Raw genomic sequence first — 230,072 nt, 5'->3', positions numbered from 1 at the left:
CGATGATAATACCCAAATCCTTAATTTTAACTACGGGTGCTGGAAGCAATCAAAGTGCAGGTGGCCACCAGTCAGGTGTCCAGAGAGAGGGTTTATTACCAAAGATGATGACCTCTGTCTTAGTTGCATTCAACTTTAGACAGTTGACGTCCATCCAATCGCTCACATTCTTCATGCAGTTCTTAAAGGCTTCACCCGGGTGTTTTTCTTCATTTGTTAAAGACACCACAATCTGTGTATCGTCAGCATAGGAAGCCACGACGAAACCTGCTTTTTTTTATTATTGAGGCAAGTGGTGCAACATATAGATTAAAAAGTGTGGGGCTCAGAGCAGAGCCCTGGGGAACTCCACATGGTAAAGAGAATTGTTTAGAGGTTCCTGATCCCATTGCTACATTAAGTTGCCGATTGGTTAGAAAAGATTTTAGGAGTTCTAGTGCCTTCCCTTTTATTCCTGCTTCTAGCATACGGGCAGCCAAGATCTCATGGCTGACCGTATCGAAGGCCGCCGAGAGGTCAAGCAGTACCAAAGCGGCCGTGCCTCCTTCGTCTAAGATTGACCGAATATCCTCAGTAGCGGTGATTAAGGCTGATTCAGTGCTGTGACATTTCCTGAAACCATGTTGTGTTCCATCTAGTATGCCAGAAGAATCAATGTGTTGTGTAATCTATTCATTCATTAACTTCTCAATACATTTGGCAGCGAAGGGTAATCTTGCAATAGGGCGCTAGTTACCAACTTCCGAACTAGCAAGATTATCTTTCTTCAAGAGGGGGAGAATTGAGGTCCGTTTCCATTCAGTGGGGAAAAATCCACTGGTGAATACTGTGTTGATAATAGAGCCCAGGTACACTGCCATTTGTGTGGGGATCAGATGCATTATACTTGGCAGGCAGGGATCATATGGAGAGCCTGATTTAATTCATAGAATAAAGTCTGATATTTGTTCAACTGATGGCATTTTAAAATCGGATTAGCCAGTTAGGTCTTTCTTGGAATAGATTTTAAAGTTACTCTGACGGTCAATGCTTGTGAAGTTATCATAAATGTCAGTCACCTTTTTTGAAAAATATTTGCCAACTCATTACAAAAGTCCTGACTTGATTCGTTATGACAGCCCTTATTAGGTTTAGCCAATTTGTTTACAACCGAAAAGAGAGTTTTATTGGTATCACAGGCATTTCTTATTTTTTCAGTAAAATAGTCTGTCTTGGCCTTTAACATAACTTTTTTATGTTTAGCAATTTTCAGTTTGTATGTTATTTTCTCCTCTGCCTCGTAGTTCCTTCTCCATTTTTGTTCCTGTCTCCGACATTCCTGTCTAGATAATCGTACATTCTCATTATACCAAGGTTGAGACAGCTTCCTTTCTTTTTTTAATGTACGGGAAATTGGGGTTATATTATCCAACATGGTATTTAGCCAGCAGGAGAAAATGTCAATATTGCGGTCTGCGGCTGCATTCACCTCAAGTTAGCAGGGAGTGGTGGCAATCGCCTCTATCAAAGCGTGTGTCTTAATTTTATGCCAGGCTCTACTAGTAGTATATAATGTCATCGGTCTATGTTGTCCTAATTTTGTGGCCATCATGGACCAAGTAACCACCCAATGGTCTGACCATGTTACTGGAAAGGATGGAGAAAACATAAGATTTTCACAATTGGAAAATATACCATCCAGCATATGGCCGGCTTTGTGTGTTGGACCTTTGTTAACTAAGGGCCGTCCAAATGAGTCCATGAGGTCGATGAGTTTAATGGACTTGGGGTCTACCAAATTCTCTAGATGAAAATTGAAATCTCCCAGCACCATGTATCTATCATTAATAGTAACCGTTTCCATCAAGGAACTTAGTGTCTCTATAAAACAGTTCCTATCTCCTGGGGGACGGTAAATCAGGACTCCTTTGATATCAATTGAGTCTGGAGGTTCGATCGTGAAGGTCATAGCCTCAGTACCCAATATTTGTAGTGAATCAAACCTAGCCTTGTAATTTTCACGGTATAGAATTGCCAGGCCACCACCTCTTTTGTGTTGCCTATCTGATCTAAAGATACTATACGCAGGAGGTGTGGCGGCAATAATATCGGGATCAGAGCTCTCATCTGCCCAGGTCTCTGTTAAGAAGGCAATGTCTATGCTCATTGTGAGAGCCAGCTCATGAAACTCTAATGATTGTTTCACCAGAGATCTGGCGTTGAGAAGCAGGCAATGAATATTAGAGTCATCTTTTATGGGGGGCTGAGTTATATTCACTAATGTTGAAGACCTAGTTCTCAAAGGAGCGTCAGATAGCACTCCATCTATAGCCGATATATTACTTTCTCTTAAGGCCAGTAGTTCTTCACGGGAGTATTCTATGATGTATTTATGATCCGGAATTCCAGGGCCAGGGGTTATGGCGCTAGGCGCCAACTGGGCACAGGCTTGCCTTTGGAGAGCCTTTAGCGCGCCCGCTGCGCGCTCGCATCATTTCCTGTTTTATGTAGCCCGACCTGATTGAGTTGCGGGAGACTAGACCGTAGACCCAAGCAAGATGGCGGTACTACGTGGCCCCAAACCAGGAAGTGTGTCACCTCAGAAAATATGGCCGTTCCCCGGGATCTCCCTCCACTACGAACAGTCCGCTAATGACTGGCGGTGGACCGGGGAGATCGCAGGGCGCAAGGTGTTACAGACTTCCATGGGTGAGTATTGACCCCGTTTCCCCTGCTTCCCCTGCTTTAAAAGTAAAGATAGTGGTGCACTCCGCAAGTTAAAAAACAGTGCAAAGTCATGTGCAAATATGCAAGTACGGGGCAAATAAAATATTATGCTAACAAGATGCCAGGATTTCGCCGCAAGAATCAAAGTTTTTGTTAAGATAAAACTTAAAGATGGACACTTAAAAAAATGAACTTCTACCACTAGTTCAACCTGCTAAGCCAGATTAGCCTTTACTTGAGTGTTCTGTTCTGTTCTCCAATCAAACTAGCACTCATGCAGACACTGTACCTTAGTACCACATTTGTTGGAAATGTGGTTGGATTGAGAATACTGCCCCCCTGACTCCCTGCAGTGCAGGTTTGTACCTTGACTAGTCCAAATCTTTTGAGACTCTTGACCCAAACATGCTGTAAAGAGCTGCTGGTCTGAAGGGAGATGTACAGGGCAGAGCCCTGCAGTACAGAGGTGCTGAGGAGGGATCCGGTCAAAGTCCTAGTGCGCGGTCTTTACTGGACTTGTGGGTCTGAGCGCCAGGTAAGGCGACGTAATGAAGGGGGAAGGGGGGCAATGAATAGTTCCTCGACTAACGTCAAAGTCACTAACACTAGTACAACATGACTGTGGCAGGACTCTCATCCCTCTCTCCGGGCTGTCACTCTCACAGTAATTTGACTTTTGTGACGCGCGTCACTCGCATGCCTGTACTGGCTGTCACAGACTGCTTCCCGGCTGTCCTGCTGTCTGCTTGCTTGTACTTGTGCTGTTGGTTCACATCAGAGAGACACCCTCTCTCCACTCACACCCAGCCTCATTGGAGTTACCTCGGGGTTCCACCCGCCCACACTTTTCAGAATTGAGCTCAGAGCCCTTGTGGGCATCACCCAAAAGCAGAGATTAAATAGGATTGAATGTCTTCTAGTCAATTCAGCAGATGTTTAAGTGCTACAGGAGTGAACGGAGCCGCACTCAGAACCTTTTCACTTCTAAAGTCCATCTGGGTAAAGCTAAAGCTGAAACCAGCGCAGCGCAATACAAGAGCGGCAGAGCTAAAGATCGAGGGAATGTGGGGAAAAATACAAGTGTGGGGAAGAAGAAAATTGCTCTAGAGGTGGACGTCTGAGTGATCTGGGAAATTCAAGGATCTGTCCAGGTGTTGATAAAAATGTGTACCAAGTGCACAACAAGAGGGCGCCCTGGTAGAGTGTGTAAAGGATGAAAAACCACAAGGGGCAGTCGTGTGATGGAAGTGGAGGTGCAGAATCCTACTGTAAAGAGGCCTGGCGTGTAAAGGGAAGCAGTTGTCGTGTAAACAGTCACAGCTCTATTTTATTTACATGGACAGGGAGCAGGTAGCATTGGTAGGGGACTTTTGGGGTCTGTAGGGAAAGGAATTGTTTATGGCTTTGTGGCATTCTAGGAAATGGCATGCCACAGACATGAAGTCTCGAGGTTAGAAGTTCATGGAACAGAGATGGTTTGGAGTTTTCCAGCTGAGATGGGTGTTGGATGGAAAAGGACAACAGGAAACACCATGTTGCAGTGAAAGGTGAGGTGATCCTGCGATGGACACGAGAAGAAGAGAAAGAAAAGAAGGTGGACCCCAGATGAAATACAAGTGATCGTGACTGGGTTGATTAGCCTGATAAGAAGGTGGAAGAAAAGGGTAACAGGTTGGAAAGAGAACCTAAAGGAAAATGTAAGCATCATTTCAGAGAAACACTGGGAAAATGTACAGGATTCAAACATCGGATCGATTTTCAAAACGACAGACATATCAGTAAGGCAGAGTAAGGGGTCTGTATTTATTATTGTTACAGGAAAAAGTGAAAGAAATTTTAGATCTTTACAAAAAAGAATTAAAGACGAATTGTTTCCTCAAACTGCTTATCATCACCTATTGTTATTTAAAAATATTCAAGAGATTTAAGATTGATAATTGAGTAGAGCAATCTTAGTGAATCTCTTTTGGTTGATAGCCACCCCATCCCAATGTGCAGGAAATGCGTGCCTCTGTATCCGGTGCTGCTGGATTCTGTACAGCGGATTCTGCTGACGTCACCACCAGTCAAGGCAGATGATTGGTTCAAACATTGTGATGCATTTGTGACTCCTGAAAGCTCGTTTCTGTATTGGAAGATGATGGGGCGGCAGAAAGATAGGGGCATATTATCAAGACATGCCATAAAAGTATCGCCGCTTTAGCGGCAGAAAACTGCCGCTAAAACGGCGATAATGGGCTTGATAATATGCTCTATGGAATTCCAATTGAAGCTTCCTTCACATCTAACATGGGCTTCAATTGGAATTCCATAGGGCATATTATCAAGCCCATTATCGCCGTTTTAGCTGCAGTTTTCTGCCGCTAAAGCGGCGATAATTGTATCGCCTGTCTTGATAATATTCCCCATAGTACTTCGTTATGGAGGTAGAACTTTTAGTGTGCACGTGGGCTATGGCCGGCTTCAGGATGTGTGTGGGTCACGGGTTTCCGATCAGCACTAACCACAAGCCCCAAGTCAACACGCGACGTTCAGGAAGTTGGGGGTACCTACCGCCAGATTGGTGGCACATTACAAGCTTACCACTACACAATACAACATTTTAATTTACTATAATGATTTGGCTGACTGTTGAAGGTGCTCCTAATTGAAGAAGCTGAAACTGAACACAGGGTGAGGGCGTGTAGTGGTTTATACAATTAAGGATGTGGTCCATTGTGCCCATGGAGATTCTGATTAAGAGTTTTCGGCTCATAGTGACCACACCGTCATCCGCTTCAATCAACACGCATGCACAGACGTCACCCAATGATTACACTGACACTTTCTTTGTGGGTGAAGAACTGCTGCAGGTTTATTTCATACAACATAAGTATGACAATAAAAATGGGTTATCTTACGGGCGATCCAGGGCAAGCAGCCCCTAGCTGCTCCGCCCGCCTGGTGAGCCAGCACACACGGTGAGTCGATGCCCGGCAGTGTGGCACATATTTATTTTCAGATCATCCACTGGGTCACGTGATCTGTCTCCTACTCCCGCCCCTTCTGACAGGGGTGGAGCGTGTTGTGGCACACCCCCGGTTGGTCAGGCCCCCCAACCGCCCGAAGGACTAACGGGGCGCCGTCACGGTCTTCCCAGAACCCCCTTCGGCTCCTGGACCTTGGCTCGGGCACCCTTACTGTGCCGGACAGGGGTACCCTTACTGTACCGCCTGTCGCAGAGGTACCCTTACTGTACCCGTCTGCATCCAGATCGCCCTGTAACTCCGCCACAGCTCTGGGGAGGCAACCGTCGCTGCCAGAGCCCCCCCTTCCTCCCTTTGCTGTTATATGTGCCCTGCCCCTGCGAGCCAGCTTAATGGGCTAAATTAGGGTCCTGTTCTGTAACCCGTAAACGACGGCATTAATTTGCAACATTACTCAAAAGCCCAGGGCAGACGAACAAAGGATGTCTTTAGGCCCCACTGCCGTAAGCTTAGACGTGACTGGTGTTCCTAACCTTCTAAGCGAAGCCACAGCAGATCATCCTAACGTAATTGTGGGAGGATCTAGCACCTGCACATGGAGCCAGAACTGAACCATAGCTAAATTCCTCAATCCATCGATTCCCTTCATATCCTAGCACGAAGGTTTTGATTTCCACTCTATCTACCAAGGTGATGTATTGATAGCGTCATGGTTCCTGAGTTGCTGCTGCTACTGCGAGGATTGCATGATTTCTCGGCTGGGTAAAACATTTTTTTTTTCTTTTCGCAACTGCTAATCGGACGCCGTTTATCATGACTCCGGGTAAAGCCAATTTGACTGACTGAGCTGCCGAAGAATACATCTCTCAGCTCGGGGACCCAAATATGTGAATGTTTCCCAACTCCCTGGCTCCAAGAAAGGCTGAGCGGGAAGTGCAACACCTAAATCTGTTTCTCAGGCTGGGAAATATGGCATGGGTAACAAGGAATGGGTGAATTAGGCGCTAACCTGCAATCCTATTAAGATTTTCCAATTGGCCAAATTAAGTGCCTTCCTGGCTTGTACTTGTGTTCCCAACAGCACAACAAGCAGGGTGAAGGTAGCGTGTGATTCAGCCACTTTACCTACGTATATAAACACAAGCTGACATCACGGGTATATAAATTTGCTTCCTTTCACAAGGTATTATCCTATTGCTTACTGCAAACTGACCCATAGCTTAGCAACATCTCCTCGTTTTAGCCTTTCCCCTTGCAAATTAAGTTACATTAAATTGGACGATAGAGTCTTATACTAGTCCCGCTGTCCATCCCAATCTTTTCTTGCTCTCCACTGGGACAGCGTATCCAATTGCCTCGCTTGATGAGTGGAAGCTAGCTTTCGGACTTTCTTGCTGCTGGAAAGGGTCAAAAGGTGTGCCTACAGTCCTTGTTATACCGGTGTTGCAGTGCTATAAGTAATTCGTGGTGCCGCCATAGTGGCTAGACAATAAAACGTCTTATTTTATCAAAGGATTTGTTGTGAGCCCCAGTTGTGATTTCGTTCATATCTTCATAGTTGACAGTGTCTCTATCATGCCAATACCTGGGGCACGTCCGCCTTAAATGACGACATTACATCTGGCTTTTCCGCTAGCCTTGCCCATTAAACTGTCAAATGTCTGTGAAGAGCAGCACGTCTCTGGTCATGCTCGTGGTCGCTCTCTGCTTTCTCAATTATTACCATGTAGATGAGGGCATGCCATACACGGGTGTCTGGTTGAAGTATGCACAGGTAATTGACACTCATTCTGGGGTGTCTGGTTGAAGTATGCACAGGTCATTGACACTCTCCCACGTGCAGTGCTGTGAACCGTTTGAAGTAGTTCATCAGATTCAGCCCGCCACCCCCTAGGTGGAGGCTCGCACTCCCAAACTTCTGCTAGTGTAAAACCGGGCCACACCTCCAGTTCAGTGAAATTTAGTAATTCACGACACTGACAACCCCAGGGGCCAAATACTGGGCTGTGTAAATGCGGCCCAATACTACCATGAACAATTAGCTTGGAGTGGATGGGCGTTAACCTAGGCTGGCTGAAGGCAAAACCTTTGACAATCACTCCTGGCAAGATGTGCCAACGCAGGTAGAATAAAGAGTTATCCAGCCCGCCTTACTTCCTTTCCTAGTTCGACACAGGCCGAAGAAGAGCCCCTTCCAGAAAGGTCCTGGCCTTATCCCTGAAGCCTATCCATACAGCATTCTACCGGAAATCTACAGCATTGCTTTGTAAAGCTTTTACTGGTTCCACATTTGTTTGTGGTCGATATGCTCTCCCTCAGTGTGAACAAAATCTTAGCTAATCGTACGCCTGCCTAATTCCCAGGGCTGTCTAGCTTACTGCTTTACGCCTGGAATTGCCCCACCAAACGTAGCCTTGCACAGGAACTTAACTTGGTTGTCTCAACTTTCCTTTTAGAGATAGGAATGCCCCCCGTGCTCCTTGTGCTTACTAAATGGACCCGCTCCCTAGTTTCCGGCGCACAATGCACTCAAATGTCATCTGGCCCTGGTGCCTATCAAACAACAGTGACAGCCTCTGTCACCTTCATACAATACATAAACAAACCTCACAGGTCGCAGAAGCGGAAAGCCAGGCTAAGTCTCAGTAAACCATGTCACTCTGTGCTGTCCCTGGCCTCCCTGTGGGACAGGGAGAATAACCGCAAAGATGTTAAGTATGATAGACAAACCCAGGCCTTCCGCCCGTCTCAAAACAGCTCATGCTGCTGCCTTTCCTGTACAGACTGAACTGCCACTATGACTGAGTTGCAGAAATATCACACCAGCTGTTTCCGAATAGCAAGGCTAAAAATGAAAGGCGGCCGCATCTCTTGACTTAACCGTGGAACTCACAATATACCTTCAAGATGTTATGTATGACACACAAACCCAGGCCTACAACTTGCCTCAACACAGCACAGCCTGCTGACTTTTCTATATACACTAAGCTGCCACTATGACTAGTTTGAGAGAAACCTTACCCCAGCTGTTTTCTAATAGCAAGGCAAAGATGAGAGACAGCAGCATCTCTTGACTCAAGCGTTGAACTTACAATAATAACATTGGTCGCTCAATTTCTGTGTTACACCTTTCCACAAGCTGACCATTGCATCGTGGTTGAGACTGGGTTTAGGCTGAACCTTGACATATTTGTACATCTGCTGCCAGGGAACATATATCTACATATATACCTTTCCTCATCCTGTTGCACCACTTGGGACACAACTTCGTCCCTTCGTACCCACCGGCATGGAACTAATGCCAACGAGATTCCCCCCCCCTAGTACCGGAAAATCCTAATAAATGCTGCATTTTGGGACAAAGATACCAGGGAATAAATGCAAAGGGGGGCTCTCGAGTGCGTGTGAACCCATGTCATTGCGATTAGTAACAGTAGCTCTGTTCGAGCTAGAACATGCGACTTTATTCATTTAATCAATTACTCGGCAAAGCATGCCATTCCCCAACTTGGACATACACACAACCGCCTCTAGTGTCCTGCAATACCAGCTATTCCGAATCTGGCTGACGAAAACTACCATTGGCCAAAAGCTAAACTAAACTATACCATATGTTTCTCAAAACGCATACCATAAACCGTAATGAGTACAGACTCGTCATAGATCACCCTGCCCCCCCAAACCTTTCCCAGGGAACTGGAGAGAAATGAACTCAATTGCGCAGGGCAAGAAATACCAGAAGTTACTGCTGACCACGTTTCCAAGACCACACTCTCAGATGCATTGAATTAGTTATATAGCGCCACTCCTACCAGTGTAGGGTGTCCCCGAACTTTGCATCTCACACAGAATCCGCCGAGCCAATCAATCATATGCATGTGAAGCAGTGTATAGGAAATGTAACCTGAGCCAAAGGACGCAAGGTGTAGGAGACTCATGTCATCCCTACTGGCAGGCAGTTTAGTTCAGGGCTGCTTGGTGTGGTGAAGCAAAAGCTCAGTCAGTTTCTTAGCCAAATCAACCCTCTTGCGACATTAATCAATGTTCTAATACTGTATGCTTAGCGGTGTGTATGCAGCTCTAGGATGAGCGTTTGGGGCTCGCTGTTGACTATCAGGGCTTTAAGATATACATTGCAAGTAACCAAAGGATGCCTCTTTTGAACACAGTAACCCGCTGACCTATGCACATCATACGCACTCTGAAATCTACTTGGCACATGTTTTATGCAGCGGGCCATTAACCCTCTGCACTAACTACACCGAAGTCAAATCCGCCACTATACAAATTCCTGATCTTTCTCCCGGAAGATAACGAATTACCCGAGTTATCTTGCCATGTAAGTGAGGCCTGGAATTGCCGCGGAAAGAAACGCAGCATCCGGTGCTTCAAAACATAATAAACTTCCAAACCGGCAGGAGGGGACGGCAGGGAACCGCGACAGGGGACAAGATAGCGGAACATGGTGGCATGTCAAGAAAAAACAGGGATCGGTGGTGAGCCCCTGAAGGAATAACTGTCTTCTGAGAGCAGCACCTGCTAGGTGTGAAGGGAAGTGTACAGCCTATTCTCGAATGGATCCTGGCTGAACAGTGTAGGGGGGTTAGAAGTCACATTATGGAAAGGTGGACCCATGCAACGAAGTGCCCTCAGCGGCACCGGGGCAGTGACGTATGCGGGGTTTGGTTCTACTCACAGGCACTCTGATGCGCCAAAACGCACCTAATATATCTTTCATGATTTAGTCATATCTAATTAAATTGTCTCTATAAAACATGTCATGACAAAAGAAAACAGTCCTTATCGTTATGTAAAGTCCTCAATGGGTGCCTTCCAGACAACACGTGGTTGTGTAGTGGTGATGGGTACTGTATATGTATGTACCACTCTCATCATGGAAGGGGGTGGGGGACCAACCCTGAGCCATGACTGAAACATGACTGAACCCCTAGTGACTCCACCCTCTTTCCTCTGCCACACATTGTGCCCATTTTATGAATTCCCCGAGTAAATGCTTTCTAATTCCAAGACTGCCAGTGGCCCTGCTGGTGGTTTTCTTTTAGGAGAAATGAATCATATTTAACGTTGGAGCCTTCATCTGCACAATACCTTCATTGTATCTTTAAAAGGCCCTGTTTGTGCGCACGGCTTTACTTTCTAAGCCTAAAAGAGTAGTAACCCCAACATGTTAAGACAAAAGCAAAGTAAAATAAATACATGCGCTGGGTGATGAATGCCTAGCGCTGTGTCTCTATGTGTGTCTAAAGCATACAACAGCACGCACTTCCTGGCACTAATTGTGGTCTGATTCCTCCCACTCTTGGTTAATTAAAGAGATGCCACTGATGCTCTGATATTTACACGCTCAGAGGTGCGGGAGAACAGTTGATAAGAATAAATACATGCGCTGGGTGATGAAAGCCTAGCGCGGTGTCTCTATGTGTGTCTAGGATGCTCTGATCTTTACCCGCTCAGAGGTGTCTGCTCCACTGCGGAGCTACTCAGACTTAAGCTAGGAGCCCAGCACCACGAGAGAGGGAGGAGCAAACTCCGCCCCTGAATCCCAAAGACCATACAATATACTACCCAGACCTGACCAGAGGAGCTTCGAACCTCTTCAAGGCGCTATACAGAATAATAAGACCGTCTCGGAGAATGTGATTGGACAGCTTCAAATACCAAAAGAACGTGCAGGCTCGGTGTTTCCTTTCTGGCATTGATGGCCCGTGTAGATGTAACATAAGAAAGGCGCCTTCTTATTATTGTTGCGTGTTATATAACGCGTGAAACCAACCCACCGGTCTTGGCGCGCTTTACACGATCACCGTATTTACATTACACGTTCAGGAAAAAATAACAGGATGTAAGCCGATACCAAGATTCGAACCTGCTTCCTCAGCTCTTAAGTCGACAGCTCTGGTCATTGCGCCACAAGAGGATACACCGGAACTCCGAGGGACCACGTAATGTCCCGCAACACAGGGTGTGGACGCGCCGTAAAACCAACTCACAACCCCCGAGGTCTATTTAAACGCGCCACATAGTTGATATATCACGCGGCCCACTCGCCGGCATTGGCGCGCTGCTAACGATCACCGCACCCCCTCAACGCATTCCGTTACCGGAAGGGGTGCGCACCGTCCCGCGATACAGGGTGTGGGCACAACGTGGAACCCACACACCACCCCCGAGGTCTATCAAGACGCGCCATAACGTTGCTGGGCCGTGCCGCTTAAACGTGAAACCGGAGCACTCCCATTGCCGTTGCATAGCAACAACACGCGTGAGGCTTGAATACATGTTAGGATTGAATACATGACCTGCCGTCCGGGCAGGGATCGTTGCAGCAGGCACTCGACCCACATCGCTAACTTGCACTCAATTATTTGCATAACAGAAACTGCGCATAGACAGGGATCTATACAGCCAATGCTCGTAAAGCCACAGTTCTAAATTGTCTACGATTTTTGGACTTCCCTGTCACAATCGAAAGCCTGACATGGTGACGGTACTGACTGTTCACCCATAAATGCTATAGTCACAATAACGGTTGCTTCATGTTTAGGCGGACAGAGTAGCAATAGTACAGCGGGAATACACAAACTGCGTCAAGACGTAAGAAACCGTGAGTACATGTTATTGTCATGACCTACGATTGAGTTGATGGCCTTCAACATGCTGTGCCAAGGACGTTTCTAACTGTCGATATACGTCGACAAATAACAAGAAGATCGGCATCGAACACTGGCATAACTGCCAAAAATAGAATTCTGCCTCGTCAACATCCCACATGCTGGGCTGAACCACGTGCCTCTTTGCCGCCCGGAGATCAGCGCAGCGACGCCACCTTGTCCCAACAGGGACGATCCACGAGGCCAAATCGCATCACAATCGGCACCCGCGCCTCGCAGCAGGCAGAATACTCCGCACAAACAACCATGTCAACAGAAATCCCAACCCTTTGTATGCGAACACCGCCCGACATCGAATTGTAAGTAAACCCCTACAGCGCGTTGCAAACTGTTGTATATATGTGCAGGGCTACCTAATTCACTTACAACACAAACCTCCCGAAGCGCGGGCGTGCAATACCAGGGGGGGTAGTAGGCCCGCCACTATCGCTCGCGCTCTAAAGGGGCTTCCCCTAATAGCCGACCGACCCACGTGGACCGACCCAACCGGAGGCAGTGTTCAAACGGGGATGACCCACGAAGCCAAACTGCACCACAATCGGCACACGCGCTTTGCAGCAGGCACATCAACCCTCCGCACGGTGCTAGCACGCAGAAGCCACAGGTGCCGACAGCTGCCCCGCTCTCGCTCTCTCGCCCCACCAAGTTTCACTTGGCCATTGCTGCCGCGCCTAACCCCGCTGACCCTGGATGGATTCGGTAAAAAGGACCCCACACGGGCAACCAGGGAACCACTCACTGGACAAATCCGACCCCCACTCCAAAATGGGGCCCGGGACAACTGCAACGGCGCCCGACTGTCCCCCGCATAGCCCACACCGCCGGGAAAAGACTACGTGGGAGGGGGCAACAACACCCCTGCACTCACCGGAAAATGCCGACGCCAGGACCCGACAGCGGAAGACCCGACAGCGGAAGAACCGACGCCAGACAATGGACTCGCATCACGCGTGTCCGAGCTGGAGCGGCGCGCAGCAAGCAGAGGAGGAACTGGGCGAGAGGGACGCCTAAGTAGGGGGGCTAGCCTCGCCCCCCACCCCCAACGGCCCGCCTCCACCTACACACTATTGGGAGGTCTCCTCCCTGGGCGTAGCCTCGCGCGCGAGGCAGAAGAGGGGAAAGGCTGCGACGGGCGGCCACTAGAGAGCTGCCCTGCTGATGTCCCACTGCGTGGGACGCGGGCAGCGGCATACGTGGTGTAAAGAAGTGGAAATGCTGCTGCATGTAGGAGGTCAGTGGGTATGTCACAGATGGTTGCCAGGTGAAAGGGAACTTTCACAAGAGTGGAACGGATTTTTTTTTTTTGCGACGCAAACTGTGGAAATGGCATTTGACTTCGGGAGATGAAACTGCGCCACTGTACGCAATGAGAAAGACAATGATTGTGTTGAGTCGCGAAGGCCTTTGTGGGATGTCTGCTGCTGAAGGCAGATTATGTGAAGGCTTCCGGTGGCCAGGGCAGGATGCTGTCATTGACAGGTGGGTCACCGACTGCCAACCATGCTCCAATAGGGATAAACCACTGAAGGTCTGTGCTGCTCCCTCAAACATGCTTGTCACTCCCAAGGCCTGGGAGGAGATAAGACATTGATATGGTGGGCCACTTTTCAGTTCTAACTCAAAGGGAACCAACTGTATGTGGTTGTTGAATGGATGCGTATTCTATACAGCCAGAGCTGCACACGGTGTGCGGTATTAACAGCCCACACATTATTGCATTTTAGAAGGAAGTCTTCTGAAGAGAAGGTCTTCCAGAAGAACTAGTATCGGATAAAGAAGTGATATTTAGCAGAGGTAAAATACAGACATTCTTTAAAAATTAGGGGTTAAATATAATGCAATATTATGTAACCCCAAGGCCAAGTGCAGGGACTAGAATATATAAAATAATCTATTGATTTAGCTGGAAGATTGTGCAAATGTTGGAAGACTTCCTTGCAAGTCAAGTGTTTGGCTTAATAAACAACTGCTGTGGGGTTCTGTTGTTGTTTGACACACTGTACCCCCGTAAGCTGGTGGCATGGGGATTCTCTGGTACCAGGAGGAGATCAGGAATCACAGAGGTGTTTCTGCCTGTCCCTGGGGCTGGCTGCTATCACAATGCAATATTTGTGTCTGCACAGATGTGCATCCTTCACACAGTACAACCTCTGGGTACCTGCCACAGAACGAGCTCGAGCGGGGGAGAAACCAATGTCAGCAGAGTAGGCGTCCGGAGTGAAGTATCAGGACAGCCCCATAAGATGAAAAACTCATGACCCCTGCTGCTCGCTCTTTTCAAAGCGAAGAGTCAAGATATTTCAGCCCCTGTCTGCTGCTCCCAACTCACCCCTAACAATACCGATGACCATCTTCAGTCCTAAAATGAAAACTAGGCGACATAAAAGAGAAAAGTACCAGGAAAAGATATGACCACCACCAGCGACCATGAGAGTAGTGCTGAAAGCACATCTGGTGCACCGTAATGCCGAGAGCTCCATTGAAGATGATGGAGTGTCCGGGTTTATAATTGCTGGAATAAGCCTTCTGCCCCAACATTAAAAAGTTTGTCTTTATGTTTCTCTCTTTTTCATTTAGAACACACTACGTTTGCTGGGTGGAGTGTCCTAATAGCATTAGAGCCCTTCTACCTCGGGCTATTCCGTTTTTTAAATGCCCTCTTCCTCGTTATAGGCCCTCGTGGCTCAGGGCCTTTAACAACCCGTATAGCCCTCGGGAGAAGGCTTTAAGGCTATATTAGAACATGGGATTGTTGAGAGCGCCACTGAAGACAAAGGAGTAGCTCTGGGCTTATAATGGCTGGTAAAATCCCGGAGCTCCAACATTCCAATGTTTGTCCTCATGTTTCTCCCTTTTTAATTTAGAACATTCTACCCTAAGTGGGTGAGATGTTCTAATAACCTTATACCCCTTCTGTCTCGGGCTACACTGATTGCTAAAGGTCCTCTCCCTCGTTATAGGCCATAACTCTGGTTCAGGGTCTTTTACAACCAGTGTAGCCCTCAGCAGCGTGCTATAATTTTATATTAAATTGCAAAATCATGACATATCCAGGGATGTGGGAGATAAGAGCCTGGGGACCATGTGTGTGGGTCGCTGAAATCCCATCCATGAAGAGGGGCCAATAGCACTGAGACACTGTATATAGATTGTCTTAGACATTTCTTGAAGAATCCCTGCTTTTCTAGAATTCATGAAACTCCCCAGTGTCATCCAGCAACCTTCAGAGCAGCTATGGGGCTGCACGTGCCCACAGTACCAGTGCAGGTGAAACACCCATGCCGCTGTTGTGTGTGCCAGGGCCTCTTCGCCCGCCCCTCTTTTCTTCCTTCATCCTGGCGTGCAGGGCTGCACCCGTGCAGCCGTGCCACAGATCTGCAGATGGAAGAAGTCAGAGCTCAAGACTGTGGACATTAATTGATCAGGTGGACATGGACGTAGCGAGTGAGGCGACATTTCGGGCAAGGGTTCAAAACAAACAGAGGCATTAGCTGTGACACCAGGGGACGGGGATGAGAGGGGGCACCATCACAGGGGACGTAGGGGCCACCAGAGGTGTTGTTGATCCATGTAGACAAACAACTTGGTAGAAGCTAGAGGGTTGGGCGTTGTCAACAATACTCGGAGAGACCTTAGATGGGCAGATAGCTGGGATAGGGCAGTTAGACATGGGCAACAATCCCTGGAACACAAGTGATAAGGGTCGAGCTACTGCCCAAGATATGGAGGGGATATTGCATTCAAAAGAAATAAAGAGTGCCAGGAAATGATTCACCTTGAATCTGGGACATTGTGCGAGGGGAAAGGCTGTAGAAGCCGCTGCATGAAGATGTAATAGCGAAGAGTTTATATTTCTTTAAGAAGACTGGTGTGGGTCTGTTGTTCACCAGCAGCAAGCTGTAGGTATTGGGTATTCAGGAAATGTTGTTGCATTTATAGTTGTGTTAAGGTGTTTGCGTTGGAGAACTTGAGTCTAAGAATGGGCTTCATGAAGAGGTTGGGTGAGAGAAACATCTTTAGGGGGGTACCTGGGTGCTTGGACTGGTCCTTGAAGATTTTACGATGGCGGTCGCAGGTAGGGAAGACATGGAGGTTGACTTGCTCACTGTGCAGACAGGTCAGCTCAGGCGGCTTGGGCAGGGACCGACACATCTGAAGGGCTTCAGGAGGAGAGAGAGGGGGTTGAAATGGAGGTTGGTCTTGAAATGTTAGTACTGAGAGGATGACAGTCAAGCAGGTTCAACAAGGGACTGGCCGGATAAGGAAGGCTGATAGAAATAGTAGGTCGTGGCTTGTGAGTCCACCTGAATGGCACAGTTAAGTGGACAAGGGAGGAACAGGTGTCGATGCACGTTGGGAGGTCTAGCTAGGATTAGATGTTAAGGTTCTGGAGACCGCTGTTGCGGTGTGGTTGTGATGTGCAAATTACCCCTTGAAAGAGGCTTTTCCACAATCGTTGACGTCTGTTATACATCATTTAATTTCTGCTGCGAGGAACCAGGGGGGCTAAACGCCTTAAAATTCCACCGGGATTATATGGACAGTAATGCAGTCATTGAAAAGAACCCACATTTTATAACACCCCATGTGCCCTCTTACCTTTCCGCCACTCGCCTCTCCTTTTTGTGAGTAATTATGTTTTTAAAATCAAAAAAAGCCTTAGAGAACAGTTAGCAGTAGGACCGCGCGGTTTCTGTTTGGTCTTGTATTGTATTGGTTTAGGTGTGCTTTGCAGGGTGAGGTATATGGTTGTAACAATTTAAGGTGTTTTGTCTGCTGTGGGATGGACCAACCAAGTTTCTATTACTTTGGTGCCTAGTTGTTTTCAGGAGAAGGGGGAGTATGGATTATTATTTGAAGATTGTAGGATGAGTTATTAGATGGGGCAGGCATGTGAGACTGGCCTCACCACTATGTGGATCAGCGAGCTGAAAGGGTTTGGGGGCGCGGTGAGCCGATACACTATGGACGGAAGGCAACTATGGGGGGGATGAAGAGTAGCTACAAGAAGTGGGTGAGGAGGGCTATTTGAACTCTTAGGGTGGTTTCCTTTAGACACACAGGAGAATATGGGTCGTTTGGCATAAAATAGTGTGGAACTTACTACTGGAGGGCTGGATGTTGGAGTTTTATTAGCCCTTCGATAAGTGTTGCCTGTTAGTAAGATTAGTGTACCTGGCTCCAAATCCTAACATGCACAGCTCTGTCTCCTTAAAAAACTATTTTCCCACAATAATTGGCAACCATCATTGCCACTTGTCTCAAAGGTCTCCGGTATCGACAGCGTCATCCTCATATAGACCTGCAGACAGACATGCGTGTTTAAACATGACAGACCACTGCTTGGGGGCTTGTTTGTGCAGCGCCGCTTTAATGAAGCTGTTCTTCTGTACAAGACTGGCTAAGGTACAGCAAGCCTCATCACACACATCCACACAGAGGAGAACCCACACGGCGTAGGAGGCCCCACGCGGTGGAGGAGACCCCACGTGGCTGTTTAGACCCCACACAGCTGTGGAGACCCACACAGCTGTGGAAACCCCACATGGCTGTGGAGACCCCATGAGGCTGTGGAGACCCCACACAGCTGTGGAGACCCACGCGGCTGTGGAGACCCCACGCGGCTGTGGAGACCCCATGCGGCTGTGGAGACCCCACGCAGCTGTGGAGACCCCACGCAGCTGTGGAGACCCCACGCAGCTGTGGAGATACCACACAGCTGTGGAGACACCACACAGCTGTGGAGACCCCTCTAGCCTGAGGAGGGACCTCCTGAGGAGGAGAATGTCTGAAGTCTGAGTGCCAGCGTCATTGTTGATGTCTCTCCTGGGGCAAGCAAACCCAGCACGAGGAAGGGGCGACCATCTTAGTCTTGGTGTCTCTGTCATCACTGGTAGCCCTGCTCTGGCCAATCAAGCACAGGGGGGACAGAATTGTGCTGAGGACTCCAACTTGTTCCACATGTTGATCCCAAGTTTCAGGCCCAGTCTTGCATACTTGGGGCTTGCACAATGGCCTTGGAGAAGATGGACTTTTGATGAAACTAGATCCGTACATATCACTCGAAGACAGCAATAGATGTCTGTCGACACCAGCCATCTGCTGGCACAACCGTCCCATCAGTTTATAAAATAATACATTAGGTACACCAGGACCGCTTCCGCCCTCGTCTCTGATGCGATCCACTGCGGCAGCCTCCTCATCGGACCTGCATTCTCATCTGAGGATCTCTCCTGGAAGCTGCAAGACACAAAAGACGAATATGCATTATAGAGCATGCACAAGACGCATATCAGAAACAGACTACGGTGGTGGTTCTTGAGCTCCAGCTGAACTCCTGGAGCATGTTGGCTGCTAAGTGAGGTTGGGGCAGCCGCCATCTAGTACCATTCTGATTGGCCACTGGGGAAACCAAGTGACCAGTCACATGGCAGGCCTTGCTTGGTCAGACAAACTAAGAGTGGCAATGATTTGCTTAATATGTGCCTGCTAGGGACCTGAACGGATGAGGCTCTCTTAGGGGGCATCACTGTATTTTAAACTTACTTGCATTATGTATGTTGGTATACATTTAATGTTTGCCAAATCTAAAACAAATCAACAATTCCAATTAGTAAATTCAATATATTTCATCAGAGACTAATGTTCAGATTAGCATGGCATGCTTCCAGCTGGTATTTTGTTGAATTGTCTCTATGCTCTGCCCCACTTATGGGTGAGGTGTATCTTCTTTCTTTGAATCATGATCGATTACTTCTGTCTGAAACTTGACACTCTCCCTTTTACCCACCCCTGAGTTTTCTTGAATTTCTATGACTAGTTATGAAAAATGTTTTAATCTTTTCTATCTCATTTGTAACCTACTGGGCAACAGACTTTGTTTCTTTACCAGTGTCAGAGTTTATATATTGCACGGCCGGGTCTGTCAACACACGGAATATTAAAACCCAGCCTCTAGCTTCCCCTTCGCGAGTCACCACGAAACAACACCCCTGTGAGTGGAGAGGTGAAGGACTCTGTCACTAACGCCTCGGCGGTGGTGGACCTGCTGGTGCAACTTGGAAATGTGGCAACTGCCCCAGCACAGACTGTAGTATCTGGGTCAGACTTTGACTGTCGGTATGGATTGTGGCTGGCCTTTTGAGCAAGCTGAAAGATGTGGAATGGAACAAGGTGATAAAGAAATACCATATTGTGTGTTTGCAGGACACCTTGGCTTGTAACACAGTATACATTGATGAGTTTATTTCTGTGTCCACCCGGGCGGTTTACTCCAGGCTCCGTCACCTTAGGGGGGTGGTGGGAGGAGATGGGCTGATGACTCTGGTCTCTGTTTCATTAACTAACTAAAAATGTCCTCGACTCTCCCCATTTTCAAATTATATGCTTGACACTTGTTGCCAAACTAACCTTTGTTATTATAAATTTTTATCACAAGAATTTTAATCCTCACAATAGACCTTTCAGACTCTTTAGACCGGACTCTTAGAAATACACTGAGCGGGTTAAAGGGGGATTATGTTGTCATCTGTTGGGGGTGGATTTCAATAGCCGGCTTTGCTCAGTTTCAAGAAATTCTGTCTGTGTTTGGAGGGATGTGACAATGGGGATTCCTTGCACGTTGACCACGACTCATGTGGTGAAGCTTCAAAGACAATCATGAGTAAGCGCTCTCTTGAGCTTGCTCTAGATTTTACAATATTCTCAGCCCAAAAACCAATCCCTTCCACTGGAAGGGGCTCTGGCAGTATGATGGTCACACTGCCATCTCAGGGAGATGCAGAAGTAAGGGTGCCCCCTGTTGTATTCTGCAGAGTTGCATGAGTGAACACAGCACCTGGTCATCCTGCTTGTCTATGGGTTTTGCACAGCCCTTGCCATCCTGCTTGTCCATGGGTTTTGCACAGCCCCTTGTCGTCATGCTTGTCTATGGGTTTTGCACAGCCCCTTGTCATCTTGCTTGTCTATGGGTTTTGCACAGCCCCTTGTCATCATGCTTGTCTATGGGTTTTGCACAGCCCCTTGTCATCATGCTTGTCTATGGGTTTTGCACAGCCCCTTGTCATCATGCTTGTCTATGGGTTTTGCACAGCCCCTTGTCATCATGCTTGTCTATGGGTTTTGCACAGCCCCTTTGTCATCATGCTTGTCTGTGGGTTTTGCACAGCCCCTTGTCATCATGCTTGTCTATGGGTTTTGCACAGCCCCTTCTCATCTTGCTTGTCTATGGGTTTTGCACAACCCTTTGTCATCATGCTTGTCTATGGGTTTTGCACAGCCCCTTGTCATCTTGCTTGTCTATGGGTTTTGCACAGCCCCTTGTCATCATGCTTGTCTATGGGTTTTGCACAGCCCCTTGTCATCATGCTTGTCTATGGGTTTTGCACAGCCCCTTGACATCATGCTTGTCTATGGGTTTTGCACAGCCCCATGTCATCATGCTTGTCTATGGGTTTTGCACAGCCCCTTGTCATCATGCTTATCTATGGGTTTTGCACAGCCCCTTGTCATCATGCTTGTCTATGTGTTTTACACAGCCCCTTGTCATCATGCTTGTCTATGGGTTTTGCACAGCCCCTTGTCATCATGCTTGTCTATGTGTTTTACACAGCCCTTGTCATCATGCTTGTCTATGGGTTTTGCACAGCCCTTGTCATCTTGCTTATCTATGGGGTTTGCACAGCCCCTTGTCATCATGCTTGTCTATGGGTTTTGCACAGCCCTTGTCATCTTGCTTATCTATGGGTTTTGCACAGCCCCTTTGTCATCATGCTTGTCTATGGGTTTTGCACAGCCCTTTGTCATCTTGCTGATCTATGGGTTTTGCACAGCCCCTTGTCATCATGCTTGTCTATGGGTTTTGCACAGCCCCTTGTCATCATGCTTGTCTATGGGGTTTGCACAGCCCCTTGTCATCATGCTTGTCTGTGGGTTTTGCACAGCCCCTTGGTCATCATGCTTGTCTATGGGTTTTGCACAGCCCTTGTCATCTTGCTTATCTATGGGGTTTGCACAGCCCCTTGTCATCATGCTTGTCTGTGGGTTTTGCACAGCCCCTTGTCATCTTGCTTGTCTATGGGTTTTGCACAGCCCTTGTCATCTTGCTTATCTATGGGGTTTGCACAGCCCCTTGTCATCATGCGTGTCTATGGGGTTTGCACAGCCCCTTGTCATCTTGCTTGTCTATGGGTTTTGCACAGCCCTTGTCATCATGCTTGTCTGTGGGTTTTGCACAGCCCCTTGTCATCATGCTTGTCTATGGGTTTCGCAGAGCCCCTTGACATCATGCTTGTCTATGGGTTTTGCACAGCCCCATGTCATCATGCTTGTCTATGGGTTTTGCACAGCCCCTTGTCATCATGCTTATCTATGGGTTTTGCACAGCCCCTTGTCATCATGCTTGTCTATGTGTTTTACACAGCCCCTTGTCATCATGCTTGTCTATGGGTTTTGCACAGCCCCTTGTCATCATGCTTGTCTATGGGTTTTGCACAGCCCTTGTCATCATGCTTGTCTATGGGTTTTGCACAGCCCTTGTCATCTTGCTGATCTATGGATTTTGCACAGCCCTTGTCATCATGCTTGTCTATGGGTTTTGCACAGCCCCTTTGTCATCATGCTTGTCTATGGGTTTTGCACAGCTCTTGTCATCTTGCTTATCTATGGGGTTTGCACAGCCCCTTGTCATCATGCTTGTCTATGGGTTTTGCACAGCCCCTTGTCATCATGCTTGTCTATGGGTTTTGCACAGCCCTTGTCATCTTGCTTATCTATGGGTTTTGCACAGCCCCTTTGTCATCATGCTTGTCTATGGGGTTTGCACAGCCCCTTGTCATCATGCTTGTCTATGGGTTTTGCATAGCCCCTTGTCATCATGCTTGTCTATGTGTTTTGCACAGCCCCTTGACATCATGCTGGTCTATGGGTTTTGCACAGCCCCTTGTCATCATGCTGGTCTATGGGTTTTGCACAGCCCCATGTCATCATGCTTGTCTATGGGTTTTGCACAGCCCTTGTCATCATGCTTGTCTATGGGTTTTACACAGCCCTTGTCATCATGCTTGTCTATGGGTTTTGCACAGCCCCTTGTCATCATGCTTGTCTATGGGTTTTGCACAGCCCCTTGTCATTATGCTGGTCTATGGGTTTTGCACAGCCCTTGTCATCATGCTGGTCTATGGGTTTTGCACAGCCCCTTTGTCATCATGCTGGTCTATGGGTTTTGCACAGCCCCAGCCTATTCAATCTACTTTACTAACAGAGGTCAGTACCAGTGAGGGCCTTCTGCACAAATGGGCCGCAGTGGATTCTAGACACTAGTTAGTTGAGCTCGTGAATAGAAGCAGGGAGCAGTTGAAGATGTGTTTGGAGCTCGGGCGGGTCCTTCCCGCCTCCTAAGGGCACACGGTGTGATTTGCAGGACCCGTGACTGAACTCTTAACCATCACAAAGACCCGCATGGGGACCCCAGTCAGAAATGGTTCGATGGGGCTTGCTCTCGTGCACATAGAAGCCACCTAGGCATGTGGAGGAAGTGAGACTACGTAGTTCGAATTATAAACAGGCGAATAAGAGGAGGAAGATATTCAAAGGGAAGGAGCCTGGAAAACCGTAAATGCCACTTTTTTTGAGACAGTCACAATATGATTAAGGATACGACCATTCACCCGCATATGTGGATCGAGCATTACTCAAAGGTGTATGACAGCAGCACTGAATCGGATAGCAAATGTAATACAACATTTTTTTTTGGGGGGGGGGGGGAAGTTTTATATAGCGTGAAGTAGACCCGAAGGTATAAGCGCGCTTTGCATGCGCACCAGTTGCGATACACGCGGATACATTCAATTTTTGTCAGTCACGGGGAGATTAGATGATTTGCTCAGAATCACAGGACGTTGACCTAGTTCCCCAATTTCGAGGTCGACCGCCCTAGCCGTTAGGCCACATCCTTTCCCCATTGCTGACCACATACGGGGCAGCAGTGCCCTTGCACCTAGCACTTTGGGGGCAGGTGGAATCTGCGATTGTGGTTATTGAGGGACAGAACCAAGAAATGCCTCCCCGTGGCCCTGATGCGAATAGGATTGGGATATGTGAGCCCTTTAAATAAACCCTTCTACCTGATCCGAAGTACAGAAATTCAGTCACCAAATAAAGCATCGCCGTCAAAACATTTACCCACACTGGCTTCTATGTAGGTTTTGCACATTTTGTGACTTTTATGGAATTCACGAAGAATTCCAGGGTCGATTGCTTGGAATCTGGAACTGTTGCAGACATACTCAGGTACACATTTCCACATGTGACAATAAATACTAAAGTGGGGTTTAGCTATATACCTTTTTTCCCCTTTTAGAAACATCTTTCCCCAATACCGCCAATTTTAGGGGTTTTCTTTCCCCATTTCCACAATGAAAACAGCCCTTCCCTTGAGATAAATAAACAAATACTTTTTTCTGGGTTGGAAATGACCTGCAGAAAATCTTTGAAAAACCAGAAACGTGCATTCTTGTTGGTAATCAACTACTTTCTAAAAAGGACCACCTGGAAGCGCCCATAGCCTCCCCTGTGAGCTGAACTGCTCACACGAACATTCCACCATCCTGGCGGAATTCCCATGGGCAGTATTACACAAAGTGCCCTGGGGGCACAACGGGCGTTTGCGCCCACTTTACACGCCCTTGGGTCACTTTGGTATTACATAAGGAGCCGCAGATGCTTGTGCGCCCGTTTTGTATTACGGATAGAGCTGGCGCACATAAAACGCCAGCGCTATCTTCACGGGGCGTTCCCTCATTTGCATGGGGTAGAGAGGATCTCTTTGCCTCTGTGCCCATGCTGCATTTCAGACGCGGGTTCAGAAGCAAAGACGCTGTCAGGAGGCGCGCTGATAGTGCGCCCCATGAGAGCAGCCCTCTGGTGGAGGAAAGGGGTCCTATGGAACCGCAGACATCCCCTTGCAGGCGGGTGCAGTCACCAACTGCACCCGCCTGCAAGGAGATCTCTAATCTGTTATCAAAGTGCAGGCGGGTGCCGCCTGCACGGTGAAAACACGTAGCAGTTTTCAAGCGCCTGCTCCGTTTTTCACATGAATGCGCTGCGAGTTCACGGATGGCCTGGAGGCAGAGCATTCATCATAATATGGTGCATTTTCCTTGTTTGCGCTAGAAGCCCCTTTTAAAGGTGTGCCCAGAGCAATGAAGGAAAATGCGTTGCATATGTAATGTGGCCCTATGTGAGCAAGTCACACTTCTGGGTCCATATTGCACAAGGTGCCCTGGGGCCGCCACGGGTGTTTGCGCCCACTTTGCACGTCCCGGGGCACTTTGGTATTACAGAAAGGGCCGCATATGCTTGTGCAACCCCTTCTGTAATACTGATAGCGCTGGTGCATATAAATCGCATGTGCTATCTTCAGGGGGTGTACCCTCATTTAAATGGGGGTGTGGCCCCATGCTAATGAGGGAATCCCTTTGCCTCTGCGCCCTATAGTGAGGGGAAAGGTGGTCCTATGGATCTCCCAGATATACCCTTGCAGGCGGGTGCAGTCTGTGACTGCCCCCTCGTGCGAGGGAATCTCGAATCCTCCATCATAGTGTAGGCGGGTGCCACCTGCGGTGTGAAAACAGAGCGGCTTTGAAGCAGGCAGCGCATTCCATGCAACAGGGTGCACTTTCCCTGTTTGCACCCAGTGCACCTGTTTTATGGTGCGCCGGGTGCAAACAGGGAAAGTGTGCCCTTTACATAATAGGGCCCCTGGTGGTAAAGTCAAACCAAAGGGAGGTGCCCTTGTCAGTGCGTCTATCTGCACACCTAACACACTCCGATAATCAAATATCTTTGTGTACTGGGCACAGCAGTGTTTTTGGGGTTGGCATACTGAATTTGTCCCCACAGGGCCTGTGCTTTTATATTTTCCTTGCTTTCTGTATGGTTTCCAGCGTACCCTTCCTGGAAGCCTGGTTGTGGAAGGTGAGTTTGCTTGTATGGTCTCTGTAGACAATGATGCAGATGCAGGATCTGTGGTTTTGCGCTGGCAGGGCTGAAAGCAGCATTTGGTAGACGTGTGCAGACTGCGTCTGGCAGCGCAGGAGCGCTATGTGTTCGATAACGAGACTTCTCACAAGTCTTACCACTTCGTGGACAGAGGGGAGCATACATAATGCCTTGCGACATGCAGCACTGTGTATTTTTTGTATGGAGCAACTGTAAGTGGCTTCTTTGCCTATTTCTCAATTTCATATTTTTGCAGTTTTTTCAGTTTTTACTGTTACTTTTGTACGTTTCTGGGTGAAATGTTGCCTCTACTTCTGATGCTAAATAAACAAATCATTTTACAACATTTACAAAGTGTCTGGACAATAGTCCATATTGAGAGTTTGATGTCCAGGATACTCCGTCTCACGGCGGATACCCCACCCTACGTATTACAACTGTATTATAGCATAAATCAAAAAGTACAAAAAAAATGACTAGGGCAGCTCATACTACATTCCATGTTATAAAGATAGAAACATTGAAAACCTCAGTCCTTGAGATGTTCCTAATCGTAAAGAAACTTCTTCACACACCTGGCTGTAATAAGATTACTCTACCATCCCAAACCATGTGCACGATGTTTCTCAATTCTTCGTGTAGAATTTCTTTTAAACCTAACAGAATTTCCTGATCATCTCTCCTTCGACAAACATTCAAACCCCTCTCCTCATTGGTCTACTTCCACCACTAACAATATGCTTCAAAAGCTACCTCTCTATCAACAGAGCAGGTACTAACTTTTATGACTAACACCGCACCGCGCTCTCTTTTAGATCCCACCAGCATCCTCTCTCTTGCTCATGATCACATCCCTCTTGGTCTTAGCAATTTTGTAATCTTTCTCTTGCTTCTCCCATGGTTCCAGGTTACTGGAAGAATACCTTGGTGATACCGCTATGAAGAAACCTTCAGCAGACACTAGCATCTTAGCCAATTTTAGACACATTTCTCTTCCCCCAGTATCCTGCCACAATTTTGGAGGAGGCAGTGAATTCACAGGTCTGTCTCTGTGAAAAGTAGCACCTTCTTGGACTTCTTCGAGTCTCGCTCTTGCCCTATGGATAGTACAGAATCCGCCGTACTGGCTGTGTCCGATCTTTCGTGGATGATACACAAACATTGGTGAAAATCTCAGCCAGTGTCTCTCAGACCCAAGCCAACTTTAGAAACTGCATGACTGGAGTGGCAAATGGAAGACCTCTAGTTGGTTAAAATTAAATGCCGATAAGAACGAGGTTCTCAGGTTTGGCAGAAATAGCTCCATTTGTTCTTCGCTAGGGTGGACCTCTGAACTTGGCCCCTTCTGCATTGGCCGTAAAAACATAGGAGTCTTCCATGGTAGCTCACTCTTCTTCATCACTCAAATTATCATGCTTCTACCATCGCTTTAACATTTTTAAGACTGCTGCAAAAATTCTTCCCTTACTCCCTATAACATCTTGCACGACGGTCAACCAACTCCTAATATCTTCCGGACTTGATTATGCAAATTCACAATTCTTATGGGTCCCACAATACCTTCTTTGACACCTTCAAATGGTGCAAAATTTTGCAGCACGCCTGCTTCCGAGTCTCTCACCCTACGCCAGTATTTCCTCCCATCTCGTCAGCCTACACTAGCTACCTATTAACAACCAGATTATTTTTAAAGCTCTCTGGTTTTCCTATCAAGCAGAAGAACAATGGGAGGGGGGGGGGGTGGGGGGGGTAGAGGAAAAAGGAGAGAACCCGTCCCCCAAAATATTTGCAAATAAAGGAAAGTTTTTCCTTTTAAGTAACCCTCAGCCAGCAGGGTTACCCCCTGGTGGCATGCTTCATCACAGGGTTCATCCCTAACCTGCTATGGAAAGGGGCGTGCTGCGACCAAAATAATTTCGAGCAAATAATTTCGAATAAATAAGAACAGACCAAACAGGAGCTGTATACCCTTATCCTCATGTATTTTTCACTATATTTATAATTTTGCATTTATTCAAGACATAAGATGGCTCTAGGAGTGGTAACAGGGAGTAACCTTGGGGTAGGGCTTGAAACTAGCTGGCCCGAGAAACGGTGGGTCATATACACTAGGAGTTTCTCACCATCCCCATATTTTAACCATATCGACTAGGGGAGTGAATAAATGACCCCTTTTCCCACTAGTCCAATATTTTTGACTCCTTTTTTATATACGAAAAACCCCACCCCAATGCCATTACAACCAGTGTAGTTGTATGGGAATATCATACTATTATTGCTCCCTCGTATCTGTTGGTCGCAGCACGCCCCTTTCCGTAGCAGGTTAGGGATGACCCTACGATGAAGCATGCCACCAAGGGGTAACCCTGGTGGCTGAGGGTTACTCAAAAGGAAACCCTTTTCCTTCCCACGATGAGGTTGACATTCATTTCTATTCTCCTAGGAGAGACTCTTTTTGGTTACTTGACTATCAAGCAATCAACAGTGCTGAGCCTCTCAACTTTAGGAACAACTTCACTCTGTATTATCCTTCCAACTGCTTCGATCAGCGTCCAGCTCAAAGCTCACGGTGCCACTAATTATACGCTCCGGACAAGGTGGTCAATCTTTTTCCTACCTGGCCACTAAACAATGGAAAATGCTGCCAGGAGAGAACTGCGCTGCCACATCGCCCAGCATTTTTCGCAAGCAAATAAAAACATTGTTAATCCAACAATACTAACTTCTCTTATTCAGGTTGTGTCATTAGCACCAGGAAGTAAGTTGAGAAACATCTGCACTGAAAGTGAGAGCAGCTCAGGAACCCACCTGGGGGAGGAGAGGTAGTCCAGGGGTGGGAGCAAGGAGCATTTCACATCAGAGAAGAGACAGGGACATTCCCCATGGGTCTGACCCGGGGGACAGCCATCACCTCAGAATGCCTGGGGTGGTCACTCAGATGCTTGAGGGGTGGCATTAGGTGGCACCGAGTCAGTTCTTCCCATTATATAAGATATGCCTGAATCCATACAATATATACCCTTGAGCACCCTGCACATGCGTAGATAGGTACCTGAGGGTTCCCGACTGGGATACATTCTCTTAGACGGACGGAACTCTTCAGGCGCTGGGAACTCTTCCACGGAATGGAACGTGAACTTCGACTCAAAGTCATCTGAGAAAGAAAGAGAAGGCATGTCAGCGAGCAAGACTCAAACCGTCAGAGGCGAGCTGATCCATTAGGACAGCAAGAGAGCTGGTGTAGAGACAAACACACTCAGGCATACCTGAATCTATAACATGCTATCACAGACCATCACTGAGTTCAAGAAGTCCAAGACCATCGGCTAGAACATGCTATCACAGACCATCACTGAGTCCAAGACGTCTCAGACCATCACCTAAAACATGCTATCACAGACCATTACTGAGTCCAAAAAGTCTCAGACCATCGACTAGAACACGCTTTCACAGACTATCACTGAGTCCAAGACGTTTCAGACTATCAGATAGAACATGCTACTAGAGACCACACTTTTGAAGATAGGATCACTGACCACCAGCTAGATTTAGAACATACTTACAGAACATTACCTAGAACAAGTCTAAAAAAACAGAATTCAAATATGCCCACCTAGAACATATATTACAGAATATCACGTGGAACATGATTTCACAGGCCACCATGAGGAACATGCTGTCATGTAACACATAATAGTTACTGACATTAAGAAGAAATCACACACCACAGTTTAAAACATGCTTACACAGACTGCTGCCTAAACATTTTTGTCAAAGACCATAATCTATCCCATATTTTTAGAACATGTAATATCACCTGGAACTTGGCATCAATATCACCTAGACCTTGACCTCAATATCACCTAGAACTTGGCATCAATATCACCTAGAACTTGACCTCAATATCACCTAGAACTTGACCTCAATATCACCTAGAACTTGACCTCAATATCACCTAGAACTTGACCTCAATATCACCTAGAACTTGACCTCAATATCACCTAGAACTTGACCTCAATATCACCTAGAACTTGGCCTCAATATCACCTAGAACTTGGCATCAATTTCACCTAGAACATACAATCACCTATAACTTGCTCATCCTCTCAACCATGTGATTATAGACCATCATTTAAAACACACTATGTTAGAACATACCGGATCCAAGCGCCTAGAGGCCACCATACAGAACAAACTGATAGGACACATCACCTAGAACCTGCTTACAGTCTGTTGCAAAAGAAAATGCTGTCACCAATCATCACAAACTATCATCCGGAATATGTTTTCAATGCCTACTCCCTGAAAACATGGTATACCATGCTAACAGACTGCCAGACTATTACCTAGAACACATAATCACAGCCCTTCACATAGAATATGTTACTAACATTAGGGATAGATTACACAGAACATGCTAACAATGGCCGCCACCGAGAATGTATCACAGAAGACAGCCTAAAACCTTCAGCACCGCTGGTAGCTCGGGATACTTTACCAAGGTAGGGCTGCTGAGTCCGTCCCGCGTTCTGATTGCCGTGCGTTCTGCTGGAAAGTTCGGTGGATGGAGACCTCGCTGGTGGAAGGGGTGGTGGGTTTAACCTCGAGGCACCAGGCACTGGGAGAAGAAGGCAGAGACAGTGAGACATTGTTCTGGAAGTGCCATAGACCATCTCAGCAATCCTGCCATGCTCCGCCACACACGCCTCTTAGCACTAGTACGGCTAACAGTGTTCATGAGCTGGCATTTGAGGTGCAACGTGTCTACGGGACAGAGGCCTACAGACCACATGAAGATCTTCGGAACCTGCCTGTGAGATCTACAGTGGTCATGTTCTCAAGGGAGGTTGGGTGTCCTCGGTAGACCAAAGCTGGAGACCCTCTATGCTTAGTTTGGTGTAATATGTTCCTACAAGTGAAGCCTGCAGTGGCTGCCAGACACTGGATACAAAGCATCAGACAGTGAAATCGCGCCTCACTCGATCTGAGCTTCTGAGATTGGATCTGAGTGTCCAACACTGGATCCAAGCATCCTACACTGCACCAAGCGCAAAACACTGGATCCGTGCATCTAACACTGGGTCGAAGAGTGAAACATTGGTCTTTAGATCCAAGAATAAGCCAATGGATACAAGAATCAGACACTGGAGCACAGAATGAGGCACTGGACTCGAGCATCAGACACTGGACTCGAGCATCAGATACTGGACCCAAGAAAAAGGCACTGGACTCTAGCATCAGACACTGGACTCGAGTATCAGGCACTGGACACTAGCATCATACACTGGATTCAAGAATGAGACACTGGACTCGAGCATCCAACACTGGACTCGAGCATCAGATACTGGACCCAAGAATGAGGCACTGGACTCTAGCATCAGACACTGGACTCGAGTATCAGACACTGGACACTAGCATCATACACTGGATTCAAGAATGAGACACTGGACTCGAGCATCAGATACTGGACCCAAGAATGAGACACTGGACTCGAGCATCAAACGCTGGGCTAGAGTATCAGACACTGGAGAACAGAATGAGGCACTGGACTCGAGCATCAGACACAGGACTCGAGCATCAGACACTGGATCCAGGAACGAGACACTGGACTCGAGCAGCAGGCACTGGACCCAAGAATGAGACACTGGACTCTAGCATCAGACCCTGGATATGAGCATCAGACACTGGATTTAAGAGTGAGGCACTGGACTCGATCATCAGACACTGGACTCAGCCATCAGACACTGGATCCAAGAGTAAGTCACTGGATCCAAGAATCAGACAATGGACTCGAGCATCCAACACTGGACTCGAGAATCAGACACTGGTGCACAGAATGAGGCACTGGACTTTAGCATCAGACAATGGACTGGATCCAATAATCAATCACTGGATCCAAGAATCAGACGCTGGGCTCGAGCATCAGACACTGGAGCACAGAATGAGGTACTAGACTCGTGCTTCAGACATTGGACTCAAGCATCAAACACTGGACTACAGCATCAGATACTGGACCCAAAAATAAGACACTGGACTCGAGCATCAGACACTGGACTCGAGCATCAGATACTGGACCCAAGAATGAGACACTGGACTCGAGCATCAGACACTGGATTCAAGAATGAGACACTGGAGTCGGGCATTAGTCACTGAATCCAAGAATTAGACACTGGACTCGAGCATCATGCCCTTGATCCAAGTATCAGACACTGGAGCACATAATGAGGCACTGGACTAGAGCATCAAGCACTGGGTCCAAGAATCAGACTCTGGAGCACAGAATGAGGCACTGGACTCGAGCATCAGACACTGGACTCGAGCATCAGACACTGGACTCGAGCATCAGATACTGGACCCAAGAAGGAGACACTGGACTCTAGCATCAGACCCTGGATATGAGCATCAGACACTGGATTCAAGAGTGAGACACTGGACTCGATCATCAGACACTGGACTCAGGCATCAGACACTGGATCCAAGAGTAAGTCACTGGATCCAAGAATCAGACAATGGACTCGAGCATCCGACACTGGACTCGAGAATCAAACACTGTATCCAACAATGAGACACTGAACTCGAGCATCAGACACTGGATCCAAGAATCAGACACTGGAGCACGGAATGAGGCATTGGACTCTAGCATCAGACAATGGACTGGATCCAAGAATCAATCACTGGATCCAAGAATCAGACACTGGACTCGAGCATCAAACGCTGAGCTCGAGCATCAGACACTGGAGCACAGAATGAGGTACTAGACTCGTGCTTCAGACATTGGACTCGAGCATCAGACACTGGATTCAAGAATTAGACACTGGACTCAAGCATCAGATACTGGACCCAAGAATGAAACACTGGACTCGAGCATCAGACACTGGACTCGAGCATCAGACACTGGAGCACAGAATGAGGTACTAGACTCGTGCTTCAGACATTGGACTCGAGCATCAGACACTGGATTCAAGAATTAGACACTGGACTCAAGCATCAGATACTGGACCCAAGAATGAAACACTGGACTCGAGCATCAGACACTGGACTCGAGCATCAGACACTGGAGCACAGAATGAGGTACTAGACTCGTGCTTCAGACATTGGACTCGAGCATCAGACACTGGATTCAAGAATTAGACACTGGACTCAAGCATCAGATACTGGACCCAAGAATGAAACACTGGACTCGAGCATCAGACACTGGACTCGAGCATCAGTCATTGAATCCAAGAGTTAGACACTGGATCACAGAATGAGGCACTGGCCTTTAGCATCAGAAACTGGATTCAAGAATGAGACACTGGAGTCGGGCATCAGTCACTGGATCCAAGAATTAGACACTGGACTCGAGCATCTGGCACTGGATCCAAGAGTCAGACACTGGAGCACAGAATGAGGCACTGGACTAGAGCATCAGGCACTGGATCCAAGAATCGGACTCTGGAGCACAGAATGAGGCACTGAATCCAAGAATCAGACACTGGAGCTCAGAATGAGGCACTGGACTCTAGCATCCGACACTGGACTCCAGCATCAGACACTGGATTCAAGAAAAAGACACTGGACTTGGGCATCAGTCATTGGATCCAAGAATGAGACACTGGACTCCGGTATCAATCACTGGATCCAATAAAGAGACACTGGACACGAGCATCAGGCACTGGATCCAAGAATCAGACACTGGATCCAAGAATCAGTCACTGGATCCAGGAATGAGACATTGGACTTGAGCATCAGGCACTGGATCCAAGAATCAGACACTGGATCCAGGAATGAGACGCTGGACTCAAGCATCAGGCACTGGATCCAAGAATCAGACACTGGATCCAGGAATGAGACATTGGACTTGAGCATCAGGCAGTGGATCCAAGAATCAGACACTGGATCCAGGAATGAGACATTGGACTTGAGCATCAGGCAGTGGATCCAAGAATCAGACACTGGATCCAGGAATGAGACGCTGGACTCAAGCATCAGGCAGTGGATCCAAGAATCAGACACTGGATCCAGGAATGAGACGCTGGACTCGGGCATCAATCACTGGATCCAGGAATGAGACGCTGGACTCGAGCATCAGGCACTGGATCCAAGAATCAGACACTGGATCCAGGAATGAGACGCTGGACTCAAGCATCAGGCACTGGATCCAAGAATCAGACACTGGATCCAGGAATGAGACATTGGACTTGAGCATCAGGCAGTGGATCCAAGAATCAGACACTGGATCCAGGAATGAGACATTGGACTTGAGCATCAGGCAGTGGATCCAAGAATCAGACACTGGATCCAGGAATGAGACGCTGGACTCAAGCATCAGGCAGTGGATCCAAGAATCAGACACTGGATCCAGGAATGAGACGCTGGACTCGGGCATCAATCACTGGATCCAGGAATGAGACGCTGGACTCGAGTATCAGGCACTGGATCCAAGAATCAGACACTGGATCCAGGAATGAGACGCTGGACTCAAGCATCAGGCACTGGATCCAAGAATCAGACACTGGATCCAGGAATGAGACATTGGACTTGAGCATCAGGCAGTGGATCCAAGAATCAGACACTGGATCCAGGAATGAGACATTGGACTTGAGCATCAGGCAGTGGATCCAGGAATGAGACGCTGGACTCAAGCATCAGGCAGTGGATCCAAGAATCAGACACTGGATCCAGGAATGAGACGCTGGACTCGGGCATCAATCACTGGATCCAGGAATGAGACGCTGGACTCTAGCATCAGAATCTGGATCCAATAATCAGATGCTGAAGCACAGATTAAGACTATCATTTCAAGCATCACTTGAATTCCTGCATCAGACACTGGAACACTGCATCAGACACTGGAACACTACACCAGACACTGGATGAAAGTAACAATCACTGGATCCAAGCTTCTGTAACTGGATCATACCATTTGTTCCAGGTTCAGATCACCCATCACTTCATTCAGTGGTCAGTCAGTGGGAGCTGCATCACTCACTGGATTGCAGGCCCAATCGCTACATCTACGCCTCAGACACTGGAACCAGCATCAGACTCCGACTCTGAGACTGAGGCGCTGGGTGCCACCCTCTGTGCCTGTTGGTGGTTCTGGTAGGTGTAGGGTTGGGATGTACCTCAGTTCAGAACCAGTACTCTTTTCCACCAGTCTTCCCTCATACATATATCCCAGGAGGACCGCCTGTGATGGGTGGGAGCCTTTTCTCTCCCTCTTGAGTTTCCCGGGGTCTTCTTAAACAAGCATTGGCATAGCCAATAGGTCTCGCCTTTGGGACCTTATAAGTGTTTAGCCATGCAACAGTTGCATAACTAAATACTTATAAGGTCCCAAAAGCGAGACCTATTGGCTATGCCAAGCGGCCGTGGGGCTGCGAAAGTGAAAGTAATCGCGGGCAAGCGCGGGGCGGGCGCCCGCGCACATGCACTGTAGCTCTAGGCTGGGAGGTAGCACTTTTTGGAGCCCTCTCAAATAGTCTCGCCAGACCAGCGCATGCGCTGGGTCAGGCGAGACCTAAAAAGGGCCTTAATGTTTGCAAGCAGTGTGTAGCAGAGTGCGACAAAAACTAAGGACAAGTTACTTATCTCACCACAACAGCCTCGCAACTAAAAAAGGTCATGTGGCTAAAACCGATGCTACATTTTTAAGAAAAACATTCAGGGTTCAGTAGGCCCTGGTGAGGACTATCAAAACCACACTTGACTTCTATGCGCCCTTAAGATGTCATTGGGAACTGGGCAGTGTTAGAAGTGGGGGGGAACGGAAGGGCACGGCGTGCCCCTACTTTTAAAAATTATGCTAGTCCGTTCCCCTACTTCTTGAATTAAAAAAAGCGTCCCGGGACTGCCCTAATTCAGGCCCGGTTCTAGTAAGGGCTTGAAGGCAGGCGCGAAACGCCATGGGGCTCAAAGTGCTTCACACACAGACAGTTTCAGAGATTATCGCAGCCGTACCTGAGTACTTCACAGGTCTTTAAAAGACCATTTACATGTTAACGAGGCTTTGTTTAATTTTTCACCCCTTCATCTCCAACAGGGGCATGGCGAAAGGCGACAAATCCTTTCTTTGGCCGCGGTAACCTTTGCCTACTGTCCTGCTGCGTGGATATTTCTTTTTCTATGCAGCGCAGGAGAAAATAAGTTTATTTCGATTCACCTTTCCCAACCCCTGCAGCTGCTTATCACTTCAGGCTGCGACACTAAGATTGACTAATGGAGTAGGTAGGAGAATGTGTCACTATTTGTTTTTCTTTTTAAATTCTGCACAGGCGCACCAGGACATGTACTTCGTGTGTGCTTCATTTAATCCGTTTTTATCATTATCATGGCTGATGCAGGACAACAATAGGACAATAAAAAAATGCCCAGATAACGCTGGGGATTAATGATCCTGCTGGAGAGCAATCATTTCTCTGTTAGTAGTTAAGTGCAGATGAACTGTATTTTATGTGGAAGCTCAGTGGGTTACTGTCATTGTGACAGAGATCCTTGTGTTACTTGCAGTTCAGAAGTTACAATCCTAACATAGGACAGTGACCAATGAACTGTCATCAAAGAGCTGTATGCAAACCTGAATGATATAGTTAGAACTTCGCGTTTTTTGTTTTGTGATATAGTTAGAACTTCCCCAGTCTTTCATTATTCTAATGTTGCTAAAATGAGTATCTTTGGGCAGATATACATTTTTATCAGTAAAGACAACCCCTAACCACTGGAGTACTCTTTAAATCCTGAGTTTGTGCTTCTCCAGACCAAACCCTCTTAAAATACCTGCCCACCAGTATGGATGACATGTGATTCATACACCTTGTAATCCTCATTGGCTTATGTGACATTCCCTGTAGGCTGATTTACATACTTGTATGATTCGTTGTCTCTGTATAATGTGTGCGTGGTGTAAAGTACTGACACACACTACACTGATATGAGCAGCGCTACACAACAAATGAAATGCATATGAGAGAAGGGCTACATAAAGATGAGGGGCACTGTTGGAGGGTGGCAGTGAGGGAATCCGAGGAGGAGGTAGTGGGAGTGGCTATGGACCGATGAGGGGCACTGTTGGAGGGTGGCAGTGAGGGAATCCGAGGAAGAGGTCATGGGGGGGGGGGAGCTAGGGAGAGATGAGGGGCACTGCTGGAGGATGGTAGTGAGGGATTCTGAGGAGAAGGTCATGAAGGGGAGGGGCTACAGCAAAATGAGGGGCACTGGTGGAGGGTGGCAGTGAGGGAATCCGAGGAGGAGGTAGTGGGAGTGGCTATGGAGCGATGAGGGGCACTGCTGGAGGGTGGCAGTGAGGGAATCCGAGGAAGAGGTCATGGGGGGAGGGGGGAGCTAGGGAGAGATGAGGGGCACTGCTGGAGGATGGTAGTGAGGGATTCTGAGGAGAAGGTCATGAGGGGGAGGGGCTACAGCGAAATAAGGGGCACTGCTGGAGGGTGGCAGTGAGGGAATCCGAGGAGGAGGTCATGAGGGGGAGGGGCTATGGGGAGATGAGGAGCACTTGTGGCGTATGGCAGTGATTATTGGTGTGGCGCCAAAAATGACTTTCGCATCAGCGCTAAAGCCGGCCTTGTCATGGCCTTACTGTTTTTGTTTATTTAATTAGCAGTCGGGTCATAAGGGCTACTGTGGAACATACTTTAAAGTGTGTGCTAATTATATTTACTGCTATATTCAATGTTTTAAGTTTCAAGGTGATTTTACTAATGTTTTTACCGGGAAAAATGAAAGTGGAGCCCGATGGTGCCTGATATGGGGCTGGGGCCCAAGGTCAGCTGTGAGATAAGGTGCACTGGAGAGGAGTAGTGGATAATCAAGCCTGTAAGGGAGTGCGTTGCGGAGTCTGGGGTCAGGTGGAGGTAGTAATGAAGAGGGATCCTCCATGAAGGCTCGAACAGAGGGAGCCCAAGTAGTGTCACTTGCCTGATACTACCACCTCAGAAACCTCCTCTTCCCATCAAAGGAAAATTACATAGAAAAAACAGTTTTTGAGAGTAATAATATTTAGAAAGAGATTTGGAAAAGAGTGCGATTTACTGGGCCTTGTAAGACTAAGAAGAGATAAAGGAGGGCCCGGAGGATTTGCAGTCTGGGTGTTGCTACTCCCAAGATAATTTTGTAAAAAAAACTATAGGGTCAAATACTGCATTTTATTTTCAACACCCCATTTTTACACAAATTCTCTCAAAAGCCATTACTGTGCCAAGACAACATCCCCAGGAGTTGACCACATTTTTTTTCAAGATGCACAATATGTTCCTCCCATAAGTAAATATTTACCTCCACTTTGCCAAGGCCTGTGTTTTGTCCTGCTTGCTCACATGTTATCTCACTCAGGCTCACTACCCCCATTATTCATTCTCATTCACTTTCCCTTTTACTCAAAATTGCTCACTTTCACTCACTCTTCAACATTCGGTATCACATTCTCACTCAATCAGTCTCACCACTTTTTCCTACTCTGATTACCTCATTCTAACTTACAGTTTCACTTACTCTACGTGACTCCTTCTCACTCACTTTCTCTCACTTTCATCGACATACACTCTTTCACTCATGCTCAGTTACATTCAGGCACTCAATCATTCACACCCACATTTACTTACTCGCACTCATTCTTCTTTGCAGGACACTTGAATACATATGTGCTATACTATGTTTGAGCAGCTAGCTGGCTGACATGAATAAGAATTATTTATTTATTTATCTCACTTGTAAAGCGCACTCTCACCTAACAGGCATCCTGGCGCTGACAATCAAGAGTGCACAATTTGTGGATAAGAAGGAGCCCTTGTGGGTTTCCGTGAGTCAGATTAGATTCTCTTGAAGAGTTCCTTTGTCTCTGAGCCCTGCTTAACACATGTGTACAGGAGGAGCCCTATATTCATGTCCTCAATGTTTGAGACAAAAAATACTCATTGATTTCTGAACGAGAGTAAAAGCGTTAAGGTAACATGTCGTTCCTGCTTATATTTTGCATGCTTTACATAATCCTGCATTCCCTATGAGTATTTGCTTTTCCCAGAATGTTGTTACTTTTTTTCAGGCACTGCATAATTTGAAATGAGTCACATCCAGGTGCTTATAATGGGGCAGAATTGGGTTGTAGGTGAAGACAGTGCGAGTTTCACTCAGTGGGGCAGAAGGGTGTTCGGTGGGGATAGGATGTGGCATTATGGCCAGAGCTACCAAATTTGGAACTGGGGAACCTGGTTCAGCCTTCATGCCTTGTCCATCAGACCACTCCTGAGAGAGCACCTATGATAGACTTTAGAAGGCCCCACTAGACCTTAGAAGCCCTGGTCTCTTAGCACCAGCAGGTGAACCCAACCGGTGGCCAGTTGGGTAAACTTGAAGCCCTATCCACCACAATTCATACCCAGGTTCACCACCAGTCTTGCGGGCAGGTCTACAAAGCAGCACACCCTAGAGCAGCAGTGGCTTTGTCACGCAGTAGTTTTCCTGCAATAATAAAAGTCTCCCACACAACCCCCACGGTTTTTGACGCATTCATAGATTTACAAGGACTTGTAATCCTGGGAATGCGGCAAAATCTTGCGCTGCCCCAGAGGAGGCATAACTAGGAGAAATATCTTTTTTTCTCCTTGCTTTTTCCTCTTTCAAACTGTGCTTTATTCTGCAGCCCACATAGAAAGATGAAAAAGGCTCTCAATATTGTTTTTGTACAGGAAGGTGCCCCTTCCTGCACAAAAACAATCCTGCATGCAAAGGAGGCTCCCTGGCACCATGGGGCAAGTGTGCCTGCGTTGAAGCTAGGCTGTCGAAATGGCGCCAGTGCAGGGGGAAAAGACCGGAATGCACCATATTGGATAAATACGGCACATTCCCGCCCTTTCCCTGTGACGCAGCGCAGCAAAGTAACTTGCTGTGCTGCCCTGCGCCACCATTCCCATAAACATGTCCATAAGCTCACAAATAGTAAATTGACCACACTAATTATCTGTGTAAGAGCATGTATTGATAAACACAATGAGCCACTGACCTTTTTCTTGGACCTTGTTGAGTTGCCAAGCACAGCAGCAGATCTAATCTTAGATACCTTACTTGCATGCTTAGAGAGACACGGTTTTACTGATGAGTATTTAAAAAGTCATTTGGTTCAGCTTGTAACAGATGGTGCTTCCAATATGATAGGTAGGGAATCCGGTGTGGCAACTCTTCTGAAACTGAAATATCCACAGTTGAGTGTATGGCACTGTGCTAACCACAAGCTGGAGCTTGCTGTGGGTGATGTTTGTAAAGAAGTCGCAGGCATTAATCAGCTCAAATTTTTTTTTGATAAACTATATACCACCTACCATGCCTCTCCGAAAAATCAGAGAGAGCTTGGGGAATGTGCTCTGGAGGTAGAAGTAAGACTTCTGGCAATTGGAAAGGTGCTAGATGTACGTTGGATGTCCTCAAGTGAAAGATCTGTGAGAGCTGTTTGGAATAACTACAAAGGACTTATTAAACATTTCATGGAATGTTCCGAAGACTCAACGAGGAGTGACATTGAGCAGAGGAAATATGCTGGTTTAAACCGTTTATTAACCTCCCTGGTGTTTGTTGAAAATATGGGCATTTTATATGATGCTTTCACAGAATTGGGTGACCTATCCAGAAGGCTGCAGCGGCGTGATATGACCATATATGAGGCCGATCGTTCAATACAGATGCAGATTTTAGTGTTTGAATCAATGGCTGATTCACCTGGGCCCTTTGTTTGCTACAACTGCATTAGATGCTGCTGAACGGATGCAGTTTGCTGGTGTAGGACTGCAACAGAACAAAGGCTGTGTTAGCATCAATAGGGACAGTTCTTTAGGAGCTTAGCAAATAACCTGCGAAAAAGGATGACAATGTCTAATGCATCAAATGTTTCTAGATGCACAACCACAAACAATGATGAAATAGAATACAAAGAGTTAGTACATAGAATGAAACTCCTACAACCAGTTTATTGGCCAGATCCAGTAGACATCTTATACGGTGAGGGAGAATTACAAAACCTTTGTAGCAGGTTGCATGCATTTGATACCAGGCAGTACATCCTTGGTTTCAGGGAGTACAAACAAAATAAAAATTGCATCCCTGGAAGCCTGAAACCATTAATGCACATTATAAACACCTTTTGTACCTCAACTGCTGAATGTGAACGGGGCTTTAGTGTAATGAATCATGTGCTCACACCACTGCGGAACAGAATATCAATCAATCGTCTGTCTTCTACAATGTCCATAAATATCGTGGGGCCACCTGTCATAGAATTTAAACCTGAATTTTATGTTCAGAAATGGTTAGAAAAAGGGAGGAGAAGTGCAGATGAAAGAAACTGCATGGCTCGGAGACAAATGGCTTATGATTCCACTTATAAGCGTTTTTGGAATATTCTGTGATTGGAAACATGTCCCACATTGTAAATGAATTAAATATAAACAACTTATATAATAAACCTCAAATAAACATGTTTATTGATTCTTTGAATTAAATAACGTTATAAGCTGTAACTGGTCAGTGAAATGCCAAACGTTCAAAAATTGGTATGTTTTGCTATTTCTAGCCACACCTCCGACTCCGCCCACTAATCCAATCCTTGGGTTATTCCCGCCCCCTGAGTCTCCGCCCACAGTTCCCCTACTTTTTTTTCCCCACTTCGACCACTGGAACTGGGGGTTCAGTGGCCAACATGCCCAGCCCTGTGTTCTGCCCAGACTTTGCAGCAAGCGGTATGTCTCACCTGGAGGCTTGGCGGGGCTCCTCTGGGGCAGTGCCATCGGTGGAGGGGGCGCTGGTTGCAGGTTGTGTTTTGAAGTCGGGGGCAGGAAGCTGGGAGACCTTGAACGGGGCGGGTAGGGAACAGCGTTGCCCTCTGTAGGCCCGAGAATGTTTGGAGTAGGTGGGCACGGCGCCGACAGTTTACGGGCTGAATTCGGTGGAGGTGGGGGAGGGCCAGATGGGGGGCAATCCCTGAAATCCGGCAGTGGCGGGGGAGGGCCCAGGGAGGGAGGTGCTGTTCTGGGAGGAAGCGTAAAGCCGGGAACGTGTGACCCGGGTGGTGGCGGAGGTGGAGGGGGGTGTGAGGGTGTTGTGGGAAACTTTGCAGGCTTCTCTGCCTGTGGGGGCAAGGGTGGGGGCAAGAAAGGGGGTAAAGAAGGAGGGGGTGGAGGAGGGTGTGCAGCAGGAGGCTGAGATGATAACTGACTGGTCCTCTCTGGAGGCGGGGGGGGCTGGTGGCTGAAGTGGGGCTTGCTAGCGTTAGGTGGGGGCAGAGGTGGGGCCGGAATGGTTGGTCGGGGTGGGGCAGGTCTGGGGGTGATGCTTGGTGTCTCTGGAGGGGGGGCGTGCCGTGGGGTTTCAGGTGAAGGGATAGAACCTACACCCTCTGATGTATTAATGACAGCGGGGTCTGGGAACCTTGGTGTGGGGGTCCTTGCTCGAGCAGGCTGGCTGGCTGCTTTACCAACTGAAAAACAAACAAAAAACATTATATGGGTGAGATATTCGCAGCGAAGAATAGAACAGTACAATTCCTTGAGGGCATCTGGCGGTGGGTTCTGAGAGGGATGCCACAGCCTAGATGCCAGGGCAGATGGAAAGCAGAGAGTGACATCACTCCAGGAAATCATTGCCAGACCACACTGCTTAAGGAATCCGACATTAAACTATGACATCACTCCTTGAATTGGACATCAGACACTGACCTCACTCCATGGAACAGACATCAGGCACTGACCTCACTCCATGGAACAGACATCAGGCACTGACCTCACTCCATGGAACAGACATCAGGCACTGACCTCACTCCATGGAACAGACATCAGACACTGACCTCACTCCATGGAACAGACATCAGGCACTGACCTCACTCCATGGAACAGACATCAGGCACTGACCTCACTCCATGGAACAGACATCAGGCACTGACCTCACTCCATGGAACAGGCATCAGGCACTGACCTCACTCCATGGAACAGGCATCAAGCACTGACCTCACTCCATGGAACAGGCATCAGGCACTGACCTCACTCCATGGAACAGGCATCAGGCACTGACCTCACTCCATGGAACAGGCATCAGGCAGTCACATCTCTCCATGAAATAGACATCAAGCAGTCACATCACTCCATGAAACAGAGATCAAGCAGTCACATCTCTCCATGAAATAGACATCAAGCAGTCACATCTCTCCATGAAATAGACATCAAGCAGCCACATCACTCCATGAAACAGACATCAAGCAGTGATAAAACTCCAAAAATGTGTGCAGTGCCAACTAACATGGGGTGGGACCACTCTGGGGATGTGCATTTGCCATAAAACACAATGCTGGCGTTTTCATATGTTCCCTTCTTTATAAGTCTCTGCGCAATAAAGACAATCTGTGAGGTGACTTGGCGCGAGCACGTGCTGTAAACGCACGAGAAACCCCTGCGCGGAACACTGCAGTGGTACATCATCATTACGTATATATTTCTCTTTCTGCCTTTGTTTATTTCTGTAACCTGCCCACTTACATAAATAATCTTCCCACACACTGTGAAAATATTTGTGATTTTGCACACCAACTTAATCTCTTCTACACTTTTACCATATTGTGATGAGCACTACACAAAATCCATATATGTATCTGGTCACTGAAAAAAACAAAGATTAAAGTGAAATGATGGTGGGCTTTGGTTCTAGCACCTCCACGGATGTTTAAAAAGTCTCAGCGAGTCACCGAAAGAGCAAAGTTAAAGTGCAGTTATGGCTAGGATTTTAAACTGAACAATCACTGATACATGCAAGTTATGGTTAGGAGCAGAATCCATAACTGTGCAACAACCATGCAAACTGTAACTTGTACACCAAATACAGAACCAGAGATCTCACCCTTTATAAAGCAGGAGCAGTTACACGTGTGGTAACCATTCCACAGGTGAGATTACACATCACATTACCCATACCACTTTGGCAGGCAGGGCTGTAATTATACGTCACTTTTAGCTGTTGTTGTTTATTGGTATAAATATTGTGAGGTCTGACGCATTATTGCACGATTTTAACCCCTTTCATCCTGATATTTATTAACTACGGTGGCCTTGGTTTAGTGTGGACGCATCAGATTTGCGGTTCATACCGTTATCCCAGTGCTTCAAATGGGCCGGTACTCTTCGGTACTGAGTACCAGCACTTTTTAATTTTGGGAGGGTGAGCACCTGCACTTCACAAGAAACACGTAATACTTTTAATTGTGGGGTACCGGCACTTCTCAGAAACAAGCAGGTACTCTGTTGGAGAGTACCTGCACTTCTACTGTTCCATTTCAAGCACTGTAGAAGGGTTACTTTAGTTCAGCTGAGCCCCTACCTTCCTCGCACTGTTCTTGAGAACCCTGCAGCAGGAGCACTCTGCAATCAAGACACTAGAACGAGAACTACTTCAGGAAAATGGCACAGTCGTTCTGCAGCCGCAAGCCTCCATTTTGAAAGTGTAACATGAGAATCACCTTAAAATTCAACACAGTTGAATCAGAAAACCCCAGTGCGGAGAAAGTCCCTCTCAGGGAGCCTCGCCGTACATGAAACTAGACCAGTACTGCGTGAAAGGATTTCACCAGCTTCACATTCTCATTTTGTGACCTCACCTCCTCGTGAGATTTCCATCGTCGCTTTCTAGTGACATCATTGACAACTCCAGTGACATCATTGACAACCCGAGCTTTGCTGTAATTCTTTGATGTCACTTGGTACCCCCTGGTGTAAACACATCTGGCATTGACAGTTACCTATTTATAATTCTACATGTGACATCTCTCCAGGAACCGGATGTGTGACTGGCCAGTACTCCAAAAACCCGATGCCAGCACCAGACATCTAATCTGTAGAGTCACGGCCCGGGGTCCAGGCCTAGGACATATGTGCAACTGCAACACAGCATATACGTTAGTGGCCAGCTCTGGACTGAGCCACGCCCAGAGCCCTGGGCTTTTTATTAACAATATTCACGTGGTCTCGGCGTCCGCCGAGCCCAACCTTTATTGTATTATTCAGGGGGGTGGTGAACTAACAGGACCACCCCCTACCACTACGGGAGACGTGGACTGTTCCACTGTCTCCCGCAACAATACATTCCTCCTTTACCAGGAGAGACAAATTTAAATGAACATTGAACTTAGAATCTAAATGTAAACTTTCAGTCCTGTGCACCACATCTTGGGCGAAATACAAAGAACGGAACAGTCTTACTTGGATACTCTTTGCAGCTGCTCACTCTGGCTGCGACCCGACCCATAGTCACCGACTAGCCGCTGGTTACATAGTCTTTGTACTTCTGGGATGGTTTCGGACAGGGCCGGAGGTGATATCTGTTCTGACTGTTCCGCAGCTGCGGGTCTGGTGACTGTTCAACCGGATTGCTGCTGGGGGCTGGGCTCTGGCCACCACCAGAACCCTGGTCTGGGATCGACGCGGGTATCAGATTGGTGGAGATGTCCATGGTGGCCGGTCGACCAGGTCCGGCCGCATCGCTGTCAGGAGTTGCGGATCTGTCGCGGGGCGTCCCGTTGCACCACTCGGACCCTGGGACATCGCCCTCGTCACTGGGTGGGACTCTTTTGAAGAGGGACACATTGCGGGTAACTGTCTCTGGTCCTCTCTGGGCAGTCACCAAGGTTGGAGTTGGAACGGTCGACAAAATTTTCCTCCAGGGTGCCGGTCTTGCACGAGCAACTGGTCACCCACAGCAATGGGGCTTTCTCTAGCGTGTCTTTTCCGGGACGCTGCTTCGTTGGTCTTCTCTCGCTTGTAGTCTGACTGATTCGGAGGGTTGGCCATTTCAGCCCACACCGGATGGTGGGGGATGGTGTCGGTGACAGTCCGGCTGAAACACAGTCGACTTGGGGAGATGCCGGTGGTGCAGTGAGGGGTGAGCCGGTACTCCCGGAGAAACTGGTACACTGCTCGTTCCAGGTTGAGTCCATCGGCTAGGGAAATCTGGATCGTTTTGTTCAGTGTCCGCATTAGCCGTTCCACTTCGCCATTGGCTTGGGGCCACCTCGGGGTGATTTTGCGGTGTTTTATTTTGTGTGAGGCAAAGTAGTCGGCCATCTCCGCGCTGGTCCATTGTCGGTGCGGAGTTCACCGACGAGCCCATGGGTGGCTATTAACTTCTCCAATTTAGGGATAACTTCCGCGGCAGATGTAGAGGCAACAAATTCAACTTCTGGATACCTCGAGAAGTCATCAACCACCACTAGCCTGTGCTTTCCTCCTGGTAGACTGCCGAAGTCAGCACTCACTCTCTCCCATGGGGCGCTCGGAGCTGCTTCAGTGATGATCGGCGCAGGTTTACTTGGTAGGCTCGTGGCGAGGCATACTGGGCAGTGTTGTATGAATAACTATTTGCTGGTCCAGGCCTGGGAACCAGACTTTACTGTGAAGTCTGTTCTTTGATTTGACGATCCCCTGGTGTGCGCCATGGGCGAGAAGGGCAACCTGTCTGGTGAGGCTCGCAGGTAGGACAAGGCGTGGGCCTCGCAAGAGGCAGCCGTCGGCCGATACAGACAGTTCATGATGGACTTGGTGCAGTGACTTCAATGTTGCTTGGGCCGCTGCGGTTCGTAGCGGTGAAGGACTCTATAGTAGTCGCCAGTCCCCTGAGGAAACTGCTTGTAATGCTATCTGGAGGCAGTCATCATCCCGTGTGGCAGCTATGACATCTTGCAGGGATATCGGAAGAGGCCGGGACCCTTCGATTACCATCCGCACGTAGTCTTCCGCGGCGCGGCCTCAGTGGCTTTCGGAGGAGTGGCTGGCCAGGCGTACTGTGACAAAAAGTCAGCTGGATTCCGGGTGCCGGGTCTGTATTTCACCGTGAGCTGGAACTCTTGTAGCTGCAGGAGGGAAGGCAAAGTGGATGAGGCGAAGATCTTGTGAGGTGCGGCAGCTGAGTAAGAAAAGAGACCCTTCTTGGGAGACGTAGATCTTGGACTGTCGATGGACGTGGTTGTGAGAGAGATTGGCTTGGAACACGCCGCATATTCTGAGTGGGGTGTGGGTCCCGAAAGTGTACACCTGGACGTTGGTGTTGCGGAGAGCCGGCAGGTTAGGTAACAGCCTGTAGACACTGGCAGCCATGAGGTTGATTGTTGCTCCAGTGTCGATGAGCGCTGCCACTGGATGATCCTGCACGTTGATAGTGCACATGGGCACTGCCTGCGGGGAGGCGGAGAGAGCGTGTAGCATGTGTACTACATGCACTGTTGTGGCCTCATCTTCGTCCATGTCGCCGTTTGAGGAGTCATCTGGGAGGGTCTCTAGTGCCCGTAGCTGTCGTGGTGGGCCTTGAGATTGTCGCTGAGACTTCGAGCGACAGACTTTGGAAAAATGGCTGACCTTTCCACACGCACTGCAGGTTTTTCCTTGGGCTGGACAGGCGCCGTCGTGAGGGAGCGGGCCTCCACACCATCGACAGAGGCGAATTTTGGAGTTCTGTCTGGAGCTTTGGGTCGAGGGCCTTCTGGGTCTTTGTCGTGGCCCACAGGTCTCAGAACGGACGGCGCAGACTGGCTCCTCCTCGACGGCCACCATAGCTTTGAGCTCCATATGGGCCGCCCTGGCCTTGGACAGTTCCTTGGAGCGTCCCAGGGTCAGGATGTCCCTCATCGGCATGTTGTGTTCCTCTAGGACGCGCTCACGTAGCTTAGAAGAGGCGCAGCCGTGAATGAATTGCGCCCGGATCTCATCATCCTCATCAGGCAGGGTGCACGTGCTGGCTAACTCCTTGAGGTGGGCGTAGAATACGCCAACAGATTCATCAGGGAGCTGTTTTACCTGGCAGAGGAGGAAACGCTCATAATCCGGATTGGCGTATGGCTCAAAATGCGCCGTGATGGCGTCGCGCATCGTGGCATAGGTCCACGGGGGTCCAGCTTCGCGGACAGTCTTCGCAATTTTGTGGATGAGCATGGATCTTTGCCGTGGGGCCTGTATGTCCGCAGCTTCGAAGAACGTCTCCAAACACTCCACCCACTCTTTCCACCGCGCAGCCTGGGAGGGCAGTGGACCGGTAATGGTAAAGGGTTCCAACGGCGAGAAGGAGGTCATACTGGCTCAGAGGAGGGCGGCGGCAGGGAGGCAAAGGATTCACTTAGCCAAGGCAGTAGGGCGTAAAGACTTCCACCCGCCGGGCGTCGCAGTGAGTTGAGCCGCGTAGCAGGGTGGTGGGGCGCAGGCCAGCGCTGGCGGAGCAAGAAAGGCGACTGGGGCCCAATCAGGAGCGAGCAAAAGGAGCGCGTGCAGTGGGTGGCCAGGATCTCCTTGCCGCAGGAACAGAGCGGCTGTCTCACACGATAGTCCCAGGGGCAGGAGGAGGAGAGTGGAGGCACCAGGAGGGGGCAGCGGACTTCTTGGGCATGCAGAGTCAGTTGCTGGGATCCTTCCGAGGGGCAGGGCCACACAATGTGCCTGCTGTAGTTTAGGGCCAGTGTAGTGCTGCTGGACGGCCAGAAGGGGGCAGCAGGGTGGCACAGCGCTGCAGGTGCTGGGAGCCTTCACCAGGGCAGGGCCACACAACGCGCGTGCTGACATCCAGGGTAGGTGCAGTACAGCTGGAGGGCCAGAGGGGGCAGCAGGGTGGCGCTGTGTCGCTTACCAGCACCTTCACCTCAACTTCCAGAACTCGCACGCACCTGCATCGGCACAGGACGCGTCTGACCTGTGCAGGCTGGACTGTCGGGGTGCGCGCGCACTCTTCTGGGCTTCGCACCCTGGGTGACACATCAATGGCCCAGCGGGATGCCAGTAGAGCCGCTGCCGCTGGTGGGGTCGCGGAGACCGACGCCGGCACGCGGCAGGGGCACGCCAGGCCACAGGCAGGAGCCGCACGGCAGGAGCGGGCTCCCGGAGACAGCCGGGGGACAGCACGGTAGGTGAGAGGCAGGACAGCAGCAAGCTGACACCACCTCGTCGCCAATGTAGAGTCGCGGCCCGGGGTCCAGGCCTAGGACATATGTGCAACTGAAACACAGCATATACGTTAGTGGCCAGCTCTGGACTGAGCCACGCCCAGAGCCCTGGGCTTTTTATTAACAATATTCACGTGGTCTCGGCGTCCGCTGAGCCCAACCTTTATTGTATTATTCAGGGGGGTGGTTAACTAACAGGATCACCCCCTACCACTACGGGAGACGTGGACTGTTCCACTGACTCCCGCAACATTACATAATCTGACAGCGCAGTCCCACTTAAAAGGGGGGCTCTCTATTTGGGAGTTAAACAGTTGTAGGAATGTGACTCAGACATTTTGACTGAAGTAATATTATTGCAACTACTTGCAAGGAGATGATATCCAGCCTTATATTAAACGTTAGCTGTCGTTCAACCATGCCGCCAGCAGGTGGCACTATTGGTCCGATGTTCAAACGTGTTTTACATTGCTAAAGCCTGCCATTCGCAAAATCACGTTTTTTGACTGCAACATAACTTTTTCCTATTTACAAAAGGCTTTTCCCACTCGTACAGAGCTTCTGCACAGCCGCGGCCTCTGCTAGTAAGAGCGATGGGGCCAGGTGAGGGGGGATTCCGAGAGACAACCACGAGGGAACCTTAATTATTTATTTAATTTTCCCTCGTGGTCGGTCGTCTCTCGAAATCGCCCCTCGCCTGGCCCCACCGCTTTTTCCTGCAGCGGCAGCTGCTTTTGCAACCCTTTCCTAACTGCAAATCGGACGGGGTCTGAAGGGGGTACCCCCTACCCCCGTCACCCTACCTTAGTTTCGGTTCTGAAAGGAATGTATCAATGGTTTGCAACCGCAATTGCACCCCTAAGGGGTGGTATCTAATTCACACAGACTAGGCACTAGGGTGACCAGGCGTCCCGGATTTGTCGGGGCGGTCCCGGTTTTCGCCAGCTGTCCCGGCAGATTTCATGAAATTTAGCACAGACCTCAGTCCCCGGTTTTTAGAGAGGGTGGACTGAAAACAGCGGGAGGTGCCTTTTTATGTTTTACAAAGCAGGGATAGTTAGCAGCTGTTATAAGAAAGAAATGTAATTAACAGGCAAGCTACTGGGTTTAAACATTGCATTCTATGTATGTCCTGACCTACTGTTCTGTAATTCTCTGCTGAGCAGCGCTGTCAGTCTGTGCGCGCGCTTGAAGTAAAGTTGTAACCCTGCTTCTATTTTGAGAAATGTCCCGGTTTGTGGCTTTAAAATACTGGTCACCCTAACACAGGGGAAAATGTTTACTTTGGAAGCGGTCACAGCTACCTTGGGGGGGCGTAGGCAGCGGTGCAAGAGATGCTACCTGCGGTCCCCGATGTCTCCCCCAACAAGACACTTTTTTGCTTAAAGCAGCACCGGTCCCTTTAATGGGCACGGGCTGCTTTAAAAATAAAATGCTTTCTGTTTGGCAATGGAAATGCAGGGCAGGAGCCTGCCATCCCACATTCGCAGCCATTCACAGTGGGGGGCACATGTTGCCACCTGTCTGAATAATATTCATTAGGCAGGTAGTTTTCTGACTCCAAACTAATGTGCAATATGCAAATCTCCCATTAGTACAAAAGTCACATCGAAAATTGCATTCCCGTTCACAGACTAGTCCGCCTGCAAAGCGCACATCCCAGGCTTGTGAAAGGGAACAGCGCATTAGTAATGTGTTACTAACATTAAATCCCAGCCTTGCTGAGGCTTGTTTTGTTAAGAGTTGGACAGTGGTGGGGGGTTCGGCCATACCAGGGTAACCCCCAGAGGCGCAGCGGGTCAGTAGCACTGGGGGGAGGGGAGAGGGGGGGGGGGGAAGCTGCAGATTATCCAACAATGTACGGTTAAAATATATGATACCACAAGCAGGGCACATGAGAAGGGCCCGAGCGGCAGTGGAAAGGGGGAGGAATGCAGGTTGGAAGGGGGAGGAACTGAGAGAAGTCACAATTTTTTGTAAAATGACCAACTTTTTAAAGACTTTCAAAACCGCGAGAGGGAGAGAGTGTGCAGGCTTCTGCCTGTGTGTATGTGAAACGCAGAGGGTGGAATGCGACAGACACCTCAACACACCCGACTGAAACCACCTGCCCCCAACTATGTACCAGAAAATACATTTATTAAGGGGTGTAACACCCCAAAACACCCCCCTCTGACGCTACACCCCTGATAGCCTCTACTAGAAGTGGGGTTCAAGCAAGGAGAGAGAGTGAGGCCCCAATACACAAGGGAGGGTCAGATGAGAGGGAGGAGAAAAGGGATGCCAGTGATAGAAAGTGGGTGAGATATAGAGTGAGGGAGACAGATATTAAGAGCTACCGGGAGAAACAGAGACCCTCGAGAAACAGGTGGGGGGGGGGGGCAGTTCAGGAAAACGGATTGACCCCGTTCACAGAGAAGGCGATAGATCGGACAGGGACAGAGAGTTACCCCAACGCAGTGAGGAGGGGTGGTGGGGGGAGGGGCGATGGGTCTGGGTACACACTCCTAACATGGATGGAAAAGGGAGAGAACTGATCCAGGGAACTTAAGACAACTTTATCTAGTTTCAACAGGAGGGCCAGAGATCAAACCGAAAGTAGGATCATTCCGCGTCCACACGGAAGAAGGACGTGGTGGCAACACCAGCAGGCAAAGGAAGACAAGAGCAGAGGATGCAGAAAAGGCCCCTGAGCAACAGCACCTTCCCCAAGACAAACCACCGGAAATGCACAAGAAACACAGATGAAAACGATGTAATCAGAAACCGTAAAGGGCACAATGCAGGCAAAAATTACAAGGCAAGTCAAAGATCTGAGCCAAAAGACAACAGATTCTACAAAGAAAACCTAAGAAGGGTAATAGATCTAAGAAAGAAAATACAAATAACGGAGGGATGTAAACATCAAAATAAATGAGGCAAAACCTCGGGTTCCAAAACGTTGTAAAAAAACCTTCACACGGATTCCATTTGTGCCGGATATCCGGTGTCTTTTTGCATCTGATTAACACCACAGGGCAAAACATGGAAAATAACAATAAGACACGCAAAAGGGGTTTGACCTCAGCTTGCAGGTTGTTTTTGAATGTCCGCATTTTGCTCTCACTTAACCACAGAGGTTATGCGTGAGCAAGGTGGGCAACTGCCCAGGGCGCCAAGCCTTCAGGGGCCCCCTGGGAAGGGGAACTTTCTCTCAGCTCACTTCTGTGTATTTGTCCATCTTAACCTTGAACTTATATTCAATATTGTTAGGCAACATAGAGTTTGAAGTAGCAAAAAGCATGTCATAAAATTCAAAATGGCTCCAAATAGGGGCCTCAAAAATGTTTCTTGCCCGGGGCCCCCCAAATCCTTAAGATGACACGGCTTAGTCAGAAAAAGCACATTCTTAACTGGCAACAGTGCAAAGACAGGCACAAGTGCCATTAGCACCCATTTTGCACAAACACTAGTGTCCAAATGACCCTGTTAGAGTGAACCTAACAACACCAGAACAGAGGCCTGACCTTTACATTTCCCAGAGTCTAACAGAACCCCAGCTTGGACACTAACAGGAACCCTAACTGTTACCCTGACCGTCAGGGTAATGCTGAGAAATTTGGGGGCACTGGGCAAGACATAAGTTAGGTGCCCCTGTTAGGAACAACTTTGAATTTTATAATGCATCTCCTGCTAATTCAAGCTTCTGTGATGCCAAACAATACGGAATTACATGTTATACTTTCAATAACCGGGTAAAACAAAAACAGGGAAAAATGTCTCACCCAGAACTCCAAAAATCTAATGAGATAAGATAAGAATAATGTGGCACTGGGTAGAAAAGGCAATAGGTGTCACATTTGCAATGTGGGAGCCGAGCTGTGGCCTTTAACAATGTTTGTCTGTAAAGCACTGTTTAGAAAGCAAAAAAAAAAAGAACATTTCAAAATACTGACGGAAAAGAAACAGATCTTATGTTAGCTTAAAACCTTTTCACTCAAGAGCCTCAGAACAGAATTTAAAAGGAATAAGGAAGTGTCAGAATGTAAAGGAAAGGCTTTCCGGGGCCTAATTTACTGGCCACAGGATTCAGCCACTGTGTCCCCTGCAGTAGCCCAGGGAGCGATATCCTGGACTCCTGGACACAGTGAGTGAAGCAGGTGGCCCTTGCCCCGCTGCCATGAACGGCTTTCTATGCCAAGGTCTGTGGTTTCACACAATACGTGGAATGCAGGAGATAAAACAAAAACAACCCTTAATGTCTGCTCTTCAGCCACCTCCCAGCACACGTAACCTTGTTGTTTTGCTTTTAAATACAAGCTGGGAGATGTGGGGGGGAGCAACGCAGTGTGGGGGCTAAATGAGGGATGAAGCAGCGCAAAAGAGAGAGCTGGCAAACCCATGCACTCTCATGGAGTGCTGAATGAAAAAGAAAAAAGTAGTTCCTTAACCCCTTCAGCGCTCATGACGGAAACACTCCGTAATGAGCCACGGGTGCCGTGTGCTCATGACGGAGTGGTTCCGTCATGCTGCGGCCGTTGGCTGCCGCTCCTCCCACGCTGCGCTGATTCCCCGCCTGTGCGGGCGATTAGCGCAGTGGGCGGAGTCATGACGGAACCACTCCGTCATGAGCACAGCTCAACCGTGGCTCATGACGGAGTGGCTCCGTCATGAGCACAGCGCCACCGCGCTGCCCCCAACCCCCCCCCAGCGCTGCGGCGGAATTCCTGCCGCTGCCAAGGGGTTAAAAGTGAGCAGTGGAAGGATACAAGTCAGAGAATCATATGCTCCAGGGGTGGGAAAACACAGTAAGAGTAAGACGAGCCATGGAATAAGAATTGAGAGACAATGAAGCCAACAAACGGCAAGCAGTGGGCGAGCTCAGAGCCCAATAGATCTTTCGCAACCAGACAGCTTGTGCTGTAGACTCCACCAACAAAAGAAACCGAACACGTAGGCAAACAGAGTCCCGGGATCACTGTTCAAAAAATGCAAACTAGAGAAAATATAAGAAAAAGCAAAAGAGTCTACCGGCCGGACCATCAGCACCTTTAACAGACCTCCGGTTTCTACCAAGCAGACCACACGGACGGGAAGATGGAGGAGATGAGCAGACAGAATCCAGAGGCGCGGAATACAGCGTGAGACGGTCCTTGGGCAAAACAGTACCAGAAAGGGCCCAAGTAATGCAGCCTCGACGCAGCAGAGATTGCTTTCATGTTCTCAGGCAAGAACATGGCCACAAATATTCAAAGCAGCTCTGGGACTGAGGAAATGTATCAGAAGGATGCTCCTTGCAGTCAGGAGCTGACATTCAAGAACTCAGATCAACCATCGTCGGAGAAAGAATAACAAAAAGGGTTACCTGAAAGCCTAGAAACTATATTATTATATTTTTTCCAGAACATGTCCTAATACTACAGCTACAGGAAGTGGCTTCTGAAACCAAGAAGTGAGGTCCCTCACCTGAAAAGTAGCAAAGAGGCACATCGGCGGCTTAAGAGTTTGGTACCAAGGGGACCCAGCTAGAAACTTAACACCATTAAATGTAGACCTGAGCAGCGTCTGCCTGAAGGAAGGTGTCTGGAGAACCACGCTAACAACTGGCGACCAGGCTTCTGCATCCAACTCTTGCACCGAAGAGACCATTCGCACCAGAGTCAGAGACCTTCATCTCCCGCGGTAGCAGGAATAATCCGACAAGCGAAGACCTAAACAAGAGAGCCCTGAAGGGAGACCAACACATCCCAGAGAACAGTACTCTTGAACTAAACACTGCCAACAACCAAAGAAACCGCTCAGGCATCAAAAGAAGCAACGTGCCAGGAAAGTACTAGATGTATGGAGCTGACTGCTCTAAGGAGAAAGAGAAAGGCGAGTACTGGTACCCATCGAAAGAGAGAAAGAGACTGCAACATACATGGAGAGAGATAAACTACAGGAATACAACAAGCACTGGCAAATCCAATAGTTCTGACCTTGGGAAATGGTTGATTTATTTATGTATTTTTTCAAAAGTATGCAATATGCAAAAAAGAAAAGCCCAGGTGCATCAGCCCTGGCACTGAGGAGGGTTTCTTCTCAGGAGGCTGTGCACATGTGATCCGGCAAAACGCTGTCTCACTCAGTGCAAGACAGTCAATGGATGAAGAGGGCGGACCCACTGCCCCATGGTGCATTCTGTAGTAGGCAGCATTTAAATGTGAATTACACTTGCATGGACCAATGGATGAGAAGGGTTAAGTGAAAATGAAAGGTCCTCGCTGTAAGGGAGTAGTGTTTATGTTCCTGAGGGCTCAGCTCTAACAGCTCAGATTCAGAATGTATCCAGTCCCTCCCTTACCTGTCAGCTCATGATGCTCTGGAGTCTGAAAACAGCTTGCTGCAGACCGAGGTCTCTTATGCATGAAAAAAGTTGCATTACTATTAATTTGGATTTCAGGTTTGCAACATTAGATCAACATCAAAATCGTATCTCAAACGTAATCTGTCCTTAAAAAAATGAAACGAAAACTTTTTTTTTTTTTAATGCATCCCGTTTTCCTTTAAGGAAAACAGGATGCATTAAAAAAAAATACTGCTTTGTTTAAAAGCAGTCCAAGACGTGGTGGTCTGCTGAGCCCAGCAGGCCACCATACCTGGGAGGGCCTGACATTCCCATTGGGGGTCGCAAATTGCGAGAGGCTCATTAATATTCATGAGCCTCTCAATTTGCGAGCCTATTGGGAATCACTAACAGTGTGAAAAACACTGTTGTACATAGGAAATAGAGCCTCGCAAATTGCGAGTCGCAAATAACTTTTTTCGAGGTGTTATTTTCTTGGTCGTACATCTGACCCTCCATGCACAAAAGTCTATAGCCAGCAAAAAAAGGGTTTAACAAAAAGGCAAAACTACCCTGCAGAGGGTGCAAGTTTCTAGCATTCTTCATGTCGTCTTGTATAGTTTAAATTGTGCTATCATTGCTTCTTTGATTGTACACCTTTAGCCGTGGATAATTCAATATAGGTCTTTGATATTTTAATAATGTCACCACTGTGAAGTGCTTTGACTTCCATTGAAACCAATTCTGTGCTATATAAAAATCAAAATGAAACAAATTAATAAATAAAGTAAGGATGTCATCAGATTGATGCTACCTATTTTAATTTTGTAACTTTAATTTTAATTTTGAAGCGTGGAAGATTGTCTGTGTCAGACAACTATTGTGGCTTCTCGGTGGATGCCTTAGTGACACCTTCTTCACACATCTTCCGCCGAGCCAGTTTCAGCTGCACACGCTTTGAGTGTCTACCCTGGAGGACATATTTTGCTCAGTTTCAAGGGGAGCATGATCACAGCCAGAAAGATGGCAGGGGACCTGATCTGGAAGAATGTGCCCTTCTTTCTTGTGAAGGAGTGGTCTACGCTAGACTCACTGTTTGCAGCAGCCAGGTGAGGTTCTGTGAAAGTGTTCCCAGGAGGGGGGAATACAGCTGTATTGGGCTGGGCGGCATTTGTTGCTAGAGTGTGAAAGTGGTAGTGACTGAACAACTTAGAGCTCTCCGATGTCATCTCAGATTCTACATTACAAAGCACTTTGGGGGATTTTTAGTGCCACAAGGAACAGCAACTGCATCACTTTTGAGTAAAAGTGATACTTGGGGTCTGTAGGGCTTTCTAGAGGTTTGTTTTGGGTCACCTAACAGCAGTAAGCTAGCTCCCTTCTGAAGACTCATGTCTGGCCCATAGGCCCTTCAGAATCTCTTGTAGGACTGCTAGCTCCCTTATAAAGACTCTTGTCTGACCGATAGGCACTTCAGAATTTCTTGTAATTGTGCTAGCTCCCTTGTAAGGACTCTTGTCTGGTTCACAGGCACTTCATAATACCTTGTGTGCTTGCGAACTCCCTTTTAGAGACTCTTGGCTGACCAACAAGCACTTCAGAATACCTTGGAGGATTGTTAGTTCCCTTCTAATGACTCTTGTTTAGCCCACAGGCACTTCATGATATCTTGTAGGACTGCTAGCTCCCTTCTAAAGACTCTTGTATGGCCCACATGCACGTCAGAATAACGTGTAGGACTGCTAGCACCCTTGTAAGGACTCTTGTCTGTCTCACAGGCACTTCATGATATCTTGTAGGACTGCTAGCTCCCTTCTAAGGACTTGTCTGGCTCACAGGCACTTCAGAATACCTTGTGTGCTTGCTAACTCCCTTCTAGAGACTCTTGGCTGACCAACAAGCACTTCAGAATACCTTGTAGGACTGTTAGTTTCCTTCTAATGACTCTTGTTTAGCCCACAGGCACAGCATATCTTGTAGGATTGCGAACACCCTTCTAAAGACTCTTTTCTGGCCCACAGGCACTTCAGAATATCTTGTTGGACTGCTATCTCCCTTCTAAGGACTCCTGTTTAGCCCACAGGCACAGAATATCTTGTAGGGGTTCTAGCTCTCTTCTAGGGACTCTTGTTAGGCCCCACAGGCACTTCACAATCTCTTGTATGACTTCTAGTTCACTTCTAATAACTCTTGCCTGCCCCACAGGCACTTCACACTATCTTGTAGGACTGCTAGTTCAATTCTAAGAACTCTTTCCTGCCCCACAGGCACTTCACAATGTCTTGTTGACTGCTAGCTCCCTTCTAAAGACTCTTGTCTGCTCCACAGGCACTTCACACTATCTTGTAGGACTGCTAGTTCAATTCTAAGAACTCTTTCCTGCCCCACAGGAACTTCACAATGTCTTGTAGGACTGCTAGCTCCCTTCTAAAGACTCTTGCCTGGCTCACAGGCACTTCATAATATCTTGTAGGCCTACTATCTCCCTTGTAAGGACTCTTGTATGGCCCACATGCACGTCAGAATAACTTGTAGGACTGCTAGCTCCCTTGTAAGGACTCTTGTCTGTCTCACAGGCACTTCATGATATCTTGTAGGACTGCTAGCTCCCTTCTAAGGACTCTTGTCTGGCCCACAGGCACTTCTTGATATCTTGTAGGACTGCTAACTCCCTTGTAAGGACTCTTGTCTGGCTCACAGGCACTTCAGAATACCTTGTGTGCTTGCTAACTCCCTTCTAGAGACTCTTGGCTGACCAACAATCACTTCAGAATACCTTGTAGGACTGTTAGTTCCCGTCTAATGACTCCTGTTTAGCCAACAGGCACAGAATATCTTGTAGGATTGCGAACACCCTTCTAAAGACTCTTTTCCTGTCCACGGGTACTTCAGAATATCTTGTAAGACTGCTAGCTCCCTTCTAAGGACTCCTGTTTAGCCCACAGGCACAGAATGTCTTGTAGGGGTTCTAGCTGTCTTCTAGGGACTCTTGTTAGGCCCCACAGGCACTTCACAAGCTTTTGTATGACTTCTAGTTCACTTCTAATAACTCTTGCCTGCCCCACAGGCACTTCACAATATCTTGTAGGACTGCTAATTCCCTTCTAAGAACTCTTGCCTGCCCCACAGGCACTTCACAAAGTCTTGTAGGACTGCTAGTTCCCTTCTAAGAACTCTTGCCTGCCCCACAGGCCCTTCACAAAGTCTTGTAGGACTGCTAATTCCCTTCTAAGAACTCTTGCCTGCCCCACAGGCACTTCACAATGCCTTGCTTCAACACCCTTTGCATCACCTTCAAATGGATCCCACCCAAATCCAGAAGGATCGTCACTCACACACATAACGAGCAGACTGGACGACGGGAACACCCTCTACGCCGGAATAAACAAATCTCTACTCCTCAATCTGCAGACCATCCAGAACGCCGAAGTTAGACTTGTCCTCAGCATTCCACGACAACACCACATCATCCAGCACCTACGAGAACTCCACTGGCTCCCTGTCGAAAAAAGAGTGACCTTCAAGCTCCTCACCCATGCCTACAAATCTCTCCACAACATCCGACCCCAATACCTCAACAAAAGAATCTCCTTCTATGCATCCAAGAGAAGCCTCCGATCTCGCCCTATCCGAAACCTCCTGCACCCGCAAGCCACAGCAGGGGGGCGATCCTTCTCCGACATCTTCAGCCAAGGCCTGGAACAAACTCCCACTCATCATCAGACAAACCTCCACACTGCAAGCGGTCAGGAGGAGGAGCCTCATGACCTGGCTCTTCGGATGAGACGAAGCTGCGCGCAACTCCCCCCACCCCCAGCACCTTGAGACCCTCACGGGTGAGTTGTGCGCTTCACAAAACCCTGATTGATTGATTGATTGATTGAAAGACTTCTGGTTCCCTTCTAAGAACTCTTGCCTGCCCCACAGGCACTTCACAATGTCTTGCACGACTTCTGGTCCCCTTCTAAGAACTCTTGCCTGCCCCACAGGCACTTCACAATGTCTTGCACGACTTCTGGTTCCCTTCTAAGAACTCCTGACTGCCCCACAGGCACTTCACAATGTCTTGCACGACTTCCGGTTCCCTTCTAAGAACTCTTGCCTTCCCCACAGGCACTTCACAATGTCTTGCACGACTTCTAGTTCCCTTCTAAGAACTCTTGCCTGCCCCACAGGCACTTCACAATGTCTTGCACGACTTCCGGTTCCCTTCTAAGAACTCTTGCCTGCCCCACAGGCACTTCACAATGTCTTGCACGACTTCTGGTTCCCTTCTTCTTTCTTGAGTGCCCCACAAGCACTTCACAATGCCTTGTAGGACTGTCGTAGAAGCCTTTTTGCAAGCTGTGAGAAGGACCTTTATTGCTTGTCAGAACAGGGGAACACGTTTTAACACCTGAGTGAGGGGGTTATTCAGACTCGTCTCTGCGGGAAATACTGGCTCTTACAGCAGCAGAGCTCAAGGACAAACCCGGAATCTGCAAATGTCTTCAGCCCAGAGGAAGTGCTGACCAGAGAGAAACAGGAAGTATTGGAGCTGAGAATAAAACCACGCAGACCTCTGCATTGGCATCCGAAGGGTCCTGTGAATATCCTGCTAGAACTGTGTGGACCTCTGGGGTATAGAGAAGGGCAGCGCGGACCTGTGTCGGTGTTGGGTGTCCCTCATCAGGATGCAATTGAGGGTTCAGAAATGTGGGGTTCACCCAGAAGTTTCTGAATATTACTACTACTTTGAAACCCTTTTAGAGTTGTGTACAGCAGTCCTACCAGAGATGCTGTGCACCACAGCAAGGTAGTAATCAGTTCCCCTAACCTTCTGATTGTTTAAAGCATCACAGTGGCTGGTTGGACTCCATTAATGAAACCTTTTAGTGCAATCATGCCACCTAGCGGACACATTGGCTAATGTGACACTTATTCTTGTGCTTCATGTTTACCCATTTCCATTCATCTCACGTATTTCTACCCTCTCTATTTTGCAATAATCTTCGCACCTTTGACACTAACTATACTACTGCTAAATTATTTTCTGCAGCAAAGTGTTTTAAGCCCACTTCCTCTGGACCTTTAAGTTCTTTGTTTCTTAACTATATTGTTGTTTGACTCTATTACACAGCATTTGTTTTATGTATAAAACACCTTGTGACTATCAAAGGCACAGCAAGGAAATGAAAAGGGAACCTACTCACCCCTCTGGATCAGACGGAAAAGAGACTTTAACCTGCGCCATCTCTCTGACGTGACGGCCCATTGCTCCCCACACAGACCCTCACCCCTACATCCCTTCTATCTATGGATCTGTAGATGTTGCATCGAGACTCTCACCTGTGCCATCTCTCTGGCCTGCAGGTTTCAGAGAGGGGAAGCCTCCTGCGAACAGTCCTCCAAGCTGTGGGGTGCTCCCGCTGCTCGCCCCGTTAGAACCCGCAGCGCCGCCATTTCTTGCGTTTCCTGTCCCGCCTCCATCCTTACTGGCCGCTTTCGAAGCTGTCAGAAAAATAAAAACAGAATGATACATCTGGCTTACTGAGGGGTTGGTGTAGCGCCAGCTTGAAGACAATCCCTTCTATGCGCCCCTTGATTGCGATTCCATCATATGAGAGAGCTTGTCACGTTATATAGTTACCTCGAGTGTGTTCAATTTCAAATACTGTTATGTTGATTCCCAGTTCATTTGCATCCTTTAGCTTCCTTTCCCCGCGCTGGCATGGTCTTAGTTTGGAAGGGAGGGAGTTCTAGCCGCTGGGGTGAACTTCTGAACCCAGTACTCCCTTCCGGAAAGAGCTCTGGAGATGGGATCTCATGAGAACGGCCATCTTGAATGTGACTGGTGTTCTGACCTAGTGTGGGTTCCACTTCCTTGTGCCTAGAGCTCTAGAAATGTCTCTTTCACTCCAGGAGACTGACTTCCCTTTTGTCAGTCTTTGAAATGGGGTTGTGACTTTCTGGGGTACAGCTTGAGGGAGGGAGCGACAAGTTATAAGTAAAGCAGATCTGCTGTTACTTATAGAACCAACTACCATCGTTTTGTTTTGATGAAAACTCAGGCCATCCTTCGGTAGTAGATTGAGCTTGCTGGGTTTTGACTGCTTTCTGCATGTTTATGACAGCCCTCCTGAGTTACCTGGGAAGTCACTAGTATGACACCGACATTACCCGATACTGAAGTTACACCACTGTGCTCACGCACACACCTACCAGAAGAAAATGAGCTGGTTCTCTGGAGAAGAAGTGGTGAGGGAGAGGAAAGGCTCAGCAACCACACTGGTGACTTAAGAGATGTGTGTGAGGTGATACGATGAAAGTGTGCGACAGGCTTGAAGTTGCAAACGAGAGCCAGCCGTGTGCACAACACCGTCTCATGGCATGTAGCGAATGGAATTCTTAAATGAAATACAATGCAACGCCAGCTGCCTGAGCTCTGTTCACTCGCATGTTTTCAGATCTTGTGGTGATGCAGGACATTCTGCAAAATTCAGTCACTTAACTCAGAATGTGTGATACATGGCAGACCACTGTTATGCACTATATTCAGTGCACTATGTTCAGTGGATCCCAGATCTTGAAGCTACAATTGAGCCAGATCCGGGAAAGCCCCAGTGAAATTTGCTGAATTTGTCCTGATAATTTTTTGATAATGAGACACATTCAGCAGCGCCCGCACATGGTCTGCTTTTCATTCTGAGCAGCAACCTGCAGGAGGTGAAGGGGGCTTTCTTATTTACACTCCCGGCTGGGCCGCAAACAAAGTCCTGTTTTAAAGGGCCATCACACCTTCATTATTTCGGGTATCAGCCAAACTAGGACCTATCAGTTACCTGACACCTAGATGCAAATGCAATGGAGGAAAACAAAGGCACACGGCTGGTTATCACTTCACAAGATAAAACTGTGATTTGGAAGCTGGTTTTTTACTTGGTTCAACCACGAATGCAAGAGATGTACATGCACATACATAACGTGGCCTCTCCTCCCTGACCCAAAAGTGGAGAAAAAAAAAAACTTACCTGCCATTTTTTACCAAATCTTACTATGTTTCCTGCCTTTCTTTCCCCCTTCTCCAGCTGTGCTTTCTGTTTTCAGTCAAAGCAGACAAGCAGTGCAGCTCTAACAGGCTGTCAGAGAGCCCAGTCAGTGTGGCCTGGAAGGCCTTTATGATGTAGCAACAGTGTGGAATAAGTTTTGTTATCAACTGCCACCACATCATAGCAGTGGTGTGAATGACAGACGCTTCCTTCGAAGCCATAAATAACAGGGTTCGAAATCAAGCCTTGAGCTCTTTGAGACCGGTTCATGGCTCACAGTTCTATATTCAAAGGATTGCAACTTATGAACTGCAAGTGACAAAAGAATATGTGTCAGAAGTTGTAATCCACGTACCTCTCTACATGAAATATACATCTGCGATGTGCATGTCACACTATGTGCTTTGCAGCAGCCGGGCCGGATTGGCCGTAGCAGGCATCGGCCATTTCCCCAGGAGGCTGAAGGGGTGGGGGCCGGTTCTGCAGTAGTGGGGGCAGTATTTGTTTTTGGGGGCCTGTTTGGCAGTGGTGCTGCAAAATTGGCCGCAGTGCTTCACAATTGCCCCCCCCCACCCCTCGTGGGGCTGGGCTAGACAAAATTGCCAGGGCTGCTTTGTGTTCCCAGTCCGTCCCTGTGCAGCAGGCACATTAACCCACTATGCTACGTTATGATTACGAGTCAAAACTGTGCCTAGACAAAATCCAGACCTCTAAAGCAAGTGCATCAACCACCGGAGTTATCTTATCATTATTATTCCCCGAAATTTGTTAGACACGCAAAGATCTGAGCAGTAGGTACCTTACCTGTTATACGGTTCCTACGAATTTAGTAGAACTGTGTATTAGGTCAACCAAACTTCTCAATATAGAGACTGAGTCTTGGCTAGCTCACAGTACCACATCTAAACCCCGAACCTTTCAGCACTATAGAGGTTACCGGTAACCTTGAACATGACCACTCCGATTCCCAAGTATTTAGTGGAAACTGATTTAACCCTTTTGTTTGTCACTTTTGCAGGCCCAAGGTGTTAGAAAGAATAGATAAGATATTGCATTTTAAAATATTTATTGAAAAGCTCTAATCCTTTTAAATAAAGCATGAGTTGCAGATATGAGACACATCATAGTTATGAGCATTATTAGAAAGGTGAAAAACACAAACAATTCACCATGTTAATTGTTCCTAATGTTACTCCGATCTGTCACTAGTACTTCTATACTACAGAGAGCATCTCGCGAGAACCCTTCCGCCAGACCAGTTGGAATGATCTAACCCTGGGCCTTGGTATTATGTGTCAGGACTCAGACCTCAGCGCATTAACGAATGCGCCCGTCTAAGAGAGGAGGCCTGCACACTTCTCTTGCACGGCTATCTCCTGTCTCAGGATGAAGGTCGGGGCCAGGAGGGCTGCATCTCAGTCACAGCTCACAGCAGGGTTCCATGATAACTACGGTGTGAAGAGCCTCTTACTGAATTCAGCATTGGCAATATTTAAATAATAAAACCATCCATATCTTACTGTGCCAGAGGTGCAGAAAAGTGTCTTTAGTTAGTCTGGGGAGAAAGAGTCGTCTCCTACGAGCACAAACACATTACAAGGGCATCACCTTCTAACTGTGTGACCTTGGAACTAATTGTGCAGACTACAGGGCGAAAATGCCTAACAGGAATAAGTGTGTGTGCGGCACATTCTCGTATAAGGGCGAAATATGTGCAAATCACCATTAGAAAAAGATGCAAAGGTAAAGTGAAAAGCTAAAATGGAGGCTAAATTTAAGCCCTACAACATAACCTCATGAGATATCTTAGAATGCAGCCTCTTTGTGTCCAAGAAAGTAATCCAGAACAGATTTACTGCCACAGTTGAACTGTTGCCAATTTCTTTTTGGCAGATTTAATAAAAGAAAAATACATAAGTTGGCCATCCGACTCCAAATTCCATGACGCTGCCCCTTGTCTCTTCACTCTCTTTCCGTACCCCACGTTGACCCCACAATTATGGGTGTCAGAGTGGGGTTTTTCCAGTTGCAGCACTGCCTGTATTACCCGTTTGATATTTGCACCCACGTGCAGCCAGGTGTGCACAGTCATGTATACTCACTGTCTACTTGTGGGGCGCTGCGGTCATTGACTTGGGTCACCTTCTTCAATCGCGCCCCCTTGTGGATGTCTGCCAGCAGAGCACCGCGGCCCTTGGACTCGTCGGCTCTCAGCTTCGGCGGCTGCGCACCTCCCTGCAGGGTACACAGGAGAAACACACGTCAGAGAGACAACACACTTCACAAGCACTTATTGTCACTCAGACCTGCCTCTACTCACAAATGGCTCTTGACTCACGCTTACAAGTATTCACCTTCTAACTCATTAATTACCATCTCTAGGGCTTTAAGTGGGCCAGGGCCTGCCGGTGCTCAGCACCGGCTGTTCTAAAAAGCAGGTGCTGACACGGGTGCTATCACGCTCTCCATTTTTGCCCTCAACCTCAGGTTTCTTAATAGAATAAAAAGGTGACCGTGCCCGTCTGAAGATCTCTTTGTTTATATACACACATGAATGTCCATAGCGGTCTCGGTTTACACCAGCAATCTTTACTACAAAGCTATTTGACAAGAATAATTTAGTAAACTGAGTTTGAAAAAAATGGCAGAAAGACATACTGTACCCCAGAAAATGGCGGGGGCGGCGGTGGTGGGGCCGGGGGTCCCCCGGCCCCGGGTGGGAGTGGAGGAGGCGGCGGCGGTGGGGGGACAGGCATGACTCCTCAGTTCACTGGCACCCCGATGTGATGATCACACGTGTGTTCTCAGAGCTGAAAGAAATTGATGAAAGAGTTAAAAATCACCATATGATGAAAGCAACAAAAAAAGCAGTCAGTCCGGGGTGAACAAACGAAACGCAGGCAGACTTTGCACTCTCTGCTGTGGGAGACCTGCTGATAACACGCAGATACACAGGCGCGTGCAATAATGATTGAGCAACCCACACGAGCACGCGCAACACACGTGATCGATCAATCAATCAACATTTATAGAGCGCAGCAAATCACCGGCGAAGGTATCGAGGCGCTGGAGCAGGCTGTTGCTGCGTGGAGGATGTTTATTCAAACAGTATACACGTGATATACGTCACAGAGGCGAGACACTACCTGCACCTGCAGGTGGCGCCGCTTCCTATATTTATGTATTTATTTACTGCAGTTTTATACAGCGAGGTCTTTACCCAAAGGTGTCAGAGCGCTTGACAATAGAACAGGTATGTTACATAAGGAGATTTACATGCTAACAAGTTACAAATACAATCAGGATCATTATAAAAGTAAAAATAAAATAAGAGGGGTCAAAATGAGGTTAATACAGGTATAGATACATATTTACAACATTGAACTCAAGTAAATGGCAGGCGGGCTCGAGGGTCACGAAAAGGGTGAATTAATCCTGGAAGTGTCTTTGGAAGAGAATACATTTAAGTTCACCCTAAATTTTTTCCCAGCTCTGTGCACTGAACCCCGCATTCCCTAGCCAGTGTTTAATTAGTAAAGTAATACGTGCGTGCCCCCCCCCCATGTTTTCTTGGGGCCACCCCCGGTGCTGCTCAATGCCAAAGCCGCCTCGCCCCGATGCCACCTCGTACTTCCTTCGCCCCCACTCTACCCTCTTTTCTGTCCCTGCTTTTCCCTTTGCCTCCGTTCTCCTCTCCGTCTCTTCACCCGCCTGTCTCCCTTCTCCAGTCGGCCATGCCTTGTAACAGAAATGCGCTCCTCCTGGCTTTGCCAATGTTTTTGCCGATGCTGTTCTCAATTGTTAAGAAATAAAATGCTGGTTTGCCAATGGTGAACGCGTTATGATGTATGCATGCGCATGCGTCGTCGCCTAAACGCACACTTAGAATTAGGCCTGGGTTTTCCCTGTAATCTCCTAGAGTTAGGGAGAACCAGGGCTTTAAGTGGGCCGGGTGTGCCGGTGCTCAGCACCGTCAGTTCTAAAAAGCAGGTGCCGAGACGGGTCCCTATCGGGCTCTCCGTTTTTTCCCTCAACCTCAGGCTGAAAAAAAAAATCTTATGTCTGCAACAGCACCACCCTTCACTGCCTTTGAGGTCACTTCAAGGAGACTCGTTGTAGGTCTTTCACGGTCTCATCATTTCAGAACCGAAGCATTTTCAATGTTATATACAACGAAGCCATAGTTGTTGCTTATTTATCTTATGAAACTAACAACCACTGGGAAAGCCAAGAGTCCTGCTTCCTGTAGGTATAATGTTACTTGTCATATTATATATCCGGAGGCAGTGGCGGAAGCAGCAGAATGCTAGTCGGGCGGCACACTATGCCAAGCACAGATGTTTTGCGTATGTGTCTTTAAGCCACACCCTTAATTACATCGGCCACACCCTTTTGAGAAAACCCCGTTTTTAGGTCTCGGCTAGCGATGGCTGCGCTTGCGCAGTCTCGCTCGCGAGAGATAATGACTTGGGAGAAGAGGGGCTTGACCCCGCCCCTCTTCTACCCTTTTCTCCATTGGCTGGCCTAGTAAATGCTAGCCAGCCATTGGAGAAGAGGTCCCGTCACTCCAATCATGCCCCGTCCTTTTCGGATCGGGGGGCGTGTTTTTTGTGAAAAGTCTCAGGGAGGAGACAACAGCAAAACACGCCCCCGAATCCGAAAAGGACGCTGCGTTTCTCCGAGGCAGTTCTTCTCTGCCTCGGAGAAAGGCGGTGGTGTCCCGGCGTTGCTCCCTCACCTGATCTCCTTGTTTAACACGTGAATTCACAATTTACAGTAGTTGCTTTGCTGAAATGGAATGTGCAGTCCTCTGTCTATGGCACCAACTCTGTTTGCCAGGCCCCGCACCCTGCACTGGAGTCCTGATCGCACGTAGCTCTGCGGCAGATTCAGCGTTAGCGAAGCTCGGGCTGGTTGAGCGTCTTCTCTCCATCCGAGCCAGGAACAGGTGGGAGTCGAGGCTAAAGCGAGAGCGGCACATCGAGAATAGACAGGTGAGATACGCCCTCTCTCTCCCGTAACAAACTGTACTCCATTTTGCCATCTCATTCCGCCTCCCTGTATTCTACCAGCATCTTCCACGACCGATCGCTGTACCCCAACCTACTGCTCCCTGCGCTGCACCCCGGCATCTCTCATATCACTTGCATCTCCCTGTATCACCTCCCCATACACATGCTGCTTCCAAGCGCTATATACCTACAATACAAAACATATACAACCTCGATACCACATCTCGTATCACATGCACCTTCGCATGTGGGGAACCATGCGCCGTTCCACCAATTGTAGGGGATGGGGAGGCTAACCGCTGTACCTGCAGGTGTAAACCTATGGGCGAAGTCTCCCCGCATTGCTTCCGGCTCCTGCCGGGTGAGAACCCAAGGCATGCCTCCAATTCCCAAGCTGACTACCGCAGTGGGCCCTGCCCATGAGAGATTATCTATATATGAGGCAAAAGGACATGTGAAAAGGCCCGTCGATCTGTGACCTTCAAACTTGTTAAGAGGCGGACTTAAATGACACCAAATTATCCCCCAGGAAACCACATTTATAGCGAAAATACACAAGTAGGTGATGAAAGCCCTAGTGGAATCGGTGGATTGTCAGTTCCCGCAAGCCACTACTAGTCTGTTCGTGGTCAGCTTGACAAAGAATGATGTGCCCACTACTTTGCACCCACGCCCGAAGCTGGCACAAAGACGTGGTGGCAAACTCCCAAGTAAGCAAAGGCTCCAGATAGTCTCAGGAGCTGGCTGCGGTGAGTGCTCACCCCCCCCCCCCCACCCCTCCCCCTTCTCCTTAGGCAGGGCTGCTGAGCCCGGCCATTGCCTTGGTTGCAGTCCGTCTGGGGGGGGGGGCGTAAGTCAGCTCCCGGGGCACATGGAGTAGCGGCCCCTGCCGGGGTCGTAGGCAGTGCAACCGGGATCCCCTCCACGGTTCGGTTTTCAGCAGAGTCGGGTCCGGACTCCGGCGATATTGCGCGGGTTGGGGAGGGCAAGGATCCCACCCCCCTCTCCGCTGGCACTGCCACGGGCATTGCCCGGTCATGTGGGCTTGGAGGGGGAGCTGGAGGTGCCGCGAGGCTCCCCCTCTCCTGGGACTGCAACTATCCACAGGCCTCGGAGAGGAGGGGGAGGGGTAGAGGCCCCCTCCCCGGCTTGCTAATCCCTGGGGCCTGGGGTGGCAGCGGGACTTTAGTTTGTCGCCCCCCGTGTTGCTCCTTACCCGCAGACTATGCCCAATTTACAGCCTCCTGATCTGGTCTCCCAAACGAAAAGGAGCGTAGGTCCCAGGTTTCGGGTGCACAGTGCTCCTGCCCTGCACCTCGGGATGTCCACATGTTGCGCGGCTCGGGAATGGTTGGATGCGGGTTTTTCTTGGGGGAGGCCTCATGTGTTTCTCTTCAGTTGGAAGTGAAGCTTACACTGTTGGGACCGCAGGACTTTAAAATTAATTGTTCTGTTCCAATTTTCAACAAGCATTTACAATGCAATGGTCTCGGCATTGGTAAAGTTAGAGCTATTGGCATTGCTCATGACATTATTTTTGTTTATGTTTTTGTTTTTAAAACATTTAAAGAAACAGCATTGTCATGAGCAATGCCAATAGCTCTAACTTTAACAATGCCGAGACCGTTGCATTGTAAATGCTTGTTTGTATTCCACTTAAAGCACTGGGGAGGACAAATATGAAAAAAGTGAAAGGTACTCGCAAAGGGATTTATTTAAACAATTCTATCAAAAAGAGTGAGAGGGAGGAAGTGGATTGTAAATTAGTTGCCAATAAACTCCCCAAAATGATAATCCCCCTCCTCCATTATGTACAATAACTTATTTTCAATCATATTTCTTGATTTACAGAGTCATTATACACATACATGTTATTATCATCAAAAAATAACAGAGTTCGTATACATAAGTAATAAAGACTAAAGAAAGATCTCGTGAATAGTAGAATCCTCGAGTTCCTAACTTTGGAGTTCAAAAGTCCATGCTTCTTGATTTAGAGTGTAGCAGCCATATCTTTTCTTGCACTGGACAACATTGATTAGCCCAATGTAGAAATCCCACCACAAGATGGCTCCTAATTTTTTTCAACTATATCGTGAGGAGGCTTCATGAGAATGTTGATGCGTTTCGGCTCCATATTTACAGAAGCCATGAGATCCACATGGCCCCCCTGAAACACCACTAGGGTGTGTACATTATGAAAAAAAAATATTTTCAAGTCTCAGATCAAGAGTGGTGGGGTGGGGTTGTGCCTCTGGGAAGTTTGTGCAATAGAAAACCTTTAACATGTTCTTTATAGCTTCTCGGACTTTGGTCGCCGACACAGTCGTCAAGCAAATACCACCACAAAAAAAATAGTATGATGGAGTTGTGGGGTGAGGAAATGAGTGCAGCAAGAGACCATGAAAAGAAAGAAGTGGCTGCGATATGGAGAGAAGTCTGGATGGAGAAAGGAAGGATAAATAGCAAGCATTGGTAAAGCCAATAGGTTTTGCCTATGCAAGACTTATGAGGTGGGCAACATAGCACTTTTTTCCACTTTGCTTGCAAGCTTGCTTCACAGCAGCCACACTGCTTAACAATATGCCTAAAAAACACAGTGCTAAAGCCAAATAACTCTCACGTAGTATTCAAGAACTATTTGGCTTTGTCAATGCTTTTTTGTGTCAGAAGGGTTGTAGGTGGGATGTGCAAGCAAGAATGGGTGGGAAGGGGTGGGTGTTGCAGGACAAGCAACAACAGGTGGGAGGGGGTAGGAGGATTGTGGGGGTGTGTGTCAAGGGGCAAGCAACAACGGGGGACAGGGTAAAAAACTAGGCATGGGCTAAAATTTCGTTCCGTTCGCGGAAATTGCGATAATTTGACATTTTCGCATTCCGCGGAAAGCGCGAAAATGTCAAAATTTCCGCATTCCGCAGCTTAGCGATAATTTGGTTCTTGCTCGCGCTGTAAAATAATACATTCTCGCGCACGATCGCCTTACCTGAATCCCTGCGTTCGCCGACAAGTTTTCTTGATCCGGTCGCGTTCTCCATGAGATGTTGTATTGTTTTTAGCCATTTGCGCTGTCTCGCGACAGTTTGCGCCCGCAGTGACGTCATGCGTCGCGCGATCACGTCTTTCTTCTCGCGATCATGCACCGCGAGACAACTGAAAACAAGATGGCCACGCCCGCGAGCAACCACATGGGTAAGTTGCCAAGCCGCAACCATGCAGAAAATCTCGCGAACATGCGGGAAAAAAACTTCCGCATCTTTGCGATATTTCCGCGTGTTTGCGATAATTTTTAACATTTTCGCGATCATTTGCTAAAGTGGTTTTCGCAAATTCCGCCCACCCCTATAAAAAACAATGGCCAAACATCGAAGGGGCCAGCAGTGATGCAGGACGGGGCACGGGGCAAGCAAAAACAACAAGCAAGCAATGACACCGGATGGGGAGAGGGCAGCAACAATGAGGGAGGGTAACAAGCAGCAGTGGGCAAGCAACGACGAGGGAGAGGAACAAGCAGCAGTGGGCAACTAATGCAATAACAATGACGTGGGAAGAAGAAAGAAAAAAAAAGACACTAATTCCCATCACAAGCTGCGGAAGACACTAATTAAAAAGAAGCAATCAGTAGGTGGTCCGATCACCATGGAAGGGAGAAACAAACGAAGAGAAAGTGAAACTGGCATGAGCTAACCAATTAGGAGCCAGCAAATAAGAGTGACAATGAAGCCAACCAATGGTAAGCAATGGGTGGGCTCAAAGTCCCTTTTAAATAACAAAATGTCGCGCAAGCAACAGTGCATGTGCTGACTCAGGCAAGACCTAAAAAGATAGAAGGATAGAAAAAAGGACAGATTCACTGAGAACTGAGGTGTGAAAGATCCCATTTGCCTACGGTGCTTTTGCACCCAGGAGGTACCCAAACGAGCCAGGGTTTGCTCTCCTCACTCATTGCCATTCGGAATATGGCTCCAAAGTCGGTGGTTTGGGTGCTATTTTTCTGGCTTTTCCCTCGCCTCAGGTGCCAGGACCATGCCTTTGCGTCGGCAGCATCTTGGAAAACTTACACAGTTTGGGAAAATGAGTGAAATGTATCTTCACAGTGGCCACTGAAATTGGTGTGTGTCTGTCACAAGATTGTGCGATGTCACAGGATATGTCATAATATCACAGGATATGACATCAGTCAACAGGGCAAGGCATCAGCACGATCCGTGTAGGTGCTGAGGACCTGGAGAGCCCATGAGAACTAGAGGACACGTCTACGCCTACATGATCCTCCTGAAGTTGTGTAGATTGTGAGGTGTAGGGGCCTTCACACAAAACCCTAGACATCAGAACTATGACTTGCACCCCATATACTCATTATCCTGCATATTAATAAGGGGAGATCATGCTATCTTCTCCGGCATTATTTTATTTACATTTTAACACCCTGGCACAACATGGATCTATACGTTTCTTAAAGGAGGAAATTATATACACTATACATTCAGCAGATCCTATTCCTAAAGTTATTCACCAAAATAATAATTGGTCATAGATGGAAGAACAGGAATATCATTTTAATAAGACTTTCCTGTTTACCTCTGTGAGAAAAACAGATTGAGAAAAACAGATTGTGCAAACCCAACAATCGCACAGACCGCACAGAAAATGCTCCATAAACACATTTCATGCAATAAAAGGTGCGCCTCATTTATTTACTACTTCCCAGTTATTTTCTAAAATCTGTCTTCAGTTCCTGGTTGAGCCCTGGTCCCGCTAAGGGCCTTTGGAAGCCTCTCTTTGCATTAAGAAACACAGGAAGCAAAGTATAGTCAGTGCTTAATTTGAGCAGGTGGTTTCCAGTGCTAAGCACCGGCACTTTATTTTTAACACCGGCTTTTATGACAACTGCCACATGGAGGCACTGTTTGTCTAATTTTGTGAGGCGCACAACAACAGTTTAATAATTAAATATACATTGAAATCACTAATACCCGACACCCAAAGCTATAAGAATAGCTTGGGCAGCATGTGTCAGTCATCTTTAATGTACATTTAAAGTCTGAACGGTCACACTTGTACGAGTGTGATGTTCAGTTGTGCTGGTAATGCCATTGACGGGTCTAGTGGGGGCAATGGGTGATGCGGGCTGCAGTGGCCTCTTGACGGGCGCCCTGGCACCGATTACTCTGTTTTACAAACTAAGCCCTGAGTGAGTAGACTGCATTACATAAGTATTCTATACATATCTTACGTGCAGGTAAGTGAGGATTCAAGTCACTGGACCTTAAAGAGAGATGTATCATGTCTCGGCGGGCACCTTCTGACCCCTGAGAGCCCTCTTAGACACTGCTGCGTAGAGCAGTCTCTGGGGGATGAAGGAATTTGTGTAAAGAGTCACAAAAACATTTCACAGCAGAGACAGGCTCTTTCTTTCCAGCCAGTCTGAACTGCATTTAAATATTTAAGGCCTTGCACTACCCTGCAGGGGGAGTTCACATCATCTGAAGAAAGCGACAACTCTATCAGGGGGCGTGGCCGGGTAGACCGGCTTGGGCTACTCTTATTGGAGCAGACCAGAGCTGATTTGCATTTGGAAGCTGGAGGGACCGCCCCTGGATGAGACGGGTTTGCAACCTCCACCCATCACCTTCGGTTGTTTAATGTGCAGGATCAGTGGCCCAAATGTATCCAGTTACCTTATGCAAAGTGTCCCCGGAGGCGCTGCACCAAGCGTACAGTCAATTAGCAACTATTTATGTACTGGAGCTAGACAAAATATATTTTGTTAATAAAATCTGCAAAATATTCAACAGATAATGGACTATATGGTAAGCCCAGCAAATTCATACTTATGTGAAAAAGCCCAGATCCCAAAGCGCTACGGGCTGATGCGAACTGTGGAAAAGCGCTTTCCAAATGCACATAAAATAAATCACCAGATGAGGAACAGGATTCCCAGCCTCCACCACTGGCGGATGGATCTCCCTGTGGCAGATGGATCTCCCTGTGGCAGGTGGATCTCAGAGTCAGGTGGATCTCCCCGAGTCAGGTGGATCTCCCTGTGGCAGGTGGATCTCCCTGTGGCAGGTGGATCTCTCTGAGTCAGGTGGATCTCCTTGTGGCAGGTGGATCTCTCTGTGGCAGGAGGATCTCTCTGAGTCAGGTGGTTCTCCCTGAGTCAGGTGGATCTCTCTGAGTCAGGTAGATCTCCCTGCAGGTGGATCTCCCTGTGGCAGGTGGTTCTCCCTGAGGCAGGTGGATCTCTCTGAGTCAGGTAGATCTCCCTGCAGGTGGATCTCCCTGTGGCAGGTGGTTCTCCCTGAGTCATGTGGATCTCCCTGAGTCAGGTAGATCTCCCTGTGGCAGGTGGATCTCTCTGAGTCAGTTGGATCTCCTTGTGGCAGGTGGATCTCCCTGTGGCAGGAGGATCTCTCTGAGTCAGGTAGCTCTCGAGTCAGGTAGATCTCCCTGCAGGTGGATCTCCCTGTGGAAGGTGTATCTCCCTGTGGAAGGTCGATCTCTCGGAGTCAGGTGGATCTCCCTGTGGCAGGTGGATTGCTCTGTGGCAGGTGGATCTCCCTGCGGCAGGTAGATCTCCCTGCGGCAGGTAGATCTCCCTGCAGCAGGTAGATCTCCCTGCAGCAGGTGGATCTCTCGGAGTCAGGTGGATCTCTCGGAGTCAGGTGGATCTCCCTGTGGCAGGTGGATCTCGCTGCATCAGATGTATAATATATTCCGGGTTCCACCCCGGTGTCACGCACCCTGTGTGAGTGCCAGTGCCCCTCAGCTGAGCATCATGGCTGGACATTAAACATATCGAATGAAGTCATATGTTCCATCGAAGTCTCATGTATTAAGCACTTTAGACCTCGCATGGGACATCGAAAGCATTATATAAATACCTATAACATGAGATGGTTTACAAATGGGGGAGCCGTGATCCCCACCACCCTATCTGCAGCACAAAAGAATCAATGTTTACAAACTACGTCACACAGGAGTTCTCAGAATAAACCTCGTCCAATCAGAACATGAAGATTATTTTACCCTATAGGGTGACAGGGCCCAGATGCAAGCAGTACTGAACCCTGTGGGTAGCGTTAGAGTCGTGTCATGGAAGTTTCCAGAGGCCGCGCAAGCGAGGACGCGAAGCCACTCCAGAGTGATCGCTGACCACGCCCCTTGTCATCTAAGCCCTGCCCAAGACTCTCCCATGGCAAAGCAAGTACTCTAATGCAAGCACAGAAAATGGACCTCCTGCCCCCAGTGGGGTAGGAAAAGAAAGCCATAAATGTGGTGCTTTGGGCTCACTGACAGCAGCGGACCTGGGGGTCACTGCACCTATAGCAAGTCCTGGGGTGTCTTCGCACCCCTTAATGGACATCAGCAGTTCAAAATCTCAGAAAAAGAGCTGGAAACTATTTACAGCGCTTTTCAGCTCCTTTTCCCTGCCACCGTGTGATATCAGCTCCTCACCGAGTGACCGTGTGATGGGAGCCGATATCGCGTGTCACGCGATGGCACTGTGTGAGTTGGTACATCTGGTGTTGTGAAACACAAACATGCCAGTGTCAGATTCGCCACACAGTTATGCTGACGCAACTCTTGCAAAGCCATAGCCCGATCCACCTCTTCCAGCAGCTGTACAGCACCACAACATTTTCAAGTGGTTGTACACAGCGGTGCACCGCAACTACTTCTACACTGGAGATGGTAAACACTCGTGCACTTAATCCTAGAGTACAGAGGTTTCTCACACCCATCAAACTGTGGCACAAATGACAACACTACACTTTGTGAGTCCGGAACGCAGACTGGCAAGGAGCCATCCAGGGGGCATTATTCCCTTATTGGACCTTTGGAATGTTGGGCGCTCCATTGAAGACAATGAAGAGGCTTGGGGCCAATAACATCTGATATACGACTTTTGCGCCAACATTTCAATTCATCAGTCTTTATTCGATTTAAAAAGCAATCATAAAAGACACAAACATAGTACATAAAACCATACATTTCAATAAATACATTAAAATACCTTTAAAAAAACATTAAACACTTCGATGGACTGACATATAGTAATAAAAACACTTTAAAATTGTCCCTGGCACAGGTGATGAAAGGGAAAACCCAAACACAAAATTCATTAAAGGCCATCAAGGGTACGCTTAATTGTTTTTCTCCGCAATGCCCATGCCCAGCCCAAATATTTTGCCAATGCGACAGAAACTATTGTTAAAGAGCTAGTGCGCAAAATGCGTAATGCTACAGCACAGCTCCTTGTGCCGAGAGATTTACACATTGGGGAAAGCCAAACGCGCCTTGGAATGGTAAATGCCGGGCAGGCAAACAGAAAGTGGGGAGCTGTTTCAATTGCAGCCCCGCATGCAGGGCACTGCAATTCCGAGTTCCTGGCCCACCTTCCAGTCAAAAATCTAAGAGGCAAGGAGCCAGCTCTAAACTGAAAGTAGAGTTTCCTGTCGCCCACATTGGTCACCAAATCCCAATATTGTTCGAGGCTGGGGGAGTCTTTGAACTCCAGAAAATTCCCGGACATCCCTGAAGCTCTACTCAATACCTGGGAATCAATTCTTTCCCAGTATGATATTTTGAGAGAACTTTTTGATGGAAACTGGGCAGTCGCTGGGTCAGTCCACATCCCTTCCATACCCATGTCTTTTAAAGACGCATGTAGGTTCTTCAGCCACTCGATTTTATGAAAGACATCAATTTTTATAATGTCCATGAGGCCATTGGCATAATGGGAAAGTTCAGGAGTAGTCCAAAGCCTCCGCCAGTATAAAACCAGACGGAGCCTTGCGATATCCTTAATGGACCTCCTGCCCAGATCATACCTAAGTGGGATCAGAGGGGTGCTCTGAGGAAGACCAGTTATACTACGAAGGAATTTGTGCTCCACACTTGTCAAAGTCGCTAGCTGATCAAAACCCCAGAGCTCCGCCCCATAAAGGACAGAGTTTAGGGCCTTCGCTTCATAAACTTGCAATGCCGGGCTTATTGGTTTTGTGAATGACCTGCTAAATTCCCTGCACAAGGCACCAGTTAACTGTTTAAATCGCAGGGAGGCCATTTCAAGATGCCGGCGCCAGTTATTACTACTTGAAATTTGCAATCCAAGATACGTAAAATTGGTTACCAATTCTAAATGTTGCCCATTCATGACCACTCTTTTCCCTTGGAAGCTGCTATGAGGGTTAAAGGCCATAAATTTCGTTTTTGCCACATTAACCTCCAGACCATGGTCAAGGCAAAACTCATCAAACAGGCGAAGGGCTTTTTGCAGACCATTAGATGTTCTGGATACGATAAGCGTATCATCTGCGAACAATAATATGGGGATGGAAACCCCAGCCAACCTTGGTGCGTCGGTATTAACAGAGAGCATGAGATCAACTATCCCATTGATGTAAAGAGAGAAGAGCGTGGGTGCCATAGTACAACCTTGTCGCACACCACGCTCAACCGGGAACTCAGATGTGTCCTCACCCGCCCCACCCCACTGGATCCTAGCATAGTTGGACTCATGCAAACGCATCACCATTGTCAAAGTTTCTTTGGGGAGACCTAGCCTCTCAAGGACTGCCCACAACCGGTGGCGGGGAACAAGATCGAAGGCAGCCCTTAAGTCAACAAAAGCTACGTAAAGACTGCCCTTCCCCAATGTCACCACCTTCCAATGGAGCTGGACAAAGTAAAAGACTTGGTCCACCGTGCTGGTTAGTTTCCGAAAACCTGCTTGGAAGGGTGACAGAATGTTGTTATCATCGATCCATTCTTGTATTTGATTCAAGACCATCCTCCCTACCACCTTCTGGATGGAATCGATAAGGCTAATTGGCCTATAGTTTCCCGGGAGCGTCCTATCACCCTTCTTAAATACAGGGATGATGACAGCCCCCCTCCATGATTTAGGAACTGGTGCGCCTGCAGCCACAGCATTAGCCAATAGGGTTATATACTTGCTCCAGTTATCTTTGTTATGGAGAAAAACATCCGAAGGAACCCTGTCCTGGCCAGGGGCACGTCCACTGGTGACTGAGCATAGGGCCCTTTTAGCATCTTGGGTGCAAAAGGGACCCTGAGAGAAAAAAACATAATTTGGCACCCATGCAAAATTAAACGAGATATTGCAAGCATATTGAGGTTTGAAATATTGGACCCACTCTACCTGTGAGACATAATTAGAAGGACTATCAGGCCGCCCACCTCTGTCCCACTTAAGGATGTTCCAAAATAACCAGGAATCTCTAGTACGACAAGCACTTTTTAAATCAAGCCAACGTTGCTCGTCCCAGTTCTTTTTGGCCATTCTTACAGCTTTTTTATATGCTAGTCTGGCGAAGCGGATACACTCCTTTCCTCCATTAGACAGAGCTTTCACCAGGTTGGCCCTAGATTCTCTGCAAGCACCGTCATACCATCTATTTCTCTTAGTTGGAGCCTTATTCTTGTTCCTCAAGGGCTTCGTAAAATAGGAACCTATTTCAGCAAACAACTTGTCATGGCATTCTATGACTTCAATATTGCCGGGGACATGGATTAGCATACCCTCAAGCTCAACAATAGAATCAACTAATTTCTTATCTATATCGGCAATAGCCAGGATGTTATGCTCGAGCTCCCCCCACTTAAGTCTGCGCATATTGTTCGTTAAAATTACCTCAGAGAGGCACGGAACCATCTCACCGGCTATTAGGCGATTACTAGACCACCATCGGTGAGTTACACAGATGGGGTTATGGTCACTCTCAACTCTAGCCTCAACAACCATATCTAGAACTGATTGCCATAGTTGCAAGCTGCATAAAACATAATCAATCCTGCTAGAATGCCGACCATTGTCAAATGTCTTCGCCCCTTGTTTATCACCTGGCGTCCTCCCATTCAAGGCCCTCAGACCATACTCATAGCAGAGAGCATTAGCCTGGACAATAGTCTCAGTCCACCTTTTAATTGGACTGAGATCAAGCACAGGTACCCCCCACAATTGGTCTTCCACAGCTTCATCGCCCCACCCAGAGTCAGGGTCTAAGAGTGGTTCGAAGGTAATATTCAGATCCCCAGCAACAACTATTCGCCTCCCACCTGAGTGCTGGTCTATAAGGGAAACTAAGTGAGCCAAAACCTGGGAGCCCGTCCTATTGGGGTCTCTCAGATACAAGTTGTAGATATCCAGGTCACCCAGGATCCCAAGTGACACCCTGACTAGTTGGATATCCTCAGACCCAGTAGGTATTGCACAAGCCTCAGGAAATACATCCTGTCGGACCCAGATTACCAGGCCTCCCTTTGGGCGCCCCCTTAGACCCTGGGTTGCGGGGACATAAAAATTCAAAAATCCCTGTAAGAACTGGGGCTCACAGGACCAGGTTTCCTGGAAGAGGCAGACATCAAAGTTGCCTATATAAGCTAACCATTCCGGGGAGTCCATTTTTGACTTAAAGCCTGCAATATTCCAAGAAACCATTGATCCCCCCTCCCTTCCTTGGCCTTGGACGTGTGCAGGGTCCGCACACGACTGCTCACGTCCACGTTGTGTTTCCGTAGACAGTTCAGGGGTTATTACAACTACATCTGCTATCTCAGCCGCCCCGTTAACAGGGGAGTAACATAGAGATTCATTAAGCTTAGGCCCTCCGGCTGGGATACTTGGATTAAGGGATGTAATAAGTAACTGCGGCCCAGATACCGGTCAGGCAAAGGCTACTGAGGAGCACAGGTCATTTGCTTCCCAATTTTTCAGAGCTGGGCTAAATCCTACAGGAATATTGGGATTAGAATTGTAAAAATACCCTAAGTCATGTACCCCAATTTTTGACTGGTCGCAAGCCAGTCGGGAGTCACAAATATAATGCACTGTACGACTATCTCCAAAGTTGACAATAATGGAGTCCCCAGGGACGTCTTTGGGTCTTGGGCCTACCCAACTAACCCTTCTAGCAAAGAGGATCTTTCCATCCAAATAGTTTGGAAGCGGTCTGTTCCTATTTAGCCAGAACGTGACTTTATTTTTTAATTGCTGATACGATTCTAGAACACCTTCATTTAATTCCGGGACTCCTGTCAGTACAGCTACATAAGGAGTACAGGCAGGAGGCAAATGAATGTGAGCCCTAGACAATGTACTGTTTTTAACCCCAGATTCCAAAGTCCTTCCCTTGTTCACAGACTTTTTTCCAGCATTGGTACTGGACACACTCGGAGGGTTATCTCCCACATGGCCAACACATTGTTTAATAGGATTGTCAGTAACCTGTGCCTTGGGGAGAGCAGCCTCAGATGTAACCCTGGACGCTACTTCATTATCAGGGGATACCAGCGGGAGAATAGGGAGGGTAGAAGACACCCCTAGGAGATTATCCCTTTCCTTGGTAGCTAGTTTGATAACATTTTTAAGTGAACAAAAATTGTCTAAGACAGTTTGTTCTAATCGATCTACCTTCTCACTAACCAGCTTAACCCTTTCCAGCACAGGTAGTATCAGAGAACGGACCATTTTCTCTATCTGGGGAATCATATTACTCAATTGGGGCTGATCTATATGCCTAGTAACATTCCCACTAGGAGATAGAAGATCTTCATCCTGAGTCGCCCCCATTGGAGATTTTTCCGTAACATTAGGGTGTTTGGCCTTTCTCCCTCCCTGGGACGCCCCTACTCGTTTCCTCTTAGGGTTGGGAGGATTTACAATTGATTTACTAGCCCTTGTCTGCGGATAGGTTAAAGCAGATTTAGTAGAAACGGGGGGCTGCGTGTTGTTATAGCTATGTCGCCTGAGTCACCAGGAACATCACACACAACACTACAGGACTGCGATGTAGAAGTACTAACCCCAACATTCTCCCGTAATACTAAATCACCCCCATCCTGACCCGCTGGCTTCGAAGGAGATTTGGCCAGTGCCAAAATTCCCAAGGATGAGCGTCTGGCTTGCGCTAGCTCTACGGACAGGCGTCGCTCAGTTATAGCAAGTTCATGCTCTAGAACTGATACAGCTCTAGTAATGAAATGGTCGAGAGTACCGGTCACAGACCCACACCCACCGGTACGTTTCCCTTTGGTTGCCATTTTACACTATGCACACAATACTAGAGCCAATATAGTCGATAGCCTAGATGGGGTCAGTTAGGAGATAATATTTTACTCCACCGTAGCAGGATACTAGCAGTATAAAATATTCGACTATAAAGCAAAACAAGGAAATGCAACAAACACTTTCAAGTCCAAACAAAGTAAGTGCACCCTTCTACCTTGGGTATGGTGCCACAGCAGCAGCGTTAGAGATGTGGCCCAGTCCAGTCAGAATCGGTCAGAGACGGGCAAGGACGGACCCGCCCTTGGCCCGGGCTTCGCCCGGGCGCTGCCCGCGCGCGTCCCACGCTGCGTGGAGCCTGGAGGGTTTGTGAGCAGCCCGGGTGCTGCCTGATGACGTCAGCGGCAGGCGCCCGGAGCTGAGGATGCTGGGGCTTGTGGTCTCTAAGCCGTTTACCTCACGGCGGTGACCCAGTTCGCTGCAAATGAACAAAGCGACTCTCCCCTCAAAAGCCGTTCCCCTCACGGCGAGCCTTCGTGAAGTAGGTGCAGTTTAGTTTTCAGAAGCGCGTCCCGCGCTGCGTGGAGCCTGGAGGGTTTATGAGCAGCCCGGGCGCTGCCTGATGACGTCAGCGGCAGGCGCCCGGAGCTGAGGATGCTGGGGCTTGTGGTCTCTAAGCCGGTTACCTCACGGCGGTGTCCCAGTTCGCTGCAAATGAACAAAGCGACTCTCCCCTCAAAAGCCGTTCCCCTCACGGCCAACATTTCAGCGTTTTCTTTCTGTCTCTCCTTCCCTATTTTAGAACATTCTACCCTCAGTGGGTGGACTGTTCTAACAGTATTGCAGCCATTCTGCCTCATGCCGTACTGGTTGCGAAGGGCCCCAGCCCTCGATATAAGGACTCGTCTGAGGCTCGAGCATTTAATTCCTTCCGTAGAGGGCATTTAACAGCCCATATAACCCACAGCCGGGGTATCGCGCTGTTTTGCATCACAGTATCTTGTTTTCTTACACGTGAAGCTTTTGGTAATTCATGTGCCAGGTTTAGCTCCTCATTAAGAAGTGTGCTAGTCGAGTAGCGCAGTCAGTGTGCACCTGTTTGCTTTGCATTAAGACCCAATCGGGACAGTCACAAAACTCCTTTTTTGGCTTCAACGTTCCTCAGCGCTTAATTTGATCCAGTGGGGTCCACCGGCAGTCATTTTTGGGTACCAGCACTTTTTTTTTCCACATCAGACTTTGATCAAGAGAAATAAAAACACAAAAGACAGGGAAGAAAAAGTAAGAGGAAGACAGAAAAACAGTGACAAAGGAAGAAAGTGGGAATGAAAAATAACCTGTAAGAGTGAGATAAAGGGGCAGGTAGTGTCTGGTGGTGGATTAAAGATACATGAGGTGGAGTCAAGGCTACGCAACCTTGGTATTCAGCACCAGCCGACCATGGACAGCGACGGCCCTCGGCTTCTGAGCAAAACTTAGGGCTCTGCAACTTACTCTTACATTATGCACGACTGTTCCGTAGGTCACTTTACCTGAAGGTTTCCTGGAAGTTTGTGGTGCCCTAGAGACCCACCTTTTCCGCTCAGCCTAGCACAAGAACTTCAGACCCCCTCCCCCCACTGTTCTTTGCACCTCAGTCTGTCAGAGGCCAAAGCCCAGCTCCTCCAGGAAGCCCTTAAGATGGGTGAAGATCTTTCTTCATCTTTCCCACAGCTTCTCCATCTCACTTTGCGTGCTCTTGTGGAGGCCTACTCTGGCCTTAGCCTTAGGTACTGGAGGCCAAATCTAGCCTTAGTCTTAGCACTGGGTGCCTACTCTGAGCTAAGTCTTAGGCACTGGGGGCCTCCTCTGGCCTTAGTCTTAGCACTGGAGGCCTACTCTGGCCTTAGTCTTAGGTACTGAGGGCCTACTCTGGCCTTAGTCTTAGGTACTGGATGCCCACTCTGGCCTTAGTCTTAGGTACTGGATGCCCACTCTGGCCTTAGGTACTGGATGCCTACTCTGGCTTAGTCTTAGGCACTGGGGGCCTCCTCTGGCCTTAGTCTTAGGTACTGGAGGCCTACTCTGGTCTTAGGTACTGGAAGCCTACTCTGGTCTTAGTCTTAGGTACTGGAGGCCTACTCTGGCCTTAGTCTTAGGTACTGGACGCCTACCCTGGCCTTAGTTTTAGGTACTGGACGCCTACTCTGGCCTTAGTCTTAGGTACTGGAGCCCTACCCTGGCCTTAGTCTTAGGTACTGGAGGCCTACCCTGGCTCTAGTCTTAGGCACTGGAGGCCGACCCTGCCCGTAGTCTTAGGCACTGGAGGCCTACCCTGGCCTTAGTCTTAGGTACTGGGCGCTTACTCTGCCCTTGGCATTAGGTACTCAGTGCCTACTCTGGCCTTAGTCTTAGGTACTTTTTCCTCTGACTGCCGCCTCTGTGACATCAAAAGAGCCCTGAAGCTCTGATGTGCTTTACAAATCACAAAGACATTCATGTTGCACGCCTCCATAATGATTGGAAACGACCTCAGCCTTTCATCTTTCCAACGATGGTAAAGTCAACAGCATTACCTTAAGTGCTTCATTTGTAAGAAAAAAAGAAAGAAAAAAAGTGGGTGCCAGGGCTCAATGTATTTTTCAGGATGCCACTGTAGCTTGCACCACCCACTGCCCCTGCTAGTGCTTCCAGATGTCACTACCAACATGTCTACTAATCAGCCCACTCCTACAAAGTCTAAAATCTGGGGTATAGCAGGCCACCCAAAGCTGTCAGTATGGCTTGAATGCGCTGGTAATATTATTTTTTTATTTATAATGAATTGCTAAACACTCTGCTGAAGTCTACACCCCAAAAATGGACAAACATCGCCACCAAGTGGTAGCCTATCATAAGTACCTATGTTGAGAATGATGTGTCACTGCCGAGCGCCGGCAAACACCGGCTCAAATTAAGCACTATTTACTTAAATGACCACTGTTTACATGTCCCTACTCCATATGGATTCCCTACCTTTTGCACAAATAGGAGTTACTTCTGAACAAATTCACATCAAGAACTATGAAAAAGACAGGATCAGGTGTACAGTAAATCAGAGATCAGGGTGAGCTGCAAGGAGCCGATACCCAGGCAGCCGATTGGACCAATAGTGGAGATGGAACTTGTTTTTTAAACACCGGCTTTACAGAAAACAGCATATGTAACGGCCTCTAATGGTTTAATGCCACATACTGCATAGTACTGGTGACAGGAGGACTCAGGTCTTACTCCCAAAACTTACCATCGCAGCATTCTGGGCTCCGCTGTAGCTTCAACATTCGCTAAAATCTGTAGAAAACGTGGAAGCTTCCACTTGGCCGCGCCCTACGGGGCGGCATTAAAGAACCCCACAGAGGGCACTCGACAGGAGTTTGTCGCCTACCATAGGAGGGCGTATGATGAAAAGGGTCAGTAGGCCCAGAAATAAATGACCTTACGCCGACATAATCTCATGTACTTTCTGGCGTTTAGCATTGAACATGTTACACAAAATGCCTGTGATAATACCATATCATGTGAGTGGGATTTAGTTTGGCTGGAAATCATATAGGGGAGGATGGGAATGATACGAACAAGCAGAACGTGACCCGGCCCCGTTTACATCAAGTACAATTTTGAGCAATTTTTAGTGCAAAATGCATCCTCGCATCCCAAACAGACCGGAGAATTCCTTTCAAAATAAATTTCCGCAAAGGAAATTATGCAGATTGCACCCAGGACTTGTCATCAGGCGCGCAACGCCCATTGGGCTCAAAGGGCTGTGTGTCAGCCCGGGCTGAGACAGCTTCCTGGGCACACAGAGCCGCACACGAGTACTTCACAGGTCTTCAAAAGGCCATTTGCTTGTTAATATAGGCTTTGTTACTTTTCATCCCTTCCTAGAGCTCCTGCATCTCCACTGTGCCTATTGCTGAAAGAGTGAGCCCCCTCCCCCCCGCCCGAACATTTAGTAGCCCCTTCCGAAATTTGGCTCTAGTTGCGCCTCTGCTTGTCATCACCTGTTATTTTAAATTGAGTCATTCCCCAGGTGATAGTTTGATGGGTGGAGACTTAAAGATATGAGTGCGATCAATTTGACAGATAGTATCTCAGGAATGGTGACTACTGGCCCCGTGCACCGAGAGGCATTCTGGGATGAGTCGACGCAGGAACTTTAATGAGGTCGAGAGTCAATTGAAGGAATGAGGTCAACAGACCGATGCTGGGGAGGCCCTGGTGAAGTCTGCGCATCGCTGCTGCCGCCCATTGTACAGAGTAGGTCAGTCTTTCGCCGCGTGCGCCAGCACTCGCGCCCTCGTTCCAACCCGGAAGTGATGGGCGGGTGCAACCGTATTCCTAAGAATAGCTGGGCGACGTGTTAAAATGCCACAGAATCACTTATGCCTGGTATGTGTGTCTGTACTGGACTCTGTGACGTCGTCACACATACGTAACACCGTACCCTTCTAAACATAGAGGAACTGATAGATTTTTGTAGGAACTCTATTGATGTCTGTTTTGAGATGATTTCAGAAATTCACCTGTTCGGTTGATATTGTATGATTGAAATCGTTTATATGATTTGCTTTGAACTGAAATAAACGCATCTATTGACTAAACCCATTGATCCCAAAAGTGCTTTAGATCACCCTAATAAAGAAGATAAGGGGGAGGGGCGGCCGCTGTGTGTTGTGCCTGAGAACTCAACTCACCCCTAGTGCATAATGTGACACAGCTTAGACTCAGGACACCCCTCTAGTGCCCGAAGTGCACAATTCAGGCATTATTGTATTCACCCATCAATTACACCTTATCCTAAAAATTACTGGACAATCCAGTCTGCACAGCCTTAGGACAAATAATTCCATTTAATGCTGTAGGGTCAAACTTCCTGGCACTGTGACCAGTGCTTAATTTGTGGAAAAATAGGTGCCAGGGCCCTTGTCAGGAGGTCTCTGCAGCTTGCACCCCCCATTGCCCCCGCCAGCACCAACACAACTGCGCGTCAATTCACACTATTCCAACCCCTTAAAGTTATAAGAATAGCTTGGGGGCAGGTGTTAGTCATTTTGACAAACAGTTGTTGTGCTCGCCAGTAACTTAAATAAACAGCGCCACCATGTGGCAGACTGTCATAGGTGCCGGTGTTGAGAATTAAGTGCCGGTGCTGAGCACCGGAAACCGCCGGCTCAAATGAAGCACCGACTGTGACCCAGGTACACCCTACGCCTCATTTTCTCTATCTCTGGCACACGACTTCATGCCGGATTTGGGGCATAAATACTGAGATACGGCAGGACCGCCGCATACAGGGGCATGTCTTAGCCCTCGTTTCCTAAATTTCACTTCCAAGGTGTTACAGAAATACATGACCCAGGGGTTCATGCTCTTGTTATTAAGGAGTGAAACCGCACATTGAATATTGTATCTGGTTTACATGCCATTAAATGCGTTTCTAATTACGCTCATCCTCATCTTACCTGAGTGGGGGTCGTGTCAGATGACGTATGATCCTTGAAGTGGGTGTTTTCCACGCATGGTTGGATACCGGCATCACCCAACCTAAGGGTTTCCAGGTTCTGTTTTTGGGCGATGTTTTAACATTATACCTGGGGTCTACATTCCAAATTTTTAGCGTGGACATTCACAAACATAGAAGCCTTGAAAAAAGTTACAACCGTAACGAAACACGTGTCGGCTGCCATCTTCGTTTGCCAACAAGGAGGTGTCAAGAATGGGACCACCCACCGCCAATTTGTAATAATACTGTGTCACGTGAAACAATATATGTTTGTGTTTTCTTAATGGATTGTGTTGCACTAAAAAGACCACTGTATCTAAAATGAGACAGTGTTTTTGAAAATTAAATTGAATTTTGCAAAATTCTCTATATTGATTTCCTGTGAGCTGCTATACTGAGTTCTTAATACATAGATATGTCATACTATCTATAAGTAAGGAACACACATTTTGAGAGTGCCGAGGTACAGCTGTTTTACACATGGAATGTGTTCCTCTGCACAAAACCCTGCCAAGAGGCTCTAGACAGGTGCTTTAGTGTTCGCCCACAGTGGTACTCCTTTTAACACAGGTGGCAACCATCCCTATAGCTGCAGATGACCGCTCAGCCCTCCACAGGGCTTGGTCGCCCCACTCACTGCTGCCGCTCCTGCCTGCCTTTGCCGCCTCCTGCCTGCAGATTCCTTCGCTCGCTGCCCGCTGCTCCTGGGAATTTCCCGCTGCTTCTTGGAATTTCCCGCCGCGGCCTCCCTGCGGCCCGCCCCCCTGTGATTCCATTCGCCGCCCCGCTCCCGCCACCCAGCTGCTCCTCCCTCCCGGTTCCTTACTTATGATGCCCCCAGAGCGACCGCGCAGCGGGAGCGCCGATTCTGCGCCGAAGGTGCGCCAAAGGTAAGCCCGTCTGCGCCCGTCCGCGCCTGGACCGCGCCCAGTGCCAGACCCCCTGTCCTCGCCATCGCCAGCACACCCTGCACATCTACGACGCCAAAACCCTCCACGCACTCAACGCCGGCCGAAACACCGCCTGCTACCCAGCCACCCCGAGACGCACCCACGGACCCTTCACCTGCCTGACCTGCCGCTTCACCGGCCTCCGACCCAACACCGCACCTGCTAAACCAAGCCCCAGCAACAAACACCTGATGTGCATCCTGCTCAACACCCGCTCCGTTCACAGGCATGCCGTCGAACTCTGGAACCTCCTCGACTCGACAGCACCAGACATCGCCTTCCTGACGGAATCCTGGATGAACGCCTCCTCAGCGCCCGACTCCGCCATCGCCGTCCCGGAAGGCTACAAAATCACCAGGAAGGACCGCGTCAACCAGACAGGAGGAGGCATCGCCATCATCCACAAGAACACCATCCGCATCACGACCAACTCCGATGACACCTTCACCTCCGCCGAACACCTCTACTTCCAGATACACACCGACCCCAAGACCACGCTCAGAGGCACCCTCGTCTACAGACCACCGGGACCACGCACACAGTTCAGCGAAGATATCACAGACTTTGTCAGCCCGCACGCCATCAATTCCACCGACTACATCCTCCTGGGGGACCTCAACTTTCACCTGGAGGACAACAAGGACCGCATCACCACTGCTCTGCTGGACAACCTGGCCAACCTCGGACTCAAGCAACTGGTAACCACCCCCACCCACTACGCCGGCCACACGCTTGACCCAGTCTTCTCATCCAGCAAATACGTCACCTTCAGCCACTCCACCAATCTCCAGTGGACTGACCACAGCTGCGTCCACTTCAGCTTCAATAAAACGACGACCCACCACCACCCTCAACAAGCCCCCCGCAGGAGCAGGAACAAGATCACCGGCGACCAGCTCACCACCTTCCTCAGCCAGAACCCCCCCACCAGCTCAACGGACCCCAACGAAGCCGCCAACAACCTCACACAGTGGATCACCAACTGCGCAGACGCCCTCGCACCACTGAAGAAGAACCCCCCCAGCAGACGCGGCAGCAAGAAAGCCTCCTGGTTCACCGACGAGCTCATCACCTCCAAGAAGAACTGCCGCTCCCTGGAGAACACCTGGCGCACCAACCAGACCACAGACAACATGACGGCCCTCAAACACGCCACCCGCAAACACCACCAACTGATCCGCGCCACAAAGAAGACAGCCTTCAAGGAACGACTAGACAACAACACCCACAACAGCAAGGAACTCTTCAGCATCGTCAAAGAGCTCTCCAACCCCGACGCCGGAAACAATGACATCACTCCCTCGCAAGACCTCTGCGACTCCCTCTCAGCCTTCTTCCACGACAAGATCGCCAACATTCACAACAGCTTCGGCCCACCAACCACGAACCCCACCACCGAACCGATGCCCCCCACCGCCACCCTCCGCACCTGGACCCCAGTCAGCACCGAAGACACAACACGCACAATGAACACCATCCACTCCGGATCCCCTACGGACCCCTGCCCACACCACATCTTCAACACGGCCGACCACATCATCGCACCCCACCTCCGCGACATCATCAACGCCTCCTTCAACACCGCCACCTTCCCAGAGTGCTGGAAACACGCCGAGATCAGTGCCCTGCTGAAGAAACCAACTGCAGACCCCTCCGACCTCAAGAACTACCGCCCCATCTCGCTCCTCCCGTTTCCTGCCAAAGTCATCAAGAAGACCGTCAACAGACAGCTAGCCGCCTTCCTCGAGACCAACGGATCCCTCGACCACTCGCAATCCGGCTTCCGAGCCAATCACAGCACGGAGACCGCACTCATCGCAGCCACAGACGACATCAGATCCCTAATGGACAACGGGGAATCTGCGGCCCTCATCCTCCTGGACCTCTCCGCAGCGTTCGACACTGTCTGCCACTGCACCCTGGTACAGCGCCTGAACAACACCGGCATCCAGGAGAAGACCCTGTAGTGGATCACCTCATTCCTCGCCGGAAGAACCCAGAGAGTCCGCCTCCCCCCGTTCCGGTCAGCGGCCACCGAAGTCATCCGCGTCGTTCCACAAGGGTCATCGCTCAGCCCCACCCTCTTCAACGTCTACATGAGCCCCCTCGCAACCATCGCACGTCAACACAACCTCAAGATCATCACCTACGCCGACGACACCCAGCTGATCCTCTCCCTCACCAGCGACCCGGACGCCGCCAGAGCCAGCCTACACGAAGGGATGAAAGACGTCGCCGAATGGATGAAGAACAGCCGCCTGAAACTGAACTCAGACAAGACGGAGGTCCTCATCCTGGGATCATCACCCTCCGCCTGGGACGACTCCTGGTGGCCCCCCGCCCTGGGAGCCACCCCCAAGCCAACGGACCACGCACGCAACCTAGGCTTCATCCTGGACTCCTCCCTCTCGATGACCAGACAAGTCAACGCCGTCTCGTCTTCATGCTTCAACACCCTGCACATGCTTCGAAAGATCTTCCGGTGGATCCCCACCGAGACCAGGAAGACGGTCACCCAGGCCCTCGTCACCAGTCGGCTGGACTACGGGAACGCCCTCTACGCCGGCACCGCCGCCAAACTCCAGAAGAAACTCCAACGGATCCAGAACGCCTCAGCATGACTCATCCTGGACATCCCCCGACACAGCCACATCTCCGGACACCTGAGAGACCTGCACTGGCTCCCCGTCAACAAAAGAATCACGTTCCGACTCCTCACTCACGCACACAAGGCCCTCCACGACCTGGGCCCCAAGTTCCTCAACAGCCGCCGGACCTTCCACAAGCCCACCCGCCAGCTCCGCTCCGCCAGCCTCGCTCTCGCCACCGTCCCCCGCATCCGCAGAGCCACCGCCGGAGGAAGATCCTTCTCCTACCTGGCAGCCAAGACATGGAACTCCCTCCCCATCCACCTCCGGACAACGCAAGACCATCTCGCCTTCAGGAAGCAACTCAAGACCTGGCTGTTCGAGCAGTAGCGTTTCCCCCCCCTCCCCCAGCACCTTGAGACCCTCCGGGTGAGCAGTGCGCTATACAAATGCCTATGATTGATTGATTGATTGAGATGGCAGCTGATTACAATAGTGGGATACAAGAGTTTTTTACATGTACTCCAGTAGAGACACTTCCTTCTGGCTGTTCCAGGGTACTTCAGTGCATTTACATGACGGGGGTCCCATGATTACCACAGATTGTATACAGTGAGCGTGAGAGTTTGAGCACATGAGATGTGGGCACCCATGATTGTGATTTCCCAGGTGTAAATGTGGCCCCTGGTGTTGTAGGGTGTTCCGGTAGATTTAATGGTGGCCAATGCTGTATCCTCCCTTCCTCCCTGTCTGCTTTTCCTCTCTGTCCCCACACACTGCCCTGTTTCCTCCCCTCTTCCCTGTCTGCCTTTCCTCTCTGTCCCCACACACTGCCCTGTTTCCTCCCCTCTTGCCTGTCTGCATTTCCTCTCTGTCTCCACACACTGCCCTGTTTCCTTCTCTCTTCCCTGTCTGCCTTTCCTCTCTGTCCCCACACACTGCCCTGTTTCCTCCCCTCTTCCCTGTCTGCCTTTCCTCTCTGTCCCCCCACACTGCCCTGTTTCCTCCCCTCTTCCCTGTCTGCCTTTCCTCTCTGTCCCCACACACTCTCCTGTTTCCTCCCCTCTTCCCTGTCTGCCTTTCCTCTCCGTCCCCACACACTCTCCTGTTTCCTCCCCTCTTCCCTGTCTGCTTTTCCTGTCTGTCCCCACACACTGCCCTGTTTCCTCCCCTCTTCCCTGTCTGCCTTTCCTCTCTGTCCCCACACACTCTCCTGTTTCCTCCCCTCTTCCCTGTCTGCCTTTCCTCTCTGTCCCCACACACTCTCCTGTTTCCTCCCCTCTTCCCTGTCTGCCTTTCCTCTCTGTCCCCACACACTCTCCTGTTTCCTCCCCTCTTCCCTGTCTGCCTTTCCTCTCTGTCCCCACACACTCTCCTGTTTCCTCCCCTCTTCCCTGTCTGCTTTTCCTGTCTGTCCCCACACACTGCCCTGTTTCCTACCCTCTTCCCTGTCTGCCTTTTCTGTCTGTCCCCACACACTCTCCTGTTTCCTCCCCTCTTCCCTGTCTGCCTTTCCGGTCTGTCCACACACACGCTCATGGATCCACCCCTCTTCCCTGTCTGCCTTTCCTCTCTGTCCCCACACACTCTCCTGTTTCCTCCCCTCTTCCCTGTCTGCCTTTCCTCTCTGTCCCCACACACTCTCCTGTTTCCTACCCTCTTCCCTGTCTGCCTTTTCTGTCTGTCCCCACACACTCTCCTGTTTCCTCCCCTCTTCCCTGTCTGTCCCCACACACTCTCCTGTTTCCTCCCCTCTTCCCTGTCTGTCCCCACACACTCTCCTGTTTCCTCCCCTCTTCCCTGTCTGTCCCCACACACTCTCCTGTTTCCTCCCCTCTTCCCTGTCTGCCTTTCCTGTCTGTCTCCACACACTGCCCTGTTTCCTCCCCTCTTCCCTGTCTGCCTTTCCTCTCTGTCCCCACACACTCTCCTGTTTCCTACCCTCTTCCCTGTCTGCCTTTTCTGTCTGTCCCCACACACTCTCCTGTTTCCTCCCCTCTTCCCTGTCTGTCCCCACACACTCTCCTGTTTCCTCCCCTCTTCCCTGTCTGTCCCCACACACTCTCCTGTTTCCTCCCCTCTTCCCTGTCTGCCTTTCCTCTCTGTCCCCACACACTGCCCTGTTTCCTTCCCTCTTCCCTGTCTGCATTTCCTCTCTGTCCCCACACACTGCCCTGTTTCCTCCCCTCTTGCCTGTCTGCATTTCCTCTCTGTCTCCACACACTGCCCTGTTTCCTTCCCTCTTCCCTGTCTGCATTTCCTCTCTGTCCCCACACACTGCCCTGTTTCCTCCCCTCTTGCCTGTCTGCATTTCCTCTCTGTCCCCACACACTGCCCTGTTTCCTACCCTCGTCCCTGTCTGCATTTCCTCTCTGTCCCCACACACTGCCCTGTTTCCTCCCCTCTTCCCTGTCTGCCTTTCCTCTCTGTCCCCACACACTGCCCTGTTTCCTACCCTCGTCCCTGTCTGCATTTCCTCTCTGTCCCCACACACTGCCCTGTTTCCTTCCCTCTTCCCTGTCTGCATTTCCTCTCTGTCCCCACACACTGCCCTGTTTCCTCCCCTCTTGCCTGTCTGCATTTCCTCTCTGTCTCCACACACTGCCCTGTTTCCTCCCCTCTTCCCTGTCTGCCTTTCCTCTCTGTCCCCACACACTGCCCTGTTTCCTACCCTCTTCCCTGTCTGCCTTTTCTGTCTGTCCCCACACACTGCCCTGTTTCCTCCCCTCTTCCCTGTCTGCCTTTCCTCTCTGTCCCCACACACTCTCCTGTTTCCTCCCCTCTTGCCTGTCTGCATTTCCTCTCTGTCTCCACACACTGCCCTGTTTCCTCCCCTCTTCCCTGTCTGCCTTTCCTCTCTGTCCCCACACACTGCCCTGTTTCCTACCCTCTTCCCTGTCTGCCTTTCTTCTCTGTCCCCACACACTGCCCTGTTTCCTCCCCTCTTCCCTGTCTGCATTTCCTCTCTGTCTCCACACACTGCCCTGTTTCCTCCCCTCTTCCCTGTCTGCCTTTCCTCTCTGTCCCCACACACTGCCCTGTTTCCTACCCTCTTCCCTGTCTGCCTTTTCTGTCTGTCCCCACACACTCTCCTGTTTCCTCCCCTCTTCCCTGTCTGCCTTTCCTGTCTGTCCCCACACACTCTCCTGTTTCCTCCCCTCTTCCCTGTCTGCCTTTCCTGTCTGTCCCCACACACTCTCCTGTTTCCTCCCCTCTTCCCTGTCTGCCTTTCCTGTCTGTCGCCACACTCTCTCCTGTTTCCTCCCCTCTTCCCTGTCTGCCTTTCCGGTCTGTCCACACACACTCTCATGGATCCGCCCCTCTTCCCTGTCTGCCTTTCCTCTATGTCCCCACACACTCTCCTGTTTCCTCCCCTCTTCCCTGTCTGCCTTCCCTGTCTGTCGCCACACTCTCTCCTGTTTCCTCCCCTCTTCCCTGTCTGCCTTTCCTGTCTGTCGCCACACTCTCTCCTGTTTCCTCCCCTCTTCCCTGTCTGCCTTTCCTGTCTGTCGCCACACTCTCTCCTGTTTCCTCCCCTCTTCCCTGTCTGCCTTTCCTGTCTGTCGCCACAGACTCTCCTGTTTCCTCCCCTCTTCCCTGTCTGCCTTTCCTGTCTGTCCCCACACACTCTCATGTTTCCTCCCCTCTTCCCTGTCTGCCTTTCCGGTCTGTCCACACACACTCTCATGGATCCGCCCCTCTTCCCTGTCTGCCTTTCCTCTCTGTCCCCACACACCCTCCTGTCCTCTCCCCTCACTGCAGACACCATTTTAAAGGGGGCACACCTGAGTGTGAATTCACGAGCACTGAATGAACCGTCCAGCATCACTGGGCTCACTGAACATGGACCACGCAGTGTCCAACAGGTCCGTCTGTCGCCTGAGAGGAGCAAAACTTGCAGCAGCCAATCACATGGCAGAAACGGCACGCCTTATACAAAGAGCTGGGCTGATCCTCAAACCTGTTCTTCTAAAGAAGACCCCATAACAGCAGCTGTCTCGCCAGAGGCAGTCCAGATCCCATGTCACATAAAGGGAGAGACCGCGCCCCTGTCGCCTGATTACCATCAAGCTGAGGTGCACCTGGAAGAAAAGTGCACTTTTCTCCCATATGCTTGGGCCACTGTTGGATGCGAGGGGTCAGTTGGCTCAGTGCTTAATTTGAGCCAGGGGTTTCCAGTGCTTGGCGCGGGCACTTAATGGTGAATACTGACACTTATGACAGTCTGCCACATGGTGGCACGGTTTGTCTAATTTAGAGATAAGCACAACAACAGTTGTTATCAGTTCAATAACATTAAAATGACTAATACAGACACCCAAGACTTTCTTCTGGCTTTGGGGGTCTGAATTGTCACATTTGTGGGTGGTCGATGGTTAGTACTTGTGCTGGTTCTGTCATTGGCAGCTCTGGCAGGAGCAATGGGTGGTGCAAGCTGCAGTGGCCTCCTGACGAGGACCCTGGTGCTTATTTTGTTGTACAAATTAAGCACTGAGGTGGCTGCAGGGCACAGCCACTGTACCAACTGGATACAAGTCGCCATCTCTGCCGTACCAAGAGTTTACCTTTTACTTAAACGAGCTCTGCACAGCAGCGTAGAGAGCGGTGGAGACCAGAGCGACCCTTTTGACCGTCTGCCCTGCAGAAGCAGAAAATGCACCTTAGATCTGACCCTGGCACATGTCATGCCTTCGCGCCAGTCTCTGGAGAACTCACCTCCTAGCCCTGAAGGCCTGCGCCACCCATCTGCACTGTGGCCCAGCCTGAGGAGGCTCCGAGTCTCTGCGGTACTAGTGTGCGGAGCCGTGCACCACTGCATAGTTATGTGGCACTATACTGAGGTGGATAACACCGACCTAAAATAAAATTGGATCCAGTTCATCGCCTACCACTATATCATAAAGGTCTGTATGGTATTTGCATTTGTATCTAAATCCATGCTCACCTCCATGCAGTGGCTAGGTTGATGGAATGTGGTAATGGAGGTGAAGGGGCTGTCATGGAATATAATCAGGGCCACTGGAATTATGTGATTGTGCAGCAGTGGTGATGTTCGCATAGTTAAAGATTTGCCACATACACCCCCATCTGCCACATAATCTGCAGATTTGAACAAAAAAATCTTTCTAGCTCAAAAGGTTGAAAAGTTACTAAAAATGCAGCGGCACGTGTTGTCACGCAGCGGACGGCCCTTTGCAAAGCTGGAAGGATCACCTCTCTGTTGGTTATTGCTATGTTTGGGTGTTAAACTGTTTCTTATTATGTACAACCAAGGTCCACGCAGTGTTACTAAGTTTAAAAATAACAAAATAATGAAGTAATACTATTACAAAATGTGTTGCTTTATGCCATATAATTTGCCTTTTCTTGCTGCATAATGTACTCAACCATGCAACATAATTTGGCCCTCTCCTGCCGCATAATTCCAGTGGCCCTTGATATAATGAATGTGGTCTAGTGAGGGCACACCGGGTGCACACAGCAATACATCAGATTATCCAAAGACGGCTGTGAGTGACGTGACCCTAGTGTGAGGTCTGTGTGCCTCTGCACGTGTTGATGCACCTGCCAATCCTATGAACCTCTTCAAGAGTGACTGCAACATATGACGTGATGGCCAATGAGTGACAGCGATCTGCAAAGAAGGCCCTCGGTGCCTAGAAACCTCCCTTCCCCCTCAGAAGAGCATGCATGTGACCACAGTGCCAACAGAGGACGTTGTGTTGTGCACTCACCATCTGTACCTGAGTCCACATCAACAAGATTCGAGCATGGCATGAACACCTGTGTGACGTCACAGAACCTGCTCCCTAGATGGCACTGTGTGATGTCACAGCACCCCCCTCCCCAGATGGCACTGTGTGACATCACAGCACCCCCCTCCCCAGATCGCACAGTGTGACATCACAGCACCCCTCTCCCCAGATGGCACTGTGTGACATCACAGCACCCCCGTCCCCAGATGGTACTGTGTGACATCACAGCACCCCCGTCCCCAGATGGTACTGTGTGACATCACAGCACCCCTCTCCCCAGATGGCACTGTGTGACATCACAGCACCCCCCTCCCCAGATCGCACAGTGTGACATCACAGCACCCCTCTCCCCAGATGGCACTGTGTGACATCACAGCACCCCCGTCCCCAGATCGCACAGTGTGACATCACAGCACCCCTCTCCCCAGATGGCACTGTGTGACATCACAGCACCCCGCCTCCCCAGATGGCACTGTGTGACATCACAGCTCCCCTCTTCCCAGATCGCACTGTGTGACATCACAGCACCCCCGTCCCCAGATGGCACTGTGTGACATCACAGCACCCCCCTCCCCAGATGGCACTGTGTGACATCACAGCTCCCCTCTTCCCAGATGGCAGCGCTCTCTGACCTGACAAGGAGGTCCACGTGCCTTAGTCCCTGCTGCTGTGCAAATTCTTGTGGAAAAGTGCAGCGTTGCGCCACAGAAGTGCCAGGACGAGCACTTCCCATCCTTCCACTGCAGCACCTCAGCGATCAAGAGAACACGTCAACACAAAGTGACGTAGGTACGCGATCGAATATCAGCATTCACTTCCTTAACCCGACACTGCGCGTGCCCTGTAGGTCAGGTTACACCTTTGCAACTGTATCCGTTTCAAAGGTGAGGAGAAGCTGAGAGACAACGAGCTACAATGTAACTGTGATATTTGCAATAGCAGCTAACTTACCAGAAGGCTCATTTAGTTACTAAGCATACCGTTCCTTTGTGTAAATAAAAGTCTTATCTTTTGCACAAGGGATGATACAGTGTGGGCAATGTATTTATAGATATGTGCACCAGCAGGGCGCACCGCCTGTCAGGAGTGTCCCCATGACCCTTTGACCCGCCAAGACCCCGACAGTCAGAGCCTGGGAGCAGTAGTTCGTCATTCAGAGGACTCCCAGCAGCATCGGGTCTCTGCCTCCAAGAGCAACGCTGCACGAGGCACAGCTAGTGTGTAGTTGTCACACATCCCCAGGACCCCAACACAAAACAAAGACACTTTGGACTGAGTTCATCAGCCCAGAGAATAACAAACTCCAGGTGGATTTTCAGAACAATGATCTCTGGTGGAACTAATGATATGTCATGGGGCTGCCCTGAGCCTGAGAGTGCATTTTACAAGCCCAATGTTCTTTCCTATCCCTGGACCCGCAGGCCTCCATGTCTGATGCTGGATCCCTGCCCCACAATTGCGTGTCCCCTTCCAGAACATCACCTTTGTGCCCGTCACTCATTTGTTGATGTGACACAATCCAGCGGCGTCAATCATGTCTACACCCGCATGACTAGACCGAGACCACCTTACTTGACAAGGGCCTCCTCTTCGCCATCTTGGGTGAGGGTCACTAGGCACAGCGATCCTTTCCAACCTCTCTGCTGCCTTGGTTACGGTGGATCACTCTAGTGCGCAGCACTATCTCACAAATACGGCGAGTGCCGGAGATGCGATTCTAGCCCGGGTCTCTTATTCTGCTGGAGCGCGTGAGCTTGGATTGAGTCACGGCCCCCACGAAGCAAGCACTTCCAGCACAGACATGTCTATCCTTGACCTGTGTACATTTAGCCAGTACGTCTTCGCTCCCGGAACTCAAAAAGGGACTCAAGACCTGGCTCTTCGGCTGAGCCCAGCAAAAGTCTAGCGCCTGGATACCCCCCTGTGTGATTAGCCGCGCTCTACAAATGCGAGTAGATTGATTGATCAGTTTAGAAAGCACAGGCATTGTGTGAATGTGACGCCAATGGTGCTCGTGTCTAGAGACCCAAATGACTCTAGAATAACACAAGGGCCCCATAACTAAGTATCCAGAAAAGGTGGGTTCAAAGGTTACAAGCGGGACAGATGTGCGGGCTCCGGAGGAAGGTCTCACAACACGCAGCGCTGGCTCAAAGAAGCTTAAAGGGGCTTGGAGCCAAAGAGACAACCCTGCTGGCCACGGCACACCCAGGGGGTGGGTGCTAGGGGTGGCCACGCCCAACAGTGGGGGTGCAGGGTCAGCGGCCTCCCATCCGCAGCACCGAGCAGCACAGAATGCTCACCTCTTTTCACCACGGATGTTCAGTTTCTGCAGTGGTCAGTTTAGTGCCTGGACATGGTTCACCGACCGTATTGAGAGCCACACGAGGGCAATGGACCATGTATGTACAAATAGCGTGCATCTGCCAGTAAAAACACACACAAACCACACAACTAGAAGCTTCACACCAAACTCTTGCACCGTACACTACACACAGGACCTGCCAATCTTCCATGCACATCACACACCAGACAAGTGATGCGCAAGACAACAAGCTGCGCAACAAGAGATACAATTTACACAACACATCACCTATATAAACACACACAGCAAAGACACAAACCATGCCACAGGAAACCTGGCAAACATCTCCAAGCAGCATTACAACTTACATTTACTGTGAAACCACTGTGAGAGGGGAGAGGATGTGGCGCTAGGGCCAGAGCTGCCGACGTCGAAGCTGCTGAATCAGGTTCGAGTCTCGGCGTCCGATTCTGGGCCAATCACAATCTCTCCATGCTTTAGAAAAGTGACTCTGTTCTTGTGTAATGCAAAGTGCTCGTGTAAAGCTCTGAAGTGACCCACCGGCTTCACATGGCAGGCACTGTACAATAACCGAGAATAAATAAGTGGCCAACTGGCATGGGTGCAAATTCAGGATGGTGAGTGTAAAAATTCAGGACAAAGGGTCAAAATTCAGGACAAAATTTACGTTTCACAGACACATCAGAAGAGGTCGCGCAATAGTATAGAAGTAAGTAAACAGACGACCACTTAAGTACTAGTGAAAAGAAGTTTATATTAGTTTGAGATAATTGTGCACTTAATGGTTTTTCAGCATGAGCGCAGCTTTGAGCAAATGTGAAGGTCTTTTTGTGGTAACAAACCCGCCCCCCCCACACTTTTCCAGCCTCCCAGAGAAACGCCTGATGCCCGGTCCGGCCAGTCCGGCCTTGCTACCACCCTCCAATGGTGACCCTCCTCTTCACATAGACCCTCTCTCATGGGTATTTCGTTTCTTCTATGGTGCTACTCATCCCAAGTAAGTAGTAAATGTGAAAGTCAATCTATAGGAAATGTACTTAAGATTTTGAGGGTTACAAAGTGTAATCATTCCTTCATCCATCATTCAGTCTTTCACCATTCATTCTGTCTTTCCATCTGTGTGCCCATCCATATCAATATTCAACCATTTGCAAACCTATCAATCATCTATCCTTCCATCCATCCATCATTGCACTCATCTATCCCTCCATCCACCCTTTCACTCATCCATCCCTCCATTCATCCTTTCACCTTATCCATCCGCACACTCATCCATCCACTCTTCCACTCATCCATCCATTCACTCATCCAGCCAGCTATCTACCCTTTCACCCATCCAGCCATCCTTTCACTTACTCATTCATCCACCCAGTCACTCATCCTTCCATCCATTCACCCTTTCACTCATCCATCCCTTCATTCATCCTTTCACCTTATCCATCCGTACACTCATCCATCCACTCTTCCACTCATCCATCCATTCACTCATCCATGCAGCCATCTACCCTCTCACCCATCCAGCCATCCTTTCACTTGCTCATTCATCCACCCAGTCACTCATCCTTTCACCCTTTCACTCATCCATCCATCCATCCTCCCTTTCTCTTTCCATCCCTCTTTCATTTAGCCATCCATGCTTCCATCAGCACGGGCCCTGAAATATCACAGGCCTGGGGCATCCTGCCTCTTCTGCCCTCCCATTGTGATGGCCCTTCGCATTAGTAACATGGAGAGGGCTTTAATCTGCCACAAGGGGGATCCCACACACAGCTTCTCTTTCGTACCCATTGGCAGGGAAACAGCTCTTCAGACGCCTCCACCCTCCCTACACCTGTCCTTTGCTCCCATATGCTACCAGTGGGGGCTCCTGAGAGAGGCAGGGGGCGTTGCATACCCAGGTTCATCTATGGGAAGGCACGAGGCGGGGAGTGTGGGGTTTAAAAGCCTGGAGGCCGTGTAGCGAGCCCTCTCAGTCTACTCTGTTTGCCCCCCTCCCTTGTCTGCACATATTGGCAATGTTCCATACGTCAAACCCCTTAAGTTATGGAATGTCAAAGGTGCAGTCAGAAAAGGCTAAAATATCAAATATGACGGACAAACATATGGCATCTTCGGTCAATTTAAAACTCCTGAAAAGGACTCTGAGGTGGGTTTAGTGCTGGACTGAAATGAAGGGAGGCTCACTGGCAGCCTTTCTGCCTTAGCTCTGCTCCTGGGGTGGTCACATCGAGCTGTCAGTTGCTGGAAGGCTGGTCATTAAGCTCGAGCAGGGTGAGGTCTGCCTGGTATCAGGCATCAGTATGTCAATTCCCGCACATGACCTTTATTAGTTGTACGAGGATGCTGCAGAGTAAAGAATGTGATCCCACTGTATGTGACGTTACCCGTCGCTCTGAGCTGGAGGGCAGGTGCCTCCGTGGGTACCACAGCTGCCAGGAAGGCCCATGCCAGTGCGGCTCGTTTAGATATTTTTTTCCCAGCCAATAACAAAATCTATGCTGGGATTTTGATGCCCATATTTACAATTTGGTTTTGGATAAAAGGCCAGAGTGTTTCATACATGGCACGGGACCTTTCGACAGCTTTGGCTGGGTCACGTCATAAATTCTACTTTTTAAAAGCCCCGCCCTCCGTACACCCACTTTGCAGTCATATACCCACCACTGGCCTCAGAGCCCTACACTTTGCAACTCTGCGGTTCAAAGCCACATTCCATGGGCCTGTCCCCCCCCCGCCCCCCAACACACAGAGGCATGCCCCCCAAAGTCCTGTGCTGTCCTTGCTTTCACACCCCACTGCGGTCACATTCCATGGGCCTGTCCCCCCACACACAGAGGCGTGCCCCCCCAGAGTCCTGTGCGGTCCTTGCCTTCACACCCCACTGCGGTCACATTCCATGGGCCTGTCCCCCCACACACAGAGGCGTGCCCCCCAGAGCCCTGTGCTGTCCTTGCCTTCACACCCCACCGCAGTCACATTCCATGGGCCTGTCCCCCGAACACACAGAGGCATGACCCCCAGAGTCCTGTGCTGTCCTTGCTTTCACACCCCACTGCGGTCACATTCCATGGGCCTGTCCCCCCACACACAGAGGCATGCCCCCCAGAATCCTGTGCTGTCCTTGCCTTCACACCCCACTGCGGTCACATTCCATGGGCCTGTCCCCCCACACACAGAGGCATGCCCCCCAGAGTCCTGTGCTGTCCTTGCCTTCACACCCCACTGCGGTCACATTCCATGGGCCTGTCCCCCCCCACACACAGAGGCGTGCCCCCCAGAGTCCTGTGCTGTCCTTGCCTTCACACCCCACTGCGGTCACATTCCATGGGCCTGTCCCCCCACACACAGAGGCGTGCCCCCCAGAGCCCTGTGCTGTCCTTGCTTTCACACCCCCACTGCGGTCACATTCCATGGGCCTGTCCCCCAAACACACAGAGGCGTGCCCCCCAGAGCCCTGTGCTGTCCTTGCTTTCACACCCCCACTGCGGTCACATTCCATGGGCCTGTCCCCCCACACACAGAGGCGTGCCCCCCAGAGCCCTGTGCTGTCCTTGCTTTCACACCCCCACTGCGGTCACATTCCATGGGCCTGTCCCCCCACACACAGAGGCGTGCCCCCAGAATCCTGTGCTGTCCTTGCCTTCACACCCCACCGCAGTCACATTCCATGGGCCTGTCCCCCGAACACACAGAGGCATGCCCCCCCAGAGTCATGTGCTGTCCTTGCTTTCACACCCCACCGCAGTCACATTCCATGGGCCTGTCCCCCCACACACAGAGGCGTGCCCCCCAGAGTCCTGTGCTGTCCTTGCCTTCACACCCCACCACGGTCATCCATCTGCTTCGGCTCAAGGTCCCTGGGAGCAGGTTCTTCAAAGCCATGGCCCCGCAGGCCTGCTCCTCCCAGCGCTGCCCCTCCCAGGCCCACTCGTGTCAGTCATGTTCAGTCTCTTCTCTTCACAGCACCTGCAGAGGACACGTCCAACTGCAGCGTGGGCAGCTAAACAGCCAAGCCGCATCTGTCACTCACAGAGGCGCAACTAGAGCCACATTTCATTTCGGGGTGCGGGGGCTACTACAAATTTCGGGGGCGTGTTGGGGGGCTAATTCTTCCAGCAATAGCCAGTGTGGAGATGAAGGGGCGGAAAAAACAAGAAAGCCTCCTTAACAGGTAAATGGTCTTTTAAAGTACTCGGGTGGGGCTGCTCTTGTGCTCAGAGGAGTGCGAGGGGCCCCACCAGAGAGCCGAGGGAGGCTTCTGGCAGGGGAACAGTGATGTTCCCCAAGCCAATGCCCAAAATTACGGACAAAGGGCGTCTGTAAAAGGGATCGTCGCGGACAACGGACGTGACGTCCAAATTACGGACAGTCCGTGAAATTTACGGACGGTTGGTCACCCATATGACGTCACTAAAGTTCAAAGCAGGTCGGTTCCGCTCATAGTGGGCCACTGGCCCACAGCCTGTCACGGTGGGGGCCGCTGGCACCAGTCCACACTGGCGTAGGTCGACCTACTTGCAACAGTGGTAGAAGTCGGTCTGTGCTGGGCCAGAGTGGTGGGGGCTTCGACTCTGCCCCAGCCCTTCTGGTCTTTCAGAGGCGTGGGCCTGCGTCGAGAGGCCATTCTCTGCCCTAGGGATGGGTTATGCACGTCTCTGAAGACCCCTCAGCGGTGGCTTCCACTCCCCCTGCCTGGCCCTCTCCTCCCCCTCCCCGCCCCAGCCTGGCCACCCTTAGATCTAAGCTCTCCACTCCCCTCTGCCTGGCCCTACGCCCCCCCCCTCCCCCCCCCTCCAGCCGCTGCTCTTGTCTGTGGCTGCCCAGCCTGGCCACCCTTAGATCTCAGCTCTTAGCTCGTCTCGGCATCTTGCTGCGCCTGGCCCCGTGCCCGCAGCCTGCACTCAGGGAGAGCGCCCGCCCGGCTTCCGGCCGTCCTTGGCTCCTGGCACTGCCAACGTCAGCGGCTCTTCAGACCTTATTACGGAGATCGGTTGTTGAACCCAGAGGCCTCTGCGCGCCCTTGGCACTGCCGGCCGCACCTGAGCCGAAGGGGAGGACCCCCTGTGCCCTCCCTCCTGGGCGCTGCCCAGCCCGGTGAAGGCCTCGGCACAGAGGAGCAGCCACCGGGCGGGCTTCTACCTGGGTGTGATGCCCCGGTCATGGAACATGCCCACTGGCACCTCACATGTTCCTTCCTCTCCCTAAAGCACTGCTTCGCCAGGCTCCAAGCCCGATACCATCTGCCGATGCCCCGGATGTCACCCTTCCCTTGTCTGCAGACCCATCATGGGGCGTTTGGGGAGGGGAGGAGCGGGTCTTTGGGACAGGAGCGTAGGCCAGAAGCGTAGTTACCATTGTGCAGCAGGTGCAGTGGCGCCGGGGCCCAGATCCGCGAGGGGCCCATTGAACCCCGATAGTTGCAGTATTTTATATCCTCATCAGCAGCCACAGGGGCCGTTTTCCCGCAGCATCCTTGATACCAAGCGCGCAACGCCCATCGGGCTCAACGGGCTAAATGTAAATAAGCCCAGTATTGCTTAAAGCAATATCCAACGAGCCCACTCTAGCTTTCATGCTGTGAATGTATAAACTGTCTGTGGCTGCTGTTTAATAGTTACGGCCCCGGGCTGGCGTTAGCCATGGCTTCGGAGGCTTCCTTGGGAGGGGGGTTGTTCAGTGGCAGAGTTGTGTACTGTACTTTAAAAGAGCGGGGCTAAGTTTCAGTCCCAGCTACCACACTTTATGAAATTGAGTGGCACCTCAGGGGAGCACAGGGAGCTGTGCCTCAGGGGAGCACCTCAGGGGTGCACCGGGAGCTGTGCCTCAGGGGAGCACCTCAGGAGACCACATGGAGCTGTGCCTTCAGGGAGCACCAGAACACCAGGCGTCACACCTAATGGGAGCACCGGGTGCTGTGCCTGAGGGGAGCACCGGGTGCGGTGCCTCAGGGGAGCACCTCTGGGGAGCACAGGGAGCTGTGCCACAGGGAAGCACCAGAACACCGGGTATCACACCTCAGGGGAGCACCGGGTGCAGTGCCTCAGGGGAGCACCGACTGCTGTGCCTTAGGGGAGCACCTCAGGGGAGCACATGGAGCTGTGCCTTCAGGGGAGCACCGGGTGCACCAGAAAACCAGGCGTCACACCTCAGGGGAGCACCGGGCGCTGTGACTGAGAGAAGCACCGGGTGCGGTGCCTCAGGGGAGCACCTCAGGGGAGCACCGGGTGCTGTGCCTCAGGGGAGCACCTAAGGGGAGCACAGGGAGCTGTGCCTTCAGGGAGCACCAGAACACCAGGCGTCACACCTCAGGGGAGCACCGGGTGCTGTGCCTGAGGGGAGCACCAGGTGCAGTGCCTCAGGGGAGCACCGGGTGCTGGGCCTCAGGGGAGCACCGGGTGCTGGGCCTCAGGGGAGCACCGGGTGCTGTACCTCAGGATAGCACCTTAGGGGAGCACCAGGTGCTGTGCCTCAGGGGAGCACCTCAGGAGAGCACCGGGTGTTGTGCCTCAGGGGAGCACCGGGTGCTGTGCCTCAGGGGAGTACCAGAACACCAGGTGTCACACCTCAGGAGAGCACCGGGTGCTGTGCCTTAGGGGAGCACCAGGAGCGGTTCCTCAGGGGAGCACTGGGTGCTGTGCCTCAGGGGAGCACCACAGGGGAGCACCGGGTGCTGTGCCTCAGGGGAGCACCTCAGGGGAGCACATGGAGCTGTGCCTTTAGGGAGCACCAGAACACCAGGTGTCACACCTCAGGGGGGCACCGGGTGCTGTGCCTCATGGGAGCACAGAGTGAGGTGCCTCAGGAGAGCACCGGGTGCTGTGCCTCAAAGGAGCACCTCAGGGAAGCACAGTGTGCTGTGCTTCAGGGGAGCACCTCAGGGGTGCACCGGGTGCTGTTCCTTAGGTGAGCGTCAGAACACCGGGTGTCACTCCTCAGAGGAGCACGGACGCTGTGCATCAGGAGAGCACCTCAGGCACCGCACCCGGGTGCGGTGCCTCAGGGGAGCACCGGGTGCGGTGCCTCAGGGGAGCACCTCAGGGGAGCACCGGGTGCTGTGCCGCAGGGGAGCACCGGGTGCTGTGCCTCAGGGGAGTACCTCAGGGGAGCACTGGGTGCTGTACCTCAGGGGAGCACCGGGTGCTGTGCCTCAGGGGAGTACCAGAACACCAGGTGTCACACCTCAGGGGAGCACCGGGTTCTGTGCCTCAGGGGAGCACTGGGAGCGGTTCCTCAGGGGAGCACCGGGTGCTGTGCCTCAGGGGAGCACCACAGGGGAGCACCGGGTACTGTGCCTCAGGGAGCACCTCAGGGGAGACCCGGGTGATGTGCATCAGGAGAGCACCTCAGAGGAGCATCGGGTGCTGTGCCTCAGGGGATAACCAGGTTCTGTGCCTTAGGAAGCACCAGGACAACAGGCACCAAACCTTAGGGGAGCAGAGGCTGGTGGGCCTCTGGAGAGCACATGCTGGTGTGCCTCAGGGGAGCATCAGAACACCTGGTGCCAAGCCTCAGGGGAGAGAGCACAAGCTGGTATACCTCAGGAGACCACAGGCTGGTGTGCCTCAGAAAGCCCCAGAACACCAGGTGTCACGCCTCAGGGGAGCACAGGGTGCTGTGCCACAGGAGAGCACCAGAACACCAGGCACCACACCTCAGGGGAGCACCGGGTGCTGTGCTTCAGGACAGCTCCGGAGCACCAGGTGCCACACCTCAGGCGAGCACAGAGTGGTGGAAGCACTGGTTGATCTACAGCCCACGGGTACAGGGCTAGTGGGAATGGGGCTGATGTACAGATGGGAAACATTAATGTACAGTCGGGGGCAGAGGGTGGTGTCAGAGAGGAGGGAGTCGCTCATTCAAAGCTTGGTTTTGTGTTTTTAGACTGTCACACTTGTAGTTATTAGCAGGGCACAAGTCCTAAACAAGCATTGGCATAGCCAATAGGTCTCGCCTTTGGGACCTTATAAGTGTTTAGCCATGCAACAGTTGATATTGTTGCACCAAGGATATTATGCTGTGTTGGACCTGGCCCTTTTTGAAGGGTCATCCCTAAACTTTTTGCCTTCCTCCTGTATTTTTTCTGACCTGGTGTTGGCTGATTTATGACTCTGGGCACCTTACCACTGCTGACCAGTGCTAAGGTGCATATGCTCTCCCTATGGTAAAATGTATACATTGATTGGTGTCCATGATTGGTTTATTTGGTTTACTGTCAGCCCCTAGTAAAGTGCACCAGGAGTGCCAGGGCTTGTAAATACAAATGCTGCTGGTGGGCTTGCAGCACTGGTTGTGCCACCCACAGAAGCGGCCTAGTAAAATGTGTCTAGGATCTGCCACTGCAGAACCTGCGCGCAGTCTGATACTGTCGCGCTGACTGCGCAAGTGCACCCACTTGCCAGTCCCTAAACCTTCCCTTAACTACATATTAGTCACCCCTCTGGTAGGCCCATGGGCAGGGTGCATTGTAGGCATAAGGTAGGACATGCCCTGATGTGTGTGGCATGTCTTAATAGTGAATTACAGCCATTTTCGTTTTTCACTATTGAAGGCTACCTGCTCTCCATAGGCCAGAATGGGCTGCTGGAATTACTACACCCTGTAATCCCAGTGGACTCATAGAGCATGGTAGACAATTATGTTTAGTATGCCTGAACTCAGAATAATAAAATACTTCTTTTAGTAAAGTTTATTTTAATATCCTGCGTTTGTAAATACTACTTTTAGAAAGTTAGTATTTACTGACCTGGCCATTTCAGTCCGCCTCTGCTGTGTGTGTGTGTTCTGCCTAGCAACAGTAAGGAGCAGGGTTGGGGAATCCCCAGAGACAGGCTGGCTGCCAGGTGGTGGGTAGAGAGATTACACCAGGATGGGTGGGAGGAGTCCACCCTTGACTCTGAATAGACCTGTGCTCTGACAGCACAAAGCCGGCGCCGCCCCCTGTTGAGCGGCTGATGTCTCTGCCCTGCTGCTGAAAGGAAAGCGCAGAGTCACCACAACAAAGTGCTCCAGAACTGGACTGAGCCAGGCCCAGGCCCCCTGGCGCTAAAGAACAAAAGAATCGCACTATAAAAGTAGGAGCCTGGCTCCTAAGAAATCAGATCCTGTTTGCGCCAAGAAGAAACTCTGCCTGAAGGAGAAGGACCTGGAGAAGCTGAAGGAGGAATACTGTCTCTCTGCCTGAAGAGACTGGCCTGCAGTGGGTGCCTGTCTGCTGGAAGGAGAGGGAAAGCCTGAAGAAAAGGACTTTGATTCAACTTGTGCCTTTAAAACAATCTCCAAGGGCTTGCGTGTGAACTTGCCCCCTGACCTGCGCCCCAGGAACAGTGGGCGCTACCATCCTGAAAGAAGAGGAGAAGTGCCTTGAAGTGATTCAGCAAGCTGACCCCGGAGAACCTGTGCATCCCCTGATCTCGCTGAGCAACGCGACTTCTGCTGCTGGCGTGGCTGCAAACAACGTAAAGGCCTGACAGCCCGAGCACCGTGAACAGTTGCCCCCTCGAGCCGTAGCTCGCAAAGTAAGGTGGAGATCTCCGCGCCTGAGCGCCGAGTCCCTGTGACCCCTGCCGGGTTGTAGAGGCTTCTGCAAAGGACTAAAGTGCCCTGGTTCGCGTCTCCGGCCGAAGCTAACAGCGCGCGGCGCTGTGATCTCACCCCGAGGCTGCCCTCCTGCTTCTGACCCCCTTCGTGGCAACCTGCATCCTGCCCGAGCGCCCCACGAAGCTCCGCCGTCCCCTGGACACTGGGGACACCAGCGCGACGTGGGACACCCCTGGACTGGACCGCGAGGCCGCCACGAACCTTCCCCGTGAAATCTGCAAGGTATTGTGCCAGCGCGTGAAAAGTACGGCCCGTACTTGCCTTTGTACGAACCGTACCTGCCCTGTAACTACGGGTGCCTGGTTCGCACCGTACTGCCTGTGAAGTGCCTTGGTTCGTACCCGCCTTGTAAATACTTGTGCCTGGTTCGCACCGTACTGCCTGTGAAGTGCCTTGGTTCGTACCCGCCTTGTAAATACTTGTGCCTGGTTCGCACCGTACTGCCAGCTGAAATAATGGCGCTTTGAAAAGTGCTCCTTTTGGCTGAGTTCGAGCCGTAACAGCCTTGGTTCGACCCGTACTTACCCTGGGAACAGCAAGGTTCGAACCGTACCTACGTTTTAACCGTACTGCATTGAAAAGCATTACCGGTGCTCACTCGAGAAGAGTGAGACTCGGCAAGCGTACTCCGGCTCACGCGAGAAGCGTGGGAAACGGCAAGGCACTGTAAAAACCTTGCCAAAGGCACCCCAAAGGCGCTACGAAGTGCCCAGAAGACCTAAGAAACCTATTTTAAAGAGAACTGTGCCATTTTTACAACTGTGGACTGCCCGTAAAGCATTTTGAGAGTAACTGGATTATTTTACCAAGAGAACTGTATTTATGCAACCTGCCTGAAAGAAAACCTTTTATATAAAGAATTATATTTTGGACATAAATACAGCCTTGTGTCTTTGTGTGGTGGGGTGGTGATTATTGTGTGGGACAACTTGAACGCTTAACCTATATGCCCTCTGGAAATTTAGCCTGACTGCTCGCGCCACGTTACCTAGAGGGTGAGCAGGGGTTATTTTTAAAGAGGTGATCCTTTGCCCTGACTTAGATGAAAAGGGTCCCTGCTTGTCGCAAGTGCATACCTGCGCCAACCAGAGACCCCGGATTCTAACATTGGTGGCAGCGGTGGGATTTACGGATTTGCGTTCTTGGTGTCTGCGCAGTGATTACTAACCATTGCACAGTAGACGGTCCAGTAGCTTAAGCCACAGAACTTTTTATGATTTAATTTCGCTTGCCAAGTAAAGAAGATCCCTTGCGTTTGAAGCCATGCCGGGCTCAAACAGCATAGAGAAAACCGCGTCTGAAGCCTCTGAGGCTGGAGAGGTTGAATGGGATGAGTCAAAACTGAACAGCTACAAGAGAACTGAACTCAAGTACTTCTGCAGGAAGCTCAAGGTTCCACATGCAGGATGCAAGAACAGATCAGATCTCTACAAGATGCTGAAAGCCTGGATTGAATCAAGGGGTGCAACTAAGGAAGTTACACCATTGAAACCAGCGGAAAGCGTTCGCAGTTTTGGCAGAGGCCTGTTGCCAGAGGAGCTGGCAGACAGACAGGCCGCCAGGGATCACGAAGTGTTATTGGCAAAGCTGGAATTAAAAATCCAATTGGAGCTAGAAAGCAGAAAGCTGGCTCTGGAAGAAAAGAAAATGGCTCTTGAAGAAAGAAAGATTCAGATGGAGCATGACTTCCTAATGAAGAAATATGATATGGAGCTCGAGAGGCTTGAGGCCATGAGTGTCTCAGCCCAGCAACAAGAAAGGTGCGTAGCTCAGAGATTGAGCTTTTCTGAGTGGGAGGAGGAATCCAGCTCAGATGGTGGCAGCAGTATTGAATTCTCTAGTGTTGAAAGAGTAGTACGCACACCCAGAGATGTGGCGCCTGACTTGAAGGAGGGGGTTAACACACACCAGGAGGTTCAAGGGCATGAGGTAGCTCCAGTAGTGCGCAGTATCCCTGAAGGGAATAGGGTAACTGGCGCAGGGGTTCATAGTCCTAGTGGCGGGAGGGACACTCTACTGGCTCTAGATGAGAGGCGCAGGGAGAGGGGTTCCCCCAACATTGAAGTCCTGGTAGGTGAGTGTGAAGACCGCCCAGAAGAGTGTGGGTTGTGTGACAGAGACAGTCAGATACTGTCTTGCCAGTCTCAGGAGAGTGGTGTGGAGTACGTGTGTGAGGCACTGGATGGTAAGGTGATGGCTAGTTTGGTTAAAACTGCTAGGGGGCTGTGTGATCCAATGGTGGGAGAGCATATTTTAAGTCCCTGTTTTCCAGAGCTACGTCAACACCTGCTGGAGAGTGAGTTCTCTGACCGCAGAGAACTCACATTGGAGGCAGACCTTTTGGTGGATTCCAGAGGGTCTGGAGAGGCATTGGGGAGTGACCCTGTGGGGAGTGACTCAGGTATCTTCCAACCCAGAGTGGTGGAAGTGGTGCAGAGTAGCCCAGCTAGGTCCCATGGTAGTGGGAGGGGTGTAGGGGCTCACGTCCTGTCTCAGTGGAGAAGGAGTGAGTGTGGGGCTGCGTGCCCCCAGGTGCCCGAAACCCAGTCTCAGAGCCTGGATGGTTCTTTAAGGGAACACCAGGCGGGGAGCCTAGGCTGTCCTGATGGGCCGCCCGTTGAGGGGGATCCCCTAGTGTCTGGTGAGCTGGGAGTGTCTGTAAGCAGGCCTCCATCAGTTCTGGTGTCTGGCAGTACCGCTCCAGTTGGGAGGGTGCAGAGGTCCAGATTGAGGGGTGAGAGGGGGAAAGAGTCCCCAGTGGAAGAACCAGTGGGTCAGGGGCCAGCCAGAAGGGCTGCGTTCCCCGTGAGTGACCATGGTGACACCACTTCTGTCCTGGGGGATCTTCAGGCACTGTCAGATGGCCAGGGGTCTGGAGATCAGCGCCAGGCAGACTGTCACACGACACATGAGTTATGTGTCACCCTCAGGGGGGGCATGCGTGCTCCCCGGGAAGTCCTGGTGCGCCAGGCGAGCGTTCAACCGCATGGGTTGGACCCAGGGTTGGGAAGCCAGGTTCAGGTGTTGTCTGACCTGGAGGGTGGGACCACTGTAATCAGTGTCCTGACCCATGTTGCTTCTAGGGGTACCACGCCAGTTGGGAGTGGGCAGTACTCTGGAAGGGGGTGCAGAGGGAGGGAGTCCTCGCCTCTGACCCCGGCTCAACTAAAGGGTTTAGACCCTAGGTTGAAGGGCCAGGTTCAGGGTGTCCCCCCTGACCTGGGCACCCAGTTGCAGGATAGAACCCCTGAACTGGTGGGCGAATTGCGCAGGACACCTGCCACAGGTGCCGTGGCAATTCTGGAAGGGGGTGCCACTCCAGGTGGGAGGGTACAGAGCCCCAAGGAGGAGGACCGGGAGTGGGAGAGCCCACCCCAGTCTTTGGTCCAGCCGCTGGGTACAGTCCCGGGGCTGGTGGGTCAGTGCCAGGATGTCATACCTGACCTGACATGGGGGAGAATGGACAAAGGGTGCCAAGCACCTGGGGCTACTGCCCCCCGCTCCCTGGCGCCACAGAGGATTGAGAGCCCTGAGAGGCATACGGCCTGGGTCTCATCCCTGACTACTGTCAGTGGCCACTGTAGCATTTTGCTGTCTCTCTGGTTGGACACACCTGTGGGCCAGTTAAGGTTAGGTGCTGCACAGGTGGTGTCCACAGGCGAGGAGAAGGGTTCCCCATGGATTGGCTTGGTGGGCCCTGAGAGTATGGACAGAGGGAGTCCGATAGGTTCAGATTGGCGTAGAAGTGGAGTCTGCCCCTGCAGTTGCGGGCCAGGTCCTTGTTCTATCGCCCCAAGCAGGGAAGACCATCACGGTGGTGATTGGTCTACCCTGCGTTTTGGCTGGAAGGGGGTTGTGTTGGACCTGGCCCTTTTTGAAGGGTCATCCCTAAACTTTTTGCCTTCCTCCTGTATTTTTTCTGACCTGGTGTTGGCTGATTTATGACTCTGGGCACCTTACCACTGCTGACCAGTGCTAAGGTGCATATGCTCTCCCTATGGTAAAATGTATACATTGATTGGTGTCCATGATTGGTTTATTTGGTTTACTGTCAGCCCCTAGTAAAGTGCACCAGGAGTGCCAGGGCTTGTAAATACAAATGCTGCTGGTGGGCTTGCAGCACTGGTTGTGCCACCCACAGAAGCGGCCTAGTAAAATGTGTCTAGGATCTGCCACTGCAGAACCTGCGCGCAGTCTGATACTGTCGCGCTGACTGCGCAAGTGCACCCACTTGCCAGTCCCTAAACCTTCCCTTAACTACATATTAGTCACCCCTCTGGTAGGCCCATGGGCAGGGTGCATTGTAGGCATAAGGTAGGACATGCCCTGATGTGTGTGGCATGTCTTAATAGTGAATTACAGCCATTTTCGTTTTTCACTATTGAAGGCTACCTGCTCTCCATAGGCCAGAATGGGCTGCTGGAATTACTACACCCTGTAATCCCAGTGGACTCATAGAGCATGGTAGACAATTATGTTTAGTATGCCTGAACTCAGAATAATAAAATACTTCTTTTAGTAAAGTTTATTTTAATATCCTGCGTTTGTAAATACTACTTTTAGAAAGTTAGTATTTACTGACCTGGCCATTTCAGTCCGCCTCTGCTGTGTGTGTGTGTTCTGCCTAGCAACAGTAAGGAGCAGGGTTGGGGAATCCCCAGAGACAGGCTGGCTGCCAGGTGGTGGGTAGAGAGATTACACCAGGATGGGTGGGAGGAGTCCACCCTTGACTCTGAATAGACCTGTGCTCTGACAGCACAAAGCCGGCGCCGCCCCCTGTTGAGCGGCTGATGTCTCTGCCCTGCTGCTGAAAGGAAAGCGCAGAGTCACCACAACAAAGTGCTCCAGAACTGGACTGAGCCAGGCCCAGGCCCCCTGGCGCTAAAGAACAAAAGAATCGCACTATAAAAGTAGGAGCCTGGCTCCTAAGAAATCAGATCCTGTTTGCGCCAAGAAGAAACTCTGCCTGAAGGAGAAGGACCTGGAGAAGCTGAAGGAGGAATACTGTCTCTCTGCCTGAAGAGACTGGCCTGCAGTGGGTGCCTGTCTGCTGGAAGGAGAGGGAAAGCCTGAAGAAAAGGACTTTGATTCAACTTGTGCCTTTAAAACAATCTCCAAGGGCTTGCGTGTGAACTTGCCCCCTGACCTGCGCCCCAGGAACAGTGGGCGCTACCATCCTGAAAGAAGAGGAGAAGTGCCTTGAAGTGATTCAGCAAGCTGACCCCGGAGAACCTGTGCATCCCCTGATCTCGCTGAGCAACGCGACTTCTGCTGCTGGCGTGGCTGCAAACAACGTAAAGGCCTGACAGCCCGAGCACCGTGAACAGTTGCCCCCTCGAGCCGTAGCTCGCAAAGTAAGGTGGAGATCTCCGCGCCTGAGCGCCGAGTCCCTGTGACCCCTGCCGGGTTGTAGAGGCTTCTGCAAAGGACTAAAGTGCCCTGGTTCGCGTCTCCGGCCGAAGCTAACAGCGCGCGGCGCTGTGATCTCACCCCGAGGCTGCCCTCCTGCTTCTGACCCCCTTCGTGGCAACCTGCATCCTGCCCGAGCGCCCCACGAAGCTCCGCCGTCCCCTGGACACTGGGGACACCAGCGCGACGTGGGACACCCCTGGACTGGACCGCGAGGCCGCCACGAACCTTCCCCGTGAAATCTGCAAGGTATTGTGCCAGCGCGTGAAAAGTACGGCCCGTACTTGCCTTTGTACGAACCGTACCTGCCCTGTAACTACGGGTGCCTGGTTCGCACCGTACTGCCTGTGAAGTGCCTTGGTTCGTACCCGCCTTGTAAATACTTGTGCCTGGTTCGCACCGTACTGCCTGTGAAGTGCCTTGGTTCGTACCCGCCTTGTAAATACTTGTGCCTGGTTCGCACCGTACTGCCAGCTGAAATAATGGCGCTTTGAAAAGTGCTCCTTTTGGCTGAGTTCGAGCCGTAACAGCCTTGGTTCGACCCGTACTTACCCTGGGAACAGCAAGGTTCGAACCGTACCTACGTTTTAACCGTACTGCATTGAAAAGCATTACCGGTGCTCACTCGAGAAGAGTGAGACTCGGCAAGCGTACTCCGGCTCACGCGAGAAGCGTGGGAAACGGCAAGGCACTGTAAAAACCTTGCCAAAGGCACCCCAAAGGCGCTACGAAGTGCCCAGAAGACCTAAGAAACCTATTTTAAAGAGAACTGTGCCATTTTTACAACTGTGGACTGCCCGTAAAGCATTTTGAGAGTAACTGGATTATTTTACCAAGAGAACTGTATTTATGCAACCTGCCTGAAAGAAAACCTTTTATATAAAGAATTATATTTTGGACATAAATACAGCCTTGTGTCTTTGTGTGGTGGGGTGGTGATTATTGTGTGGGACAACTTGAACGCTTAACCTATATGCCCTCTGGAAATTTAGCCTGACTGCTCGCGCCACGTTACCTAGAGGGTGAGCAGGGGTTATTTTTAAAGAGGTGATCCTTTGCCCTGACTTAGATGAAAAGGGTCCCTGCTTGTCGCAAGTGCATACCTGCGCCAACCAGAGACCCCGGATTCTAACATGCTGGATAACTAAACACTTATAAGATCCCAAAGGAGAGACCTATTGGCTCTGCCAATGCTTGATTCTGACTCCTGCTGGGCCCATAACAAATGCCGAATTTGAGGAGTTATCAGGCCTCCTTTTGTTGGGGTCTCCTGGCTAGGAGCAGTCAGGAGCCTCACACCTCGAAGCAAATGCAGCAGAGGGGAAACAAAGGCTCACACCTTGTTAGCACTTCACACATACTTAGGAGAGGCAGCTTTTCACTTTGTTCAGGCTCTGTTTAGGAGACATGTATGCACTGTAAGAACGTCAGATGTATTGATCCTTCCCAGTATTTGCACAAAATAAATAGCAGTTATATAGCGCATACTACCCCTGAGGAGGCGTTGTAATAATTTAAATATCACACGGGCGATGCGTGTATCAGGGGTGTGAAGAATAAGTGAGTCTCAGCCGATGCGTGTATCAGTAATGTGAGGAATGATCACTTCTCGCTGACGCATTTACTGGCAGTTTGTTGAAGCATGTACCAGCAATGTAAAGCCGTGGCGGATGTGAGCACCAGCGGTGTGAGGAATGAGTAAGTCCCTCCCGATGTGTGAGGAATGAGTGAGCCTTGGCCAATGAGGGAATCAGGCGTATGGAACAGTGAGTAAACCTTGGCCGATGCCTGAGGCGGGGGTGTATTATGAGTGAGTCTTTGTCGATGCGTGCATCCGGGGTATGAGGAATGAGTGGCCCTTGCTTGATGCCTGAATCAAGCGTGAGCAGGGAATGAACCTCAGCCAGTGTGTATATAACGGTGGTATGTGGAATGAGTAAGCCTCAGCCAATGCACGCATCAAGGGTGTGAAGAATCAGTGAAACCCGGCCAATGTGTGCACCAGTGATACAAGCAATGAGTGAGTGAGCCTCGGACTCTGCGTATTATGAACAAGCAAAGCAAGAAATAAACCAGCATTGACCACAAAAGTCAGCGCGATCACGATCACTGTGAAAGCGAAAGTGATCGCGATGACGCGCTAAAACACGCAAGGGATGCACGCGCAAGTGCGCGTGCTTGTTGCGTGTTCTAGCAAGCTGGCTAAAAAGCTGGGGGAAAAATGGTACCGTTGGCCACAGCTTGCGCGTGCCCGCGCACATGCACTGCAAGCTGTAGCCGGTGGTAGCATTTTTTGAAGCCCTTACTTACTAAAGTCTCTCCCAGCAGCGCATGCGCGCTGACTCAGCGAGACCTAAAAACGAAGTGGGGGGACTCTCCATGTTAGGTAAAATCACAAGAAGTGACATCACGGTTCGTGACTTGTTCCTTTACCCAAGTATTGACAAACTAACTCTGCTGCCAGCCTACCCTACCAGGCGTAATATTTATTGTGCAGCACATTTCCATGTCGATGTGATTGCTTTAACTGCCTGGTGGTTAACACATTTCGATAGAAAGATCTGTTTTTTTTGTCTAGTCCTAGTTTTGACTAAAGTAGCATACAGGGTTAATGCACCTTTCTTGCATGCTTCTGAACTGCAGATCGGCAGTGGGACATGGGACTGAAATATCAGAAACTATCCTCAGCAAGGCTATTGACATCGCCTTCCTCACCGAAACCTGGCTCAACGACCGCTCGACGGCTATTCTTGACTTACTCACCCTCCACCCACCCCCCCCCCCCCAGCTACGCCATCATTAGGTAGGACAGACCTGACAGAAAAGGGAGTGGGCTAGCTATAAATCTATAACAAGCATTGAAAATGCAACAGGTCTCGCCTTTGATTAAGTTGAAGCCATTGCCATTGTTAATGGTATTGTATTGTAGCTTTCCATTATTTCGTGTACATTTGTGATATGTTGTAGTTGTATGTAGTTAGAATTGTGTTAGCTGTGTAGTAGTTTAAAGCATTGCGTTAGTAGGAAAAACAGCAGTGTTGTAGATTTGGGAGGTGAATGAATTGAAGAATAGTGTGTGTGTGTTTATTTCGTATAGTGAGGATTACAAAAGCATGAGGCAGACGAAAGGGGCGAGGGGATAGCAAATATATGCACATAGAACAAATATACACTAACTAATGCAAAACTAGAATACAATACCATTAGCAAAGCAAATGGCTTTAACTTAATCAAGGGCGAGACTAATTACATTATCAATTGCGGGGGGAGGGGGGGGGGGGGGAGGAGGACGCGTTCTCCAGAAGGCCAGCATACACCAAGAACAGACGGGGCAGCGGTCTGTCTCTTCCATGTAAACAGGCCTTTCCCTTCACTCCTCAGTTTTTGAAGTCAAGTAGAGAGGGCACTGATCGAGCGGAAAATGCCTATAGCCCCAAGAATGAATGCGCCTAGCCCTAATGGGGTAAGTATTAATAAGCTCATTTTTGGCAAGCAAAGCCCTCAGGGTGTTTCTCACTCCTCTCGTTTTGTTATCCAAGGGAACTGAGAGACAGGGAGATAAATTCCTTACCAGACAAGGATCACACAATGCGTTCACACAGGTGAGCAGAGATCTCACGTTGCCCCATGTCAGGCCTAATTAGCTTGTTTAGCTCCTTGTGAGTGCGTTCTAAGACTGGTTGCTCTGCACTTACAAAGAAGCAAAACTACAAGTACCACAATGCAAAGGGGAAGAACAGGACGGATATTCCGATCCAACTTGAGGAATAAGCAGGGATATAGGGAAAAGGACAAAGTCTACAAAACAAACAAAAATCCCTATGCGACTAGAAAAAATTTAAACACAGCAAAAGATACAGTGTGATAACATTGCAGCTCTCAGAATACACGAGCAAACAAAGTTTACAAAAGTGCCACAGCATGTAAACTTGTAATATTCCATCCCCCACCACCACCAGTCTACCCTTGCCACGTGCAAGACCCGTGTGGAGGCAAACACATATGTAAACATGCAGCCGCGCTGCAAGTAAACCCCATAAACAAGGGGGAGAGGGCCCCACACCCGCTCCTCGGATGTTACTCACCAGGGCTGGAAGTCGTCAGCAGGCATGAAGACGTGGGCTCGCTGCTGCTGCCCGCCCTCCATGACAAAGGGGGTTTAAAAGCCATTTCTCCAAGACGAAGCAGGCACACACGAGCTCGCCTGCAGCCCCGTGATGATTCGGTATGTGTGCGCAGGGAGGGCCGGGCTCCCAGCCTGTCCCAGGGCAGAGGGGCAGCACCGCCGCCCCAGGGTGGCCTGGGCAAACAAAACCTGCTCAAAACTCATTGCCACGCAGCACGACGCCGAGCTCACTGCTGCAGAAGTGCATATGTGTGAGTCGGAAAACCAAACCTCTACTGGGAAAAAACTTTACACCGGGCAGCTGATCTCTCACGGATACTACTGCGAATAGTCCAAGTCGGCGATCTCTAAATCTGAGCAGTGTGATAAAGGCACTCGGATTCTGCGAAACGACGTGCTGGGCTAGGATCACACACTGATGAAACTGGAGAAGCCGGGATTAGAAGGAGGGGGCGTCCAGTAGGTGCACAGTAATCGGAACAAGTTTACAAAAGTGCTACAGCATGTAATCTTGTAATATCCCACCCCCCACCACCACCAGTCCAACCTTGCCACGGGCAAGACCCTTGTGGAGGCAGACACATATGTAAACATGCGGGCACGCTGCAAAAGAACCCCATAAACAAAGGGGAGAGTGCCCTACACCCGCTCCTCGGATGTTACTCACCAGGGCTGGAAGTCGTCAGCAGGCATGAAGAGGTGGGCTCGCTGCTGCTGCCCGCCCTCCATTACAAAGGGGATTTAAAAGCCATCAAGCAGGCACATACAAGCTCGCCTGCAGCCCTGTGATCATGCTGTGTGTGCGCAGGGAGGGCCGGGCTCCAAGCCTACCCCGGGGCAGAGGGGTAGCACCGCCGCCCCAGGGTGGCCTGGGCAAACAAAACCTGCTCGAAACTGGTTGCCACGCAGCACGGCGCCAAGCTCACTGCTGCAGCAGTGCATATGTGCGACTCCGAAAACCAAACCTCTGCTGGGGAAAAAACTTTACTCTGGGCAGCTGATCTCTCATGGATACAACTGCAAATGGTCCAAGTCGGAGGTCTCTAAATCTGAGCAGTCTGATAAAGGCACTCGGAGTCTGCGAAACGATGTGCTGGGCTAGGATCACACACTAATGAAACTGGAGAAGCCGGGATTAGAAGGAGGCGGGCGTCCAGTGGGTGCACAGTAAGATTTGATCTTTTACTCGCGGAAATTACACGGTGCCTTTATCTTGTGGCTGAGCAGGGAGAGCAAGCATGCTACAGAAACGAGGGTTCATGTGCCCCTTCCTTGCTGCTAAACACGAGTGAAAGAAAATAGTGCTAAGCCACAAGATAAAGGCACCGTGTAATTTCCGCGAGTAAAAGATCAAATCCGGTGGGCGGGGCCAAAAGCGGACAGGGTGGCAACCCTCAGTGTAATGATTGCCTCCGGTGCAATCATTACGCTGTGTTTTGCATCATCCATGATGCAAAACGACGCCCACGAATCAGAATTGTAGGCGGAGCAGCGGCACGACTTCTGGAATCTTATCGATTCCAAGAAGCCCTCACATCGCGAGTGCAGCGCATGCGCTGCCCACGCCAGACGAGACCTAAAAATGAACTTTAACTCTCCCTTTTAAAGAACATGATCACTTGACATTTGAATACCTTGGCGTTGAACTCACTGTCAAGGGCTCTTCCCCGATTAGACTACATACCATCTATCACCCTCCGGGTGATCCTCTCCGCTTCGCCGATTAATTATCCGACCTTCTCACACACTCCTCCCTTTCTAAAAATCTCTTTTTAGGAGACTTTAACATCCATTGGAATAATTCAGTCGATCCCACTGTCATTCACCTCATTAACCTTCTTGAGATGAATGACCTTAATCAACTATGCCACAATTCAAACCATATTAAAGGGACCACACTCAACACCATCATCTCCAACACCGACTTGGCCTCCCTTTCCAACATCATCCACATCGACTGATCGGACCATCACCTCATTCGGTTTAAAATCGCAACCAGTGCCCTTCTCCCTCCTGCAACTAATAATAAACCCATGAATTGGACCAGAAACCTTAAACAAATTGGCCCGGGAAACTCGAGTCTAAACTCCAAGCTCAACTTAATCTCACCCCCTCTCTCCCAAAATGCTAACGAGCTCACTGAACATTTCAATAAGACCATTAGAGATGTCTTGGACCAAGAAAAATTCAATCCACATCTTGGTTCAATCTCGGATAAAATTGCCAAAATTGACCAATCCTTCCCTCATATCCTGGACCTGCCCAGCCCCCAATTTGCCTTAGACTTTGCCATAGCCATACTCCCTTGTCCGGCACCATTCCTACCAACTAATCCGCCCACACACCTACCCATTCCTACTTCACCCGATGACATCCTTTCCAACTCACAACTGAAAAATAACGCCACCTGGCATAATTTTTGTCCTATGTCCGAGCTCGAAGTCTTTAATATCATTGCTAAATTAAAGCCGACCTCGCACACCAAAGACCCTCTCCCTTCCAACCTTGTTCATAATCTTAACCACATCATTGCCCCTTGTTGGACTAAAATCATCAACACCTCCCTTGCCACTGGATGCGTCCCTGACTCCCTCCAACTCGGACAAATCACTCCCATTCTTAAAACCCTCACTGCTGACCCCAATGATCCTGACAACCTCCGCCCTATCTCTAACCTCCCACTCCTTGCTAAAGCCCTTGACAAATGTGCACTGCTTCAATTGGACAAACACATCGGCAATTTCAACTTACTGGACTCCTTTCAATCTGGTTTTAGGAAAGGCTGCAGTACAGAAACCGCCATGCTGAACATTGTGGATGACATCCACAGTTCATTAGACAATGGAGAGGCTTGCCTTCTTATACTCCTTGACCTCTCTGCAGCTTTCGACACCATTGTTAACCATTCTTTTACTTAATTTGCTTAAAGCTCGCTTTGGCCTTAATAGTTTAGTCCTCAAATGGTTCTCTTCCTTCCTCCAGAACAGAACACAACAAAAAAAAAATCAATGCCTGCCTCTCTAACCCTACAACTGTCTCCCTGAGCATCCCCAGGAGCTCTATTTTCTCTCCCTCTCTCCTAAATCTCTTTATGGGACCCCTTACCCTCATTCTGAAACAAGCTGGAAGCAATTATCACCTCTATGCTGATGACACCTAACTCTAGTATACGTTTAAATCCCACTCCGATGTACTTCATTTAAACAATGCCCTGAGCAAGACCCAATCCTGGTTCTACTCCAACTATCTAAAACTGAACCCTAAAAAAACTGAAAATATTCTCTTCTCTCCAGAAAACATTCGGCTGCCCATCCAAGGCTGGATCAAGGATCTCAATGCCCTCAATGGTTCGCTCACCTTATCTGACTCTCTGAAATCCCTAGGCTTCACCCCCGACAAAAACCTGGCTCTCAATGACCACATAAAAAAACTCAGCGAAAGGAGCACTTTTCATACTCTGAAACCTCAAGAAAATCAAACCCTTCATTCCTCTAGATGACTTCAAATGGTTGTCCAATCACTAGTCGTCTCTAAACTGGACTACGGCAACGCTATCCTCACCGGAACCCCTAAAGTACACTTAGCCCCCCTTGAAGCAGTGCTCAACTTGACAACTAGGCTCATCACTGGCTGTAGACGATTCAACCACATCTCACCGGCCCTTAAATCCTTAAATTGGCTGCCCATTGAAGGAGGATGCTTTTATAAGACCACTTGCATCACGCACACAGCTCTTCACCAACAATCCCCGTTGTACCCAACTAACAAACTCAATAAAGCGGGCTGCTCCAGACTGATAGGCACCACAGCGCTCCTCCTCGATCCCCCGCTTAAAAAAAAGAAAAACACTCAATCTTGCTCCTTCTCCAGAAATGCTCCGTACATCTGGAATGCCCTCCCGAGGGACCTGCGCGGTAACCCCTCCTACCTCAGCTTTAAAAAAGAAGACCTAAAACATCACCTTGTCAACAAATGTTGGGGTCCATAATCACTCCTATGACCTTGCTTTCGGTTTTCCCTACATATGTTATCTTTCTGCTTCCCCTGGCTCTCACTTCGCTCTCCCTTTTTACATCTCATCCTGTCTACTCTGACCTTGCCCTCTCCGGTGCACCCCCCTTCTCCTACCATTGCCCCCCACCTCTACCTTTTATTCTTCCCTGCTGATACTCTCTTCTCTGCCCTAAGTTGTTCACCCATTTATATTATTTAGATGTGTATTACCCGCTAACCACCCACAATTTTGCCCCCAAACTTAACGTGACATGTACCTGCTTGTTTGGTTTACCCTGAAAAATTGCTCCTCTTGATTGCTTCTCATGTAAAGTACTTTTTGCCCCTTTGTTAACTTATTGCGAGATGTCCTTGCTTGTTCTGTTTTTACATTGAACAACTGCTTTCTTGACTCCTTTTGCTCATGTAAAGCGCTCCGATACCCACGGGTCTAGCCAGCGCTATATAAAACCTTTCAAATAAATAAATAAGTAAAATGTACTCTTCTCCCCTGAAGCTTTTTCCATAGCCGGCTTACATTTTAATGGCGGCTTGAATCATCCCAGTTAATACACTGCTGCAAAGGGATGTAAGAAATACAAGCACCGTGGAAAACCTTGCTGCAATGCACCGGATAATTACAGTGAAAACTGGGTTTCTTTCTCATAATGTCACTGTGAACAGCTCAAGCACAGTATTAGCTAAACTCCGCTCCAGGAGAAAGACTCATGCACAGCACCCTGGGTCAGCTAAACCCAAAGCCATCCTTTCCAACAGCAGACCCAAGCAGACCCCAGCAGACCCCGACAGACCCTGGCAGACCCCAGCAGATGCCGGCAGACCCCGACAGGACCCAGCAAACCCCGACAGTCTCCAGCCGACCCGGACAGACCCCGGCAGACCCTAGCATACCCCGACAGACCCCAGCAGACCCTGACAGACCCCAAAAGAGCCCGACAGACCCTTGCAGACCCCCACAGACCCCAGCAGACCCCGGCAGTCCCTGGCAGACCCCGGCAGACCCCGGCAGACCCTGGCAGACCCCGGCAGTCCCTGGCAGACCCCGGCAGTCCCTGGCAGACCCCGGCAGTCCCTGGCAGACCCCGGCAGTCCCTGGCAGTCCCTGGCAGACCCCAGCAGACCCCGACAGACAGTTCTGGATGACGAAATAGAACAAGTAGGCACCAGCCTATGGGCCCCACTTCTTTTAGGGGCTACGTGACAATGGATTAAAATAATATTGATTTTATCTTGAAAGAAAATTACAATCAAGGTTTCTTAAATGGTTTACAAAATATAGAAAAAAATGAATCAACTCAAAGAAACGAAAACTTGACATTAAAGACTCTATAGAGAAAATACTGCATTAATGTAATGTACCCATTAACATCTTAAAGTACATAAACCAGAGACATCAGATCCACATAACAGTTTGTCTCTTGAAAGCTCATCTTCTGGCAGCTGTCAGTTTGTAACAAAACATACGGTGTTAACTACGTAGGTGTTAATTAATAAAGTTGTTGGTTGGTAAAGTTAAAAACGTATTGGGAGATAATTTGCGGGCCTCCACAGGGTTTAATCAGCAGTACCGACAGACCCCAGTCCTTCATTCTCTTTGCACCTTCAACAGGTTTCGGCCATGCATGCACCGACAAGTGAAACATTCACACCTTTCCAGCGGGCAGCGGGCTGACACTTGCCATGCTTACTGACTAACATGTTAATCAATTAAAGGGTCTACTTTAGGGCAAAAGAGCAGGTTTCTGTCCGAATGGCAAATACAGATTGACACGTGGTTTGTCCAGACACGCAGGGATAACATGAACACAGCAATCACAGGGAACCTTAGTGATTGCAGCGCGTGGACACTTTTCATGGTATTTGTAGGGTCAGTGCTTTTCACAAAAGTTCTATGGCCACATGAAGCTGTGGGGCACAGTCTCTGTCCTTCAGCAGCCCTTGAGGTGCGACCACACCAGCCCTTCTGCAGAGGTGTCCAGAGGGACACAGCCTTCTTGGTGGTCTCTGACCCCACCCTAACCCCCATGCCTCAAGTCTGACCTCACCAGCCCTCCCTGTCTCGAGTCTGACCACACCACCCTACTGCAGAGGTGTCTAGAGGGACACAGACTCCTTGGTGGGCTCTGACCCCTGTCTCTGGTCTGACCACACCAGCCCTCCTGCAGAGGTGTCCAGAGGGACAGACTCCTTGGCAGTCTCTGAACCCCCCCACCCTGCCTCTGGTCTGACCACACCAGCCCTCCACGGCCTTTAGTCTGACCAGACCAGCCCTTCTGCAGAGGTGTCCAGAGGTACACAGCCTCCTTGGTGGTCTCTGGCCCCACCCGAACCTCCCTATCACTAGTCTGACCACACCAGACCTCCCTGCCTCTGGTCTTACCACACCAGCCCTCCATGGCCTTTAGTCTGACCAGACCAGCCCTTCTGCAGAGGTTTCTAGAGGGACACAGACTCCCTAGAGGTCACTGATCCCACCCCGCCTCTGGTCTGACGACACCAGTCCTTCTGCAGAGGTGTCCAGAGGGATACAGCCTCCTTGGTTATCTCTGACCCCACCCCAACCTCCCTATCACTAGACTGACCACACCAGACCTCCCCGCCTCTGGTCTGACCACACCAGCTCTCCTGCAGAGGTTTCCAGAGGGACACAGACTCCCTAGAGATCACTGACCCCCCTACCCGCCTTTGGTCTGGCCACACCATAGCTTCTCTATAGGTGTCCAGAGAACACAGACTCATTGGTGGTCTCTGACCCTCCCCCCCCCCAACCCACCCTGCCTCTGGTCTGACCACACCAGCGCTTCTACAGAGGTGTTCGGAGGGACACAGACTACTTGGCTGCCTCTGACCCCCCGCAGCCCTGCCTCTTGTCTGACAACACCAGCCCTTCTACAGAGGTCTACAGACACAGAGGTGCCCAGAGTAACACAGGGTGTGACCACCCAACCCACGCCTCTGGTCTGACCACACCAGCCCTCCTGCAGAGTTGTCCAGAGGGACACAGACTTCTTGGCGGTCTCTGACCCCCCACCTCAGGCGTGACCACACCAGCCCTCCTACAGAGGCATCCAGGGGACACAGACTCCTTGACGGTCTCTGACCCCTCCCCACTCTGCCTCTGGCTCAACCACACCAGCCCTTCTACAGAAGTTTACAGACACAGAGGTGTCCAGAGTGACACAGGGTCTGTGACCCCACCAAACCCACGCCTCTGGTCTGAAAACACCAGCCCTCCTGCAGAGGTGTCCAGGAGACACAGGGTCATAGAGGTCATCTCTATAGTTATTTTGGCAACTCTCTGCCCGATACTAAGGACAGTCTCCATGGACTGGAGGAGGGCATCTCGAACTATTGACCAAAGCGAGTGATTCCTATGCTCCTCTTTGGCTTTGGCCCGGTTAATTTCTTTCCTGGACAACAGGAGACAACTTCAAATTGATAGAAAAACAATTGCTCTCTGGCGTCCCACAGGGCTCTGCTCAGAGCCCAACACTTTTTAAACTTTACATGATACCGTTGCTCAACATGATTGCATCCTTTGACATCGAGTCCATCTTGTATGCGGATGGCATTCAGTTAATTCTCACTCTTGACAAAAATTCCACAGCAGCTGAAGAAAAAGTCCAGAACAGTCTATCCGCAGTCATGGACTGGATGAAAACAAACCACCTTAAAAATAACAGTCAAAAAACGGAGATCATGCTGCTTGGAACATCCAACATCTTCATGCCCAAACAATGGTGGCCGACTGACATGGCACCACCTCCCAACACAGTAGACACTGTGAGAAATCCAAGGATTCGATCTGACCGTGCACTGTCCTTTCACCAGCAAGCCCTCTCGGTGGCTGGCATGTGCCTTTACAGGATAAAAACCCTCACATTTTTTTCGATCTACTCCCTGTTACAGTCACAAAAAAGTGGCAGTAGCCCCTAATTTTGTCTCGCTTGGATTACTGCAACAGCCTATACGCGGGAGCAAAAAAGGTAGTGCTGAAAACACTACAGACACTCCAAAACGTGGCAGCCCGGCTGGCATTAAAACTACCCAGGAGGTCCTCGGCCGCAGCTGCACTTACAACCCTCCACTGGCTGCCCATACATAAGAGGATTCTCATCAAAATCCTAGTAATCATTCAGAAACCTCAGGCATTCAGGACCAAAATATCGAAGATCCAGAATTAAGCCATACATTACCCAATGGCTTCTGCGATCATCCTTGGAAAATCTTCTTGCCCCCCCCCCCGCCTTCCACCGCTCATCTAGAGGGCGAAAGTCAATGCCAGTCCTGGGAACTAAAGCCTGGAATACCTTGCCCACCCAGTTGAGATTGGCAGTCTGAACCCATGTTCAAGAAATTCTTAAAAACCTGGATCTTTGCGGCCCCAGACAATTTAGTGCTATCACTCATCGGACCTTTCCACCTGACTGTTCGCACTAATTCCTCACCACAGCCCCCCCAGTTTCCGACACCCCCAAGATGCTCCTCGGAGTGAACGTTGCGCTTTATAAATTCTATCATTCATTTATTCATTCATTCCTCTATGGAAATCCAGACCAGCTAGACTTCATGACACCTCAAAATGTTTTTTAGAGGAAAGAAGTCAGCCAAACTGGAATTACGCTGGGCGGAGCATAAGGACCAGAAAGAATATTCAAATGATAAAAAAGCAGTCTGTCATGTCCCAAACAAAAGAAAAAGCATAACACACTAGCCAAATCTAATTACTTTTCAGACATAATTATCAAATCAACCAATAAGTCGAACGAAATCTTCAAAATTGTAGATAAACTGTCAAGCTCTGAAAGAGTTTCCCTAACACTTACTCACACGCAGTGAGGCTTTAAATTCCTTTTTTTATTGGTAAAATCGTTGACATTCATCCCAGCATCCCTCCCAGGCCTCCTGCCACAACCGCCTCTACTTCAGACTGCAGGTCGATCTCCATGTCTGTCCTGCCTGCTATCAGTAACGAACGTCTCATGGGCCACCTGATTACGGTAACATCAGGCTCTCCTAACGATCCTTGCCCCCCTGAGGTTCCAAATACTGTTTTTACTGCTTTCCCGGCCCAACTCTGGTCTTTCTCACCAAACAATATCTTTACTCCACTACTTAGCTAAGGTAACCGAGGCTCATGTATTCATTTGCATTGGCTCCTTTGTTGAGACAACAAACTTTCTTGACCCCTACCATGCAGGATGTTCACATGCTCATTCCACTGAGACAGTCATTCTTTCAGTGGTGGAAGATCTCCATAAAGCAGCTGATAAGGACATCACTCAGGCGCTGGTGCTCCTCGATCTCTCTGCGGCTTTCGACACGGTCGACCGTGATATCGTGGTTGACCATGTCGAAGCCAAGGATTTCGAGACACTATACGGGACTGGGTCAAGTCCTTTTTAACTGATCGCTCACAAGCAGTCAGGCTCTCCCCTTTCTGCTCTTCTAAGCTCAATCTATCCTGTGGTGTCCCCCAGGTTCCTCTTTGTCCCCTCTTCTTTTCAGTTTATACGTTCATACGCTGGTGCATTTCCTGAATCAAGGGAAGGTCACGTTTAGAACTATGCGGACGACCTGCAATTGAGTTTTACCATTGACAGTGACCATGAATGCGTTACTACTGGTCAATACACGATGTTGTCTATTCGTGAATGGATGAACGACAATCAACTCAAACTCAATTCGGATAAGACGGAGATTGTCATCATCAAATTTGTTTGACTTACGGAGGCCCTCAATCTGGCCAGCAACCAGGGGCGCTCCCCCTCTGGCCAAGAACTCTGTGAAGAGCCTTGGAGTCCTGATCGATGATAACTTGACCGTGAAACCTCAACTCGGGGCTGTGATTTCCTCATGTTCTTTTTAAACTTAGGAAAATCGGAAAGATCAGAACATTTCTTTCCTTCGCGGCTCTCACGCAAGCAGTCAGTGCACTCGTACTTTCTAAGCTGGATTATGCCAATTCTCTGTATTTGGGTCTCTCTAAGTGCTTAAATCATAGACTTCAAACGGTACAAAATAAAGCTGCCATGCTGCTGTTTCATCATCCCCGTAACTGCTACCCCCTTACTTAGGAACTTGCACTGGCTGCCTGTAGACCAGCGTCCCGTCTTCAAAGGGGGGGGGGTGTCTCATTTTTAAATCCCTTCAGACGGGCAGCCCTACTTGCGTCTCTGCCCGCACTCACAGACCCATTCCCAGGTGCACTCTGAGGTCATCATACGCCAATCGTCTCACTGTCCCTATCTTTAAAGGAAGGCCCTTGGTGGCTCCAGGTTCGTGGTCATGGCTCCCCGCGTCTGGAATGCTCTCCCCTCAGAAGTCAGGTCCCCTTCCTGCTGCACTGAATTTAGGAGGCCGTTAAAGACGCAGCTCTCCAGGATGGCACGAGTAACGGCCTGCGGCACGTGCTGTCTCAGTTACCTCAGCGCCGTGAAACCAGACAACGCGCGCTTTAGAAATTGTTTTAACATAACATAATATCCGACGACCTTACCCTGCTCCAATAAACACCTGACAATAAGCCAACGCCTCACACGGCGCGCCTCGCGCAAACATTGGCATGGCAGTCTGTTGACTTGCATTTTAAGTCCTGACTCAAAACTTAAAATACTTTGTGACAGGAAAAAGCTGAAAAATTATTGTTTTCTTTATGTTCTGCATGTAGAGGTTATGAGTTTATTGGGCGATGAGTCAGTGTTCTTTAGATATAAAATAGCCCCTCGTGCATTGAAATGTGAGCGCAACCCATGCGGCGAAACCTTATATCAAGAGACGAGAAAGAGAAATTCTCCTCTGAGAGAAGCCATATTGAAACTCTTGGTTTTAGATCATATATTTACAGACTGGATATAAAATACTGCCATTGGAGAAGGGGCGGAGTCTCCCGCCACCCCCGAATTTTCAAGCCCCTTGCGCCACTTTTAACATGGGAAAAGTGGCGCAAAAGTGGCGCAAGGGGCTTGTAAATCTGCCCCTAAGTTTGCAGGATGGACTCAGATCTGAGCTGAGCTGGCCTCCATGTGTCCTCAGAGTGGAGTCTCTCTTTGTTAGGGGGTGTTGCGTGTTACCTATGCAGCTATAGTGATGTTCCTGTTGGGATGCGCGGTGTTATGTGTGTGAAGCCCCAGGATGCCGTGCAGATGTCCCGTGCCAGCGGCCGGCCTGCCCGGACACGCCGGGTTATTTTTAATAAACCCCGCAGCCGGGTGTTTCCTGCCCCCGCCCTTCCTTTTATCGTGAAATGCAAGGCCGCGCCCCCAGGTGCGTTGTACCTCTGATAACATTGAAGGACATTTAATTACAAGGCCACGCCCGTAGGCCGTCGAGGCCCCGCCCCTAGGTGCGTTGTACCTCGGATACCCTTTTAGGACATTAAATGACAAGGGCACGCCCTTTACCCGTCGAGGCCACGCCCATACGTGCGTTGTACCTCTGGTACCCTTTTAGGACATTAAATTACAAGGCCACGCCCTCCACCTGTCGAAGACATGCCCCTATGTGCGTTGTATCTCTGATACCCTTTTAGGACATTAAATTACAAGCCCACGCCCCCAGCCCATTGAGGCCACGCCATGTGCGCTCTTCCTTTGGTATCCTTGAAGGACATTAAATTACAACGCCACGCCCCCAGCCCGTCGAGGCCACGCCCCCAGGTGCGCTGTTTCTTTGATCACCTTGAGCTGGAGAAGGGCATTAAAAGCAGGGTTATTTTCTGGCGGGGCGGGCTGTGCGCGCGCCTTGTGTACTTTCGATTACACGGCCCCCAGGGCCCTCTGCGGCCGGGTTTTTAGTGTAAACACGTTGTTAAATGAATCAACAAATAGAAACACATAAATACGCATCATTTAAGAAGCGTGATGGCGTCTGGTCTGAGAGGCGTCCTAGACGACGGGCGGGTGGGGAGGGGGGCGGGGGTGCTATCAAAATACCCTCGCGGGGGCTGCCAACGCATATGTTACTTATCAAAATCAAACCTTTAATGTTTGGTGAATTAAAACCTTTACAACGCTCCATTACGTTTTACTGAAAAGAGAAGAATAAACATATTCAAAGTTAAGAGGTGATGTCATCTCTGGCTCTGTGATTTGGCCAGTGAGTCTACTCCATATGAACACAAAGTAAAGTGCAAACGAGGCAGAAACATTATCAAGATGTTTCGGTGTCCTACCCACGGAGGGACGCGAGGTTTATTCCCTCCCTTTAAGGCAGGTGTAAAGGGTCGGCGCGTTGTGAGGTTACAGCGCCGTGAAGGTCAGCCCAGGGGTTGGACGTCAGAGGGCGCGATGGGCTCAGTGTGGGCATCCATGACAGGTCATTGACACACTGCGAAGTCTACGAGTCACTGTTCTTCAAGGTTGCTTCCCACCCCTGCCGTCAATTTTATAAAGCAGTGCTTCTCACCCTTTGGACTTCTGGGGACCCCCAATGAATCATTACTGGAACCCGGGGACCCCCCCAATGAGTCATGACTGCTAGTCGAGGACCCCAACCTAAGCATAGTCGGTGATTTGAACCGCAAAACAGTACACAACAAACAACATTCAGACAAATACACAAATGAGGATATATTTGAATTAAATCGCAAACACATATGAATGAAATTAGAATTTTAACTCGAAAGTTTTTTTTCTAAATTCAATGGAGGCCGCTCATCAGCCAGACTGGGTTCAGTTTGATGCACGTGCGCTGCGCCCACAAATCAATCTCACGATACTAAAGTCTCCAGTTTCAAATTCCTTCACTTTTACAGTACATTTTAAAATGTTCAAAGGTACATTTGGCTTCTATATATTCTCTTAATTAATCTGTTAATATTATTTAATTTTCTACGTACCCGCGGATCCCCTGAGGAGGCTTTGCGGTCCCCATGGGTCCCCAGACTACAGGTTAGGAACCACTGTTATTAATCGTATATCGATTTAAATGTTATCTATTTTTAAGTATCGATTCAGCGCCTGTCTACAAGGGCAAAGTCCCATTTGGTTGAATGTGGCGTGAAGTACGCTTCTCCGTTCTCTACCAGGGCAGGGCATAGGCACACGATGTGCCAATCGCTTCGATCTTATGTTTGCACAGCCTCAATATTTGCCATCTGGTGGTGCAATCCAAAGAGGGTTTCAGTCTTGTGACAGAAATCTCCTAAGCCTGTAAATAATCAGTTTATATGTTGAAAGTTTTAAAATTCTTTTGCAAAGCTAAGCCTGCCAATGATTGGTGTCATGAGTACCAATGGACGTCCAAGTGTGGCACCGTTTGCACAAATCCTTTTTGTCTAGGACACGTGACATTGTTTTTGAACATTTATTAAATTATTTTTTTAATATGCTAATTGTCCAGCAGTGCCGATGTTTTTTGTAATTTATGTAATGCTATATTAAGATAGTTTCTTGAACGATTTTTTCTCTTGGATTCATTATTTCTGTTCAGATGAGATGAATCAGTGCGTGATATAGAGTTTAGCGGACAGGTTACTCCGTCACAAACATGACAGGCATCCCGTCTGCCGTATTACAAGTGCCGTTGGATATAATGCACTTTTAAGTAGTCGGATGGGATAGCCATTGAGTGGTGATGGAGTAACCATCAGTAGTGGCCGGTGTGTGGATAGCGTGGCAGGGCGGGCAGGCCGACGGATGACAAAACAAATAAAAAAAACACTAACCTGCTGCATTGCCACATCGCACCCCTCTCCACTGCAGGCACGGGCTCCCAGAATCCACTGCAGCCAATCCGGACACTGCTTTCATGCTGCTGAGAGCAGCGTCAGATTGGACTGAGCGCCGATGATTTGTGCTCCCAGTTAAGACTGGGAGCCTGTGCCTGCTCGGGTTGGAGACAGCGTCAGTGCGCATGATGGTTTGGCCGGCCTGAGACTTCAGTGTGCATGACTGTCTGGCCGGAATAGCAGTGCGAGCACTCCTCCGCCAGCCTGTCATCCGACTGGCCCCGCCCCCATGCCTCGGCTCTGAGAGCAAAAATACAACAATAATAAACCAGAGATTTTTATCGTTTTATTTTTCATTTTTTGGGCTGCTGGCAGGTGGGGCGACACTCCTCCACTCCTCCGCCATAGCGGAGGAGCCGCCTCTGGGAACCATGCCCACTGAACTCCAAATCAGGCCCTTAGTGTTTGCAAGGGAGTTTAGAACACATTTTTAAATACGCTGCTTGTCGCGCTGTGCTTTGTTTCACAAGCTCAAGCTCGTTATGGTTTGCGATGTGTTCTTGGATCACCGAAAGAGCTCTCCGCACATATTTCAGGCAACTATACCAAGCACATTAGTTTCCCTTCCCAATAGTGTTTGGCACCGGTATGTGATGGCTGGGAGAAATGTATCGCTTATGACTCTCAAAAAGGGTTCTACAGACAGACCGAACAGGATCTTGAAACGGGTTATGAACAATATCCCCCGCTTGTGCACTTTACTTCTTATAAGCGTGCCGTGTGTAGAGAAGCTACGGTGGTTATCAACGATTATGCCGAAATATTTACAATCTGCTTCTATCTTGATCTTTTTTTAAAGTCAAGAACCAGAAGGCAGATTTTTTATTTTTTGCCCAAAAGATTACCACCTTTGTTTAATTTACATTGGATTTCCACTTCATGTGTTACCGTGTAGCAGGATAGAGAAGCTAGCAATCTTCGTAACCAGATTGAAGTTTTGGTAAGCAAGACTACGCAGTCTGTGCATGATGAACCACATGTATGTTTTGGTTGTTCAAGGTGGTCGTTAAATCAGCAATATAGAGTCATCTCTGCTTCAATCCATTCGTGGTGTGTATCGTGGCCGAGACTGACTGTCCGTCTCCGATCTTCACTCGTATCAAAGTATGTCAACAAATGAGTTGTATGGCTCCTAAAAGATTTGCTGGGTTTTCCCAATGAGACAATTTTGCCGACAGTGCCACTCTTGAAACTTCACCAAAAGCAAATTTGAAATCTACTCAACAAGCGTACAGCAAAGAGGGATTATGAAGGGCATTCCCAATGAACAGGGATAGGGCAGGTCTATATGTCACTATTCCTATACTTGGACATACGTAGAGGAAAACCGGTTTGATTGATTGGATCCATCTATGGTGTCGTCTGTTGCCCTGTTTCTAAGTCATGTATAGCAGGCTTGCAAAATATTTAGCTGCAACATTCAGTAGGGCAACCAGCCTGTAATGCGCAATGTTCGATAACTGGTCCTTTAATGAATCCGGTGCATACAAAATTCCCTCCAAGAATCTAGGATTCCCTTAGTTTGCAGGCTACGATTATTGAATTGATTAAAGTCCTTGACCAGAACTCTGGATTTGATGTCGAAAGGGCTTTAGGCCCAGGTGCTACACCTGGGTAGCTGCTTACATTATTCTTTGAAGTTGTGCAGTTTCATATGCAATGACTCTGTACCATTGGCCTTTTATAAGTGCTATGTAATTTGTTCTCCAGGATCTCTTTACAGGCTTCCCTGTCTTCAGTATCTTGTATGACTTCACCAGGATCGCTTCGATCACAAACATTTGTTTCCTTTTCATATTTTAAGATACCGTACTGTGCGTTTGACTGCCGTATCAATGCATCTTCTGATATATTTGCATCATGTCATTGAATTCTGCCAATATCTCATTTCTTTATTATTCGCCAATATTCCTTCGTTTTCTTCTCCTTGCTGATATTCCTTATGTTGGTCCACAATTGCTCGTGATCCAAAGGTGCTAATAAACTTTAGGATAGGCCCGCTTGCCGTCGTGTAATCAAGCATAGAGCGGCTTGTATCTGCTGGCTGGTCTTCTGGAAATCTGCCACTCAGCACTTTCAATCCCATTGAATGGCACTCAGGAGAGGGCTTCTCCCATGTTGTCTAGTTTGGGGATGACTCACAGACCTGTTGCGAATATCCCATCGGCATTGTGAAGGTTTACACTCCTCTTCCTGAGGGTCTACCCTTAGGTATGAGTTGAATTTACCCATTATTACCCAGAATACATCATGGCATTTGGGATTAACTCTTATTAAGATCTAACATTTTTACATGCCTTTTCTCTTCTCCCTTGGTGTCAGGTTCATATAGACGTTTATTAAAAATAGGCCTATTTTGCGTGATAACATCCAGGTCCTAATTTTTATCAGAGGTACCCAGAGATCAATTACTTGTATCTAGGATATTTCTTACTGTAACTCAAAGGAAACACCCTTTAGGACGACCCTATTTACCATTCTTATTGCGTAGTTATAGTATTAGATGTATTCGATCCTGTGCGCACCAGGTTTCTCGCAGTAAGATTATGTAAATTTGTGTCCAACAACTTATTACTTCAGGGTCTTGTGTGATTCTGTTTAGTCTCTCTACATGCCATGAACAGAACTGGAGGCCACCGAGCGGTACTCTTCCGTGGATGGTACTTTATCACTCTTTTTGATGGCGAAGTTGGCACAAAGAGTAGCCGACTGCAATCTTTACCCGCCTTTGCGTCTTCTTCTTTCATACTACGGTGTCTCCTGATCTTTGGTCAGAAAGTATCGTTAGAGTCAATGCCTCGTCATGTTTTTAGTCCTCCGCTCCGATAGCAGTTTTTAGAATTGATGTTGCACTTTTTTCCTCTTTTAAAAGTGGGTTCTTTTTCTGGTTAAACAGTTTACTAGATGGACTTCTCTCTCGATTTGACACTAATATTTCTGGGTAGAGGGTCTCTGCGTGTTGATATATTTTGAACCCACATTGCCTGAATAAGCGCGGTCTTCAACGCACATGGCTCGCGCTGTCCTCTGAGTTCCAGGTGACAAGGTTTCATGCTTTGGTTTGGAGGCCTCATGTTGGTTGAAACTCAATGGCAGTTGTAGATTTGAGTTCGAATGTGATAGTTTGGAGTGTGTTCTTAATAATTTAACAATGCTTGCTCAATTGAGGCCATCTTGCCTTCCCTTAAATTCATGTTATGGGTAGCATCTTAGTTTTGCCCATAATCCTCTTTCTGTTGGGCATGCTGGTGTCTTTTGGTTTCTTTTCAACAGCGTATCTAGGGCGTTGAAACCACTTGAAGGCCGCTCAAAAGCTGTTTTGTCTCTATCTGAATTTTTTGTCTGGCTCCTCATACTGTGTTTCCTCGCACATTGTTTTACAGATTATTGGCGGAGAGGGGCTATAGTGAACTATCCAGGAATTGTTATTAAATAGCCCATGTTGGTTTTCCTCTTGAATCAAATTGGAGTCACATCTAAAGCAGTTTGGGAATTAAATGAATCAAATGTGTTCAAATGGCTAGGAGTGTAATTTATGAGCCTGTTCAAATTGGGTCTCTGGTTGGCTAGGGTATGCACCTAAGCCAGGCAGAACCCACCACTCTAGTCAGGGCAAGGGAGTTACACGCTGAAGATAACCCCTGCTCACTCCCTTGGTAGCTTGGCACGAGCAGTCAGGCTTATCCCGGAGGCAATGTGAAAAGCATTTGCGCAAGCACACAGCAACAACATAGCAGGCACACCACAAAAGAAACTCCACACAAGGTTATATAAAAATATCCTTCGTATTATCCATAAAAACACATTAGATCACAATCACATATATTACGGTGTCACTATGCACTTGTCATGACTTCAAAGGGATTACTTAAATCACTTGGCCAATCGGGCCACGGTCATAAACATTACAGTTAGGATAACCAGTAACTACTGGTAGGATCACCCTTAGCAGAAAACATTGCGCATAAGCAACATCAGCAGTGCACTATAGCAGCCACTTGTACCGTGCACAAATCAAACACATCCTGCCCCCCTTAGGCATACCACCATCACTGCAGATCACCATTACTGTCCATAGAAGGTTCGCCTAAGAGCATTGTTGCGCTCTTCGTTGTGGCAACAATGGGTTCCCACAACTAAGAGCGGCACCTGCGCTCCTGCTACCTGTACTGCGGCAGCTATCTTTCCCTGCGTAGGCTCTTGGGGCACCTGCCCACCTACCACAGGGACTGCGGTAATGCTGTGGAGGTTCCTTCCTCGTCCAGGACTCGGGGGGCCTCCTTCGAGGTCTAGCCCCATCCTAACACCAAGATCCGTTGTTCCCAAGTATGCATAGGTATGGGGGGGACACACACACTGTCCCATTTAGTGGGGCGATCTCCCTCGGCCACCCTGCTTATACACAAGTGGTAGACAGCCACCCACAAACGTACCGAGCGTCTACCAATAAGCAAGGAAGACACAGGCCCCCACTACTCAGTGAGTCACAAGGTGGCTGCGATGAGGCAGCCCCTCCCGCGATGCCGCCTTCCTTCTTGCCACAGCCCCAGCTTCCTCAGGGAGGGCGGGGCCCACAGCTTCAATGCCGGCCACGCTGGGATTGGCTCTTCCCCTCCGGCGGCTCTCTTCTTTCTCTGGCTCCCTCTGCAGCTTCCAAAGCTGTGCCACCTCAAGGGGAGCTGAACAGGGTTGCGGGGTCTACAATGCGACCCCCGTTGTACTGCAATCTGGAGCCTACAAGGCTCATGGTGCTCCCGAGTTCAGAGAGTCCAAACGTAATTTTCCCATCTTGTCCCTGTGGAAAGTTACACAAGTAAACATGGTACAGTGCAACCCCCTGTTCTAGGATGCTTGTTTCCAGTCCAGGGAGGACCTGGCCTGGCAGTTCGGGCTGGACTGTTCCCATTGGGCGCAGGGTCAAGACTGATTTGCATTGGTCACCCCGAGTGGGGCGGGTATGCCCAGACATGGGTCCCATGCTCTCCATACCACAGGAGTCAAGCTATCCTGGCTGATGAGGGGTGAAACCCCCAAACCAGTCCTAGGATGCTTGTTTCCAGTACAGGGAGGACCTGCCCTGGCAGTTGGGCTGAACTGTTCCCATTGGGTGCAGGTTCAAGGCTGATTTGCATATGGCTGGGTCCAAACTGTAATGGCATGGGAAGCAAAAAAACGATGGATTTAGGTCCATATCTCTGTACTGGGGTGAATGTATGACATTGTTCTATGTTCTGTCCATCAATTGCTCTTTTTGCACTTTCTAAAAGTGGCATTTTCAAACACAAGATTTAAAAAACACCTTTACCAAAAGGTACGTTAATAAATTCTGAATTCAGAGAGTCCAAACATCATTTTCCTATCTTGTCCCTATGGAAAGTTAAAAAATGTAAATATGGTACAGTGCAACCCCAATTATGAGCCTATGGGACATATATCCTTTCAACAGTGAAAAAAATGAAATACACTGTATTTCGCTATCAGGACATGTCACACACACTTGTACATGCCCTACCTTTCACATACACTGCACCCGACTATACTATAGGGGTGCCTTGCATGTAAGGAAAGGAAAGGTTTGGGCCTGGCAAGTGGGTGCACTTGCCAGTACAATATGGCAGTTCACAACTGTGCGTGCGTGTGGACACTACAGTGCTATGTCTGAGATACATTTACAGGGCTACTCCTGTGGGTGGCCAACCAGTGCTGCAAGCCCACAAGTAGCATTTGATTTACAGGTATTGGCAAACACCAGTAAATCAAATATGCCAATCATAGATAACCAATCACTGTCACAATTTATACAGAGCGCATATGCACTTTAGCACTGATCAGCAGTGGTAAAGTGCCAAGAATCCTAAAGTCAACGAAAACAGGGTCAGAAAAATAGGAGGCAAAAGGCAAAAAGTTTAGGGACACACCTGTCAAAAGAGCCAGGACTAATAGACCCTTTTTGAATAAAAATGAATTTTCCTAAAACTAGCCCCATAGGAACAGAAACACTAAGATGACTGATTATTTCCCAAATCTCAGTTGATAGAATAATATCTTCTTGTTTCTTCCACTGGTTAATTTTTGTAAGATATTGATTCCAGATCCTCACTTTCCTTAAAAAGACTTATTCAGTCAAATTATAGGCGAATTCCCCTTGATGAAATATAGTTGATAAGCAGAGTTCTTTAAGGGAGGAATAAATAACGCTATAAAACCACGGAATTAAATTCTTGTCTATTCTACTTGCTCCCTCCATTTCAGCCCACATTTTCCATCTATCTCCTTCCAGGAAGTCTATTACTATATAAATTCCATTTAATTTCCATCTTGTTATCATTGCATATCAATAGTCTCTAAGAAGAGCCTTACATTTGCTATTTGAACCTGGGAGGCCGAGCTCCGTGGCCTGGAACTGGTTTATCATATTTTAAAAATCTTTGCGCCTGGGAGCTCTCTCTAGTCATGGAAAATATTTGGAATAAGAATTTATTTTGTACCAGAAAAGTTGTTTCTTTTGTAGCTTTGCCTAGAATCGATTCCTTTTCTCTGTAGTCAGCAAAATCATTCAGAATGGTGTCAATATTTAGTATTCTGTGAAATGTGATTGGGCCGTATGTGTGAGAGCGTTATTGTTAAATCCTGTGAATTTTCTGGAAGCACGCAAGTCTGAATTAATAATTCAGCATAAGAAACAGAGCCCACATGATCCCCTTGTCTCTCGGGGATGCCTGTAATTCTCAAGTTCGATTGTCTGGAGTGGTTTTCGATCTCTTCTTGTTTATCGCGTAAAACCATAACTTCTCTCCAGATGGGGTGTTTTCTCTCTAGTCATACGCAGCTTGTCTTCACAGCCACAAATGTGTTGCTCCATTTCCTCCACCTTGTCAGTTAATTGTGACATTTGGGCCTCTATCTCGCATTTTGTACTTTCGATGGTTGCTTGCTTCAACAAATGCTTCAGTTCCTGTGGTCATTTAGTTTACTTGGCTGTTCCTACAGTTGTGAGGTCTGTCTGCAGTTCTGTTGTCTAACATGGGAATTCTCTTGTTTATTTATTCTACTCTTCACATGTAGGATTCAGATCTGTTAACTCACACAGTGCCGCTGTGTGTCACACGATATCGACTCCCTTCACATGGTCACCGGGTGAGCAGCCCATATCAGGCGGTGACAGGAAAAAGGAACTGCAAACCACTGCAAAGGGTGTATTTCTAGCTGATCTTTCCAGGCTTTGGACAGCCAATATCTATTAAAAGGTGTGAAAACAACCCGGGACATCGGCACCAACCACGCAAGCTTCTTTTTTAAGGCGAGTTTGGTGGGGGTGGGGTTGTGGTATACCATGCACTCTCTACGGCTGGTGGGGAACTGAGCAACTGTGGCAAATTTGTAATAGAAACATTGGGCCCGATACACAGAACTAACTTAAGACAAAATCCTAAACTTACTACCATTTTGGTATTCACAGAAGGCACTTACTCATTTTGGTATTCACAGAAGGCACTTACTCATTTCGGTATTCACAGAAGTTAGGAGTCCTAACTTTAGGACTCCTAAATGCCTTCTGTGAATACCGAAAGTCTTAAAATTAGGATTTTTCGCAGTTTAGTAGTAGTATAGTTAGGACTCCTAACTTTAGGACTCCTAAATGCCTTCTGTGAATACCGAAAGTCTTAAAATTAGGATTTTTCTAAATTGAGAAAAAGCCTAATTTTAAGAATTTCGGTATTCATAGAAGGCATTTAGGAGTCCTAAAGTTAGGAGTCCTAACTTCTCTGAATACCGAAATGAGTAAGTGCCTTCTGTGAATACCAAAATGGTAGTAAGTTTAGGATTTTGTCTTAAGTTAGTTCTGTGAATCGGGCCCATAGTGCTGGTCCCCAAAACTGGGAGGCAGGCTTTACCAGGAGCTCCACTGACACCCAAAGACTCCATCACCTCTGCCAGGGGCCCACCCTTCACCTGTACAGTCAGCCTGGTGGATGGGCAGCACTGCACACCCGGGAGACCGAACGATAGTCCTACTTTCACTTCCATTGTAGTTTATGGAAATAGAAGGGCTGTCAATGCCCTGAAGTGGTAAAGGCTCACTGTAAGCTGCCCGTCTTCTATTTCTGTTCTCATTGGAAAGGAAGGAAGGACTAATCTGTTGCTTCCGCTGCTTAGATGAGGACCTGGATAGTGTAAGAGGGGGCAAAGATTTATACTGTCCCCTGAAATACGTGCTGGTGGTGCCCACTGGCAACCATTGCTAGAAATCAAAGTCCCAAAGCCTGCCCACCTTCCTTCTGAGAAGCTCCGCCGAAGGACATTTCGAGGGTTTTGGGGTCAAAATTAGGACATTCCAGGCAAAGCGGCGTACCAGCTTTGGGTCCGTCCCCCGAACATCGGTAAATCCGTCTTTATAGAAGACTATAATTGTAATCCCTTTATGATGGGGGGCTCCCTTCCCCCAGAATCCAAGACCCTGTTTCGATTGAAGGTATGTGTCCGGCTCTCAATCCTCTTACCCTCCCCCCCCTCCACGGACAACCAGTGGGGGCGGCGGCTGTGCAGAGTCCAAAACATTGGTTGTGAGAGGAGGACATAGAAAGGGCGGCGGTGCCGTGTGCACCTGTGTGCAGGGCCTGGCTCTGGGGCAGGTTATCGACATTCCGGCAACCCTCCTCTTGGGTTTTATTCCAGCGCCTGGGGACCCGGTGACAGGCGCTACACTGGCAGCAGGAATGTCTCACTGCTTGCTTTTCAATGCGGGTTTATTTGTATCTACACGCTGGTGACCTCGCAGTGCTTCTGGAGGCCAATAGGCGACAAGTTAGTGTCTTTTTTGTTACTTTTGTGTGTCCGATTCCGAAACAGACAAAACGCAAAATAAGCAAATGCTACGATTTTTTTTTGTTTCTGCTGCTGTGTTCTTGAAAATGCAACAGTGGCAGCACGTGCATCTGAGTGAGTTTGGAATCACCAAGCAGTGACAGATGGACCAACAGGGTATCAGGGATATTCTGTAACAGGCTGGTAGGGCCGGGGTGGAGTCGGGCAGATATTGGTCTGTGTATCTAAAAGTTAGTGCTTGAAGGAAGGGATCTTTCAGGCCACAGTTATTCCAGGGTCAGGCCAGGGTCAGGCCAGGGTCCCTGCCAACGTGTGTGCGTTTGTGGGGGGATGGGGGGTGGCTGGGGAGGGGGCTGCATGTCCAGCGAGGCCAGGACACGCATACAATGATGCATCTCTTTCCTCCTTTAATACTCACTGATTTTAATAAGTACCTCTGGCCCCACTCCCGAGGGGGTTTAGAGAAACTGCTGCCAGGATGGACCCAATAGTCGCGCTGGACACGGTCTTTGATCCTGCCTTCCTCACTCCACCGCATAGTGTGATCCTGGGCACGTCACATAACCTCATTTGCAGGAGTTTCCATATTTTGGGAAACGGTGAGAGCAGAGTTTAGAAAGACACTGATCACCAGCAGTGACCCCAAGCTGTCTGTAATATGCATTTTGATCCGTTTGCCTAAAATATCAACAGGGCTCTGCATTAATCTGCGTTTTTTCCGTTGTTCACCCTTCAGGTTGGAACATGGCGAGAAATGTTACCGTCTCTCTGGCCGTCCTTGGGTGTTAATCCGTGACCCTGAGCAGCGCCATTAATGACTCGAATGATATGTAAAGTAATAGTCGTGGGAACCATCTATTCTTGTAATCCTGTGTCCTCCGGGTCTGCAGGGGGCCCCGTGGCGTTTGCTTATTGGCGGCTGCGCTTTCCATTAAAGAAAGACAGTAAACCCCTCTATACAGGTACAACCAGGCCCGGCTCCAGGAAAAATAATTTGGGTGGGCCTAGGGTGCATTTGAGTGGGCCACTGTGGGCCCAATTTGTCGCTTCTTGTGGTAGCCTACAAACCCTAGATTACGTCATATCTACTTCCAAACAGTCCCCATGATACAACGGATCGATTCTGTCAGTATACAGAGCATGTGGGGAGTTATTTGAAAATACGGACAAACCCTCGAATTCCAACAGGCCAGGCTTCAAAACAAGTCCTTACACGCCAGATTATCCACTTTTCTGCCATCCCTCTCCTGTGCACCTTATCTCACAGCTGACCTTGGGCCCCAGCCCCATATCAGCCACCATCCAGCTCCACTTACGTTATTCGCTTAGAAAACATTAGTAAAATCACCTTCAAACTTAAAACATTGAATATAGCAGTAAATATAATTAACACAGACTTTAGGGTAACTGTGAACATATTATAATGACCTGACTGCTAATTAAATACAAACAGAAAGGCCATGACAGGGGCGGCTTTAGGGCTAGTGCAAAAGTCTTTTTTGTCACCCCACCAATGACCTCTTTCTCCGCTGATACCACTGCTACCACCCTCCACCAGTGCCCCTCATCGCTCCAAAGCCCCTCCCACTACCTCCTCCTCAGATTGCCTCACTGCCACCCTCCACCAGTGCCCCTCATCGCTCCAAAGCCCCTCTCTCATATGCATTTGATCTGTTGTATAGCGCTACTCATATCAGTGTAGGGTGTCACAGTACTTTAGAACAAGCACACATTATACAGAGACAATGAATCATACAAGTATGTAAATCAGTCTATTGGGAATGCCACATAAGCCAATGAGGATTACAAGGTGTAGGAATCACATGTCATCCATTCTGGTGGGCAGTATATTTTAAGAGGCTGGGGACGCACAATCTCAGAATTTAAAGCATACCCCAGTGGTTGGGGGTTGGCTTTACTAAAAAGAAATGTACATCGCCCCAAACTCTTTTTAGCAACATTAAAATCATGAAAGAGTGGGGAAGTTCTAACTATATAGTAACACAAAAAATGTGAAGTTCTAACTATACCATTCATATTTGTACACAGCTCTTTGATTACAGTTCATAGGTCACTGTCCTATGTTAGGATTGTAACTTTTGAACTGCAGGGAACACAAGAATCTCTGTGACAAAGGCAGTAACCCACTGAGCTTCCACATACAATACAGCTTATCTGCATTTCAAAACTAGTAACAGACATCTAAGGCCATGATAATGATAAAAACAATTCAAATTAAGCGTACACAAAGTATGTGCCTTGCTGGGCCTGTGCAGATTCAGAAAATAAAAACAAATAGTAACACATTCTCTTACCGACTCCTTGTGTCAAAGCCTGATGTGATAAGCAGCAGCAGGAGTCAGGAAAGGTGAATCAGAAAAAACAAACTTCTTTTCTCCAGGCTGAACAGAAAAGGAAATATCCATGCAGCAGGATGGTAGGCAAAAGTTACTTGGTGCCAAATAATTTATCCCCTTTGCCATGCCCCTATTGTTCTTGCACGACACATCCCACCTGTCTAAAAGGAGTTGAGTGATTGGGGATGGATGTGAGAAAGAGCCCAGGCCCAATCACACATCACCCAGAATAGGAAGAAAACAAAGTTCGGAGTAACATTTTAAATTAAAGCGCCCATTTTCTATTGGCCTTTATGTCCTCACTGCGAGGGCCAAGGCTCATGTTTGGGTGGGCCAGGCTCATGTTTGGGTGGGCCTGGCCCACCCGGCCCCCCCTCTAGAACCGGGCCTGGGTACAACTCAGGCAGCCTTGTTCTCGGGGGACATAGAAGCAAGGCCCCAGTTTTCTCTTCTTACGGATATAAAAACAGTCCCTTTCCTGTCTGTGACTTTTATTCATGAAAAGAGACACCATGAGGTGTGAGGAGCACCTCGGGCTGTCACAGAGTCCAGACCTAAGAGCGTGGACTGACTGCAAGGGGTGGGTCTAGAGGGGAATCAGGGGCTTTGTTATGTGAAGCCTGGCTCTGCAGTCCTTGCAATCAGGGCCAGAGTTAGAACGCAAACCAACCCTGGCTATCAGAGCTGGACTGAGAATGCAAACCAACCGTGGCAATCAGAGCCGGACTGATAACGCAAACCAGCCCTGGCAATCAGGGCCGGACTGATAACGCAAACCAACCCTGGCAATCAGGGCCGGACTGATAACGCAAACCAACCCTGGCAATCAGGGCCGGACTGAGAACACAAACCAACCCTGGCAATCAGAGCCGGACTGATAACGCAAACCAACCCTGGCAATCAGGGCCGGACTGATAACGCAAACCAACCCTGGCAATCAGGGCCGGACTGATAACGCAAACCAACCCTGGCAATCAGGGCCGGACTGAGAACACAAACCAACCCTGGCAATCAGGGCTGGACTAATAACGCAAACCAACCCCGGCAATCAGGACCGGACTGAGAACGCAAACCAACCCTGGCAATCAGGGCCGGACTGAGAACGCAAACCAACCCTGGCAATCAGGGCTGGACTAATAACGCAAACCAACCCTGGCAATCAGGGCCGGACTGAGAACGCAAACTAACCCTGGCAATCAGGGCCGGACTGAGAACACAAACCAACCCTGGCAATCAGGGCTGGACTAATAACGCAAACCAACCCTGGCAATCAGGGCTGGACTAATAACACAAACCAACCCTGGCAATCAGGGCCGGACTGAGAACGCAAACCAACCCTGGCAATCAGGGCCAGACTGAAAACGCAAACCAACCCTGGCAATCAGGGCCAGACTGAGAACGCAAACCAACCCTGGCAATCAGGGCCAGACTGAGAACGCAAACCAACCCTGGCAATTAATTTGGACCAGCCTGGGGAGGAAACACTGCTGCTGCTTTTGTTACAGGGGGCTGATATTGTGGCAACAATAACAACCCTCCCTCCCCCCACCCCCTGGTCCAAAACTGGCACCCACCCTTCTGGCCCACCAGGAAAAAGCCTGCTCTGCCTTTAGTTTGTACAAGAAGGAGCAGCCCAGGGGCCTTTAACCTTTTCTGTAACAAGACCTACTTATATTCAACGATTATCACCCCGAGCTGCTATTGTTCTGGCGATAGTGACCATGTCAGACAAGATTACAACGCTTAATTCATAAAAAAAATAAAAATAATAGAGTACGTCCAGGGGCCTTTAGGGAGACCACTGCAGCTTGCACACCCCATCGCCCCTGCCACCGCTGCCAGTGACAGTGTCAACACAACTACTAACCCTCACACTCCTACAAGGGCGACGATTCAGACTATTCCAGGCCCCCAAAGCTATAATGATGGCGTGAGCAGCAACTATTAATGGATATTGACTTATTGAACTCTGCTGTTGTGCTCATCTTATAATTGGACAGACAGCACCACCATGTGGCGGACTATCATTAGAGCCGGTGTTGACAATTAAGTGCTGATGCCAAGCACTAGAAACCACCGGCACAAATTAAGCACTGGCGGCCGGCCACCCTATTCAAGATTACCAGCAGCGATCACTTCAGCGCATCAAGCAGGGTTGCTATGGTCATGTAAAAAGACTTTTTTAGGTTTGGAATGCCTATCCATGGGTTACACAGGACAGATATAGCAACTGTACCTGGTAAAATGTAAATGTAAATGTTGTAGACTTGTAAAGCGCACAGCTCCCCCTGCAACGGGGCGTCCCGGCGCTGTAGACCGCTGGGGAACCCGTCCTGGCTATCCCTGTGAGATGGTCCCTTTCTGGGTATCTCCAAGGTGAAACCAGGCATCCCCGTCGTCTGTGGGGGGCCGTTGTAGAGATGAGGCAAGCTTTATGCCCAGAGTTGCCGAGTGTTTTCCTGGTTAGAGTAGGTACCGAGGCGAGAATTATCAAGTCCATTTTGACCCTGGTCCACGACCCTGCCGCATCGGGAATTGAACCCTGGTCCCTGGCCGATTCTCTGCTTAAGGGTCTGCCACCTCTAACAAGTGAGCCACACCTCTCCACCAAGTTAATATCTAAAGATTGCATGATTCATCACTCAAATATCAGCTTAAAATATATTTTGGAAATCAGTTTTTCTCCAAACATCAGCTTATTCAGAAAATACACATATTTTCATCTTGAATACACACTTTTGGGGTACGCATATTAATTCAACCATGCCAGACCTTCTGCTTTAGCAGTCTGGGCTGCGCACATGGGAGAGATACACCCAGGAGGGTGGAGAGCCACCAGTAGTGCACAAACTACTCGCTGAAGAAGCCGCCGCTAAAGGTATTTATTAAAAAAAAAAGATTCCTGCTGTGGTTATATCAGCAGCTCGAGGGAGCAACCCGGGGGCCGATCTCCCCCATATTGGTCGCCTGTGTAGGCAGGGGCGTGGCTTCCATTGGTGCAGCAGGTGCAGTGGCACCAGGCTCAGGGGCCAGGGGGGGGGGGGGCACTGATCCCAGGTTAATGCTGTTTTTTTATAATTCACAAAACAGCCAGGGGGCCCATTTTCTTCCTTGCACTAGGGCGCATAACACACTGTGTACGTAAATGCGATCACGCTCCTGTGGAAGACTTGAGTTTAACTACTCTTAATCCAGCCGCTTTCACACGAACAACACCGACAGCGCTCGGATAGCTTTGGGTCTAAGCGCTATAAAAATGCAATGAAATCATAATGCTTGTTAAGCCAAACTTATCAAATATTTGGGTGTACTACACGTTGCTTCTCATTATAGAATAAAACACGACAAATATCCAGGGTCCTGGTGAGAAAAATTCCCTTTCTCCCTTTGCATAAAAGCAGAGGGGACTGTCACAGCACGCCCTGGAATGCAGCCTGTCCTGGAATGGACCCTCCCAGCTCATCCATTCCAAGCATTCCTCACCAAGGATGAAAGTCCCTCCTGCAGGGCTGAGACAGCTCGCGAAGTCACAACACACGTTTCCATCCACCTCGGACACACGGCCTTCGGCGGATTTAACTGGCGCTCTCGGGGGTTTTATTACACAAATGGCCACAGGAGTGTCATAGGGGGATGCACACCTCTTTTTGCGCCCTCTGCGTATTTTGGTAAAAATGCCCATCCGCCCCCCCTCTTCTGTAATGTGCTAAGCGCGCACCAGTGTGAATTCAGGGGAGCGGGCCCACTTTTCTATGGGGGTGTGGCTTCATGCAAATGAGGAAGTCCTTTGCGCCCGTGCCATATTACAAAGCCAGCCGCAGAGGCACCAGCAGGTGTACAGATTTGCATCGGTGAAAGGTACAGTACACCCCACCTCCCCCTTTGAGGGCGTTTCTTTTAAAGGGGGCCCCTTGCATCCTCCAACAAGAAGGTGCAATCACTGACTGTAATCACCTGCAAGGGAATCTCTGTCCCCCTTCAGGTGTGAGGCTGGACTGCATAGGTCAGGTTACCTATGTGGGTTTAGTTGCATATCATTTCCATTTGAGAATCTCATATGTAAAATAGTTCCATGTTATGCTGTGGAGTGTTACCCAGCCTGCACCTCTGGAACTTTGACTCATTGCCGCTTGGAATGCTGGGAGCGGGTGTGGCACACCTCTCTGTGACCTCATTTCCGGTCAATAAACTAGTTGAGTATCTGTATGTGCTGCGCCTTCACCGTCACCAGGGCCAGGCCTACAGCTGCAGGGAAGAGCGGAACAGAGCCTTCAAACATTCACCAATGCCTTGTTCCTAGTGGCGGCGAGCACTAGCGCTCACGGTGGGACCAGGGCATTAACTGTGATATGGTGCACTTTACCCAGTCTGTGCCCGGTACACCCAGTCAAAGATGAGTCATGGTGCAGTTCAGGGACAGGGGACCCTATGTATAGTACAACTCTAGGGGACTTATTTATGAGAGGTGCCGTTTATGACACTCCTGGCCCATATCTACAAGGCCACGCAATGCCAGGCGACGCAGGGCAAGTCTCCACGTCAGGGAGGCGTGCCAAGGGGGCTGCTGTGGGTATACCCAGTCAGCACCCATGGATTGTGACACTGCCCCAGAATTACAATATCTCTATAAAAAAGGGGCTGCGTCCAAGATCGATGGCCAGAAAGGAAGTGATAATAGTTTAAGAAAAATACAGAATCTGACCACCTTATCTATTATCTGCTGTTTATTTTTGCAGAAAAAGGACCAATCCAGACCTATTTTCACCGGTCCTGGCTTTCATTTGCCTTAATTTTGGCAATTAATAAACATCTTATCCGTTTGGCTGTACATGAAAAGATACACACAATACACACATCAAACAGTCTGCAAAAATAGTCATGAAGACAACAAAGCTGTAAGAAATGTTGACTGTTGACGTCAAAAGTGCCAATAATCACAAATACTTTACATTGTTCCACCAAACTAATCACCAGAAATTTACATAAGTGCAGAAATCCCAAAAATCACAAATACTTTACTGGGTTACACCAACTTTCGTGGAACCGACTGTTAATAGGATCTCGTGGCTGCACCCTATTTCCTCTTTTCAGTGGGTTCCTGTGTCCATGGGGTGAATAATCCAGAACCCTTGATTCTCGAACAATTGCACAGATTACACCCCGTCTCCAGCCCTGAGGACGATCCCCTTAAAACTTTAGGATCAGAAACGCGTCGGCAGATTTCATATATGTCCTGAGGGGGATGAACTCAGCCTGAATAGCATTATAGACCTAAATGAATGACACATCCCATAATGCTCCGAGCATTCACCCCATGGACACAGGAACCCATTGAAAAGAGTAAATAGGGTGCAGCCACGAGTTCCTATTAACAGTCAGTTCGACGAAAGTTCGTGTAACCCAGTAAAGTATTTGTGATTTTTGGGATTTCTGCACCTATGAAAATTTCTGGTGATTAGTTTGGTGGAACAATGTAAAGTATTTGTGATTATTGGCACTTTTGACGTCTCCAGTCAACATTTCTTACAGCTTTGTTGTATTCATGACTATTTTTGCAGACTGTTTGACATGTGTGTATCTTTTCATGTACAGCCAGACCGATAACACAATGTATATTAATTGCCAAAATTAAGGCAAATGAAAGCCAGGACCAGTGAAAATAGGTCTGGATTGGTCCTTTTTCTGCAAAAATAAACAGCAGATAATAAATAAGGTGGTCAGATTCTGTATTTTTCTTAAACCAGATTTACAATATAGCATTAATCTGGGGTAGCGCCAAAAACGTATGGCTTCCCTCAGCAGGTGTAACTAGGAGAAATGTTTACTTTTTCCTCCATATGACATAGAAAGAGGAAAACACCTCTCCTGATTGTTTTTGTGCCAAAAGGGCACCTTCCTGCACAAAAACAATCATGCCAACACAGACACCCTTTCACCATGGTGCAAGGGGGGTTTCATTGGTGCACAGCTGCAATTTGTGCGCCAGTGCTGGCTGAAAGGACAGAAATGCACCGTTTCTTGCAAATACGGCGCATTCCTGTCCTTTCAAATTGGCATTATGTGTAAAAAGGCCCCCAGGTGTACACACATCATTTACACACGGACCAGGTGCCACTGTGCAGGCTTCCCTCCCTCAGAGAAGGGCCGGCTTAGACAGACACACTCCTATTTCACTTGCAGAAAACTGGAAGAGCAGGGGCAGCGTTGACAAGCTTTGCTCAAAATATACACAATGGACACAGAGTGGGCCAAATCAGGGCAAGCTTCATTCACACACACTAGGCACTTCACAGCAGCAGCAAGCTTTAGTCACATAACAGAGGCACTTCACAGCAGTGGAAGCAAGCTTCATTCACACAAAATAGGTACTGCACAGCAGCAGGAGCAATCTTCATTCATAGGAACACAGGCATTACACAGCAGATAGAGCAAGCTTCCTCCACATAACAGAGGCACTGCACAGCAGAGGGAGCAAGCTTCATTCACACAACACAGGCAGTTCACAGAAGCGGAAGAAAGCTTCATTCACACAACACAGGCACTTTGCAGCAGCAGGAGCAAGCTTCATTCACATAACAGAGGTACTGCACAGCAGCAAGCTTCAGTCACAAAACACAGGCACTGCATAGCAGCAGGAGCAAGCTTTATTTCCTGAACAGCGGCACTGCAGAGCAGCAACAGCAAACTTAATTCCCATAACATAGGCACTGCACAGCAGCAGGAGCAAGCTTCATTCACACAACACAGGCACTGCATAGCAACGGGAGCAAGCTTTATTTCCTCAACAGCGGCACTGCAGAGCAGCAAGAGCAAACTTAATTCCCATAACATAGACACTGCACAGCAGCTGGAGCAAGCTTTATTCACACAACACAGGCACTGCATAGCAGCGGGAGCAAGCTTCATTCACACAACACAGGCACTGCACAGAAGTGGGAGCTAGCTTTATTCACACAACACAGGCACTGCATAGCAGCGGGAGCAAGCTTCATTCACACAACACAGGCACTGCACTGAAGTGAGAGCTAGCTTTATTCACACAACAGGGGCACTGCACAGCAGTGGGAGCTCGCTTCCTTCAAATAACAGAGGCACTACACAGCAGTGGGAGCAAGCTTCCTTCACATACAGAGGCCCTGCACAGCAGCAGGAGCAAGCTTCATTCACACAACACAGGCACTGCACAGAAGTGGGAGCCAGCTTTATACACACAACAGGGGCACTGCACAGCAGTGGGAGCTTGCTTCCTTCACAAAACAGAGGCACTGCACAGCAGTGGGAGCAAGCTTCATTCGCACAACACAGGCAATCCAGCTCCAGTGTATCTCGATCTTACAGTTCATGTTGTATTTCTTCTGGTGAAGTCTCGCCATCTGCTCCCTTTGAGCTCTTTGTCTCCCAGGACGGACAGGGTCAAGCTTTGTACCTAAAGGAACAAGATCCCGGCCAGGCAGTGATGCCCAGAACACGAGGGAGGGGTGGGGGGGAAATGGCTGCTCCGGGGAGGGCTGAGTGGCTGTGGGGGTCTCCCTCGGGAGCAGGGGTGGGTGCAGGGTAGAGGACCTGGAGTGGGGCAGCAGTGGGCAGAGGGTGAAGGGCAAAGGACTTGAGCGGGGCAGTAGCGGCCCGTGGTGGGAGCGCTGCCGGGTGGTGACGTGGGGCAGGGGAGGGTCAGGGTGGGGGGTATTAAACTGCGGAATACGGCCGCACAAAGGTAAGTATGTAAACAAATAAATAAAACGAATTTCTTTGCGCGTGCTGCATCGCATTGGCAGCGCACGGAACAAAATTTGTTTTATTTGTTTGTGTACCTACCTCTGTGCGGCCGTATTCTGCAGTTTACTACCCCCCACCCTGCCCCTCCCCTGACCCACATCAGCGCCCGGCAGCACTCCCACCACGGGCCACTACTGGTTGGAGGGTTGAGAGAATGGAGCGCAGGGTAATTGGAGGGCACCTTAACAACAGGACACAGACACAGGGGATACACGGAGAAGCTGTGGACGGAGGGTATGTGGCAACAGCAGTTCCTCCATGGGAGCGGAAGTGCCGCCCCCCCAAGCTTTCTGTTGAACAGAGAGGGCAGGGGCCGGCCAGTGCATCATTGCCGCTGATTGGCGCCAATGAAGAGTGGCCCCTTCAGTATGAATTGCGCATGTCGCTTAGGCCGGCTACCTTCCTCCGGGTCAAACCGACATGTGAAATTCATACTCTCCAAACCGGCGGTCTTAGGCAGCCGGGTTGGCGAGCAGGCACAGGCCTTCAGTGCTCTTGTGAGCACTGAGGCAGCCTGCTCCAGCCAATCCAGACGCTTTACTCATGCAGCATGAGAGCAGCGTCTTGATTGGATGAGGAGCTGCGGGACCTTTGCTGGAGGAGTCGGGAGCGGCCGAGAACACTTAGGACGTGCTGCAGGCTAAAGAGGTAAGGAAACTTGTTTTTTGTCATCTAAAATTATAAATGTTTATTCGCATTTTGTTTCTTTTTATTTATGTCTACCCACCATTTTTGTGGGGCACCAGTCGCCACTGGTATGCAGGGGATCAGGGTCTGGAGTACAGCAGCTGTGGGCACAGGCTGGGGGGCACAGAGGTTGTGGTGGAAGTCGAGGGGTAGTGGGCAGGGGAGGGCACTGGGCTGCTATGTGGGGATCTTGTGGGCCCATGCCCTAGGGAGGGCAGGGAGCTGCGGCCTGTTCAGAGGACCGGGCCAGGAACTTCACTGCCTGCTGCACCCACCTGCCCACGTCTGCTGTACATGTACGTTTCACCTTCTACACACGTTTCTATCACCTCTACATGCAATTCACTCCTCCAACACGTACATTTGAAACTCATGTGCATGATCCTACCTGGGCGCGCGCATCACATCCTTCTGAGTGCCATGACCCCAACCTCCTACACAGTGTCATCTGCATGACTGACACGACCTCTCTCTCCAGTGGGACTGGGCTAGTCAACGCTAAACCAACCACCCTAAGCTGGGGGAGGTCACTTCCCCCCTAGACGCAATTAGAGAGCTTGGATAAAAAAAGAGAAAACCTGTGAGGGCCAGGGGCCCAGGGGCCCTGGAGGGGCACAGACTATCCCAGTGTTAGCGATTGTAAAACCACAAAACCCTGTGTGGCCCCTGCGGGCCCCTGCCACAGCGAGCACCCATCAAAGTCCTTGAATGAAGGAGCGATGGGGTACAGAGGAGACCAGGAGCTGAGGAGACACAGACCAGAACTCCTGCACCATCTGTGGAGGAGAGGGACACAGGGTGCGGCGACTGTGGGTCCAGATCTGTGACTGGGGTTGAATGATTGACAATGTTCAGCGCTCCGTCCATCATCTTTTTTGTGTTAATATATTCACCCTAAGTGGCAAGGGTATGCCCAGATATGGGTCCTTAACTTGCTATGCCACTAGATTCAAGCTAGCCTGGCTGATGAGGGGTGATACCCCGAAACCAGCCCCAGGACGCTTGTTTCCAGTCCAGGAAGGACCTGGCCTGGCAGTTCGGGCTGAACTGTTCCCATGGGGCGCAGGGTCAAGACTGATTTGCTATTGGCTGGGTCCAAACTGGGGTGGCATGGCGAGCAAAAAACAATGGATTTAACCCACATCTGTGAATGGGGGTGAAGTTTGACAATGTTCAGCATCCCGTCCATCATCTTTTTGTGTTGGGTCCATGTTTGGTGCCAAGGCTCACTCATCATGGTCGAGAACCAAGTAGGACAGACATCTGGCCAAAGCGGTGGATTCATGGGGGAGACCACTCAAGGCCACGAGGGGGAGAAAGACCCTACTATCTTGCACTAGGGTTGGTGGACCAGCAGGGTAACTGAGAAGCCCTCAGGTCTGAATCCAAAATGGGTAGGTCACTTGGCATGAGAAAAGGACGAGTGACCAGAACCTAGAAGTGAAGCCCTGCCCACTCACCTTCAGTGCCTAGAAAGAGAAGGATTCGGAGTCTAGCCACCTTAGCCGAGGCCAAGGTCAAAGGGGAGGCTCTGCATGGTTAGAGGTGCTTACACATGGTCTCCAGGGAGATACCAGCCATGGGCCAGCTAAAGGTGAGTGTATTGGTTGCAGTTAGTGTGTCCAAGGTAAGTACCAGACTAGGGGAAGCAGTGTGACCTTGGAGGGTTTAATGAGGGTAATCCAAGCATGGGGCATTTATCCACACAGGCGTTCAGATATCTCTCTCCACAGGTGACCAGGAGGTGGTCACTTCTCTGGCTCTCATGTACCTCTCTCCACAGGTGGCCAGGAGGTGGTCACTTCTCTGGCGCTCATGTACCTCTCTCCACAAGTGACCAGGAAGAGGACACTTCTCTGGCTCTCATGTATCTCTCTCCTCAGGTGACCAGGAGGTGGTCACTTCTCTGGCTCTCATGTACCTCTCTCCACAGGTGGCCAGGAGGTGGTCACTTCTCTGGCGCTCATGTACCTCTCTCCACAAGTGACCAGGAAGAGGACACTTCTCTGGCTCTCATGTATCTCTCTCCTCAGGTGACCAGGAGGTGGTCACTTCTCTGGCTCTCATGGACCTCTCTCCACAGGTGACCAGGAGGTGGTCACTTCTCTGGCTCTCATGTACCTCCATCTACAGGTGACCAGGAAGAGGCCACAACTCGGGCTCACCGGTACCTTTCTTCATGGGTGAACAAGAGGAGGAAACTTATCTGGCTCTCTGGTACCACTGTCTGCAGGTGGCCAGCAGAAGGCCACTTCTCTAGCTCTCAGGTACCTTTCTTCACCAGGAGCAAGTGGAAGGCTACTTCTCTGGCTCTGAGGTATCTCTCCTCAGTGGTAGCCAGCGGAAGGCCACTTCTCTCGCTCTGAGGTGCCTCTCCTCGGAGGTACCCAGCGGGAGGCCATTTCTCTGGCTCGGAGGTGCCTTTCTCCGCAGGTAGCCAGTGGGAGGCCACTTTTCTGGCTCTGAGGTGCCTTTCTCCACAGGGAACCGGTGGGAGGCCACTTTTCTGGCTCTGAGGTGCCTCTCTCCGCAGATGGCCAGCTGGAGGACATTTCTCTGGCTCTGAGGTGCCTTTCTCCGCAGGTAGCCAGTGGGAGGCGACTTTTCTGGCTTTGAGGTGCCTTTCTCCGCAGGTGGCCAGTGGGAGGCCACTTGTCTGGCTCAGAGGGGCCTTACTCCGCAGGTAGCCAGTGAGAGGCCACTTCTCTGGCTCTGAGGGGCCTCTCCTCGGAGGTAGCCAGCGGGAGGCCACTTCTCTGGGTCTAATGTGCCTCTCTCTGTGGGTGGCCAGTGGAAAGCCACTTCTCTGGCTCTGAGGTGCCTTTCCCCGTGGGTGGCCAGCAGGAGGCCACTTCTCTGACTCTGAGGTGCCTCTCCTCGGAAGTAGCCAGCGGGAGGCCACTTCTCTGGCTCGGAGGTGCCTCTCTCCGCTGGTGGCCAGCCGGAGGCTGCTTCTCTGGCTCTAAGGTGCCTCTCCTCGGAAGTAGCCAGCGGGAGGCCACTTCTCTGGCTCTAATGTGCCTCTCCTCGGAAGTAGCCAGCGGGAGGCCACTTCTCTGGCTCTGAGGTGCCTCTCCTCTGAGGTAGCCAGCGGGAGGCCACTTCTCTGGCTCGGAGGTGCCTCTCCTCGGAGGTAGCCAACGGGAGGCCACTTCTCTGGCTCGGAGGTGCCTCTCCTCTGAGGTAGCCAGCGGGAGGCCACTTCTCTGGCTCTGATGTGCCTCTCTCCGCTGGTAGCCAGCGGGAGGCCACTTCTCTGGCTCTGAGGTGCCTCTCTCCGCTGGTGGCCAGCGGGAGGCCACTTCTCTGGCTCGGAGATGCCTCTCCTCTGAGGTAGCCAGCGGGAGGCCACTTCTCTGGCTCTGATGTGCCTCTCTCCGCTGGTGGCCAGCGGGAGGCCACTTCTCTGGCTCGGAGGTGCCTCTCCTCTGAGGTAGCCAGCGGAGGCCACTTCTCTGCTCTGAGGTGTCTCTCCTCGGAGGTAGCCAGCGGGAGGCCACTTCTCTGGCTCGGAGGTGCCTCTCCTCAGAGGTAGCCAGCGGGAGGCCACTTCTCTGGCTCCGAGGTGCCTCTCCTCTGAGGTAGCCAGCAGGAGGCCACTTCTCTGGCTCTGAGGTGCCTCTCCTCGGAGGTAGCCAGCGGGAGGCCACTTCTCTGGCTCTGAGGTGCCTCTCTCCGCTGGTGGCCAGCGGGAGGCCACTTCTCTGGCTCTGAGGTGCCTCTCTCCGCTGGTGGTCAGCGGGAGGCCACTTCTCTGGCTCTGAGGTGCCTCTCCTCTGAGGTAGCCAGCGGGAGGCCACTTCTCTGGCTCTGAGGTGCCTCTCCTCGGAGGTAGCCAGCGGGAGGCCACTTCTCTGGCTCTGAGGTGCCTCTCTCCGCTGGTGGCCAGCGGGAGGCCACTTCTCTGGCTCTGAGGTGCCTCTCTCCGCTGGTGGTCAGCGGGATGCTACTTCTCTGGCTCTGAGGTGCCTCTCCTCAGAGGTAGACAGCGGGAGGCCACTTCTCTTTCCACAGGTGCACCATTGCACTTCAATGGGGGTCACCCTTTTAACCGAAGGACTGGGGTAACATAGTCCAAAAAGAACAATGGCCCTGTCGGGGCAGAACAACTGTTAAACATCTGATTGTCTAGTAACAGTATACATGGGGTATGAATCATCCCCTCAAGCTCAGACATGTGAAGAAAGACATACAAAAGAGGTTATGTAAAGAATACACAAGAAACTGTTTGAGTTACTGCATCTTTCATGAATTGAAACTATTATAAATCAAGATTTGTACATAGAGAATGATGGGTCAGGTGCCGCACCCGCCCCTACCATCAGCACTGTAGGGTCTGGGCTCTGGCAGAGCTCCCAGACTCCAGTTCAACGAACGAGGATCTCAACTAGTCCAGGTTTTTATCGTTGCATGCTGGGATCTGTAGTCTCGTTCATCCCATTATAAAACAAGGACCACCACAAATCCCAGAATGTAAAGAAAATGCCTTACCTGGATGAGCTACGTAAGCATGGAACTGGGAAACGTAAAGAGTTCGGCTCTGATTGGGCCTCGAAGAGTCTCAGTGTATGTGGAGACTGGGTTCAGCTGCCTTCTCCTAATGATGCCTTTATTTCGATAAACACACGTTCATCGTACCTTTCCTGGCAGGAAGTTTGGCCTTGTGTTAATAAACTCAAGAATGTGTGCTCCTCGGCAGATCACTTCGTCCCCCTGTGTCGAAGTCCCCTTATATGCCAAAAATGTACTTAAACTCTTAAAAAGTGGTTGGACGCCAGTACTGAGTGCACAGAGCGCTATGTGACGTCGAGGGGAGAACAGGAGCCGGCTCTCGGCCCCAGCTCGACAGCCAGGGCGTGGGCGGGCGTCAGCACGTCTTGCTCTGGTGAAAAGCTCTTCTTTGGAACCTAAAATAGCGTGGAACGTGGCCTCCCACTCACCCGGCAGCAGATGGAGGCGGCCCGGGGACACCGTGTGATGGGAACCCTGACAGAGCCGGGGGAGGGCGCGCAGCAGAATCTCGCACCCTCGGGGTGTTATTTCTCAACCCTCAGCAGACAGAACTGACGCGGCCTGCCCGGCAGAGGAGCTGACCGTGTGCAGCACACGGGGGCGGGCCACGGAGCTCGTGACCCACCTGAGAGGGCAGGCAGCGATGCAAATGAGCCCAAAGACCCTGGCGAGGGCTCGTCTCCTGATATGAATTCGGTTATGGCAGAGAGAGACGTGTGGACACGTTCCAGTGTGGCCTTGGGCAGGAGGCGACCACTCAGACACGTCTGGCCCCATGCAAGGAGGGAGGCTTTCGACTAGGCCCGCCTCTGCAATGCATGCTGGGACTTGTAGGCACATACTTGCCACCCAAAGTCAAACCACAAGTTCCAGTGCTGTAGGGCAGGCTGTAAGTTCCTCTCAGCGTCGGGGGCAGTTCATAGATGTTGTTTTATACAAAGTGTCCGCATCTGATGACAAGTTGGAAATCCTGCTCTGAGCATCAGAGTTCCAGCGCCCACCACGACATCAATTAGCTAAGTTTGTGCAAGGAAAAAGGATGACACAGCCGCACAATGGCGAACATTTTGGGGAACATTTGCAGAATTAAAGACGCATAGAAGCACGCTTCTTTTTAGAAGGTAATCATTTGAGAGGTATTTAATTGCTGGTGAAAACCTCAAGGAGGCTAAACCCTCAGCTTACTTGGCCCAAGGGCATCAGAGCACTTTGCATGAACACCAGATGACATTACACAAAGACACATTCCTCTTTTTCCAGGCCTGGGGGGCTCCAGAATCACAGGATGGTGAGCCCACGCCTTTGATTGTCTGAATGAATCAAATTTGGGGTCAACATCTGTTTGGGGACAAATGTGGAAGGAGGTTTTATATATATAATTAATGAAGGAACACATACCCTGCGTTACGACTGTTGACTCTGCACAAACGCAAAGATACAAAAAATAGAATGACGGTAATGGAAAGAAGGATATATATTTCAACGTTTCGGTCCTGCACCATGAAGAAATGTGACCTTCATCAGTACAAAACACAATAGCATTCTCAATATGTGCCATGCTAGACTGACATCAGGATGGGAAACAATCATGTAGAGCGCGCAAAACCCACAGATATACATTCAATTCTAAGACACAAGAGTCAATACTCGCCAGTGTACAAGTAGGCCTTCAAGCCAAATGTAGCTACGTTCTGTTGCACACTTGCTTCTGAAAAGATCTCTACCAGAAGGGATAGTGTGCATGGGAGGAAATCATTGTCTTCACAATCAAGGAGTCAATACAAGCACAGTCATTTACGTAAAGAATGACAGACATTCACGCTGCGACCCACTTAGACTGCGGGCTTTAATGGAAGCAGGTTAAAGGTGTCACAAGAGATAAGTGCCTCATAGATAATTACATCAGGAATGCAAAGTGCATTATTAAAGTACGTGCCCACCTCCCCCAGGGGACACGCGGCGGCCCTGCAAGCAACGTACTGAATCAAATTACGATGCATAGATATAAAGAGACTCCTGAATTCCAGGGCAGGCCCTCCCTTTGAACCCCTCCTCGTGAAATGGTTCTCATCTATTTATTTGCAATTCTTGGCTCTTGTGGTTCTAAGTGACATCACAGGTAACTCGAGCTTCCCGCTCATTTGATGTCACGCAGAACCCCTAGGTGAAACACACCTCCGTAATTCACTGTTACCCACCTATGATTCTATTCATTGTCTTTGTATCGGTCCTTCAGCTGAGCTGATACACCATGGGCAATGCAGCCACAGGTGCAGCGGGCCTGCCCATGAGTTTGTTAGCAGCTGTTAAACTTACACTCATTTGGCCAAAATTTGCAATACTTTGCAGCATCTCTAAAATTTGATTCAGAGAATTTTTTCAAAATTTTTGTTGAAAGAGCAAAATTATCCCTAGCCTTATACGACTCCAGACGCTGTTGAACTGTTTCTGACTAGACAGCCGAGCCCATAGCAGTCTCATGCAGCCGAGCCCATAGCAGTCTCATGCAGGCGCGTCACCGCCCATAGCAGTCTCATGCAGGAGCGTCACCAACCATAGCAGTCTCATGCAGCCGTCATTGCCCATAGCAGTCTCATGCAGGAGCGTCACCACCCATAGCAGTCTCATGCAGGAGCGTCACCACACATAGCAGTCTCATGCAGCCGTCACCGCCCATAGCAGTCTCATGCAGCCGTCACCGCCCATAGCAGTCTCATGCAGCAGCGTCACCCAAAGGATGCAGCACGGAGACAAATGTCGGTATTAACACTGCCGCAGTCACAGTTTTGATTCTTTCCCTAGTCCCCGTCTTCCTCTTGTCCTCAGTCCTTTTCCACCAGCAGACGTGAAGAATCACTACTAGCGCGACTCTCTGACAGTGACTTGTGTTTTATATAGCGCTTTATGCTGCCAGTCTGCCATTCTAATAGGCCTGAGCGGGGTTTGCAGATGTTCCACTATGTGAAACTGCGTGAGGTGACCAAAAAACTCTGCCGCGCTGCGTGGCGTTCCACAAGTGGCATTCGTGCAGATTTTTTGGACCGGGTGTTGATCCCGCGCTGGAAAATCAGCATGACTTGCTCCATGCACAGTGCAAGAGGGCGCTGCTGCTTTCTACCGCTCGAGTGGATATTCTACTCGAGTGGCAGCTTCCTCAACGTGATCAGAATGTTTCTCAACGCCAGCGGTTGCGGGCCTCTGCGACTGCCCGCGTTGGGAAATCTCGCTGGGAGGTGGTCTGGAGTAAGATTTTTCTTGCTTGCCAACTTAACGTTGGCGAGTGAGGAAAAAACTTAGCACCAGTTTTCCGGAAAGCAGAGTGGGAAAGACTCGACAAACAGAATTTCACAGCCCCTGTGTTCCATCCTGTGTACAGCCCCCATGCTCTGTCCTGTGTACAGCCCCGTTTGTATAGCCCCCTGTGCTCCATCTCCTGTTCACCATCGCCCGTGCGCCATCGCCTGTGCGCCATCGCCTGTGCGCCATCGCCTGTGCGCCATCGCCCGTGCTCCATCGCCCGTGCGCCATCGCCTGTGCGCCATCGCCTGTGCGCCATCTCTTGTGCTCCATCCCCTGTGTGCCATCTCCTGTGTACAGCCCCATGCTCCATCCTGTGTACAGCCCCGTTTGTACAGCCCCCTGTGCTCCATCTCCTGTGCGCCATCGCCTGTGCGCCATCGCCTGTGCGCCATCGCCTGTGCGCCATCTTGTGTACAGCCCCCTTGCTCTATCTTGTGTACAACCCCATGTGCTCCATCTCCTGTGCGCCATCTCCTGTGTACACTTAATAGTTATTATTACAATATAGATATCAGATACTCATAGGTTTCATCTTTTTTCATTTGGGACACTCAACACTGAGAATTTATAACAAATGTGAATTTTCATATATAAAACAGCTTGGTTCTCCACACACTCTGTTGCATGTCCTTCTATCTCTGACATTTATGTACCCCCATTTTACTGCGATTGTGCGGATATATATATTGTAATATTAACCATCAAGTGCCCACAGGAACCACTGTTTTTTGTCTAAATTGTAAGTATTCTGGTTCCATGTGAGTTGGGTGTCTCTTGTGTTTTCTTACATGACTATCCTGTGTACAGCCTCCTGTGCTCCAGCTCCTGTGTTCCATCTCCTGTGTACAGCCTCCTGTGCACCATCTTCTGTGCTCCATCTCCTGTGCTCTATCCTGTGTTCGTCCTGTGTACAGCCCCCAGTGCTCCATCTCCTGTGCTCTATCCTGTGCACAGCCTTCTGTGCTCCATCTCCTGTGCTCTATCCTGTGTACAGCCTCCTGTGCTCCATCTCCTGTGCTCCATCTCCTGTGTACAGCCTCCTGTGCTCCATCCCCTGTGCTCTATCCTGTGTTCGTCCTGTGTACAGCCCCCAGTGCTCCATCTCCTGTGCTCTATCCTGTGCACAGCCTCCTGTGCTCCATCTCCTGTGCTCTATCCTGTGTACAGCCTCCTGTGCGCCATCTCCTGTGCTCTATCCTGTGCACAGCCTCCTGTGCTGTGCTCCATCTCCTGTGCTCTATCCTGTGTACAGCCTCCTGTGCTCCATCTCCTGTGTTCCATCTCCCGTGTACAGCCTCCTGTGCTCCATCTTCTGTGCCCCATCTCCTGTGCTCTATCCTGTGTTTGTCCTGTGTACAGCCCCCAGTGCTCCAGCTCCTGTGTTCCATCTCCTGTGTACAGCCTCCTGTGCACCATCTTCTGTGCTCCATCTCCTGTGCTCTATCCTGTGTTCGTCCTGTGTACAGCCCCCAGTGCTCCATCTCCTGTGCTCTATCCTGTGTGCAGCCTCCTGTGCTCCATCTCCTGTGTTCCATCTCCCGTGTACAGCCTCCTGTGCTCCATCTCCTGTGCTATATCCTGTGTTCGTCCTGTGTACAGCCCCAGTGCTCCATCTCCTGTGCTCTATCCTGTGCACAGCCCCCTGTGCTCCATCTCCTGTGCTCTATCCTGTGTACAGCCTCCTGTGCTCCATCTCCTGTGTTCAAACTCCTGTGTACAGCCTCCTGTGCTCCATTTTCTTTGCTCCATCTCCTGTGCTCTATCCTGTGTTCGTCCTGTGTACAGCCCCCAGTGCTCCATCTCCTGTGCTCTATCCTGTGCACAGCCCCCTGTGCTCCATCGCCTGTGCTTTATCCTGTGTACAGCCTCCTGTGCTCCATCTCCTGTGCACAGCCTCCTGCTCTCCATCTCCTGTGTTCCATCTCCTGTGTACAGCCTCCTGTGCTCCATCTTCTGTGCTTGTCCTGTGTACAGCCCCCAGTGCTCCATCTCCTGTGCTCTATCCTGTGTACAGCCTCCTGTGCACCATCTCCTGTGTTCCATCTCCCGTGTACAGCCTCCTGTGCTCCATCTCCTGTGCTCCATCTCCTGTGTTCATCCTGTGTACAGCCCCCAGTGCTCCATCTCCTGTGCTGTATCCTGTGTACAGCCCCTGTGCTCCATCTCCTGTGTACGGTCTCCTGTGCTCCATCATGGTCTAGATCTTTCAAGTTGATGGACCTCCACACCCACATGACACCTACATTTCATCACTGAATGGACCCAGGCACTGACTTCCCACTACACTCAGCTCGAAGACTGTCACGTGACCACTTTGATACTATGGGTGACTAACTGCTCCATGTTTACCCACAGCTGCTAACCCAAACAGTGTAAATATGCAGGAGTTGCAAATGTACAGCAGTCTTCAGGGTCGGCTGTTTCAATCTCGCCTCCACCTCCTGTAGTGTGCTTGCATTGCAGTGCACAGAGGACTACTTTACGTCTCAAATGCACGCGGAATCATCCCCCATTATACTCTTTGTCTCCTAGATGTACTGTGTAAACACGCAATTGTGTTTTTCACTGCAGCAGACTTTTTTTAAATGGTTTAGCCAAGACTTAATATGTAAATCAGACCTATTAGATTTGCCAATGCTTGTTGGAATTAGAGGTGGGCAAGCCACAGCATGTTTGGGAAGAGATGAGCTAGAGCTGAGCCCGGTGTTCATGCTGAGACATGCCAGGGTAAGGAGAGAGGGGGTATTACAGGGGTGGAGAGGCAGACTGACCCTTACATGGATGTGGGCATGGAAAGATGGTAGTGCAGGCAGCCATATTCAGACACAGATCACACTACTGACTCTGCCCCATCACTACTGGCATTTCATACCAGACTTTGAGGATTAGTCCTCTTCTATGACAGGTCTTTCCTCCCGCTGCTTTTTCTCTCCGCTTTCATCTCACCTCTTCCCAGCCAATTTTAGTTCCCATACTTTTATCACTGACATGGCCCTCACCATTGCCACTTGTATGCTTCTTCCTGACATTTGCCCATCTTCTGTTCTGCCTCCTCTCCTCCTCTCCTCCTCTCCTCCTCTCCTCTCTCCTTCCCTGTCTCTCTCCCTCTCCAGTCCCTAGTTCTCTGACCACACCATAGCTGGAGGAGTCAGTCACTCTTTCACAACTTGTCTCGGCTCGTTTTTGGCTCCGAGTTCCTAAAGGATCTTGGTCGAGCCGGAGCCAAGCATCCGATGTGAGCCGGACTCCAGCCTTCAGTGGCTCGCCCACTTCTATCTGTAACTCAGTCGCCTACATTCCCCTTACAAAAATCCATGTTATCTTTTACTACAGTGGCTTGTATAACCTGGCGTGTTGCTATGTGCAAAATGTCTCCCAAATCTCATCCATCTCTCCATCTCTCTCTCCCTTTCTTTGTCCCTCTCATTCGGGCTCACTCTTTCTCTCCCTTGCTCTACTAACAATAAAAATAAATACTACATAATATTTTGAGCCCAAATCCCATTGAAAACAATGAAACTTTACCTACGGATTCCTTTAGAGTTCCGCTATTCATAGAGGGCAGGATTAGGGGTGGGCTGTTAGCTCTGCTCCTCTGGCGGAGTTCGCAGAGTTTTGCCAACTCCGTGCTCCACTTGCAGCTCGCAGTTTCGGAAAAACTCCGCCATCCGCAGCATGGCAGAGATTTTCTTGCCAGCGGCTCGCCAATGCTAAGTTGGTGAGCGCAAGCGAGAAAATCAAGTGCTAGACCGCCTCCTCGACGCGGGGGGTCACGGCAGGTTGCTATCACTTGCATTGAGAAAGCTGCCGCTCGAGTAGAAAATCTAGTGGCAGAAAGAAGCAGCGCGCTCTGGCGTGCCGCGCGGTACGGATTGTGCTGATTTCACAGCACAGGACAAGCTCCCGGCACAAACAATTAGCACAAGAAGCACAATGTACCGAACTCCGCCGCTTGTAGTACTCTGCGTAATCTCGCAGAGTTTTTAGGAGACTGCGGAATTCCACAGCGCGATACTCCGCGAATTCTGCCCACCTCTAGTCAGGATATGGAAATTAACACTGCCAGTTACTGTAGCTGAACCGGGATTGGGTACCAAACTGATACTATTGTAACAATATCTCTTTGACGATACTTCAATGAGGGCGTCGGCTGTGGCCGGGTTATACGTCACAATATCGAGGTTAGAAATCTCGAGCTGCAATAGCACTGACTTCAGAATGTCGACTACCACTATAAGGCCAGGGTAAGACTACATACTGAAGTGTAGATTTACTGTTCCTCCCTCCACATCCACTTACGGTGCCAATATACACGTGACTTGGGTGAGAAGATGGGACGCACCATAGAAAGAACATTAATCGTGCTCAGCATCTTCCATAGTTAACCATGGCCCAATGTTACAGCACGTGAGAGGAGAGAGCGTCAGTACCACGCGTGTTGTTACATCGTCCGCGTTGTTACCAGCCATGGCATTACATCGCAAGTCGTTTCAACGACTTGTGCTAGATGGCGTGCAACGCCTGGGAATGTGCTGGATATTAAGTCCAACACATTCCCTGCTGTTGCGCTAACTGGAGTAGGAATAGTAATTTATACTATTCCTAAGTCCAGCGCACCATCTAGTGCAAGTCGTAGAAATGACTTGCGTTGTAATGCCATGCGTGGTAACAACGCGGACGATGTAATGTCCGCGTTGTAACCTACCGTGTGGTATTTGATCGCGATGTAACATCATATACTGCACGTGAGGCGCCTTGGCGTGCAAGGGCTTGATAAGGTTTGAGACCATGTCTGGGCTGTAAAAAGTGTCTGCAATGAAGATTCTGGTTTGCACCATTCTGTTCACATCTTGCGAATAAAGACCTTTAATTTTTCTAACACACTGAACCTCCTCGCAGGGCGTTTGACTGCGGCATACTCAGTGCTTAATTTGTAAATACATAATTGCCTGTGCCCTCGTAAGGAGGCCACTGCAGCTTGCACCACCCATTGCCCCCAACAGCGCTGCCAGTGTCAGTACCAGCACAACTACTAACCATCGTACACGTACAAGTGTGACATTTTAGGCTTTTCTAGGCTCCCAAAGGTATAATAATGGCTTGGACAGCAGGTTTGAATAATATTTAATTGAATTAATAAACTACTGTGGTGTGCTGATCTCTACATTAGACAAACAGCGCTACCATGTGGCAGACTGTTATAAGTGCTGGTGTTGACAATTAAGTGCCGGTGCCAAGCACTGGAAACCACCAGCTCAAATTAAGCACTGGTCACACTGCAGGCTGGGGACCTTATCCACATCCACCGCCGAGAGCAAGTTCTCTTACTCTACCACGATACCTTGAAAGAGTCAAGACCCGACGTGGAGCTTATATCACTTTTGAGTAAAGTCTTGCACCCGGATCTCCAGGAATGAGGGGGCATGGAGAGAACTGCCCAGGCCTCCTTGCGTAACCCGGGGCCTGAGAATTATGAAAGCAGTACCCCTCTAAAGTCCTGAAGTCTAGGGCCATGCCTAGACCCAGCTAGCAGCAAGAGAGGCAGCAGCCCACCAGAACATATGCTTCAGGCAGAGACAAGAGGTCCACAGAGGCAGAGCGAGGGCCACACACACACCGCTTAGTGATAGACATACACATGACTCATCCCTCGCGAGCAAGAGCTAGCCATTCCGGTTCACAGCAATGCAAACTCAGCAAAAGTCAAGGGACAGCAAATGCACTGGTGCATCCCAGAGGCCAACGCCCACATTCACCTGAGAAACAGCTGCTCCTCAGAACCACACTTCCTGGATCAATCAAGTTGTTAAACAAGTATTCAACTATGAGGAAAGCAAGATACAGGTACAAAGTAAACACTACAGAGTGACTGGAATGTCCACGTCAGATATCAGGCCAGGGACTGATACAAGCAGAGGCTGGCCTGCAGCTCCCACACAAAGACAAAGAGTTACCAAGAGCAAGGATCACATGCTGGAGACTGCAAAGAGCAGCGAGGACATCAAGCAGAATGAGCACCTGCAACATCAACAGCCAGAGACTAGAAACCGAAAAAGGAACCGACAGATCTGCAGCTCCAAAGCAAAGCAACTAACAACCAAATACCAGGATAGTCCCCACGCGCTGAAGACCGACAGAGGCAATGACCAACACGAGGATGCAAGCATTCCATCCATCCCGTTGTTGTTTTTGTATTTGATGCCCTAAGTCCTCTGGGTATGCCCAGACATGGGTCCCGTGCCCACTGTTGCTGGAGTCAAAGCTGTAGCCGGCTAATGAGCCGATCACTAGGGCGAAACCGGTCCTGGGTTGCTTGTGTTATGGTTCAGGGAGGGCCTGCTTTGGCAGTTCGGGCTGGACTGTTCCCACTGGGCACAGGCTCAAGACTGATTTGCATATGGCTGGCTCCAAACTAAGGTGGCATGGTGTGCAAAATAATGGATTGGAATGTGACACGAGTAATTGCAAGCGGCTGAGATTAATTCAAGCATTCCATCCATCAATGCTTTGTATACTTATTCCCTCTTCACAAAGAGCACCAGTTCATATCTAACGTGTTACTGTTAAAAAGCCGCAGGACACTGCAGGCAAAGCTTACGCCAGGATCATTCCGCAGGAATTACATCCATAAGAGTGAGCAAATCATTCATTTTTTCCAAACTCTTGAAGAAAAGTAGAGGCGGCACCAGGAATAAAGTCACATGTCCAAAGAAGCCATCATATTTCAAGAAAATCCTTTATTCATCTTCATATAACGATAGGCACACACAGGACAACAGCCAACGCGTTTCGTTCCAGTTAATGGAACTTCATCAGGGCATAAAGTTGTAAAGATTTCAACAGACTATCACTAATAATGTCCCAAGTAGCTGTCAATGCAGCATGGCGTGCCCGGAAAGTAAGCGGTAGAATTAAAGACGGAAAGTCTTCCTGCATAATTGCCTTGAGTGGTAAATCACTAGGCGCACCAGTCCAAAGCGGAAAATCATAGAAGGTCACCATTGTTGAACCTATACGTACACGCTTTGTGCTCTAAATTGGATGACTACTACTTGGGACATTATTAGTGATAGTCTTTTGAAATCTTTACAACTTTATGCCCTGATGAAGTTCCATTAACTGGAACGAAACGCGTTGGCTGTTGTCCTGTGTGTGCCTATCGTTATATGAAGATGAATAAAGGATTGTCTTGAAATATGATGGCTTCTTTGGACATGTGACTTCATTCCTGGTGCCGCCTCCACTTTTCTTCAAAAGTTTATTCCTGGGTTTCCCAATAGGACCTATCTGCAGCAGGTCTTGGAGACGTTTGGCACAGGACTCTTTGATTTATGGGACTTTAGTATTAATGTGCTCAACATTAGTCGGCTGTGGGATCTCTTTTGTGTCAAGATTTTTTCCAAACTCTCTCCAGATCCAACTGCAGCATTGGGGCTATAACTTTCTTGGCTTGGTTTACAATCACACAGAGAAATGGTCCCCTATTTGCTTGTTTTATCAACTACTCCGCTGCTTTTGACAGAGGCGACCATCAGTTTTTGTGGGAACAAAACTGCGTGGGTAATGCGGACCCCATTACTAAAGCCCATCATTTCACTATGGTCCGACACTTGGGTTGAAAAAAACAGACGGTAATGGCCATGGTGTTTGAAAGTAAATAAACACCTACAGTGGTCGTAAACAGGGGCGTGTACCAGACCCTGCACGTTTCTGCCTCTATACAGCCGACAGCGGCACTGCACTAAGCAAAGCCAGATCATTTCCACCAAAAATACAGAATCACCGACTACAAATTCTGCCGTATGCTGATGACAAAGTAATACCTGACCAAAAGTACACTGGCTTTCAGAGAGCCCTAACTAAATTACTGCTCTTCAATCTAGAAATTAAGTTGGAAATAAACCAACATAAATCAAAAATGATGATTGTTATGTTTGGAATTTGGCCTTAGATCTCGGCGGAGGGGCTACTCCGTCCCAGTGGTGACTGATATCCCGTCCGCCAAAATATAAATCCCATTATATCCTGTGGTATTAATATTACTGTGGGTGGGATATCCGTCAACATTGTGACGGAGTAAACCGTCCGCCGAAATCTGACTAAAGTCCTTAGTATATAAAGCCAACTTTTTAAAATATTGTCATCTTGTAATCAGTGAAATAAAGGGCGGTCTGAAATACATCACCAGTTAAACCACTGATCCTTTTAGTCACCAATCACCTATGGTCCAGATATCTATCAGACGCGATGCAAGACCTGGAAGCAGGAACACGGCTATAAGACTGACAAAACTGCAATTAAATCACACACATTACTGCCAGGTTGCACTGATGGCACAAATGAGTAGGCCAAAACTAGATTTGCTAATTTTATCATGCACGCATATACTTCCCTGCATACTCAGTTTTACTTAACGGAACCAGTAAATGCCTATATCGACAGATAATACTCCAAATGCGTTTTATTCTCTTTCCCATAAAATAATTTAATTTTTTCGTCGCGGACTCGGAAGAAGTAGACTTTTAGTCAGAAAATGGAGCCAACACATTGGCATCAAAATATACAACGACATTGTTGATTAAATATGCATACAGTTCCCTTTTGAAGTGGTCTGGAATCTTTACTACAATTTGATTGTTTTGTGACGTACATATGACTCAGGGGTACCTATACCGTTTGATTATTGGAGAGGCCACTCATTTTTCGGACTTTTGAAACAAGTACCACCCTGGAGTTGATTATTTAGTGACGTTTTGGAGCGTGTTCACATGTGATGTTTTGGCCCTGACGAAGTTCGTAAGGAACGAAACGCGTTGGCTGAGTCTGAATTTTAGAATTTAAATAAAGAATAAAAGACGAAATTTGGATCGTTTGAAAAGACTTTTATTCTCTGGTGCACCGTCCATTCTTCTAAAAGTTTGCATATCTGGTTTCCAGAGAGCACAAGTACGGCCTGCTCTGGACGTGATTTGCACCAATTCAAAAATTGAACATTTACTTGGAAATTGATGTGCTTAACATTGGTCAGCCGTATTGTCTTTTGTTTACACATAAAATAATTTAATGCATGTTGGTCTCTTCAATCGATTACGAGCCCAAGATGTAGGCTTTGTGACTACAAACACGAATCCATCCTGCATCTCCAAGGCAAATCTGCATTAAACGGATTTTTCTGGCTGATAGAATAACAGAATGTACATTAAAACGCTGGCTCAGTTCAAGGGACTGAAGAAAAAATGGCAGCTAGGTGAGTGGTCACTGCACCGCCCAGTATAGTCACATGCACATTACAAACTGGACCAACAATGTTGCCCACCTCCAATGAGCAGCTGCCACATAGTCATAAACAAAAGACAATCACACAGAATGGATGAGAGGCGACACAATCACAATTAGCCCTATTTAGTAACAACTACAATTTCAAACAAGTTAGTCCATAACTTCCAGTTTTGGTAGGATATTCTTTTGGTAATTCCGATATCCTGCTTTGATCTTTTCAAACGTTCAGATGCAACCAACGCGTTTCCCCCTTAAACAGGGACCGTCGGGACCACGATTGTCCATATGCACGTCAACTATTTTGCTTAAAAAAAACACATGGTGTTGCTGTATAGAATCAGGAATCGACTTTTCTCAAGTGTTTAACTACAGTTATTGCAGGACTGTCTATTGAAGGTGAAGAGGAACAAGAGTCGTGTCAGGACTTTGGCCACCTTCGCGTTGGTTGCTTGCTACATTTTAGCCACAGTGCCCTGAAGAAGCACTTGTTTAGGGGCGAAACGCATTGGTTGCATTTGTATGTTTGAAAAGATCAAAGGAGGATATCGGAATTACCAAAAGAATATCCTGCCAAAACTGGAAGTTATGGACTAACTTTTTTAAAATTTTACTTTTTAATGACTAGAGATAAATGCGATTGTGTTGCCTCTCATACATTCAGTACAAGGGACATACAGGAACTTTGCCGCGTGCCTAAATTCTTACAAGTTGTTTTTAAATAACTTTCAGAACTATCTTGTCCATATGAATGGTCTTTATTATGTTTTTCATAATCTAATTTTAATGTAAATGACAAACATTGTTTTAACTAATGATGATTTTTAATATCATTTTAGTAATTTGTAATGATTTTAACTAATTAAAAACAATAAAGTTATCTATCTATTGGTGACAAAAGTGTGGAGACCGAATCAAGTAGAGACCATCCTGGAGGGACCCAAATTCATTGCCTAATGAGGAAGCAGGGCCAGGAGCCATGGGGTGAAACAGACACAGGCCAACCCGGATTCACAGACACAGGCAGCTAGTAACCCGGAAGAACATCAGTGAAGACAGGCTGGGTGTAAACTGCCACAGACCACTCTGGGTCACGACCGCGGCCAGGTGCAGGCATCTAGGGACCAGGAAGAGAGTCAGTAAGGACAGGCTGGGTGTAAACTGCCACAGACCACTCTGGGTCACGACCGCAGCCAGGTGCAGGCATCTAGGGACCAGGAAGAGAGTCAATAAGGACAGGCTGGGTGTAAACTGCCACAGACCACTCTGGGTCACGACCACAGCCAGGTGCAGGCAGTCAGGAACCCAGAAGAGAATCAGCGAAGACAGGCTGGGTGTAAACTGCTACAGACCACTCTGGGTCCACAGGCAGGTACAGGCAGCTATGAACCCAGAATAGAACCAGTGAAGACAGGCTGGGGGTAAACTGCCACACACCACTCTGGGTCCACAGGCAGGTACAGGCAGCTATGAACCCAGAATAGAACCAGTGAAGACAGGCTGGGGGTAAACTGCCACACACCACTCTGGGTCCACAGGCAGGTACAGGCAGCTATGAACCAGGAAGAGAGTCAGTAAGAACAGGCTGGGTGTAAACTGCCACAGACCACTCTGGGTCACGACCGCAGCCAGGTGCAGGCAGTCAGGAACCCAGAATAGAACCAGTGAAGACAGGCTGGGCGTAAACTGCCACAGACCACTCTGGGTCACGACCACAGCCAGGTGCAGGCATCTAGGGACCAGGAAGAGAGTCAGTAAGGACAGGCTGGGTGTAAACTGCCACAGACCACTCTGGGTCACGACCGCAGCCAGGTGCAGGCAGTCAGGAACCCAGAAGAGAATCAGCGAAGACAGGCTGGGGGTAAACTGCTACAGATGAGAAAAAACAAGGACCCCCTGAACAATGGATAGTTCAATTCCTAGGACAGGGACTTGAATAGTAATGACAAAAACTCCTAGGCATGTCAATAAAGTAAACAAATTACACAATATCTATGACAATAAGAAGACCAAGGAAGACGGAAAAAATATGTTCAAATTTGTTACTATTTTAATAATTTCTTCTCATATTATTTAAACAAATGATATTTATACAAAACATCTAAAAAATGAAACAATATTTAACACATTACATTTAATCAATATGTATAAATAAAAAGTTAAAAAGTGGCAATATCTTTATTAACTCGACGCGTGTTTCGGCGTATACAACGCCTTCTTCAGGAAAGCCACACAATTATAGATCCCGTTTCAAGGTGATGAGTTCCTAGTGATTAAAACTTGCAACTCCATAGTTGGTGGATGTCTTTAATTCTAATAAATGGCTGATTAAAATGCAATGCACCGGATGTGCCAAGATGTCTTATTCATTTTAAAATCAACAGTTTCACGAAAAGGTCTGATGTCTGGTTGTCAAACAAGCTTCATATAGGTATATTGGAAAAGCGGCCTGGTCCTACTTAATGTTAAAATCAGTAATATTCTATTCTGGAAAGCCTCTTGCAATAGAAGAAATTCAACGTAGAAACTGGAACAAGCACTGGATATGTGATAGTGTTCCAAATATGTAGCTCAATAAGCATACACAGTAAAGGACTTATCTGATAAAAGGAGGCTTCAAGTAGGACCAGGCTACGGATGGCTGCCGGTGACGCCTTCGGAAAGTCCTTTACTGTGTATGCTTATTGAGCTACATATTTGGAACACTATCACATATCCAGTGCTTGTTCCAGCACAATCTGCATGTATTAATGGGCGGGCCCAGCGAGAGACTGGGAATGACAACTCCGCTCCCGGTTGGTAAAAGGGAGGTAACAAAGGCCCATCTGCCTCCGGAAAGGCCGCTCAGGACCTCGCTGGGCCGATGGCGTCATCTGAACAGCACAGAGAGATCCCAAATCAGCAACCACGCAGCCCAAAAAAGCAGCCCACAGCTAGAACTTAGATACCGGCCCATCGTCTATTGTGGAGCCATCCAGATTGCTTCAAAGATGCACAGTTTTAGATGCATAAGAGTTACCCGACTATGAAAGGAACCACATCCAAGAAATAACCGGGACTTGATAACCTTTCATTGGCTCCTGAGCTCTGGGAGGGGCCCCTGCGGGAGCGGCCCATGCAGGTAAGAACGGTGGGAGAGGTGGGGAGGGGAATCAACAGATGACAACAATGAGGGAAAATGACGTTTAAAAAAAAAAAGAAAGACATTTACACCCTGCTCTCCTGGCCCCTGGGCTCTGTGAGGGGCCCATGAGCTCTGAGAGGGGCCACTGAGCTCTGAGAGGGCCCCCCTTGCTAACTTCGAAAGTGAGAGCTCTTGGACAGAGTTTGAACTGCCCTTTTCACTCCTGCCCTCCGAAAGGCAAATCTTTCCTCCCAAATTGTTTGCCCATTTTAGTGGTATTAATCCATACATACTTTGTTATGTGAAAAAAAAGTGTGAGTAATATACTTATATTTCCGTAATCGCGGATTCCCTCTCGATATCTGCAGGTTTAATGGCTTCTAGCGAGAAAACAAGTGCACCGCAGAACCCGCGCACATGAATGTCGTCTTCTCTGGCTCTCGGATTCCTTCTGACAGCGCTGTGTGTTAGATCCCGAGGCTGTAGCCTCATTACTACACATTCATTTTGACCTTTTTGGTCACCATTTTGTTTTCTTATTGCTCTGCGACACTTTGTCACAGGTGAAGTTGGTTCATACGGTCAGCGCTGTGATGGGCCGCAGACAGCGGTCAAAAGGGTTTGTAGAGAGTCAGAAAGTTTCTTGATCAGTGGGTTTTCCTTTTGATCTAGTCCTTTGTAGAATTTCTCATTGCGTTTGCGGAGATGGTCGCCCAGCAGGTCAACACCTAGATCTCTGTGCAAATGTCTGCGCAAACGGAAATATATTAGGAGGTCCCGCCTCCTCATTAAGGCTTCATCCTATCACTTTGCACAGCTATGGGCCTGGCAGTCATGAATGGTACCATTGGGAGTCACTAAAAAAACACTACTTTTCGTTTTTCCAGAGTTTGAAAAACTAAATACAGACAGGAAAAAATGCTACTTGCCTCAGTTTATTGAGGGGAAAAAACAATAAAAAGAGAAAACAGACTAGGGAACTCTAAATATGATCAGGGGAACATTCTCGCACCTTCAAAACATCCATAGGTTGGAAACCACAGAGCTTGGGGTCTCACTGGGTAGGCGCAGCATGGGTGCTCCCCAAAAACAGTAAATCGAAAAACTACAATTCAAAACGAAGCCCTCCTGCTGTGCTTCACCCTTAGGACCACTCATCATGTAAGGACCGCTCTGACGTCACTGCACCGGCTCACCCTGGAGCAGAGAAACGCGCTAAGGAATGTGATCATCATTTTACTTAGCACGGCCTGAATGAGCGCATAAGCCGATAGCATAGTCAGGGCAGTGCTGGGCCGGGCCATGGCAGGGAGGAGCAGCGGTGGGCACTTGTAAGTGTGGAAGTCAGTTTGGCCAGCTGTCTTAGGCTGGCCAAACCGACATGCGCATTTAGCAGCCTCCAACCCGAGCTCGGTGGCACAGCCGGGTGGAGAAAAGGCAGAGGCTCCCTGTGTCTGAGCGAGCGTCAGACCAGCACGGCCAGGCCAATCCCGGTGCTTCTCTCATGCAAGGTATAGCGTGAGAGCAACGTCTGGATTAGGTGGGGAGCCTGTGCTTTGTGGCCCATGGGCTGCCAGGAGGAGAGGAGCATCGAGGCGGCCGGCAGCGTCAGTGGAAGCGGAAGGTAGGTCAGTCTTTTTATTCTCCCCCACTGCGCCGCCTCACCACTATAGATTGGCAGCAGCCGCCACTGCGCTGAAGATTGTTCATCCAGCGTGCTTCACAGTGGGCACCTCACCACAGAGATACAGGTCTGCCAGGGCATGTGCCTCACACTTGTAACTAGGTGCCAGCAGGCTAGTGTCCACAGGAAGTGTCTCTAACATGGTATTGGACCAGTGCAAGAAGATCCCTCTCGATAGAACACGAAGCAGCTACCCCAAGAGTGCTGTCAAGACCCAAGAGCAGAAGAGTGCGGGTGTCTGCCGTGCCCACGGTGGGCCCCTCCCTCGAGTGTTCCTACTGCACTGGCACTACAAGTGAACTTGGTGCCAATGAAAGCTGTCGGGTGAGAGATGTGGGGCTTAAAGTCCTATGCATTGCCCGTGCCCACCAATGCCAGCTCCTCGCTGCCCACCAATGCCAACTCCTCACTGCCCACCAATGCCAGCTCCTCGCTGTCATCAATGCCAACTTCTCGCTGTCTGTCAATGCCAGCTCCTTGCTGTCAATGCCAGCTTCTTGCTGCCCACCAATGCCAGCTTCTCACTGCCCATAAATGCCAGTTGACGTTGCCCACCAGCGTTAGCTTCCCATGCAGCTTGCAGGTACCAGCATCTTGCCCAGCTCGCAGATGCCACATTCTAACACTGCCTCCTACCCCCAGTGTAGGATCCTCATACTGCCCACGAATACCTGCTAATCAAACTGCCCACCAGTGCCAGCTGCACATGCTGCTCACCAGCACATTTCTCGCCTGTGCCCCCCCCCCCCTCCCCCGCACTGCTCACCGATGCTGGCTTTTTACATTGTACCTCAAGGACATCATATACTGCCCAACACAGTGCCAGCTTACCATACTACCCAACACAGTGCCAGCTTACCATACTACCCAACACAGTGGCAGCTTATTATAATGTCTTATGCAGTGCCAGCTTATCATACAGCCCTACATAGTGCCCAGTTTATCATTCTGCCCTACATAGTGCCCGGTTTATCATACTGTCCTACGCAGTTCCCAGTCTATCATACTGTCCTACGCAGTGCCAGCTTACACTGCCAACCAGTGCCTGCTCCCCACAGGGACATCGGGGCAAGGTTCTCATACTGCTCACCAGAGCCCGCTCCTAACTCTGCCCTCATGAGAAGATCCAACCTGCTCTGGAGGCTGAACGGGGTCTTTACACTCCACGACCATACAACACTTGGCCTCTCTGCTGAGCTGGCCGCCAGTGCACCAGTTCCTCTTTTCAAAATCAAACTCCTATTCCAGGTTCCTTTCTTGTTTTTCCTGCCATCTCGCTTAACCCTCTCCTTCCTTCTCTCCTCTCTTTCTTCATATTTCCCTCAACCCTTATCCTTTGACCCCACCATTCCTCTCTCATTTCATTATACATTTATTCCAGAGTTTAAACAGGAAATACAATAATTGTGAAAATAAATTAAAGACTAGATGCACATTTTGCAACCATCTGAGATGAATTTCAATTTTTCACAAAACCTTATAGAGCTTACTTTGATTTTATTTTGAGAAGGGTTCACCGGACACACCCATCATTTTCCAATGTATTAATATTGGGGGGGGGGGGATCTCAACGATTGCATCAACACAGCAGTATCTCGGGTGTACAAATACAGGACACTCTAAAGTACCACTGACAAAGCCAATGGGGTTCGCCTTTATGACTTACTGGCTTTGAAAATTATTTTTGGAGACGCCTCTGCAGCATTGGAAGAAAGCAAAAAAGTAAACATCAACAAACATAAATAAATAGGCCGCTGACGGGGCCACTTTATTCCCTAGGTGCACGCACGCATGCGTGATGATGTATGTGTGCACATGTTGTCATGCATGCACACGCCTGGGGAAGGACTTGAGCGCGTTGCTTATTTATTGATTCAAGATGGTGGATGCATTTTGGATTGGTAAATAAAAAAGTAATTTTAGCAGCACAAAAGTGTGTTTTATCTTTTGTGCTGCAGAACAACCTGCCACCAAATGGTAGCTACTGGGCCCTCCAAAAAATAAAATGTATTTAAAATAAATTATGGAGAGTGAGGGGTCGGGAAAGCAACAGATGAGTGTGTGTGGGTGAGTGGGCTGGGGCAAGGGAGCAATGGAGGTGCTTGAGGCTGGGGACAGGGGATGCCCCCACCCCAAAAAAAACAATGTTAAATCCAGGGAGGGGCGGAGAAAGCAATGGGAGCGAAGTGGGGAGGGGGTGTGGGAGTAACATGGAGTGTGGTGGTGGGGCCATCTTTGGGGAAGGGAAGCAGCAGGAGGGAAGAGAACTTGTAAATACATCCACTCTCACAGAGTGCTGAAAGAAAAAAAACTTAAGTGGAAGGATGCAAGGCGACCACTTGAAAGGACGGTCAGAAGCTGTGCTCCAGGAGAAGGAAAAAACACAAGAAGGAGGAGAAGAAGTGAGCACATGAGACTGACAAGGAAATCAACCAATGGGAAGCATTTTGCAGGCTCCAAGCCTGATGTACGTTTTTGGTGTGGCCCACTATCGGCGTTCACTTACAGATATCTACAAGTGGGCATAAAAACCTTTCTGACAATATTGTCCAAGCCCGGACCCCGTACTCCTCAAGACTGAAACCGACTCACGCATCCATGACGTCGCCAACAGGTGGTTAGGCAAGACGGAAGCGTGCAACGATCCCAGGATACAATCATTTTGGACGAGTTCCTCGAGCGCGTGCTGAGATAGACGTCACAGGGGGCTCACTCACGAGGTCGTGTTTGTGAAACTTCTCTTTAACACTTCTTTCCACACTTGTATTGCTGACCACAGTGCAATGACTTCGAAAAGAGTTCCTGCTTTTATTATTTGTTTTGTAAATCGTGTATACCGGTGGGTTTGGGCTGTAAAACAAGCTTATAGTTCTCTTTAAAATCATATATTCAAAGCTGAATTTAAAAAAAAATAACTGATCGACCACCTAATTTGGTTGGTACGAGCCAGTCCCCTGCCCGCTAGATGGCGTGCCCATCTCTTGTCCTTCTCTTTCTCTCCACGGTCCTTCCATCCCCCCTCTCCAGTTTCCCTCCTCTGCCTGACCCTTCCCTTCCTCCAGGTCTCCTGCATCTTCTGTTCCTCACCCTCCCGCCTCTGGAGGGCTGCTTGGACCTCTGGTGAGTGGGAGTCACCAGCTCTGGTCCATGTGCCATGCGGGAGAGGCCTTCCTGGAACCCCTCTCTAGCGACCCTCGTTTCAGGATTAAGTGCTTATTCCTGTATTTTACTCCAGCCCGACAAAAGCCGTTTAATGAAAAGTTCCAATTTGACCAGAATTGCAGTATCAGACAGCATGCCTATATAGCGCTTCCTGCTTCACTTTGGGTGTTTCTAAGCGCTGTAATGAATGGGTGATGGCATTATCCAATGTCATGATTCTCAATGTACCGACCTAGGAAGGATGTAAAGACAAGTGGCGACAAATGCAAAAACAACAATTGATGGACAGAATGCAGAATAATGTCATACATTCACCCCAGTACAGAGATCTGGGCCTAAATCCATCGTTTTTTTGCTCACCATGCCATTCCAGTTTGAACCCAGCCATATGCAAATCAGTCTTGACCCTGTGCCCCATGGGAACAGTCCAGCCCGAACTGCCAAGCCAGGTCCTCCCTGGACTGGAAACAAGCATCCTAGGACCGGTTTCGGGGTTTCACCCCTCGTCAGCCAGGATAGCTTGATTCCTGGAGCATGGAGAACACCGGACCCACGTCTGGGCATACCCTTCCACTCGGGGTGACAAATGCAAAAAGAACAATTGATGGACAGAATGCAGAACAATGTCATACATTCACCCCAGTACAGAGATCTGGGCCTAAATCCATCGTTGACTGGGTGTGAGTGTTTGATTGGTTCTGATGCTCTGTCCATCACCACCCCCTTTTGTACTGCTTTGTAAAGACAAGTGGGCCTCGCACGGATTTAGGCTATGAACTGCAGGTCACTGAAGTACCACTGAGAAAGTTCCTTTGTAGATATAATGAAACTTTGTTATATAAACTTGAAAATTTAATTATTTTTGAACGTGTAAATCTTGAATATTCCTTTTTTCAAACGTGGAATACATATTCAATCACCCTATACCGTACTCGGCTATATGATCATTTAATAAAACGAAAAAGATATTTAAAAACCGTAAAATGCCTCGGAAATATGTCAAGCAAATGTTTTTACTCCGCGTTTATAGGCGTAGTTTCCAAACTTTCAACATTTAGGCCTTGTTACGATCACATCGTTAATTTGCGACCCCTGTTTGCAAACATTGCCACCACAAGAACACTGCCCCTCGGAGTTCTACCTCCGTTGTTATATTTCAGACAATAAGACGCGCAGAAATGTCACGGGTGCAAATGACGCAGTGAATACCCAAGTGTCCAGATTATGGCGCGAAAAACTCCATAATCCACAAATTGTTTCCTGTTATTTGGGGTGTGGGGGGGCTTGTAATTGGGTCCTCGGGGCCCAGAATGTTATCGGATGCCACAGCGCACCATTCCGTCCCGGGGCACGTGCCACGTCTTACCTTGGGCAGTCTCCACCTGACCCCGAGCGACCATAACCATTGTTCTTGTGCAAGAAATGTTTGCGTCTTTGTTTTGCACTAGCGGTTGAGTCTGTCCTCCAACGTGTCTTTGGGCCTGCACCCAAGCATTCTTGGCGCTACACAAGAACCTGTCACTATACAACAACACCGAGTGTTGGCTTGTGTAGTGCTTGTTTAGGGCTTGGTACAATGAGAGGGGGGCTATCACTTCTAACAGCGCACCGGCGCGAGTAAGAGAGACAATACTTCTAATAAACAAACCACACGACGGCTGTCCCTGCCTCAGCGCCGCGCGAGCCCACACCGGCACTGGGCGCCTCTTGTAGTCGTGTCGGCGACATCCGATGTTCACAACAGCTGTGCCCCTGTGACTGGCGGCCGGGGAGCTTTCCCACAGTGAGAGCCCCGGGGATCGTGTTACAGGCAGCGACAGGCGTGTGCAAAGTTCAAACTACAGGGCTCCAACAAGCTCGGAGCAAGCTGTGTGCACAAGAACAGGCAGAGCGACTTGTGTATGTGCAAAGACCCGTCCTGCAAGTTGTGCGCACAAGAACAGTCAGGGCAAAGTGTATGTACACAAAAGGTCCAGTGTGCAAGCAGTCTGCACAAGAGCAATCAGAGCAAAGTGTATGTACACAAAAGGTCCAGTGTGCAAGCAGTCTGCACAAGAGCAGGCAGAGCGAAGTGTATGTGCAAAGACCCATCCTGCAAGTTGTGCGCACAAGAGCAGTCAGGGCAAAGTGTATGTACACAAAAGGTCCAGTGTGCAAGCAGTGTGCACAAGAGCAATCAGAGCAAAGTGTATGTACACAAGAGGCTCGGCGTGCAAGCTGTGTGCACAAGAGCAGGCAGAGCGAAGTGTATGTACACAAGAGGCTCGGCGTGCAAGCTGTGTGCACAAGAGCAGGCAGAGCGAAGTGTATGTACACAAGAGGCTCGGCGTGCAAGCTGTGTGCACACGAGCAGGCAGAGCGAAGTGTATGTGCAAAGACCCGTCCTGCAAGTTGTGCGCACAAGAGCAGTCAGGGCAAAGTGTATGTACACAAGAGGCTCGGCGTGCAAGCTGTGTGCACACGAGCAGGCAGAGCGAAGTGTATGTACACAAGGGGCTTGGCGTGCAAGATGTGCACACAGGAGCAGACAGAGCAAAGTGCATGTGCAAAGACCCATCTTCCAATTTGTGCATATAAGAACAGGCCAAGCAACGTGTATGTACACAAGAGGCTCAGCGTGCAAGCTGTGTGCACAAGAGCAGGCCGAGCAAAGTGTATGTACACAAGGGGCTCGGCATGCAAGCTGTGCGCACAAGAGCAGGCAGTGCAAAGTGTATGAACACAAGAGGTCCGGCGTGCAAGCTGAGTGCACAGAAACAGACACGCTCAAGCAAGTCAGGTGTACAGAAGCAGGCGCAGAATGGCATTGTGTGTAAACGAGCAGGAAGGGCTTAGAGTATGCAGACAAGAGGCCCGTCGTGGACGCAGTGTGCACAAGAGCAGTCATAGCAAAGTGTATGCACACAAGAGGTCTGTTGTGGAAGCAGTGGGCACAGAAACAGGCACACACACAAAGAAACACACATGATGATGGACGGAATGTTGCACATTGGCAAAACATTCACCCCCAGTCACAGATCTGGGTTTAATCCATCGTTATTTTGCTCACCACGCCACCCCAGTTCAGACATGGCCATATGCAAATCAGTCTTGACCCTGTGTCTCATGAAACCCCGAAACCGGTCCTAGGATGCTTGTTTCCAGTCCAGGGAGGACCTGGCCAGGCAGTTTGGACTGGACTGTTCCCATGAGGCACAGGGTCAAGACTGATTTGCATATGGTTGGGTTCAAACTGGAATGGCATGGTGAGCAAAAAAACGATGGATTTAGGCCCAGATCTCTGTACTGGGGTGAATGTATGACAATGTTCTGCATTCTGTCCATCAACTGTTGTTTTTGCACACACACAAAGAAGCCAGGAGTGCACACATCAGGCGCAGAAAGACAGTGTGTGCACATCATCTGCCTAAGGGACTCCCTCATAGCTCACTGAAGCCGACACATTCCCCTAACATAGATAGTGGTACAGACCAATTCTAGCGCGCCTTCCCAAGCCGAACCAGACACCCCTCTGTGATGGGAAACCAAGAACAGCTCGGAACGTCGCTGCAGGCCTACATAGAAAGTGTCATATACATTATACATAAAATAACACACAGCAGATGCATGCCTCTGTGCACTGACGAAACATATACACGTTTATGAATCTCATTGGGGTAAACGCTCACAGCTGACATCCACGTTTGACTTGAAGGTCTGAGGTTCCGATCCTAGCACGGACAACTTATCTATTCATCCTTCCAGGAACGATGAAACTATTCTCAGGTTAGATTGGGTACGAGCTGTACACGATGTTCAGTGTGAAGCGCTTTAGATGAAAGTGCTATATAAACAACAGTTTTAATTATTATAAAAGCGCGAGTCACTCCCCTTGCCGGGTGCGGAGGCGTCTTTTGTTCCCTTTCAGTCTTTTCAACTCCGAAGTACAACAGAGTCGCCCCCTCAACCCATTAAAAGCGCCTACAACTGCCAGAAATCACTGTTGTGCGCCACAGGGCACATGTTCTCTGCTCCAGAGACGCTAATTTAGTCGCGTAATTTTAAATGGTGGGCACTTCCTGCTGCAGGCAGGCGGATTATTCAATGGTGCCCCCAGGGCTAATGTGTGTGAAGCCAGAGGGGCTGGGGGGCACCCCACCAATCCCCCGCCCCCAGATCCAAACAGCGGAAGCTTATGCCATTCCGCCGCCCCCACCAGATATTACAAGACGCCGCCTCACCTCTTTCAGGCGCACCCCACCCATAGAAACAGTACGGGGGTGGGGGCTGGCACCACACAGCCACTCGCGCTCCTGGTGCCGTGCCCCATGTGCCACTGTCCCTTCTGACTGCACATATACGTCGTGCGTCATGGCGTGCCCTGAAGCATGTCGCGATAACTGTAAATATATACAGTACTATCTTCCCCCACTGGCCCTGAGAGCAGCCCTTCCCTCGGCTATAGGTGTCTCCACTGGCTGCTTACAGCGCCCCTGTGCTTGCGTCTGTACTCACAAGGTACAGACAAGTCCGGCACTGGCTGTGTTTGAACTCACAAGGTACAGGCATGTCCGATACTGGCTTCGGCTGTACCCACAGGCTGCTGACCGCTCCCCCTCACCTGTCTGTGTTCACAGGCTGCTGGCAGCTCCCCTTCCCCTGTCTGTGTTCACAGGCTACTGACAGCCCCCCCTCACCTGTCTGTGTTCACAGGCTTCTGACAGCTCCCCATCCCCTGTCTGTACTCACAGGCTGCTGACAGCTCCACCTCACCTGTCTGTGTTCACAGGCTGCTGACAGCTCCCCCTCACCTGTCTGTACTCACAGGCTGCTGACAGCTCTAATTCCCTGTCTGTGCTCATAAGATGCTGACAGCTGCCCCTCCCCTGGCTCTACTCACAGGCTGCCCCAGTCTTTACTCATGGGATGCTGACAGGCCCCCTTCCACTGTCTGTGGCTGTACTCACAGGCTGCTGACAGCTCACCCTCCCCTGTCTGTACTCACATGCTGCTGACAGCTCCCCTTCCCCTATCTGTACTCACAGGCTGCTGACAGCTCCCCTTCCCCTGTCTGTACTCACAGGATGCTGACAGCTCCCCTTCCCCTGTCTGTACTCACAGGATGCTGACAGCTCCCCTTCCCCTGTCTGTGTCCACGGGCTGCTGACAGCTCTCCCTCCCCTGTCTGTACTCACAGACTGACAGCTCCCCTTCCCCTGTCTGTCTGTACTCACATGCTGCTGACAGCTCCCCTTCCCCTGTCTGTACTCACAGGCTGCTGACAGCTCCCCTTCCCCTGTCTGTACTCACAGGATGCTGACAGCTCTCCTTTCTGTGTCTGTACTCACAGGCTGCTGACAGCTCTCCTCCTGATCTGTGGCTGTATCCACAGGCTGCTGACAGCTCTCCCCTGCCTGTGGCTGTACTCACAGGCTGCTGACAGCTCCCCTTCCCCTGTCTGTGGTTGTACTCACAGGAGCTGACAGCTACCCGCCCCCCACCGCCGTCCATTGCTTTACTCACAGGTTACTGACAGCCCCCGCCCCCATGTCCCCTGGCTATCGCTTTATTCACAGGCTGCAGACAGAGCACCCCTTCCCTCCCCCCGTCACCTAGCTGAAGCTGTACCACTGGGCACCTTCCTTTACCCCCTGTCTGGGCCGTACTCACACACCCCCAGCCCCTCAAGCTTCCGTCTGTAACCGCGTCGGCGCACAGTAGGGTTGTGTGTACTCACAGGCGGGGAGCGTGCGTCCTCGGGGCCCATGCCCCACTGTCCTGAGCTTCGAGGGACCTGGAGTCGGACAGGCGGCGGCACCGGGCAGGATCCAGCCGCAGTAACTCGAGAGCAGGCGGTTCATGTCAGAGGAGGAGGGGAAACCCTCAGAGGCACTCCCTCCACAGGGGGAGGGCAGACAGCGCTCCGCCTCCGGGCCATGGAGCGGAGTAGAGGACTGAGCGCACAGGTGCTCTCCCACGGGGGAAGGGGAGTGAGCGCTCCTCCTCCGGCCCATGGAGCGGAGTACAGGACTGAGCGCACAGGTGCTCTCCTAAGAGGGAGGGGCAGGGGGAGGGGGAATGAGCTCCTCTTCCGGGCCATGGAGCGGAGTACAGGACTGGGGGCACAGGTGCTCTCCCACAGGGGGAGGGGCAGAGGGGGGAGTGAGCTCTTCTCCAGGGATAGGGTGAAGGGTAGAGCACACATGTGCTCTGCTGGGGGGGGGGGGGGGGTCACACAGGTGATCTTCCGCGGCCGAAGGGGGGAGACAGAAATCCTCCTTTGAAGCAGGAGCGCAGTAAAACACTGTGCACACAGGTGCTCTCCCACAGGGGTAGGGAGGGCAGAGAGAGCTCCTCGCCTGGGGTAGGGTTCAAAGCACACAGGTGCTCTCCCGCAGCCAGGGGTGGGGCAGAGTGAGCTCCTTCCGTGGGGGAGGGGCAAAGCACACAGGTGCGCTCCCACAATGGGCGGGAGCGCAGAGAGAGCTCCGTGCCTGGGGTAGGGTTCAAAGCACACAGGTGCTCTCCCACAGGGGTAGGGAGGGCAGAGAGAGCTCCTCGCCTGTGGTAGGGTTCAAAGCACACAGGTGCTCTCCCACAGGGGTAGGGAGGGCAGAGAGAGCTCCTCGCCTGTGGTAGGGTTCAAAGCACACAGGTGCTCTCCTGCAGTCAGGGGTAGGGAGGGCAGAGAGAGCTCCTCGCCTGGGGTAGGGTTCAAAGCACACAGGTGCTCTCCCACAGGGGTAGGGAGGGCAGAGAGAGCTCCTTGCCTGGGGTAGGGTTCAAAGCACACAGGTGCTCCCCACAGCCAGGGGTGGGGCAGAGAGAGCTCCTTGCCTGGGGTAGGGTTCAAAGCACACAGGTGCTCTCCCTTATGGGTAGGGAGGGAGAGAAAGCTCCTTGCCTGTGGTAGGGTTCAAAGCACACAGGTGCGCTCCCACAATGCGCGGGAGGGCAGAGAGAGCTCCTCGCCTGGGGTAGGGTTCAAAGCACACAGGTGCTCTCCCTTAGGGGTAGGGAGGGAGAGAAAGCTCCTTGCCTGGGGTAGGGTTCAAAGCACACAGGTGCTCTCCCACAGGGGTAGGGAGGGCAGAGAGAGCTCCTTGCCTGGGGTAGGGTTCAAAGCACACAGGTGCTCCCCACAGCCAGGGGTGGGGCAGAGTGAGCTCCTTGCCTGGGGTAGGGTTCAAAGCACAAGGGTGCTCTCCCACAGGGGTAGGGAGGGCAGAGAGAGCTCCTTGCCTGGGGTAGGGTTCAAAGCACACAGGTGCTCTCCCTTATGGGTAGGGAGGGAGAGAAAGCTCCTTGCCTGTGGTAGGGTTCAAAGCACACAGGTGCGCTCCCACAATGGGCGGGAGGGCAGAGAGAGCTCCTCGCCTGGGGTAGGGTTCAAAGCACACAGGTGCTCTCCCACAGGGGTAGGGAGGGCAGAGAGAGCTCCTTGCCTGGGGTAGGGTTCAAAGCACACAGGTGCTCTCACACAGGGGTAGGGAGGGCAGAGAGAGCTCCTTGCCTGGGGTAGGGTTCAAAGCACACAGGTGCTCTCCCTTAGGGGTAGGGAGGGAGAGAAAGCTCCTTGCCTGTGGTAGGGTTCAAAGCACACAGGTGCACTCCCACAATGGGCGGGAGGGCAGAGAGAGCTCCTCGCCTGGGGTAGGGTTCAAAGCACACAGGTGCTCTCCTGCAGTCAGGGGTAGGGAGGGCAGAGAGAGCTCCTCACCTGGGGTAGGGTTCAAAGCACACAGGTGCTCTCCTGCAGTCAGGGGTGGGGCAGAGTGAGCTCCTTCCCTGGGGTAGGGTTCAAAGCACACAGGTGCTCTCCCACAGGGGTAGGGAGGGCAGAGAGAGCTCCTCGCCTGGGGTAGGGCTCAAAGCACACAGGTGCTCTCCCGCAGCCAGGGGTGGGGCAGAGTGAGCTCCTTCCGTGGGGGAGGGGCAAAGCACACAGGTGCGCTCCCACAATGGGCGGGAGCGCAGAGAGAGCTCCGTGCCTGGGGTAGGGTTCAAAGCACACAGGCGCGCTCCCACAGGGGTAGGGAGGGAGAGAAAGCTCCTTGCCTGTGGTAGGGTTCAAAGCACACAGGTGCTCCCCACAGCCAGGGGTGGGGCAGAGTGAGCTCCTTGCCTGGGGTAGGGTTCAAAGCACACAGGTGCTCTCCCACAGGGGTAGGGAGGGCAGAGAGAGCTCCTTGCCTGGGGTAGGGTTCAAAGCACACAGGTGCTCTCCCACAGGGGTAGGGAGGGCAGAGAGAGCTCCTTGCTTGGGGTAGGGTTCAAAGCACACAGGTGCTCCCCACAGCCAGGGGTGGGGCAGAGTGAGCTCCTTGCCTGGGGTAGGGTTCAAAGCACACAGGTGCTCTCCCACAGGGGTAGGGAGGGCAGAGAGAGCTCCTTGCCTGGGGTAGGGTTCAAAGCACACAGGTGCTCTCCCACAGGGGTAGGGAGGGCAGAGAGAGCTCCTTGCTTGGGGTAGGGTTCAAAGCACACAGGTGCTCCCCACAGCCAGGGGTGGGGCAGAGTGAGCTCCTTGCCTGGGGTAGGGTTCAAAGCACACAGGTGCTCTCCTGCAGTCAGGGGTAGGGAGGGCAGAGAGAGCTCCTCGCCTGGGGTAGGGTTCAAAGCACACAGGTGCTCTCCCGCAGCCAGGGGTGGGGCAGAGTGAGCTCCTTCCGTGGGGGAGGGGCAAAGCACACAGGTGTGCTCCCACAATGGGCGGGAGCGCAGAGAGAGCTCCTTGCCTGGGGTAGGGTTCAAAGCACACAGGTGCTCTCACACAGGGATAGGGAGGGCAGAGAGAGCTCCTTGCCTGGGGTAGGGTTCAAGCACACAGGTGCTCTCCCACAGGGGTAGGGAGGGCAGAGAGAGCTCCTTGCCTGGGGTAGGGTTCAAAGCACACAGGTGCTCTCCCTTAGGGGTAGGGAGGGAGAGAAAGCTCCTTGCCTGGGGTAGGGTTCAAAGCACACAGGTGCTCTCCCACAGGGATAGGGAGGGCAGAGAGAGCTCCTTGCCTGGGGTAGGGTTCAAAGAACACAGGTGCTCCCCACAGCCAGGGGTGGGGCAGAGTGAGCTCCTTGCCTGGGGTAGGGTTCAAAGCACACAGGTGCTCTCCCACAGGGGTAGGGAGGGCAGAGAGAGCTCCTTGCCTGGGGTAGGGTTCAAAGCACACAGGTGCTCTCCCTTATGGGTAGGGAGGGAGAGAAATCTCCTTGCCTGTGGTAGGGTTCAAAGCACACAGATGCTGTCCTGCAGGGGAGGGGCAGAGCACAACTGTGCTCTCTCCTCCACAGGGGCAGGGCGGGGTGAGATCGGCTAGACAGCTCTTCCTCTGGGACTGAGCGTCGGTCACAGGTGATCTCCGGGGAGGGGCTCCTCCTATGGTGTGGGCGACAGTACTTACAGGGCGCTACAAAGAGCTCCATGGCGCACCCCCCCCCCCCCCTCCCCCAACGGGTGAGGGAGCTCAGATAACCACCTGTCCGTCCCGGATTTCCCTCTGGACAGTGCCGTGTTTCTCCTCTCTGCCCGGGTCATTAGAAGAGGCAGTGCTTTGTCCCGGTTTAAACCTAGCGCCTAAATGGCTACCAGATACCTTCAAGGCACCAGGGGCTCACTGCCTCCGGACAGGGCACTCCTGTTACAAGAGATTCGTATCTGGTAGTAAAAATGTTTTAACTGATGGGCACCGAGAGGACAGAACCTCACAGGAATCACCGGAGTCAGGGCTTTAAGTGGGAGGAAAAAACTAAGGGGCCTCCCAAAGGGGCGTGGTCAATGTAATTAAGGGCGTGGCTTAAAAACACGTAAGCTAAAAATCTGTGTTTAGCATAGTGTGCTGCCCGACTTGTATTTTGCTGTTTCTGTCATTGCGTCCAGATATATGATACAAGTCACATCATACCTACGTGTCAGGACTATTGGCTTTGTCAGTGGTTGTTAGTTGCATAAGATAAATAAGCAGCAACTATAGCTTGTATATAATATTGAAAAAGTGACACCACGACAATGTTGCTGCTCCTGAGTTTCAAAAACAGAAGGGAAATCCATAGAGAAAAAGACTCTCTTTAAAGGATTTCCCTTTCTCTACAAGGCTCACCACGCCAGGCGCGCAACACCCATTGAACTCAAAGGGCTTCAAAGGGACACAAAAGAGAGCCCGATAGAGACCCGTTTCCAGGCCCCCTTAAAAAAACTGCCGGTGCTCAGACCCGGTGAGACCCGGCCCACTTAAAGCCCTGACCGGAGTGTTAGATAAAAGGCCACGCCAGAGGCACGTCACTCTTACGCAATGTTCCTGACTCCAACCGCCCCCCCCCCCCCATCACCCACGAAAGAACCGGTAGAGTGGGTTCTTTCCCTTCGCGCCCACCTGTGCAGGAACGTTAAATGCATCTCACCTGAATAGAGGGTATAAAACTCCCTTTCAAGGTCCGGCAGCAGTGAAGACAAACATTTACCAATGCAATAGGGTTCACCGTGGAGTTTTCAAAGTCGCACGTGCCCTGGTCTTTGGAGAGAAGGCTGGCTGCACCAATTGACAGGGCACATTCGTTCACGTCCACGGGTCCCTGCGTTCGCTGCACATGCTGTGATATATTTACATTTATTTACATTCATGCTCTCACACCATCAAACCACGGCTTCCACGCCAGGCCCAGCTTTCATCACCACAACACGTCATGACTCACCGCCATAATGCAGGGCCCAGACTCGCACAAAAGAGGTGGGGGCGGCAGTGTGAGGAACACTCAGCCAATCAGGACACGACATGTACACTGCATGAGGTGATCATGGCTGACAACACTGGACATCTGGGCACGCACACACTGGCCCACACGAGCTCTCCCCGAGGTGGAGGCATCTATGTCCCCTTATCAGATGCTTGCACTTGTTTATGGCTATGAAGCTTTTCAAAGAATGTCAAAGTGTTTCATCGTACCCACAGAATGTAGGAGGAAAACGAGTCTTCTTTGCTCCAGACTGTCTTCAAACGCGCCTCTGTCGATACTCTCCCGGCTGCTGCGTTTAATTTAACAAACTTGTTCCTGTTTTGACAAACGCCTCTTGTCTTTTCATCTGTTTAAGGTAAATTCATATTCGATCGCCATTTTGGCGAGCCAGCCAGGAGAGATTGGATTATCACGCACGACTGCTGTCGAAGGACCCCAGCCCGAACCAATTCACATCTGCATAGCACGCTCTCCGAGCAGATGCCGTCATTGATGAGACATTCTGCTGAATCCACCGGGCGGAGGTCTGTCAGGAGACAGTCGTCACAGGGTAAATAGATTACATCTGATCCTTAGTCCCAGTATGTGGCGTGTGACAAACTAAGACAAGCGCGTAGATCACTTTTGCTTTTCCCCTAGTCTTCACGCTAGAGAAGGTGAAGTTAGCTACAGTTTTTTTGGCTTGAACCGTTGAGCGTGACTCAACTCGTACACCCCGTACCTTGGTGTATTATATAGGGTCACCACCTAAATCTTATATTTTTTGCTAAAGGGAGTTCTCTTAGGGATTGTCAGTTTGTTAACACTGACGGTCCTTGAAAGAAGTGAAGCATTTTCGATTGGACCGCTGGGCGACAGGCATTTGGTATGCACAACTCCTGGGTGTGACATAGGGTGTAATTTAGACGTTAAGGAAAAATCTAGCCTTGGTGAATAAGGTATAGTTGGTCTCTGGCAAGGAAAACACAACAAAGTCCCAAACCTATACTCAAATTAATGTATGGATCATGTGTTGAGAGACAACATAAAATACAAAATACGATTGGAATGCAGTAGGTATCAATTAAATGCACAAGGTAAACAAATTCATGAAGGCAAGATACAGACAAGTATGTTAATATAAACATTTATTAAAATTAAGACAAAATTATTACATATATCTTTAAAAACATATTATTTTTGAAGCAACGTATCGTTAATTCTACCGAAAACAGTTTATATAACACTAAAAGACTACACAGGGGTCATTTATACAACACTAGAAACTACACAGAGGTCGACACACCGTTTCGGTGAGTTGTAACTTCTTCACCTTCTTCAGGACAGAGTTTTCTAAAAGCAATCTAAATGGCAAAGACATTCCATTAACATAGTCAAACATTGGAAATCTACTCTTATAAAAAAAAAGAAATTGTACTTAGTCAAGAAGCATTCATGTGCCTACACATTGCATTTCTTGGGATAAACCCACTACATCCGTTCAATCAACAACAATTCAATTTAATACAACACTTAACACAACACAGGATCCAAAAGGTGTATATACCTAAGGTAAAATTTCAAGATAACAAGGCTTTTTATGTCACTTGTAGAAGTGGAAGGAAAACATCTCATCCATATAATATACAAAAATGAATGAGCTGAATTAAAATAAAATAGGCCTTTAGATACAAGTTATTTAAAAAGGACTTATTATTATTTATTAAGCCAGTATATTATTGTGGCATACCTTAGTAATTGTAAAAAAACCCTTATAATTTGCGCCCATTGGAGCCACCGATGGAAATAACGTAAATAGTTTTAAAAGAGGCCTTAAGGGATTAGACAGAAGAAATATATGATCTGATTTCTACTAATTGTAATCTTAATATCCCCAAGGGTTTACTATACAAACAGGGAGAGCTTACAAATTAAACTCTGGTCAGTACGTAGCACAACCTGTGCGCCGTGATTTGGCTATATATTGAAGAATCGCCGTATTCAACGATGGACGATACTGTACTAGATAGACAACATAGGCGGATATTTATTGTCAGTATCACTAAAAGCATACGTTAAAAGAGCTCAATCACCCATCCGCGTTATTAATTACCTGCTCAGACTTCTGGGCAGTAATGGGACGGTGAGAATAAAATCTGTAATGTCACAAATGAACAAAGTTTCACTCATTATGTTCCTCTATATACACTAGTACCAGTAGTCATCCCATTAGATGTATACACACTCCATTCCCATGTCTGTTAAATAACCGGGAGTTTTTATACTGTATGATACCCCACATAGATTTAAAGTTGGGCACCCCCTGGGGGGGATTTCTCTCAATATAATATGGAGACTATAATGAATCGCATTCTTGAGATTCCCATATATATGGAAACCATTGGGCTTAACAAATGTTATTAAAACATCGTCACAGGCTGACATATTATCCAGAAGCCACAACGTCTGTTCAGCATATTTTCATTGTTTTTAGTTAAAGCACCATAATCTTGGGGAACAAATATACCCGCAGTCTATAGGTTGTGTCAATGGGCGGAGTTAAATGCTCCTGCGTCTTGATTATATACTTAAGAGTAGCTGACTGTGATACAACTTTTAAAGTACCCAAAAACCCCACGATTATCGGGGGCTAATTTGTTTAGACCTTACCTAATCAAAAACGAGGTCAGAAATCCAATGCCTAAGCATTAAACATTATTGCTTAAAGCCTTGTTTCCTAATTTAAGATGCTGTCTATAATGTATAAACATGTGAGCCCACACATCGAGACTCAAAGGTATACACACATTTATAATGTAACTGACTCTAAGATAGTCTAATGGGTCTAAGGAGTTATTCAGCAAAGGTTTGCGTACTTGTAGCGCTTAACATAAATTAATTCAGCGGCCTCCCTGCTTCAACGTGATATCTTCCCGGTCTGGATATTCACCAGTGCTGCACCGGAAGACGTTTAAGTATGTTGTGCCGGGATCACATGATGCAAATAGGCCAAACTTGAGGATCTCAACAATTATAACAAGCATTGGCATAGCCAATAGGTCCTTATAAGTGTTTAGTTATCCAGCACAATATCCTTGGTGCAACAACATCAAGTGTTGCATGGCTAAACACTTATAAGGTCCCAACGGCGAGACCTATTGGCTATGCCAATGCTTGTTTTGAATGAGTGGCTCGTGCAGGTATGCCACTGTGGGGTAGAGATGCTGCAAGTGCTTTTGCAGGAGACCCTGTGACATTGCGCCTCTTCAAAATGTATCATGGGTCTGGTGTAATACATCTAGTCCCTATTCCCGTCTTCTTGCACCCAATGCATCCTTAAATGTCCCATGTACAGCCGGGGTTGACACTTCTGTTACACCTGCCCTCCAGTGACACTTAACTGTCATAGGTGGTGGTGGTGGATGTGGTGGTGGACATGGTGTTGGTGGTGGACGTGGTGGTGGTGGACGTGGTGGTGGTGGTGGACGTGGTGGTGGTGGATGTGGTGGTGGACGTGTTGGTGGTGGACATGGTGGTGGTGGTGGATGTGGTGGTGGTGGACATGGTGGTGGTGGACGTGGTGGACATGGTGGTGGACGTGGTGGTGGTGGACGTGGTGTTGATGGATGTGGTTGTGGACGTGGTGGTGAAAGTGTTGGTGGTGGTGGACGTGGTGGTGGACAGTGGTGGTGGACAGTGGTGGTGGATGTGGTGGTGGTGGTGGTGATGGTCGTGGTGGTGGGTGTGGTGGTGGTAAACATGGTGGTGGACATGGAGGTGGTGGTGGTGGACGTGGTGGTGGTGGATGTGGTGGACATGGTGGTGGACATGGTGGTGGACATGGTGGTGGTGGATGTGGTGGTGGTTGACATGGTGGCGGATGTGGTGGTGGTGGTGGACGTTGTGGTGGTGGATGTGGTGGTGGTGGACATGGTGGTGGACGTGGATGTGGTGGTGGTGGTGGACGTGGTGATGGTGGATGTGGTGGTGGACGTGGTGGTGGATGTGTTGATGGTGGTGGACGTGGTGGTGGTGGACATGGTGGTGGACGTAGTGGTGGTGGAGGTGGTGGTTGATGTGGTGGAGGAGGTGGTGGTGGACGTGGTGGTGGTGGTGGATGTGGTGGTGTGGTAAATAATTTAATTACCGGAACTTAATTTGATGCGGAAAATCTATAACAATAGCTCAGTAAAATAAGAGGCAGAATCCGTGGTATTAGAGGTTCGGAACGGGCTTTATTCCAGAATCAATTTAAATTGAGGAGCTCCATATTCCATCACCACGAAGGTTCAGGAAGTGAAGAACACCACTTTATTGACAAGTAATCATTTTTATACAATAGGCATTACAGTGAAACAGATGGAGGAGGCGTAACAATTGATAGCAAAGATAAAACATACATGCGTAGCAAAAATGGGTGTAACTGGGTGTAACTAAAGAACGTCATCAGGTATGATGTCATAATAGGGTGGTTCCATGAAAGAATTTCGCAATGTCAGCAGAAATACTTGGCAGAAATGCGCGCGCAGCAGCATGACGTGTGATTGACATGCAACTAGGGGGTGAAGGGGACTTGACATTTAGTTCTACATGTGGCGACAGAAGTCTGGAGGGTCAAGTCAACCTAATCCCAAATCATATCTAACATCCTATGTTTAGAGAACTATGTTATCCAAAAGAGAGGTCTCTTAGAGTAGAATCTTATTCTATACTGACTATACTGACTGTTAGTGCGTGTACAAGCGTCTAAGTGTCTACACAATATGCGGGGGCAGAAATCTTCCATAGTAACAGGGCCATGAATTACTTGCATAAAGACAGAGAAGCCGGGCCTTTTGCTCGGTAGCTGGAAGAATGTTTACTTAAACTACTAGACAGGAATGCATTGGGTAGGGAGCGGAGCAGATAATTTCGAAGGTGAAATACAGTTTTTGGCAGGCAACAGGCTGATGTCAGGCACCGTTAGCTGCGCAGAGAATGAGGACAAAGTTCATGGATACAGATGCGAGCTCAGACTGAAGCTTTCAGAGGCAGAAGGCAGGAAAAGCTTGATGGCAGAATCAGGGCCTACTTGCCTGGACTGTAAAATGGCATAAGTGAACCATATAAAGCCGGTGGCCTTTCATACTTAGGAATGGAATATCCAGCCCATTCATGGCGGATCTGAAAGAGGACATGTTGGCGGTGGACGCACATGTGTTTGCGTCTTCATAACTGGAACTGGAGGGAACATACATGTACTTGTGATTTATACATGAAACCGTTGGGGTCCAAGATAGGGGACATAACTGACCAGAAAAATCCATATTTCCACATTCCCTCCTTGTCCCCTACTTGCCCGTCAAGAGATATCAATCTTCATTAATCCATCGATCTGTTCATATAGCATCATTTGTTCTTCTTTCTTCTTCCGTGATGAATGAAATCTTGGTGGTGGAATACACGATGTGGCACACAGACCACAGATCGCTGGTCCACATTGTAGGCATAGACAGCAACTGAATAATATGAGGAAGCCAATACCTAGGAGGGATAGGACCTTCCATCCAAAGATAGATAATACACTCCAAAACCAACCGGACCAAGTCCAGGTGCCTGGATTCTGGTGTATCTGGCTTACAATCTTATGAAGGCGAGTTATGGCTTTATATACAGATGGCGAATTTTCTGGTATGAAAATGCAACAACTTGATCCGATGACCCTACAAGCTCCGCCCCTATCGGCCAGGATGACGTCAAGGACAAGACGATTTTGAAGCACAACAATCCGCATAGCAGACTGCTCTTCTGTTAAATTGCCTAAGGCGGAAATAGTTTCATTCACTACTGCTTCAAGGGTTCTGGTTAATCTACGTATCAGCTTACTATTGGTAACTGTACCTATATAGGGAAAGAGACCTTTATTGAAATCTGTGTATTTTTCCCATGCTGTCTCAGTGTAATCGACTATTGGGAGATCTCTCCTTTCTCTATTGTGTACTAAATGAGTATTTCTGTGATAATCAGGAGGAGCTAGGAAAACAGGTGGCAAAAGGAATCCGATGTAGCAGGTACCATCCCAATCTAGTGGCAAACGTATGTATGCCGTCTGACCACATATGAAGTAGGAATGGCGGGAAGCTCTAAATGTAGACTTGCCTTGATCACTAAATTCTATTACAGTGGTGCATCTACTATGGCCCATATGTATGGAACCATTCTTTCTTACACATAATTCACCTTTAACTGGAAATACTGACATGGCGGGCAAAATTGGAGTAGCTTCGGATTCGACATTCAGGATCATGAGATTAAGCGTAAAATTACCTAATCCATACACTTCATTTTCTAGATCAGTTCCTGTTCTTTTGGGAAGTCCCTCCTTGTTAGGGTGACAGACTTTGAGTAAAACTAAGTTCAAATTTCCCCATACCCAGTTATTCTGGTAAACTGCAGAATTCGAATCTAGGGAATTAATTAGACTAAACCATGCTCCACAGGAGCCGTTGTGTGTGAACGGGTATGGAAAGAGAGGTAGAATTCCTTTATAGTTCTGATAGGGAGGGAGTCGACCACATATCCAACAATTTGTAGCATTGCTAACCTGATGGGAATGATGTAACATACTAATAAAAGTGTTATTGCGCAGCGCAAATCTATAAGACAATTCATGCGGAGGTAATTCACTAAAAGAATGTTCAGCAGTAATATTGTAAACATGTCTAAAAATAGGATAATATATGTGCAACAATATACTTGCAGTAATTATTAAAAGACTTAGGAAAAACAAAATTAATAACGTCACTGTGCAATGACTACGCAGTGATTTACAGTACGCATGTCGTTTCAACTTTATCCTTCTGTTTCTTTCTCTATACAGGTCTAAGGGATACATGTCAGAGACAAATTCGACCGATTCACCTTGGAGAGGACTTAAACAATCAAATTGCCTGACTTGTTAGACCTAAGTTTTAGTTTGTATTGTTCATGGCTATTCAGTTCAACCAAAGGAAGTTTAGAGTCAATCGGGGAAGACACACAAGGTGTGTCGTTTACGTCTGACGGTAGTCCATGAAATTTCTTGATATGACTTGAATGTATCCAGCCTTTTCGTCCTTCGATCTTTACGGCTGTCCTCGTCGTTAGCAGTACGAGCTGAGGCGACTTCCACCTAGGATCCAGCTGAGACTTCCGATCAAAGTTCCTCACTAGAACTAAATCCCCTGGAATTACGTCATGGGGTTTCACCTCGGTGTTGTCGGGAAAGGCTGCAGCTACCTGTGAACGACAAGATTGTAGTGCAGACATCAAGGAAGCCAAGTAATCTGTCAGCATATTACAGTCAATATCAGTTATTTTGCGTGGTATAGGCGTCCCCCACATATTTGGTGGTCTACCGAAGATCACTTCATAAGGGGATAGCCCTGTTCGAGAGTGTGCTACCATTCTCATGTAAAAGAGTGCAACGGGTAAGGCTACTACCCAGTCGACACCTTTCTCTCTGCATATTTTGGACAATCTAATTTTCAGGGTCTGGTTATGTCTTTCCACGAGACCTGCTGCCTCGGGGTGTCGGACACAGTGAAATTTCCACTGATAGCCTAACAAAAGTGAAACGTGCTTCATTAATTCGGATGCGAACGGCTGGCCGTTATCTGAGTAGACAACACGTGGTAAACCGTACCGTGGGAAGAATTCTCGAACTAACTGTTTGGCAGTAGTCGGGGCAGTGTAATCTGAAACCGGGTATGCCTCTGTCCAACGGGAAAGAGCACAGACAACTACGAGAACATATTTGAATCCTCGACATCGTTCCATCTGGATATAATCCATCTGGAGGACTTCAAAAGGGTGATCAGGAGGCTGAAATCCACCCTGTTCTACGGGAATGCTTTTACCTGGGTTAAACTGACAACAGATCATACAGGTACGGACATTTTGTTTAGCTGCTGCTCGTAAATGTTTGTTGAACCAAATGTGTTGAATGCTGTCTAGCATAGCTTTTTCTCCTAGATGTGCTGGACTGTGTACAGTGTTAATAACGACTTGGACCATTGAATCAGGAAGGAACCACACAGATTTTTCCTTCGTCATCCATCCTTGATCCGTTTGGATCCCTCCTAACTCAGTCCATTTCTTTATTTCGTCTGGTGTAGCATGTGTCTGTATGTCGATTACGTCAAGAGCGGGATCCTTAACCGTCATGCAATGTGTTGGTGTCGGGACTATTGTCTTTGTCATGTCGGATGTTTGAGTTTGAGCAGTCTGTTTAGCTGTTCTGTCAGCTAGATCATTGCCTTGAGAAATGATATCAGTAACTTTCGTATGAGCTTTACATTTCATAATTGATATTGCAGTGGGTAGATGTATTGCATCTAATAAGGCATGAATAAGGGGTCCGTGCTGAATGTGGGCACCGTGAGAAGTTAAATAACCTCTCTCTCGCCACAGCACGCCGAAGTCATGTACAACTCCGAATGCATAACGTGAATCAGTGTATATGTTGACTTTTTTATTTGTGGCTTGAATACAGGCTTGTGTCAGAGCGATGAGCTCTGCTGCTTGAGCGGACAAGGTATTTATGCAATTTGTTTCAATGATTTCAGTGTCTGTTGTGACTGCATAAGCGGCCACTAGCTCTCCTGTACCTGTCCTCATACATGAACCATCTACATACAACGTCAGGTCTGGGTCTGACAATGGGACGTCTGTCAAATCTTGTCTGGGTTTCGTCGTGATAGTGATAACTTCAATACAATCATGTGCAAGTGGGTCTGTTCCATTTATAGGTAACAGTGTGGCAGGATTCAATGTACTACAACGTCTGATTTCTATATGTGGCTGAAACAATGTTAATTCGTAACCAGTAAGTCGTGCTATAGTCAAGTGTTGTGTTTGTGTGCGGTTCAAGAGAACCTCTACTGCATGTGGTACTTGAACTGTCACTGGATGTCCTAATACTATGGCATCGCTTTGTCTGATTGCTAAAGCTGTTGCTGCCACTGATTTCAGGCACGCAGGCAAAGCCTGAGCTACGGGATCTAATGTACTAGAAAAATAAGCACATGGTTTGTGTGATCCTGCTTGTTCCTGTGTGAGTACTGACAAGGCAGTACCTTCGCGTTCTGTAACGAAGAGTGTAAACTGTTTATTGTAACACGGTGTTGCTAAAACAGGTGCTTGGCATAAGGCTTTCTTTAGGCTTTCAAAAGCTTGTGTATGTTCCTGAGTCCAAGGGAGAACAGTCGATGTGGCTACCTCCTGTGTTGTCAATTGAATGAGGGGTTTTGCTAGAAATGCATACTGAGGGATCCACTGCCTACAATATGAAGTGAGGCCTATGAAAGCCCGCACCTCCTTTTGTGTCTTGGGTATTGGCATGTTAGCAATTAGCTGGATGCGATCTGGTGTAAGCTGCCTTCCCTCCTTGGACAGCGAGTGACCAAGGTAAACAACTTGCTGGACACAGAATTGCAGCTTAGAAGGGGACACCTTGTGCCCCTTTTCGGCCAAAAATTGTAATACCGTCAGTGAGGCTTTCTCACATTCAGGTTCGCTTCTAGCGGTGATCAGCAGATCATCGACATATTGAAGCAGGGCAGTGTTGACTGGCATGTGGATACTGTCGAGTTCTCGTTTCAGTGCTTGGCTATAAATGCTGGGGCTTTCTGTAAATCCTTGAGGTGCGCGTGTGAATTTAAAGCTTCGTCCATTTAAACTAAATCCGAACAAGTATTGGCTTTCCGGATCTATTGGGACGCTGAAGAAGGCATTCTTGAGATCAATTACAGTAAAGAATGTTGCTTCGGAATCAATGGCTGTCAGTAATGAAGAAATGTCTGGGACTACGGGGTATTGTGGTACTATGCATTTATTTAATTCGCGCAGATCAATAACCAATCGATATACTGGCGGGGCTGTAGGATCGGTTCGTTTAAGAATCGGAATTATCGGGGAATTACATATATTGGAGTCAGTTTCCACAACCACTCCTTGGGTAATAAGCTCGTCAATGATTTGTAGTAAAGCCACTACAGCATCTGGGGGTAACTTGTATTGTCGCATTCGTGGAAGTACCACTCCTGCCTTTAGTGTGACTCGATATGGTGTAATGTTCATGCAACCAACATCTGTAGGGCCTTGTGCCCATAAATGTGTCGGTAAAGTCTGTAGTCGGTGATCCATGTCTCGGGACACGTAGTGCCCTTTGAAATCACGTAAAAATAATCTTACTCCTTCTGGAGAACAACATATAATAGCTCCTAGAGCTTTCAAAGTTTTTATGCCTAACAAGTTTTCTGGACATGATTTAGTAAGTAATAAATCTGTAGTTCGTGTCAAGGGACCGATCGTAAGTGGAAGAGGCTGTGTTACTTCGTTAATGATAGGTTTTCCTGAAAAGCCAAGGGAAATATTCTGTGTGCCTGAGAGGGGTGCCCCTGGAACTTCACTACGTTTTATTGTTGTTCGGCTTGCCCCTGTATCAAGTAAGAATTTTCTATCTTGACCTAATAGTTCACTGTGTACATAAGGTCCTTCTTGATCTACAGGGACCTCAATAAGGGGTAAGCCAACTTCCCTCTCTAGGCTGTTTCATGAGTATCGTTGATAATCAGGATAGTCATACTGTGCGGTCTGATACATCTGTCGGGTCGTTGTTTGTGTGGCAGCAATAGGCTGCGGTGGTGGAGCTGGCATAGACTGTTGCGGAGCTGGCATGGACTGTGCATGCTGCGGAGTTCCTTGTTCATTCTGATCCTGTCTAAGTGGCCGTGGTCTTTCTTTGGTGTTACCTATGGCAATATTATGTTTTAAAACTGGACAATCGTGTACATAATGACCTGGCTGTTTACAATAGTTGCACGTCCCTTTAACAGGACCTGTTGAAACACTGGACTGTGTTATACCCTTCTTATGACCGTCAACTGGCACTGTCTGGGAAACTAGCATTTTCATTTTCGTGTCTTTCATGCGTCTATGTTCATGTTCTTGTTCTTCTCTAATTCTATTGTGATGGTACTGTAGCATTTGTAACATTTGTGACGGAGTGTTACCTTGCCAGGTACTCTCGAACTTCAATACTCTATTCTTAACTTGGGGCAAGGCATTTTCAACTAACTTTGTCACAAACAGATGTGGATACGACTCGCTACTTGCTTTTATTCCACTATTTATACCAAAACATTTCTCAAATCGGGAATAGAAATCACTAGTGTCTTCATCTGATTTTTGTTTACAGGCTGAGATTGCACCCCAGTCTTCCTTTTTCGTAGTTAATAAACGTGGCAGTACCTGTACTAGTAAACCTGGTAGTGCTTTGATCTTGTCCCCGAGCCCTGAACCTGGACCTCGAGCTTTTTCTTCGTTTTCTAATGCCGTCCAATCTATCTTCTGGTCTCCCACCTCCCAATCCTTTTCCTTGAGTTTTTCGTAAATGCCCGCAGGCATTAATACCTTCAATATTGTCATAATGTCGGGGTAGGTATATTCTCCCATGAGTAACATATCTTTAATTTCACGATGGAAACCTGCTGGGTCTTTATCATGACTGGGTACCACTTTCTTCATTTCTAATAGTTCTATTTTAGATATGGGTGTGTAAACAAACACACGTTTAAACTCATTGTCATCACCCTTTATCGGGTGCACTTCGCGTAAGGGATTCTGTCTAGCCATGTAATGCGTCGTTCTTTCCTTGATGGGCAGTGAGACATGTTCAGGACATACAAAAAGGATGTACTGCTTTCTGGATTCTAGTATTTCTCTAATTAACTTAGTACCGGAACCTCTCCATTTATTCGTGAGTAATTCAGTCAATATATCAGGTAAGGGGCCAGGATCGGAGTGTTGGCTTTTATATAATATAAGGAGTTGTTGAATCATATAGATACCAGCTAAACGCTGTTCATCTGGGGCGAGGTTTAAAAACGTATGTACTAGTGTATCATCACCATATTTTCCAGGACTGTCAACCCAGTGAACGGCTGACCTGGCTAATTCTTGTTCGTCCATAGAATCGAGTATATGATAACCCCTTCGTTCCCGGAGTAATTTGTCAGCGGCTTGGAATGAATGTTCGGGGGACCTTATATTTATTATAGGAGTTTGGAATTTTCTGTTATTATCTGGACGTATCGGACATATCGGATCAGTAAAGCATCTAGTATTATTACAAGATCTTCCTCTACCTACATAGGCCATTGTTTCTAACTGTCCTGTGGGCAGTTCTAATTCTTCCTCATCCTCAGTTTGTTCTGGTTCGTCTACTGCTAATCTTTCCTCGTGTATTCGTTCTATTTCTTTGCGGATCTTTCGGCTCTTAGCTACTATACATGATCGTTTATCGTGTCTCCCCTCTGATATATTCCGACTCCATGTGGTAAGAATTTGCATTTCTTCCGGATTTACCCCTGGTTGATCTTGATTTCTGATCACACAGTTTATGAGGAAACGTAACAGTTCCCCCTGTATTTCCACCTTTTGGTACTCCATGGCTCTGTTAATACTCTCAGGATCTCGCCCTGATTGAACAAAATGATATATATTTTCTAAATGTGCAGTCATTCCTGGTAGCTTCCCTAAATATATTGCAGCTCGTCGGATACCTAATGATGCCAGCATCATTTCGTCCCCTTTTCCGGGCACAGGGTCATATCTACAGTCTATTAGAAGTTCCTTGAGCGTGTTGGGAGTTACCAGTTTGGGCGTACGTTGGTGGGCTAATTCTTGAAAGGAAAGTTTATTTGTTCTGGGTGGCGTAGAAAAAATGCTTGATGTACCTCCGGTAGCACCACCTGGGGTGCTGGATGTGAAAGGATTCGTTGAACGGGATATAGCAACCATAGGTGTGGATGCGGATGTAGAAACAGATGTGCTTGCCGGAACTTGTGTCGGAGTTTGCTGTTGCAGAGGTACAGACGGAGGAGGGTCTTGGCGTTGAACCCCCTCGGCAGGCGGTCTATGTGGCGCAGCATTAGCATACTCGGGAGCTGCGTCGTCTAAATAAGAGGAAAGAAAAACATCTTCTGCGGTTCTGGGATGCCCTTTGGGATGTGCTTTTATCGGAAACAATGGGGGTGGCAAGTCTCTTGGTATCTCCGGAGTAGCCTTAGGTAGTCCTTCGGCCAGAAGAGGATACATACCATTCACAAGGGCATTTCTTTGTCTGTCTGTTTGTTCTGACTTTACTCGAGTACCTTCTTCAATTAATACACTTTCTCGAACTTTATTTGAATTCTCCTTACTTTTCTCTTCCTGTCTGAGCGCTTTTTCTGTACGTCTATATGATTCTTTACGCCATAATTCAATGGCATCTTTCTGTGACTGTCTAGCTTTCTTTTTCCACAATTCTTCTTCTACTTTCATAATGCAATCTGCATCCCAGGTCCCAGCTGCGGGCCACCTCTGACTTTCTGGTAATTCCTTGGTGTAGTCTACCCATAGATCAAGAAATAATATGGCGTCTAGGCCATGTTTATGATACATGAAGTACCCTGGAGTGTCCCTAGGAGGAATGGGAACAGCTTCTTCGAGTACCCCTTTTCTGGTTTTGATCTGTCTTAATTTCGAAAAGAGCGGCATATTGAGAACTGATCTGATACCTAATTTTGAACACGTTTAATACCATAAAACACAATAATGAACAGTCATTCACACCACAATATACAGAACGTATTTAAAACATTTTAACATTTAACATTTAATGAATAAACAATGATGGTCATTTAGGGAACTAGTCACTAAGCATAATACTCGATACTAACTAGGTAAATCTGAATTATATACTAGACATACTTGATATACTGCTAAACAGTACAGATACACTGCTGAAACAGTGCAGACCGGATTTGTGTACCCAAACCCGTCTTGACCGGCACAACCTATGTGCACGTCAGAACGCCTCCCCGATAATGGTACTCACCGGGTAGCTCGGAACGGAAGGCCTCGGAACTGAACTGAACTTGAACCGGACTGGACTCGACTCGGAACTTCGGAAACTTCGGAAACTGGTGGGCCTCTGTATACCTCGGATCTTGCTCTCTCAGCTAGGCTCTGGTCGGGATACTTCGCACTTCTCACCGCCTCGTCTGGGTGTTGATCGCAGCCTCAGTTACCCCCGCTCGGCAGGAGGGAGATACAGGAAATCCTGTGGGTACGCGTTGTTGTCCGTCCAGCTGTGACAGGAGACCGGGCCTGCAACGCACCGCCGGCGCGTGAGATGAGAAAGTGTCCCTGTTCGGGCGCCATTTATGTGGTAAATAATTTAATTACCGGAACTTAATTTGATGCGGAAAATCTATAACAATAGCTCAGTAAAATAAGAGGCAGAATCCGTGGTATTAGAGGTTCGGAACGGGCTTTATTCCAGAATCAATTTAAATTGAGGAGCTCCATATTCCATCACCACGAAGGTTCAGGAAGTGAAGAACACCACTTTATTGACAAGTAATCATTTTTATACAATAGGCATTACAGTGAAACAGATGGAGGAGGCGTAACAATTGATAGCAAAGATAAAACATACATGCGTAGCAAAAATGGGTGTAACTGGGTGTAACTAAAGAACGTCATCAGGTATGATGTCATAATAGGGTGGTTCCATGAAAGAATTTCGCAATGTCAGCAGAAATACTTGGCAGAAATGCGCGCGCAGCAGCATGACGTGTGATTGACATGCAACTAGGGGGTGAAGGGGACTTGACATTTAGTTCTACATGTGGCGACAGAAGTCTGGAGGGTCAAGTCAACCTAATCCCAAATCATATCTAACATCCTATGTTTAGAGAACTATGTTATCCAAAAGAGAGGTCTCTTAGAGTAGAATCTTATTCTATACTGACTATACTGACTGTTAGTGCGTGTACAAGCGTCTAAGTGTCTACACAATATGCGGGGGCAGAAATCTTCCATAGTAACAGGGCCATGAATTACTTGCATAAAGACAGAGAAGCCGGGCCTTTTGCTCGGTAGCTGGAAGAATGTTTACTTAAACTACTAGACAGGAATGCATTGGGTAGGGAGCGGAGCAGATAATTTCGAAGGTGAAATACAGTTTTTGGCAGGCAACAGGCTGATGTCAGGCACCGTTAGCTGCGCAGAGAATGAGGACAAAGTTCATGGATACAGATGCGAGCTCAGACTGAAGCTTTCAGAGGCAGAAGGCAGGAAAAGCTTGATGGCAGAATCAGGGCCTACTTGCCTGGACTGTAAAATGGCATAAGTGAACCATATAAAGCCGGTGGCCTTTCATACTTAGGAATGGAATATCCAGCCCATTCATGGCGGATCTGAAAGAGGACATGTTGGCGGTGGACGCACATGTGTTTGCGTCTTCATAACTGGAACTGGAGGGAACATACATGTACTTGTGATTTATACATGAAACCGTTGGGGTCCAAGATAGGGGACATAACTGACCAGAAAAATCCATATTTCCACAGTGGTGGTGGACGTAGTGGTGGATGTGGTGGTGGATGTGGTGGTGGACGCGGTGGTGGTGGTGATGGACATGGTGTTGGATGTGGTGGTGGTGGTGGACGTGGTGGTGGTGGTGGTAGACGTGGTGGTGGTGGACATGGTGGTGGTGGACGTGGCGGTAGTGGACATGTTGGTGGTGGACGTGGTGGTGGACATGGTGGCGGTGGACATGGTGGTGGAGGTGGATGTGGTGGTGGACATGGTGGTGGACATGGTGGTGGTGGTGGATGTGGTGGACGTGGTGGTGGTGGACGTGGTGGTGGTGGTGGACGTAGTGGTGGTGGATGTGGTGGTGGACATGGTGGTGGACGACATGGCGGACATGGTGGTGGACGTGGTGGTGTTGGACATGGTGGTGGTGGTGGACGTGGTGGTGGACATGGTGGTGGTGGACATGGTGGTGGTGGTGGTGGTGGAGGACGTGGGGATTAATCGTTTTGGAAGTGGTGGTGGACGTGGTGGTGGTGATGGACGTGGTGGTGGTGGTGGACGTGGTGGTGGTGGACGTGGTATTGGTGGTGGATGTGGTGGTGGATGCGGTGGTGATGGACGTGGTGGTGGTGATGGACGTGGTGGTGGTGGTGTATGTGGTGGTGGTGGACGTGGTGGTGCTGGAAATGGTGGTGGTGGACGTGGTGGTGGACATGGTGATGGACGCAGACATGGGGTGATGGATGTGGTGGTGGACGTGGTGGACATGGTGGTGATGGTTGACGTGTTGGTGGTAAATGTGGTGGGGGTGGTGGACGTGGCGATGGTGGATGTGGTGGTGGACGTGGTGGTGGACATGGTGGAGGTGGACGTGGTGGTGGTGGATGTGGTGGTGGTGGATGTGATGGTGGAAGTGGTGGTGGACGTGGTGGTGGTGGATGTGGTGGTGGACATGGTGGGGGTGCTGGTGGTGGTGGCGGATGTGGTGGTGGCGGTGGTGGACGTGGTGGTGGTGGTAGTGCGAGTGAGTGAGGGGGGGAATAAAAGAAAAAGCGCAGCCCGCGCCAGATAAAGTACTGACACTGCTTGAGTTATTCAATGCACTTTATGCCCCACAGCTGGTAGTAGGAAAGTAACATGCAAACATAATGCAATGAATGCTATGGGACACTTTGGAGAGTGAGCCTTGCACGAGGGAAAACTTATAATGTGATATTTTAGGGCTCAGTAGTGTCTGCCTTATATTGAGGCTATTGTTAATTGTCGTTACAAAGAAAATTGTAAGATGAATTGCTGTCGGTTCGGTTTGGTTCAAAAATCTTTATTCGATTCATACAATGAATCATAAAAGCACAAAGTTAAAAAACATAATACACAAATAAGGTGATCCATCCATAAAACAAAAATGACAATTCAAAAAATCCATCATACAGCATAAATACAAATCCAATGGCAAAGCACAGTTCTACAGCTAATTTATCCATAGCGTTTCCTAATCTGAAGTGAAACTCTTATAAAATTTAACATGGCACAGCAAGTATCAACAGAAGATAATGACAGCAAATAATCATAGCCTTCTTTATAAGTGCATAGTTGCCGCCCCTTCAGGACAGGTTTAATAAATCTAATCCTCGGATCTTGATATAAGGAGCAAAACAGGACAACATGTATAGTACTTTGGCTAACTCTGTCATTACAGGGACAAGGGGGTAGCTGCTCACACCAACCCCCTTGTTTAGGAAAGGCAAAAAGAAAATGAAGGGTATTTAGCCTAAACCTCGTGAGATAAAACCGCCATTGGACATTAGTTGTAAAAGTTAAATAAAATTGATGCTGTAACTTAGGTACATAGCCAATAGGGCCTCCCAGACAAGGTGAGCCTAAAAACTTCCAGTAATTTGACTTAATTTGGGTTTTTATGTTTCCCTGGATATTTGCAGGATTTTCATAAACATGACCCAAACCTATCTTATTCAACATGTCCCTGACGTATGACAACCAGGGGATCTTGTTTGCATTATCCAGGCTCAAGCAGTCTGAGAGAATTTCTCTCGAGAGCTGCAAATCGTCAGATAACCATATTTTGCCCCATAATAATAGGGGTGACAGACGAATGATGTCAGTCACTTTGGTCATTCCCATTTCATTATGACAGAAGCTATTCGATGAACCCGATGGGATCAGTAATACCCGTTTTAGGAATTTATTTTCCATCACTTGTACCACTGAGGGGTTTTCGGTCCCCCATACTCCTGCCCCGTAGGTAGCCACAGATAAACATTTAGATATATAAAGAGTTTTAAGGTGCGCAACAGGTTTTTGACCCAACTTACCACAGAAGCGAAAAAGACCTTCTATGGAGCGGGTAGCACTCTGGGCTCGAGCCTTCATTAAAGGGGCCCAACTTAGTTTGCTATTGAAAAGATTTCCAAGGTAATTAAAATTCTCCACCCTTTCAATAGTAGAGTGATTCACCACAAATTTTCTAGGTTTTGTTCCTTTTGGACCACAGACCATTGCAAAAGATTTTCCAAAATTTACCTTCAGGTCAAGATCCAGCATGAAGGTGTTAAAGGCATCTAGGCACAACTGCAAACTGTTTCCAGTGAGGGTCATTAAAACAGTATCGTCTGCATATGAGAGTATAGGAATACTCCTACCGTTTACCTTAGGAAAATCACAACAGTGGTCCAACAAGTACTTCTCTAGTCCATTTGTGTATACTAGGAACAAGAAAGGCGCCAAAATGCAACCTTGACGCACCCCCTCAGTTGAGGGAATAGGTTTAGTTGTTTCTCCCCCAGGTCCGAATCTTATAGCCACGGACGTTGCTGCGTGTAGTCTGCGGAGAAGTGTCACCAGGGGTTCTTCGAAGCCCATATCGTCCATCATCTGCCACAGCCTGCTTCTACAAACAGTGTCAAAGGCGCTTGACAAGTCCATGAAGGCAAGGTAAATTGCAGAACTCCTTGCCTTCATGTACTTGCCAATAATTAGCGCCAAATTCAGGCACTGCTCAACTGTCCCCTTCCCACTTCTGAATCCATACTGGGAGTTCACAATTAGACCAACAGAGTCAGCCCATGTTTCTAATCTGGCCAAAATAACCCTCCCCAATAATTTACAAGATGCATCGATCAAGGATATAGGGCGATAGCATCGGGGGTCACACCTATCGCCCTTCTTGAAAATCGGCACCACCACTGCCACCTTCCACGATACAGGGATGCGACCAAGAACAACAGCCCTAAAAACATTCAGTAATAAAGGTGCCCAAGCTTCAATATTATGTTTAAAAAAGTCCAAAGGGACAGCATCAGGGCCCGGGGCTTTTAATGATATGCCCTTCCTCAAAGCTACTTCAACCTCTTCCAGTGTAAGTGAAGAGCTAAGAAGCAAAGCTGAAGATGGTACCACCAAATCCCCTACATCATCCAACAAATCCGAAAGTAATAATGCTTTGGGATTAAAGATTTTACCAAAGTGAACTTCCCAAGATTCACCAGTAATCTGCGTCAGTATACTTTCTTTGGTGTCATTTTTAAACAAGGGACGATTTACTACTTCCCAGAAGAGCCTACTATCTTTTAGCTCAGAGGCCTTCTCTAGATCGTCCCAGGCTCGATTTTTCAATTCCTGCTTCCTCTTTGTGATGGCCTCTTTATAAGCCCTTCTGGTCGATCTTATCAGTTCCTTATTTCTTGGTTTTTGTATAAGGGCAGCTTTTAAGGATTTATGTGAGGCAGAGCATGCGGAGTCAAACCATTTAAAACACCTTAAATTCTTTTTCCCCACTGGTTTTCTAAGGTGCTCAGCCACGTGCCCACATAATTTTTCAAAACTCCCAATGACCTTGTCTGGATCAGACGTCAGAGACAGGCATGATTCGATCTCAGTTTTACAAACATTCAGAATCTCTACCTCAAAGCCTTCAGCATTTATTTTCCCCCACTTCATAGTAACTCCCTGATTTTTATTATATGTTATGGGTTGCTCCCAAACCAAATGTTTTCTACTAGCAGGGGCACTCAAAGATAGCATTAAATGGTTATGATCGCTTACGGCACTTGCTATTACCTCAAGCCTATTGACATAATGAAGAAAGTTACTGGACACAAATACAAAATCAATAGTGCTCATTGCACCTCTTGTTCCCTGAAAGGTTGGTATTGGCGATATGTTTGGGGCAGCCCAGGGCTCTACCATACATAAATCATTTAAAATAATGATATTATTTAAAGCGTCCCCCTGGGGCGTGTGTTTAAAATGCATCAGGGGCTGTTCATTTAGATCATTGATACCACAGACATTGGAACCACCAAAATTGCACAGTGTACAATTAAAATCACCAACCCAAATAACTACTAATGAAGCTCGATCACTACGAGCCTTACATATTGCTTCCTCCAAACTCTGGATTATAGATACATCATTTCTATCAAAAACATTATGGTACCAATTAATTAACAACACGGGCTCTGGGAACAAATTTTCCAACAAAAGCAATTGGTACCAAGGAGTATCCACTATTTTTGAGGTTATCAGGTTCTTTAGTTTGATGGATAGAGCTGTCATTAACCCACCCCTTGCCCTCCCAGCTAGTGATGGGACCGCCAAAACATTAAAAGATTGAAAACCATCAATTTCCCCACCCACTCTGCTCCATGTCTCCTGAAAGCACAGGATATCCTGACCACCCACATGCTCCAGCCAAGCTTCATCCTCCATTCTACCCGCAAGACCTGCAATATTCCATGAGATTAGACACAGCCCAGGTTCCCCTAGGCTATTGTCCACAAACTTTATTGGAGTTTCCAGGTCAGGCCCAGTAATTGGTGGGTTTAGCTCACAGGCTAAGTTGCTAACAGTTTGACTATCCGAACGCATATTAGGTTGAGCATTGTGGTCGAAAGCGTCCACCACCTGGTTATCCTCCTGCCTTATCCCCCCGTTTTCCCCCATGACCAAATCTGTGGTAGATAAAATGCTTTCCTTTTTCTTGTCTAATGGTCAATCTAAACCCTCCATTCCCACCAGTGGGTCAAATCGGTTTCTTAATGGAATATTGTTATTTGGCATCCACCCTAGGTATTCCTCCCCCTGGAATCTCCTTCTTGATTGGTCATAGGGGGTTTGCCCAAAATTTTTGAAACTTGTTGGCCCCATGAGAGATCCATCACCCTGGTACCACAAACCAGGATGATTTTGAGGGGGTCGAGATATAGTATTAATCTGAGTCCATCCAGAGTAATTATTACCCTGCACTCTCGACCCAGGAAAGCGAGGGTTAGGGGGAAGATGATGCAAGTTGGGATAAAAATATTCAAGACCTATACATTGAATATCCCCCATTCTAGCAAACCTTGCATTGTTACAGATTAAGTCCTTGACCCACCTGTCCCTAAAATTAATTAGGATACAATCCCCCTCTAAATCCTTCTTGCTTGGGCCAACCCAAGGGACCCTTCGTACGTTTAATATTTTTGTACTAGAGGCTGGGGGGAGTGGTCTATTGTTGTTGAGCCAGAATATGACTTTATTTGATAGGTCCTGATTTAATTCATGTTTATTTGGTGCGACCACCGGGACACCTGTCAGGATGGCCATAAAAGGTGCAGATTCGGGGGGTATATTCACACATATTGGTTTACTTGGAGGTGCCATTTCATCCAGAACTAATGGGCCGCTCAGTGGAGTTTGTTTAACTTGAGATGAGGCTACTGGCTTAGATGTAATTGAGCTCGGTGCTGCTGCTATAGCCATAATCGGTATTGACTGAGAGTCCCCATCAGCCACCAGTGCAGGTCTAGTTGGGACTGATCGTACAGGGGTTCGCTGGGAATCAACAGATGCAATAGGCTGGGGCGGATTACTTGGTTTTTGAATAGAGGTTTTGTGAGCCCCCTTCTTTATTTCAATACAATTCCCCTGGGCCTGTGGAAGTTTGCTGTTGTTAGCCAAAATTTCCAGCGAATGTGTGTTAACTGATATTAAGTGCTCTAATTGGTCCAATTTTAGGTTAACTATTTGTGTTCTCTCAATAAGGGGTAACAAGAGATTTTTTACCAGCTTCTCAATATGTGTTAACAAAGCTTTATTGTTGTTGTTTTGGCAGCAATGAGTCAGATCACCAGGGTCTCCCATACGTATTACCCTTCCCTTCAAGTGACCTCCCCCTCTTTTACGTTTACTAGTTTTTGTGACTTCTGGAACAGAGGCCGAAACTTTGGGTTGTAGGGAAATGGGGCCCGACAGGGTCAAATTAGGGTGTTGGATCCCATCCCCAATATTGCTCAATACAGAACAATCTTCTATTGGACCGTTCACTACATCGCCCATAGATATTTCTTGATTATCTGAAGTAACGGCTAAGTCTGGGCTGGCTTCCAAGTCGTTTATTATGCTCTTTTCAGGAGTGACCACAGATGCAAACCGACCCAAAGATGAACGCTTCCCCGTAACTAAGTCCAGAGACAAACGCTTTTCAGTAAGAGCAATTTCCTTATCTAATATCCCCGTGGCACGGGTAATAAAATCATCTAAGGTTCCAGTGGCTTTAACACTACTTGACTTTACTGTAACCCGCCTACCCTTTCTTAGTGATGAGGACATCATAAGACTAAAAATAAGAAATAATGTGTACAATTTAAAATATAAATTAGATAAAAGTTTAAAACTTCAATTACACATTATAACTACATTCAACATCTTATCACATTGATAACTAAAACATCATTTGAGTCCTCGAATCCCGAGAGTAAGAGAAAGGGCCCGGCCCGTCCCTGTACGTCCTTGGACGGCCTTAGACGGCCCGCCCTTTGCCCGGGCTTAGCCCCGGGCGCTCCCGCGCGCTCCCGCGCTGCGGATGAGTGGCTGCTTAAGTTTGGAAATTTGGTAGGTGAGGGGGGCGTGTCGTGCAGGGAGAGCAGCCCAGGTGTAGGCAATGGGGCTCGCAGGGACTCCTGGGCAATGGAGTCCCCTGCTGCTCGCAGCCCTGTACAGATGCGCTCACCCCGGTGAAGGCAACCCCGTCCAGGCGCTCTTACGGTATTCACTGGACGCTGCGGGACCCGCGCAGCGGGTCCGGCGAGTTGTTGGGCCGGGAAAGGCAAGAAAGTCAACTGGTTAGTCCCACGTCGTTCCTGAAAGCAAAGATGAATCCCAGGGATGGGAGCTTGGTATTCCGCTTTTAATCACAGCTATGCAGGGGGGCGTGTCGTGCAGGGAGAGCAGCCCAGGTGTAGGCAATGGGGCTCGCAGGGACTCCTGGGCAATGGAGTCCCCTGCTGCTCGCAGCCCTGTACAGATGCGCTCACCCCGGTGAAGGCAACCCCGTCCAGGCGCTCTTACGGTATTCACTGGACGCTGCGGGACCCGCGCAGCGGGTCCGGCGAGTTGTTGGGCCGGGAAAGGCAAGAAAGTCAACTGGTTAGTCCCACGTCGATCCTGAAAGCAAAGATGAATCCCAGGGATGGGAGCTTGGTATTCCGCTTTTAATCACAGCTATGCAGGGGGGCGTGTCGTGCAGGGAGAGCAGCCCAGGTGTAGGCAATGGGGCTCGCAGGGACTCCTGGGCAATGGAGTCCCCTGCTGCTCGCAGCCCTGTACAGATGCGCTCACCCCGGTGAAGGCAACCCCGTCCAGGCGCTCTTACGCTATTCACTGGACGCTGCGGGACCCGCGCAGCGGGTCCGGCGAGTTGTTGGGCCGGGAAAGGCAAGAAAGTCAACTGGTTAGTCCCACGTCGTTCCTGAAAGCAAAGATGAATCCCAGGGATGGGAGCTTGGTATTCCGCTTTTAATCACAGCTATGCAGGGGGGCGTGTCGTGCAGGGAGAGCAGCCCAGGTGTAGGCAATGGGGCTCGCAGGGACTCCTGGGCAATGGAGTCCCCTGCTGCTCGCAGCCCTGTACAGATGCGCTCACCCCGGTGAAGGCAACCCCGTCCAGGCGCTCTTACGGTATTCACTGGACGCTGCGGGACCCGCGCAGCGGGTCCGGCGAGTTGTTGGGCCGGGAAAGGCAAGAAAGTCAACTGGTTAGTCCCACGTCGATCCTGGGAGCTTCGAGGCTGTTACCGCGGCTCCTCCTGCAGCAAACCAGCACTCAGGCTTCTGTCTCTGTGCCTGTGACAAGAAAGATGAGAGCGAGAGACAGAGTGCGAGCGAAAGAGAGAGTGAGTGAGGGGGGAATGAAAAAAAAAAACACGGACCGTGCTATGTTTAATGACTGTGAATGACTAATGCTGGAACGCAAACAAGCAGCAGCTGTTTTCAAGCACACTCGTGCTTGTGGTGGCATCCGCCTTGCGGGAGCGAGCAGCGGCCAATTAGCACTCGCACTGCTGCTCGCTCCCGCAAGGTGGATGCCACCACAAGCAGGAGTGTGCTTGAAAAGGAGCAGACTGATGGCTAAAAGCCCTCTTAGGGCAGCGCATGCGCCTGCCTAGGCGAGATCTAAAAAAAGGAAGGAAACCCGGGGCTTAAACATTAAAAATAGGCCTCCGTTCCCCTCGTTTTAGTATAGTATTAGAAAACCACCGATATTTGAAACAAAATGAAACTGAATTAAATTAAAATTTGTGTGTGTCGTAAATGCGGTGGTCATCTTAGAATGGGAAATGCAATGCCACAATACCTAGTGTTCCATCTCATGATATATCTGCACTAGAGTCTTATGGTTAGATTTAATTAGTTTAATGTTGCACTTCATAATAAAGGATGATTTTAAACACAAAAGGACAAGAATCTACGCTTAAGCCTCATTTCAAAATCATGGCAGACATCTTTGAATGGCAAAACTCATAATGGTTATAGAACCATACCTTATATTGCCGGTAATATTGAATATTATTAAGGCATAGTCTTGATGCCCCTTCTGTTTTAAACACTGCCCTCACTATATCATATGAGCGCAACATATTGGTTCCTTATTCCGTACAAACCCCTTCCTCTAGGGATCATAGCAGGGGAAATCACAACTGATGGGAGATTTTAAACAGAATTATCCTAGACTAATAGTGATTCCAGCTTGTTGCTACACCTTAATAGTATGGCAGTATCTTAAAGCCACACCATTTATTGACCTAAAACAAGGACTATATTTAAGCTATATTCACTGTACACACATAAACCAATGGGTGCACCCATAGGTCACCTCAGAAATCTTCATTGAATTAATTTTTCCCAGTCTTCTTTGCTATTGAGTCCTTGTCTTAATGTGTTAAATTTAGACACATAAAATTGTTTATGTTTTTTCCTTTTTAATGTACAGTCACGCCCGTGAGCATTCATTTGAATTATTTCCATAACACACTATCTAATGTTTTCAATTTTGTGGCACTTATCCATCCAGTGTTCCACCAATGGAGCAGTTCTTTTATTGGTGTGTAAGGCGGATTTGTGTTCCGATTTGTCTTGATGTTTCTCCAATATATCCAAGATTACAGGGACATAGGATAAGATAAATAAGGTTTTTTGTGTGACAGTTAGTGAAATTCCTGAAGGTGTGAGTTATACCATTGTGGACAATCACCGGTCCCTTAATGATGTTGTTACAGTTGTTACTGGAACTACAGGGTAAGGTACCAGTGGGTAAAGGGGCATTGATAATACTCAGTCGTTTGTTCTCATTCACACTCCTGTAGGTGTGGACAAGGCAATTCCTGATTGTCCTATTGCGCCTGAAAGGGAGCATCGGTTTTTTCTAATATTACCGTACTCTGTGTATTAACTAAATGCCAATTTCTATTTATAATGTTCTTGACTTTATTACTGATGTTACTAAAGTTAGTTATAAAAATTAAAGGCACCTTCTGTGAATCCAATTTTTCTGTTTTACTTTCAAAGATAGAATCTCTGTTGTAGTATTTTGCCCTTTTGTATGCTCATCTAATTAATTTCTTTGGTTAACCTCTATCTAAATTTTTTTTAGTAAGTTTGTCAGCATGAAAATTAAAATCCTTCATACTGGTACAATTCCGTCTTATTGTAAGAAATTGGCCAAAAGGGATATTATCCTTTTGGCACGCAGGATGGTTGCTATTGTAATGTAACAAGGTGTTACGATCTGTAGGTTTAGTGAAGAGTTCAACTTGTAAAAGACCATTATCATTTTTTATCTTGATACCTAGAAAGTCACAAATATCCTTATTGATGCATGATGTAAAATGCAGATTCGAGATCACCCAAATTGAACCATTCAATGAACTCACTCAAGACTTCTCTAGTGCCCTTCCAAAGAAACAAGACATCGTCAATATATCGGGAACAGTTGGATATGTTTTCATAAAAAGGAGCCGATGTATTAAAAATATGTCGATCTTCAAATCTAGCAACATGTAGACACGCCAGACATGGAGCACAGGTCGCTCCCATGCTGGTCCCCTTGACTTGTTTAAAAAAGTGTGTAGTGAACAAAAATTTGTTATTTTTAAGTATTTTCTCTTCACACTCCGTAATAAAAGTCACATGTGGTGACAGATCGCCCTCATCATTACACAGGAGGTCCTTCACCATCTGTATTGTATCGTCCTGTGGTATATTGGTGTAGAGGGCTTCAATGTCTAGGGTAACAAGCCATTGGGTCTCTATATCGTATTGAAGATTCTCTATCTTACTAATCATAGAGGTGGTATCCTTTATAGAAGCTTTTTGTTGAGTTACCAAAGGTTGAAGGAAAACGTCAACATATTTGCTTAGCGGTTCGGTGAGAGAGTTAATGCTAGAGACTATGGGTCTCATAGGGGGGTTTTCCATGTCCTTATGGACCTTTGGCAGACCATAGAGTGCAGGAATCATAGGATTTGTGTTTTTAAGATAGTTTTATTCATCTAAACAAATGATACCATCTTCCATGGCTAGTAGTAATAGATTATTCACCTTATGGATCAAAGCGTTCCACTCCACTCTGTTCGATTTATTACTTAGGAGTAATAACATTCTATTATCGTAGTCACTGGTGCCCAGTTTGTCTCTGGCCACAGAGGGCAGATAGTCGTCAGCCATCCCTTTTTCTTATTACAAATCATTGCTATTTTTGTCCGCGGAGCTGATATTGACAGACTATTGAGCTATCTTAGCTCAGAGTGTTACCCGGAGCATCTCTCTCCTCGGGCTATAGGCGCTGGGAGGGCACTAAGGGTTTTTTGGACAAAGTAACCATTTTTCTGTCAATTCTTTTCTCTTCTAGTCCCTTTTAGGTTTTTCCATTTTATGCATTATTGATGTCATGGTGCTGTTGAAATTTAGCATATTGTACTTCATGTTTAAATGATGTTGTGTTAGTAAGTTTATGTGTTTCTTGAAGTAATAACTATTTTTTTTCAAAAATCACAATTCCATACTTCCTATTTCACTCATAAAAGTCATTTTGTATTGTTCTGAACTAACCATTAAACTTTGTTGTTGGTTATTATTTCATTGCATTTGTGATAGTCAAATTGTTCAACATCTTTTTATGCATCAGTTTTTATGAGGTTGTAACCAGTAGATTGTTTCTGGTACAACCCCATGTACACAGTTTCCCCACAATTAGAGTAGAATTTGTAGTCATTTAAAATCCTGAAACAATCAAAAGTTTGGACATTTCTTAAAACAAATTCCCTAATCCATCATGGAGACTCCACTCGACCATATGCAAGCTAATTTTTCCACACAGGCCCGGAAATTAGGAAAACATTGCCGCGTTTTGCATACCCAACCCAAAGCATACATACTCCCCTGGCCTGAGGGGGGTACATTTAATGCCAACTTCATAAAGCACAGAAAAGCACACATACAGACCAGCTATAAAGGTCAAAAGAGGGCTAAAGAAAAGGCTTTACTTGAACTATGGGCCTTTTTTGAGGTGGCCCCACCCTATAAGACTATTCCGAGCCTGTACGCGAGGCACCTGCACCTTCCCACCATACACCGGCAGTGGTGTGTTCTCGCTGATGCCAGCCAACAAAGTTACCTCTGCACTGGGGTCCACTAATCCACTGGTTGAGGTGGCTAGTGGTCCTCCCCTGGGGCAGCAAGCCACCGTAACAAGGGTGGGGGGAATCACCCGACCAACCAGCCCAGACGAAGTCAGCCCGGCTCAGTCCAGTGCCAGCCTCCCTCGGGGTTCGACCCCTCCACCCATTGGTCACGACCCATCAGGTCCAAGGACAATGAGCAGCACATGCTCCTAACTGCCCCACAGGACGCCCTAAGCTTAGAGGGAAACTTGTGGCTGTCCTGGAAGGTGATTCCACCAGTGGAGGGGAAGACAAGAGCCCCAGGCCTCCAAAATCTGACACCAAAGTGGGAGCTGTGGGCTATACATCCCCAGGGCATGCTCATAGTGAAGAGGAAGCATCAGGGAGTGGGTTTGAGGCCAAGACATTACCAGGAAGAACTGCACACAGTACTAAGCGAAGGAGGCAGCCCAGGTGGGAATTGGAGAAGACGCATGAGTTAAGGATAGAAAGAGTGAGAGCTCTGGCCAGAGGAAATCGGAGCTAGGCCCTGGGCCCCACATGGGGAGCAGCCCGGGGAAGAGTCAGAAGGAAGGCCCCTAAAAGAAGCACACACACACCACCTGGCCATCGATGCAGGAGAGGGTCCGGTGAGGAAATAAGTAGTCAGGATAGCCTGACTGAAACACAACTGAGATACAGAGGGAGCAGGATGGCACCTTTACACGAACACGAGGAGACAGACGATGAGGATGTCTGCTGCTCCCCCTGAATGCACCAAGCAGGCAGACCAACCCCTAGAGCGATAGTGTCCAGAGAAGAGGGCAAGGCCTTTGCGTGGCCTGTCTGCCATCTACTGGCCTACTGGACCAAAAGGAAGGGCCAGTATTTATTTATTAATTCATTTTATTTAGAAAGTTTTATATAGCGCAAACATGACCACCGAGGGTATCAGGGCACTTTACAGTTTATACATCAAGAAGGGTACAAGCAAACAAAACAGAATCAACAAAGCAAAAATTCACAGTTTTAAAATGTCCTACATTCTCTTGAGCCAGGCATCTGGGCCACAAATCAGCGACTATGACTCCAGAATCAAATGGAGAAGCCAGACTGGGGCAGAGATTTCTTCATCAGGAGCTCTTTAACTTCTTTTTTGAAGAGGACAGTGGAAGGGTTCACCCTGACTTCGGGGGGAATGGAGTTCCGGATCCTCAGAGCCATACCTGAGAAGGCTCAATTATAAGTATTTTATTTCTTGAATTTTTGTGGTTTGAGCAGTAGGGTGCTGGCGCTTCTGGAAGCTCTCGAACCACATGAGAGCTTCAGTTTCTGAGCGAGGTAGAACGGTGTCTTGAAGTGGATGGCTTTGTGTGCCATGCACGCAATTTTTACCTGTATCCGAGCTTCATAAGGAAGCCAGTTCAGGGCCAGCAAGTCCAGAGAAATATGGTTGTATTTTTTAGTGCCAGTTATGAGCCTAGCAGCAGAATTGAGGGCAAACCTAAGAGGAGCCGTCTTCACTCTGGGCAAGCCACAACGCGTTGAGCTACCATAGTTCAGCTTTGAGATCACTAAGGCTTGCACTGCCACCTTTGGGTCATGAGCAGGTAGATAAGGTTTGAGTTTCCATAGGATGCTGAGTTGGAAGGTCGCTCCTTTGGTGAGGGAACTGATGTGCTTCTGCATGTTCAGACTTTTGTCTAATATAACACCCAGCAAGGACGCCGAATCCACAAGGTGAGGTCTACAGTTAGGATCACTGAGCTGATTCAACCATTGTTCCATGACTGGAAATTGTTTGTGGGGGGAGATTAGGAGGAATTCAGTTTTTAGGGCATTTAGCTTCAGGTGGTTCCGTGTCAGTCAGCTTTGTGTTTCCAGAAGGATTGAGTTGAGGGACTGGATGTGCTTGGGGGAGGCGATCTCAGGTGTAGTTGGGTATCATCCGCCTGCATGCGATAATGAATGCTGGATGATTTCAGAATTTCTGTCAGAGGCTCCATGAACAGGTTAAAGAGCGCGAGAGAGAGCGCTGAGCCCTGGGGAACCCCCCAGAGTGACCGGGGCAGGATGGGACAGGGATTGGTTCACCTTGAAGATTTGGGATCTGTTCTGAAGGAACGAAGAGAACCAGTTTAGTAAAGGCCCAGACAGCCCCACCCTGTGTTCCAGAAGGTCAATTAGGTTATTGTGTTTGACAGTATCAAATGTGGATGAAAGGTCAAGAAGGATCAATAGGCACGACTCATTGTGGTTCAACATTCTTAGTGCATCATCGACAATGTGCATTAGCGCAGACTCTGTGCTAGGGCCTGGGCGGAAACCCGTTTGGCATTGGTCCAGGAGTTGGAAATGGTCGATGTGGTTGCAGAGTTGGGCGAGCACACATTTCTCCAGGAGCTTTGCCACAGTGGGGATGTTATAGATTGGGCAAAAGTTATGAAGTTCCGTGGGACCAGCAGAAGGTTTCTTTAGAATCGGGGTAACTTGAAACGATTTTAGGCAATCCGGACCAGCACCTTGCCGAAGTGATGCATTAACGTTTGTAATCCACAGTGGTAGTAAGGAGGATCAAACTTCCGGGAAAAGGTTTGATGGCAGAGGGTCATTGTAGTGATTGGAAGGTTTCACAGTCAACAGTATTTTGCATATAGTGCATTCATCCAAGGTTTGGAACAGACACCAGGATGCATTGTTTTGGGGGAGGTGGGGTTGCGCAGGGTCAGTGATATCCAACCCTAGGGGACGGAGGGTGTTCAGTGGACTGATCGATAGGTGATCAAGGGCAGAACGTAATTCAGTTTTAATCTTAATAGACTTATCGGTGAAGGAATCAGCAAATTCTTCACAGTTCGGCAATGTCACTTGACCCAGTGACGAGAGATTAGGATGATTGTTAGCTTGGGACTTGATGAGTTCGAACAGTTTTTTGGGACGGACTTTTGCTTGATCTACTTGCAATCTAAAAAAGGTGGACTTCGAGCATCTGATGCGTTTATTGTATATGCTTCTAAGGGATCTCAAATGGTAGAGATGTTCAAGGGAGGGGTATGATCGCCACAGCCTTTCTGCAAGTCTTACATTTTTTCTTTCGGAATTATCATTGATCCACGGTTTGGAGAGTTTAGAGGACATTCTTCTAGGCTGTAGCGGTGCAATCGAGTCTAGTACTTTAAGCATTATGTGGTTATAGTGGTCCGTAATGTCATGGACATCCGACATGTTCAAGGGAGGGGGCAGGATGATATCGCATAGAGCAGTCAGATATTGAGAGTTGATGTTCCGTAGAAATCTTTTCAGCTGTTTTGGGTTCTTAGGCTGGGCTTTGCTTGCTCTTACCAGTTCCAGGATGTGGACGGTGATGCAATAGGGGTCTGTCCAATCACACAGGAGGATCGAATCCAGGAGGATGGAGTTGAGATTCCCAATGACCAGATCTAAGGCAACTCCTTTGATGTGCGTGGGGCTGTCACCGATTTGGATTAGGTTAAGGTCTAGTACGAAGGATTTAAGGCTATTGACCACCACATCATTTACATCATTCCAGTGGAGGTTGAAATCTCCCAGGAAGAGCTGAGTGCCATGGAAATCAGCATTGGCCAAGATAATGTCCATGACCTGTTCAGTGAAGGGAAGGTTGTCGCGAGGGGGGTGGTAAAACTTGTGCAATTTGCATGAGTGATTGTTGCAACCAGTCACTTCAATGCATAGGTATTCACAAGACGGCGGGAAGTACTTTCACTGTTAGATTGCTACGATGTAAACATGCGATGCCTCCACCTTGACCACTAGTTCTGTCCAACCTAATGATATCATAGATGGGAGGCATTAAAGTGTCCAGGATGGGAGACGCTGAGTCATTTAGCCAGGTTTCCGTTAGCATTATGGAGGGGGCAGGTAAGTGGATCTCATGTTTCGAGAAAAACACCACAGGCATAAACTTAGTGCTAGATCACATCAAGAGTCTGCTCAGCAGTCTCATTGTGAAGCAGACACAGTGTTTTCTCGAGCCCGCATCCCCGCAGTCACGCTGATCAACACTGAGCATGATGGGCCACATTTAACTGTTTAGACATCTAATATGGACCCCCTGAGCGGGATATTCCTCAACTGCTCAGATGGAGGAGGATTGATTGAAAGCCAGGGGAGACCGTAACTGATTTCCTAGATAGAGTGAACAAACGATGGGGACAAGAGACAGGACAGCTCTGAATCGACACGGGTCCTAGGTTGCATTCCTTAACAATGTCCTCAAAAGGGGACCCACTGATATCAAATCTGGACTAGATGGTGTAGTGGGGTTAGAAACCAAACCCTGGCGGGTGGTACAGGGCCACATTTTGCATTATTACCAGAAGAAACAGGAGAAGGACAGGGAAAAGCAGGAGCAGGCCCAAAGAGAAACCAACTAATTAATCCAATACAAATTGAATGGAGGGGATCGCATTGGCCGCTAGCGTAAAGATGGCACCAGTCTTAAAGGAGCTCCGCCCGGACCCCAGGTGGTATCCACCCAATCCTAGCAGCAGACACCAGGGAGGCTGGAGACAGCCAAGCCTCATGGAATGCCATTATTGTAACAGATCAGGCCACATGGTCAATTGATGTCACTTGAAAGCATACCACAAACAAAAAGGCATAATCCCAGGACAGTCCGCACAGAATACCCATCCACAAAATTCAGCCCAGAGCAATGCCATTACAGCTTGCAACCGGCCCCAGGGAAATCAGGCAACTGGTGCCGGCCACAGCAGGGACCAGATGGTTGGCCGAGAGTTTGTGGCAACAGTCACCACAGACAGGGAGCCCAGCCCAGCAAGGGCCGGGGCCAAAGCCGCGGCACGGAGGGTAAACTGTTTGGGGAGCAACACCTTTACACATAAAATATGAACACACAGTAGCACAAGATTAGCCCCAGCAGGATGTGTTCCCCTCGCACCATTGTGCAGATACATTTCCTTACCTACATCGGCAACAGTTGTGTAGGCCGCCAAATGCTTGGTCGATTGGAAGGCCACACCTGAATTCGCCATCCTGGTGCCCATAAGGGTCTAGGCCTCCCTCTGCTGTTGGTCACCTAGGACAGGGATGGCTGACCACGCCCCGGGGAGGACAGTCTGATGAGGGAGCAGGGTGGCCCCCAGCTGGGGCATAAAAGCGAGCACCCAGGACCGCTCACGCAGATCCAACTTTGGGCGGGCTACGTATGTCTCATCAAATTCAGGGTTTACCACCAAATGGAGGCCCTCGTTTATTTCCAAAATGAGGTGAATGCTCTGGTGTCAAGAGCTGGGTTCCTCACATGCATAGAGCAAAGATGTCCTCAAAACTCCAAATAAATGCAATCACATGGTCCCAGTCTGTAGTAGAAAATCCATTGAGTCCATTAACACCACCCACATGGGGCCGAGCATGACGAGTCTCAGCCGCACACCTGACCCTCATCAGAAAACACAGCAAACCAACCCGATCCAAGTCATTTGCCTGCAGGGAACTTTGGGGTCCACGAACGACCCTCCGACCACCTCCTGTATTCCTTGTTAAAAGCGGCAATTCCCAGAACGCAGGTAAATGCCCACTGGGACCTGCACGAGGCAGCCTAGAAACAGCCCAAAATTCTCAAACCTTCCAGAAAGAAGGCATAACCCAATAACCCAACCCTGTTTAGAGAGAACCTCTTTGCGAGCTACATGCAGAGACCAGAGAAACGCTCACATGTCCACAGACAGACCACCAAATAATTAAGATTTTTCTGCTTCTCAAAATTGCATGCAGCGCATGCAGGTCAATAGGACGCCCCACACTAATTAAAATAACACACCTTTTTACGAAGTAGCCCACAGAGGAAAATACTGTCCCCACTGTAGCAAGCATAGTGGGTAGCAAAAGTACAAATAAAACTAAAACAAACTTAAAACTCACCATTCCCTAAAAGTGCTACCACCATTCTTCAGCACCCTGCTAGGTAGCTTTACGCTACAATAAAGCTATACCTGCATAAAGAAAACTAGGAATTGTTTTAAAACTGTCTAACAATGTGCTTTTTCCAAGGTAACGAACAACCCACAGCTCTTATCCTACAGGTCGGCGATCTAACCACATGTGCACCATCATTGCAGAAGCTGCCACCTCTTCAGCCAAAGACTCCAAAAGAAATTTCAACCACAGCCTCCAAAAAGACTTCCGCAAGCCAACCGCTCAAGGGGACAGACTACAAATTGACTTTCCAGCTGTTTTTTTTATAACAAACTCTCTTTTTTGCTTTTCACCAAGACAAGACACGTTTGGGAGCCCAGACGACAGACATCTCCACTGAAGACCATCCTACAGCCTAGGAATGTATTTCAAGTTATGTACCCCAGTCCCATGAACCCTGCTTTGACATTCTTGCAACGCATGCACAGAGACCTCTCGCACCTCAGGTATGTATGCACTGAACCCATGCTAGCATCCCACATGCACTACACAGCGCGCTCCTACACAACACATGACCACATTGGGCACTCAAACTATGAATAGGTCATGTTACATATGCTCATTGATATCCATGCCGTAGGTGCAGACAGACCTTACTAACCGCAAGTGATAGCCCAGAGAAAATCATATGTCTCACCCACCTGTATCTCTGTAGGATTAGGACAAAGATGCAACCCAGTAGAGTAGCACCACATAAAGTAATAGTAAACAACTCCTGATTCCAGGCCTATCCCGCAGTACTGTACCTTTTTACTGAACCTACAACATATAAATAGAGGTAGACAGGATGAGCAGATGGGGTACCAAAGAGGAGGACATTGTTTGACCCCGAGACTTCATAGGAAAGAGGTTCTTAGAGGTACCAAAGCTACCGCTCCAGTGTGCAAATGAGTCCGCCCCCACTTCTATCTGTTGTCCCCGGATGGCCCTTAACATATTTGAGGCCACCTTTTTTAATGACAAATGGATCCCTGGTATGGATTTCCAGTGTAGGACCATCCACCTCTATAACGCAAGGGGAAATTAGTCCTATGGGAGGGGGTCACACTCGAGCACCGGCACCCCATGCCAGGAAATCTGGGATACTGAGATAAATAGGTACACGTAATTGGAAGGGAAGGAGCAACCCCTAATTGTACGGAACGTAAACAGTATTCTTTGTGTTTCAAAGGCTAAGGGACGATATCGCTCGGGACCAATGTCAACTGTGAAGCGGTGTTGCACATACCTGACCTGCATGGGTCACCGCCACGCTAATGGATTTTTACTGACATTGTGGCGACTTTGCCTGTGCCCAACTTGTTCCCGAATGGCGGGACCTCTGGGCCCTCGTAACCCTACACACCCCAACACTGGTCATCCCTGGAGAAGATCTGTCTGAGTTGTTCACACACAGCTGGCTACTGCTCCTCTTCCACACATAGCTGGCGTCTCCTCTCCCTAACACAGCTGGCTGCTTCTCCTCTCCCTCACACAGCTGGCTGTGGCTCTTCTTCACATAGCTGGATTCTCTCATCCCTCACACAGTTGGCTGCTTCTCCTCTCCCTCACACAGTTGGCTGCTTCTCCTCTCCCTCACACAGCTGACTGTGGCTCCTCTCCCTCACACAGCTGGCTTATCCTCTCCCTCACACAGCTGCCTTCTTCTCTCCCTCACACAGCTGCCTTCTTGTCTCCCGCACACAGCTGGCTCCTGCTCCTCTCCCTCACACAGCTGGCTTCCCCTCCCACTCACACAGCTGGCTGCTGTTTCCCCTCACAGAGCCTACTACTGCTCTCCTAACACAGCTGGCTTATCCTTCCCTCACACAGCTGGCTTCAGCTCCCCTCAGACAGTTGGCTTCTCCTTTCCTTCACACAGTCTGCTGCTGCTCCTCTCACCGCAGTCTGCTGCTGCTCTCCTCACACAGCTGAATGCTGTTCGCCTCACACAGCTGGCTTCTCCTCTCCCCCACACAGCCTGCTGCTGCTCCCCTCACACAGCCTGTTGCCGCTCTCCTCACACAACTGGCTTCTACTCTCCCTCACACAGCTAGTTGCTCCTCTCCCTCACACAGCTGTCTACTGCTCCTCTCCCTCACACAGATGGCTGCCCCTCTACCTTACACAGCTGGCTGCTGCTCCCCTTACACAGCTGGCTTTTCCTGCCCTCACACAGCTGGCTTCTGCTCCCCTCAAACAGTTGGCTTCTCCTCTCCCTCACACAGCTGGCTGCTGCTCTCCTCGCATAGCTGGCTGCTGTTCCCCTCACACAGCTGGGTTCTCCTCTCCCTCACACAGCTTTCTGCTGCTCTCCTCACACAGCTGGCTTCTCCTCTCCCTCACACAGCCTGCTGCTGCTCCCCTCACACAGCCTGTTGCTGCTCTCGTCACACAACTGGCTTCTACTCTCCCTCACACAGATAGCTGCTGCTCCCCTCACACAGCTGGCTGCTGCTCCTCTCCCTCACATAGATGGCTGCCCCTCTCCCTCACTCAGCTGGCTTATCCTCCCCTCATACAGCTGGCTTCTGCTCCCTTCAGACAGTTGGCTTCTCCTCTCCCTCCCACAGCTGGCTGCTGTTCTCTTCATACAGGTGGCTTCTTGTCTCTCTCACACAGTTGGCCCTGCTCCTCTCCCTCACACAGCTGGCTTCACCTCCCCCTCACACAGCCAGCTGCTGTTCCCCCTCACAGAGCCTGCTACTGCTCTCCTCAGACAGCTGGCTTATCCTCCCTTCAGACAGCTGGCTTCTGCTCCCCTCAGACAGTTGGCTTCTCCTTTCCTTCACACAGTCTGCTGCTGCTCCCCTCATACAGCCTGCTGCTGCTCTCTTCACACAGCTGGCTGCTGTTCCACTCACACAACTGGCTTCTCCTTTCTTTCACACAGTCTGCTGCTGCTCCCCTCACACAGATAGCTGCTGCTCCCCTCACACAGCTGGCTGCTGCTCCTCTCCCTCACAAAGATGGCTGCCCCTCTCCCTCACACAGCTGGCTGCTGCTCCCCTCACACAGCTGGCTTATTCTCCCCTCACACAGCTGGATTCTGCTCCCCTCAGACAGTTGGCTTCTCCTCTCCCTCACACAGCTAGCTGCTGTTCTCCGTTCACAGCTGGCTTCTCCTCTCCCTCACACAGCCTGTGGTTGCTTCCCTCACACAGCCTATTGCTGCTCTCCTCACACAACTGGCTTCTACTCTCTCTCACACAGCTGGCTGCTGCTCCTCTCCCTCACACAGCTGGCTGCTGCTCCTCTCCCTCACACAGATGGCTGCCCCTCTCCCTCACACAGATGGCTGCTACTCCCTTTACACATCTGGTTAATCTCCCCTCACATAGCTGGCTTCTGCTCCTCTCAGACAGTTGGCTTCTCCTCTCCCTCACACAGCTGGCTGCTGCTCTCCTCACACAGCTGGCTACTGTTCCCCTCACACAGCAGGCTTCTCATCTCCCTCACCCAGCCTTCTGTTCCTCTCCTCTCACAAGTGGCTTCTCTTCTCCCTCACCCAGCCTTCTGCTGCTCTCCTCACACAACTGGCTTCTCCTCTCCCTCACACAGCTAGCTCATGCTCTCCTCACACAGCTGGCTGCTGCTCCACTACCTCACACAGATGGCTGCTCCTCTCCCTCACACAGCTGGCTTCTGCTCTCCTCACATAGCTGGCTGCTGCTTCCTCAAACAGCACTCCAAGCAGGAAGGTGAGGCAGATGAGAGTGGTTCAGGGGACCAGGGAGAGAAGGTTAGCGGAACTGCCTCAAGGGGAGAGGTTCAAGAGTGAGTGCTTGACGACATGGAGGAAGCGTGCAGTTTTGTTGCTTGAAGTGGTACGGGCCAACTCGATTGCCGGTGGGTGAAAGGGTTGAAGGCGCTAGTAGGAGTATTTTGGTAAGGAAGCAAGCTTGAAAGGTTCTTGAGTGGCTAGGGACTGGGGCAAGACGGCTGCTTCATATAGCAAACGGATGTGCCTCAATGGGAGGGCCGAAGGGAATGAAGATCTCTAGACAGGGGTGGTGGTGGACTTGTTTGTTGTGGGGGCCTTTGGGGACAGAGGGCCATAGTTCTCACTGGTGGGAGAGACTCTTAAAGAGCCAGCAGATTCTTTTCTGGCATAATCATTCCCTTTTTTAGGATTTTAGGTCTAGCCTTTCAGATTTTTTTTTGCTGTCTGTAGGCGAAAACCTGTTGTGGACCAGACCAAAAGCTTACATTGGGTTTAGAGCCCACCCATTTCTGATCATTGGTTGACTTTGTTGTCCCTCTCATGTGCTTGCTTTTTATTGATGCCTTCCTATTCTTGTGTTTGTCCCTCCCATTGAGCATAGCCTCTTCACCATCCTTTTAAATGTATGACTAGCATCCTTCTACTGTTCACATTTAGGGATCTACTTTTTTCTTTTTCTTAAAGTACTCCATGTGAGTACTTGTGCTTTCAGGATCTCTGCCTTGTGTGCTGCTCCCACCTCCCAAACCATTAAATCCCCCCTCCCTGAGCATTCTGTGTTGCTCCCTAATCCCACATCCTATCCATTGCTTCCTCTTCTGAGGGGTATAGTTATTTTCCTGCTATTCATTCATTTATTTATTTTATTTATTTATTTAAGAAGTTTTATGTAGTTCTGGCCTGACCCGAGGGTATCGGAGCGCTTTACAACAGATAGATTGCAGAGATTCACAAAAAAACACATTAACAGTGCAGGACGTTGGTTAGGAGATCTGCTTCGCAGTCTTTGGGACAAGGAGTCGAAGCAGCGCGAGGTGTCAGCTTCCCCACTCCGACTGATCCTATCGGTTCCCTAGGGAGCGGTCGAGGAACTGGATTTTGAGTTGGCTTTTGAATTTTACAAAAGAGGGAATGGTTCTGATGTGAGGGGAAATAGAATTCCAGATTTTAGGCGCGCTCCCGGCGAAGGATTGTGCCACAGTTTTTTGTTTTCGAGTTTTTGGCAGGATGAGTAAAAGGGAGTTTGAGCTTCTGAGTTTCCTGGCCTCACTGGCTTTTTTGAGTTTGGCCGCCAAATATTCGGGTTTGCTAGTGTGCAGGGCTGTGTGTGTGAGGCAGGCTGTTCTGAAGCTAACCCGCATTTTGACTGAGAGCCACTCATGTTTTCTGAGTGCAGGAGAAATATGGTCGAATTTTTGATTCCGGTGACCATTCTGGTTGCCGCATTGAGAGTTGTTTTGAGGGGAGCCAGATGTGATTTTGCTATTCCTGAGAGGACTGCATTCCCATAGTCCAGTCTGGACAGCATCAGTGCTTGGGTGGCCTGTTTGAGATCACTGGGCGGAATGAAAGGTTTTATTTTGTTAAATAGCTTTAGGTTAAGGAAAGCGCTCTTGGCCGAATTCTTGATGGGTCTGGTCATGTCCAGTTTCGGGTGTAGCGTGATGCCTAGTGATTTGACGGAGTCGGCCAGGATGAGATTCCCGTTGAGCGCATCGACGGCTTTTAGCCATTCAGCAATTTGGGGGTTCTCCTCTTTGTTCGAGATGAGGAGTATTTTGGTTTTGTCAGGGTTTAGTTTAAGGTGATTACATGACAGCCAGTGTTGAACATCTCTCAGTACGTCATTGAGTCTTTGAATGTCTCTGATGGAGGCAGTTTCCATGTAGATCTGGGTATCATCAGCATAAAGATGGAAGCGGATGTTGGCTTTTTTGAGTAGTTTGGTGAGAGGTTCCATGTAGATGTTAAAGAGTTGCGGGGAGAGCACTGAGCCTTGAGGGACTCCCTTGTTGACTGGGTGAAGGTCGGATGCAGAGTTTTTTATTTTTATTTTTTGAGTGCGATTGTGTAGAGAGGAAGAGAACCATTGGAGGACCACCTTGCCAAGACCGGCTCTTTCTTGGAGAGCCCTAATGAGGAGTTTGTGGTCTACCGTGCCGAAAGCTGCCAATAGGTCTAGGAGAATGAGGAGGCAGCATTTGTCAGAGTCTAGTGATTTGTGGATATCGTCGATGATGTTGAGGATCGCGGTTTCGGTGCTACAGCCTTTTCTGAAGCCAGACTGATGGAAGTCCAGGAGGTTGATGTTGTCCAAGTGTTGGGTTAGTTGTTGGAGTACGCATCTTTCTAGGATTTTGGACAGAAGAGGAAGGTTAGAGACAGGTCTAAAGTTATTCAAATCCTTTAAGTCAAGGCTGGGTTTTTTCAGCAAAGGTGTGACTTGTCCTACTTTAAGGCAGCCTGGAACAACTCCATTTTTCATCGAGCTGTTTATGATCGTGCACCAGAGCGATGCTAGGGAGTGCTTCAGCTTTTTGGTCAGTAGAGGGGTAATGGCAGTCTAGAACATGAGATGAAGGTTTGGAGGTGGAGATCAGATTGATTATCTCAGTTTCCTGAATGGGGCGGAGGCTTAGCCAAGATTTTGAAGAGGGACAAGGAGCGATATCATACGCCCCGGACGTGCTGCTCTTTGTGGGGCAGGCATTGTTGGTATCCAGTGAGTGTTCAATCTTAGTAATCTTGTCAATAAAGAAGTTGGCGAAGTTGGAAACAGAGTTCTTTGGAAGCCTGTATTGAGGAAGTAGCGGACTTGGAGGTTTGTTGCCTGATGATGTTATAGAGCTCTTTGGGTCTATTTTTTGCGCTGTCCAGCGCAGAGCGGAAATACGTGGATTTCTTGTTCTTGATGTGATTGTTGTACTTCCTACGAGCTGTTTTGAGTTGTTCGCGGAGGGTGGAAGTAGGGTTATTCCTCCAGCTTCTTTCTTTGGCTCCTAATTGTCTCCTTTCTGAGGTGATGTCAGTGTTGACCCATGACCTGGACGGAATGGCTCGGCTTTTTGTTAGCTTTAGAGAAGCTAGTTGGTCAAGCATAGCCACCAAATTTGAGTTGTAAAGCGAGGTGAGTTCGGTTGTGGAGAGGTGGTCGTTAGCGTAGGGAAGTAGCGAGCTTATCCTTTCTTCTAGGGCTATCATGGGAATCTGGGTGAGGTTTCTGGCCCATTTGGGGGGGGGTATTGCATAGGTGGTTGGGAGAGTATTTTTTGGTTGGTGTGAAATAAGATCATGTGGTTGTCCGACCAGTCCACGGGGAGTATGTGGTCGATTGTAGTTGCGTCTTGTTGAGCGATAATGGCATTCAAGGTTGCTCCTTTGTAGTGCGTTTCCGCTGAGCAGTGTTAGGCTAAGTTGTTGTCACAGAGAAGATTGGATAACCTTTGAATTAGCGAGTTGTTTGTTTCATTCCACCGAAGGTTTAGATCACCAAGAATTAGGTTGTTGGCGTCTCCGAGTGCACAGTGAGCAATCAGGCCGGATACATGCTCCCCGAATACGGAGGTGTTGCCTGGTAGGTGATAGAGAAGGTGGCAGAGTAGTGCTCCATCATCTTCAGTCTTTATATTGGCGGTAAGACATTCAAAGGAGTTGTACTTGCATGAGTCTATTTCCATGATGGCAATGTTGTCCTTATGAATGATAGCCACACCTCCCCCTCGTTGGTCTTTTCTGTCTTTGTTAATAATGGAAAAACCTGGGGGCCCACGCATATCGAAGCATGGTGAGGAGAGCTTGTTGAGCCAAGTCTCCATGATGAACGCAATGTCATTGTCCTGCGAGTGGATGGCTTCTGCTAGTTCGGTTGCATGCATAGAAGCCAACCTGCAGTTAATCAGCATGCAGTTGGTGGAAAGCTCTTTTTTGATGGGGTTCTTTCCCCTGGGCGCCCTAGGTAAGGTGGTGAGGAAGGGCGGTCTAGGGGGTTTCGTGAAAGGATGGTCTCTTTGGAAACCCGTGATCACTTGGATCTTGGATTTTGGGGAGTCAGTAGGAGGTGCGTATATGATGAGGCTAGATCGGCCGCTTCTTCGAAAGACATTGCGGCTTTGGTTCTGGTGGGTCTTGATGTCATGGTCCCAATGTTGGTATTTATGCGTCTCTGTAGCCTGGGCGTGGGGGCTTTGTTTCCTAAGGATTTCTGTGACAGGGCCTCAGCGTCCGTTTTGGAGGGTCTCTGTATCCGTGTCTAGAGATGTAGATTTGTGTTCTGAAAGTGGTGTTCCAGTCATCTGGTCTTTCAGTGTGGAAGATGAAATCCATCTTAATCTGCCCTTTGGAGGAGCAGTGATAGGTGTCCGTGAAAAGTGTTTCTTTGTGTTGTCTAATCAGTCTCTGTTTGAAATGTCTTCTCACTTTAAAATAACTTTAATATACCTTAGAGCTGGTATTATTAAAATGTGGGGAAGGAGGTGTATATGCCTCAATGAACTGTGCCACCTATATCTGCTGACATGTTTCGAAGCCCCCCAGAAACTTCTTCTTCAGAACCATAAGGATCCCTTCCTATACTCACAATTATAATAATGGTGCGTGATCTATTAATCCTAATGGTAATATATGTCAAGTGTAAAAAGTGTGGTGCAAGTGAATTCACTGCACTCCGTCATGAAGCCTCAATAGGTCATAGTAGTCGTTAACTTGACAGTTGTAGGAATAAAGCACCACGAGTCTTGAACGGGTGGGAGGGGTGCCTGTTTAAGCAATTACTCCTGGGACATGACGGCATGATATAGGAGGCACAGTTCATTGAGGCATATACACCTCCTTCCCCACATTTTAATAATACCAGCTCTAAGGTATATTAAAGTTTTTTTGACCAACGAGACAGGTATTTTTTAATTCACTTTTTAATTCACTTTCCTATTCACTCCTGACCCTTCCTCTCACACCCCTACACAACACATAGTTTTCTCACAACAACAGTGCTCCCACGTAGATGTAGGTCGTAGCACGCCCCGTCCCGTAGAGGGGCGGGAAGACCCCTATGATGAAGCATGACACCAAGGGCCCTTTTGGTGTGTGAGGGGTATTTAAACAACCTGTGTGTACTTTCCACCACTGTAGGAATGCATACTTAATCTGGGAGGATTTGACGTACATATATATCTGAGGGTGGATCCCTATGTTTAGTAACTTGACTTTGGGAGGGTGTATCCACCTCCACTACTAATGCAGAGTAGTACCTCTCTACTCCCCATTTTGTTTCTTTTGGTCCGTTTTTGGAGCCACCCTTCGACAACTTTGTGGTCTCCCCCCTGGGTGTGGTGCCAAAGAAAGAGGAAAGGAAATACCGCCTCATTTACCATTTGTCATGCACCCCCAGGCGAATCAGTCAATGATTGTCTTGATTACAAGTAGACTCGTTTAGCGAGAATTTGTAGTTATATTGTTGATGTTTCTTGAAGGATGATCGCAGCTGACACATGTTTCGTCCCTTTTGGGACTTTTTCAAGGCTGATTGGAATAATACATAAAAAATATTAAAATATAAATCTTTGTTGTAAATACGGAATGATAAAAAGTGATCTTCAAGTGATGCTTAATATAAAAATTCCACCTGGCACATGTTTCAAATTTATGTGTCTAGTTTCTCAGACCATGATTAAATCTCATGTTCGTGAGATCCATGCATTATTCAGAAAATGTGACATACCCCGAATGAATGAAGCGTAAAATGATATAGAATTCCTCCACCAATACCAGCAATCGGTTAAAAGTTGAAATAAGAGGACAGAGATCAGATACCTGGTGTATGGAAAAATATGGAGTGCGATTTAAAAACCATGTAAGGTCAAGAAAAAAAACATATAATGAGAGAAGTAGATCCATGAGTACACCAAAAAGTGAAAAGAAAAAGAAATATAAGATGCCAGTCATACATAGCCTTTAGACGGGGGAAACACATGGACACAATGGTTAATTTAGGTTACCTGTATTCAGGTACATTCTCTCAAGCCCATCAAGAATGGTAACTACATGTAGGTAAAGAGAGAAATGAAAATCAGAAACTATGCTCAAAATTCCCCCACTTAACCAAAAAAAGGATTCACAATGTAAAACTGACCTCGTGCTTAGCTCAAAGCGGAGAAATAGGAAATTCAGGCTCAATGAAGCTTGTCAACAATATTCATTAACGCAGAATGAGGTAACTTTAAAGTTAATCGATCCAAAGGCATGTAGATAGCCAATGAGTACTGGTTGCCAACTCTGAAAACCAAATTATATCCCTCGATCAAAATTCTTACAACAATACATTGAAGAAGAGCACGAAATCTGAGACATGCTCAGAAAAAGTGAAAAGAAGATGCGAGGGCTCTGTCTGGACTCGGAGGATGAAGGGCTCTGTCTGGACACAAAGGATACAAGGGCTCTGTCTGGACACAGAGGTTGTAAGGGCTCTGTATGGACAGAGGATGCAAGGGCTGTGTCTGGACACAGAGGATGTAAGGGCTCTGTCTGGACTCGGAGGATGTAATGGCTCTGTCTGGACACAGAGGATGTAAGGGCTCTGTCTGGACACAGAGGTTGTAAGGGCTTTGTCTGGACTCGGAGGATGTAAGTGCTCTGTCTGTACACAGAGGTTGTAAGGGCTGTGTCTGGACACAGAGGGTGTAAGGGCTCTGTCTGGACACAGAGGATGTAAGGGCTCTGTCTGGACACAGAGGATGTACGGGCTCTGTCTGGATAGAGGATGTAAGGGCTCTATCTGGACAGAGGATGTAAGGGCTCTGTCTGGAAAGAGGATGTAAGGGCTGTGTCTGGACACAGAGGATGTAAGGGCTCTGTCTGGACACAGAGGATGTAAGGACTCTGGACGCAGAGCATGTAAGGGCTCTGTCTGGACACAGAGGATGTAAGGCCTCTATCTGGACACACAGGATGTAAGGGCTGTGTCTGGACAGAGGATGTAAGGGTTGTGTCTGGACAGAGGGGATGTAAGGGCTGTGTCTGAACAGGGAGGATGTAAGGACTCTGTCTGGACTGAGGATGTAATTGCTGTGTCTGGACAGAGGATGTAAGGGCTGTGTCTGGACAAAGAGGATGTAAGGGCTCTGTCTGGACACAGAGGAGGTAAGGGCTCTGTCTGGAAAGAGGACGTAAGGGCTGTGTCTGGACGCAGAGAATGTAAGGGTTGTTTCTGGACAGAGGAAGTAAGAGCTGCGTCTGGACACAGAGGGTGTAAGGGCTATGTCTGGACAGAGGATGTAAGGGCTGTGTCTGGACGCAGAGGATGCAAGGGCTCTGTATGGACAGAATATGTATGGGCTCTGTCTGGACACAGAGGATGTGAGGACTCTGGACACAGAGGATTTAAGGGCTGTGTCTGGGCACAGAGTATGTAAGGGCTTTGCCTGGACAGAGAATGTAAGGGCTCTGTCTGGACACAGAGGATGTAAGGACTCTGGACACAGAGCATGTAAGGGCTCTGTCTGGACACAGAGGATGGAAGGCCTCTATCTGGACACACAGGATGTAAGGGCTGTGTCTGGACACAGAGGATGTAAGGGCTCTGTCTGGACAGAGGATGTAAGGGCTGTGTCTGGACAGAGGATGTAAGGGCTGTGCCTGGACACAGAGGATGTAAGGGCTCTGTCTGGATAGAGGATGTAAGGGCTCTATCTGGACAGAGGATGTAAGGGCTCCCGTCTGGAAATGGGATGTAAGGGCTGTATCTGGACACAGAGGATGTAAGGGTTGTTTCTGGACAGAGGAAGTAAGATCTATGTCTGGACACAGAGAATGGAAGGCCTCTGTCTGGACACACAGGATGTAAGGGCTGTGTCTGGACACAGAGGGTGTAAGGGCTCTGTCTGGACAGAGTATGTATGGGCTCTGTCTGGACACATAGGATGTGAGGACTCTGGACACAGAGGATGTAAGGGCTGTGTCTGGGCACAGAGTATATAAGGGCTTTG

At 49.0% G+C, this 230,072-nt stretch overlaps 1 protein-coding gene across 2 annotated transcripts; it reads right to left on the bottom strand.

Annotated features, from left to right (window-relative positions):
* Window positions 1–17,715: 17,715 nt before the first annotated feature.
* WIPF3 (WAS/WASL interacting protein family member 3) lies at window positions 17,716–180,255 on the bottom strand. 2 transcript variants are annotated; one of them, XM_085630412.1, is made up of 8 exons: window positions 180,117–180,255; window positions 64,298–64,444; window positions 63,737–63,869; window positions 59,935–60,096; window positions 41,094–41,819; window positions 29,862–29,981; window positions 28,416–28,517; window positions 17,716–18,604 (listed from the first exon to the last, which is right to left on the bottom strand). In XM_085630412.1, the coding sequence occupies exons 2-8, from the start codon at window positions 64,388–64,390 to the stop codon at window positions 18,564–18,566; spliced, it is 1,377 nt and encodes a 458-aa protein (XP_085486538.1). In that variant the 5' UTR covers window positions 64,391–64,444; window positions 180,117–180,255; the 3' UTR covers window positions 17,716–18,563. The 2 variants fall into 2 exon arrangements, with proteins under 2 accessions (XP_085486538.1, XP_085486539.1); XM_085630413.1 differs by lacking the exon at window positions 180,117–180,255 and adding an exon at window positions 95,127–95,254.
* Between the last annotated feature and the right edge of the window lie 49,817 nt (window positions 180,256–230,072).

This window comes from Triturus cristatus, chromosome 10 (genome assembly GCF_964204655.1).
Source record: "Triturus cristatus chromosome 10, aTriCri1.1, whole genome shotgun sequence".
Classification (NCBI taxonomy): Eukaryota; Metazoa; Chordata; class Amphibia; order Caudata; family Salamandridae; genus Triturus; species Triturus cristatus.
The sequence above is the reverse complement of the archived record's forward strand: the minus strand, read 5'-3'. Positions and strand labels throughout refer to the sequence as shown.

Coding starts and splice junctions, on each gene's coding strand:
- WIPF3 (XM_085630412.1), bottom strand. CDS start 64,390: ATGCCTGTCCCCCCACCGCCGCCGCCTCCTCCACTCCCACCCGGGGCC. Junction 41,820..59,934: donor AGGCCAGAGAGATGGCACAG/GTGAGAGTCTCG, acceptor TTTGTTTTTCAG/TTGGTAAAGCAGCCAGCCAG. Junction 29,982..41,093: donor GAGCCCCGCCAAGCCTCCAG/GTGAGACATACC, acceptor TTCTTCTCCCAG/TGCCTGGTGCCTCGAGGTTA.